The following is a 288,358-nucleotide window of genomic DNA, read 5'->3' on the forward strand; positions in this document are numbered from 1 at the left end:
GTTTCTTTTTTTCTTTAAGGGCCTACACGGACTCGTGTGGAGCAGGGGGGGCTTGCTGCTTCCAGGGAGTGGCGTAGTTCACGGTGTGCTGTGTAGTGACACATGTTCCGGGGGTGTGCAGGGAAATTGCTGTGGTGTGAATTGGGGTGCATCTAGACAACCTCCATGGTTGCAGTGGGCCTGCCCTGTTCCCACTGATCCTGGCCCTAGAGTTTCATTAATTGTTGGGGGTTTGTGCGAAAGCATGACAACATTTTACATATTTTATAATAAAATATAATTTTGTACTGATACGCACGTCTCCATTTTCCTTTGCCTTCAATTGGTAGACTTTACCTGTGTGCCTGGGTTGGTTTTTCCCTGGTATTTTATCCAGGGTGGCGTAGTCAGATTATTCTAGACATATTTCCTTACTTGGTATCGCCACATTTTGGCGTAGTCGGCAGGGCCTACCTGGTAAAGGCAAGGTTTTTGTGGGACGTGCGTGAAATTGTTTTGAAAAGTGCTTTTGTTTTTTTGTTTTTTTCTTTCTGTTACAGAGCAAAACAGCAGCGTGTGTTGGCCTTTGGACAAGCTGCACTCCTTGGTCGGTGTCCCCTTATTGTTTTGTTAGGGTGAGTAATTATGACCAACATAGAGGAAGAGATGCAGGAGTTGCGAGAATTAGTGGCACAGTTGCGTGCTGATAATGACCGGTTACGTTCTGAGCGAGAGCCCGGTGAGTCACCTGGGCCTAGTGTTGCTCCGTCTGTTGTTTCCGCAGTCATGTCTGATCCTCCCCAGCCAGTGGCAAGTGACAGTGTGGTGCCGGACCGGTTTGTGATGGTGCCCAGAGATAGGCGGTGCCCAAAATTTTGTGGCAAATCCGGTACCGGTGTCGATGAGTGGGTGGAGGAGGCTGAGGCATGTATGCGGGCTCGTTATATGTCCAAGGTTGATAAAGCGTTTTTCCTTTTTGACCATCTGGAGGGCGAAGCACGTGAGGAGATTAGACATCGTTCTAGTGGGGAACGAGGTGACCCAGAACAAATTATATCGATTCTACGCGAGCTGTATGGCTGCTCTCAATCGTATGTAGCACTCCAAGAAGCGTTTTTCTCCAGGAGACAGCAAGATGGGGAATCCCTTTTAGAGTTTTCCCTTGCCTTGATGACCCTCCTGGGGAAGGTTAAACAACAATCACCTAATGCTATTCCTAATTCCGAAATTGTGTTGCGCGACCAGTTCGTCGAGTATGTGACTGATAGCGCTCTTCGCCGGGAACTGAAGCAGCTTGTGCGCCGCCAGCCCGCCTCTACTCTTTTGGAGGTACGTGGGGAAGCGATTAGGTGGGAGCGGGAGGGAATGCCAGGGGGTGCGAGAGGTAGGAGTCAGTCCGTCCCAATGACATATGGTATCCAGTACGGGGTGCAAGGGCAGTCTCAGTCAGAGTTAAAGGAGCTGCGTGAGATGTTAAAGTTACAGCAGCAACAATTAGATCAGCTCACTCAGAGTATTGCTGGCCTCCGGCCGTTTCAGCCGGTTCGTCGGCCTTCCCGTACTGAGGGCTTAATTTGTCGTCGCTGCCAAAGGCCTGGCCATTTTGCCCGTGAATGTGATGGCGAACGAGTTATCCCTTCTCGGGTTCGGCATGAGTCTCCATCTATGAGGGGGGCCTTTTCTCAGCCACCGGAAAACTAGATCCCGCCGAACTGCAGGGTCACAGTTCGGTGGGTATAGAGCATGACTCAGTGACGTTAAGTTCCGCACCGCATTTAATTGCATCATGTCCCCACCTGGTGGTTAATATGGGAGGGGTACGGGTGCCTTGTTTGGTTGATACTGGCTCCATGGTGTCTACGATTACAGAGAGTTGTTTCTCTGAGCAGTTTGCACCATGGGGCCAGGATCGACTGCAGGCATGTCAATGGTTACAGCTTCGTGCAGCCAATGGTTCATTGATTCCGTACATCGGTTATATTGAATTGGATGTGGAGCTTTGTGGCCAGAAAATTCTTGGTTGCGGCGTGTTGGTTGTTAGAGATCCTCCTGGTGACACCGATACCCAAGTCCCTGGTATTTTAGGCATGAACGTGCTGAGCCGGTGTTACCAGGAACTTTTTGGGCAACATGGTACTGCCCTTTTTGATGTACCTGCAGTGTTAGGGGCCTCTAAGCCAGTATTTCAAGCATTACAACACTGCTGCCAGGTGCGTGATACCCCTGTAGATGGCCGGGTGGGCAGGGTGCGTCGACGGGGTCGTAAGGTGTGTCGAATTCCGGGTGGTACAATGAAGGTAGTGGCCGCTACTTGCTCCGAGCATTTTGCCGGGGAAACTGTGCTGTTTGAGCCAGCGGAGACTGGACTGCCTGCAGGTCTTTTGGCATCACCCGCATTAATGCGAGTGACCCGAGGCACAGTTTATGTACCCGTTGTTAATGTGGGTAAGACCGACGTGATACTTTTTAGGAACGTGAGTTTGGGCACCTTGCATGACGTGTTTATTACAAGCTTACCTCAGGGTGTTTCAGAGGTTAAATCTGTCTCGGCGTCAGTAAATCTTCAGGTTTCTGTCATGCCTCCTTCAGTGCAGGATCAAATCGAGAGTCTTGATTTGTCCGTGCTGACAGAATTTGAACAAGAACAGGTAAGGTCTCTGTTGTTACAATTCCATACGGTTTTCTCTGCATATGAAGGTGATTTGGGATGTACCCGACTTATCTCTCACGACATTCCACTGACTGATACCACCCCGGTTCGACAACGATACCGGCGGATACCTCCATCCGAGTATGATGTGGTAAAAACACACATTAATCAGTTGTTAGAGACCCACATTATCAGAGAGAGTTGTAGTCCATATGCTTCCCCCATTGTGCTGGCCAAAAAGAAGGATGGCACATTGCGCATGTGTGTAGATTATCGCCAACTGAATGTAAAAACTCGGAGAGACGCTTTTCCCTTGCCACGTATTGAGGAGACCCTGGACTCACTGACGGGGGCCCGGTGGTTTTCCACCATGGACCTCGCCAGTGGGTACAATCAGGTTCCTGTCACCGAGGGGGATAAACATAAGACCGCGTTCTGTACACCTTTTGGTTTGTTTGAATGGAACCGGATGCCCTTTGGTCTTTCTAATGCCCCAAGCACCTTCCAGAGGTTAATGGAGAGGTTGTTTGGGGACCAACAGTGTCAGTCCCTTTTATTGTATTTGGACGACATAGTGGTATTTTCCTCCTCGGTGGCGCAACATCTAGAGCGGTTAGGAGTGGTGTTAAGTCGGTTGAAGCGAGAGGGGTTGAAGGCAAAACTAACCAAGTGTAGGTTTTTTCAACAAGAGGTAAGCTATCTTGGGCATGTAGTTTCTGCCAATGGGGTATCGACAGATCCCAGCAAGATAGAGGCAGTGAGGCAGTGGCAGCGCCCAACAGGAGTGACGGAGCTCCGTTCATTCCTTGGGTTTGCTAGTTACTACCGGCGATTTGTAGAGGGGTTTGCCAAGCTGGCGGCCCCCCTGCACCGGTTGGTGGCAGAGTTTACAGGTCGCAAACCCCGGGTTCGAGCTGAGTCGAGCTTTGGGGCCGCGTGGACCAAGCAGTGTCAGGGGAACTTTGAGGAGTTGAAGAGTCGGCTCACCTCTGCCCCCGTACTAGCCTATGCTGACTTCTCGCTCCCCTTTATCCTGGAGGTAGATGCCAGCCATAGTGGACTGGGAGCAGTTCTATCCCAGGAACAGGGAGGGAGAGTGAGGCCTATAGCTTATGCTAGCCGTAGTCTTAGGCCCACTGAGCGCAACATGTCCAATTACAGCTCTATGAAGCTGGAGTTCCTTGCGCTTAAGTGGGCCATGACGGAAAAGTTTAGGGAATATCTGTTGGGGCAGAGGTGTGTTGTATTCACTGATAATAACCCCCTGAGTCACCTGAACACTGCTAAGCTTGGTGCCACGGAACAACGGTGGGCGGCACAATTGGCGGCCTTCGATTTTGAACTGAAGTATCGCTCTGGCCGGAGCAACCGGAATGCGGACGCCCTTTCCCGGCAGGGTCCTGCTAGTCAGGAGGAGCTGAACCCATTACTGCCAGGTACCATCCTTTTAGGCTTGGGTAATCAAGCTAGTGTAACCGAGGTGGGGTCTCAAGCAGCAGTTTCAGTTCTGCCGGGTTTGGCGGTGGATATGTTGTCCTTACAGCAGGAGGATCCTGTGATAGGTACAATGTTGAAGTTTTGGAAGCGTGGTTCACCACCTAGTGCTGAGGAGCGGCGGGATTTGCCCCGTACTGTGCTGATTCTACTACGGCAATGGAATCGTTTGAGTGAACGAGAGGGGGTGTTGCATCGGAAAGTATTCCGTCCTGATGGGGGCGAAGAGGTGTTTCAGGTAGTGTTACCATCAGTATTGCAGTCCGAAGTACTGACCATGTTGCACCATGAACATGGGCACCAAGGAGTGGAACGCACCACTGAGTTGGTGCAACAACGCTGTTATTGGCCTGGCCTGACAGCGGATGTGGCACAGTGGTGCAGAGAGTGTGAACGGTGCCAGGCCGCTAAAGATACTCAATCTCGGCCTAGTAGTTTCATGGGCCATCTTTTGGCTTTTCGGCCAAACGAGATCTTGGCCCTAGATTTTACGGTGTTAGAACCAACTCGTTCGAGGCTGGAGAACGTGTTGGTTATGACAGATGTTTTCACAAAGTATACTATGGCAGTGCCGACCCGAGATCAACGGGCAGAAACGGTGGCTCAAGTGCTGGTAGTAGAATGGTTCTACAAGTTCGGGGTCCCCAGCCGGATTCATTCGGATCAGGGACGGAATTTTGAGTCCTCCCTAGTGCAACAACTTTGCGCTTTGTATAAAGTGGGAAAGTCTCGCACGTCCCCGTATCACCCGGCGGGGAACGGGCAGTGTGAGCGCTTTAATAGGACATTGCACAACCTTTTGCGCACCCTGCCGGTGTCTAGGAAAATGGACTGGGCCTCATGCCTCCCACAAGTGTTGTTTTGCTATAACACCACCCCCAATCAGGCAACCGGTGAGTCCCCATACTTTTTAATGTTTGGGCAGGAGCCAAGGCTCCCGGTGGACTTCCTTTTGGGTAGATTTCAGGAAACGGGGTGGGTACCGTGCATGAGTGGGTGAGTGAACATCAGGCCAGGCTGCAGGTGGCCTTCGAGGGGGCACGGGAACGCCTTGAAGCAGCGGCGGGTCGCCGTAAGATTGCCCATGATGCTCGGGTTCGTGAGGCACCATTGGGAGAGGGCCAGTTAGTTTATTTATTCGATCATGGCTTGAGGGGTCGCCATAAAATTCAGGACCTGTGGAGCCCAGTGGTGTACCAGGTCGTGAGGGCGCCTAGAGAGGGCGGGGCAGTGTATACCATTGCACCAGTGGATGATTTGGGAAAAACTAAATGTGTTCACCGTTCTGCTTTGAAGGCCCGAATCACAAAAGATTGCCCAATTATGGCCCCGACACAGGCTCCGGTCCCAGAGGAAGATTTGCCTTTAGCAGAGGTTTCCTCTGAAGATGTTGACCTGTTAATGTTGGTGCCCGTGATTCCCCCCGTAAACCAGGGGGTGGTTCCCCTAGAGGTTCCTACCTTGCCAAGTGGACCAATGGGATCTGATACCCCTGTTGTCAGGGGCCATGAGGTACCTGCCGCGGTGCCTGGTACAACATCAGAACCGATGAGGTTGCCAGAGGACCAACCAGGTGGGGTTGGTATGCCAGTGAGGAGAACTGTGCGGGCTACTGCGGGCCATCATTCAAACTTGCATCGTCTGCCACGGGCCGCAGAGGCGGCCGTGAGGGTTGCTCCTCTACAGGACCCTAGGTCGAATAGGATTTCAACTTTGTTTAGGCCGTGGGATGTGGGTCATTAGGTCATGGGTATGTGTCAATTGGTTATCGTCGGGACGCCGAAAAAAAAAACAGGGGGTAGAATGTAGTATGAGGCTTGTATTTAATTGGTTGATGTAATGCTGGGTATATGATTGGAGTAGTTTTTGTGTTCTTTCTATTGGTTGGGTCGAGTGTAGTCGGCAGAACCAATGGGGTGGCGGCGTGTATACTATTTAAGGACTTTTATTGTGACAGTTAGAGAGTTCGCTGGTGTGGGATGCTTCTCGTTCTCCCTGGCATTTCCGGATCCTGGTGCTGTTTCTCTCCCGGTATGTTTGGCTTTTGCCGGAGGAGTGATGACTCGTATGCTGTGAGACTAATGTGTGTACTATTTATAGGCTAATTTAGAGTGCGGCTGGTGGCGTTGTTGTGAACGATCGTGGCGGAGTTCGCTGGCAGGTACGTTAGTTTCTTTTTCTGATTACATGAGCAGTGAGATTCATGGTGTGTTATTTTTAGTTATCGCTGCAAAGATCGCCGGAAAAATGCAGATTGACAAATTCTGTTAAATTGAGCTGCTGCTGCGATCTGTGAGTAGTCAATACAGCTGTGCGTCTAGCGTTTAAAACAAATCGTAAGTATTTCTCTTATCCCTTGCACTGGGGTGGTTTTGAAGTTTTTAAATGATAAACTAATGTTTGTTTCTTTGATCAGGGGTAAATGGAGAACATGATTGAATCCCTTATTCCCAATGAACGCTTTTATGACATCGTTGCTGTTTTGCTCTTGTGCATGAATGCTCTGAGTGGGCGTATGTTACGGGTCTCCGCAGCATTTGCCGTTCGACCACCCCCGAGGGTGGTGTCAAATTACTTCAGCTGGACTTTCTTAGTGGCGTGGCCCTCTTTTTGTGTAATGTTGTGTATTTCATTTATATTAGTTTGTCTGTGATTTGTATATTTGGTGTGTGGTATGGTTTGATTTACTTTCTAATTTTCTTTACCATGATTTGTGTATTGTGAGTTGTCCCGTGTTGTTTCAGTGTTTTATAGGCATTGACCCACCGATTGTTGTCTGGGGTTAAAGTGCAAATTGTTGTCCCCACATTTGTATGTGTGATTGGATTATTTATAGTGTGTAAAATTGATATTTTGTTTCTTTTTTTCTTTAAGGGCCTACACGGACTCGTGTGGAGCAGGGGGGGCTTGCTGCTTCCAGGGAGTGGCGTAGTTCACGGTGTGCTGTGTAGTGACACATGTTCCGGGGGTGTGCAGGGAAATTGCTGTGGTGTGAATTGGGGTGCATCTAGACAACCTCCATGGTTGCAGTGGGCCTGCCCTGTTCCCACTGATCCTGGCCCTAGAGTTTCATTAATTGTTGGGGGTTTGTGCGAAAGCATGACAACATTTTACATATTTTATAATAAAATATAATTTTGTACTGATACGCACGTCTCCATTTTCCTTTGCCTTCAATTGGTAGACTTTACCTGTGTGCCTGGGTTGGTTTTTCCCTGGTATTTTATCCAGGGTGGCGTAGTCAGATTATTCTAGACATATTTCCTTACTTGGTATCGCCACACAAGCATAACTGTTTTAAAAGGGGGATGGTAGCTGAGACTCTCATTGGTTTATTGCACGTTACATCCATAACACACCCATTACTCATTACAAAAATAGGAACAATCTTTTAGACTGTGTGGCAGGCATACAGACCATTTTTCCCCTATTGCTAAGTGCGCTTTAGACCATGCGCTTGTTAAAATAAGGCCAAAAGACTTAACGTTTTTCAGAGACAGGTGTTTACAACTCAGAGGAATTGCTTTGAAACCACTGGTAAATGTAGCAAAATGTGTTAATTTTCTTTCCAATGCATACAAAATAGTATCCTAAAGAGGTTCTTGTTTATAACATAACTGTTTTCTATTAAACAATTAACAAGTATTGATCTTTCACAAAAAATACCAGTTTTATTCATACGAGAAGTGAACACAATATTCTCATGTGGATAAAATAACAACTTCCACTGAGACGCAGCTGAAACCACCAAAAGGTGGATGGTAGCTGAGACTCTCATTGGTTTATTGCACGTTACATCCAAAACACACCCATTACTCATTACAAAAATAGGAACAATCTTTTAGACTGTGTGACAGGCATACAGACCATTTTTTCCCTATCGCTAAGTCCGCTTTAGACCGTGCGCTTGTTAAAATAAGGCCAAAAGACTTAACGTTTTTCAGAGACGGGGGTTTACAACTCAGAGGAATCGTTTTGAAACCACTGGTAAATGTAGAAAAATGTGTTAATTTTCCTTCCAATGCATACAAAATAGAATCCTAAAGAGGTTCTTGTTTATAACATAACTGTTTTCTATTAAACAATTAACAAGTATTGATCTTTCACAAAAAATACCAGTTTTATTCATACAAGAAGTGAACACAATATTCTCATGTGGATAAAATAACAACTTCCACTGAGACGCAGCTGAAACCATTCTGCAAGAATAAAAATGACTTGACATGAGACGCCATCTCCCTGTGCAATTAAACAAAAAAAACTAATCAAATTGAAACTACCAAACCATGCAAAAAATAGAAAACAATCTCAAAATAAGAAAACTAGCTCAGCTCAGGTCTTACCCACTATCACCTTCAAACTACTGTACTCTGAGAGAGAGAGAGAGAGAGAGAGAGAGAGAGAGAGAGAGAGAGAGAGAGAGAGAGAGAGAGAGAGAGAGAGAGAGAGAGAGAGAGAGAGAGAGAGAGAGAGAGAGAGAGAATAAAGAATATATGTAAAGGCCTGAGGCTGAAAGAGCAGAGATCACCATCCCCAGTTCTCTATCGCCCACACATACTGTACAGACAAAAACCCACACTCACTGTATTGGTAAAACATCTCGCTTTAACATATACATTGCTGGAAATCATAAACAATAAGTAAAATCATCATATCCCATAGCAGACATGTCACACTTCATTGCGAGTACATCCTGCATGATAATACTAGATCTTTGTTTTTATGAACAAAACATATGAGTGGGATTTGCTGTCACAGCCATCCTGGGGTACTAGTGGGTGGTTGCAAGGATGTTGCTATGTGGTTGTTAAGGTGCTCTGAATGTATGTTAGCAAGTCTTTTCCCTTGATATGGCTCAGGTACCTCCTGTAATCTAAGTGGATGAGTTTTTCCTATTAGATAGACATGACATTGACCTGTGTTGAATGAAAATAAAAAATTTAAAGGTGAACGATTAGCATCACTGATGCAGGAAGGCATCAAAGTTTAATTCTTGAGGTTGGGGGTTAAATCAGCTAGTTTCTATTTGCAAAATGCTAAAAAAATAAAGGGGTACCTTAAAATGTGTGTTTGATCGAAAGGTGATCATTTGTAAACCACCGGCATAGCATAATTATATGGTGTCACTGTACAGAATGAAACCTGCAGACCTCTCTCCGGTGGAATACAGATGATATGGTTTTCTATTTTATGAGACAGATCAATATAAATCAATCCCAAACCATTTAAGTCTATTAAATAAGGCGTAAAATGGGCTGGCTCAGTTTTGACCCAGTGTCAAACTGGCACCTTAAATGTATTTCGATTCACCCGAAGGGAAAAAGAAACAAGTGCTAAAATATTATTCATCTCAGATTGCATGCCAGGAATGAGAGGAAGGTTTGTGAGAAAGTCTGTTCAACCCAAATCCATGGCCTGCTGTTGCATCACAGACTTTGGGGAAGTTTTTAACACACTCAGCGTCTCCGACGGCCCATGATGAGATTACTGCAGCATAATATCGGCAGATTTATTTTTTATGAAAACCTTCCAGTGTCAGAAATTAGTTCCTCCATTTTTATTTCTCCTTTGAGACAATATGATAAAATGCCTTGTTTGTGTTTGGTCATAAATATGTAAAGCATGTCATGTCAATTGATGCATGTTTTGCCTATTGATCTAATTACATGTGTGTAAGTTAATACGATCTTGAGAAGACATCATAATTCACAGTCAGAAAAATTGTCAAATAATGGCTCCAAGCTGTCACTGGGACAGCACCCTTTTAAAAGGTCCTAGAAATGGTACATATATGTATACATCTGCTACCAATATGTACCTCTGAGGTACTAAAATGAAGACTTTTGGCCGGTTTGGGTTTAGATTTATCCAGGACTAGGTCCTAGATATATAAGGACAAACTTACCTTACAAAAAAAAACATTAAAGGTGTGCATCTTGGGACAGAACAATGGCACTGATATATTTTTAAGGGGGCATAGCATGAACATTTAACTTTTTCCATGTTTAAGTGCGATAATTGGGTGCTAAAATTGTGAATAAGATCAACCCAGTAACTCAGTTTTGGTAAACCTTTCTCCACAAGCATGTGAAAAAATAGGTCATTGAAATTTGGCTCCCCTTGTGATGTCAGAAGGGGATAATACAACCCCTTACTCTGCACTATCCAACCACGCCTCTGCCATTTAGTACAGAGATCAGCTCATTTGCATGTTAAATGACACACCCAAAAAGGCACATTTTTGCGCAAACCTACAAAGTGACAATTTTAACATGATATAGCTAAAATCTCACATATGCACTCTGGGAACACCAAAGATTTATTTGACATCTTAAAAAAGTCTTGTGAAATGTCTCCTTTAATGTCAAATTTAATGTCAGTGCAAGCTGTTTTCACTTAGGAGAGCTCAAACATGGATTTTAGTCTTAGACCCTGTCCAGGAAACTATCCCTTTGAAATGAAAATGGTGAAAATGTGTCCTTTTTAAGGGGCACCGCCCCAGTGACAGCTAGGGAACATTTTTTTCTGCCAGTGTACACTTATTTTGTTTGTTTGTTTTCTGCTAAATTTATTTGTTTATCACAAATTTTTATAGAGGAGTAAAAAACTATAGTAATAAAAAGTAATATCAGAAGGACAGAAATATCTGGAAAAGTACCAGTAAGTTGCAGTGGTAAAATTAGAAAGAATTGGGTAATCTTCAGCAACAACAATAAAGAAAATGTTTTAGGCTTAAACCCAAATTTTGTTCTAATTAAACAAAAAAAGTGACTTTCCATTCCCCTTGAAACTTATAAATGTGTAATAAAAGTGTTCCTGTTACTCAGTGGTAGAGCATTGCATTACTAGTGCAAAAGGTTGTTGGTTCCATCCCACATAATGATAAAATGTATACCTTTTAATGCACCGCAAGTCGCTTTGGATAAAGTGTCTGCCAAATGCGTTAATGTAACAACAAAATGTGTGACAACAAAAAGTTACTTTCTGGAAGTGTTTTCTTTTTTGTTCTTGCTCAATGAAAGTACAAACAGTAGTGTTGAGGAAGCATACATCCCTCTGGCTTATGCACTTTAATTGCATAACAGAATATTCCCTCAGTGAATCCATTTATCATATTGAGCCATTGTGTAAAGATCGCAGCGTTCCCCTGCATTGCCAGATCTTGATTAGTATCTAACCCCACCGGCACGTGTCAACTCACTGTCAAGCATTTGGCATTAGCCTGAGCTGTCGATCAATGCGAAGCCAGCTTAAGCCAAAATGACAATTTTGAAGAAGTTCAGTGAGTTTTAGCGATCCAAGTATTGATGCCTGTGCTTTTGTATTTGCCAAGTAATAAAGTCCCAATACCACCCGGAGACAATGAGCTCTACGGCACTAGGAAACTTCATTAAACACTAAGAGTTGTGCATCACTGCGTGCATCCCAGTGCACATCCTCTTTGTTTTCATGTTGGCCATAAAGCAAACAATGATTCAACTTGTCCTTCTCCAGTGGCTTGTAGTGATTATTGGAGACAATGTTGTCTTGCTGCTGTGGAGAGCTGTGTTCAGTGAGCACAGATTTACACCTGCGTCGGTCGGCAAAGGCCGAGAATCAAAACCAGGAAACAGATTGTCTCTTGGTTGACTCCCAGCCAGTGTGCACATAAAAAATTGGGGTTTGAGAAACTGCGGCTCCCACTCACTGTCATGACCTGCAAGTCAGTTCTTTTGTTACCACTACTTAATATAGAAAATCCAGTAGTGGATGTGTACAGCAGGGTGTTTTTAATTTTCTGCTATCATCTGTTGTTTAATAAATGTATACTGCATTATTATTGTGTTGTACCATGTAACACTTATGCTCTTTTTTTATGTTTGAACAAAGATATTGGATATAACAAGATTGAAGGACAATGCAACTTTCAATAAGGCCGCTCTGGCAACAGAAGTCCCACCTCCAAAAGAACCAATCATTAATCAATAAAGAATGGCCATTCTCAGGGGAAGTGGCTCTGTTTTGTGAGGTGTTTGCTCAGTCCTTTAAACAACTTCGAAAAAGGTGTTTTAATGCAATCTGAGCTTAAGAAGCAAAAGTTATGGTGCAGTAAATGCAGGCCAGGATAGCATAATTAGGGGCATTTTAATTTCTTGGGGGACCCACACAATACCCTATTGTGACTAATTCCCTGGTCCTTTAAATATTTACATATATTTTTGCCTGTATTGGGGGTATACACATTCAACTCCCACTATAAATTGCCTAACAATCTTAATTAGCCTGATAATAATGAACTCTGTTACCTCTCGTACCTAATCTCAGGCAAATTATTTCAGTGCGCAAATGAAAAAAGGCACAGTGGAATTCAGCAACATAGGTGCAGTTTCCTCGATTGATTTTTCAGCCTGTTAGGTTTTAAACATCCAATCTTTAAATTCAAATCACACGAGCTAGGAATGCCACTGTGTCACGGTGAAGCAGGCAAGAAAAGGCAACAGATCCAAATGCAGTAAAGTTTATTAATAAAATCCAAAAGGTGTACAAGGCAAAACAGGGACAAAGACCGGAACACAGGACACAATAACACATGACAGCAAAAAATACTCGAGAAGGGACAACTGAAACACAAGGGCAATATATGTGGGTAAACGAGATAACAAGACACACCTTGGAAACAATCAAGAACAAGGACCAATAAGATACAGAACTACAAACATGACAAAACTTCAAAATAAAGGGGGTCGCAAGACCGGAAGTGCACATTAAATAGCGCAAGCTTAGTCAGATAGTGTCTATTTATTTTATGTTAAACTACAACCCCAAATCAGACAAAGTTGAGACAGTATGGAAAACACAAATAAGAAGAAAGTAGTGATTTCTACATTTATTTTGACTTGTATTTCATTGCAGACAATGGGGACAAAAAACATTTAATGTTTTGTCTGGTCAACTTAATTTAATTTGTAAATATACACCCTCTCCTGTCATTCGGACCTGCAACACATTCCAAAAAGGTTGGGACAGGAGCAATTTAGGGCAGGTAAATTGGTTAAATAATGATGTGATTTGGTACAAAAGCAGCATCCAAGAAAGCTCTAGTCCTTTAGGCCGAGGATTGCCAGTTTGTCAACAAAATCATGATGAAATGATTGAAATGTTAGGAGATAGGAAGACATTTGCTTATTTCACCTTCAACAGTGCATACCATAATTTAAAGATTTAAGGAATTTTAGTGCGTAAAGGACAAGGGAGCAAGCCTAAGATGAACAACCGTAATCTGCGATCCCTCGGGCGGCACTGCATCAAGAATCGTCATTCATACTGTACGTATATAAGCGATATCACCACATGGGCTTTGGACTACTTTGGCAAACCTTTGTCAAGTACCACAATACATCCACAAATGGCAGTTAAAACTGTACTGTGCCAAAAGGAAGCCTGTTAGGTTTATTCAATTTACCTTAACAACAATTAAGACACATCAGACCAAGAATAAAGGTTTAAAACTCGCGAGGGAAAGAACCAGAAAGATTTCTCTTCAAGAAATGCTCAAGCTGTCTCTCTCCGTTTCTTTGTCTGCAAGCTCATTTTATTAGATGGGTTGACACCCAAAAAAAGATAAGTGCAAGACATCATACGTCATGAATGTAACACACACATACACACACACACACATCTAAAAGCATCTTTAAACTAGACTATAGAAAAAACTGTGTTCTAAATAGATAAGCAAAACTTTCCACCACCCCAAGGTTGGGGGGGGGGTGTTAAAACTTAGCACACACTCTTTTTATGTTGCTATAAGGAAGAAGCAAAGTATTGCTTATAAAGAAACATCTCCATAAATGGTAATAAAATCCCTATGTTAAAAGTATTCAAAAGTGCTGTCGACTTCTCTGGGCTCAGAGGCATCTAGGATGGACCATCACTCAGTGGAAACATGTACTGTGGTCAGATGAATCAGTATTTCAGGTATTTTCGGGGATAAATGGACGCCGTGTGCACTGGACCAAAGAAGAAAAGGAACATCCAGACTGTTACCAGCAACAAGTCCAAAAGCCAGGGTCTGTCATGGTATGGGGTTTGTGTCAGTGCCCTTGGCAAAGGTAACTTGGACTTCTGTGATGGCACCATTAATGCTGAAAAGTACATAGAGATTTTGAAGCACAATATGCTGCCTTCAAGAATACATCTTTTCTAGGGATGTCCATGCATATTTCAACAAGATAATGCAAGTCCTGGCTGCGGAGGAAGAGGAGACGGGTACTTGACTGGCTTACCTGCAGTCCCGACCTGTCTCCAATAAAGAATGTGTGGCATATTTTGAAGCGCTAAATGCGACGACAAAAACCCTGTGCTGTTACCCACCTTAAGACTTGCAGCAAGAATGGGAAATTATACCTGAAACACTTTATCACTTTGTGTCTTTAGTCCCTAAACATCTTTTAAGTGTTTAGAAAAGGAATGGCAACATTACAAAGTGGTAAATGCTTTACTGTTCCAACTTTTTTTAAATGTTGCAAGAACCAAAATAGGATTTTTTTGAATAAATAAATAAACAATAAAAATCATGAGGAACACATTAAATAATGTTCTGTTGTATTGTCTGAAATGAAATACAAGGCAAAGTTAATTTAGAAATCAGTACTTTCTTTTTTATTTGTGTTTCCCAACTTTTTCTCATTTGGGGTTGTATTTGAGTGGCGCTCTGTGGCGCAACATGTATTTGAGCAGTGTCCAGAGTCACAGCGTACACCCGCTGCCAAGCGCCACCGCTGTGCGTACATTCATAGAAAAGAATGTGTTCTGTTTTTAGATTCATTGCATGCTGTGTTGTACGCGTCTCGTCTGGTGTATGACCCCCCCTTAAGAGTACTGGGGAAACAGAAGACATGACTGTGACAGCCCCCCCCCCAAGGAGTGGCTTCCAGACACTCCAAAACAAAAACTAAAACAACATCTTGGGAAGTGGCTCAGGCATGGCGGCGGCCATCTTGGGAAGTGGCTCAGGCATGAGCGTGGTCATCTTGGGAAGTGGCTCAGGCATGGGTCTTGGACTAGCCACCATGTAGTGCACACAGGCGTCTGTGACCGTCTGTGACTTAGTTCTCACTTGCAGTTCGCTTTGAAGATGATAGTGACAGCGACATTACTAGCTCGTGTGAGTTGCATTTAAGAAGCAGCCATATCACCCTGTAGCCCAAGACAGCTTGCCCACTGAAGCTAAGTAGGGTTGAGCCTGGTCAGTACTTGGATGGGAGACCCCCTGGGAAACTACTAATACTACCTACTAATACTAATACTACCTACTAATCATCCCCATATATACTAATTGGCTATATCACTTCACATTCCTCTCCACTAATAAGCTGGTGTGTGGTGGGCATTCTGGCGCAATATGGCTGCCGTTGCATCATCCAGGTGGATTCTGCACATTGGTGGTGGTTGAGGCGATTCCCCCATTCATATGTAAAGCACTTTGAGGTCTGCAGAAAAGCGCTATATAAATGTAACGAATAATAATAATAAGAAATAAATGTTTAAAACCTCCCAGGCTGAAACATCAAGGAAACGCCACCTAGATAGTTAAATTGCACTGCGCCTTTATGTAGGCTACAGTGGCTCGTTTTTTATTTGCGCATTGAAGCCATTCCCCTGATGTTAGGTAGTTGCAGTCATTGGATAAATTCAGTTATACGTGTTATTAACGAAATCATTTTATTAAAGTTTATGACTGAATTTAGCTCTCCATTTTAATTTATATATGTTAAGAAAACCGGTGGGGCACAAATTCTTTATGGGGGGGCACTCCCCTTTGCCCCTCTGTGGCGCCGGGCCGGAGTTGATGTCAGGTTTAATTGTTGGTCAGAAATATGTTGTTTAATTGTGATTCATTATTCAAGTAGATATGCTTTTGGTCTTGCAAAACCAAAAACACTGCCCGAAGGCATTTCAAACATGGCTGTCTAGTGGTGCACTTTAAAGGTACTTATGTTTGGGCCACTGTGAATTAAAGTACAAAGCATTTTTTTATTTTCCGTATGTTGGCTAGTTTATATCCTATGATTTAGTTGTATCATATACAATCATTAAAATACCATGTTGTAAATATTTGCATTGTACCACCACATTTACTGCATTTATAATTCAAATATTTTAAACAATAGCATGGCAGTAAGCCGTTGTTTTATTTTAGCTCTGGAGTGCTAAAGGGTGTTTCATTTAAAGATCTAGAAAAGACTGATGACCATTACATTTCATAGACTCTTCCTTACACTGTATAAATTCATTGGCAACTCAAGCAGTCTTAACAGTTGTCAGGGCAGCAATAATAATCCACAGGCTGAGCAGTCAGCCACAGTTTCATACTGGAAATCCTGTTCTGTCTTCACACGAGGAGTGATGATTAATAGGCAGACAATGGGAGCCAAGGAGATGTGGAACATTTCCAACTGTAGGAAACTTACTAAGAGCTTGATAGTGTTTCTATGCAAATACACAACGAAATAACATATGACTGAATGGAACTGAATGTGAGGTAAATCAGGCCATAGATTAGTTGTTTTCACATTTCAAGTGCAAAGATTAACCAGTATTTTTCAGAACAATAACAATAGTAAATTATTACTTTAATAGCACACAAACGCAGGATTGTTGTAACACGTACCGTTTACATTGTTGCACAGGGTTGCACAGAGACACCGTGAGCAGATACTGAGACCCATTGTTGTGCCATTCATCCATGACCATCACCTTATGTTGCAGCATGATAATGCACGGACCCATGATGCAAGGATCTGTACACAATTCCTGAAAGCTGAAAACATCCCAGTTCTTGCATGGCCAGCATATTCACTGGACATGTCACCCATTGAGCATGTTTGGGATGCTCTGGATCGATGTATACAACAGTATGTTCCAGTTCCTGCAAAAATCCAGCAATTTCACACAACCGTTGAAGACTGGACCAATATCCACAGGCAACAACCTCAAAATAAATCAGACATGAGGCAAATAGTGGGCACCGCCCAGCTAACAGAAAAAAGTTCTAAGAACGTTCTCTGAAAGTTCCCAAGGTTCCCAAAAACGTTCTGCCAACGGAAAAAGTGTCCAGTTTTCTTGACGTTCTAAGAACATTTTTGTGTTGTCTCAACGTTAGGGCAATGTTACATTTTATCATTTTTAAACGTTATGACAATGTCATGTTTTAATGTTCACACAATGTTTAAAACAACAACTGTTTATTATGTTGACTTGTTTGACTGTTATGGTAATGATAGAGAAACATTGCATTTTATTATTTTATATAACATCATTTCTGAATGTTCAGTAAATATATTGGTGTAGAAAACTTAATTCACTTATTAGGTTTAGATGTTGATGTTTTGTTTAATTTTAAGTCACCATTATTGTGATTAGTGTTTGTTTTAGTTGGACTCTTGACTCTTGACGTTTTGCTTGCTAGTTTTTTCCCTGGTTGTGTTAACTTTGTGTTGATACACCACATTTGTTTTGAACATGTAAAGTTAATAGTTTAATTCTGTGGTGGTAGATACATAATGGTATAGATAATCACCTAATTAATTTACTAATCAAAAGTTTATTTTCTGTCAATGATGTAAATGAGATCTAACACTTTCACAGCAGTTTGTCATTAAGGAGTTTTAGAAACTTTGGACAAAAAATATCCGCTGTATAATTGGGACGCACAAACATCAAGAACCAGAGTATGAATCTCAACCATGGTGACAAATAAATGAAAAACATGCTGCAATGCATGCTGGGTATCAACAAATTACAAATCTCATTCAGGACTCCCAGCATGCACTGCAGCATGGATAAATAATGTTTTTTTACAATTTTATTTGTCAAGAGTCTAACTAAAACAAACACTAATCACAATAATGACTTAAAATTAAACAAAACATCAACATCTAAGCCTAATAAGTGAATTGTGTTTTCTACAGCAATATATTTACTGAACATTCAGAAATAATGTTTTATAAAATAATAAAATGCAATGTTTCTCCATAATTTACATAATAGTCAAATAAGTCAAGATAATAAACAGTTGCTGTTTTAAACATTGTGTTAACATTAAAACATGACATTGTCATAACGTTTAAAAATGGTAAAATGTAACATTCCTCTAACGTTGAGACAACACAAAAACGTTCTTAGAACGTCAAGAAAACTGGACACTTTTTCCGTTGGCAGAACGTTTTTGGGAACCTTGGGACTTTCAGGGAACGTTCTTAGAACTTTTTTCTGTTAGCTGGGCGGACCCCCCAATACAGTTAACTGCAAATTTAGAGTAGCCTTTTATTGTGGCCAACCTAAGGCACACCTGTGCAATAATCGTGCTGTCTTATCAGCATCTTGATATGCCACACCTTTGAGGTGGATGGATTATCTTGGGAAAAAAGAAGTGCTCACTTACACAGATTTGTGAACAATATTTGAGAAAAATAGGCCTTTTATATACATAGAAAAAGTCTTACATTTGTGAGTTCATCTTATTAAAAATGGTGGCAAAAACAAATGCGTTTATGATGAGTTACCAGGCCAAGAATAACGCAATGTAGTGCCCTAGGATCACCACATTTGAAGTGCTACCCGAATCATATGATGATTTTTTATATGATGTGCAGCACTTTGGTCCATTGTAATGGTGTTGAAAGTGCTATACAAATACATTTTGATTCATTCATTGATGATACCTTTATTCTCATCTATAATGTTTTTGGTATTAATTAAGTTCTCACACTCATCTCTATCTCTCATATCTGCAATGTTTAATGTCTAATGTGTTTGAATACATGTAGGGCTGCGTAGACCCATCTGTGGATTCACTGAGCACATGGTGACATAACACAAATGACGCCTCGTGCCCTGTGTTGCCTCCCTCACAAAAGGCCGCCCTAGGCAGCAGCCCATGTCGCCCATGCCTAAATCCACAACTGCACACTTGTTGGCTCGCAATCTACTCGTCATGCATGAATAATTGTAAAAATGCTTGTCGCAGTCTGGAGCTCTTGGGGCCCCCATATTGGCTGGTGCCCAGGGCACTCGCCCAATTCCATATTTGGATAATCCAGCTTTCGAAATGTTTTCATAAAAAAATTATATATTGTAATACTTTTAATGAACCCATGGATGCCCTGACAACCTGTGACCTTAATCATTTTCAACCAGCCCCTTTCAATGTGTATTCAATCTTACCATACAATAGTTATTTTCTACTGTGATTACACATAGGTAATGATAAACAAATCTTGGTCTATTCTCTGTAACTTTGTAGTGAGGTTAAGATTAAGTAGCCAACCTCAGACAACTCTTATCTTTTTCTACTGTTTTTCTACTGTGGTAAGTATGACCGCCAATGCAATTGCAATGAAAGAAGGAATTATTTCCTCAGGGTTGCTTATGGACCTTTCCTTATCAGCTACTGTGCCATATAACAGCATGCAGACAACAGTCCTGATTAGTTACCTCATTCAGTGTGCAGGTCTGGAAATCGAATGATATTGTTAATGTAGGGAGAGTTGATATCTACGCAAATAGTGTTAATTCTGCTCATCTGAATAAACTCACTCACTGATGGTAGCCAAGGACAGGTTTTTTTCTTTCTTTAGAGCCATTCGGACTTATTCAGTAAAAACGGCTGAAAGCAGCTTGTGTAGGAATACATGACTGGACCAAGGGCACTTTGTGAGGATGCATGTCAAAGAAAAGATTACACTATATTAGAAACAACGATGTAATATAATTTTGAGTAAACATGCAGGAGATGGCCAAATTCCAAATCGCATTTTTGTATCCTTGAACTGCACTGTAGGAAGGGAAAACTTGTATAACATTCCTAATTTTCTTTTGAAACAACCTTACAAGTCATTCAGGCACTGTGTCAAAATAGCAATTTTTTGCTACATATGGTCATATGATCCTGGGTGGTTTGTCCTCACTCAATTCATTTTGTGCTAATTTACAGAAGCAGTGGGTAATTTCGGAGTCCCTAGTGGAACTAAACGTAATTACAAAAATAATGACACATTGCCTAAACGCATTCTCCCCATTGGTTAGGCTAATGTTACGGTGTTGGGCTGGTCAGGAGGATACTTAAAAGGCACCTATTATAAAAAAAATTCACGTTTACAAGGTGTTTGGACATAAATGTGTGGTGGGAGTGTGGGGACACAACAACCCCTACACTGAAATACATATACTACTTCACCATTAAACCAAAGGAGTCTTATTAGATATGCTGTTTTGATGTTAATGTGATGTCACACTGAAAAAGCCCTGCCACTGATTGACAGTTCGGAATTACCATAGTTTCCACCCTCAGTGAGTTGTATGCTGTCCACATCTTAATAGTGAGAAACTATTGTCTCAGACTGTATTCACAGGAATCAGGGCTGCGTTTCCCAAAAGCATCGTAAGGCTAAGTAGATCGGTTAAAAACAATCATACAAATCATTTTAGACTTACGGTCCATTTTCCAAAAGTATCGTAACCTAAGTTGCACTTGAAAATTGATGTGGATATACAAGTGCTCCGCCTAATCGAAAATCCCTAAGTGCGTAGTAAAATGGAGTAACAAGATCACCTGCAGGACAATCGTCAAATAGCACCTAAAATTTACTTCTGTGACCAAGATGTATTTTTTTAAAATGTATATTCATTCATTTGGTTCTTCTTTGTTTATTGGTTTAATATAAAAAATAAAGAAATAAAAAAAATATATTCAATCAACCACGTGCAAGGTTTTTAATCCGTGATAATGTTCACATGTGTCTTACTGTCTTTCATCTATTCTAGTAAATTTAGAAGGCAATACTTCAAGAGACTAAGCTCTTACATTAATTCATTCTCTGATTGTGAGGTTAATTATGACCAAAGGTTGTGCTTAATATAATTTGTACAGTATGCACAGAACAGTGTATTAATCAATAATCAGTGCTGGTAAAGTAAGTATACAGTAAACATTTTGTACATAGAAAGGCATAAGACATTAATATAAACTCATAATAATAATAATATAAACTGCACAATGGGATGAGTTCAACTAAATATGGAAAAGAATATTTCACATGGCACAAAATCTTAAAACATTAAATTAGTCATTGAACAATATTAAACATTATTGGGCGGTTTCCCGGACAGGGATTAGACTTATCCTAGACTAAAATAAGGCATGCTATAATAAATGATACTGTATGTGGGATATTTTGAGCTGAAACTTCACAGATACATTCTAGGCACACCTGACACTTAAAAACAAATGGTGCTAAATAGCACTAAAAGTGGTTTTTGTAATCATAGAGGAACAATTTTAAGTCCCATATAGCAAAGATGAAGTACCTGTGTAGCACCGGTGTAAAACCATATTGTGCTATGTAGATCCATACGTGGTGCTATAGTGGTGCTATATGACCCCTGTATGGTTCTTCATAGGTGCTTCATAGGTGCTATATAGCACTAAAAATAATTTCTCTATGATTACGAGCCAAGAACCACTTTGTTTTTAGAGTGTTACATCTTGACATAAAATGTGCCTTTTAAGGACAGTGTGATGTTTTTAATAACATCAACATCCAATCGTTTTTTTTCTTAGAGCTAACTTTTATTTGTGTGTGTTTTTGTGACACGTTTCTTTAAGATGAAACCTTGCTGCGGGTGACACAATGACAAGCACTGTTGGTTACAATAAACATGGAAAAACAGCTATTCTATTCAATTGTCATAGAAATACAAAATGCTTTAATAATTGCAAGACCATCCTTTAACCTTATTGTTTTTCATGAGACACACACCAGCAGCTCAGCTTTGGTTATATATACTGTACTGGCTGGATTGGTAACCTATATGCATATAAGAGCAGAAAGTAATAATAGTAAAATCCAGAAAAGCCACAAACATAACTTGTGCAGATATACATCTTTAATGTCTTTCTTTTCTGAGAAAATGGGACAAGGATATTGATCTTGCACTCAGCTGTATAAAAATCAGTGTGCGAATTACAAAGTACATTGACTTTCAGGTTTTGCTTTCTTTAGTTTGTTCTAGATTGCCTAGATCATGTAATGCAGATGCATGCTTTAGTTAGCTAAGTTCATCAAACTTAATTCAGTTACATCTTAACAAAAAAACAAAATCCACCATCTTGCAGTATGCCCTGTATATAAAAGCTTCCAAAATGATCAATCAGATCTTCTCAGTACTTCTTCAGATCCCTGTACTGTACATAATTAGACATTATGCATTTCATTTAAGTTATTCCAACATGATCTCATGAGAATATGTGTGTATTTTTACGTTTCAATGTGGTTTACCATGCATACATTTACTTGCGTTTAAAACACACTGAAACGTATCATATCGACGTTTTAACAGGACTAATATGTAAATTATTTACGCATTTACAGTTTTACAAACATACAAATTTGTACGTAAGTTATTTCTATTCATAAATTTTAAAATCGCAGGCATTGGTGTTTTATCTGTTTTATGGTGTATTTTATCTCCAACTCCCTGATAACTAGTATCATTCAGCAAATGTTTAGCTTTGTATGACAAATAGTGCCATGGGCACATAAAAATGCCTGCCCAATGTTTTTTTGTAATTTTCTTGCACATGGCATCGGCAGTGTTACAGTAAATTAAATCTAAGGGCAGAATAAACCTTGTGGTGATTTTAAGTAAAAAAGGTCACTTTATTTACTTTCACTTTTCTTTAACATAAACTATGCATGGGTGAAGCAGATCATGGTACGAACATTCAAGAGAAACAAATGATTTTGTCGTATACAAGGCTATGGTATGAACAATTTAGAAAAGGAAAATGTTTCAAACAAAACTCCACTGTTTAGTATGATACACCATACTGGTATATAAAATTGATAGTGAAGTAATTCTTAACGGTTTCATTTAATGGATTCTCATCAGAGAGCATGCACAGATCGCTAACTTTTATAGCAAAGGACGTAACTTCCACCTTCAGGTGAAATACATGCTATTAATAATGCATAGTCTCATCTTACATTTTTGTGGTCGTAAATGATTTGTTAACATTCTGATTTGGGTGCTGTTTTAATTTTCATAATTTTATTATGTTTTAACAGCTTCATTCATTTAGATGTTAAGTCACAACATGTAAACATCTTAATCATTTCACCTTAAACATTTTATTATAATGAACTATGCATAAAATGTATATTTAGAAAAAAATTAAAACACTCTTAAACACTTACAGTATCTTCCATTATATCTAAATTGCATTTAAGCCTCCTGGGCGCTATCATGAATTCACAATGGGGGAACCCATTTTAGGGGTGATCAAATTTATATTTACATAGTCTTTATATAGTGCAATGCAAACTTTTTACTATTACATTTTTCAGGGTGGATCAAGCCCCTGCCTTTATGCAGCTCTTTACAGTATAATGCTGTTTATATTGATGTCTCATGACTTGTGTGTTAAGTCTACTAAAGCCATACAGTATAGCTTGTAAATTTGTAAAGAAGAAACCCAAACGTTAGTATTATTTTAATTGTGGCGTCATGTTAGGAGGTTTTCCATTCAATAAAGTACATGAGACTACAGTTTATAATAAATTAAGGGAAGTGAAATCTTGAATAAATCTTGCTGGAATATTATCTAAATCTGTAGCTTTACTACATGGTTTAGATAATATTCCAGCAAGATTTATTCAAGATTCAGCTACTTTTATAACCCCTGTGGTTAATAACATTTTAAATCTTTCTATTAGCCAAGCTAAAGTACCTGATGAATTTAAACAAACGAGAGTTCTTCTCCTTTTTAAGAAAGGGAGTACACTGTAAAAAAAAATCCGTAAAAATTGCAGCTGAGTTGCCGGTAATTTACCGTAGATTTAAATTTATGTTATTTACTGGCAACATTTTGTTCAAAGTTAAATGAACATTTAACATTTACAAGTCTTTGTCTTTACAGAGTAAAACTAAAAAACAGCATCAAGCAAAACATTATGGGAAACAAAATCTGAAGCAAAAAACAGAAAAAGGTTGATGATGATTTCTGATTCCCAGAATGCTTTGCATGAGGCTGTTTTTGTATAGTTTTATTCTGTAAAGATAAAGACTTGTTAATATTTAAAATTTATTTAACTTTGAACAAACTCTTGCCAGTAAATAACATAAATGTAAATCTACGGTAAATTACCGGCAACCCAGCTGCAATAACATTGAAATTTTTACGGACTTTTTTTACAGTGTATGTTTGAGTGTAATACTGTGTCAATTCTATCTTTCTTATCCAAAATTAATTTGACCAAATTGAAGGATATATTTATATGAATTTGAGCCGGCTTTAGAAAGACACATTCCATGAGACAAAAATGTTGTATTTGACAGATTATATAAAGAATAAAGGAACAAAGAATTGGATAAAGGTAAATTAAGTGGGATGGTATTGCTAGATTTACATAAGGCTTTAGACACAGTTGACCTTAACATTTTGCTTTTAAAAGTAAATGCTATGGGTTTTGATATCAAAACATGTAAATGGATCAAATCATATCTTTCCAATAGGAGTCAAATGGTAAATTTAAATGGTGTGTTTTCAGATAATTTGTCTATCTCATACATGTGGAGTACCTTAAGGGAGCGTATTGGGACCCTTACTTTTTTAATGTACATAAATGATCTAAAAATCGCCTCCTCTAGCCATCTTTCATTATAAATAATAATAATGCTGATTATGTAAACAATAATTGTTACTGAAGAAATAATAGAAAACGAATTAATTAAAGAGATTGCGGAAGTACTGTTTTTTTCTTCAAAATAAGTAGTTTTTACATTTAAGGAAAACTGAAGTTATTTTATTTGGTTGCAAATGTTCCAAATTAGAAGTAAGAGTTGGAGAGGTGACTATTACTTCTAAGCAAGAAGTAAAATATTTAGTATGTACATTTGATAGTACCTTGACAGGGGATAGCATGGCTGTTAGCTGGGGCATTAGTACAAGCACATTGATTATTTGCAACTTATTGGTATAGTGGTTCTACGACACGAGTGCTTAGAAAACGTTCATCCACAAATGCAATTGAATAATAATAATAATAATTTAGGGAAACAGGGTATTTAAAAGTGGACAAAAGGGTCATTTTTCTTAAGTTAAGGATGATGCACAAATACAGAGAAATCTTCCAAAATACTTGTATGACTACTATATGTTCGTAAGAGATGTTCATTGTTTTTCAACAAGGGCAAGGATAAATAATACTTGTGACGGTTCAAGAGTTTTATTGGGAAGAATTATTTTTATGTATTCTACCACTGTTGCATGGAATGAATTGCCTGATTGTTTAAAACCAATTCAAGAAGAAGGTCCTTTTAGAAGAGAAGTTAAGAAATGGCTTTTTTACCTAGTTTTCTAGAAGTTATTATGTGATTTGTTGATGTGTGTGTTAAGATTTCATTCCCATTATGAACTGCTCATCCATTTTTGAATACAGAGGGCCATTGAAATAAGTCTGAGGCTTTTTTGTGTATTTTATCCTCGACCATTTATTTAAAATGTGTATGAATTGGTCTTTTGGGCTTGATTGTACTTGTTTTCATTTTTATTGTCGAATAAAACAAACAAGTCAATGTGTACTGCCAATCTTTGCTTCTGCCTATAAACTTTTAAACTGATTTTAGATTTTAGATAAAAAATCCCACATCATGCCACATGACAGGGGTTGTCATGTATGCCATGTCACTGTAAAAAATTGCTGTAGTTATGCCAGTAACTTAAAGTAACAGAAATTTAAATCTACAGTATTTACTGGTAACAGTTTGTTCAAAGTTAAATAAACATTAAACATGAAAAACTCTTTGTCTTTACAACATAAAACTATAAAATAACAGCTTCAATATGCAAAGCATTCTGGCAACCAGAAATACTCATCAACCTTTTCTGTTTTTTCCTTCAGATTTTGGTTCCCAAAATGCATTGTATAATGCTGTTTCGTTTTATTCTGTAAAAATAAAGACTTGTTAATGTTTAATGTTCATTTAACTTTGAAAAAACTGTTCCCAGTAAATAACATTTAAATCTACAGTACTGGCAAACAGCTGCATATAATACTGTAATTTCTACAAAGTTTTTTTTTACAGTGAATGCACCAAAAATGTGCAAGTGCAAGAGTCAACCACATGAGAAATATTTATACTTTAGTATTTACAGTAAACTTTGGTACGCTGTAGAATAGTAATTACTGCACTTTGTTAACGTAGACTACTGTAGAATTAACTAAAATGAATTGATAAAACTCTTAAAGTAAAGTAACTAGTAAATACTGTGGTATAATTTTCACACATTATGTTGTCTTTCCTTATATTTTCACTAAGTATTTTTCATGTGGAATATGGATCTTATGTTGATTTTGAGTTTGACAGGTGAGCAATTACAGTGTGGATGTGACATTTGCAGTCAAACTTGAAATATAAAATCGCATGAATTAATTTATTACCAACATATTGAACCATCTGTTTATATTTTTTAAACCACTGATGATAGAGTACTCACATCAGAAAAATATTAGTCTATTTACAAGTTTTCTATTTTAGATGAGGGAAACATGCAAAAAAAGTTGTTGAGAGATAGACTAGTAATTCTGTGAATCAAAAGGCATAATATTATATATATATATATTTATTTTAATTTATTTATTTATTTATTGCATGCGCATGGACGTGACATCCGTTATGGACGTGAAAATGAAATTTGCAGGTGCAGTAGCCAACTTAACTATGGAAAAAAATGCTTCACAAACTTAAACTGAGACTTTGCATATTTAAACCACCACATATTAACATCTAAGATATCAGAATGGTTAAAAACTTTGAGTAAAAACTATACTTTTTACGATAATGTTGACATTTGCAAGGATTGCCCAGGTGCGTTCATTGTCATATCATCATATTCATACAGTCTACAGAAGGCTACACTGGATTTTGCCTGGATAAGAGCTGAATGATTTTTCAAAAGTAGTCTATTTTTGATAACGAATGACAGAAGTAATCTTTATATTAACTATTTATTAAACGTAGGTCATCATAACCTCTACTCTGTTGCTTCGCCGTCGCGATCCGCCTGCTAACGTTTTAAACCCTCCTCTTCCAAGCGGGAAATTTGTCGCCATCCAGCACCAATGTGCGCGTAAGAAAAGGAGGGGGCGGGAAGGTTAGTTTGAAGAGGGCAGGCTCTTCAGCGTTTACCAGCGCACTCCCACTTCCCTTCATTTCAGCGTCTGAGGCAAATACTTCAAAATTCACTCACTGGACGTAAAATATTATACTGGAGAACAAGTGTACACACAGAGTGGAAGAGCAACAGCCAGAGCTCTGAAAGTGTCTGAAGTCCATCGGATAAAAGAAAAGGATTCTCTCCGGTGAGGTACATTTGATATAGAAATGATTGAATGGTGCGTAAAATGCTTGTCGTGGATGTGGAGAGAGGGAAACGTATTTGTAAAAACCCGCAGTGTTTGATTTTATACTCAATGTGTTTTTGTGAGGAACACGTAATTTGTTTGAAGGTTTAACAGGTCTCCTTTCACCACAGCGGGCTTTAGATGCGCTGAGGTAACGTTAAACCTGACCAGGCAGCGAAGCTTATCACAGGCAAACCTGACGACTGTTACTCACTGGGGATATCACTCAGATCGTTTTATTTAAAAAAATATATAGTTTTTTTCTTAACACAAGCTGAATTTTGTTTACTTTATCGATTGGGGTTTTCATTCACTGTTGCCATATTAATTATGCGACATAAATGTTTTACTGAGGTAGAAGTGAGCGTATTTTTACTTTCCAAATTGTGCCTTTAAAATCGTTTATTTTACTGAGTAGAAGCATGGAAGAAAATGAACTGATGCTCTTACGAATAACCTTGACGTGAATCAAAACTTGCTGCATTTTAAAAGCTTATTTTTATACGAAATGTTTGATGAAGTAATTTTCGTTTTATTCGAAACTTATAGTCCAATGCTCACGGGAACTAGGCTATAGATTTGTGTCGGAATTATGATGTGTTATATATTGATAACACTTGAATTCGGTCGTTTATACGTTAATGTTACGTTAGTTTCTGCCAGCTGAATTTCCTCGTGACTTAGGTAAACATATTTATCTTTATTTGTTTTCATGATCTGCACGGAGTTATAAATACAGTAGACAAGGAAGCGTGCTTTTCCATTTCAAGAAGTAATGGGTGGGAGACGTATGCCTGTTTATTAAGGGAGAGAGGGAGAGAAAACGAGGGACGTCAGTGCGCAAACATGAAGCATGTTGGATGCATGACTGTAAGCATCATATAGGTCTTACTGTTACACCCCTTGAAGCAGCTCAACAGCTTATCAAACCACTTGCAGCTTACATTTGAATGCTGAAATAAATCACCCTAAAATAAAATGATGACTGAAATGAAATCATTTACTTGCCTTCGTGCAGCTTAGTTATGCAGCTCTTTTGCATTTATTTACATTTACATATTTCAAATCCTCACCATATACAACAGTTCTTAACTCTCATTTGCATCTGTGTTATTAATCAATACTGAAACACAAGAAGCATGAGAAGCAATGGCATGAATGACATCGAACCTGGCAGAGTGTGTCTCTAATATACACAAATTAGATTTTTCCGTTCTTTTGCATTCAGTTTGATAAAGCAAAGAGCTGACAGCAATATAAATATCTGAACGATGGAATACTGTAGAAGTGATAGGGAGGTGACAAGAATCAGGAAATGGATTTGAGTTTCAAACTCACCCCCAGGCACCACAACGTTTCATATCGCATGCTCTACCCAACAGGCCACATCTTTGACGTGTTAATGGGATTTGAGAGCTATGGTGAAGTAAAGACTACAGCGAATTACATTTTTTTCTCGGTCTGTTACTCGCACACAGCTATTGTGTGGGCTTGGTGCTACATGTGCATGTAGACATCTTTATTTGTGTGTGTTTAATGGAATAAAGTCATTGCTGGCTGAATCGATTCTCACAGAATTTACTTTTTAACAGATCGTGTATATTTAAAGATAATGCAATCAATTTAAATAATAATGTACATTTTTCATTCTTTCTAGTAAAAGAAAAAGCTTTACTCTCTGTCGCTACAGTCTCTCTGCTATCTGCATCGACCTAACTATTGACTATACATATATTTTTTTAAGTATTGAAATCATTCAAATATGGCAAACTATTGCGATATGCATACTTCTAAACTATTATTTCAATATATCTTGCAGTCGTAGTTAATTTGGCCTTTACAATGTTTAATAAAATTATAATGACATTTATGATGAAATGACATTAGCCTTGTGAGACAAGGGGTGTAAAAAAACTGGAACAGGGCTGGAACAGATTGAAAAGCACATTAAAGATTTGAAGACAGTACCATAGATCTCTTGGCAAGGTCATGGTAATGAGGGCAGTGGCAGATAAGAGACATGGCAGGTTAAGTGCTGGAAGCTATGAGTCCATGAGCTTAAGGAGACTCGTTCCTCAAGGGAGATGTTTTAGCAAGCCTGTGAGCTTCACCAGGCCAAATATACAATTATAGCTTCAATGCATTGCTCAGAGCAAGAAAATAAGCCTGCTTTCAGCACTTCTGCAAAACCAAGAGGAGTTTGGTTTCTCTGGCAACAGTTTTGAGTGAGGTGAAGAGGTGTGCAGTCTCAATCACGTCAGTTTTTTTTGCTTTGGGTCTGCTCACTTCAAGGAAAGATTAATGTCCCGCATTACTGTTTCACTTGAACGGAATGGTGCCAAAGTGATTAAAGTTTCTGGGAGGAATTATTAGTTTGTGCTGTTTTTTCTCACAGACATCTATTATGCCTGACTTTTAAAGCAAGTGTATGTTCGCAGGATATCAAAACAGCTTGTCCTTTTATTCAGGCAACTAAAATGTGCATAACAATATTAAGTTAAGCTGATGTGTTTTTATTCTATTCATTAAGGAGGAGGAGGGCAAGATTATTCCTAAATCCGGACTCCAAATGACATCTGACCACCTGTTTATGAGCCATATACTTTAGGTTGCTGCTTCTAACCTGGCCTCTCACACCTTGTTTTCAAAACCACATCTGCAGAGCGAGGCATATAACAAGATGAATACTTAACTGTGACTGTCTCTAAACAGACTTTTCCCAGTTACTTCAGCCTCTCAAGTGTTTGGAGCTCAGAGCTTCTTTACAGTTTATGGCTGGGCTGGGGAGAAGTGAAAAATCCAGATTTACACGTCAGGCTGGGATGACTGTAGAAAAGCAGAGCCTTTTTTCTAGCGAGGCAAAAGGTGTCTGAGATCACAGAAGCCTTAGCATTTAGTATTCTTCGATGATTCAGCAGTTTTGGCGCCTCTGAACTGAAGTAGGATTATTTGACAATCCCAGCTGAAATTTGCATGTGGTCAGCATGCAAGAGGAAGAAATGCATAAAGGAGTTTGTGCCAGCTAGACAGTCGAATTTATGTATTCGGTCATGCCTGGCACCGAAATGCAAGCATTGTCCTTAGAGTGCCAGTCAGATCCAATTTCTAAGCTTCCTAATGTCCCCAACAACAGGTTTAAATGCATGCAAGGTCAAAAAACAGTGTCATTTTCTCAAAATATAAATGTAATATTACCTCATTTCTCAGGGTTCCCAAACGATTCACGCAAAGCAGTTTAAAAATGTATGTCTGCCTAAACCCCACCTTTCGGTAGACTACTCTGCTCTGATTGGTCAACTGATTGTTTTTTCAGCACAGTAAACAATAGTGCAACATGCATTGACCTAGCGCTAGCGCGACATGCTAATAAGACATAGAGTTTATAACCGACATCATAACACATCATTTGTCATTAATCAAAGTAATAAGAACGACAAACAGACGCTATTATTTTTACACTCATGTAAGCACGTATGTAAGCTAACCTGGTCCACAGCTAAACATTAAACTAAGGGTGCACCAATATATCGGCCGATGATGCTTGCTGTTTTCAATGAATTACGGTGAAATGCCTCTACATCCAAAATCCAGAGGGCGCTCTTAAAACTCAATATGCGCTGCAGACAAAGAACCATACACATACAGCTATGACACGCAGCTCCATGAAATGGCTTAAGGATATATTTATATTGCTGTTCTTCAAACCTTTTCAGTTATTTTCATGATTATAAAGAATATGTATAATGATTATGTTTGACGAGTGTTGCTTTTTCAAATGCATGTTTTAAACCAGTGGTTCTTAACGTTGTTCCTGGAGGCTCACTGCCCTGCACATTTTGTATGTCTCTTTTATCTGACAGACTCAGTTCAGTTCATGGAGATCCCTTCTAATGAGCTAATGATTTGAATCAGGTGTATTAAATAAAGGAGACATACAAAGTGTGCAGGGCAGTGGGCCTCCAGGAATAATGTTAAGAACCCTTGTTTTAAACGACTCAAACTAACTGAGATTTCAGATCGATAAGGACTTACTGATCAAAAGCCGTTGGACATGAAATAGCTGTGAATAATATCGGCTGTGTGTCACCTATATTAGTGTATATCGGCATTTATCGGTGCACCCCTACTTAAACAGTAGTGTAACTGCAACATGCGTTAGCAGAGTTCTAGCGCAATACTGATAAGACAATATAGTAAACTAGACATTCAGATAACTCTGGAAAAAATAAACACAAGCGTAATAATCATACTTACAGGTTATGGTTGGGAGACGTATGTTGGTCCAAATAAAGTGGGTACTGGACCATCTTTCACGGCCGAACGTTTAGGAAAATAACACCATGTACTTGCCGAGATTGGAGAAGCAATCGTCAGTAAAATGACTGGAACACAACAAAAGGGTTTTATTGTAACATAACTGCTGTGGCATCATGGAAAAAATACATTTTAACCACTGATTCTTCATATCTTCATCCTTTGGTAGTGAAAACAACATAAACCTACCTTTACAAGCTGTTAAGCACAGTGTTTTCTCGACATGATGTTAACACACCAACTAGTGGAAGTGTCTGTGGGCAGGTCAAGGTTTTTCTTTCTCATGGGCAAGACTGTAGGTGAAGAAGTATTGCCTTCATACGTAGATACACAACAGGCAGGAGATTCGAAAATAATATGACTTAACGCGGTACAATGTCGACTCCCTATTTTAGAAGCCAATATCTTTATTTATTGTGCATTTTTTGGGTTAACAACACTGCACACCGTTTACATTGATGGGCAGCTACATGACACACTGCATTAAAAGTTATTTTCAGTACTGGATCTGACTAGCACTGTTAAAGGGATAGTTTGGCCAGAAATTATATTAAACCCATGATTTACTCAACCCCAAGCCAGTTGAGATGCATATGTCCATCATTTTTCAGACAAAAACATTTTCAGTTATTTTAGAAAATGTCTTAGATGTTTCAGTTAATCAAATGTAAAGTTACGGTCCATGTCCTTCAAGTCCAAAAAAATGTGCATTCATCCTTAACAAAAGAAATCCAAACGGTTCCAGGATGATAAACAAAGGCCTTCTTAGGGTAATCTGCGCCTTTTTGTTGTAGAAATATCCATATTTAAACTTTATAAACGAAAATAACTAGCTTCCGGTAGCGCCGCCATCTTAGACTCCTCTGTATTCAGGAGAGAGTATCAGCGTAGTGTACGCACTTTTCTTAGTGACGTATGACAAATTTGAAGGGCGGGGGCACAGAGCAGCAACACAGAACCCTCTGTAAACTGCATACCCTCTCATCTTGAATGCAGACGTGAATAAGATAGTGGAGTTACCAGAAGCTAGTTATTTTTGTTTATAAAGTTTTAAATATGATATTTCTACAACAACACAGTGCGGATTACCCTCAGAAGGCCTTTGTTTATCATCGTGGAGCCGTTTGGATTTCTTTTGTGAAGGATGGATGCACATTTTCTGGACTTGAAGGAGTGGACCCCGTAACTTTACATTTGATTAACTGAAAGATCAAGGACATTTTCTAAAAAAAAATGAAAATGTGTTCGAGATGTGGATCTCGAACGGCTTGGGGGTGAGTAAATCATGGGTTTAATATTATTTTTGGCCAAACTATGCCTTTAAGGGGATCAAGATTAAATTTAACAGTACATTTTATTGACATGTTGAGTAAATTAGCACAGCTAGGAGGTGCGCAAGGTTGACTCCTACTGTTCTTTTATTGTTTAGGAATAATAGCTTCTATAATACTTCCTGCTTAATACTAGCAGGGTTTATCTGCATACTGTAGATAATTTGGAGGCGGCTGCTTCGCCGAATTTCGGGCCGCCTATGGCTCTCAACAGGTGCCTTTTCATGTGTCTTCAAAAAACACTCTATGCACTATGTAAATTGTCATTTGTATCTGTAGTTGTGCCATTATGCCACTAATATGCAGCTGTTTTGTCATCAAGGCTCTGACTAAACTTTACAAGAAGAGGTGCAATGAATTTCAGCCTAAGAGCTACAGTATATTAGGAACTAAATTAGCTATATTTCATGGATGTTGGGCAGGTGAATCACCGCAGACACCAGATGATCATTCCTGTGTGAAATTGGTCAGTGGTTCAACATTGTTATCGCATTCGCTTTCTCACACAACGTGACCAGTAAAAACTCGAAAATTAATGATTTCTTTAAAACGATTCATTTTCATGAATGTTTGAAACAATGCATTTCCCAAGTGAACCAATTAGAGCTTAGTGAGTGAAATGCATAACGGAGGATGTGAAAGAGCTTAGTTACTGTTTAGTTCATTATCTACAAAATCATTTAAATTCATTCATATAAAAGCAATAATAGAAGTCATAGCTACTAGTTTAACTCGAACTGGTTATACTAGACCAAAATAGTTTAAATGAGAGAGGAAATATTATTTCATAAAAGGGCGTTATATGATTATTAAATATTGTTATATAAAATGAACATATTGTATAAAACATTTGGTAATTAAGCACCATTTCGATTCAGTGATGAGAGAACTCGACGTAAATGTAACGTAAATGTCTTTTCAGTAGTTTGTGCGCATATAAGAACATTTATCTGACTCAATTAAGAGCATTTGTTTTTCATGCACATTTTTTTAACTTTTGCGCAGCTTTTTGTTTCCATCCAGTGGCTTTATCCCAATATAAGCATAACAATAGTTGGTTGGAAACATGGGCTTTGTCCAAATAGCCCGCATATAACCAACATTAGTATAGTCCACAGGAGTTAATGAAAACAAGTGTGTGAATTCAGACAATTGAGCTTACCAGAAGTGCCGCAGGGCAGGTGCCATCTTCCACAGAGACGCGAGAATTCATATGATGCAAGCCTCGGTGGACGAGTAGCAGGTAGCTGGTTGTACACTCATTATTGTGGTGCATTGTGGGTTTGAATAAAGACACTCAATAATGTCCACTATTATTTTAGACACCACTAATGAATGTTCCCTCCAACAGTGAACTATATGGGGGTATTTTGGACTTCGATAGAATGTAGGCTTGGTCACATTGAGATAGGTGTTCATCCGTTCAAATCACTGCCTCTTCAGCCGTATGACCAGAAAAGACAATGGAGGTGGGGGTTAATAGATTCTGACAGGAGGTAAACTAGGTAAGCCTTTTTAATGGCATGAAACCTCTTCAGGGTGATTCGAGAGCTTGTCACTCACTACTACAAGTCGTGAGTGGACAGCGATATGTGAAGGGAGGAAGAAGAGCTGAAGGTTAGCCTACAGCTCTCTAAACCAGACTGGCTCACAATGATTAATCTCTTGCAACTGTTGTGCAAGAGCATTTATTTTGTTTTGAAACATTTTTGATAGAGATTAGGTATGATAATTTGTTATCTGGCAATATATCGAATTCATCTTCTAAATGCAGTTGTCAGACACGCAAATATGTTATTTGTTTGAGTAGCATTGTTTTCATTTGATTGGCGGCCAAAACTATTTCAAATAAATGTTGATAAGCTTTAGTTTGAAAAGGACATGCCCTCATCAAGCAAGCCCTTTTCTGTCTTGTTCAAGGTTTTATTGGCGGCAAAACTCTTGAAGTTGAAGAGACAAAACAGTGGACGTGCAAAGTCAAAGATAAGGACGGAATTAATTTTAGGTCAAGCAAATCGAGGTCAAAGCTTCGCATTTTCCCTATAGCTTAACTTATCTTCTTTACAGACTTTTTGGTGGCTGCTTGCTCACAGGCATTTAATGACCTGGACTCGTCCATAAAAATCCTGCCCACTACATATAGTGAGCTTGGGGCAGAGGGTGGGACGATTACTCAGACCTCTGCCATTTCTCTGCCTTTCAACTGCAGTAACCTCTTTAACTGTGCACAAATTTTCACCTCCTCACCAGAGTAAACTTTTACTTCCCATTTCATCCCTATTAATCTTTCCCCACTCATCATTTCAATTAGAGTCAGCTGGGATTGGAGGCGAGCCAGATTGCGAAGGATAATGGCATTATGATTACAACTGGCATTAATCAGAATGAGGCAGATTGCATTAGCTATTGATCAAACCTGAGAGTTTATACTCGGACGGTCAATGGAAGGGCGGCGGGTTATCAAGTTAGGCTGTCTAGAATTGACATGATATCACAAGACTGTTGGCTAACAGATAAGGTGTTTATACAGTAGAAGCACATCAGTGTGGAGAGATGAGGGCGGTGAGCTTGAAACCTGTCACCTGTCTGACAGGCCAGTGTTCCTTGTCAGAAACTATAATGCATAGTGACACACAAGGCACTTGACTGATGGTATTGATAAGTCATAAGTCCCAGAAGATTGCAAGCAGCTTTCGTTTTGTTTATCCGTCATCTGTGAAGCCAAATGTTAAAACTGAGGGGACTCCCTCTTTTCCTCAGTGATGGTTACAACCGACAAAATGTTTCATCTCCAGGAGGGCTTTGGAGAAGGTCTGTGAGAGATTAATTTTAAATGACATTTTTTTTTAATTTGGTGGGTTGTCTCATCATTGGTTAGTTGAGTAGTTGGTCATAAAGGAGCCCTTGTGTTTATTAGGATATTTTAGGGCAGTGTCCAGAAGATAGTTGAAACACAACAACAGTACCAAAGTAACTATTTTGACATTCTTCCTCTTCAAAATACAATGTGGTGCAAAGACACAGAGAAAACAGATGTGACACAACTGCCTAAGCATCTGTAAATCGTGCAGATGCCTTCACACGTTTCAGAGAGTTTTAATGTGCTGACAGTCTAACGGTTCCTTATAAGATGGTTAACATGCTAAAGCAGAGCACACTGAAACCGGTTACTTTTAATTTTGATAGACTTTAGACATCCATTTTCTACACTCTACTACATGTCAACCAACTCTAACTAAGGGCTTTTGAAACAGATAACCCAGGATACCATTTACACAGGTTTAGATTAACCCGGGTAGCGGGGTCAACTATTTCAAGTGCAAAAAGTATCAAAGTATCAGTATTTGCATGTTTGCAGACAGAGCTTACGGTTTTTGTGGGCGGAGCCCAACTGGTGGCAGAAAGTGACAGCTTTGCAGTAGCGGTGTGAAGTGTTTTAGCGTTAAACTGTGATTGTGTTCTGTTGTCCTTTAGTGTAATGTTTCTTATAGCATTTTCATCACGTTACATTTATTTTTTAGATAAATTAAAAGTTTAAATGGCTTGGCTACTGTGTGTGCATGCATGTAATATATGTATTGTTCTTTATTGGTTAATCAATTATTTGTACAGTATGAATCACTAAAGTACATATAAAAGCAATCATATTATGTATTCTATATACTACCATTTATTAAATATTTCATAATTGTTCTGTTTTCTATTATTTCTTCCTTATATTTATAGCCTACGTGTCTGTTCTAAAACTATTTAAAAAACTATTATGTTTACATACCAATGAATATGCATGGGCCTGTTTATATATAAATAACACTTTACATCATGTGTGCGTGTGTGTGTCTGTGTGTGTGTGTGTGTGTGTGTGTGTGTGTGTGTGTGTGTGTGTGTGTGTGTGTGTGTGTGTGTGTGTGTGTGTGTGTGTGTGTGTGTGTGCCATATTTATATATTTATTATGCAAACATAATTATTTTAGAACAAACAAAAAGAAGAGATATAAGGTTAAAAGAAATAACATAAAAATTACGAAATATTTAATAAATTGTGATATTATTGCTTTTTCAGTATAACCCATTCAAATCTTTCTAAATAAATTATAAACGTAACGTGATGAAAACGCTATAAGAAACACATAGAGGGAACAGACTTCAACAGAACACCGGACATCTTCTCTAATTATTTTCTATTCTAAATATAAATAGATTTCCAGATGATTTCATCACTCCAGTCTTTCCCTTTAATGGGTTATTGCAACCACAAACACCTACGTTTATCTTCAAATGGTGTCTACAACGACGTATTCTATAAAAATGAAGGCCATCTTTTTTTGCCATTTCTATTCTGACACTCAACAGCACTACAAGACATTTTATAGTGAGTTATCTTGCTCGTTTCACTGGTTCACTTCTACTGCTTTTCTGCCACCTCATTGCACTCGCTGCTCGCAGTGACGTAACTGTGACGTCTACTCGCAAAAGATTTATAGTTTCTTTGACTTGTTTTTGTAAAGAGACGTTTGTGCGCATTGCGAATAAAAAAACAATACATTACATATCCTAAGCTAAATAAGATCCTCTTATATGCATATATATAGGCCTACATGTAAAAAGTAAGCGCGGTTACAAAAATAAGTAAATCTACTTATACTGTACTTAGTTGAATGGCTTTTGAGGGATCATCATAATAAAGGGTCAGCAGATTTTAAGGAAAGATTTATCGGCCGATGTCGATAATAAAATATCTTGATATATCACCTCTGTAATAAATCGGTCGACCACTACACCTTACACCACCATCCCAACTCAAACATTCTTCTTTAAAAGCTAATTAACAGTAAAATTGCATTGTGAAATCTGTAAATAAGGCTAAGACAAAGGCATTTGTGACAAGACAAGCATATTTACTAAAAGCCTCCGGACATAAGCGAATGAGTATTCACATGAGTGCCAAAAAAGGATGGTCAACAGTTTGCACAAGAGACATGAAGCTTATTTTTCTGCAAGGTATTGGGCGCTTCTTAGGTGTAGCTCGTACTATTTTCTGAGAGATTTACAGTGATTTAAGATGTGTCCACCACACATGTATTAAGTACATCTTTATTCATCATAAACTCACACAGTAGGTAAACCACTGGTTATACCTCCCTTCAATTCTGTGGACAGCTCATGTCACTTCTTTACCTTATTACCTCATTGAACGTTTTAGCTACATTACCACCAAGTCATCATTCCTAGTTGTCACATGGATGGAGGGGCTTTGCATTAACCAGATTATTTAAGGCTCTTTGGTGTGCCGCTAGCTTTGCCTAACAACTGATATTGCTTGCTTGCATTTCTTGGAAAGACCCTCACTGGAGCGAGCGTATCATAAATGTGCTTTTTGACATTTGAGGCGCGAAGCCTTAAAACCTCATTCGCCCTCAATCCGTCCGCCTGTCATCTCTCGCATGTGACGCGCATGAAGCAGTGCTGATGCTGCAGGGTCGATAGGTCGTTTAATGGAGACTTGTTCATGCGGGTGGAAATTCATCTTGACACTGTACAAATTTGGTTCTGTTTCAAAATTAACATGCTGTCCTCTGGAAAACCTTGGCAGTGCTGTTTTTTCCTGTTTATAATCTAATTGCTTGTTCCCTTTTTGCCTTTGTTGTTTATTAGACTGTCTGTGCACTCTAGAAGATTGTTTTGCGTGTGAATGGATTCGTATGAGTACAGGATGTTGATGTTTTGTCAGTGACACTCCACAGCCCGTGCACTTGATGTCATGGCACAGAATTTTGGTATTCTGTTACTTGTGTTATTATTTTAAATAGTTTTTTCCCCAAGAAAGGTTTAAACTAAGATAAGGAACTAAACTAAGATACCGCCTTAACTAGATCGTCCAAAAAAAATAATTCGCTGCAAAAAAGGTTGTGAGGTGCATCTCGGAGAATTGCGTGTATGCACTCACCGCGAGGGGGGACGTGCGCCATACGGCCGAAATGAAATTAAAGAGTAGTCCATTATGTCCGGAGGATAGCCAGTTGTTAAAACGCTTATCCGTGAGAACTGTATGTTTTCGGGTTATTTAAGCCTGTTATTGTATTAGTCTATAGTTCTTGCAAATTTAAAGTTAGCTGGTGATTTTGTTGTTTGAGCAACCTGCTAGCCTGGTTTCACGTGCCTGTTGATTAAATATAATTGTTGAGCGCTCTTGCTCACTTTATTTATGTGCATTATTTACATGCTACAGTAGTTACACTCCTTTAAGACAATGTAATTAATAGTGGGAAATAATCAGTTTTTACCATTTTTGCCCCCTCTATCATCATACAACATCTGCTTTAGTTTGTGTTTATTAACTCTTTATTTTCACTTCATCACGCAGCTATTTGCATTAGAGGTAAAACATTTAATTCATTAATAATCTAGTATGTGTTCATTTTCTGTCATAGTTTCTTCAAAATTAAGTTTTATTTGAGTGTTTTAAATAAAAATATTTTAATTTTCATCATGATGCATACGCCCCGCCCCTTTGATTGCCACGCCCCTGTCCCGCCCACTCGCCCAACCCTACCACCTTAACTAACAAATTTTCTGCTGGAAACCTGGATGTTGTATTAGGAGAGAAAGATGATGTTATCTTTTATTTAAAAAATCTAGGTTAATTTAGCTTAACTAGAACAACCTGACTATTAATTAGAATTAGTTTTTTGGCCATGGACAGGTAATTATCATGAACCATTGTATTAAAGAACAGTAATGTATAGTAAAGTCCCCATGAACAGGAAGTCATGATCGATTTCCGTATTTTGACATATGCCCGAGTGAAATGCAATATCACACAAGGAGGAGGCAGTTGGAGGTGGGGTTAACAGATGCTCTGCCCATACCATCAAGCAGACGTCATCAAAGAATGATCAGTATTTATTTTTTAGATATTAATTACATTTTATGAGGGCACATTAATTTTTCATAAAATGACCAGCTCGTATAAATTTTTAATGAATTTTCTATATTCTCCTGTCATCTTATTAACCAACCATCATTATAACATTGGTTCCCAAACTGGGGTGCAGGCCTCCCTTGGGGGGTGCGAGATGGTGCAGGGGGGTGGGCAGTTTTATGACATTTAATAAATTACATTAATGTATTATTTTAAATTACGTTATAATTTATTATTTTATTTCTTGAATTTTCTTTGGGGATGGGGTTACACAAAGGGGGTGGGCATGCCGAAAAAAAAACACTGCCTTATAACACTCCTTACTGAGGTACATTACTCAAACTGTAGTCATATCAGTTTCCCTGATCATGTAAATGCTGCAATACCTTAATGGTGTGTCATAATTAATCAGATTTTTATGAGTTAATATGCGTGTCAAGTTTGAAACCAGGCCTATGTAATGACTTTGCCAAGGCATGCTATCAAAAAGCACTGTTCATGACATGATGTATGAAGCGAAGGTTTTATTAAGTTTGAGGGTGTAACTAATGATACACCAGAAAAGATGATTATCAGTTTAGAGAAACATTAATGTTGATCATTCGTTTAGTCATAGTTTCGGGTAAGGCACAAATAGTCACAGCTTTATTTATCAAAGTCTACAAGATGCAGAGATTGCTTGAAGGATGTCTGTGTTAATGGCTTTTTGTTTGCTGCACAAGTAGACCTGATAGTCAGTGAGGCATCAGAGCACAGGCAGACAATCAAGAAGAAATCCTGCTTTATGTTCCTTCAGACTTCCATTAATGGACTTCTTGAATGACAATCGTTATTCCTAACAGAAAGAAAAATGCACAAATTTCCAAGCATTATTTCTCCTGACCCTGACAAAAAAAGAGTGCTCAGAGTAAACAGCATTAGCATCAGCCGGAAGCACTACTTGCGTAGAGAAATGCAGTGATGATGTGCGATCCATTCTGAAATAACGCACGGAAGACACAGCTCATAATGAGATTTTTTTTTCTTTGCTTTCTCATCGGCAGTGAGGGTAGAGGAGATGCCTTGTTTCTGTTTAGCCCCAGTAGTCACATGTTTTCCAGTCTGGGGATTTAAGTTACTTTCTGCACAAAATACAATGAAGTTTTGTTCCATTCAAAGCACAGAAGATTGCAATGTGAACTTGAGCTGTCTTGGTTTCGGCGCAGGTTCATTGTTCCCTTTTATTGCCTTTCAACCTGCAATCCGAGAGACCCTTTTCAGTATTGAATACAACATGCGGAAAACATGTTGAATTCTATTTTTAAAAGGAGGTGACATTTAAATAGCTCACCAAATGAATTATTCTGTCATCATTTACTTACTCCCATGTCATTCAAAGCCTGTGTAGTTTGATTCTGTGAATAAAACAAAAGCATTTATTAGGGGTCAAGCCCAGAATGGGCGAAGACCCCTATTGTATCCGTTAGTTTTCTTTTTAGGGGTCAAGCCCAGAATGGGCGAAGACCCCTATTGTATCCGTTAGTTTTCTTTTTATTATTATAATAATTATTATTATTCCTCCGCCATTGCGGTCTATGGCAGCCCATAGAACCGTACGTAGGAAAGTTATGAAATTTGGCACACTGACAGAGGACAGTCCAAATAATATCCACAGCAAATTTGGAGTTTCTATCTCAAGCCCGCTAGCGCCACCAACAGTCCAAAGTTGGACTTATGTTTTTGCTTATAACTTCTGATCCGTAAGTCCTAGAAACCAAATTCTTGTCTCCTCTGAATTCTTGGCTCAAGACGATTCGATTAGACCCTATGACGTTATTTTCCGTCATGAAAATTTTTCCGCCATTTTGAATTATTCGTAAAACCTACTTTTGCGAACTAGTCCTAGAGTTTTTACCCGATTGCCACGAAAATCGGTATGCAGCATCTAGAGACACTCAAGGCAAAAAGTTATTAAAAGAATTTCGATAAACCAATCCGTTCTCGTATAGCGCGTCAACGAATTTTACATAGAGCGCAAAAAAACAGATTTTAGGCTGTATCTTCGTCAAACTTAGGCCTATTGACACGACACTTGGTACTTGTGATGCCAGTCAGGAACTGAGTGTGCATGCACAGTTTCGTCGCAGCGCCACCTAGTGGCCAGACAGATGTTTTTTACACCTATAACTTTGGCTGTGATCAACGTATTTTGACGGGACTTGATTTTTAGGAGTCCTGAATAGTCGCCGAGTCCAACGATACCAAACATGCCAGATTTCGCCTTACGGTTAGCCCTGCGCAGCAAAACAGCACTTAAAAAACATGCGCGAATATCTCCGCGAGCGTTATTCCGATCGACTCGAAAACACCATAGGAAGAACATTGCATTACCTTCTGAACAAAAAGTTCTATTGGCGTTATATTAAAATTTTCATCAGAAATGGCCGAAAATGGCAAAAAACGAAAAATTACCTTCTACAATTTGTGTTTTTATACATAAATGGTTATAACTTCGCAACGAAAAGACATTTTTTCACCAGATTTGATACGCTGATGTATGAGCAGAGTCTGAGGCCACACAAAAAAATTGGTATGCCTGAACCACTAGGTGGCCCTATAATTGAACAAAATCTTTCATATCAAGCAAGCCCTATGGTCATACAACTATTTCTTCACTAAACTAAAGTGTATAGTCATAAAACTAGCTAGATGTAAAACAGTTATGAACTGAGGTTGCATGCACAACTATGTCATTGCGCCACCTAGTGGTTTTGAGATAGAAATATGGTATTTTTGCCTAAAACTACTCCAACAGTACATCTAAAATCTTAGGTCATCATGTATTATTCCTTTCATGGCTTGGAGATCATTGGTGCATGCCAATTAACTCCTTAGCAACCAATTAGGATACCTTATCAATCCTTTTTACAAGAGCTATATCTCTGCATCAGAACATCGTAGAGACATGGGGGTGGTCTCTTTTGACTCATTAACACCACTGTAACATTTTGTGAGCTGAGAATTGCCACTGCAAGCACCACTTACATTTTCTTCAGTGTTCTAGTTGTCAATGCTCCTCGAGAAGAGAGGGAGAGATGACACTGAATGAAAACACAGCTTTTTTGCTGATAACTGTTATATTATTTAGTCTGAAATCAAGAGATTTTCCCAGGTTCTTTAAACTGCTCATCCGAATTCAACTTTACTTTCTTATGTGCCCTTTTTGGCTTGACCCCGGCATTGCTGCTTGCAGCTATATTGGCAATTGTTTCTGTTAGTAAATTTTTCTTCTTCCGCCATTGCGGTCTATGGCAGCCTATAGAACCATACGTAGGAAAGTTATGAAATTTAGCACACTGATAGAGGACAGTCCAATGTGTCCCCACAGCAAATTTGGAGTCTCTATCTCAAACCCTCTAGCGCCACCAACAGTCTAAAGTTGCACTTACGTTTTTGCTTATAACTTCTGATGCGTATGTCCTACAAACAAAATTCTTGTTTCCTCTGATTCCTTGGCTCAAGACTATTCGAATGGACCCTATGGCGTCATTTTCCGTCATAAAATTTTTTCCGCCATTCTGAATAATTCTTAAAACCTACTTTTGCGAACTCTTCCTAGAGTTTTTACCCGATTGCCGCGACAATTGGTATGTAGCATCTAGAGACCCTCACGGCAAAAAGTTATCAAAAGAACTTCGATAAACCAATCCGTTGTCGTATAGCCCGTCAACAAATTTTACGTAGAGCGCAAAAAACAGATTTTAGGCTGTATCTTCGTCAAACTTAGGCCTATTGACAAGACACTTGGTACTTGTGATGCCAGTCAGGAACTGAGTGTGCATGCCCAGTTTCGTCGCAGCGCCACCTAGTGGCCAGACAGATGTTTTTTTCACCTATAACTTTGGCTGTGATCAACGTATTTTGACGGGACTTGATTTTTAGGAGTCCTGAATAGTCGCCAAGTCCAACGATACAAAACATGCCAGATTTCGCCTTACGGTTAGCCCTGCGCAGCAAAACAGCACTTAAAAAACATGCGCGAATATCTCCGCGAGCGTTATTCCGATCGACTCGAAAACACCATAGGAAGAACATTGCATTACCTTCTGAACAAAAAGTTCTGTTAGCGTTATATTAAAATTTTCATCAGAAATGGCCGAAAATTGCAAAAAACGAAAATGTACCTTTTACAATTTTTGTTTTTATACATAAATGGTTATAACTTCGCAACGAAAAGAGATTTTTTCACCAGATTTGATACGCTGATGTATGAGCAGAGTTTGAGGCCACACAATAAAATTGGTATGCCTGAACCACTAGGTGGCCCTATAATTGAACAAAATCTTTCATATCAAGCAAGCCATATGGTCATACAACTATTTCTTCACTAAACTAAAGTGTATAGCCATAAAACTAGCTAGATGTAACACAGTTATGAACTGATGTTGCATGCACAACTTTGTCATTGCGCCACCTAGTGGTTTTGAGATAGAAATATGGTATTTTTGCCTAAAACTACTCCAACAGTACATCTAAAATCTTGGGTCATCATGTATTATTCCTCTCATGGCTTGGAGATCATTGGTGCATGCCAATTAATTCCTTAGCAACCAATTAGGATACCTTATCAACCGTTTTTGCAAGAGCTATATCTCTGCGTCAGAACATTGTAGAGACATGGGGGTGGTCTCTTTTGACTCATTAACACCACTGTAACATTTTGTGAGCTGAGTATTGCCACTGCAAGCACCACTCACATTTTCTTCAGTGTTCTAGTTGTCAATGCTACTCGAGAAGGAGGGAGAGATTACACTGAATGAAAACACAGCTTTTTGCTGATAACTGTTATATTACTTAGTCTGAAATCAAGAGATTTTCTTAGGTTCTTTAAACTGCTCATACGAATTCAACTTTACTTTCTTCTGTGCCCTTTTTGGCTTGACCCCGGCATTGCTGCTTGCAGCTATATTTAGGGGTCAAGCCCCGAAGGGGCGAAGACCCCTATTGTATTTGTTAGTGTTCTTATTATTAGGGGTCAAGCCCAGAATGGGCGAAGACCCCTATTGTATCCGTTAGTTTTCTTTTTATTATTATTATTATAATAATTATTATTATTCCTCCGCCATTGCGGTCTATGGCAGCCCCTAGAACCGTACATAGGAAAGTTATGAAATTTGGCACACTGACAGAGGACAGTCCAAATAATATCCACAGCAAATTTGGAGTTTCTATCTCAAGCCCGCTAGCGCCACCAACAGTCCAAAGTTGCACTTACGTATTTGCTTATAACTTCTGATCCGTAAGTCCTAGAAATGAAATTCTTGTCTCCTCTGATTCCTTGGCTCAAGCCGATTCGATTAGACCCTATGACGTCATTTTCCGTCATGAAAATTTTTCCGCCATTTTGAATTATTCGTAAAACCTACTTTTGCGAACTCGTCCTAGAGTTTTTGCCCGATTGCCACGAAAATCGGTATGCAGCATCTAGAGACACTCAAGGCAAAAAGTTATTAAAAGAATTTAGATAAACCAATCCGTTGTCGTATAGCGCGTCAACGAATTTTACGTAGAGCGCAAAATAACAGATTTTAGGCTGTATCTTCGTCAAACTTAGGCCTATTGACACGACACTTGGTACTTGAGATGACAGTGAGGAACTGAGTGTGCATGCACAATTTCGTGGCAGCGCCACCTAGTGGCCAGACTTATGTTTTAAACGCCTATAACTTTGGCTCAGATTGACGTATTTTCACGGGACTTGTTTCTTTGGAGTTCTGAATAGTTGCCGAGTCCAACGATACCAAACATGCCAGATTTCACCTTACGGTTAACCCTGCGCAGCGAAATAGCGCTTAAAAAACACGCGTGAATATCTCCGCGAGCGTTTTTCCGATCGACTTGAAAACACCATAGGAAGAACATTGCGTTACCTTCTGAACAAAAAGTTCTATTGGCGTTGCATTAAAATTTTTATCAGAAATTGCCGAAAAATGCAAAAAACGAAAAATTACCTTAAATTTTGCATTTTTTACACATAAATGGCTATAACTTCGCAACGAAAAGAGATTTTTTCACCAGATTTGATACGCTGATGTACGACCACAGTCTGAGGCTACACAAAAATAATTTTATGCTTGCACCACTAGTTGGCCTTATAATTGAACAAAACCTTTGAAATCAAGCCACCCTATGGTCATACAACTGTTTCTTCACTAAACTAAAGTGTATATTCATAAAACTAGCTAGATGTAACACAGTTATGACCTGAGGTTGCATGCACAATTTTGTCATTGCGCCACCTACTGGTTTTGAGATAGAAATATGGCATTTTTTGCCTAAAACTACTGCAACAACACATCTAAAACAATGAGTCATCATGGATTATTCCTTTCATGGCTTTGACTATAATCACTGGTGGTTGCCAATTCACTCCCTAGCAACCAATGAGAATACCTTATCAACCGTTTTTGCAAGAGCTATATCTCTGCGTCAGAACATCGTAGAGACACGGGGGTGGGCTCTTTTGACTCATTAACACCACTGTAACATTTTGTGAGCTGAGTATTGCCACTGCAAGCACCACTCATTTTTACGTCAGTGTTCTAGTTATCAATGCTCGTCGAAAGAGAGGGAGAGATTTCACTAAATGAGAACAGCTTTTTTGCTGATAACTGTTATATTGTTTTGTCTGAAATCAAGAGATTTTCCTAGGTACTTTAAACTGCTCATCCGAAGTCAACTTTACTTTCTGCTGTGCCCTTTTTGGCTTGACCCCGGTGATTGCTGCTTGCAGCTATATTTATTATTATTATTATAATAATTATTATTATTCCTCCGCCATTGCGGTCTATGGCAGCCCCTAGAACCGTACATAGGAAAGTTATGAAATTTGGCACACTGACAGAGGACAGTCCAAATAATATCCACAGCAAATTTGGAGTTTCTATCTCAAGCCCGCTAGCGCCACCAACAGTCCAAAGTTGCACTTATGTTTTTGCTTATAACTTCTGATCCGTAAGTCCCACAAACAAAATTCTTGCTTCCTCTGATTCCTTGGCTCAAGCCGATTCGATTGGACCCTATGACGTCATTTTCCGTCATGAAATTTTTTCTGCCATTTTGAATTATTCGTAAAACCTACTTTTGCGAACTCGTCCTAGAGTTTTTACCCGATTGCCGCGAAAATTGGTATGTAGCATCTAGAGACCCTCACGGCAAAAAGTTATCAAAAGAATTTCGATAAACCAATCCGTTGTCGTATAGCGCGTCAACAAAATTTTCGTAGAGTGCAAAAAAACAGATTTTAGGCTGTATCTTCGTCAAACTTAGGCCTATTGACACGACACTTGGTACTTGTGATGCCAGTCAGGAAGTGAGTGTGCATGCACAGTTTCGTCGCAGCGCCACCTAGTGGCCAGACAGATGTTTTTTACACCTATAACTTTGGCTGTGATCAACGTATTTTGACGGGACTTGATTTTTAGGAGTCCTGAATAGTCGCCGAGTCCAACGATACCAAACATGACAGATTTCGCCTTACGGTTAGCCCTGCGCAGCAAAACAGCACTTAAAAAACACGCGCGAATATCTCCGCGAGCGTAATTCTGATCGACTCGAAAACATCATAGGAAGAATATTGCATTACCTTCTGAACAAAAAGTTCTATTGGCACTACATTAAAATTTTCATCAGAAATGGCCGAAAATGGCAAAAAACGAAAAATTACCTTTAAATTTTGTGTTTTTACACATAAATGGTTATAACTTCGTAACGCAAAGAGATTTTTTCACCATATTTGATACGCTGATGTACGACTACAGTCTGAGGCTACACAAAAAAAAATGTATGGTTGTACCACTAGTTGGCCTTATAATTGAACAAAACCTTTGAAATCAAGCCACCCTATGGTCATACAACTGTTTCTTCACTAAACTAAAGTGTATAGTCATAAAACTAGCTAGATGTAACACATTTATGACCTGAGGTTGCATGCACGAATTTTGTCAATGCGCCACCTACTGGTTTTGAGATAGAATATGGCATTTTTTTGGCCTAAAACTACTGCAACAACACATCTAAAACCATGAGTCATCATGGATTATTCCTTTCATGGCTTTGACTATAATCACTAGTGGATGTCCATTTACTCTCTAGCAACCAATGAGAATACCTTATCAACTGTTTTTGCAAGAGCTTTTTCTCTGCATCAGAACATCGCAGAGACATGGGGATGGTCTCTTTTGACTCTTTTAACTTGTTGTAACATGTTGTGACCCATGTTTGCCCACTGTAAGCATCACATACATGTCCTTCAGTGCTCTAATGTCCCATGATTGTCAATAACCGAAGGACAGTTGCAGTAGACAAGAACATAGATTATTTTTGTTGATTACTTTGCATTTTTTCATCTGAAATCATTAGGTTTACCTAAGTTCTTCAGTCTGCTTATCCAAACGCAACTTTACATCCTTCTGTGCCCTTTTCGGCTTGACCCCGGTGATTGCTGCTTGCAGCTATATTTTTATTCATGATTTTATATGACAGGCAACCGAAGCATATAGAAACCAATGCCTGTCGTGCTACAAAAATGACCAAAAAGCACTCATGCATGAATAACACTGCCAGCAATTTGATCATTGAAAGTTGTTTGTTTGCTGCTGTATAACGCTATTGGTGGGTTGTGCATGCATCATTTTCTTCTTCTTCTTCTTCTTCCTTTATTTCTTTACGCCATTCCAGCATCTACAGCTGTATTCATGGTGAGAACCAGTTAATCCATACACAAGTTTTATTCAGACAAGTTAATCCATACACAGGTTGGGACAATTTGGCATCTCCAATTTGCCTAACTTGCATATTTTTGGTCCGTGGGAGGCAGGGACGTGCACAGACATTTTGAGGGGCAGGGGCTCAAGTGAAATAAAGGGCACTTCTCATACTTATGTATATATTTTTCTTTTTTTTAAACAAAAAGTATATATATTAACGCAATTCTGACTTCCTTTTTAAAAAAAATATTAAAAAAGTTAATTAATTTTATCTTCCTCAAACTCGCGCAATTGTTTAATTTTCAAAATATGTCTACAAAATAATCAGTTCTCACAGACACCATGGTCTCCTTAGTAGTCTAGGTTTATAGAGCAGCAAAGGAAGCCATTACACAATGTGCATGTTTTGAAAACATTAAATTACACATTAATTACAAATTTGTTAAAATGCTAAAAACAAAGTTGTGACTGCTGAGTTAGCGCTACATGCCAATAAATGCTATATCATATGCTAGCGTTTAGCTGATTAGTTGTTACTCAAAATGTATTTTTGTCTGACAGGGCTCAAAATATAAGGTCTGTTTACTAATGTGAGCTTCTGGCATGAGCCTCAGAGCAGAGCTCAACATTATTATTCATGACCCTTTCAAATAGGGCAAAAATAGACCATTTAATTAAAATGACAAATTCTAGGGTTGTAAATAGACATTTAACTATTTAAGAACTTAAAAACGTTTCTGGATAATTTTTGCACTTAATAAAGCAACATACCTTCTATATAATTGTCAAAGAACAATTTAACATATTATGACAACACATCCTATGGCACCTTTAATCTTAGGTTTCATATTTATTAGGGTTACACATGTCAGAAACAACAAATATAGATTAGGCCTATTTTATTTGTATTTTATATTTTACTTTTTTGTGATGTCAGTGAAAATTCAGACTGGGCAAGTAAAATACTCAACCATCAGATTTCTTCCCAATCTACTCCAGCACTCCAGTATAACACATTATACTTATTTAACAGCCATTACAAAAAACGCAAACAAAAAGCTTACTACTGCAGTTAGCAATTATTTTATTGTTTGTGCTTTATTATTTTATGAGCAGTCTATTTAAACTACATACACTATACAGATACAAGTTTGCAACTCTTCAGGTTAATATGGGATTTCCATGGAAAACAATGTCCCTGAATCGTTATGTGTAACAACGTGTCCCATATTTTGTGCATAAAACTGTTAATATAAGAATGCTTTCTTCCTCACACACTTACCGGTAGCCTGCCTGCATAATCATGCACATGATCGCGTCTCCTTCTTCGGGCTGAGCTTTGGCGCTTGAAGCGCGAATGATGCAGCATGAGTGTAGACAAACCAATCATAAAGCGAAGTAAGTTAGAGAGGCGGGACTAAGGAAAGGTAAAGCCAATCATATTAGCGATTTGAATTTTGGAGGCGGGACTCATCTGTTAACCGTTTGTGTGCCACAAATAGCGCTAATTTTCTTTATATAAGAGTTTAAATCTCATAAATGATTCCTGAATGAATTCATGTTAAATTAAATAAGCAACAAGTAAAAAACACAAGAAACAGACAGACATCAGTTGTTATATAAATAAAGATCATATTATTTTTTTTTTTTAAAGCACCCCAGAAAAAAGGGCACTTTCTCTCCAGGAATAAAAAGGGCAGGTGCTCAAGCCCCCTTTGATGTCTATGTGTGCACGTGCCTGGTGGGAGGAAACCGGAGTTGCATCATGGTAGATGTGACATTGCCTCAATGCACATGTACAGAAAGTTAAGCTTTTTCAACTTTGAGTTATTTGACAGGCCAGTTTAAACAGATACTTTTATGAAGAAACAGAAAATAGATATTTTGCAGATGTTTTTCATGCAACGAAAGTGGATGGTGGACACTTTTAAGCTTTGTCTAAAACAACTATTATACAATCCTTCCACACTTGTTATGCAGTGGTGTACATAACTGGTACACAGGTGCACATGTGCGATTAAAATAAAAAAATGTGCACTGCTCTAAAAGGGGCTTTTGTGTACCAACATTGCTGGAATTTTGTTGCATAGTTACCTAATTTACTGCAACATAAGGGATTTCTTTGTGCATCATTGGTAAGATAATTAATACAAACTTTTATATATTTTATGTGTGTTGGACTTTTTCCATGTTTAACTGCTATAATTGGGTCCCCAGTGCTTCTATCAAATTAGAAAATGTTCAACCCAGTAACTTAGTTTTGGTAAACCATTCTCTGCAAGCATGTGAAAAAATACAGTAGGTCATTGAAATTTGGCTCCCCTTGTGATTTCAGAAGGAGATAATACCGCCCCTTAATTTGCACTATACAACCACGGCACTGCCATTTAGTGCAGAGATTGAATCATTTGCATTTAAAATTAGGGATGCACCGAATATTCGGCCACCGAAAATTTTCGGCCGAAAATAGCCCAAAAGAGCATTTTCGGCTTTCGGCCGAAAGACTTTTATCACCGAAACAATACGGCCGAAATGTTGTGATGACGCAAACAGAAACCGCGACCTGCACGTGCTTGTCTGAAGCAACATGTATGCGGCGTGGATGTATTTAACAGCAAAAAGGCGCTAAAGTACGCACAGAGGCACATGCAGTTGTGTCCGGTCCAGACGTGATCATCACAGTGAGTACTCTCTTCAAAGATCAGAACTCTTGATGTGTAAACTTTAGAGAGAGTCGCGCAAATGTGTCTCATACTGTATAGTCCATTAACATACATGTGCCGAATAAAGTAATGAAAAACAACGTAACGTTTTTATGCTGCGCTGTTTGGGATTCGCCTTCGTTCTCTGTGTGCGCGCGCGCGTTTAAGAGCCCTCAATAGTGTACACACGAGTGAGACGCAAACAAGCGAACGTAAAATCTTTCTGTTATTGACAGGGCACATATAAACAAAATTATCTCCAAAGTATTCTTTTTCTAATAAAAACATTTGTTTATGTCTTAAGTGTATGTATAGATTACAGTCATAAACCAGTCTCTGCTTACAGTATCCTCAAATAACCTGCTGAAGTCTAACAAAGAGACAAATAGCTCTAAAAATAATAATATATTTAATTTATACAATAAAGAAAGTGTTATGACTCATTTAATTTGATTTCTGTACCAAATGCTAATGTTAGCCCTTATTAATGTGCAGCTTTGTTCTTTTTTATAAATGTTTGTAATTTCTTTATTTGTTATTAGATTTTCCCCACCCCCTTTTTGCCGATCTGAAAAATAATCCGATCCATGCCTCAAAAACTGTAATGTGATCTGAACCGTGAGTTTTGTGATCTGTAACAAACCCCTAGTAAAGTTAGTACACAGTGATAGCCATAAATGCATTTGTACTAATAATTGGCATAATAATTTATTTCTGTGTTTCGGTTTCGGTTTTTCGGCCTTGGTTTCCTCATTTTCGGTTTCGGCCAAGAATTTTCATTTCGGTGCATCCCTATTTAAAATGGCACATTTTTGCTCACACCTACAAAGGAGCAATTTTAACATGCTATAATAAATTATCTATATGATATTTTGAGCTAGAACTTCACATACGTACTTTGGGGACACCAAAGATTTATTTTACATCTTAAAAAAGTCTTGTGAAATGTCCTCTTTAAATATTCAAGCACAAAAATACTTGAAAAGGGCGCAAAACAGATTTAAATACTTATGCGTTGTTTGATAAGTTTTGTTCGGCGCACTTCTGAAGCGCGAGCCCGATCCGCATCTCAAGGCTTTAGACAGCATGCCAGTCTAAAGAGAGTAGTCAGTAGATTAGTGATGATGACAACATGTAGGACGTCAGTGCCATGAATAGTGTAAGTACCAAGCAATATCTTCAGGTGCTCCTTTGAGAACCAGGAAAAAAACGTTACGCGCACCCCTGAGCATGTAGGATGTCTGTGCCATAAATAGTGTGAGTACCAAGCAACATCTCCAGGTGCTCCTTTGAGAACCAGAACAAAAAGGTTATGTTCACCCATGGTTATATGGCCTTAAACTGATGACAAATTATGGCATTAGATCTAGTCTATTCCACATCAATATCCATTCAGTGGCTTCATAATGCTTTAGTACTCATCGTATGGTTTAGTTTTGTTGCCTTGTCTTACTGAGAACTTAAAAGTATAAATCACCAAGCATATCGTGTAATCTCAAAGATGTGATGGTGAGCAAATTAATTTTTATTTTTAAGCTGACTATTCCTTTAATTGTTCTGCTGAGACCGCCATAATTGGTTATCTGTATCCAGTTATCTCTATTCGAACCAGCATCCCTTATTGATAGAGAGTAATTATCCACCTCCCAATGAGCTTTGCTACCTAGACAACCACTACTAGATATGCAAGCAGTCATGACAGCCTATTGATAAATCTTGTAATTGCTACCTTCGGAGAGCTTTCAAGTGCAGCTAGAAATTAGATGTACGCTTTCACAGCCTATACAATAACACACAGTTATGGGAGTTGTGTGCATGGGGATGACAAATGCGATAGGGCATATCACCAGATAAGAGTGCTTAGCGACGAGCACAGGTGGCAGTGGTGTGGTGTAGCGTTCTATCTTCAGAGCTGAGCAGTAATGCATTAGGACAGCTTTCACCCACCAGGCATGCTGCCATTGCACTTGCAGCTGGTCCCCATTGTAATGATGAATGTTTGCATTTCATTTAGTGCAGTTATCATCTATGTGTGACCGGTCATAGCAGCTTTCTGCTGGTCTCTCGTGATCCTAATTGGCACGCGGTTTTGCATAATTAGTGGTCTTTGCTAAAGCAAGCATTTGTATTAAAATTACTTACACTTTAATTTATACAAATCCATAACTCTAAGGATTAAACTGTGATGCTAGTTGGAATCAAGGTTGCCATAAATAATGCAGCTTGTTAAGGAGAAATGGGTTGTTACATTTGTTGGTGAATCTGGAAGATGACAAAATAGGTGCCAAAATCCTCTTACATTAAAGCGATAGTTTCACCCAAAAACGAAAACTTTGTCATTGTGGTGATGCAACTGGCCATGGTAAAAATCACAGAGAATTTGTTTTGTTGCATATTATGCAATTGAGGTTACTGTTTCTTTAACATGAGCACAGACCTGGTTTCTGCCTAATCTACACTCACCTAAAGAATCATTAGGAACACCTGTTCAATTTCTCATGAAGGCAATTATCTAATCAACCAATCACATGGGAGTTGCTTCAATGCATTTAGGGGTGTGGTCCTGGTCAAGACAATCTCCTGAACTCAAAACTGAATGTCAGAATGGGAAAGAAAGGTGATTGAAGCAATTTTGAGTGAGGCATGGTTGTTGGTGCCAGACGGGCCGGTCTGAGTATTTCACAATCTGTTTAGTTACTGGGATTTTCACGCACAACCATTTCTAGAATTTACAAAGAATGCTGTAAAAAGGGAAAAACATCCAGTATGCGGCAGTCCTGTGGGCGAAAATTCTTGTTGATGCTAGAGGTCAGAGGAGACGGTTCCGACTGATTTAAGCTGATAGAAAAGCAACTTTGAATTAAATAACCACTCGTTACAACCGAGGTATGCAGCAAAGCATTTGTGAAGCCACAACACGCACAACCTTGAGGTGAATGGGCTACAACAGCAGAAGACCCCACCAGGTACCACTCATCTCCATAGGAAAAAGAGGCTACAATTTGCACAAGCTCACCAAAATTGGACAGTTGAAGACTGGAAAAATGTTGTCTGGTCTGATGAGTCTCGATTTCTGTTGAGACATTCAGATGGTAGAGTCCGAATTTGGCAAAAACAGAATGAGAACATGGATCCATCATGCCTTGTTACCACTGTGCAGGCTGGTGGTGGTAGTGTTATGGTGTGGGGGATGTTTTCTTGGCAGACTTAAGGCCCCTTAGTGCCAATTGGGCCTCGTTTAAATGCCACGGCCTACCTGAGCATTGTTTCTGACCATGTCCATCCCTTTATGACCACCATGTACCCATCCTCTGATGGCTACTTCCAGCAGGATAATGCACCATGTCACAAAGCTCGAATCATTTCAAATTGGTTTTTATTGAACATGACAATGAGTTCACTGTGCTAAAATAGCCCCCACAGTCACCAGATCTCAACCCAATAGAGCATCTTTGGGATGTGGTGGAACGGGAGCTTCATGCCCTGGATGTGCATCCCACAAATCTCCATCAACTGCAAGATGCTATTCTATCAATATGGGCCAGCATTTCTAAAGAATGCTTTCAGCACCTTGTTGAATTAATGCCACGTAGAATTAAGGCAGTTCTGAAGGCGAAAGGGGGTCAAACACAGTATTATTATGGTGTTCCTAATAATCCTTTAGGTGAGTGTATACATACACTTAAAACATAAACAAATGTTTTTTTAGAAAAAGAATACTGTGATATTTCAAGATCATTTTGTTGGTATGTGCCCTGTCAAGAACAGAAAGTTTCTATGTTCGCTTGCTTTTTGAAACGCGTCTCTCTGTGTATGCACTTTTGATTTTGTACAAAGCTCATCAATCTGAAAAGCTCCGTGTCCCTGATTGGCCAGCTAATCTGTACATTGTGATTGGTCTGAATACCTCTGATGTCAGCCAGAAATGTGACGCTCCTTACCATGTTTGAAAGATTCGCTCACAATGCAATGCTAACAGAAATTTACTTACAGGCTGTGAAACCGTAGTGGGAGGAATTATGATAATGTCGGTCTTGTCTACATCACCAATCCCAGGAAGTAAACTGTTGCCTGCAATCCGTGTGTTTGTTGTAGTCCAAGAAAAGAGATTTACGTTGGAAATGATAACTCGCGTCATCATTTACTTTAGGGTTTGTACCTTTTGCATATTGGTAATACGTACTAATACACACTTGCACACAAAAGGAAATGTAAATGTGAATCAGACCGTAGTTGCTTCTTAAAATAAACAGCACGAGTTGAGTGGACACTTTTGGGTCATTTAAAGCTTGAAGAGGCGGTCACCATCCACTCCCATAATAACCAGAAACCTAAAACTAGAATAGACTTTAATTACCTCTTCTGGCCAGTGTGTTAGCAGAACAACATAGAAACCATCTAACCTCTTTATAGCAATCATCCAGAACAACCTAGAGATTTCCTGGCAACCTCCTAAAACACTGTCCACCGCATATCAACACATTCGCAACAATGACCAAATACTACTTGAGACACCTTAGTATCGTGGTGGTGAATTTTGGAAAGGTAAACAATAACCACATTGTGTTTAGTAAAAGCTATTATTGCTTCTCATCTCTAACCTGACTACGTCAGACTTTGTACTTCGAACTTGAAGTAGTAGAGGTTGGTATTACCAGGCTATCTCAGGTGAATCAGTATAATCCAACCACAAAAGTTTGATGTGTGAAACTATTTCTGCAATGCGTTTTTTGGTTGGTGTAGTATCCAAATGTAAAATGTAATGATGCACACCAGTGCACATCTCAGGAGGGTGGCTGTTGTTGTCAGATTCTGATTGTTGTAGTAGATATGTTCTTCTGGTTTTCTTGCTTAAAAAATGCTTTATCGGTTTGCAGGTTTAGAGCCTCTTTGTGCTATAACAAACGTTTGGACGAAATATTCACACATTGTTCCTTTCCCTGTAAACATCGGTCACATGTTCAGGAAATCATACAAAGAATGAAGTATCTTGGCTAGACTGTAACTGAATTGTACATTTTCAGCACTCAATGTTATCTGCAGCGCCATGTCAGACTTTTCAAAAATACTGATTAATGGATTCCATATTTCAGTGAAATGGAAAAAGAGCCTATAATACAGTACACATTGTTTACTACTACATATAGACATATTTCTTCTGCACAATATCCCTTCTTGTGCATATAACAAAAAATAAAACAACCAAAAGCATAGTATATACCTTCAGACTCTTAAACACCATTGCATCTAAGCCAATCGCATGATGTGTTGATATTAAATTCACACCTGCTCTGAATCAATTGATGGACAGCAGCAGAGGTGATTGATGTTCATCCACCAGTCATTATGCCAACAAATCTCAGTCCTGATTGATGAGAGACTACATTATCCAGCCTCTATACTCCTTATGTTGATGTCTAACAACTATGAAGTGCTTCGCATAATCTAAAGAACAGAACCAGTCCACCCTTTTCAGGTCCCTGCATGCAAATCAGTTATTAAGGCAAGCAGGCTCATTATTTGTTGTCAGCTCCTCGCACCTGCTTGGCCTGAGTGTGTGTGTGGCACTCCTGTCTCGATGCTGTCCGGTTATCTGTACTTTCCTGTGTGGGTCGCCTTTGGTAGAAATGCCAGAGATGAAAGCACTGCGTATGCTTTTTGATCCCGGAACCTGTCGGTGTGCATGGGAGCAGGGGGCATTGGAGAGGACAGTGCCACCGTGCTGCCACTCTTTACAGAGGTGCCTGGGCTAAAATTGTGACTTGGCACCAATGCCAGCTCCAATTAAGGTAACCTTTCGGTGAAAGGTTGTGATTCAAATTGTGATTCGTCTAGATCTGATGAGTTTTCTGAAATGGGGGTCTGCGACAGGGTTATAGTGAATGAAATTATGAAAATCATGTCCAGCTATTGTGGTAACAGTGTCAAATCACTAACCAATTTGGCAGGTTATGTTTTACAATTTATAGTCACCTTATTTTCTGCTGAATTTTAAGCAGGCTGTGCAGATGGGGTCACACGCCGTACATTCTGCAGTGTTAATGTCTTTCATAAGATTAAATAAAGCAATAAAAAATTGTCGTGCCAATGTGTTTTCTTTGCCTATATCTGAAAACTTATTAAGAACAACTTTTTACAACTCAACTTTGACTTTGTACATTTATCCAGAGATAAAGCGTGAGTTCAGATTTTGGCTAGCAAATTGATTATTAGTTATTGGCATTTGGGCTGTATATAGTCATTGGAATGCTTTTTGGCTAGTTTTATATGTCCATTGGGCAGGTTTTGATACGTGGCAACCTTGTGTTTGTTTCAGATTATATAGAATGTACATGTAAACGAAAATTTTAATCAGATTGCAATATTTAGGGTACATGCAAACTGCTTCATATCTCCTTCATATCTTTACATTGTATATAGTTGCGCTACATTTTATGTCATATTCTACATACAAGTGTTTATAGATGTCAACATGCATCGGCGAATGTTCTTGTGTAAAATACTCATCTTAGTGTTACGTTTGTTTTAAGTGCAACATGGAGGTTTCTGGTTCGAGCCCTGGCTAGGGCAGGTGGCCTTTCTGTGTGGAGTTTCTGCATGTTCTCCCTGTGTCAGCGTGGGTTTACTCCGGGTACTCCGGTTTCCTCCCACAGGCCAAAAACACGCAAGTTAGGCAAATTGGAGATACCAAATTGTCCCTCCCACAACTTGTGTATAAATCAACTTGTCTGAATAAACTTGTGTATGGATTACCTGGTTCTCGCCATGAATATAGCCGTAGATGCTGAAATGGCGTTAAGAAATAAAGGAAGAAGAAGAAGAAGTGCAACATGGCGAATAAAATAACTCCTCAGCACTGCCTTCATTGTAAAATAATACTTTGTTGATAAAGGTGAACATCTGTCACTATGGTTACAGGCATCTTGTGCGAATAGTACATGAGTTTGACTCGAGTTGCTCGTTCAGGGTTTATATTCATATAAACCGTATTAGAGCTGTGACTGTAAGCTGCTTTGTGAGCAAAACAGACCCTGGATTATTTTTGTTTATGTGTACTGAATAATATGCAACACTTTACAATAAAATTGTATTTGTTCACATTAGTAAATACATCATAAGACATGAACAAACAATGAACAATATAGTTTTTCAGCATTTATTAATTCTTGTTTATGTCGGCAATTATTTATGTTAGTTTAACATTAACTAATGTTAACATTTTTAATTTTGATTTAAAAAAAGATTAGTAAATTAAATAAAATTAATTTACAATTAATAATTAATTAATTAAAAGATTCACACACACATAGCTTGTGTCTTTAGCCCTTTTCACACAGACATTCCGGAAAATACATGGAAAATGCACCCTGGATTTTTCCGGGATTGTTTGATTTTTTTGTTCATTCACACTGCCAATGATTTGCTGGAATCTTCAAGGCCCCGGAAAGACACGTGACCTGTTTAAAGACCTGCACTTTCTTCTACACAGTGTCTGAAGTTTGCATATTATATATTATTTCTCTCTCCAGAAACCACTCGCGTGCATTTTTGTTTATGATAAGACTATAAAGGAGAGTGTGACGCGCCGTTCTAATGCTGGTGAATGATCTCAGCTTCTGAGTGGATATTTGATGAGCTCCCTGATCTCTGCTTTAATCCAGTTTTCAGACATTTCTCATCTTGATTGTTAATATGCATTTAAAACCCCCGTTTTGAGGAGCTGAACGATATATCTTGTTGGGATAACGCGCGGGTATTTTTGTCTATTATAAGCTCAAATGAGCATGTGACGCGATATTCTTTTATGCTGCTGAATGATCTCCATTCAACGCAGTAAGTTACCTGATATCTGCTTCAGTCCAGTTTCCATTTCAGTACATTTCTCGTCGTGAATGTTGTAAATCCCTCATTTTAAAGAGTTGAACCAACTTCATATTGCCATGACACGCACGTCCTCACTACGGCATGCCCAGCATTGTTTACCCATCTCATTTATCATTTCCTGATAACTGCTTCAATCTAGTTTGCGACATTTCTCGTCGTGAATGTTGATCTGCATGTAAATCTCTCGTTTTAAAGAGCTGAACCATAACTTTTGTTGTGATGACCTGCGCGTCCCACTACGGCACGCCCATTACGGCATTGTTTCAGCTTCTTGTTCACACAGAGGGTTTTCCGGGTATCTTACTAGGTCCTCTTTCCGTCAACGATCCCAGAAGATTTACGGGACATGTTTGCGTTCACACGGAAGCTTGTCTGGCAATTTTAAGGGTGAATGGGGTTTTTGTCACCTTTTTAGCCCTGATGAGTACTTTGCGCCCCTGTGTAGCAAATTTTGCAAAACACATGTGCTGGGGAAAACGACCAGTGATGTTTGTGTTGAAATGGTATGTTGGTAGGGGTCTTTTGTCTAGTGCATGTATGCAGTGTATAAAATGTTGTCAGATGCATGCAGCAGCACTATAGTGACCTTTGTCAGTGGAATGCCATTGGCTCCCTGATTGCATTTTTAATGCTTCAGATGTTATCATCTCCATGGTAACCACATCATCCAACAGAATATGTATTCCCTTGAAAGCAATTTTATAAGCCATACAGTTTCCTTATGCTTGCATTGATGTGCATATAAGATTCTTAGTTCCAAAATGAAATGCCACCAAATGTTGTCTATCGATAGCCATCGGTCCAACTAGTCACTACTGCAACCCACAGTCATAAGGCGGTCAATTTCCATTGTGTGTTTAGTAGACCCCTTTGTAATTGTTGCAGATTTGTTAGATCTGTGAGGATTCCATTCCGTTGACTCTTCATCTCACGTCTCTGACATTTAGGGCTGTTAACAGTGAAAGATGTTGATGTGATGACTGCCATACGAGCTGGACTTCATTAAGTATAAATGTGGAGGAAGACATGACATTAACAATAGTGATCTAGTCGATAGAAATGTTATTTCTGGCTCTTGAAAATGGCAGGTGTCTTACAGCTTTTATTACACTCGTAATCTCTCTACTAATACTACATACGTAAATGAAAAAAGGGCCAATATTATGCCCATTTTTACAAGATGTAATATAAATTTTAGTTCTAATGAGACTGCTTTGGTTTAATGGCAATTAAAAAGAAGGAGTGGCGTTATGCTTGTGGCGTAATCAATGTGACATCACATTGATAGGGGATCTTCAACAGGCTGTTTTGTGTGACTGTTGCTGTTTAAAGGAGATTACACAAAGAAGAATAGATGGATTTGTATAATAACAGGATGTTTCTGCACACACACTGGAAACTAATTTTCTGATAGAAACTCATTTAAAAGTGCATTTTCTAGGTTGGGGGGGGCTTTAAGTCACTGTTTTCTAAAACAGACTGCGTACTAATATTAAAAAAAAAACACTTTCAGATTCTACCCCACCCCTCCTTAACATCCATTTATTAAATGGGTTTGAGGCTTTAAATGACACTGTCATTGACACGGTCTTAAATCTTTGATACAAGTTAACAAGGGTGGTAACACAAACATGGCATTCTTAATTATATATTATAGAAGCAGCTACCTTCAAAATTTGCCATTTAGATGAACTTCCTTTATATTATTTAAGATCTAGCATGCTGGTAATGCTCCTGAGGCCATGTAGATTTAATGGGTCTCAATTAGCCATGCACACACTCATCAAACTACCTCCAGTGGGTGCATGTGTTCACACTCCCGAGCATTGAGAGGACAGTGATAGACAGGCAAGCAAACAGCACAGAATTACATACACAGCTTGCCGTGTATTTAAAGTTGGTCCGTGTCTTTGACCTTTTGCTGATGCTTGGACAGTTCTCAGCAGTTACACATAACTCTTTTCAATCCACATGTGAATGCATCAGTCAGTGTTGGACACGTTCACTGTCTTGCTTGTTCTTATTGTTGCATATTTGACAGAGCTGTCATAAAGCACCGCAGGCTCAGCTATGAATCTTTTTGAGAAGCTTTATAAAGCAGATTAGTTGTAGGAACTACTTTTATGATACTTTTTGGTCATTGGCAGAAATGTAAACACACTGTGCTGGGGAGGAGGTCTTGTTATGTGTTATGTATATTCTGTTATGCATCGGCATAATTTACAATGCAGTTTAATTTAGTTAATGTAGTCCAAGCGCAGAGGTTGCGTACAAAGTAATCTGTTTATGCCCAGATCATACATTTTTGTTTAAAGTAATTAAATTAATAGAACTCAGTGAGTGCATTTACATGCACAGTCTTACTCCAATTATGCTTAAAAAGCTGATAACTTGTAAGGTCGTGTAAAATGCATAAAACTGTTTTCATTATTTGGAAAAAGTTCATAAATGACTTAAGTAAAATCCGATTGGCACAGGTACATTTCTGCCCATTACCCCGATTTTGCGTTGGTTGCAAACGCCTTAACCATCTTTCTTATAGTGTTGTTAGTGTGAGCATGTCTTGTGTGTAAAAGATAAGCAAGAATAAAGTAATGTATAAACGTCTGCTCTCGAAACATGCAGTAAATGGAGAAACTGCAAAATTATAAACTCTTATAGGTTATAGGTTGTGCAGACATGACAAGAGATGCAACATGCTAGCTTAAAACAGATTTCCCAAAATCTTTTTGAATGACTATGCAAACTATAAACAATATTTGAAGAGTTTGGTTCCAAAACGCAAGAAATCCATTTGAAAAACCGCTATTTTCTGTTACAAACTTTCACATAGCATCTTTAGGTTATAAAAACATAAAAAATTCAAATCCATAACTTGATTTTTAAAGATTTATTATAAAAATTAATATTTTTTCCACAAAATGCAATAAATCCATTTAATCAATGTATTAATGTGCATTCATATTTTTCATTATATATTTATTTAGTTAAACAGTTGTACACACTCATTAAAAAACATTAATGGCATTAATCAAAACACTTACTTTGTCATATTAGGAACACTGTCATTGCTGCGCGGTTCTACTTGACGTCGTCGCTTAACATTTTTCACAGCGATCAGTTGTGATTCTCGTTGACTTTGAGTAAAATGATTTTAAGTTTTTCATAAGATTCCCTGGGGTCAATGTGTTAGCACGAGAGAAGCTAGATGCGAGAGTGCCTTTCGCATAAATTATTAGATGGCTATCCCGTCGCAGAAAAACACAGGTTTATCAATGCTATTAATGTATTATTTCGTTTTTGTTTGTTTGTTGATCACGAAGGAAAAAGAAGATGAGGAAAACTAGGACTCTGTGTACTCAACGCGCCGCCATTGCTTGTTTACAATGCGTGGAATGGTGCGCTGTAATTTGTGGAGCGGATTTATTGCATTCTGTAAAAAAAGGAGGAGTGGCGTTTATCGCGTTTTGGGAAAAAAGGGAGAAAAGATGACAGAATAACACGGCGGATATTGGATTTTGCGTAAAATTAAGAATTTACTTTTAAATACTGACCTGATATAATACTGATTCTGGCAGTAACTCATTTTTTTTTTTCAAAAATGGGGTTTATTGCGTTTTGGAACCAAACTCTTCATTTGTTGCTTCAACTTAAAAAAGTAAGTTACCTGCTAACTCAAAAAGTTGTGTCAACTTAATTTTTAAGTTGAATTATTTTAAGGCTATTTTAAAGCAACCAGGTAACTTAAGTTGAACGAACTTTTTTTTACAGTGTAGACCAGTGTTACTCATTGTGTGGCTAGCATGGCAGTAAATAATACAGTGAAATGATCATGCAGGCATGCACTTTTTCTGTCTTTTCTGCTCCAGACGCTAATTTTGTTAGAAAACCATACCCATTATATCAAGACACACGTCGATAAGCGTGTTCAATTGTATGCAGCTCATGTACAGAGAGTAATTTTTATATGACATAAAAGTATCGAGAGATCACACTACTTGTTATGCTTTTGAATTGCTCTTGCGGCACAGAAATGTCACTCGCCAATTGTTCTGTGCATCGCTGCATTAAATTAAGAGAAAGGTGTCCCCCTAGTTGTTCGGGGGGCACTGCATACACGTATTATAAGAATCCCTAGCATTAAAATTATTGTCATTAATCAAAATAAATCTTGTCTCAGTTACAAATTTGAATGGTAAATGAGGAAGAATGATTCGCCCTGGTATTTATTGCATTGCAACAGATTGGCAGCAGATGCTATTTATGACTGGATGTAACTTTTGATAGTTTGCAGTAAAAGCAGCTCTTCTATTGAAATTGTTAAAACCACTGGTGTAGACGCTGACGCCGCTGCCTGTCTGCGAGTAACCTGACAAATCTCAAAAATCCATTTAAAAAACTTTTTTTTTTCTGCTTAGCATATTTGTTGATTTGCATGTAAATGCATAAAAACAGGTTTGTATAATACCCTGATGTTTAAAAGATATCCGTGTTAACACGCTTAGTGAAACACATCCTTTCTGGTTAATGATTTTTTCTTCTTCCTTTTAGATACGTAACCCTCTGCGTCTGATTCAGTGGTATGCTTTTGAAGTTTTACCATGCACGTGGCGAGTTTACAGAGGATGCTTGTGAAACTTTACTAGATCGCTAGATAATTCAAAAATGTTTGCTTTTTGACTCACTGCTGCTGTATAACGTAACATTGAATCGAATTCTGGTAAAGAAAGCTATTGTTATTTCCAAGCATCTGCAAACTATAAACTTCATGTAAGAAAGACACCTCTGGCCTTCACTATGCTAGTTTATTGTCAACAGAAGAAAATGAACATAAACTTAATAAAACCCAAAATGCATGCAGGGTCTTGTAGATGAAGCACGAAGCGTAAAGTTGCTGCAGCCTAAAGAAAAGAGTTGGATCAATACGGTAGATGAAGGACTTATTTACTACTCTTATGCTCTTAACTGCTCAGCTGTGTACAATTGGCAGAATTAAATCAAGAATTTTATATACTGTACTACGGCAACCCCACAAGCAGGTTTTTAGCTATATGTGGTGTCCAAAGTCATTATTTCTGCTTTTTCAAATAGTTAAAATGTGTAATAATTTCAATTATTTGGTACTCATTGTCATGCATCACAAGATGTTACAGGCCATAACAATATACTATTTTCTGTAAAAAAAAGTTTATTAGAGATTGTTTACACCTGGTATTAAGATGAGTTTTGGTCGATCGGACCCAAAGTGGATGACACTAAATACAGGCTGTGAAACGTTTTGAGCTTGTCTACTTTCGACCACATTCAGTAGTGGTCGAAAATGCATTTGTGTTCAAGCAGCCACAAAAGACTTGCATACTCTCGGCCTGTTGATCTAATGTGTAATGTACCGAGCACAATGATTTTACATCGGACATGACTTCTAGCACAATCCCACAGTGTTCAGTGGGATCTTTAGGCTTTCATTGATAAAACTAAACCGGCTGCTGTCCCTCACTTAAATTTTTTTGTAAGTTGCGCAATCTTATTTCATTGAGTGCTCTGAAATATCAGAGCAAGTTCTTACATACATGTTGTGCATGTTGTGCAACATGTTTACTAACAACACAAGCAGCGGACTCTGACCTAATATTAGTGCGCTTTAATTTGAACCTGCTCGTGCCTAAGCAAAGGCAGAGGGACTTGCCCACAGACCACCACTTCAAAGTAATCCAGACAGAAATGATTGACAAAAAAAGTGGACAAAAGAACTTTCCACTTGTGATCCGATCAACCAACAACGCATCTTAATATTAGATATAAACAGCCCCTTATATAGCTGAAAATCACCATTTCCTGTTATCCGTATTAGTCCGTGTCAATTCTGTTACCGTCATACTCTGTTTCCAAAGTAGAGTAATAGTGTTGACAGTATGTAACAGAACTGGCAGTCATCACAGGATTGACATGTAAATTTTAATATTATTACCGGAAAAACAGCAATATTACTGTAAAAAACTGAGGTAAATGCGCCAAACACGCTGTTAACCGCACTAACAAAGTCTAAAAAGGCTCAATAACAGTGGTCAAAACTTTATATGACAAAAATTACATTTAAAGGAACTGTATTCTTACAATTATTCAAAGATGCACATATTATTCCATATATTACTCCTGTTTACTGAACACGTTTGTCGCTGGCCTCGCTATGTAACGTAATAGAGCTGATTGACAGGTGCGCTTCCCTGTCCGTCAAACAGGTTGACTTTACTGCTAAATCCCAGAATTAAAGTAAAGATACTGCTAAAAATTCATAGCATACTTTATGTATATGCATTTATGGTGAAACTGCTGCATTTTTGTGTAAATGTATTTTTGAAGACTACGCATGCGCTATCACTTCAATTCACTGCTTGCAGTTTGCCTGCAGTACCGGAAAAACTGACTCAGTGCGGAAACGATCGCAGCACTGCTGTACCGCACCGCATCTGCAACGGACAGTACGGACCGCATACGTATGCTGTGTGAAAGCTCTAACCCGTTAACATGGGTACACACACAAACTGTAAAAAAAGATGGAAGACGCCCGTTCGCTCTCTTCCATTGGTGAAAAGAAAAGCCGCCATTGTCCCGATACGCCGTTGACATATTGGGTCTTGAGTCTGTGCAGTAGCGATTTCGGGACCAGTCCTGCACAGTATTGAGCAGGAAGTAAAGCCGCGAAATCAATGCCCCGCCCTCGCTCTCGCAGAATGCGCATATCACAGCTGTCAATCATGACGTGACACCACCATTTTATAGCATTAAATAAATAAATAAAAACAAACTTATTTTAAAAACAAACACTGGAATTTACATAAGCGTGATAAAAACTACAGTAAATGACAGAAACCTGCTTTGGAAAAAAGATAATTGAAGTGTATTTAAATTGTTTAGTTGGTCTCAAGTGCCATTGAATAAAATGAGGGAGGCGGGGTTTATGACCTATACTGGGACCTGCACTGGGAGGTGATCGAGACATTTTGGCTTCACTTTTCAGGGCTTGGGCGGCACGTTTGGGTACGCATCACATACACAATGCACACGGACTATGTGTGAAACAGGCGTAACAGAGTTGATACTGACTAATTCAGCAAGAAATTATATACTTTTTACAGAAAATATTATATTCATTTGGCCTGTAACATATTGTGTATTGTGATCCAAGATAAGTACCAAATTATTAAAATAATAAAAATATAACCATTTGAAAAAGGCAGAAAAAACTGTACCTGCAATTATATATTAACCAGCATGTCTTGTTTATGCACTAGGAACAGAGCCAAAAAATAATGTCAAAAAATACAACGCAATTGCTTCTTTGTTAAAAAGAAATGTCTTCGCAAAGGAATTGTTTTGCTGTTTTGGGCTCTTTACAATTAGATTGAAGTCCACTTATAAGCCTTAGCGAAATTCTAATGCAGCTTGCATATAAATGTTCATATTAGTCTTTCTCCCAGTGTATAACAAGAGAAACTCGTTTAAGCCTCCAATCAGGGACATGTTTGCCCCCAGCAGCCATAGATCCAGATAAAAAGTTCTTGAAAAAGTTAACAGAATAAAATTTGACTGCAGGCTGCCATTTGGCAGGCTATCAGAGAAAAAAATCTCTCTAGACAGTTTCTTCAAATTCTCTGCAGTGCTGCTCTGCACAGTAGGTTCCAGCAAACACTTGTCACAAACAGGTTGCATTCTCAAACACTGGCACGTCTGGGGATGCATCCGGTACTCCGCTGGTGTACTTGCGCTCGTAAAGACACTTTTGTTGTATAAACATTGCCGCATAAAGAACAAACGGCAGCAGAACAGACTGTCAGTGGATTGGAGATATTTTGAGGATCTCCATATCGGTATTTTGTGACATCTGTGACAAATTTATTACTAATATTCTCATTTTTGATACTTTCATGCAAGCAGGCGAATAGACACAGACAAGCGAATGTACTGGGTTAAAAAATTACTCTCTCAAGTAGCACTGAGAAGTTTAATTATGGTGAAGTGGTTTGTCAGCTGTTTTATAAAAAATGCAACAAACGATTCACAGACTTCCAAACACTACCGTAGAGAAACGAGGCTTACAGAAGAGTCTCTCCGCCGTGTGTGTTTCTTTTTTCCAAATCGAAATATGATATCTTCATAGTCAGTACAATGTCTTGTATTTAGTGGAGTGTTTCTTTTAATAACTCATTCCCTGGCAGACATTTTTTGAAAAGTTGCCCGCCAGAATTTTTTTGTGATTTTCACAAAAGTTTCACAAAATGCCTTCCAGGAAAATTTTCTTCAAAAAATATATAAACATACAAATATATCAAATGAAAAACAGGCCCTCTGCTTTTAAACAAAAAACAAAACGTGAAAAAAATTTCATCCTTAAATATGGGTCTTTTTCTTAAAAAATACACATTTTTTTTAGCAAAAAGCCTAAATAATTGCATTTTTGTGAAGGAATTTTGTTAGAGATCAGGTTCGGAAAATTATTAAAAAGAATTTAAAAATAGTAAATAATTGTTTTGCTTCATTTTTTTTATAATTTGGGTATGTGTGCCATCAAGTGGGTATTACAGATTAACATAAAACCTCATAAGGAACACATTTTTTATGCAAATGTTTTTTCTTAAAGGGACACAAGTCAGCATTTTTATGTCAATAAATCATCTTCGTAAGTCGGTAAATGGTTAATTGACACATTACAAGATGAATGAAGACTCTCTTGCCCAGCCCTACCGCCTATAGGAAGAATACCCCACTTGCAAGTTCGCTGTATCCGACCCGCCATCCTTCAGTCTCGCAAAGTCTCAGATATCGCGAGAAGTAGGATCACTTTACGGCAAACAATAAAGAGGCAGGCGAACGAAACATGGCTAGCGGTTGTTGCAAATGGCAGAGCCAGGAACGAAGCAGCGAAAACCCTTGACGGAAGATTCCAAGAAAAGAAAGAGCTTCAGACCGAGCGAGGGCTCGTACACGTGTATATATATTTTATTATTTTGTATATATATATATGTTTTTATATGACTTATGTGAAAAAGAGTAAATGCGAATAGTGGGAGATGGAAACGCATTTGCCAAATACATTTTGACATAGCAAAAATTAAACCTACGAGACTGACCGTCCAGCTGTATCAGCTGACATTAGGTGTGTTCGACTTCATGCAGCACCGGAAAAAACGACAGGCGGGTGACGTCAAGATACCGTGAGTGATCTTATTTTCAAAGTCTTATTTCCAAACTGCTCTTGTGATAGTTTGATGTCAACCGCCTGTCAGTTCTTGCGGCACCGCATGAAGTTAAACACACCTACTGTCTTTCCCATGTACAGTATAGGGCTCAACGTTGTCACAATGCCTTTTCTGCTAGTGCCTGCAACAAAAATTCAGCATTTCTACTTCTCTGCACCGCATTTAGTTTGGCAATTACAAGCTGCACTGTTAGTAAGTTTATAACTCGCCAAATCGTAACTAAATGCAGCTCTGTCTCCATTTTCTAAGCATGCCTTGTTTTATTTACTGTTGGTTACTAGGCTACCAATACCACCATCATTTGATTGAACAACTTTTAGTAAATACACAAGTAACACATTTTTTACTAAGTTAAATACACAAAGTAACAGGACATCTTTCAAAATTGACCCTCCAAAGTTGTATTTCTGAGTGTGCGTGCCCATCAAGTAGGAGAGCGAGCTCCTTGTAAGCGTGTTGAAGAAATGCTAATGTGTCACTGGCCGCATGCAGAGGGTGTTGTCAACAAAGCAGTCGCCAATTAATCACGAGATGGTGTCTAACACTTTGCTAATTCGCTTGCTGTCTTCCTCTTCTCTCTCTGCAGGCTTTCCGGGCTCAGAGCGATATGGCTGGCGCTCTCTGCAAGCTCGCAGCGCGCGTCCCCTCCGTGTGGATCTTTCTTATGCTTTTCGACCCCAGCTCGCAAACCGGGTAGGATGACTCATCAACCCTTCTCCCATCTCGCTGTGCTCTCTGCCTTCACCGCCCCCCCCCCCCCCCCACATGTTGTGAGCTCCAGGGATGCATTGCAGCTAATACGTTCATTAATAAGGTTCTATTACTGTAGCAGGGGCTTTACGGTCTGCAAAATGCCATTGGAACCAACTGTAGTTGGGTGTAAATCACTCACACAAACGGTCGTCAATTGGATTTTGGTAGCGGAGCAGGCCTGGTTACAAGTGAGACTCAATAAACCCGGAAAGAAACCGATGCCGGAGGGACGTGGAGTCGGGTTTAGTCTAAATTGTGTGGCTGCAGTGCTAGACGTTTTTTACTGTTCATTAGCTCACTTCAACATTTCAGAATTGTGAAGGTACATTCAGGTTTTTGAGCAGAAAGGATTTTGAGCTTGCGATCAATGTCAGACGTCTGGACTACTGGTCTCCTTAAGGTCATGGCACGGTATTGATTCAATCCAGTCCACTATTAAATCTAACACTCCTATCATGATATAATATACTGTAACATAACAGCTCAACTGGTACCGTAGAACATTGTGTTGGCAACACAAAGGTCATTGGTTTGTATGCACTGTAAGTTGGTTTGGATAAAATGCATACAGGTAAATGTAAAACATAATGTATCAAAGTATGTTGTCGGTGTAACAATAGCCTTAATCCAGAGCTTCAATCATAACAGATCGTCTCCTGGTAGGTGTTTAAAAGGAAATCATTATACTGCAGATTTTCAGCTATTTATCTCAGCTTATGAAGATGTATCTTTGTGCTGTTAGAGCGAGTGTGTGCGTGGTGCCAGGCGCGCTTAGCAGTCGTCTATTCATCTGGATCCTCACCAGCTTTGTCAGAGCAATTAGTCAAAGAAGAACATTGATTGGAATCTACCAATTCCATCTGCCGGCAACGTAAGCAAACGAGAAACATGTGCATGAAAGAGAGAGGAAAAAAGAAGCATTCAAGGAAAAAACAGAAGGGTGCCAAGCGTTCATTTAATGTCCCACACACATAATATTCAGCAGGGGTCATTGAAAGTGTGCCCTTTGCTTTAACAGAAGCAATTCATTTTCCACTGTGTCAGCAGAGACTGAATTTGATTCAATCTGACACCGGTCTCCCATAGCATTTTTCCCCTCCTCACCACTCACAACCCATCAAAAATAACACCATATTATATCACATATTATCAGATGTTAAAAATCTTGTTATTAAATTAATTTTTTGCATGAGTAGATTACATAAAAATCAATGCAAAATGTAAATAAATATGCATTGGTGCGGGGCGATGCCAATGACACAAATTGAGTGACGCATTTTTTGCGCAAGTTGAAAATATTTTATTTGCATGATGCAAAGTTAAATCCTGTGAGTAATCTAGAGCAGAGCTCCCAGTACCGGGACCCAGTAAGTTGCCACTGGGTCACAAGAACGTTCAAAAATGTGTATAATAGCTACGTAATACTGTAGCTTTATCGGGTGTTTTGTGCTAAGAGCAGACTTCAGATGACCTCAATCTTTTGCACTTTTGAATAGGACTGCGCTCTTTCTCTTCACCTCACATAAAAGTGCTGCAGGCTTCTGGAAAACAAATACAGGATTATACAGCGATAGCAGCAGCACCATGATGAAAATGAACTCTTTTACTGCAGTAAACATAGGTTAGGGAGGAACCTAAACATTCAGGCTGTCTCCATGCCTCTGCACAGCTGCAATTCTTCTGGCATCCCTCCTCTTCCCAATCTCCTCCTTCACTGCTCATTTTTTCCCTCTGCGCAGGTCTGTTACTTGAACTTGGGAGTCAAGCCCGGCCTCAGGTTCGAGCAGCCTTCGAGGATAGCTAGCCAAGTTCGTTTTCCGTTAATTAAGACTGAATAGGCAGGCGAACTTGTGAAACAATGAAAGTAAAAACAACATACATGTGGTTCTACACTTCTACTAACAGAACTAACAGCCACAAAAATAAGTGATGCGGCAGATATGTGCAACATGTGAGGCTACGTTTACACAGAAGCAATCTGAAAACAAAACGCAAAAGTGGCGTTGCGTTACCACTTTTAATTCCACGTTTATATGAGCGTTTTGAGGGGGAAATCTGTGTGCATATGGTGACGCAAAAGTGTGTGATATTCGATGTAGTATGCACTCCAGGCGGCTAGGTGGCAATGTGAAGCACTGACACACAACAGCAAGTCCACTGCGTACAACCTTCTTCCTTGTTTCCCAGGTCTCGTCCAAAGCCATCTGGTTTGCCTCCGACAAATTGGCGCATCAACAATTTGATAGAGGTAATTAATGCACCTTCTCTGATTAGTAATACTAGCTGTGAATATTTCGTACAACTGCTGGAAAGACTTGTATATTTATCAGAGCTGCTATGGCAACTTGAATGTCTGACATATGGAAATAATCTGACATGTTTGTTGTAATTTTCCTGAACTGGCGCATGCCTGTGATGTAAACGCATACGCGACGAGAGCCAACGTGAGCAGACTTTGGTGTTTTTACCCTTAAGACGGAAACGCGACGGTTAGATTTTCATTCTGGAGGGTGTTTTGACTTTTTTGTTCACTTCATCCAATAAAATATTTTTACGTTTTCACCCTCAAGCGTTCTTGTGTAAACAGGTCCTTAGTCTCACTCGCACAGTGCCCCCACCCCACAAAAGAAAGTCATATGGACACATTATTAGGGTTGTGTATCGTAAGAAATTTTCAGATTCTGGTTCCAGAATGATTCCCAGTTCTGATCCATTATAATAAAAGAAATATGATGCAAAATAAATAAACAATTCACGTTTATTAATCACTGTCAAAAAAATTTAAACAGAGCATTTAAAGTCATATCAACTTAAATTCAACAACAATTTTAACATTTAGTATTACAACCTAGCAAAACAATTATCATTTTGTTCACACGTGTTACACTTTGCTTCATTGTTATACCTTTGGAAATTAATCCACACTTTTGACTTTCTTTAGACTTGTTTAACACTAAGTATACAAAGCTTACCACAGCATCGCGAGCGGTTTTTTTGTGGTAAGCTGCGTTAAATTGGTTGCTTGACTGTAAACAGTGGCTCAACATAATTAATATTCATGAGGGAAGAGATGGCTATTTAAAGTGACCACTCCCATCACTTTACCCGTGCATCGCATCAGAACCGCTCTTAGAACCCGAAACTTACGAATTTTAAAACCTTTAGTCAGACATTATGTTGAATATTCAAGGTTTTTGTTTTAAACTTAAAGTTATCAAGGCTTTCAGTCTGCTTGTAGTTCTGTCCCAGAAGCATGGGCTCATTATTTTGTTGTAAATAATTAATATAGATAAAAATGCCAAGCAGAACAAATACGATAAGGCTGTGAAGTGGACAAACCAGGGCTTTATTTCAGCTTGCTTGATGGTGCTATTTACATTCTGCTGTTGAATACATTTACGACCAAACCGAGAGACTTTAACAGTGCCGTTTATTCAGCTGACCCATTTCCCTTACAGTCAGAGAGGGTTCTTTGGGTTTTATAAGCTTATATTATGATCCGTAGGCTCTTTTTTTGTTTACCCTCATCCCAAGTAAATTTATTTTCAGCATTCTCACGAATGTACACATTTTATTTCACCCCAGTGCAGAGTTGCATTTAAAAAATGTGGTAGTGAATAAATGGAGTTATAAGCATTAAAGTTATTCTTTTACTTAAAAGAGAAAACACAGTAAACCTCTCCTTAATGCAGATTAGATGTTCATTAGTGTAATGTAGCTGAATTTCTAAAAATCGGATTGTGCGATATCAAATATTAATAAGTATTGAATGGTAAGCGCTAGCTCTCTTCAAGTCAGACACTCGGCGTCCACCATCTCCATCCATCTCACAGCGTCATATCAGAGACACTGCTAGAAGACAACACAATAACAAAAGGGCTCTTGATCTTGTGTGCTGTGTCCTTGCTGTCCCCGGCTTCAAAGACACTCGGTTGTGAGGCTTCAGGAGCTAAGGCGAGCCGCAAATATGTTGTTAAACAAGACTAAATGACTACTGACAATTCTACATTGACTCTCAGGTTTTGCTATTAATCTATTCTGGACGCAAGATCAAACCATTGCAAACCCCCTGCGCATACTAACTAGACGACCTCAATCACAAGAAAGGCGAGTGCGAGGTTCTTTTGACATTGACCTTGTCGCTCTCCTCTAGCATCAACTAGCTGCACTTTTTCCCCTCACGCTAGAATTTAAAAAGGAATTGAGGCAGTCGACTTGTATCCAAAGATATTGCTTGCCTTCTCGAAAATCGAAGGAGCCATGACCAAGTTAAGGAATAATCCCTTTAGACTTCAGAGCAGTTGAGTTCTTATACCGCATGAGAATCTCTTCAAATCAGCATTGCTGTCGCTCCACGAGTTCTTTGGGCTCGCTGATGCACAACTATATCATCACGCGAGGGCCAGAGACTTTGTTAATGGATAAAGTTGTCATGTACATTTTACTTGAAGGGGTGTTCATAAGTCTGACATAACACCTGCATAATCATGACATGACACGTCATGAACATGAATACAATTTTATTTACGTTTATGACAAGTGTCCTTAAAAATGACATAATTGAGCAAATGACACTTAATGCAAAGATGACATTGTGTAAGATGTCTTTGTTATGACAACTTGGCATTACCGAGACAACAAAACTTGACATAGAAGATTAATTATCAAACTTAAGAAACTACCTAGCTTTATGGGTTAACATTACATTAAACTGTCATGTGGTTGGTGTCATGAATATTTTTCTGACCACTTTTTACCAGTGATACAAATTGATTTTGTAATTAAAATTTAATTAATTTGTAGTTCTCTGTCAAATAGTTTTATAACAGCATCATGAATATTTTTCTTGACCTCAACTACAGTGGTACAAATGTAACTTGTCATTAAAATGTCACTAAGTGTTAATACTCTGTCAAATAATTTTAACCCTGGAGATCCCAAGAACCCTTCTCTTAGCATCAATTCACATTGGCCAAATTTGACCCGTGGGTTCTCCAGTGTTAAATACATTAACAAAATGCAACATCAAAGAGAGAGTTAAAAAGACTTTCTCATTGAAGAAAAAAAAGACAAAAAATGAAATTTAATTAATTACTTTAATGTAATTAATTGTTTTTGCAGCAATATGGACCACATGCTGAATGGCTTAACCCAATTCTGTACTGGTTTCATTCAATTTTAGGTGAATTGGTCTCCAAATGCAATAAAATATAATTTTATCAATTTCTATAAGTATTATTATTATTATTATTATTATTATTAGATTATGACTGATTTTATTTCTCTAACACCTAGAGGAAATTTTAAAAAACATTATGAAATGAAGAATATTTATGACAATAGTATTTGACAGAGTATTAACACATAATGAAATTTAAATGACACATGCAATTTGTATCACTTGTAAAAAGTGGTCAGAAAAATATTCATGACACAGTTATAATAGCCTCATGACAGCCCATATCAAAACCAACCCCATAATTTAATGTTAACCCATAAAGCTAGGTAGTTTCTTAAGTTTTATATTTAATCTTCCATGTCAAGTTGTGTTGGTAATGTCAAGTTGTCATAACAAGTTATGATGTATTGATTAATGTCAAGTTGTCATAACAAAGACATCTCACACAATGTCATTTTTGTATTAAAAAGACATAATTTAGCGAATGACACTTAAGAACATTTGTCATGAACGTGCATAAAATCTCCTTCTTGTTCATGACGTGTCATGTCATGATTATGAACGTGTCATGTCTAGGGCTGAGCTCGATTAATAGTTTTTTTTCCCGTGGTTGATTCAAAAGCGATTCTCACTGGCCACGAATCGATTTTTTTCCAATTTTATTTCCGCAAGCATTGACCGTAAGATTAACGTTAATCTAATTACTAGTCTTCTCCACTAGATGTCACCCTTTTTTTGCCTTGTGCAATGTTACTAAGGGCGCACTCACATTATCCAAACCAAACCAAACCATGCCCCAGCGCGATTGTCACCCCTCCCTACTCCCCCAGGTGCACGCACTCACACTGTACTTCTTATCGATCCGAGTCCGGGCGCGATTTCGTCATTTAAGATGCGATTGTTTTGAAAAAGCAGAAAGTAAAGCGCTCTCTTAACACTGGAACCCACTGTAATGATAAGTCTGTGTTTTTTATTCGGAGTAGTTTGGGCGCGATTACAGACAGCCCTCTCACATGTCATCATATTGCTTAGTTGATCTGTCACGTGTGCAGCTCGGACATTCACGTAACCCTGCTGCATCCATCAAAAGGTTTTTACGGAGGCAGATGAAGGTGAGTGGTCGCGCAACTGACGTCTTCACCTTTTGAATCGCGCTCAGGCGCGATTGCGCTCACACCACAGCCTTCCGTGCCTGAGCCCAAGTGAACCTCGCTCAAACCGGCCGCGGCGCGATTAACCAATCCGCGCCCGGGCACGGAACAGAGCGATCACACTAGTCAAACAAACCAGGCTTTGGGGGTCAAACGCGCCCGAGCGCGGTTTGGTTTGGATAGTGTGAGTGTGCCCTAAATAGCTAGAGGCGAGCCTGTCATTCATTCATTCATTCAGCCTATATTCTAATATATTTTAACATAATATAATATTCTATGTAATCTATATTCATTGAGTTGAATCAAGAATCGGAATCGAAAATCGGATAGAGAATTGAAATCGAATCATTTTGATAGCTTGTGAATCGAAGTCGAATCGATCAGGAACATCTGAATCGATACCCAGCTCTAGTCATGTCAATCTTATGCAATCCCCTTCAAGTAAAGGGTTACCAAGTTGTCCCAAACAAATCTCTCATTTTAGCTAATGTCACAAACATGCGCCGATAGACAGGGCTTGATTAAACTATTATTTTCAACAATCTTTGCTTTACATATAAATGAGCCGTCTGTGTTTTGCCTCTCAACGAAGTGTCGCATAGACCCTTATTCCTTACACACACACTCGCCAACTTTGTGGCACAATCTGGGGGCTAACGATTGCGCATAGCTTAAGTCTCTTTTGTTGTCTGTTTTGTTTGGAATCAGTTTCAACGCAACCGTCCAGAGTGACACAAAATCAATGAGAGAGAGAGAGAGAGAGAGAGAGAGAGAGAGAGAGAGAGAGAGAGAGAGAGAGAGAGAGAGAGAGAGGCACTACTGCACATCTACTGATTGTGTATGGGGTCCAAACTTCTCTCCTTTTCTCCAGCTTTTCACACATGCATTATTTACAGGCTTCAGAAGGATTGTGTGGCACTCTGAGATGTGACTGGCCAACACATAACAAACTGTCAATGGCTAAAGTGATGTTGTCAAGGTTAACTTGTAACAGGATTGTGGGGAAAGGGTTGTTAAGGGGCAGCTGGCCACTTAGCAATCAGATTCTGTACAGATCCTCTACGTCCATCCATTGCCAGCCTGTTTATTTATCAAAATACAATTAAATCACCACAGTGTGCATTACATTTAATGATGCAGTTTTTGTTATCGGATGGAAGAGTACTGTGCGTATGTGTAACAATCTGTATTCAATCTGTTATCAGAGCTAAGCGTTATAATGATGTTATTTTATATTGACAAAGTTTAACAAGTGTTGCAGTGTCGACTGGAACAGTCTGTTATCAGGGAAGAATCGACAATATCCAGATAAATGATAAAGCTACCCACGCGTTTCTGACGGTTGAACCGCTAATACTTTATGTAAGGGGTGTACAGTATGCCTCTAATACTGCAACATGCATGTTAATTAGCTAGCATATTCTTCTATTGTAGTATTACTACACTGGTTGATATGCTGAGTAATTGCGTTGTCAACATAAGAAACATTAAGTGGCTGATGGTCTCAGCTAGCGTTGCCAGAATCTGATTACATTCCCGGTTGGCCCAGCAGAGGGTTTTCATAAAGGACTGCAGGCCAATAGGAAGAAATCAATGTCACCGTCCCGCTGCATGGGGCAAACAGCATCTCATTTGAGTCACAGTATGAATTTTCATGTTGGAAAGATGACGTAGATCATGCAGGAGGAGAAGAGGGATGCATGTTCCAGTCTGTCGATAGCTCAAAATATATTTACGATGCAAATGACCCATTCAAGTGTCAAGCTTTGTTTTTTAAGTGCGTTATTAAAATATGCTCAACTCACAGTGCATTTTCTCCAGGGTGCTCTGCGGGACTTTGTAAATGTGCAGTGAAGCTCAGGAATGCCTGTCAAGATACGAACGTCAGATGTGGATGTTTTAATCCTCCCCGCTGATTTGCTTCTTAATTGCGCTGAGGGAAAATCACAGGTTTAGTACAGCTGCGCCGTTTCCGGCACTTTTGTGCTTTTGAAGCATCTGTCTTCTTTGTCATCTGTGACAGAAACGTTTTCTGTATTTTTAGGGAATTGGAGCGCTGAAAATAATAGTTCAACCGAACATGTAAATTCTCTTATAAATTACTAATCATGCCATCCACAGTGACTCCTTTATTAAGTTAAATACCAACAAATGTTTTATATTAAAATGGCATATTTTTCTTCTCATACTTGTTTCAAAATTTTGAAGCTCATACATCCAGCTCAGCATACTAATCCACTTAAGTGGGTTGACACACAGTACTGTGCAAAAGGCCACCATTAGATGGTTTGTTTTTGCAATTATAATTATAATGATTATATAAAGTATTATCACTTTATTAGAATAAAACCAGAAAATACAGGAAATTTGTATGCAGAAGTTATACAAAGAAGAATACAATGATAAGCTAAAGTATTTACTGTGAGCCCCTCTTACACTTGCAGGATCTCTTAAACCTAAAGTCTTTTCAAATGAGTTCAAAATGTGTTTAGGGCCAAGAGAGGTTAACACTACTGTAAATACTGACTTGTGTTTGAATAAGTTTCACATTTGAATAACATTTTTTTGTACATATGTCTTTTATTTACTGTTTGTATCTTAATAAAGAGAGCGATAAATAATTATGGATGGCCATTAAAACTTTGGCCACAACCAGCTTTGTTGTTTAAGCAAAGACTTCTGGACAGTCTTTCGTTTTTATTAAAGGAGAAGTGAATTAACCCTCTGGGATCCGAACATTTTGGGACACTGAGGTTCTGACATGCTCTTACATTTGGTCTTTTTTCAGTTGCTTTAAACATATTAATGGCAAGTGTCTCATAACACTGCATTCAGCACAAACTGGGCTACAATATTATATGAGCTACATGTATGCCCTGTAAAAAGTAATACCTAAATCTCACTTATAAAAATTGAGGCAAGTGTCTGCATTGGATGTTTTAAGTTGAGTCAACTTACAGTCTTTTTTAAGTATAATAAACACTGTAATATTACTTAATACAAACGCAACAAAATTAAGTTGAGTTAACTAACAGTTCTAGTATTACTCTATTTAGTTTAATTTAGTTTTCTTGGTACAGGCAACTTTTTTATGGTTTGTTGATGTTTTCATAAACATTGATTTAGACTTCATCTTTCTGTGAGATGAGGGCCTGAATTGTTTATTCAATCAACGCGCCTACTCAGTTAGGTTTTGGGCAGCTGTAAAGCGCGACGTACTTCAGTATGCAGTCTATGCACAAGCACCAGTCTTCTGAACAATGCTAACTACAAAACTCAAAGATGAAACAGAAACTCTTCTAAATCTAGAAGATAAATGAACATTAAACACTAACAAGTCTTTCTTTTTAGTTAAAAACACATAAAATAGCGTTTACATTTTAATTTCACTGTCCAAATGAAGTCCCATGCAAAGCATGCTGGGAACGACGAGTCTTCTGCCTAGATGTTTACTAAAATCATTCATGTAGTTTCAACACAAAATTATTAAGTTAATTTCCTTCTTACAAATTTAAGTGGTTTTAAGTGGATAAAATGAAGCTGATTTTACTCAATAAAGTGTTCATTTAGAATTACTCAAATTATTCAACTTTTTGTGTTATTTTAACTCAAATTTTGATAAAAAAAAACAAGAATTAAAGTTTTTTAATACAGTTTACTCATTTTATCTTTGTTAAATCTACTAAGGCACAGAAACACTTTTTACAGTGGTTTGCATTTTAGAGAGAATAATGTTTATGCATGGTTTTTAAAACACATTTTTAAGTCACTGATATAAGTCCAAAAACCCATACTAAGCATGTTTTTACAAGACTTTTCTATCAATTTTAACTTGAGCTGAAGTTATATATGAGGTCTTCGTACTTGAATGAACATCCTTTAAGTATCAGAACTGAAAACGTCCTTGTTACTGAAATATCAACTGTTATTGACACAAAGCCCAACGCCAGGTTCTGGAATATACCTAGCCGTATTTCAACATAGCGTGAATTTACAACAAACAGTATATTTTTACAGCATTTATTAATCTTTGGTAATGTTGCAAAGTGTTACCTAAATATGTTATATTAAATATAAAAAAATATATTTATGACTGGTACATTTTCTTAAGTCACGGGCCATTGACAGATTGGCCAAAAAAATTAGTTTTAGGCCCTGGTACAGAATTTCTACCTGGCACAACCTTTATTTGAAAATGGCAAGAGAAATTCAGTTTCTGTGAGCCATTTATGTCAATATAGTGTGACATATAAAATATTTGAAGTAAATAAAACAGACAATATTAAAAAAGGCAAGAATATGGAATTTATAAATCTAATATTTTACCGTCCAGCACTCAGATTACAGTAGACATTATATTTAGCTGTTCCATGACATTTTTGCATAGACGCACTACCTTAATAAAATCTTATTCATTAGCTTCTGTTACTTATTCTTGCCCATCTACTGTTACTTCAAATTCTAACTTTATTCTGCTCTGCGCCTTTTCTAAAAATGCTCTGACACCAATCTGGCTAAGGTTCAGTCTCAAGAAAGCTCATTGTTTCTGTTCGCTGGGTCTACACAGGGATTTTCCTCTGTTGGAAAGGTCTGACTCGGGCCGCCCTGACGGACGGACAACATGTAGAATGAGGGCCACCACTGCTCATTTTCAGGAGAGTTAAACAAGCATATGTGAGCAGGTGAGAGCAGCGAAATGTGCGGCTCAGCTCTCTGCCCCTAATCACAGTAATTGCTTGTTTCTGTACAATGCAGTTGACCCACAGTGATGTGGAACGGATGCAAGCTTAGGAAAGCTATCACCACAGGTGAAACTGGAACACCTTGTGTGTCTGATGTGGCTGGAGTTAACTGAGTTTTTTTAGGTCAACATTACAATGGCATATGCAACTCATTTCCCATCTGTACTGTATTGTGAGTGGTTGAATTTATTTGTTTGGCAGTTGATCTTGAAAAATGCCATGTCATACTACTGTAGAATGGAGCCAGACCTAAACAACCTCAGTAGTTTATGTAGGTTACTTTAATGTACTGTACCAAAAACTAAGAATAGAATAGAATAGAATAGAATAGAATAGAATAGAATAGAATAGAATAGAATAGAATAGAATAGAATAGAATTAGATATAGATATAGATATATGTACGAATAGAATAGGAATATAATAGAATTGATCCATGATCACCATCTACCCTCGTCTTTAGGAAACCAAAACATTTGTTATTTAAGACAAGGTATGTGTTCCAGAGTTCAGTTTAGCCACTAGCGTTGCGCCCCGCCTGCTCCGCTTAAGGTGCCGTTTACATGTCGTGCTTAAAAATACGTGGAAAACGCTAGGCGCGTAGGTTCTTATTACATGACCTGCGGTGCGCTTGTGGCATTGTGAAAAGTTGAAATTTTTTAACTCGATGCGGTGCAGACCCCCTAGTGGTGAATCATCGGATTTTCAAAACGTTTCAAAACAGTTATGACATAATGAAGCCTAGTTTGCTAAAATCATGTGACTTGGCCAGTTTAAAACACGCTCGGAACCAATGATTCGAAACAAAAGATTCGTAAAAGATTCAAAGTCTCATGAAGCAGTGCTTCGAAAGCGACCATAACTGCCTACATTTGAAATAACGTACTTGAAAAGACGCGTTTTGTGAATCGTTTTTTTTCTTCTGTGCGCCGCAACTTCTCAGCGAGCACACAGTGATAATAGATAATAGAGCCACTTCTAAGGATTTTTTTTACTGCTCGTCGTGCCGCGCCCCAAGTTTCATGAAAAAATGCCACCCTGGGCAGTTGCCCGGTTCACCCGTGCAAAACGGTCACTATTTTAAGGTAGACAATGAGCGATATTTGAAGATTGCTGGTCAAATTCATATTGGAGAGCATCTTGACTTCCCACTGCTTCTTTTATAATCTAATGGTTATGGCAATAATAGCAATAATGTTAAAATTAAACTGCATGGTTACCCATCTTAAACAGCATTAACTATTGGTATTATATTCAAAAGGCTGCATTGCCTCTAGTAGCCCTAAACAATGCATTAACATTAACCCAAAATTGAGTTTATGATCTGTACAGCAAATATAGAGCTTTCATGTAATGCAATAGTTTCGATTCATATAATTTAAAATGTAAGCATGTCTTGGTCACCTATATCTCAATGTCTTAGATACATGAGCTCTAACTTATGCATTGAGAAAACACAATTATAAGATAAACCTCAACACCAAGATAATAGGAAATTGAGTAGAATTTGAGGTACTAATAAAACATTACAGCACAGTCATGACCTGTCTGATGCTGGGTGGAAAATCAATGTTCCCCCTGAGAACCTTGGGCTAGTTAATGAAAGCTACAAACCATCTGTGAAACAAAGAATAAAAAACAACATGAAGATGAAAATACATTCAAATAGACCAAAACACACAAAATAATGATTTAGATCGGTGGTTCCTTCGTAATTTAGCATCAAACACATATTTTACAATTCTCAACTCAATACTCAGAACTGAAAAATTAAACCATTTTCAATTCTATCTGTAATAAATGCCACTAACTCCACAAAACAAGTTGAATATAAAATAGGGACACATTTCCAACAGCATATCTGTAAAATCCTGGGCCAAATGTTTTATTAGTATTAGCCATATTAAAGCAATCTCACAAGCTGAGTTTCCATCACCCTAATTTTATGCGCATTTTAAAGTATTGCATAAGAATGTGATGTTGTTCAACACCTACAAGACCGTTGTTCATCTAAGGCAGGGTTCCCCAAATCTTCCCCTGGAGGGCCGGAGCACTGCAGAGTTTAGCTCCAACCCTTATCAAACATACCTGAGCAAGCTAATCAAGGTCTTCATGATCACTAGAAAATCACAGGTGGGTAAGTTTGATTAGGGTTGGACCTAAACTCTGTAGTGCGCCGGCCCTCCAGGGGAAGATTTGTGGAACCCTGATCTAAGCAATACAAATTAAAATATTATTTAAGAAATCAGAGAGCTTCACGAAAGCAGCACATACAGTACAGTACCAGGGTTTCCCACAGAAAATGTTTTAAGCGGGCATGGCTGGATGGTGTAGGAATCAAAGGGGCGGGGCATACGCGTCATGATGAAAATGAAAATATTTTTATTTAAAACACTCAAATAAAACTTAATTTTGAAGAAACTATGACAGAAAATGAACACATACTAGATTATTAATGAATTAAATGTTTTTACCTCTAACGGGAATAGCTGCGTGATGAAGTGACGCTAAAGGGTTAATAAACACAAACTAAAGCAAATGTTGTAGAACATCTGTTGAATGATGATAGATAGCGCAAAGATTGTAAAAACTGATTATTTCCCACTATTAATGACATAATCTTAATTATAAATTATTTAAAGGAGTGTAACTACTGTAGCATGTAAATAATGCACATAAATAAAGTTTTTTTTTTTTGGATGACCTAGTTAAGGCGGTAAGGTTTCCCAGCTTAGGTGGGCCGCCCAAACTGCAGAGTGCTACGGGAAACCCTGCATACGTGTTTTAAAAAGCCCCATTAATGGCTGTTTGGTGGACGCATCTACAGTATGAAGCGATTGAATGAGGCATCTATGTATATACATATATCTATGGCTGATGCACGATGCACGTAAAAAGTATTGTCGTCACTTCATAAATGAAGATTACACTACTGCAGGCACTTGGACTATTTTATCAATGTTTTGTTTGGGCCTTGAATGTAATAGTTGCTTTGTCAGAAAGCTCTGAAAGCTTTTGGATTTCATTAAAAATATATTTATTTGTGTTCTGAAGATGAATGAAGGTCTTACGCGTGTGTAATAACATGAGGGTAATTAACGACAACATTTTCATTCTGGAGTGAATTAATGCTTTAAAGTTTAGGAAAGTAACTTTACTTTTCTCAGTGTTTTACACTTCATGGTTGTCTTGATTAACTTCATGTTAATTATTAATTATATGCGTGCCTTGTATGAAACGGATGCATGTCCACTGTCCAAAATGACGGTGATGCAGGAGCATGTAATGTCACAGAACAACTAAATGATAATGAAATTCATTGACAACAATTTCATAATCATTTATATTGATTTATCGATTAGTTGTTGCTCTCTAAAAATAGCTGGGTTATTTTTAACCAATAATGGGTACATTTTGGACAGAACACACGCTGGGTTAAAATGACCCCATGCTTGGTTAAAAATGACCCAATGTTGGGTTGTTTTTATGCAACCATGGGGAATAATAACCCAGAATTTGGGTTAAAACAACTCAGCATTTGGTCAATTTTAAACCAGTGGTCTGTACAATATTTATCCATTATGGGTAAAAAATAACCAAGCCATTTTAAGAGTGCAGTTATAATTAATTATATCCTTATGCAGATCATCCCAATTTAGCCGACAGCTCAGACACAAGAACAGTTTTTAATAAAAACGATGAAAAAAATAACCTTAAGGAAAAGTTACACAATGTTAAGTGTCAGTTCAGCTTCATTTTAAACTACTTCAGAGATTTGCAATCCCAGACTTGTCTAAATATAGAGGAGACTGAATAGGGTCTTGACTACATTAGGCTGCCAAAGATGCTTGTGATTGTTTCATTAAGCCTTTTGTGCTGACAAAATGAAGAAAAGTTCATGGAAACTTGCAAGTGAGAAATATAACATCAGCACAGTTCAACATGAACCATTTAATACACTTTAATGAAACAGAGGGGCCTGTGACATTGTACAACGTCAAGGGGCGTTCACGCTGACAGACGTTTCCATTAAGTGTTGCTGATTGGAGACAGTGTGAATAAACAATAGCTATGTTATTTGGGCGTGTCCTGCAACCCGACATTATGCAAATGAGCAGCGGCACCGTGCAGCAGCTTTCAAAGACAGCACAGACCGTGAAGACAATTTATATAGAAACACCCTCCTGTCCAGAATGTTAATTTTTAGCCGCAGGAATTTTGATTTGTTGTTGAAATGGACTTCTATATTATTTTTATTGCCCATGCATTTCAATAGCTATACCTAGTAAAACTTTCACCCAGAGGAAATTTTTATTGCTCAAAAGGTGCTGCAAAAGGTGGGAGAGGTGCTGAAAGTGTGGCCTTTTATTTTTTTGGTCTGGCTTTTTACCAAAAGCATATCATGGATATAAGGATGTGGGAAGAACAATGAAGGTCACTGAGTCAGTGAATACCCATTAAAACATTGCCTGTTTCCAGCCACACTGTGTTCGAAACTCATATGACTTATATTCTGAATATTCCCATTAAAACAAAGCATAAAAATGTCTTATAAATGCCTTCTGAAGTCAGCAACACCAACAACCACTGGTTCTCAAACAAGACCATCATACAGGTTTATAATGACATAAAGGGAAGTTCATTAAGTTAATAATGCTTCAGATGGCTGTTGTAATGAAATATTGTAATGAAACAATTCCCATAATATCCGTCTTGCTTTCGAAAGCGAGAGTAATTTCATGTATTATAAAGCACCCATCGCAACCTTCTTAAGCCTATAATCTAAAGCGTAATACAAACATGTTGCACAATATTCAGGAGTTCATTTCAACACAACTCCGTTGAAATATAACATCCATGTATATACACACACAATGGGGCGTCTCAGAGAAATGAATCACATTTGTTACTATCCAGCCCTTCTGAATATTTTTCTGTGCCATGAAAATGAAGAAAGAGGGATGGGAGAGAAGATTAAAAAGAAGAGGAGAGTTATAGAGGGATGGGGGAGAAAAAGAGAAGCTTCAAGGATAACTATAGAGAACATGATAGCAGAGGTTTGGGTTAAGGGGTGAAGGAGGGATGTTACGGGAAAAAGTCATTTTTTTTATTTACAGGGATGATGTTGTTGTTAATGAAGAGGGATGAAACAGCTGCCGCCAGGGCCTGTGATCCTCCATCGCCACATTGGAGAGGGAGAGTGTGTGCGTGTCCAAACCGCTCACACACCTCACAAGACCAGATGGGGACACATATGCCTTACGTCTGGCTGCACACAGCCTTTACATGTTTCCTGTCATATTTGCTATCCGATGTAAAATCATGAAGCATTTGCTTTATTAACAACATTCCCTAAAGCAAGCACTGTTGTTACTTTTGGTTCACTGAACAAACCCCCTACCCTACTAACCTGGATTGCTATGGAAATTAATGATACCTCATATCATCTGTGTGCTGTGGCTGTTCTTAGCAATCAGACAATTTTAGTCTTGGGGAAGAATTGAAACCACCGTCTAAGCAGCCATCCGGAACACACGATCAAACACCCATTAAGCCTTTGGTACATGCTATCAATCATGTAGCAAGCACATGGCAACGTGTTTAATATCTGAACACCTTAGGCAACTGTATCAAGATTTTTATCATTCTCGGATGTTTCCGAAACATTTGGAGTAAAGAGAGCACTGGAAATAATGGGACTGGAAGAGTTCCTACAGATTTGATCTTGCATCATCTGTCTGAGCATCTTGAATAACAACTAGGCCACGGCTCTGTGTAGTTGACAATAAGAATGGAATCTGCCTATTGTCAGACACAGTTCGACAGTAATGGATTTGAATAAACCTTTGATAAACCTTGTAACAGTTTACCTTGAGAACTGTACTGAGGAGTTGCATGGGTAGAAACAAAATCTGGTAGCTCACATCGTCTTTCTTCACTTGTCTCTTTAACCCTGACAATCACTGCATACTTCACTTATACACTTCCTTTTCAAACTCTTTAATGGACAGCAAATTACCGTTAAAGATTCAGCTTCACATAGTTACATAAACCCACCAAAAACCTTGGCAACCAATACGATGGAAGACTTGGAGCGTAGCTTCGTGAATCCTGCTAATAAACCACTGGTTTGGGATCACTGAACAGCCTTCCTCACAAAATGAGGTTCTGTGGCAAGTCCCGGACATTCATTAGCTTCTAGTCAATACTGAAAATACAATGTGGAGAAACAGTGCACAGTGGAATGACATGCAACCCATTGCCCCAGTCAATCAATTTAATGTTAGCAGCCATTGTTTAACCTGTTTGGTTTGCTTCTCTCGGCTGCCCGTATACGTTATCTTCTCGACACACAGGCAATGTCAAGATCGGTCATAGAGGAGGAAACAATGGAAGCTGTCTATATTTTGAGCTGTAAAATACAGCAGCCATGTTCCTGTCAAAAGGAATGGGCCGCATCTTCCAACGCCTATTAATACCAAGGTGCTGATATGCAAAGATGTGGCAGTGAGTGACATTCAGTTATGCATAAGGCAGACGACGCAAACATGGTTTTCATATGCAAGTAGCGCTCTCGAGTGTCATAAAAATGCGAAGTGTGGCATCAATCACAATGGTTTCCTGGTACGAATTCATTATCGAGACCCCTTAAATGACGACACACTGGGAAGACCGTCAGGCTTAAAATGTCAGATAACTGACGTCCAGGTTGATCCCCCAACTGGCCAGCTGACACGCTTAGATCACCACTTGAGCAGTGAGATACAAAACACCCTTAAGCAGTTAATCAGTGTGCCACTTTGTGCTAATCCCTCACCACACTCGGGTGAGATGGGATGCAGGGCGAGTATTTGTGTGAACCCATAGACAAAAAATGATTATTGTCAGATGGAGTCCACCATGTTATACGCACGTACAAGTAGTGGTGCTCAAAAGGTTCCTCACAGTGATGCAATAGAAGAACCATTTTTGGTTCCTCAAAGAACCATTTGGCCAAAAGTGGTTCTTCTATGGCAGACTTGAGGGACTCAGGCCCTTGAGATCCACTTTCCTGCAGAGTTTAGCTCTAACCCTAATCAAACTTACCTTCCTGCAATTTTGATTAGCTTGCTCAGGTGTGTTTGATCAGGGCTGGAGCTAAACTCTGCAGGAAAGTGGATCTCGAGGGCCAGAGTTGAGACCATGGCTGCGTCCGAAACCGCATACTGTACAGTACGTTCTGAATGAGATGAAGTACCTACTTACTGACCGTTAAAAAAGTAGGTACTGTATAGTATGAATCCTGGTAGTATGAATGAGATTCGGACGTACTACATTCGTGATGTTGATACATCACATGACATACGTCGTCATCACGTCATGTCATACCAGCGCAAATACAGTCGCATCGCCGATTGCCACCATTTCTTAATATGACGACGCCTTTTCTTTTTCGTTGGATAACTCCTCTCCCGCCTGGGGCATCGTTGAATAGTGAAGTGTCCGTCGTATGCACACTTCAAAATCTATCCAGAAGAAGTAGGTCATCGGGGTACTTTTCGGCTGCTGTTTTTGGAAGCAGTGTTGTTTTTGGCAGCCCTTTTAGTTTTAGTTTTAGTCTTTTGGATGAAAATGCTTTTTAGTTTTAGTCACATTTTAGTCACTTATAAACGTAATAGTTTTAGTCAAGTTTTAGTCGACGAAAACACAAAAAGGTTTTAGCAAATTTTAGTAAAAAAAGTATTCCTTAACAAATTAATTTAGGTTAAAAAGTGTGGTGTATTTAATACTATTAAAATGTGCATTAAGGTTGTCCCTGAGGGCTTGCCGTTGTTTTAGTCAGTGTGCCTTCTGCGCATGTCATAACAAAAAAGCTGAGCCTGATATACCCCTGTGTGTTACTAGTAGCTAAAAACAGACAGATTTCACGCAAAATTGGCAGAAATGACATGCATTATAAAAATTTTCGTCTCATCTCGTCTCGTCAACGAAAACTGAAAAGCATCTCGTCATGTTTTCGTCACCTTAAAGACATTTTTATCTAGTCACCGTCGCGTTAGTGTGATAAAAAATAGGTGCGTCAATGAAATCATTTCGTCATTGTCGACGAAAACAACACTGTTTGGAATACTATGAATTCGGACATACTACTCGCCTCGCCTACTGCTTTATATTGTATGGAAGTAGGCGATTTTGGATGCAGAACATCGTAAAGCGCCATTGTTTTTTTAAGAGTGTAGCTTTGATGCTGTCAAGTTTGCCCTATGCACTTCGCAATTTTTAAGCTGCACAATACAGTTGACACCCTTGAGATGAAAATATGCTAAAGTACTTTAATGGCAAAATATGGTGCACAAACACTCTTTAAACACACTCTAGCCTTGTTTTTGTAGCTTTTTGTTATTTTCAGAAAAACACTAAAAGACATTTTGGTCATGTTTCATTGTGATGATATCTTTAATGGCCTCTTGTGAATGCATTTCAAAAGCGCAAAGAGACAAATTATCCATCTCAGACTCTTTAAAGATTCATTTGTGGATCTCGTAATGTTTTATTCCTGCCTAGAGAGCATCAGAAAGCATATGGAATACAGTCACATGGAACGTGCATGTTTGCATGAGCGTTTTTAATAGACATTCTTGTTTTGAGGGCTATTTTCGGGCTTCAAAGGTCAGCATGTAATTGGTACAAGGTCGCTTCCAACGCATCTTGATTTGATTGAGTACGGCACTCATTATCTTGTCAGCTTTCTGTCTGTCATGCCCTCCATCGTGGCACTGTATTGTTCATCAGGGAATCACAGGCTCAGCAAGACATCATTATTCTGAATATTTCAGGTAATTAAAGAAACAGGGGTTGTCTGCGTATGCAAGACCCCATTTGCAACCCGTGGGATATTATGCACCGAATCCCGGAGCAGGGATTGTTGCAAAGCCATATTCAACTGTGACAGGATTCATTAATCCACTTGGACTTCCGTTAGTTCTGTCACTCCTCCACTCTCTCTTTCTGTCTTTTTGTTTTACTGCCTTTCTTTTTCTCACTTTCACTCATTCTCCCACTGACTTTGTTGTTTGCTTGGTGTGCAGACAAGTTCATAAACCACCCACAGTTCATCACTGACCTTTTTAGCATGTCCAGAACTGGCAAACAAGCAGAAAATCAGTGGTGTATCTGATTGGCTGGTTTTATTCAACTTCAAGTACACAGCCTAGGCTTGTTATGATTCTATGGTACTGGGTTCATGCACTATCACAAGCTTTTTTCAAAATATTTATTAGTAAACAATGCCCGACTCTGAACAATGTTTGTACTTCCGCAACAAATGTAAGACTTTTCTTGAACAGAAATTGTGTTCACAAGGTCTACTAATTTTCACTAATTAATTTGGTGTATTATATTTCACACTGCTGTGCAGTTATTTCAAAGTGTTTTCATTATTTTTGTCTTATTAAATATTTCAAATAAACCTGCACATGCAACTGAACAAACTGTGGCCTCTGTACATGTCAGTTAGAGCAACCCCATTTCCCCATCTAGGTAACTATAGACATAATATAGTCTGGCTATGAGTAACCCATTTCTAGCCAAAGTGAACTTGAAATTGGTTACATGTCATTTTTGGTCAAAGAACTTGCGTAATGTACACTCTATAAATGCTGAGTTGATTTAACCCAAAATGCTTGTTTTTTAACCCATTGTTTGGTCAAATATAAACATTTTCTTCCATTTTTTGAAAATAACCCAGCATTTTTAGAGTGTATTCCATCAAGCAAAGTCAACAGTGATTACAAGGTGTTTGGTTTTTATTTATTTGTTTTATTCATTTTTGGGCTATGGTTACATGACTCTTACATTTTCACTAACAGCTTAAATTTTGCCTTGTTTTAGTCTAGACCTCTGGGCTGTGTTTGGTCGGTTATTAGACGTCTTTTAAATGCAAAATTGCTTACTTAAACTAAACCTTAAAGCAAATTTTTTTAGTTAATGATCTGTAAGAATGATGCTTTATTAGTGCTGTTTATTAATTTGGGTAACTTTTTTGACATTTGGGTATAAAGTGTTTCAATGCTACAATATATGGTGTAAAAACATTTGAGTGCTGCCCTCTTCAGGTTGAACGGTGGCTACTGTAGTTGAATTTTCCTGTTGGATGTTGCGGTACTGCGTGATGTAAGCGGTGCGATCCTACGTAAGCAGGTTCAAGCGCACCACGCCCTTGTTACGATCACACCACACCCTTGATACGAACTCAGTTCGTCCCCTCTATCTCCGTTAGGGTCTGCCCACTTTTCTTGCATTTTTCAAATATTGCCAGTGGGTGGAGTCAAGCTCTGACCAGGGGATTAGTTACTGTTTAAAGGCAGGGTGCATGATCTCTGAAAGCCAATGTTGATATTTGAAATCACCTAAACAAACACACCCCTACCCCTATAGAATCTGGACTTTCTTTTGATAGACCCGCCCCACACATACGCAACCCAGGCAACAATGTTGTTTAGTAGACACGCCCTTTACTGCTGATTGGCTACAAGTGTGTCGGCCCGACTCCCATTTCCAAAGCGTTTTCCAGAAATCGTGCACTTCGCCTTTAATTGGACCTTTCTTATTAAAGTGGGATGTACTTGTCCTGAGACTTATAAACTTTATTGCCTGGACCCATTGGGTCCCTAGAAGTTTGTGTCAGATTTTTGGGGAAATTGGTATACGATCTGTGATACAATCTGAGTTATGGTCACGCCATGGTTGTACGACTACTAAAAGTTTGAATTATCATGATATGGCACTTTTTACCCGAGGGGTTGCAAGAGTAAATGTTCAAATTATGAAAGATCAAAGATGGTGACCAAGACCTCTCTCAGTCCATCCCTAACCCCCAATCTCATCTTTTGCTTAACCTTCTTATTCTGCTTTAGTTTTCAAGCATGTTTTCCCTATCCTTCTTGGTGACACCTTAATCTCTCTGAGCCTGACGTTTTGTTTCCCCACAGGGCTGTTACTGGGCATAGAGAGCCCATTCCGGATGACAGCAAGGACAACATCACCATCTTTACTCGGATCTTGGATCGCTTACTGGATGGTTACGACAACAGATTGCGTCCCGGACTTGGAGGTAGGCTAAACGATTGTAAACATTTTCTTCCACATGGTCCCCAGTGTCCATATCCTTGCCAGTGATTAATTGGCCGATTGCCTCGCGGGACGAGTGCGACCTTCCTCAGTCGTTCTCAGCCTCGCTCTCAATATTGACATGTTTTTTTTCAGGCGGCGCTCTCAAAGTCTCGCACCTCTCAGATCCATAACAGATTGTGTTTTGAAACAGTGAAATTGCTCATCTTCTCTCTGCACTGTAATGTTTATCAATAGGAAGCCCGGTCACAGAACAGTGCTCTCCTGAGATCACTTAGAAATCTTAAGCTTAAGGAGCCACAGGAGAATCATGTTTTACACAACTCTGATGAAAATAAAGAGGTCTCGCTCTCTACTGTGATGTTACGCACACTGAATGCACAATTCATCATCATGAAGAAGCTCATCGGCTCCCCTGATCATTTTGGATTAGTGCATCTTTTTGACTCCCATGCTATCTAAGGATCAGAGATACGGTGCCTATTCCTGCAACACTTTTAAGTTGATGTCCTCTTTTGGTGAAAAAAAAGGTATCAGCGTCTGGTAAAATTCATCATGAAAATAAAGTCACATTCAGTCCGAGCATCAGAGTTGAAATACTGATTTCCAGACACAAATGTGTCACGTTCTGTCTCCTTATGACATTTTCAGAAACGGCCAACAGAAATCCATTAGAGCATCTCCCCCTGTGTATGTTTATTTTTCACCGCAGATGTCTGACAGAGCGAATCTCTAGTGACCTCTAAAAGTACAGAGCCTCAACTGTGAGCCCTGCAGTGGGCAGTCAAAAACCAACATGTACATTTTTGATGAATGGGAGAAGTCACATTGGCGCACTGAGTGCCGTGGACCATTGCCACAGTAAACTGGATGGCTTCCATTGACTGCTCAGACGGGCTTCTCTCTTCCTGTTGTCTCCGCTATTCTGGACGCCATCCACAACAGGCTTCATCAAGTCTTTCCGTTTTAGTCTTTCCAGTACACAACTTTACATTAGGAATGACATGAAGACTTAGTAGACTATGAGCCAGATTTAGTAAGAGCTTGTGCCACCGCAAATGGTATAAAAAACAACAGTCAGGATTTATATTTGATATTTGCATCATTATTTAATAACTAAAAATCATATCTTAAATTGAGTTGGTCACTAGGGAAATTAGATTTTTGTGCCTGTGTAAGAATGATTACGCCTTGTCACTTAATCACCTGTACAAACCTGGGGTAGTTTTTGAATTTGTTAAATGTATGTTACTTAACAACAACTTTACAATAATATCAAATATATAAAAAAACAGGTTTCCTATTTCTGAAACTGCTACCGTTTAAGAGGAATCTACTTGCTGAGTGTCTTTGCTAAGTCCCAACACTATTTTTGATTAAAAAGTGAATTGGTAAAGTAACTTGCAAACTTACAGAATTGTACGACATACCATAGTGATATCAACTTTCAGTTTAATTTAGGAAGCAAAAACTCTTAATTCTGATTAAATAGGGCCTGTTGTTTTGCCCTACTGGAAACATTAGCTTAGCAGTGAGTGACTGATGTGGTAAAGAAATGACAGATATTACACTGCAGTGGTGGCTTATGATTGCTCATCCCAGGGGCGCAAATTCAAAATATGTGTTTGGAGTGTCATGTGTTGCTTGTGTTTTCAAAATATGCGTTTGTTGCATCATGTGAACCATGTGCATCACGTGTTTTGTCAAAATAAGTGCCTGCTGCAAACATGTCAAAACCGTTTATGATAAAAGAGACGCTCATGTTCACAAAATACACGCAAGACACTTCCTTAACAGTAAACTCTGATTATGCATAAGATTATGAAAGTATCTGGCAAACGCAAGCGTCTCTTTTATCATAAACCCTTAGATGCCTCTGCAGCAGGCACTTATTTTGACCAGACACATGATGCATACAGGATCACTTGACGCGCAGAACACACACTTTGAAATTACGAACCACAAACATGACGGGCTACATACATGTTGTGACGAACTTCGCATCGTGCGCCCCCGAAAAAAGAAGTCACCGGCCGCCGGTGTTACACTGTCAAAACAAAAAAGGTCGAAAAATGGTCCTGAGCTGTCAATGGTGTGGAACCCTTTCAAAAAGGACACATTTGCACCTTAAGAGTTCACATGAATACCTCAAATCTATACATTTCTGTAGCTACATGGTACATATTAGGACCTTTTTAAAGGTAATGGTCAAGTGACAGCGTGGGACAATTTTTTGACAATTTTTTTAACAGTATAAAAAATACTGATGTGTTAGTACAGTATTTACCACAGTTTACCTTATAAATTACAAAAAATTCAGAAAAACAACTAAAATTTTATTGTTACTTTTTTATTTGGCCTCTTTTAAAACTACCACACTCTAATATTCGCCCATGCTGAATAAATATGGGAAAGACCATAAAAATGACCAAGTGCTAGGTTGTTTCAACCCAACTGCTAGGTTATTATAACCCATGTTTGGTGTTCTGTCCAACATTTGCCCAGCATTTTTTAGAGTTCACATCTTAGTGGTAAAGATTTTAAGACAATGGGTCTCATTCACTAATAATTGCGTATGTTTTTTGTATTTATACACACATTTAAACTTCTTACGTACTAGACATGGGCCGGTTAACGGTTTCAAGGTATAGCGAGGTTTTAAAGAGTCAATGTTTCAAAACCACAAAAATTTTCTGTGATACCATTTTTAAGGTATGAACTGTGTTCACACAAAGTGAATTAAATCATGTTATTGAATTCATGTTTACATTTTAATTACATATTTTGAAAGAATATTATCATTCAAAGGCTTTATTTTTACCTGGTTTAAACGCTGTTGCTGTAAAATTAAATCTATTGTGTCCAGTTAAAAAGTTGATGTTTTTATATGCAGACATTTGAAAATAACACATTTTAGTGTTACAATGGCAATACCGCAACTAGGGATGCTAAACAATTAATCGTGATTAATCGTTAGCAGAATAAAAGTTTTTGTTTACATCACATATGTGTGTAAACTGTGTATAATAAATATGTATATACAGTATATATAAATATGAACACATTCATGTATAATTTTAAGAATTTTTTTATATATATTAAGTATTTATATATAATATAAATTATACATAAATATACAAATGTATATACACATGTAAACATTTCTAAAACATATACATGCATGTATGTACATTTATTTATACAAAGTTATTATACACAGTTCACACACATATATGATGTAAACAAAAACTTTTATTCTGCTAACGATTAATCACGATTAATCGTTAAGCATCCCTAACCGCAACACCGTGGTATTTTTGCTTACGGTTATCATACCGCCAGATTCTCATACCAGCCCATGCCTAGTGCGTACGCACATACATTTTTTACTCATTCTTAAATTTGTAGTGAACAGTAGTGATCATATTAATAATATGTTTGTTTTGTTTTGTTTTGTTTTGCTTTGCATTTTCGATTTAAGAGGTTTTGCCGTCGGTAAAGGAAGCCATATATCAACATTATTATATACATTATAATTATAGCCTAGTATTTGAATATAGCATATGTGATTGTGTACATGTGGTATTAGTTTACATTTAGAAGAAATTTTGATTCAAAAGTTTTTGTTTTTGTTTGTGAAAACGTCCGTACAAACATCCCATACACAAATTTGTGCTTAGTGTATAAGTCCCAATGGACTTTCTGAAAGATTTATGTTGAATACAACAATCAATTGTAATTTGTAAATGTCTGTTTATGCTTATATCTTTGCTCTTTTTCTCATTTGTCCAATCAGAGAGCGTGACTGAAGTGAGAACAAACATATACGTGACCAGCTTCGGACCGGTATCTGACACCGATATGGTACGTGAGCTCTTATTGTCATTGCATTTTTTCAATATATTTGCCATATATACAGATGATAAATTTATATAAATAAATTTGAATTGAATTGGATGTCATTGCCTTCACATGAAGAATGTTTTATTGAACAATTTCTTAGTTCACTCTTTTTAAATCTTCATTTATGATGGTGTCAATATTTGTTTGCCAGTTGGATTTATTGCTTTTTAAAAATGCTGCATGGTGACATGGTTTATTGTAGTTGGTGGCAGATAACCGCATGCGAGAAAATGGGATGATTTTATTGCAGCCGAATTGAATTTAGAAAGATCTGTTTGTCATGGGTTATGACACAGTCTGTGGGTCTGTACCAGTGAATGTTTAAGCTCTGTTTTCTTTTATGGACCCATTTAAGAGGCAAGCTAATTGGCTGGGAGACTGCATGGAGTAATGCATGCATCTTAATCATACACACAATTGGCTCCGGTGTAGAAGATGAATCGCTACAGCCGCGCAGCGGTACTTTGTATTTTTTATGAAATGTCATTTCTAATAGTGAGACGAAAGCATCACGATCTGTCAAATTATACAGCGCATGAAATGATACTCAAATTACGCAGCATAATAATTATCAATGTTAACATTAACACAATCAACCTATAAAGGTAAAAATGAAAGAATGCAGCTCATGAATCATCGCCTCCACTTTAAAAGTAGAACGGTGAAAGTCTTAATAGTGAGAAATCCCAGATCTGTTGCACAGAGGACAGTGTCTTGGGAAATTAGTCACTTGAATTGAATAAACCACATAAACATTTTCTGTGATCTGCCTCAAAACATCTCACTATCAAGATGTTTGCGAATGCACAAGCGTAAAAGGATGTCTCATACTCCACTGTATTTGTTTACTGTAGCGTTCGAGACCCAGCAGTATAGCTAAGAAATACCCAGAAGACAGCCAGCTTCCTGTAATTGGCTACTATTCCGATAAAGAAAGAGTCATTTTATTTGAGCTGTGCCTTGCTGTGAGGAAATCACATTGTGAGGCAACCAGCTTCAGGTTGGGATGTGAATTTAATGGTTGACCACAGGTGGCCGAAAGACTGGGTCTTGAAGTTTAGCTTTTTGATTCGCTTGTAGCGTGATGTGACAAGAGATACTGCATGGTGTGTGCACTGGAACCATCTCACCTTTGCCTGGAGGATCAATAGCATAAGCACCCTTCTCTAGGATGAAAGTCTGGGCACCACAAATTACCACCAAACATCACATGGACCACATTTTAAACATTACTGATGTATACCCGACTGGTAGATGTTTTCCATCAATGGGCACTGGTTCCAGGTCATTGCTCTTACTGAAGGTTTGCCCTCTTAAATTGGTGTCAGTAGTGCAATCATTATCCACCTTGTACCGACCATATATCTCTGCAGTTCATTATATTGTACGTGTTGGACTCTCACAGTTTAATGTCAGTGTATCTGCCTCCAATACTTGTCCAGTTTCTAGTTTTAGCCCTGTAACCTTAAATCACAGGTCTCAGGGGGTAAGTTGTTGGGGACGAGCCCATACTTGTCTGCACCTGAGGTCAAAGCGCAGATGATTCATGTAGTCCACTATTCTGCTTGCCATCTAGCTGTCCTTAAAGGAATAGTCAATTTTCTTAAAAGAAAAATGCAGATAATTTACTCACCACCATGTCATCCAAAATGTTGAGGTCTTTCTTTGTTCAGTCGTGAAGAAATTATGTTTTTGAGGAAAACATTGCAGGATTTTTCTCATTTTAATGGACTTTAATAGAGCTTCAAAGTTTCAAAGGACTATAAACGATCCCAAACGAGGCATAGGGGTCTTGTCTAGCGAAACAATTGTCATTTTTGACAAAAAAAAATAAAAAATATGCACTTTTAAACCACAACTTCTCGTCTAGATCCGGTCGTGATGCGCCAGCGTGACCCCACGCAATAAGTCATGACGTCAAGAGGTCACAGAGGACGAACGCGAAACTCCACCCCAGTGTTTACAAGTGTGTTGAAAGAGGACCGTTCCTACGTTGTTGTATATCAACTGATACTAATTAACGTCTTTGTATCAGTTTATTGTTTACAATGGTCCGCAAATGTGCGTTTCATATATCTAACACGTGACCTCCCTACGTCACTACGCATTTACGTTAGGTCGCGCTGGACCGGATCTAGATGAAAAGTTGTGGTTTAAAAGTGCATATTTTTAATTTTTATTGTCAAAAATGAAAATCGTTTCGCTAGATAAGACCCTTATGCCTCGTTTGGGATCATTTATAGTCCTTTGAAACTCCGTTGAAAAAATCTGTTAAGTGTTGAGTTAATTATTAAATGTTGGGCTCTATTAAAGTCCATTAAAATTAGAAAAATCCTGCAATGTTTTCCTCAAAAAACATAATTTCTTCTGGACTGAACAAAGAAAGACATCAACATTTTGGATGACATGGTGGTGAGTAAATTATCTGGATTTTTCTTTTAAGAAAATGGAATATTCCTTTAAAGTGGATGGCGAAGTTTGCATTCATCCAGTACGTTTTGAACTTTTTCCCTGGAAACCTTTCTCTGTGATATTTCAAATATGCACAGCCTCAGTAACGTCAGCATCCCTTAATGCGTTTTTATGTAGTTCAGTGGATATTTGCTGTATTACCAAAATCACATTTTGACGTTTTTGTAAAGTGTGCATCCATTCTTGGACACTTCAGCACCTTTTGAAGTTTATCTACAATTTGCCACCGAGAAAAATCATAATAATACTTAATAGAGGGAATCCATATAACAGATGACCATAGATGTCAATCTGATTCACGACTGCGCTGTTTAACCTGCTCGATCACAGCCGACTCACTGTACAAGCCAAGTTGATTTTCTTCTTTCACCCAAATCAGATTATTATCGTGAATTTCCCTATTTTAGTTTCAAATCATCCATGTCCTTGGTTTGCATGCAGAGAGCTGTTTGAACAGTTCTTACAAATGTCAGGTTTGCCTCTGATAACATTATCTGTTGTCAGGCTTTGTAGCGAATCTCTCCCGCGATACCGCTTGCGCTTATCCAGATTTGTCACAGGCTCATTGTTCGCATAACTTTGTGTGGATTAGCACCAAAGTAAATTACTGAGACAAAATCCCTGTTTTGATATCTTTGGCTTGACAGTGATTTTTCTATTACTTCTTTCCTGTACCGTTACACTCAGTGTGATATTTATCTGTTTTTCTTAAATGTGTACATATAGCAGGACCCATTCCAGGAATTGCATCAAAGTTTTCTTACCTAAATGTGCAGAAGAAAATTTCATTCAAATATTCTTCACTCTTAAGAATAATGCTTACTAAAAATTTGAGATACACAAATATATATGCAAATAATCAGTATTGGTCAGTAAAATAAATTTTTCACACTTTCAGCTTTTCAGCCCATAGTTTAAAAACAGCTGATAGTCACGTTCGATATCCTTTTAATCAAAAGAGAACATGAAAATGCAATGAATTTGAGCTCTGTGTATAGAAAATCACTGATATTAATGGTCATTATATGAATAAATAACATTCAGAATTGTTTTTATTTAAGGTAATATAACCACCAAACTATCAGCATTGGTATCAGCAGATATCAGTCTGAATAATCGGCTGTCCGATCGGTGGAAAATCTTATATCGGTGCATCTCTACTAAAATCTTTATTTTGAGGTGTAAGATTTCATAAAATATCCACATAACCTTTCTGTTTGCACAAAAAGTTCATAACAGTGAAAATAATAAAAAAAATACTTTTATTGAAAGTTTTTTTTTGGAGAACCAAAAATGGTTCTTCAAATGGCATCGCTGTAAAGAACCATTTTACAGTACAAACTTTATTTTGATATGTAAATAATTCTGATGTACTGTAGATAGTTTAGGATTTATTCTATAGCAGTAAATTACTCAATTTAATTCAATGTTATTGTGTAGTTATAAAGTTATACAATTATTTGTATGCCAAAATAATTCAGATATTAAGACATTAATTTCCTACTGTAAATATATATTTTTAAAATGTATGTATCATTCGTAATATATGTTGCTAAGGACTTTATTTGGTCAACTTTAAAGGTTATTTTTCTCAGTATTTAGATTTTTTTGCACCTACAGATTCCAGATTTTCAAATAGTTGTATCTTGGACAAATATTGCCCTATCCTAACCACCATAAATCAATCTAAAGCTTTTTTATTAAGCTTTCAGATGATGTTTGAAACTCTTATGACTGGTTTTGTGGTTCAGGGTCACATATACATTATGTATATACGTTAGCTGCGCCGACAGCAAAAACGATTGGACAGTTAGATATTTAGTGCTGTTAAACATATGAATCAAATTCTGTCATCAAATTTAAATATTAGCGATACTTATTCGTGATTTAACTGTAAACATAATTTTCTGTAGGATTGTAATCTAAATGTTGTATTAGTAGTGATATTAAGAAAAGAAACATTTTCAATTTTTTTTTTTACAAAGTTGTGTACTAGTGATGCTAACTATAATTGTCTGTAGGATTATAATCAGAACATTATATTAGTAGTGAATATAAGCATATTAAATTTCCTACTAAAATATAAATTAGCAATGCTAATTATAAAGAGAATTGGCTGAAAGATTGTAAGCTTTATGAACTCCAGAAGGACTTTCAGACAAAAACCTGATACACGTAATGCGCTCTCAAGATGCATGCAGCAAGATCTTCGAGGGTGCTAATCTCAAAGCCACTTGACCACTGCTTTGATCTGATGATAAACAGCTTTCACATAGGTTTAGACACATGCATATTCATATCATCACTCTACACTAACCTACTGGCTTGGGCTCTGTTGGCTTGTTTTTTAAATCTGCATATTTCCTGCTGAAAAGACCAGGGACTGAAATAAAACGATTTATACCAGATCTTCTGAACCTCATCATTTTTGTGTTTGTTGTGGTTGTTAAAATTAATAATGCTGATCTGTCTGATGAAGAGCCTGCGTGCTCGAAACGTAACCTTGATGCCATACACTAGTTTTAAATAATAAATATTTTTGATACTTTTGGAGCTTTGGTATTGCCAACTTTGCATTGCAACACTGATAATGTAAAATAAACATTTTCAAGGCCACTAGAATGTCTGAAATCCTTTTTATCATATTTGTCTGATGTTCATTTCTACAGTTGTAATAAGCTGTAAGGAGTATAAAGTCTCTGCGTCATCATTTGATGCACTCATTACAATCTGCCTACAGCTCAGTGTCAGTGGTCAGTTTATTGTATTGCCTGCCATAAGCATTTCCTTGTTCCACCAGTTTGTTTGTGTGACGTCTGTAAGCTACTAAACAATATTCTCATAGTCTTTTTTATTTTAATCATCCACATTATAACGGAAAAAAGAAACCCAATGTTAACATCTTTATAAATATACAATTTAGTGAACAGCTGTGTGTCTTCTAAAAAAAAATTCCCGGGGCAAAAACATCATCTCGGCTTCCCCTGGGTCTAACATTAGTCCCATTATATCACCAAGAATGAGACCATAGCCTTGACTAGGTGCCTGGGCTGTCAGTCATAATTTTATACTCTTATAGAAGAAATGAGGGCATGTAAAAATAAATAGGCGATTACGAATGTGACATTTACATTCAAAACAAGAGAATAGACATTATAAAAATGAAGTTGGGCCAGGCTTTGTCCAGTTAAGATCCGGAAATGTTATAAACATGACAAAAATAGAAATGAGTTTGTAGGAAAGATTTTGCTACTCTGCGGGAGCAATTCACAGTACATCCCTCATGGTAAATGGCTGTATAGATCCACCCGGTGATATCCATATGATTTGATTTGAAATTGGATTTTTTCATGATATAGTTGACATTTCCGTGAAACTGCATGAATCCCGGATAGCAGATGAAATGGAAAAATGTATATTATAAACGCACACTTCACTGATCACTGAAAAATTCATCGCTAAAAAGTTCAGCATAATTTAAAGCTATTAAATGAAACAAGGTCAAGAAATACAGTAGCTTTATCAGATGGGTAAAGAGCAGAGCACTTATGCGGCGACTTCATCTGCAGATTACGACATGCATTTCTATCACTCAGTTACTGAAGCATTTCTTTTTGTACAAGGCCATCGGTATAGCCATTAACTGTGGGTTATTTTTTCAGTATTACATATCAAAGATGAGTTTTTGCTATGTTCTCATTTTAACCAGTTTCCTTTCCTCCATCTCCCTCGTTGTCCTTTTCAATCTATCTTATATTCTTTCAGTGTCATTTAGCTTCATATCCCCTCATCTCTATTTTTGTTTCTGCCTAATGTCTCTTTTTCCACCTGTCTTGTGAAAGATTGCACTGCTCTGTCCCATTTGTTCGCTCGTCCGCACTGTCATTGCCCATTCCTCCCTTTCTCTATCTTGGGCTTCATCTGACAAGTCATCTGCTTTGAAATTTAGGCCAGGCTAATCTGCCCCAGGTGATGTGTCGAGCCTCGCGCAAACCGAGGATGACATTGTTAGTCGGGGGCTCGTCCTGTAGCGCAAAAAGTCCATGTGCCAATTCAGAAACTCTTTGTTCAGTGGAGCTCATCAGCCCGTTAGCTCAGAGCTTGACATTTCCCCTTCGCATGTTCAGTCTTGTGTCACCCGTATGAGCATCACCCAACCTGTTGGGGCTTCAGTCTTTGTTTGATTCTAGCTTTATTTTTTTCAATTTAGTGTCTTGTGACTTGTTTCAGTTTAGCATGCATCATCTGAACTAACTTTGTAAAATATTATCTCTCTATTATCACTATGGTAATCTTTAATACGTGACGCAAGGTTTTTTTGCTAGTTTCTGTTGCAGCTATCACTTTCACATTCTGCGCTACATTAGTCAAATAGCAAATGCATTTGCGCCTGCCTTTGGACATGCTGGTTTGAAAATGTGGTGTTTTCAGGCGCATTGCTATTTTCAGGCAACTAAGGGGCTGTCCACACGGAGACGCGTATCACTGTATACGTATAAATTTGTTATCGTATTGGCGTTTCATCCACACGGATCCGGCATTTTGGGAGACTGAATCCGCTATTTTTTGAAACCTGGTCCTAAAGTGGATAAATCTGAAACCGACACCCTTGCGGTTTCGTCTGTACAGCCAATCCGTATATTTTGTGAAGCGAAAACGTCATCACATCACGTGTCGGCAGCATCACACGTAACAGCAACAACAATAACGGCGGACTACGTGATTGTGTTCGTGCTACAGAAGCTACTAAAGCCTACTAGCTTTATTACAGCAAAATCTATTGCTTCTATGCAATTGTGGTGACCAACAAGCGATAATGGACCACACCATACGTTGGTTATGCGCATAATCAAAGTCTTCTTCTTCGTGTATAGTGTATATCTGTGGCAGAATTACAGCGCCCCATACTGGTCCGGCATATACTACACCGCTTTCAGTCGGTTTCAGTGGTTTTGTGTTTACAGATTATTTTTTTAGAGAAAGGAAAAAAAATGATCGGATAGGGAATGCACCGGCTTCGTGTGGACATAGCCTAAAATAGACTATGCCAACTAAAAGCTGGTCTACAGTCAATGGCGCAATATTTTTTTGTTATTAAAAGAGCACGTTGGTGATATGGTCCTCTATAACGGGACGACAATGCGTGTTTGCTTATTATACACTGTCAGAAAAAAAAGAACAAAACTGTACCTTTTTTGTCGCTGGGGTGGTACCCCAAGGTACCGTTTTGTACCTTTACAGGTATATAAACATAATACAATGTTGTACCTTTTGAGGTACATTACTGTTTCTTAAGGATCTATTGTGTACCTTTAAAGGTACAGTTAACTGTTTTGTACCCTTAAAATTTAACTGGTACAAAATTGTTACTTAAGATACACAATTGGTCCTTAGGGTATAATATAGTACCCCATAAGGTACAACATTTCATAAATGTACAAAAAGGGACCTTTTAGGGTACCACCCCAGCGACAGAAAAATGAACAACTTTGTACCTTTTTTTCTGACAGCACACATGGATGCGCAGCAATACACAAACATTTTTAGATATAAAAAATAAAGAATTAAAATGTAAAAAAATATTATTGAGTCTCTTGGACATAAATAAGGACAGTTTACAGGACTTTAGAGGGCGTAAGCTAAGATCAGCTTTACCTGTAGCCTGGTAAGTAAGCTGATTGTTTTGTTTGTTTGTTTTTCTTTTAAAAATTGCTAATATTGCATTTATTTAGATTTTGTATATAATGACTTTGTACCTCTGGATATGGTCAGATGAGAAACATTTTTAAGTTTTATTTAAACACTCACGCTGTCCCAGCATTTCAGCTCTTGACAAAATTTTTTTTACTGGTTTGTTACAAATAAAGTATTTTAGACTGCAAACCTTTTATGCATATTTGTAAATGGATATTATAAAAATACTACAAGATCATGTATCCATACTTTTTCATCAATTAAATCCCTGCTTATTTTGCTTAATTCATGATTGAATTTTTTTTTAAAGAGAACAAAAGCTTCTATTACAAAACATAACCATTTCGATAAATAAACACTACGCAATTTTTTAATCTTAAAGGAAAACACCACCTTTTTTCAATATTTTACTATGTTCTTACCTCAAATTAATACATTAATACTTATCTTTTTTAAATGCGTGCACTAAATCTTTGTACAGCACCTCGTGAATGTGTTAGCATTTAGCCTAGCCCCATTCATTTCTTAGGATCCAAACAGGGATAAATTTAGAAGTCACCAAACACTTATACCTTTTCCCTATTTAAAGACTGTTACATGAATAGTTACATGAGTAAGTATGGTTGTGGCACAAAATAAAACTTTTGTTTGGAGCCATATGAATGAATGGGGCTAGGCTAAATGCTAACACATACAAGAAGCGCTTTACAAAGAAAAAAAGTGCACGCATTGAAAAAAGATAGGTATGTATTAATTCATCTAAGTTGAGGTAAAACATAGTAAAATATTGAAAAACTGTGGTGTTTTCCTTTAAATTTGTGGTCTTCTTTCTCCCCTTACAGTTTTTCCGCTTACAAATTCTGTCATGTTAACTGGCTTGCGAGAGGATGAGGAGATGAGAGACTGTCATTGCTTTATTGCACATTACATCCAAAACACACCCATTACTCATTACCAGAATAGGAAAAACCTTTTTAGACCATACACCAAATGCACACACCATTTTTCCCATTATTAAAGTAGCAAAAGTGGTTACAGACACACCCTAAGTGCACTTTAGACCATCCCTTTAAAACGTTAAAATAGAACCCAAAAAGCAGCTGTGACACAAAATTGAATACCACAATAAAAACGGGCAATTTTGACCAAAGATGACCAAGATTGAAGTCATTTTTGGAAGATTTCAACAAATACTTATGTCTGATGTCAATTTTATTATTTATTTATTTTCTACTTTGAGAATAAATTATTTTCTGTGGTGATCTGCATAAGACTCTGTTGATAGACCTTATTCTCTGTTCTTTTTAATCCAAAATGGTCTTTCAAACACGATCACAAGGCTCATGTGTGTGATTTGTGTTGCTGAGTTTGCTACAGTATGTGTGGGCTGTCCGTATCAGTGACTGTGTGTCTGTGCTTAAGGGGATGCAATAACCAAATTAGGGTCCTAAAAAGGATGAGATGGAAGTTAAGTGAGAATTACAGCCATTCTTGGCAAGATTTCTTTTCAAAAGCACGCTTTTCATAGAAAAATGCCCCAATCAAACTTTAACTCTGTAATTTCATTGCACAGCAATAACTCATCTTTCTACTTTGATGCTCTTTTTTTGGAGTTTTCTGCAGTGTTAAATGCTTTTTTGGGTAGAGTCTACATGAGGACAATTTGCACCCTAATGGGTAGCACCCATTAGGCCTGGTATTGTGTTTCCATAGCTACAAGTCATTACATCAGTTTGCGCAAATCCATGCTGTGTAATTTCAAGTCAGGGCGAGAACTCTTGTTTACTAAGTCTCAGTTGAAAGATACTTATTCGCTCTTAGATTTGTTTATTGCTATTACCCAATCTTGGATCTTTAATAAGCTTTCAATGGCTGTGAACATTATTATTTGATTGCAGTATATAATGAGCGCCTTAGGATTTAATTGGTCTGAGTTTTCAATGTACAATATATTTTAGACTGCACGCCAGAAAAAAATGTCAAAACATGTACCCTTACTGGGGTGGTATCCTTTCGAAAAGAACTGCTTTGCACCAAAAGAGGTTATATTAGTACCTCAAAGATGCATATTGACACCAAATTTGTACAAATCTGTACCTAATGGTACATATTAGGACTAGGGATGTTGGCAACCATAACATGGCTTGTATGATTTCCGCGATGTGGAAAATTAGATTGCAATGGCGACAGCGCCACTGACAAAAAACTCACTAAGGTTCATTTTGTTTCACTCAGATAAACGGATTTTTAAATAATTTATGGTACATTTTAAATATTTCACTTTAATGTGTTTCTTTAAAATGTTTTTTTAATCAAAATTAAAATGACAGTAATAGAATATTTGTATTTTTTTGTCGACTAGTGTTTTAGGTGTCGACTTGCAGCACCTTTAGTCAAGTATACTCGCACATCCTTAATTAGGACCTTTTTAAAGGGTACTGCCCCAGTGACAGCCGGGGTACATGTTTTGATCATTTTTTCTGACAGACGACAGCTTTGTCCATTACCCTTTGGGAAACTTTTCGACCTTCACATGAAATATTCTGCTTTGCTGTAGGGCCATTGCACTGGGCTCAAAGGATTTAATCTGACATGTCACATAATCAATAATAATTATAAGTGAGGAGAATTTGACAGTTTAATAAGAAAGCTTGTTAGGGACAGAGGTAAGCAGGACCTGTAAAAAACACAAATCACACCTCATCATTTGAGTATTAATTCATGCCTTCCAGATGTAATTTATATGTTTATTGTTCACTTAAACAAGTCGAGTTTCACAAATAATATATGAGGAGCACTGATGCAAAAGCCGCCATTTGCCACCTCCGTCAAAAAAATAATATAATGATATTAACTGAATACAATTAGTACTTACTCTGGCCTCAGTTCATTCATAAAGACTTGTTTATAAATGTCTGGTTGTATTTTGGTATTTTCATGACATTCATTAAACATCTTATTCCAGCGTTCTGATTATGTTATTTTAACCTCTAAATAAGAAAGTGTTTTACAATAGTTGCATTTTGGTCTGGTTTTGTTTTCGTAGTAAACAGACGTGATATTTTAGTTTTTCGACTAACTTAAGAAAACGTACCAAATAGGTATTTAACAACGTTTTAAAACATACTTTTTGGTCACATATTTTTTTTTTAGGGTGTGATTTTTAAAATGTGCTGCCAAAAAACGTTTTGTGTTTGCTGGGTTGTTGGCAGGATCCATCAAGAGTCTGATTAAAAAATGCTCATTTACACGATAACATGTCAGACACAACTATTCATATCCAGTAATAATTTTACATTTAAAGGTAAGCTATATGACTATATACACTCACCTAAAGGATTATTAGGAACACCATACTAATACTGTGTTTGACCCCCTTTCGCCTTCAGAACTGCCTTAATTCTATGTGGCATTGATTGAATAAGATGATGACAAAAGCATTCTTTACAAATGTTGGCCCATATTGATAGGATAGCATCTTGCAGTTGATGGAGATTTGTGGGATGCACATCCAGGGAACGAAGCTGCCGTTCCACCACATCCCAAAGATGCTCTATTGGGTTGTTATCTGGTGACTGTGGGGGCCGTTCTAGCACAGTGAACTCATTGTCATGTTCAAAAAACTAATTTGAAATTATTTGAGCTTTGTGACATGGTGCATTATCCTGCTGGAAGTAGCCATCAGAGGATGGGTACATGGTGGTCATAAAGGGATGGACATGGTCAGAAACAATGCTCAAGTAGGCTGTGGCATTTAAACGATGCTGAATTGCCACTAAGGGGCCTAAAGTGTGCCAAGAAAACATCCCCCACACCATTACACCACCACCACCAGCCTGCACAGTGGTAACAAGGCATGATGGATCCATGTTCTCATTCTGTTTACGCCAAATTCAGACCCTACCATCTGAATGTCTCAACAGAAATCGAGACTCATCAGACCAGAAAACATTTTTCCAGTCTTCAACTGTACAATTTTGGTGAGCAAATTATAGCCTCTTTTCCCTATTTGTAGTGGAGATGAGTGGTACCCGGTAGGGTCTTCTGCTGTTGTAGCCCATCCGCCTCAAGGTTGTGCGTGTTGTGGCTTCACAAATGCTTTGCTGCATACCTGGGTTGTACCGAGTGGTTATTTCAGTCAAAGTTGCTCTTCTATCAGCTTGAATCAGTCGGCCCATTCTCCTCTGACCTCTAGCATCAACAAGGCATTTTTGCCCACTGGACTGCCGCATACTGGATGTTTTTCCCTTTTCACACTATTCTTTGTAAACCCTTATGCTTGAAAATCCTAGTAACTGAGCAGATTGTGAAATACTCAGACCATGCCACGGTCAAAATTGCTTTAATCACCTTTCTTTCCCATTCTGACATTCAGTTTTGAGTTCAGGAAATTGTCTTGACCAGGACCACACCCCTTAATGCATTAAAGCAACGTCCATGTGTTTGGTTGATTAGATAATTGCATTAATGAGAAATTGAATAGCACACACACACACACACACACACACACGCCCAGTTCCATTACAAGGATCCTGCTGCTCTTTACCTGAATCTTTGTGCAAATGTTTTCTCAGGGTTTTGTCCTCTAACCAGTTTTTGCCAAACGTGTGTTGCCCTGCAGTCAAATGCAAAGACATTACAGTAGAAGTGGCAGTAATGGATGAGTGACATTCAATCATGTGCTGACAGGTCAGATCACCAGCAGAGAGGATGTAGCTTTCAAAAGATGCATTAGAGGTTTTGTGGGAAAAAACAGACTGAAAGGAAGAAGTGAAAAACAGAAACTCAGATTATCGAGAAAGAGAGTTGAGGCTATATAGGGATGAGACAAAGAAAAATAACAAACAGTCTCATTTGTTCCCATTACTCACGGGCCCATTTCTCTTTGTCCGCTCTGAATAGAGAGACTCCAGATCGCTTGTGTCTTTAGTTGTGATAATTCTCTTAAGTACGGCAGGTGATTGTAAGCAGCACACTTACTGTCTGCAAGTAATACTACTGTAGCAGATTATTCTGAAACAATCAGCAATCAGGCAGGCATGACGCCTGGTTTGAATCTTCCTGTTGAATGTATAATTTTATCATCTGTTTAATAATCGAGTGCTAAGCTTCAGTTTAAATAACACACAAGAACATACTGTAGGTTAACAAGGGGGTTGCATGGATCTATACAGGTCAGACTTTGACGAAGAACTGTGTCCAAATATATACGTTGTTGACGAATCAGGAACTGTCTCAACTTGCATGATACCTCATGGGGTGAAAAATGTAGAAAGTTTTCATGCTATGACATAAAGGAACAAGCACAGAATTATTTGGTGGATTTTAGGTTGCAGCATAACCTTTGTCATTGCATTGCAATGATGTAACATCATGCTCAAAAGGTCGGTAATGACGGATAATGCCACATGCAAATGCATTACATAACCCCAGTTTGCTGACAGCCAAAGCAGTTCAACTGTTCCTGTGCATAAATGATATGACGCAAGGCACAAATAAAACATTTGCTCAATTGGTAGTGCATTAGCAGCACAAACGTCATGAGTTTGATTCCCATGGAAACACAATGTATGGCTGGAATGCTCTTTGATAGAAATGCATAAATAAAATAGAGGTTTGTGAAGTCACGTGACAGGGACTTATAAACTTAATACCGTCCTTGATCATTCAGCTCGCCGCTTAAAATGTATGAATGTAAGAAAGACGTCACGGTCTCATTATTGTTCAGAAGTAGCTGGCAGTGGGTTATAATCTGATTGAAACTGGAGCATTATGTCTGCTCAGGAACCGCAGAAATATGGCCGTGTTGTATGGTCTTTGATGAAGTGCTTTCCACCGGAGCTGCTGAAGTACGAGTGGGTTCAATCTTATGTAGCAGCAGGGAATAAGAAGCCACAGATTGTGTTGCAGGCCACTTCTCTGTGACATGGTCATGAGTAATCGACACTCCAGAAGACCCAGTAAACTAAAGCAGCTTTTTGAATACTAATGAAAGCATTGTGTTGTTTTCCATACATAGTAAATAGGCATTTCATTTAACCCCATTTGGTGCTTTAAATAAACAAAATGGTTTAAAAATGAGATACAATAATAAGGTGGCTTCACTAATGCAATGCATATAAATGCAAGCTTCTTGAAATGTAGAAATTAGGGACTGTAACAAGTCCAAGTAAGCACAAACAAATTCCTGATTTCACACCCATTGAGTTCTCCTCACTTTTCCTGCAAATGAAATCTCCCTTTGATTGCTTAAGTGGATTAAAGAGGCTCGCCGAATTCAAGTGAATTAAACAGATCATTAGATTGATCGCTCCGTTGGATACTGTTCCACTCAGAAAACAGTACAAAACTCTCAGCTGTCTGCCTGTTGTTTCTGGGCGGTCTCTGATCGACTGCGTGCATGTCTGTCGCCCGCCTTCCATGCATCCAAGCGAGTTTTAGGTGAGCGAATTCTTTGCGAGTAGCTTGCGTCCTGTTATTTGGCAGCACGGTTGCTTGTGTCAGACATTCTTGTAGAGCCTGCGCCCTGCAGATAAGCACCGTGACGTGGATGACTTAACAGCCCACAAAAACCGGCCTGGTTCATCCTCTTCAGCTGCACAGACAAAGATATTCAAACTAGCTTCAATTAGGAACTAAACTAAGGTGGTGTGGTCACAAGCCTGGCTCTCAGATGTATCTACAGCAAATACCACTGGATAAACCTTGAATGCATTTCTTCTACTCAGTGAACGATGAAAATAGCTTCCATAGAGAATCAAATGATTGTCCTGAAAAAAAATGGTTTAAATAATTCATTGTGTTCATTTGCAGTAGACTAGAATGTTGTAATGACTCATCATTGTAACATCATGGGAAATCGGTGATTCATTTTTTTTTTTTGCAGAAACATTCTGCTATGGTTTAATTCTCAGGAGACGAAGATGAACGCAATCTGTCTTAATTTAAGCTGCACAGCTAAAAAATGAGTCTGATCAATGTGAAATACTTTACAAGAAGCACATTAAAGCCAACGTCAAGTCAAAATTGACCCCATTTACTTTCTTAATACAATGTTCCCGGTGTTGTTATGCAGTGCGCAGTCTTTCAGAGAGTAATTTGTTTGTCTTCGTGATCTTTCATCAAAATGTAATAACTTTCTTCACCTCTGAAACGACTTTTCCCACCTATGCTGCACAGGGTATATAATAGTCGAGAATGTTTGTAGCCAAAATGATGTTTTGCCATTTGTATTAGCAAGCTTATATTCAGGTCTGGCTCCATTCTGGAATTGAACACCAACTTTTCACAAGTTCTCACATTTTTATTTCACGTAAATGCGATTGGGAACAAGTTTGGGCTTTAAAAGCAAACTGAAGCATGTGATATTTTTATATATACACTTAAAAAAAATAAGGCAAGTGGTTGCATTTATTTAAGCTACATTTAAAGAGCCACACAGATCCAAAATCGAAACTTACCTTTATTGCAGTGTGTCATGTAGCTGTCCATCAATGTAAACAACGTGTAAAGTAGTTGAACCAAAAAGTGCACGATTAATAAAGTTATTGGCTTCTAAAGTAGGGAGTCGACTCTGAATCGCTGAAACGAGTCGTTATAGGGAGTGAGTCTTCTTCCTGATACTATCCACGTCACACGAACTTATCCACGTCACATGAGATACTAATCTCCGCCTACAGCCTTGCCCGGGAGAAACGAAAACTATGACCCGCCCACAGCTAGTTAGTGTGTGAGTGTAAACATCAGCTCACGCTGTGTTTTCAGCTTGTGTTGTTTTCACTACCAAAGGAGACTTTTTCAAGGAGGAATATACTAAACGTGTCTGGCTGTGAAGAATCAGTGGTTAAAATTAATTTTTATCGGAGGGATTTAGACGTTTGGCAATGAAAGTGGTTCAGTACCCACTTTATTTGGAACAACATGCGTCTCCTAACCACGAACTGTAAGTATGATTATAGCTACATACTTGCTTAAAAGAGTGTAAAATGTCTATTCGTTTTTATTGCTTGGATTAATGATGAATGATATCGTTGTTTAAACTCTAACTTATATACTGTCAGAGTCACGATAGCAAGCGGTTTTGCTATGACCCGGTTAGTTTACATAAATGCTTAAATGAGTGTAAAATTGTTAGTTTCAATCGTCGTTTGTATTGTTTGGATTAATGATGAATGATGTTGTGTGTTTAAACTGTTAATTTACTGTCAGAGAGTCACGTTAGCAAACGGCTAACTCATGCTCATTTATGGTTTTGTTATGACCCGGTTAGTTTACATAAATGCTTAAATGAGTGTAAAATGTTAGTTTCAATCGTCGTTGTTATTGCTTGGATTAATGATGAATGATGTGTATTGATGTTGATAATGTCTTCTCAGTAAATCATGTTAGCACGAGGTCAATACATGTTGCACTGTTGTTGGTCTGTGCCACCGATCTGTGGTCTGTGAGACTGATCTGTGATCTGTGCAAAGACACCTTGTCAGTTGACCAATCAGAGCAGAGTAGGCTACTGAAAGGTGGGGTTTAGGCAGACTGAGTCGTTGAACAGCTTCACACGAATCGTTTGGGGATCTCTGAGAAATGGGTTAATTTTAAATTTCTATTTTGAGAAAATTACAGTGTTTTTTGACCTTGCATGCATTTAAACCTGTTGTCCGGGACTTATAAATAGTGATAGGATGCTTAAAATTGTCATCTTACTGGCTCTTTAACAAAAGTTTTTTATTAAATTTACTTTAATAATATTTTTTATTTAAATGTAGCTTAAATAAATTGATTGCAACCACTTACCTTAAAAATTGAGTTAATTGAATGAATAATTTTTTTTTCAGTGTTGTAGAAATCTTTTTGACTTTTTTGTGAGATATTGGAAATGGATGATGTCATACCATAATTAGCATATTTAGGTCAAGGTCAAATTTCTTTATATAGCACCTTAAAAACAACACCAAAGTAGGGCTGTCACGATTATGACATTTGGTTGCTGGTTTACCCGTTTCCTGCCATACATTTGTTTTGTATTGCCTGCCAGCATTTTTTGTAATTTTCACAAAAGTTTCACAAAATGCCTTCCAGGAAACTTTTCTTCTAAAAATATATAAACATACAAATATATCAAATGAAAGAACAGACCCCCTGCCTTCAACAAACAAACAAACAAAATGGGGAAATAAACGTTTCATCCTATTTATATTTTTTCTCTGCTTATATACTTAAATATTTTTCTTTTAGCAAAAAGCTGAAATAATTGAATTTTTTGTGAAGGAATTTTGTTAGAGATCAGATTCAGAACGATTATCAAAATATACATAGAGTTTAAAATTAGTACATAACATTTTGGCTTCAGTTATTTTTTCATTAATTGGGTAATGAAAAGTAGATAATCGCGGTATTGCAGATTAACATAAAAATTCTTCAGAAACACTTTTTTATGCAAATATTCTCTCTTAATTGACAAGATAACTCGTCAATGGCGGGGAAAGAGTTAACTGGCAAATACATTGTGACAATTATGACGATTAATTGTCTGTTTAGGTCTTTGACTATTATGAAGATTAATTGTCTGTTTAATTGCGGTGACATTTAATTCTCATAAGTGTTTTTGTTCATGAAATAATTTTCACACATTGTTGTGATTAAATGAAATCTTTTCCAATGTGGCAGTAAATATTACCTGGCAGTAAATATTAATACACATAACACATATTTAAAAGTAATTATTTAATGAATATATCTTTCAAAAACTGAAAATTCTTCATAAGAAATAAACCCAATAAAGTGTCTGAAACAAAAACTGACAATAAGAATGCAAATCAAATAAACTGACTGTTCCAGAACAGGCCTTAAATATTAGCCAATCTTACTAAGGTCCTGTTAGTACTGGTCTTTAGTGGCTGCAAAAAAAAAAAAAAAATTCCTTACAGATCCTTGAGAATAGCATCCTTCACTTCCCTAAATGAGGAATTGCTGTTTTGGACATGTTTGTTTTACCTGACAGTTCATACTGCTTATCAAAGTTTTGCAGAATTTCTTTAAATGTTGTTTTTCCACTGTATTGAATGGCTTTGCAATGTATTGCGTTACACTTTCAGTTAAGTAGCGCCATCTGATAGCATCTTGTTTATACAGGTGATGCAGTTTGTGTTTTTTAAAGAGATGTGCAATCATTGCGGTGATCTGATGTCATCGCGATGAGGTCAAACAATCGCAATGAGACTCTTATTTAATCATTGTGACAGCCCTACACCAAAGAGTTTACAAAAGTGCTGTACATTTAAAAAATAAAACACATAAACACATCATAAAAATATATACAGAAAACTCTAAAAAAAAAATCAAGAACTTCAAATAAGTAATATTTATATAATTTATAAGTGATTTATGATGTCATCACTCCGTATTTGCATTTACTACTTAGCACCTAACATGTTCATTTACAGTTACAAACAGTAAAGTTATTTAAAGTCTAATGAAATACAACTTAAATGTGACATAGAATGATTGAACGGGGTATTTATCCTTGTTCTGTGATGTGACATGTAGAGAAAACATTTTTTGTTTGGGTCTGTAATGCCTTAGAAGCTTCCTAAAAACCTCTCTCAGATAGCTCTATTAGGGTGGGGGATTTTAAACAAGTGGTTTTGCACCTATTTGGCTCCCCCTACTGGCCTAACTTGCAATCTCATTACTTATTGGCTGACTTTGCTGCAACTCAAAAAATGTAGCCAAATATTTCAAAGTGGAGGGGCAGTGATATGCCTGTGATGTCATAAGCATCAGTTTTTCAGATTGAGCGATTTTCTGGCTGACATTTCTAAAAGAGGAATTTCTATGAGACTGAGATGTTTAGCATGTTTAGCACTTTTTGTATGTTCGTGAATGCGGGTAGACTACCATTATTCAACAAAGACAAGGTAAAAATGGTTTTTCATTCTCTGTCCCCTTAAAAATATTTTCAGTAGAACAATAAAGAATACATTGTGCACAGCTCTATTTACTGTACTTTGTAACATATTACAAAAGTAATATGTTTTTCATGAAGACATGGTGTCACCAGGGAGTTCTGTATTTTAATAAAACTGAATGCCAAATAAAGGCATTCTCATTTACGCATTTTCCGTTTCTTTCAGGAAAGAAAATATTGCTTTAATGTAACCAACAACAACTTCTTTAACCTAAACCTAACCCTGTGACAGGCTGCTATAGTATTAGTAATGAATGAGAAACATTGTCCTTCATATAAGTGGTTATTTCATTTTGCTAGTATTTTGAGAGAGTGTGTATCTCCCATCATTGCTCTCAAGAGAAACTCAAGTGGTCCTCTTTGCCCAGAATGTTCCAGAGGGCTAAAAACTAAAACCCTCATTCACTTTTATGCTGTAGATTTTTTGCATTTAAAGTGGCTTCGCTTTATATTATTATCAGTATAACCTTATATTTTGGATTTGACAAATCCCTGTCCGTCTCACAGCTCATTACCACAACGTTATGCGCCATCAGAAGCTTACCGCTGTAGTGTCTTTCCTCTATCGCTCTCTCAGAAGTAGGTCAAAACCCAGTGCCCCAGCAGGGCAAGCGTGAGGAAAACCCCAAACACTCTCATTTTCCTTATTGGCCACACACGGATCAGCCAGAACGTGTAAAATTGTTTTGATCTTTAAATTAATCATGTTTTGGCAACACGCTTTGTGCTCGCTTTGAAGAATGCCTCGTGTGCTTGTATATTCGAAGGGAAGAGTTCGACCAGGTTTCTAGTTTGTGTTTTATGGAATTAGTCCTCTTAAGATACTGTGGGAAAAAGGCTGATCAGGGGATTATGAGCTTAATTCTGCAGAATGCCTAGTTTTCCTCCAGCTGTTATCTTTTGCACATGTTTGAACATTCTTGCCTTTCAAAGCATACCACATTAAGCATGAGGCCGTGTTCGAGGCACATGCACTACTTTTGCGTTAGTCGACTCGATCATATCAGTAAAGGCATACGACACACAACAGCTATAACAAAAAAAAAAAAATCAAAGCATACTTCATATTAAATACTATAGCTTTATAGAAAGTTTGCTATGCAGATAATAAATAACATGACATTTACGCTATCAAAACTTACTCAAGGAAGACTTCTTGAATAAGTGGCCAACATGTTCTCACTCATCTTTTGTTCACTGGCTTTTTCTGTATTGTCTCTGTCGGGCTTCTCCTGCAGTAATTAACACATTCTGTGTGCTATAATTAATAAAGATGACTCAAAAGGAAAAAAAGGAAGTTCTTAATAGTCTGGAAAGGGCTGTGGGAAAAGATGGAACAGAGCGAGGAGAACTGTAATTAAATCGCGGAAGAAAAAACTGGTTTAAAATTTCACAATAAGTGGAGTGACTGAAACATGTATCGCAAGTCATGTTTTTGTTTCCGCTTGTTTGTGTTTTTAATCTCTCTGGGGCAGTGAAAAACTTTTTTGTGACATACTCTGAATTAACACCTTAATTTGGCATGATTAAAGATGTTTTTACAATAATGTACTTACAATGAAAGTCTTGGGACAACACACTCCGGTTTAGACGCAGAACTGTCAACCTCAAAGTTTTTTGTTCAGTTACTTTTTGCTGAGTACACAAATGTTTATGATTTTAGTAATGTTGTCTTAATTATTTTAGAAGTGGTACTGTGTATTAAAGTATTAAAGGGTCGCTAACCTAGGTGTTTTCAGCAATATAAAAATAGTCAGTGGTATCCCCAGAATGTGTCTGTAAAGTTTTAGCTCAAAATACACCACAGATCTTTCATTATATGATGATCTGTGTTTCTTTAAAGAAGCATTGCATAAGTTCTGAAATTTCTAACAGTTACTGACACCAGTGGCCGTTATAGAAACTGCAGCCAGTCTCAAGCTCGTTCTCTGTACGAGCACGACCACAACAACCAGAGTTGCCGTAGCAACCACAGACAGCTCATTGAGATTCACCAGCATGTTTACAGATGTAAGAAAAGTTACAGTCCTGTAAGGTTGTTGTTTGACGGACCATATTTTAGTAAAATGTTGCAGTGCTACTTTATATTTTCAACTGAAGTCTACTTCTAAAAGTTTTGTATCACTACACTGTAAACACACTCCCGACAACCGTGGAGGAAAGTCAAGGTGTCATTCTTTCTATTACATTATGGTTGGCTCATAAATATACAAATATAAACTCTATCTTAAAGATTTTTTTAATTAATAAGCTACTAATGCCCCTTTAAAAGTATGCAAAGTAGAGCGCTTACACGTGTGCTATAGACTACATTAAAACGTGTCTCTGGCAAAAAGTTGAACTATGCGCTCATAAGGCGGAGTCTGTGAGCGGTTATGGTTGGGGCATAATTAATGTGACATCACATTGATAGGGGATCCCCAACAGTCTGTTTTGTGTGGCTGTTGTGGTTTAAAGGAGATTACAGAAGAATAGATGGATTTGTATAATAAAATGATGTTTCTGCACTCATTTTCTGCTAGAAACACATTAAAAGTGCATTTTTTAGGTTAGGGGGGCTTTAAGGGTTTATTATACTTCTTCATAGAACCTAGAGCGTGGCCTCGACACCTTACATTGTTACATTTCTGAAGAGATGCACGACAGGCCACGCAGAGCTGCGCACAGCCTATGTATAGCCTACAGCATAACCAGGGGCGCATTTTGATAAGCAAAGGCCCATGGGCTACAGCATTACAAAAGGCCCCGTTTCACCCATAATTTAAATTTGTGCTAATACAAACTAATACAGAACACAATTATATTGCCTACCTTTAAAAGGTTTTCTTCCTAGTTTTTCTTGCTGCGAAGTCTTTAATAATGTCAGTAAAATCCAATTTCTGAAGAACGTCGCTCTCCAGAGACATTAAAGTTAGCTGACAGAGACGATCCTGGCCCATTACAGAACGCAGCCTGTTTTTGACCAAGGCAAGCTTTGAAAATGACCGCTCACCGGTGGCATTCGTAACAGGTAGCGTGAGAAATAAGCGTAGAGCGATGTCTATGTTTGGAAATACAGACACTAACTTCCGTTGCTTAATCATCTTGATGAGCGCTCTCGCTGTGGTGTTGGTTTCCTTTTGGATAATTGCTTTAAATTGTAAAAGTTCATCCACTAAATCAGTTTCCAGATCTCTGCAGTATTTATTTTGCAATTTTGTTGCAAACAATCGGAGCTCATCTGGAGTCAGGGACAGAATGTTATTTAAAAATCCAAAATGCTGGTTTACAGTTTCATATGAACGAAAGCGCCGGTCCAGCTCCGCTATGAGTCTGTCAATCACCAGTATAAAAACACTTGAAGAAAACCGATCCCGGCCTGACAAGCAGTGGTCTGGCTCTGTGGATTCATCACAACGCTTTTTGCGTATTCTCTGGCGCTGAGAGTCCGCTTTATACACGTCAGACACGGTTGGAGACATTTGCTTTGCCGTTGCCTCAAAACTGTCAAATTGATTTCGGAGCTCTGCCACAAAGTCTCTTAACGATCTTAACAAATCTACAGCAACACATAAGTCAATATCAACACTCTGGAGGGATGTGCTTGTCTTATAAAATCGCTGCAGAATTGTGTTCCACATGTTACAGAGGAAAGCAATTTCCAGTTTATCCATTTTCTTGTTTAGACGACTGGCTTCATCACGAGTGGTCAACTGCTGGTTAGTGTCATTAGCTATCGTTCTCAGTGATTCCTGGATGTTTGCGTAATTTAAACAGAGCGCTTTAGTGGCTTGTGAGTGTGCAGACCACCTTGTATCTGAGAGTGTTTTCAGAGTCTCTATCCTGCTGTTGTCATTTGGTTGTAAACCGGCGGTGATAGTCTTCCATCGCGCTGGCGATCTTGAGCAAAAATTAAAAAGTGTCTGAACAAAAGAGAAAAAGTCTTCTGTTTCTAGGCAGCAGTTCACGCTGTTTACGCCAACCAAATTAAGCGTATGGGCAGCGCACGGGACCCATTCAACCAAAGGGTTTATCTCCTTCAAACGCGACTGCAAACCTTTATAACAGCCGGACATGTTGCTGGCGTTATCATAGCATTGACCTCTGCAATTATCAAAGTTTATTTCCATCTCCTTTAAAGCATTCAACACAGCTGTGCAAAGAGAATCCCCTGTATGACTTGTGATAGGCAAAAATTTTAGGAAACGTTCCTCAATGCTCCCCTCTTGTGAGACATATCGCAAAATTAATGTGAGTTGATCAGTGTGTGCCACATCGGGGGTAGAATCAACACTGATTGAAAAGTACTTTGCGACCTTTATTTGTGTCAGGATATCACAAAGAACCTTCTGCCCCATCAGCTGAATAAATTCTTCACAGGTCCCATGAGAGAGATAAGAAGGGTTTCCTTTTCCTGCATTCCCGTATTTCTCAATGTGTGATTTTAAGAAGGGATCAAACTGGCTAATTAATTCTAAAATTCCCAAAAAATTTCCGTTATTGGGATTACCAAAAACAGCACTATGACCCCTAAAAGGAAGTCCACGCTCTGCTAGAAATTTAACAACTGCTACCACCCTTCGTAACACTTCAGTCCAGTACTCGCGCTCAGTTTCAAATTGTTTCTTCAGCTCCGAGTCCACCTGTCCTTTCTCTGCACTTTCAAGCAAATAAGTTAGCATGGCTTTACGGTGTGTCTCGGAGCCTTCATGCTCCGTTATGCGCTCTCTGGCATGTTTCCAATCATTACAACCACTTGTGAATACGTTGGGTTTATCTCCAAAAATTTTACACGCAAAGCAAAACATTTTTCCTTTGGAAGGCGAATACAAAACCCATTCTCTGGGCACACTCTCTCCATTCCCAAGTTCACGTCTGAAATAGCTTTGTGAAAAGTGACGTTTCTGGTGCTTATACACGCGTTCTGAAGCCGACACGTCAACGTTTTTATTCTGACACAATTCTGGTCCTTTTTTGGTCCAGTATGCTCGTGCATTGCTGTCTATTTTATCCCAAACTCCAGGATCTGAACTGAAGGAATCGTTTACGGTGCTCTCAAAACAGGTGTCAGTAGGGCTCGCTCCGCTGATTTCTTCACTCTCCTCCAGCGCCACCCCCAGGTTAGTTGAGGTAGACTTTCTCAAGTCTTCCACGTGCACATTTGTAGCTGCATTACTGATATTATCTGAGCCCATAACGGGTGTAGATGTTCGCTCACCTTTAGGGGGTTGTTCTAAAAGTTCTGTTGTTTTATCACTGTCTTGATCGTCAACAGGACACGTTTTAGATCCAAGCAGGTCGTCACTCTGTCTAGCGTTCTCTAAAAGCTGATTAGCGGCACTATCTGCAGGCTTGAAATATCCGGTAAGTTTAGGGATTTTCTTTAAAAGCTGCTGGTTGCGCTGTTCCATTAGTTTGTGCATTTTTCTTTTTTGTGCCCCACTATCCTGCTTCTTGAATTCCGCCATCTTTCACACTATATAGAACTATAAGCAGTCAACGCAGACTAACAGTTGGACGCGCCCATTATCCAATCAACGTCAATTACGCAACACATGACCTAATAACCTAATAAAGGAAATTCTGATTTTATTTATATTTATTTATTACTACCTTTTGTATTACTACTATATACAAATCTGAAAGTTGTTTTCTAAAAAAAAAAAAAAAAAAAAATTGTTCATTTAGTATGCCCCTTCCCTGTGCCGGCCCCTGGGCTTCAGCCCATGTAAGCCCGTGCATTAATGCGCCCCTGAGCATAACTACGGTGGAACCATCAATTGCACTTTAGTTGTGCATTAATGTAATTCATTATGCATTTAATGTAGTATAATTAATAATGCATTAATGCAAATTTGGACAAATTGATGGATAAATACAGTGCGTCATACAGTAGATGCTGTTAACTCTTTTCCCGCCATTGACGAGTTATCTTGTCAATTATGGTTAGAGAAGACATTTGCATAAAAAAGTGTTTCTGAAGAATTTTTTATCTGCAATACCCTGATTATCCAATAGCCAATTTATAAAAAACAAAACTGAAGCCAAAACATTATGTACTAATTTTAAACTCTGTGTATGTTTTGATAATCATTCTAAATCTGATTTCTAACAAAATTCCTTCACAAAAATGCAATTATTTCAGCTTTTGCTAAACAATTTAAATACCCATATTTAAGAGTTTATAAGCAGAGAAAAAATATAGATAGGATGAAACGTTTCCCCCGTTTCGTTTGTTTGTTGTTTGTTTGAAAGCAATGAAAGAGGGTCTGTCCTTTATTTGATATATTTGTATGTTTAGATATTTTTAGAAGAAAATTTTCCTGGAAGGCATTTTGTGAAACTTTTGTGCAAATTATAAAAACTTTTCAAACTTAAAAAAAAAAAATGGCTGGAGGGGAATGAGTTAATAGAGCTTATTGTATTGAATCTAGAGCTTTCTGTGTTTAATAGTGATGTAATTTTGGTCTGATATTGGATGCCTTAACAACATTGTGCTGTTTTTTTCTACTACACAGCTAAGCTCTTTGTGCACTAAGCTTTTTTTTTACATAATCATGTTTGACTTGCATAGAAGCATGTGTATCTTTATATAAATTGCAAGCAATGTGGTTAGTTTAGGGCACATTTTTAAAGATGTACTAAATCTTTTTAGTCGACATTGCTGCAAAAGTGTATTAAAATTGTATAACCTTAAATGTTATGCCTCATTAACTGCAGACCACTAAGAATCTTGATGTTGAGCATTAAAATCTTTAAACTAACCAAGTCAAACTATAATGCGTTCACTGTCAAAAAATATACAATTGTACATTTTCCTTCACTTGGGTTTTGTACCTTAACAGATATGCCAAACATAGTACAACATTGTACCTTTTTGAGTACATTACTGTAAGGACCTATTGTGTACCTTTGAATGTACCGTTAAATGTTTTGTTACTAGTGAAGACATTGATTAGATTTTTCAGGTGTGTTTAAAGCTAAACTCTGCAGGACTACGACCCTCCAGAACCAGGAATAGGTTTCTCACCCAAAAAGAAACCTTTAAGGTTTCACTAGTGACAAAAATGTACAGTTTTGTACTTTACTTCTGACAGTGTAGCATTAAAACCCAATTTTAGGGACATCGGTGCATCTCTTTTTCTCCTATAAACACTGTGATGATGGTGATGTCATTTCTATCATGAGTTATTTTCGGGATACACATCCTCCTTCAAACGTAAGATTACATTAAGTAGCAGTGTCAACTTCAAGTACATCAAACATTAGGGTAAGGTAATAATTTATATTATATTACGTATCATCATTTTCTTATCACTGTTGGATCCTGGCATAGATGAAATACATTTGCTAGTATGGTTGACAGTACTGTTTGTGATGTGAACAATACTTGGGGCAAGATAAAATCCCAGCATCCCAGTTCATCTGTAATTTTAATTTATTTACATTTTTAATTTTGCGGCTTCACAGCTTTCATGGCCTCACGGGATAAAAACGTGTCCAACTGATGTTAACTGGAAAAACTTGGGGGAAACAATTGATACTTCTCACATACTTGTCGTATATTGAGGTTTCGCACATACCACTCATGAAGCATACTGATTGTTACCTACTATACAGTATGGAAGTAGGTCATTTCAGACGAAGGGATGGGATTGGTCCGTGAGGAACGTATAAAAAAAGGTTTGGAGCTCTACATTAAAATGAAACCTGTTCGCCCCTGGATAACTTACTGCTCTTTTCTGATGCACTGTTGAAACAGGAGTTCATATCGGACACCTGGTGAGTAACACTAAAGCTCTGCCACAGCAAGACATGAATTTTAACTTTACAGTTACTCTTTGCTAACAGTGTCTGGCATATGTGTGATTTCCAGGTATACTGTATGGAATAGCAGTGCATTAAAATCGTGTCATTAAAGCTGAGAGCTGTCATGTTCTCGCAGGCAATTCAGGTCCTATTAGAGCATTTTGCATGGCACCAGACAGTTGGTCTGACAGTTTGCATGCTTGTAAATTGATCAGTTTTTATTCCTAGACACTGTGTTGACATTCTAGAAGGATGTGCACATTGTACACAGACAAGTTTTCTGCTACTTGATTTCCAAAAATGACTATTCATTTTCAAGTAGAAGTGGCTGGTTAAAGTTATAATTCCAGGCACAGAATTTAAACAGTTTTAGATGCTTTCAGGGCCTTGCGTGTCTCATTGTCTTGGATGTATCATTTTTCATAAAACATATATAGAATTACTGTAATTGGGGCAAGAGCTGATGGTTTGTTATCATGACTGTAATTTTGAACCAGTTGTAAGGGTAAAGTTTTGATATATCTACAGTAGGAAATGTAAAAAATATCTTTATAAAACATGATCTTTACATAATGTACTAATGATTTTTGGCATAAAAGAAAAATCAATAATTTTGACCTATGCAATGTATTTGTAGCTTGTTCTAAAAATATACCTATGTGACTGACGGCAAATTCAAACGGGGCGTAAGCGTTGACGCTTCCCATTCACTTTTAATGGGTGACGTCAAGCGTTGGCGAACTGAATTGTGGATCCGTCGGCGCCGCGTCAGTGCCGTTGCTCACGGCAGAAGTTGAACATTTCTCAACTTTTCAAGCGCAACGCGTGCATCAGCCAGTCATATCGCCTTATGCAAATAACCTAGGCAGAGCCAGCCAATTACGTTTATGGAAGACCGGAGCTTGTGTTGCGGCCACAGTGATTGGCTGTTGGCCACGCTTCAGACAAGCCTTCCGTTAAGCGTTAACGCTGACGGACCGTGTGAATGCGGCGTTACTGCTGGTTTTGTGGTCCAGGGTCACAAATGTTCCAAGAATAACAATTATTCGTTGGGACTTTGACCAGCATTTGTATCAACAACAAGATGTTAGCACTGGCTAATTTTTTGGGTTGGAGCTGAATAGGCTTAACGTGGGTTCACACGTGGGTTCAAATTCGCGTCTAGTTTGCCGCTTGAACATTTTGAGTTTACTCGCTTTATTCCCGCGTGAAAGCCGTGCATGAATTTCTAGTCATTGAGACATTCATACGGAAATTTGCATCATTGGGAGGGGCTTCTGCGACTCCGCTCGCTTTCTTTGTTCATGTCACTACTAGAGCAAGCTCCTGATTTGTTAACGCGGCACGTTTTTCCGCCATAGTTCAAAATATTCAACCCGCGCGTTTCCCCCGGCAACGCTCAATTCGCGCCATGAGGCAGAATCATATCTACAGATGGGATCGTGGAGACCTCCAGATGCACTTCAACGCGTCTTCACATTGACTTAACATTGAAATCACTCGCGCTTGATGCCTCTACCCCGGCTGGTCTGAACGAGTCATGTTTATTTGACAGGAACATTTTCTAGGACATGAAAATGTTACAGTGACCACATAATCTATCTGTTAATCTATCCCTAATTCTATGTACACACCAAATTACAAATAAATTGTGTATGTAAAGGAGAAGAGCATTGTTTTAATTTCTGCAAGTGACGCGAGAAACGAGTAATCCCACGAGTAATCTTAAAGCAAGTAACACAATGTGCATATTTGTTCCGCTTTTGGTGTGAACTTACCAGTGGCGACCAGTGACTTCTTTTTTCGAGGATGCACGATGCGAAGTTCGTCACAACATGGATGTAGCCCATCAAAATATGTGTTCGACGTGTCATGTGAACCTATGTGCATCACGTGTCTTGTCAAAATAAGTGCCTGCTGCAGATGCGTCTAAAGGGTTTATGATAAAAGAGATTTGCCAGATACTCGCATAATCTCATGTGTAATCAGAGTTTACTGTTAAGGGAGTGTCTTGCGTGTATTTTGTGAACGTTAGCGTCTCTTTTATCATAAACGCTTTTGACGCTCTTGCAGCAGGCACTTATTTTGACAAAACACTTGATGCACATGGTTCGCATGACGCAACAAACACATATTTTGAAAACACAGCAACACACATGACACTCCGAACACTTATTTTGAATTTGCGCCCCTCGGAAGAGCAGTCACGAGCCACTGGAACACACAATAGGATTTGATGTTGATCCAGGAACAGCTACCTGGGTGAAATAAGTTTAGCTGCCAGTACTGTGAATGGGGGACCAGGGACCTTCTTTGCCAGTACTTTATTGGTCACCTTCTCAGCAGGGTGTTGACAGCATCTCTGCAGTGTGCCAACAGAACATCATCGGCGTGTCTTGGTGTGTTTTATGTTTGTATTTCAATCTGTAAGACATTTCATTTAACAGTAGAGTTTATGGCACCCCTGTTTTTGTCTGTGTATTTTGTGTAATTTCTTGCATATTCATCAGTTGCTATAAAGAGACCACATCTGTTACTCTTCGTTGATTGTTGTTTCTTTAAAATCTTGGGTTGGCAGATGATACCCCATGACATTCATTTATCTAACTAAAATAACAATAAGGCCATCTTATACAGTCTTATAAATCAAAGGCTTAAGTACACACCAAATTACATACAAAGTCAATGCAAAGACACGAATAGGCATAATTGAAAACTTTTAACTCGAACATGAAATACGCATGACGCGTTGTCTTGCAAGCCAATCAGTGAAGAGCTTATTGACAATTTCCTGTTTGACCAGTCCAATTTTATGTGAAAATGGAGAAGAGCATTGTTTTAATTTCTGCAAGTGAAGTGAGAAACGAGAAATCCCACAAGTAATCTAAAAGCAATAACACAATGTGCACATCTTTTTCGCTTTTAATGTGAACACACAATAGGATATGATGTTAATCCAGGAACATCTACCTGGGTGAAATAAAGTTTAGCTGTCAGTGTTGTGAATGGACCAATGACCTTCTTTGCCAGTACTTTATTTACCCACCCTGTCAGCAGGATGTTGACTGCATCTCTGCAGTGTGCCAACAGAACATCATCGGTGTGTTTTATGTTTGCATTTCAATCTGTAAGACATTTCATTTAACAGTAGAGTTTATGGCACCCTTGTTTTTGTATGTGTATTTTGTGTACTTTTTTGCATATTCATCAGTTGCTATAAAGAGACCACATCTGTTACTCTGTGTTGATTGTTGTTTCTTTAAAATTTTGGGTTGGCAGATGATACCCTATGACACCCATTTACAAAATCTGACTAAAATAACAGTATTAGGCCATCTCATACAGTCTAAATCAACCTTCTCTTTGAGTTTGATCACATTTGGAAGTCAATATTGCTCTTTGGCGTAATTTTCACCATGTTAAAATCCCTCTCAACGGACTGCTGTTTTTCATCCCATACTGATTTGCTCTGAAGCAGCAATGCGGTAAATACAAGAAATGTTTATGCTAATTTTACTGTAATCTTACATGATGTATACAGTACACGCAGTCTTACAGACACTTACTATAAAATGCTTTGGCAAGATATATGCAAAGAAAAACAGCATGGGAGAGGTCTGCTACACCATCAATTAAAACGGCTCGAGGCTTATTTCAGCGATCTGTTGTTTTCACTCAATTTCACCTCTTATTATAATACTTGCATTGCTTTAATTTGTTTGTACTTTGATGTGAAATACTATCTGGTATGCCTTATGCATAAGCCAGTGCCCTGTACTGTCCTTTCTTTTGTTTTTTAATATCTTGAATAACTCATTTTGGTAGTTTACTGTTCCCTGTAGATCATGTACGTTCTCCAGGGTAACGTGAACCGCTTTAGTTTCTATGCTACACATTCTAGCACACGCCAAACATGTAATCTGTGCATTTGTGAAACACTTGCTCGGAATGAAAAAATAACATTTAGGTCCCAGACGTGAAACTGCATCGCCATGGGGTTCTGCAGTTGTTTATGTGCTATTTTACTGTGCATGCCCTGAAGAGACTTAACAGATTGTTTGTTAAAAAAGCTGCTTCTTTATCAGATCTGCATATTTAAGAGTGCTCATATGCATTAGGCCTACAGTAGGCCTCTCATAATAGGTACTTTTATAAGTCGATTAATTGCCCCAGAAATAATGGCAATAAACATTTTTATTGTCATTTTAAGATGATTTTATGTAACTGATTATAATGACAATAAAATAGTGTAAAGTAAATAACTTTTTTTATATATGAAGACATTGAAATTGAAATGTAAGAATAAATATTCTAAATAATTAAAACATCAATAAATGTTTAGTACCAGTCATTGGCCGTGTTGCACTTGAATTTAAAACAGCTCATAGTCATTGTTCACTGTAAATTAAGGCTTCACATGGTTTTGTTGCTTTAATATAGACAAGTGTTAAGGGCGTTTTAGACGGTTTGTGTCAGTCGTGATTGCAGGTGTTTTCAAAGGTAGTACGTCGACGCTGCCCACTGTGCATAGCAGTGGTTCTGATGAGTGAATTCATAAGAAATGTAAAGGCAACTGTTCGGATGTAAGAGCACGGCCACAAAGGCTGATATTAGTCATGTAAGAATGACTATTGATACATCTTAAATCACTGCAAGTCATTTCAATTTACTGTTTTAAATTTTTAGTTAACAATTTTTGTGTAATATATCAAATATATAAAGAAGTAAGTTAAAATGACAAATGTCAAACTTTTGCTGAAAGCATTCTTTAGAAATGTTAGCCCATATTGATAGGATAGCATCTTGCAGTTGATGGAGATTTGTGGGATGCACAACCATGGCACAAAGCTCCCGTTCCACCACATCCCAAAGATGCTCTATTGGGTTGAGATCTGGTGAGTGGGATCCATTTTAGTACAGTAAAAAGTGGTAACAAGGCATGATGGATCTATGTTCTCATTCTGTTTACGCCAAATTCCAGCTCTACCATCTGAATGTCTCAACAGAAATCGAGACTCATCAGACCAGGCAACATTTTTCCAGGCCAATATTTGTGAGCTCAAAATTGTAGCCTCTTTTTCCTATTTGAAGTGAAGATGAGTTGTACCCGGTGGGGTCTTCTGCTGTTGTAGCCCATCCACCTCAAGGTTGTGCGTGTTGTGGCTTCACAAATGCTTTGCTGCATACCTCGGTTGTAACGAGTGGTTATTTCAGTCGAAGTTGCTCTTCTATCAGCTTGAATCAGTCGGCCCACTCTCCTCTGACCTCTAGCATCAACAAGGCATTTTCGCCCACAGGACTGCCGCATACTGGATTTTTTTCCCTTTTCACAACAGTCTTAGCAAACCCTAGAAATGGTTGTGCGTGAAAATCCCAGTAACTAAGCAGATTGTGAAATACTCAGACCGGCCCGTCTGGCACCAACGACCATGCCACACTCAACATTTTTGTTTTTGTATGGTTTCATAAAGAACCTTAGGCTACTTTAAGCGGAAATACTTTAACCTTTGATAAAATGGTTCTATGGTGAACCAAAAAAGTTGATCTATGGCATCGCAATTTTTTAAAGAGTATAGTTTCTTAATAAAACATTGACATGGATTTTTTTTACTGATAGGCTCCTTATTTCTATGCTTTCAGATGTAGACGTCACTAGGCATGGGCCGATTACCGGTTTCAAGGTATACCGAGGTTTAAAACAGTCAAGGTTTCAAAACCACTAAAATGTTCTGTGATACCGTCTCCAAGGTATGAGCTGTGTTTATACAAAATTCATTAAATCATGAAGTCATGTGATTGATTTGATGTTTACATTTAATATATATTACGAAAATATTATATATGTTTTGAAAGCATATTATAATTTAAAGGCTTTATTGTACCTGGCATTTGAAAATAACACATTTTAGTGTTGCAATGGCAATACCGCAACACCGTGAAACCGTGGTATTTTTGCTAAAGGTTATCATACCGCCAGAATCTTATACCGGCCCATGCCTAGACGTCACCTGATGTCAACTATCGCTCTGTTCTTCACTTCTCATGAAGTTCTAGCAACAGACGCACACACGCAGAATTTTAATCCGCAAGCAACTTTAGATAGACGTCTGAAGCTTACTAAATAAATGATGTACAGAGACACACATGAGCAGCATACACATATTAATGCTCCAAACTCAAACTGGGAACTGCCACTCATTACACGGGCAGGAATATTTTCCCTGTGATTTCCTGTCGTTGTGGCAAAACTGTACTAAAGGCCAGAAAGCATTTGTAATGAATGTTTTTTTATCGGACTTGTTTTTCGCCTTCGTCGAGAGCTTCTTGACATTTCTGATTGACTGTGCGACATAGATTTCTGTCTGGTGCTTCGCAAGTATCTTTCCAGCAAATTGAACCTTTCGGAGCGTGACAAAAACCTCATAGCACTCAGCTGGTAATTCACAAAATAAAACCAAAAAATGGCACATCCTGTAATTGTTTGCTGTCACATACTCGGTTACAAGCTACAGACCTTTCCCAGTGATTAATATGATGCTCAAAAATATTAATATAGATTTTGTTTATCTTGTGCAGAATTTAGTGTCTACCCTGTTTATTCATGACTTAAGCAGCCTATCTGATATTAAATGACTTGGAAATGAGTGCAAACTTAAACAGATAGGATTTTGTTTGATGTTTATTCCCATAGAAAACCTGTGGAGAATTGTGTCATCAGTGATGCCACAGTCATAAAGCTTAAATCATGGGCGATACTCAACACTGTGATTTTGAGCAGAGGTTTACTGAGGACAGTGTCCCTTGTTCCATTTTGGCAATATGGTCAGAGAGATAACTCTCGGAGAAGGCTTGTTTTATGCCTCCAGCGACAGCAGTTGAAACGCAATCATTCAAGTTTGAACTTTTGAAGGAGCCTTAAGGAACCCGCATCAACCGGGTCGCTTCTCTCCTTAAAGTGCAATGAATTATTGAAGTGTACAACTGAGAAAAGCATCTCGACCAATCGAGAACAGCCAAACAGGAAAATGTAACTACAAGGACTGAGCCAAAGTCTTTATTTCCACTCTCAAGTCATTTGCAGAGATTGGAGACCAGCTTCACAACCTCAGGCTTTCTCAGTAAGAGGGCATAAGTGGGGAAACCTGGGGGGGGTGAGGTGAAGTTTTAAAAGGGCTGTCAGGGAGTCTTGACTCAATCTGTTTCTCTCCTATAGGAGTACACGATTGATGTGTTCTTCAGGCAGAGCTGGCGGGATGAGAGGCTGAAGTTCGATGGGCCTATGCAGGTCCTTCCGCTTAACAACCTGCTCGCCAGCAAGATTTGGACTCCGGACACTTTTTTCCACAATGGAAAGAAGTCGGTCGCCCACAATATGACCACACCCAATAAACTTCTACGACTGGTGGACAATGGAACGTTGCTCTACACAATGAGGTATGACTTGCTCAAACCAGCAAGTTTGAAATAATGTTGAAATTGTTTTCACCTTAGTTTCTGGATTCTGGAAATGACAATATACAGTATTCTTACCATAATGGGAGTGATCCAGTTTTTCACTCATTTTTAGTGTGGTTAAGGTGTTACACATAATGAAATGCTGTAAATTAATTTTATCGACTGGTTACAAACCCAGTGCTTTTTTTGGGGTCATCAGTGCCTCCAGAAAAACGCGATTTTGTGTTTATCACATGGGTCAACGTATAATCATCCAATCAAAGTCCGCATATTTATGCGGGGCCATATTTTTCAAATACGCCGCACTTTCGCAGCATACATTGCAGATTTCCATGCACAAAATATGCGGGGCTTGCATGATTTCATAATCCACGCATTTTCGTAGCAAAAGTCACATATATTTTAGCAGAAAGTTGAAAAATGTTGTATTTACTTAACACAAGCGCAGCCATGTCCCCTTTTGCAATAGGAACGTAAGTGACGTAATCAGAGCCGGCCCAGCCACTAAACGACACTTGCAATTGCAAAGGGCCTCGTGGCCAGCAGAGGGCCCCCTAAAGTCACTTAGCTAGTGTTTGAAAAAAATCATTCATCAAAAGTAACATAAAATAAATATAAATATTCATTATTTATTATTATGGCAATTTTAAAAAGGCTGTTACTTGTAATTATAGTTATTATGAAAGTTCGCTAATAAGATCTCTTTCTTGCCGAGATTGATTGACACACAGCATCCAGCGCAGCAGCCAATCAGTGCCCGCGATCTATGTGCAGGCGAGCATCCCGCCCACAGAACGCAAAGTTGAGTTGAGCCGGATCACTGATAAAGACGCAAACTTTTGCTGTTGCTTTAAGGACAATTTCTTTAATGTTATGCGTGTTTGTGCGTAAATGCGAAGTAAGTGGATCTTATTTGACTTCGGTAATGACCAAACCTGTGTTCTGTTTGACTTCTCTTTCTTACATTTGCCATCATAACGTGAATTGGTTTATTAAGCTTAATAATTAATATTTAAACGGTTTAACGTGGTAAATTAATTCTGTTACGCTTATATTTCACGTATGCCATTGTCATTTCTACATATTTATGTCATTAGTGTAATTATATTGTTAAACGTCTGAATTTAAAGTGTTATATGTGTAAGAGTAAACAAACTCATGCGCATATGCGTGGTACATGTCCAGACAGCGCACCGTTGTTAAACCACCTACTAGCCTTTGCAAAAGTGTATAATGTCACTGTTCGGTGTTTAATATTTAAACTATAGCAGTGCATATGACATACAGTAGCCAGCTTTGTTAGATTAATGTTATGAATGCAATGTTAATTGTTAATCTTCAATTATTAATATTATTTGCAAGTGAATTGTTATTATCCACAAACCTATGTTTGTGTCAGATTTAGCTCATTTCAAACAAGAATGTTAGGTACTATTAACCTTGTTTGTTGGGTTTTAGATATTATTGTTAATTTTGTTTATTTGAAAAATTTAAACATTTAAGTATTATATTTATTATTTTATATAATATTTTAATTAAATGTTATTCTATTTACTCTATTTCATTTTAATTATATATAGGCTGTTGTTTGTGCGTCTTAATCTCTGGTGTCAATTAAAAATGTTTCTTTGATGGTCAGTGAAAATCACTTTATCAGTCTTTTTATTCAGCAAGTTCATCAGTGTGTGTTTGTTGCACTGCACTGCCATTCAGTTCAGTCAGTGGTATCATATTTTTCCTGTTAGACATCAAACATAGAACTCAAATCAAGAACTCAAGGGGGCAGTTTCCCTGAAAGGAATTAAACTAGTCCTAGACTAAAATAAAGGTAGGCTAAGAGCTGTCCAAACTGAAAAAAGCTTGCACTGACATATCTTAAAATACACCAGTGCCCTTTGTTTTGCCTCAAAATCCACACAAATAATGTTTTTAGTGCGGCATTTTTGTTAAAATTAGTTATGTTTTCTAATTAAACTAAGGCCGAGTCCTGTCTTAAGATATTCCCTGTCCGGGACCACCCCAAGGTCTTTTATTGTCATTCTGTAGGCTACATGTTGCCACATAAGAACGAAATACGTACTCAGGACCAGCAAAAAAGATCATTAACATACAGTATACATAGAATAATTAAAACATAATTTAATAGACACATTTAAAAAAATAGCATATTAGATATCATATGTGCAGTATAGTCATAAGGTAGTCATTGCTTTTCTTTAGGCCTTACTTAAAACGGTCAAAGGGCCCCCGACTAAATTTTGCTTAGGGCCCCCAAAGGTCTAGGGCCGGCTCTGGACGTAATTATGTGACGTGAACATCATTGAAAAGCTGCAAAACTGCAAACAGTTTTTGCAAGTTCACGCAGTTTCTGCAGTTCCCGCAATGTCATCGCATAAAATTGCATAAATATCCCGCATATTCCATTGCATTTTTTAACTCTTTCACCGCCATTGACGAGATATCTCGTCAATTAAGAGAAAATGCTTCCCCGCCAATGACGAGATTTTCCGTCTTTCTGCAATACCGCTATTATCCACCAGGTGGCACCCTTCCGCAACTTTTTTAACCCGGCTGCATGTCTGTGTCTGTTTTAAAGATCGCTCTGAATGGGATCTCTATGAAAAGTCCGTAACAAAAATTGAATTATCTCTGCTTTTTGCTCAAAATATGGTGTTTTTGCAGAAACCTACCCATATTCAAAAGCTGATTACAAAAGAACCACTGAAGGTAGGATGAAACGTTTTTTTTTTGTTTGAAAGCAGAGGGTCTGTTCTTTCATTTGATATATTGTATGTTTATATATTTAAAGAAAAACATTTTCTGGAAGGCATTAAACTTTGGTGAAAATCATGAAAAAGGCTGGCGCTGGCTGGCAACTTTTTAAAAAAACGCTGGGGGTGAAAGAGTTAAGAAACGTGCCGCAAGATCAATGATTTTTGCCCGCAACAATCACAAAAAACTCTGCGTTTTTCTGGAAGGACTGTGTCATATTCAAGTAAGCAGCAGATACTCATCTGCACAAAATTCTGGCTCACTTCCCCAGCCTTCTCAAAAATGCTTACGAAGTTACAGTACGTACTGTAGACCCAACCAACCCAACTGTTTGATGAATGTTGTGAGGAATTGATTGTGACCGGCTGTCCAGAACAATGTTCAATTGCTCAAAATTGAGGAGTTCAAATGCAAAACTCTCTAAGGTTGCATCCATAGACTGTAAAAAAAATATGGACCTGGTGTCGGTGAAGTCACCCATAGGTTTCTGAAGATCATTTTTGAAGCCAATGCTGTTGCCATCTTACCACGCATCACTCACAGATATCCAAAAATGGGTAAAGAGTGGGATTGTGGGTGAAGCTTAGATGGCTGGTTGCTAAAACCACGCCCGTCTTGTGACAGCAGTGGCTGTTCAACCGTAACTCAAGTGGCCAATTATATAAATTAAAACGGATGAGTTACAAAAGATTTCACCCCCTCACAGTTGTCATGAAGGGCAATATTAGCTATACAAAGCAAAAATAATTTTGTACCAGACTGTAAACATTATTTTCTGCTCTAAAGATGGACATTTTAACATGGGGGTCTATGGGAATTGACTACCTTTTGGAGCCAGACTCTAGCGGCCAGATGATGAATTGCAGTTTAAATCACTTCCGTATTGGCTTCATCAGAGAGATCGCAAGGTTGCCCATCGGTTGCATCTGACATGTTTTCTTGTAAATGAGCATTTATTTGATCAGGCTCTTATGTTTAGGTTCAGTAATTTCACTTTAATGGCAATGAAAAGATTATTAGTCTATAACCAAAATGCCATATATAGTCTTTAGCTGCAAAACCCTGTAAACGCATGCAAGCTTTATTATGCCACATTTGGGTTGTATTCAGGTCCAAGTACTCACAAGGGACACAAGTTTGAATATGATCCATGGTCATTCTGCACGCCATTGTTCATCAAATTCATCATTCATGCACAAAGCTTTCAGTCGATTTTGCCAACAAACTGTTATTTCTGAATAGGAGGCTGGGTTTAAGCATATTTGAGGTGTAGGTATTTGATGAACATATTACCGAGAGCATTCGGACAATATTCATCTCATTTTTGACAGAGGTGGCGTTTAGCAGCTTTTGCATCTGAGCTCCTTTTGACATAGCACCTAGCTGACCACGCATAGTCACTGTGATAGATGCCTCATCTATATCTCTGCCTGGATAGGATTTATCTCTCCAAAACTTTAACCTTATTCTGAATGTTATAAATGGCCATCACACTACAGGAAGAAGGTACTATATCATCGTATTACTGCTAATTTATCCGACTGCCATAACCTTGAAGTTTCCAAGAACCTAAAAATGCTTTCTCTGATGAATATATGGGGAATGGTGATTCTAAAATTGCTGCAAAAATGATTGTGAGAAGCCACAGTGTGCTTGATAATCTTCCAAGATCAATGCTTAATATTTATCTAAGCCCTAAGGAAATGAATGCCATTGATTAAAGTAGTAAAGTTATGTTCGTGCTGACTCCGCACTGTTCAGAGTTTAACGGTAACGTGCTGATGCATTAACCACACCTGATATTCACATATCGGCTACTTATATATAACTTAACAATATTCATGAGCAATATTCAACCTTTTATCCTAAAGGGACAGTCTTACAAAAAGAGCGCAGGAGCTTTTGCCAATTCTTCCTGTGCTGTAGTTCCAACGTAAAATCATTGATTTGCACGTTCTGCATAGGAGTTGCCTTACTCAGTTACGTATTTATCATATTTTCAGACTGTCATCACATTTGAAATACACAACAAATGAGCCGTAATCAGATCTGCAAATCTAAGGAAAAATTTCCAGAGCTTTTCCACTGAGATTTTGTTGATAATTAAGGTGGCGCATGCAGTAGACCCTTTGTGATGGCATTTTCGGGCACAGGGGTAAGCGGATCCGTTCTTTTACAGGCCAGGTCTCATATGAATTCATTTAATATGGCTTCAGCGCTCCCCGGGCTAAGAATAACATTTAAATTCAGATTCTTTAATGAAGGCTTGTCGCTCTCATTGCGTTTGCCCGCGGGGATGGCGTGTTGCAGGAAAGTTGTTAGCTAGAGCTTCCAGGGATGAGAAAGTTGATGTTTCAGGACGATTATGGCCAAGCACATAATTGCATCGTATAAGTGTGGGGTTTATTTGGCGATGTCCCTTACTGTATCTGAATTTAACAGAGGCTAATTCACAAATAATACCATAAAGTATCGGGTGCCTCAAGGCAGTGAGAACGTAATTGCCTCTGAATATCTTTTACTAATGAACATAGCAAGCAAACATCCAACGGTTTTGTAATTTTGGCGTCGACTCGTCACCAAATTCATTCGTGCTCCTCCCTGGAAATCAAGGACTTAATGTGATTTGCATAGGCCCGTATGGCGCCACAGGCCAAATGTAATCACATGGACGGGGCTTATAACCTTGCCGCTGCATCGCCCTGCTGTGAAGTAAAATGGTGCCTTGGCTGTCTTCTAAGTGCATTGTCACAACATCTCGGTGGATGCTTTATACGCTGCCATGGCATGCACTCACTTACTAATGTTACAGTACATTTTGGAAAATAGGAGCTCTCTCCCACAGCTTTTAAAACTGTGTGTGATATCTTATTATGTTCTGGTTAGCGTAGCACATCGTGAAGGTTCATTTGTGTCTTTTGTCTCAAGTTATATGAACGAAAACTCAATTATTAATCACGGTTTATTGCTTCCTTACAGCGGCGAGTCTGTTTTAGGCTATTTGCAGGCATAGCTGATGTCTTCACGAGTGCCAACACTGTTCTTTAACAGAGTCTGCAATGTATTTTCATGCATTAAAGAAGAGTTTGTCATGGTCAGGCTGTAGGAGAATGTGACTAATACCAATGTCTGTGCCTATGACAATCTCAGTGGCTCAACTTTTAGCAAATATTCTCATTGCAGGGGATTTGATGGTGTGTTGGCAACCTTATATTTTTTAAAGAGCACCTATTACATTGCTTAAAACAATGTGATTTTTGTATTTGGTATAATACAATGTGTTTGCTTGGTTTATGGTTCAAAATTTAATTTTGTACAAAGCTTGTCGTTCTGAAAATTGCTGTGTCCTCTGATTGGCCAGCTTACCGGTATCTTTGAGCTAATTTGTGTAAGACTTCCGGTGAGCCACTAAAGCTTATTGTGAGGGACACGAGTGTGCCGTTTTGACTGGCATTTTAATGTTTATTATGAAATCCAGGAAGGCCGGCATGATTTGTGAAGTTAGATGTTGCCATAATAGCTAATACAAACGCAGTAAATCTCTGCAAAACATTTGTTTTAACCATAATACATGCACAAGAGCTGAATGTGTATGTGACGCATGTGCATCTATTAACTGTATAGTAAATGGACTGCATTTACATAGCGCTTTCACAGACAAATGGCCGTCCAAAGTGCTTTACAAGTTTCGCCTCACATTCACCTATTCATACACCAATGGCTGTCTCAGCCATGCAAGGCGCCATCCAGCTCATTTTTAAGTGGCTAGGGTTAGGTGTCTTGCTCAAGGACACCTCAACACTTGGTCAGGTGGAGCCAGGGATTGAACCACCAACCTTCCGGTTTTGAACCACTGAGCCACTGCCGCCCCACACATGTATCCACAAAACCTTTCCAGTAAAAACCTTTCATAATAACAGTAATAACATTCACAGTGGTGGTGCGGCAGTTATAGATTGTGTGTGGGGTGGGGGGTGGGGGAGTACGTGTATGCGCACGTGCACATTGATGCATATAGGTCTTATACATAATGCATACATTTATTTTGAAATATAAAAATGTAAACAATGATCAGATATACAGTTCTTAACAAATGTGCTTGTTAGGGATTTCAACAATAATCGTTTCGGCGATGCATTGCAATGTGCGCAAGTGCCATAATCGATTATGTTACTGTTTATTTTCTGGCCTTGAGTGGACAATAAAGTTGTGAAGTTTCAATTACTTCCAGGGGCATAACGTCAACAATCAAGATGGCTGAGGCGTAGAGAGATGACCGTGATAGACGGGTAAATAAAAACGCACCCTTTTCCATGGAAAGCAGACATATGGGCACATTTCGGATCCTATGAAGTTAATGGGAAACTAGACTTACGCTGTGTGCAAAATTCTCATCTCATGCATATAATAGTCATTGTCTTAAAGTTAAGCTGCTAAGCTTCTGTTTTTGTTGAGAATAGTTGCACTTGACTGATGAAAAATTTGCCTTGTTGTGTACAGTAGAATTCTGATGCATCGCAATGCATCGTAGAATCAAATTGAATTGAATCGTTACCTGGTGAATCGTAATTGAATCGAATTGTGAATGCACACCCCTAGTGCTTGTTCATAGGCGCCAAATTCTTTCTCGGCCGGTGGGTTCTCATCACAGCGTCAAGCAATGCTTAGGTTACTTAGCAACAAAAGACGCTCTGAAGCGCCCACCCGCTTTGAAGAGGAGGAAAGCGGCACAGTCACGTTTTCGTAAAACAACACTTGAGAAACCTTTTTGGGGTTATAATGTTTCCAGCTGCGCTAAAAAACGCATTCTGATGGTGTACTGGTAGCCCAGATTGATACTTTTTCGCAACTTTGAGTGACACCCCTAATTGTAAAGTCGTGTCAACACTTTGAACCTCACACTTTATCCTTTGCAATTGGAAAGCACATATTGCTATGGTGACTGTTTCAGTGTCCTGGAGGGATAATGAAAAGTTGCATGTCTGTTTGCTTTAATGTTAAAAACATTGAACGCTAGCAGTGCTTTTTAATCTTTTAATTCCATAAATGGGTTGTTAATTGAAACATGGGGGTTTTGCAGTTGTTTTGGCCTAAAGCAGTCAGTTTCAGTGATCCTAAACTACTGCGGTGCATGGACATAATCAAACAGATTTTCATCTGTTAAATTCATAGGAAACTGAATAACCTGTTCTTCAACCCAGTGAGCTATGTGCCCGTGAATCATTTGAAATCACTTTAACTTCACAACCGGGTACCATTTTCAAGTGGCCATATTCTGCATTTTTATGGCATTTTATTTGTATTTCATTTCCGGAGATCAAAAAAAAGTTTGTGAACCTTTCAACTGGCTGGTTTTGTTATCATACCATTTTTGATGATTTCTTTATGTAAATGTCCTTCTGAATAAACAGTTTGCACAGTTTTCATAAACGCACTGAGAAGTACATCTTTATAGTAGATCAGACTCTTATCTTTTCAATTGTAATGCTGTTTTCCACCATGTCTCCTGTTTAAAATATAATTTGTAGTCTGAAACAGTTGTGGAAGTTTTTACATTTCGCTAAACTAATATCTCCAACAATTAAATTTATGCAAATTCCTTTCATTTCATATTGTAAAGTGGCTAAAACATAATAGTCTATCAAAGGCATTGTATGTTTTCATTTAATTGCCGGATGTGCAGCCGTTGGCTCTCTTCTTGGACAGCGAACAGGAAATATGTGGCAGGAAAATCAATATGCCAAGACACAAAAAAGAACAAGCAAGTGATCGTTGTTTTGTTTTCTGAGACAGACTGTGTGGCACAATCTCATTAAATCTCAGACCGGCATTACTCTTGCGATGACGTGCCGACCTCCAACATGCCATCGAATGGTGATTAGGTTATTTCACCTGCTATTTTTGGCTGTGCGAGGCTAAAGGCTGTGAGACAACTTGAGGTTGCGCATTCATTGACTATACTGTCTGTTTGGAGCCTGGGGTGGCATTATTGAATAACAACAGAAGGCAAATAAACCATCCTCCTCACCTCATTTGAAAAGCAATGCTTATCACAACATACAGAGGCAAAATAGTTGTGGGGAAAATGCATGAAGTGTGAAAAGACGCTTAAATTGTGTTTGTCGAAATGAATTTGTTCTTGAAATTGTCTTGCATCCCAAAACGTACTTTGCACATTTGTACAAAACAAATACAAATAGACAAATGCCAGTGCAAAACATTTTGGGGAAACCATAATGGGTAAGTATTGGACAGAACACACCACTGGGTTAAAATTGACCCAATGCTGGGTTGTTTAAACCCAAATGCTGGGTTATCATACCCCATGGTTGCATTAAAACAACCCATTGGGTCATTTTTAACCCAGCATGTGATCTGTCCAATATTTATTGGTCAAAAATAACCCAGAGTGAAGCAATTGGCTGGTATACATTCATCTGCCACACTCTTTCACCTTTTCGAGCCCTTGGGCCTACTTTGACCCCCAGTTCTGATATATTATAAATGTCCATCTTAATTTCACTTAATTGCAAACTTTTTGTGCCTTCACAATCTTTTATGTGACATTACATATGAAAGAATAATTACTTGGCTATACACTCTAAGAACGGATTTACACATCTTTGTGCGTTAAGATTTTATAACACATTATGAGTGATTTTGTGTTGATTTTGTGATAAAATATTACACAAGTTGTGTTTAAAGTAACACAAAATGAGTTGTTTTAATAATAACACAGAGATGGGTGGATTCCAGAATCAACATTACTGTGTTGTTTTTAACACATTCGTTCTAAGAGTGTAGACGGTTTTAGCAGTAACAACATAAACAAACGGCTTTTCGTGAAACAAACGTAACATAAACTTTGCAAAGAATCAATAACAACACAGTCATTTTAGAGTGGTTTATTTCTGATAACAAGCAAAATAAACAACTAGTAGATTATCTTAGTTCATATCTCATAGCTAAAGCATTTAAAAACGACCCTGAGCTAACATTACTGTGTAAGATGTGTACAATATAATGCGTACAATGTTAAATACAAACCGGCTGCCAAACCTTGCTTCACATAGCATTGATCTATGATCGCCATCTTCCCTAATCTTTAGGAAATCAAAACATTTGTTATTTTCAGCAAGGTATTTGTTCCAGAGTTCAGTGTAGCCACTAGTTAAACCATGAAACAAACAGAGACCGGAAGTTAAGTTCTGCCCTGATGAGTAACCGCGACGACGTGTGTGCGTCCGATGACTCCATTTATACCATTAACCTTAATTTTCTGGCTCCAAACTGTTATTGTATTTCAACAGTTGTTACATATTTTAATTTCTCCTAAGCAATTTTCGGAGAAACATCTGAAACAAGGTTATTACCTTAATGAAATTTGAGAGCTCCCTCAAATATTATAAGCATGAAAAAGCAGATTCTGAGCATTGAAAATATCCTACAGGATAATTTCCATTTAAGATTTTCATTACTATACTGCGTTTTACAGCAATGACATTTTTTTTTTGCATTGCATTGCAATAATGAGAATTTGAGGAGAAAATATGCATAATTAGTTCTCATGAAAATGCAGAATAAATGCTTCATTTAATTAAAGCCGAAAATGAGCATAAAGTGCTTAGTGTTGAAAAAGCCCATAGCAAACTTCAAATATGACACAGATTAGCTCTGATAATTTAGATTATGGGCTTCATGATCACATTAGCTGTATTAGGACCCAGTTACTCAATTTTTGTTGTTTGTAAATTTGCTGTAGATTTGAGATACTTGATAAATCTTGATGGCTGGATTTTTTTATGTACAGTACAACTACAAAATATAAGGCTAAATTCATTAAAAATGTATACTAATTAGTGGTGTTATGGAGTTTGGAATTTGTCCTCCGCCTGTGTGTGTGCACGTGTTTAAGTGCACTCAAAAGTGCATACACGGAGAGACGCGTTTCAAAAAGCAAGCAAACAATCTTTCTGTTCTTGACAGGACACATAATGTACAAACAAAATTATCTCGAAATACCACAGTATTCTTTTTCTAATAAAAACATTTGTTTAAGTTGTTTGCCAGTAAACGACATGGCAGAAATTGTCCTTGTCTTAATTCATGTATAATGCTGAAACAAATGTAGGCATGTCAGAATTACAGTTATGCCGCTTACATAATGTAGCCTTTTTTAATGTTTGATGATAATTTTGATGAAAATTATGTAGACTAATAATTTAAGTTTAATGTCCTAATGATCAGCCTACTTATTTGTATGTCCCACAGCTGACATGGAACGTTATTAACCGCTTCGGGAACTTTATTTTTTGTTCTAATTTGTTCAGGAGCACCTTTTTTAGGGTTGAACCGAAACCGGAAATGTTACTGTTTCTGTTCGGAACTAAACAAATCTGGATCAAAGCCATGGCATTAACATGCTAAATTTGATGACTTTTCATATTTAGATTTTACTTTTTTACGTCACGTTTTTCAAATTCTAGCAGCATTGCATTTTGAAGGGCTGAGAAGGCCGTACAAACGTATCAGTGTGGTCGGCGTTTAGTAGATCTGCATGAGAGATCACCATCTATTACAGGTGCAGGCTAAACTGACAAGGCGGGGAAACAGGTGGCATCGCTCAAGCTCCCTCTCTTCGGCTGGTGTCATGTATGTTATATAACGTGTAGAGCGATGCAGTTCCCTGGATGAGTGAGGATTAATTTAAACTCCCATTTGAACAGGAATGGCGAGAGAGTCAAGAACAAGGGTGTTTGATGAAGTGTGACGCCCACTGTTGTCCACAAGCCAATGCTGAAAATTAATGAGGGGAGGGAATTGGCATGAGCGGTGCAAGGCTGGTCCACCCATGTCAAACGGCAGTAACAAATAGCATTTCTAATGAACTTGTGGCTGGAAAATCTTTAAATGTATTGGACTGTAGACCCACAAAGCGTCCACATATTTTATACCTTTTTTAAAGCCTCTTAAAGGGACAGTTCACCCCCAAAAAATTATGCTGTCATCCTTTCCTTTTTGTTTTGTTATGTGACACAAAAGGAGATTGTGTGAGCTTTTTTCTCCATACAGTAAACTTTGATAGTGATGTATACTGCCAAAATGAGATTTAGGCGCCACAGTTTTTAAGACGTGCAATCGCTATGTGTGAGGAGCAATTGGGAATGAAATCATAAAATAACAAAAGCCACACTTGATTTTAATGTAACACCGCTGAAAATGTCCTTCTTGTGGCATCTAGAAGAATCCAACGTGAATGACAGCTGTGAACTTGGAGGGGCATTTATAAGCTCAATCTAACGTATCAATCCACCCCCCAAAAAATCTTTTCACCCTCTGACCTGACAATGACACAAGCATTTATTTGGTAATCCAGTCACGACGGATTGTTATTTTAGGATTAGCCAGCGGATGGGTTCACAGAAAGAAGACTGCCTTTCTTTTCCAGCTTTGGTCCCTGCGTTGGCTCCCTCCCAACACTCAATACCAAGCTGCTCAGGTTAGGATTTAATTGCGTGTTCAGAGCTATAACAGGTGCTTTCTTTGGACACAATTGGCAGACTGCCACCAGCGAGCCAATACTGATTTCTAACCCCTTGCACCAGGAGGAAAGTCACCGTGGCAGTGGCCAGAGAAGCGATACCATGAGTTTGTATTGGGAGAAAGAGGAGCAAGAATGGATGTTTCATCATGCTTAGGTGACTGACACAAAGGCTTAGAGATGGTTATTAATTGCAGCCTTGGGGTCACAAATTGGGGTCTTTTGTGCTTCCAGGGGCACAGGGCTGAAGAGAGAGCACATTGTTTGCTTCTTCTTGCGCTGTGTGGTCTTCAGTGTTGATAACAGAACCCCGTATTTAGTGCCGCCTGTGTCTGATGCTATGAAGGGTTGCATGGTGCCCATGGCATGTGAAACTACAGTATGGGCTTTAAAGAATCCGCCAAAACTCTAGTTTCTCTTTTCTAGTTTGAAAATGACATTTTGTATAAAATTTTGAACACTGTTCGACAGAGATCGCTCACTTGCCTAGCTTGGTCCTATGACCTATACTTCGTTTAAATAAAAAAATAAACATAGCACTATTATACAAATGAACTACATCTCCTCACAACCTTACCATGGAGACAGTAAGCGCTCTCGGTTCAAACTAGTTCTGATTCCTGTAAATATAGGCTGAGACAATCGTATCTTTAGTCGCATTAGCACTACAATGTGCTAAGAAACACATAGTCAGTGGCAGTGGGCGGGGCTTTGTTTTGTGATGTCACATTAACAAGAGAATCAAAAGTCAATTTTGCATAATTAAAGTGAACCTTTTATGCATTAGCTTACACAGTGCTTCCCAATACTGATCCTTGAGGACCCCCAACCAGAATGTTTTAGATGTCTCCTTATTTAAAACACCTTTTTCAACTCATCAGCCTCCTTCCAAAATTGTAAACATGTCTCCCTAACAAGCTGATGAGTTCAGGTGTGTTAAATAAGGAGACAGGGCTCGAAAGTGCGACCAATTCGGTCGCATATGCGACCTAATTTTTCAATGGTGTGTCTTAAAAAAATCTGAGGTTGCACCAGTGTGACCAGCCGTTCAAGTGAAAAAAGTCAAAAAAGAGACAAAATGCAAGAAAGAGTCAGAGTCTGTGTGTGCAAGAGAGAGAGAGAGAGAGAGAGAGAGAGAGAGAGAGAGACAAAATGCGCGAAAGAGAGTGAGCCAAAATGCACGAAAGAGTCCGAGTCTGTGCACACAAGAGAGAGAGCCAAAATGTGTGCGTGCAAAACAGAGCGAGTTTGCGCAAGAGAAGAAGCCTAAATACACGAAACACTGAAACACCTTTACCTATTACCAATATATTAACTAATATCTCATTAATACTGAATTCTCTATTGCCAAATCAGTTAAATAAATCCATTGTGTGCTCTTGTACTCTTTAACCAGAAATTAACCTAAGAAATAACAACATCTCATAATCATTGTATTTTCTTGTAGAAAATCATCAATAGCCAACAAACTTACCTGGCATTGAATATACAGATTTCATGTTTTCAGTCTCCATTTCCTTTACTATTAACTATGCGTCTCGTATGAGTCGTATGTTTTTACTTGCATGCTGTTATATATTAATGTATTACTTATTTTGTGTTTTCAGTAATGGCAAATCATGCACACAACATTAAAACTACAATGAAAGATGGGAACAAAGCAATGTAATAAAAGTATTTTTAGGAAATAGATTTTAGAACAAACAGAAAAGCAGTAGGCTACAAGGGAAAAATGAATCACAGCATGAAAATTATAAAATACATATAGTTTATATGCTGTACATTTAACCACCATGGGCACTTGTAAAACTGGGGTGTTAAATGCAATGCATTCAAAAATGTGGGTGCACCTAACTTTTGTGCTGGTGCACCTACGAAAAAAAGAGTTAGGTGCACCAGTGCAACCAGTGCAAGTTAGTTTAGAGCCCTGGATGGGGTCCTCGGAAACACTGAGCTAACACACAGATATACACTAAATGTGTTATGTTTATCTGAATTGTAAAGAAGGTTATCACTTATATTCAGATACCTATAGGTACACACACACATATATATATATATATATATATATATATATATATATATATATATATATATATATATATATATATATATATATATATATATATATATATATATATATATATATATATATATATATATATATATATATATATATATATATATAGTACCTGACTCTCCGTATTTGTTACTGCAAAGTCTTGTTTAAAAAAAATCCCCAGTGCAGATCCTGACAATTATAAAGACATTTTCTTATAGTTTTAAACAAGAGATTTACCAAACATCTGTACTGTCAATTTAACAAAATTGTGTTTTCTTTTAGCTTTGAAACAGTCACAAACCCTCCAGCCAGGGATGCTCAAGTCAGCACTTTTTGACAAATGCTTTCTCACTGCCTTCATCTCTAGAGGTGCAAACATATAATTGATCTGAACTGTGCTGTTTTATAGACTGAGACTTTATGGCAAGTCAGTTATACAGTGTACTGTGCAAGTCAGAACCACCAGCTAAATGCAGCCACCCGCCACACTTTATAACTTTTTTAAATGAGTCATTAACAAATATTATATGGCCAATTCCATGCAAATGTCAACCTTCTTATGAAAAGTTTTTACCAAAAGTTTTGAACCACACTGATATTTCAGATATTTTGGTAGTTTAAATGCCAATGCAAGGTCTCTGGAAAATAATAAAGAAATGCTTTAAAAACTTTAATATAGTTATGTAAGTGCAGATTTTGTCATGTCCATAACGAAGAAATGTCACGTACGTTCATAACCCTGTTTTTTCATAAATCTGTAGATTCAGAAATGACATGAAAAAGACATTCGTACTCAATGACACACAAAAAAGAGACAAAAAAATGGGCAAGACTATACGAGCATAACGAGAGGGGGGCACACTAAGGGGGATGCAGACATGAGTTACATTTTAACATTTCGTATTGTTTATATTATTAGCCCTTGGGGGCCCCCTCAAATGTGGGGGCCCAGGCAACTGCCTGCCGTATTGCTACACCTCTGGGTGTTATTGCCCTGCTCACAGGAGTTTCATGGTATAGATTTGTTTGCTAGTTTGCAAGTTTAGTGTTTTATTAAGAGCTTTTATTTAGTGATGTCTGCCCACAGATCTATTTTACCTTTATGTGTAGTTTTGAGGTGTAAGAGATGTTGTTTCTGCAATCTTTAATTATTAGCAAATAAATAAAAAACTTTGTCTAAAACCAGTACTTTGATGAGAACTTAATGTAAGTGATAAACTTCATTATTTGTGTTTGTTACAGACATGGTAACTTAAATGTAATTATGAAGTTTTGTGTTTGTGCTACACCAGTTTGAAAAACTTTAAACCTCTGTAGCACCATTTCTATGTGCAAATAAAGTTAATGTACAGCCCTGGCTGTAGAAGTTATTTAATCATTTGCTCCATAGATACAAATGGCGATAATAGGGCACAATGCATTGTATAATGGATGTTGAAAATAACACTTTGGAGACGCAGCGTCTCGTTCCCTATCTCAGGGAACATAGATTACAGACGTAACGAGAGATTCTCTTTTGAGGGAACTCAACGCTGCGTCATGAAATGGCACTATGGGAAACATAATCAGCATGCATGAGCCTGAATAATGTGTTGAACTATCTTGCCTTTTATAGCACATTACTGTGGAACTGGAAGGTATAAATAGGTCAAACTAAGCATAAAAGCTTCTGATAAAGCAAGCGCTACATACATGAGTACATGAGAGAGTTCAACACAATAATCAGGCCTGTGCATTCTGATTGTATTTCCCATAATGTTATTTAATAACGCAGCGTTGAGTTCCCTCGAAAATGAACGTCTTGGTTACATCTCTAACGTTTGTTCCTTGAGATAGGGAACGAGAAGCTGCTTCTTCATAAGCTTCTGTCTAAAATCAGCATTTCATTTTTCCAGAAATTACACTATTTCCCCAGGGAGTGCACACATTGACACTGGGAGCGCCATGGCTGGTACTTTAGCTTGTCGGACATATTAACAGTAACGAAGGGGGACGGGCCTTTATGAAGGGTCAGTTAAGAATGGCTTGGTGATGCCTCAAATCCTGACCAGTTCAACCCCAAAAATGGAGGCAGTAGTGAGCGTGCTTTCATACATACAGTACGTGTTTGTGTGTGTGTGCTGCCCACAGTGGTTGAAGCAACAAAGAGGGGGACACTTTTCGTCTAGCTATAAACGATGGCAAGATAATGAAACCATGGTGCTTAAATCGAAATTAGGAATATTTATGTTGTTCTAAGCAAAAATGGCAGAAAACAAAATAGACTGGCCGCCCCCATAGTCAATAAATGAGAAACACTGGTACCAATATCTTCCTCTGAGGTACTAATATGAACTCTAAAGGTGCAGATTTGTACTTTTTAAAAGGTTATCGCCCTAGTGACGGCTACTGTAGATACTATTTTTAAAATTTTCTCTGACAGTGTATAATGTTTGCTAATGATTCATTTAGAGAAGTTATAAGGTGTTGATACTTAACAGATCAGTACTGATGTGCTTTTTAACTAAAGATAACTTAATGCGTGTTAATGTTCTTAAAGAAACTGTTTTCCAGCCTTTTTAAATTCATGGTAACCACTTTAACAAAGAAGATATAAATATAATTTCAAATGAGCATTAAAGGTATTATTCATACAGAATCACTTTGCGTAGGCCACTGGTTAAAATGGAAAGCCATAATGTTGCTTTCAAAGGCCATCAGAGTGCTTTTGTATTCAAAAAGGACTCAGGGCTTAGTTTAATGATGTTTGTATGCTCTAACTCGAACAGCAGGGACACCTAAATCACATTCTGTGATTGCAATTAACATTGCCACAGCTGTTTAGATTGATGGTCTGAGCATACATTAAATCTCTGCAGTGGGCCTGATATCTCACTAAACTCCTGTGTAACCATTCAAATCTGTTTTGTTTCATCTTAATCTAGGCTGCAGTCTGAATAAAAACATGCATACTGTGCACAGTAAGCATACAGCATACTACAGAAAACAGTAGTCTTATTCTAAATTTTTCATTTATAAAGAATACCCAGATGGGAGGTTGGAAAAATTAACAGTATGCAACAGAGCAAACTGTAGGATACTTTATCAAACAATGCAATGTGTTTGACAGTCCATTTCCAGGAACAGGAAGCTTTATAACAGATTAATGTTACCATTGATCTTGTGCCAATGAATTACAGGTATGTGATTTGAGAGTATGACTTTACATTTCGGCATTTACCAGACGCTTTTGTCCAAAGCAACGTAAGTGAAAAAGAGACAGTTGATGCACCAAAATTATGATTGTGAACATTTACACACTTTAAAATTGAACTTGCATTTTAGTTTTTGTTCTCATTATTTCTTATGTAACTTTTATTATTTGATTTATATTAGTGGTTCTCAAACTGGGGGCCGCGAGAGCAGTTTTATGACATTTTATAAAATGCATTAATTTATTATGAATTCTGTGTAATTAAACGTTAAAACATAAGGCTACTAAGCAGCAGCACTACTTTGCATAATTTATTATGTTTTGTCTAATTAAAATGTTACGTTATAGAAAAAAATTGTCATACATTTTCTTTGGGGGGGGGGCTGCGAAGGAATGCACCGTACACAGGGGGCCACATGCTGAAAAAGTTTGAGAACCACTGATTTATATGATAAGCCCAGTGTAGCATCACTAAACTCCTCCCTCTCGTAATATCAGTTATTATAGTGTGAATAGATCAACACTTCAAATATATACTGGGAATAGTAGATCATATAGATACTTATTTAAAGGATGTTGTAAAATGTAAAGCTGTCTTTACCTAGGCATAGATGAATAATAAGAGTTCTGTACATGGTAATGAAATATCATGAGTCTCAAACAGGGACGGACTGGGGCTAAAAAACAGCCCTGGACTTTTTCCCAAATAGGCCCATCATCCGGCCATTCGCCCCTAGCCATGTGCAACAGACACAAGGATGTCCTGATACTATGCCACAATACTGTCAGACTATTAGACAAGGATATTTAATATTTTGTCCATGTCATATTAAACTTTGATGTATAATAAGGCTGTGAAATAATGAAAATAGCTAGGCCTATTAATTTTGTCTGTACAGCTTTCACAAACAACCACCAGGTCTTTGCCAATTCCACAATACTAAACACAAATATGAAAGACAAGGAAAAACTGCACTCTGATGGAAGACAGACAGAAAGTGCAAGCTAGGATTTTTTGGTTAAACTAATATTTGGTCAATTATTTAGCCCCCTTTCTTATTAGCACGTTTAGAGTGGTTGCAATGCATGCCCGTATTTACCCGTTTAATTCAATACCTTAGTCTTCATTGTACCAGAAAATGTGAGCTCACTACAACTTCTCATATACAATAAAGTCAATGAAAGAAATGAAAACCAATGCAATACGATGAATGTTTTTAAACGGGGTTGGATAAATATTTTTTGCTTTGATGTGTGTGATTTTGGTTAGATGACAGTTGGTTGTAGGTTACAGTTTGACAAGAGTTTACAGTTTGACAAAAGCAAAATGTTTTGTTTTATTGCGACTGTATACAAATTTAAGCAAACACTTTGCCGTTTGAATTATGTCCCATATGAACAAAATGACAGAGTATGTATTGTTTTTATGTTTCCACTGTTCAATCGCGCCCGCGCCTCTCTCTCACACACACACACACACACGCCCGCGTGCGCGCACACACTCACATCACGTCTTTCTCTAACACTAGTTGCGCATTACGTTAATTTTCACGCGAGTTTTATTTATTTTTATATCGTGTATATTATATTATAATGTCACGTGTCCTGCTACTACTGGCACTTAGCTCTTGCTGATGTGAAGTTAACTCGGTCTGTCCCTCATCATGACCAGGCTGTGGATGCTCAGGCTAGAGGTCTTCACAGGTCCACTTAGATCCGAAAACCCGAGGTCTGACCCGAGACTCGATCGGGTTCGGGTCTAAAAGTTTCACATGTGCTTCGGACACGAGTTGGGTACAATAATAGCGGCATCGGGTTTCGAGTTATTTAAAAATGAATGTGTTTTTTCTGAACGGACCCGAGAAGACCCGAACTCTCTCGCCTGTGTGCGTCAATGTCCTTTTCAAACCTCTCATCTGTTTGCCAAGAGCGCTTGCGACATTGTGTGGTTGTCGGAAGGTTCATTTTCGTTGAGACAAACATGTCAGTCAATTATAAATGTACATTTTAGCGGTTACGTTGGTGTCGTCGTCAGATAACAAAGTAAAACTAATGGAGCAGCTCGCCAAATTGGTTGCAAGGCCACCGGAGTTTCTTTCTGTCTGACTGCTGCGCGTGGGTCTGCAGAATGCACACACATCAGTGCCGTTTACATTTGGTTCCAGTCGGGTTTAAAAAAAATTTCACTAGTTGCGGGTCGGACTCGGGGGTCTAATTTTCTCGGGTTTGTCTCGGGTCGAGTCTTTCTTTAAAAAAATTGTATTTATGCACGTCGGGTTCGGGTATGAAGTGATTTGGGTCATTTCGGGTCGGGTACATTTCTTTGGACCCGAGAAGACCTCTAGCTCAGGTTCGCAAACATAGACGCTCGCGAATTCCGGGAATCTGTGGACCAATCACGGCTAGTAGGCCGACTCTTCTTCCTTGTTTTTTTACACGTAGCAGCATATAAGTGATCGTATTAGTGCCTCTGCTGTTCATATTGCGTTATTAGACTTTTTTGCCATCGGCCGGGCGACGGCCCTCCGTTGAACGGCCGTTCTGGACTTTTCCAGAACGCACAGATTGCCAATCCGTCCCTGGTCTCAAACATGATTGTTTCTTCCTTCTTATGTAAACCTTGTGCATGCAAAAGACCACTGGAAAAGAGGCCAATCTCAACATAACACCCACTGCGACGTTACAGTTGTGATGTACGCCCCCAACAATAAATTACACATTAAATGAAGTAAAATTGTGTTATTCTAAAAACAAAGTTGTGACTGCTGAGCGCTATATGCTAGTTAATGCTATATGCTAGCATTTAGGCTGAAGTTCTATTGACGTTACAGTTACAAACACAAACTTACCACTCAGAAACGTCCATTGACAATCTACAAATAATTGATTGTTCCTCAATTTCTTCGTCTGATACAGACTCAAATATAAGGTCTGTTTATACACACACATGAGCTGCTCTGAGAAACAGCCAATCAGAGCAGAGCTCAACATTCATGACTATTTTAAATAAGGTAATAATAGACCATTTCATTCTTGGGACAAATCCTAGGGTGGTAAATGGACATGTAAAACTGTTTCTGGATATTTTGCACTTATAAGCCACATAACTTCTATGTAGATATCAAAGAACAATATAACATTTTGTATCAATGCATCCTTTGGCACCTTTAAAGGTGCAGTGTGTACATTTTAGCTGCATCTAGTTGTGAGGTTGTGAATTACAACCAATGGCTCAGTCCACTGCTCATCCCCTTGCTTTTGAAACGCATAGAAAAGCTACAGTAGCTGCCATCGGACAAACATGTCATCTTCAGAGACAACTTAGTAAAAAAGTTTGTCCGTTAATGGCTTCTGTAGAAACATGGTGGCACAAAATGGCGACTTCCATGTTAGGGGACCCTCAATATGTAGATAAAATGTCTCTTTCTAAGGTAATAAAAACATAACAGTTCATTATGAAAGGTCTTTATACACCTATGATAATATAGTTTTTTTGTATATTATTTTGCATTTCTGTCAAGAGATCCTTCTAAAAATTACACACTGCACCTTTAAGGATACTCATATCAGCATGCACTCGGTGTGTATGCTGCGTGTTCGGTTCAGTATGCTAGTATTTAATTTTGAACACAGTACATTATAATTCCTGCAAAAGACCCCACAGATGAGGTCACCGTGCTCCTATCCTTGACTCCAACAAAAGGTATAACCAGTACAGAGTCTGTCCCATGCCGACCTGTTCTTTTATTGATGTTCCCGCTGGGGTTTTGCTAAAGGTTTTGTGAGAACATAAGTTATTATGATGTCGGAGATAAGAGACGGTGCGTAGGAATGTACTGTGTGTGTCGTAACTGACATGCATTTAAACAAAAGATACTTCCATGCCTGATCCACCCTCAGTGAAGGTCTCAGACTATTAGATTTTTAAAAGATTATGAAAGTAGGAGGCAGTGAGTAAAGAACATCATCTTTCTCTTTAGCACAAAAGAGAAGTAATCTAGCCGTCGGTTTCCTTATCATGTAATCGTGTTGCATGATCTAAAGAAACCGGCTTGAGTTTATTCATTTTGGTGGTTATAATGTAGGATGTAACCTGGAGCAGTAATTTGGTTCATTGTGGCCCAAGTCTGACACTTGTAGTTATTATCCTAACCTGTAGCTTCCCAATCAGAGGGGTTTGTAAGACATGATAGTTTATGAGACTGCTCTGGAACAGAAACTATTTCATTTTTAATTCATACTGAGAATAATGGTCCAAACCTGAGATCGGTTACTCCCCCTCCTCGCTGGTCCAAATCTTGTTGGGTTTGTGTCATCAAACTACTGCTGTGTACCCATGGTGTTAGGCAATGTCTATGAAGCAAACGGGAAAATGGACAGTGTTGTTATGTTATCCAAACAAACCAAACTCTATGACATTGTGTTTGTGTGAAAGCACTCTAATGGGCGTTTTACACGATACGCTGCAAAGTTTTTTATGTTCAGCGGCACCTGCCATGAGGAACCGTACCCGTGGTTGGGGCAGGATTGTGGTAAATAGGGGTGTGCAAGGTATATCATATGCGGTATATCAAAATCAGCCTTCAGTGCCCACAAATTTAATTAGCTTGCACTTTCAGAACATGATGTAGAATCACATTTGATTGCGTGTGCATGGCTTTTAAAAATCAACTTAATGTAAATTTTTAACACTTATAGTGCTCTTTGCAATTTCTGTGTCGCAAGCGGAGGACCTGCTTGAGCCACCTGCGCTTTTTCTCATGTCTGTCATGGGGGGGACGCATGTGAGGGAATACACACCACATACACGCACAGAGAACAGCGACAGGTAAAGCAAAGTAACTGGAATGGTCCATTTGCAAGTTTCCTAGAAAGGTTTGCCCATTGTCTAGGTCCTTTCCACAGACAGCTGTCGCAACAATCGTGAATTATCAGGATGTAGCACATCTCAAGTGAGAAAGAGCCACAGAATTATACCATAGCTGACCACAAGCTAAAGGCACCGCTGGGATTCGAACCCAGGATCTCCTGTTTACTAGACAGGCACTTTAACCAGCTAAGCGACGGCGCCACCCTCTCTTGGTGGCTAACGGAACGGAGAGTCAAAGTATGAGCAGATCCAACAATGTGAGAAGAAAACCGTTAAGAAGGGCCATCAGGGCTAAAAGGCTACGACTCTGGTGGGACTCAAACCTACAACCTTTGAATCACTTCGTTTTATAATCTAGAAGTCCAATGTGCTATCCATTACACCACAGAGCCTACAGCACAGCCCTTTGATGTTTTGCACACAATTCTGGAGGAAGACAGATTTCAGTTCTTATTAGTTTCTGTATATTTAAGCCCAAAGAATATTTTTAAATGGACTAATGTGTACTATGACCAATTAACTATTATAAACATGTGAAATTGCTAAAGAAGAACTTGCTACATAAAAGCGTAAGCCATTATGTTAAGCTGTGCATCACTTCTTATGCTGTGTTTGATGAAAGTTAGCATTTTCTGACTTACTGTATTACAATGTTATTTTTGCTTCATGTACGCTACTGTTTAGTGCTGTTTACTTGAATGCTTCCGTTTTAAATCATAAAGACCTTTTGGTTTGGTTCATAACACCAACATTAAACTTAATCATATTAATATGTTGTAGGAGGTAGATAGAACAATAAAAGACTTTCACAAACACATTTTCTGTTATTGCTATCGGCAAAATCTTAGGTATTGTCCCGATATGATTTTTTTGCCAATATCGCACACCCTGCTACCCAACTGCCTCCCATAAGTTGCAACCCTTTATATTGCCTTTATATTGAATATTGCTTTATTCTAAAATTGCTAAAGAAACACAAGTGCTTGCCTATTCCTTTACTGATTGATCACTTTTATTCAGCATATTTTCAAATCTTTTATTTCTTAATTTTTACAGTTATTTTAATTTCTTATGTAATATTTGTTTTTGTTATGATTGTTAATCTTTCCTTTGTAAAGCACTTTGACTTTAACTGTTATTTTTATTTCTTATGTTGATACTATTGATGTTTTTAATAAAACATTTAACTGTTTTTATGTAAAGCACTTTGAGTGTATGAAATGTGGTTTGCACTTTATTTTAAAGTAAGTGCAATAACATTGTATTAACCCAGCAAAATACTGGTAAATCTGTGTACTTATGTGTGTTAGATTTGGGATTAGAGTTAGGTTCAGAGTTGGTACCTATAGACACAGTTAGACACTAATGCCCCAATCAGACTACCAGTGAATAGCAACATGATCTTATTCATTTCAATTAAAGCTTGGCGACTTCGGCCACGCATGCAGTAGTGACCACTGGCGACCAGATGGGGCATGTTTAGCGATGCGAAAAAGTTAAGAAAAGTTCAAACTTGATGCAGATGATGAGAGCGAAGTAGTGAAGTTCACATCATCACTTTCAGCAGTGGACGGTACTCATTTGTTCCAGAATTATAAACGGCTCCTAAGGACCCCATACAAAGAGAAGAGCGGCACACAGCGAAAGTCACATAATCTGTACAGGGCATAAGTACATAGTATGTACACGTGGAAGTGGACTGGTAAATAAAATGCTACCGAATGTGGAGACTGGTCATGATAGCTAATAGCGCTACACATTCCAGGCTGACGTAATGATGATGGTCACCAGACACATGAGAGCCAATGATATTTCACAATCAAAGATAACATTTTGCTTCTTCTGCCAGCAGTTATTGAAATTGCATTTTGCATCTTTTCCTCATATAAATCAATTGTTTGACCTTGGTACACTTGGAATATTTTATATGCTGTGTTTTATATTCAAATACATAAACTCATACCCCAATATATTAGGCTTCACCTGCTGTCGGTAAAGGCGCTAAATTAGTAAATGCTTCTCTGGGTTGTTTTTGGGAGAAAGGAGAAACAACCTAAAAGGTTGTATGGATTGGAGGATAGGTTGAAAATGTGCTACTGTATATAAATAAACTTGCCTAGCCTTGCACAAATTACCACTACTGTGTTATAAGGGGTGTTGTTTGTTATGCTATTGGTATTGTGCTAATAGTGCAAAGGTCATAGTTTTGATATCCAGAAAAAAACAGCCAAATGTACAGATTGAATGCACTGTAAATGTGTATTAGTACATGTTAATGATATGCAAAAGGTACAAACCCCAAAGTAAACGATGACGTGAGTTATAGTCTCCAATGTAAATCTATTTTCTTGGACTACAACAAACACACGGATTGTAGGCAACAGTTTACTTCCTGGGATTGGTGATGTAGACAAGACCGACATTATCATAATTCCTCCTGCTTTGACTCACGACCAAAAAATTATCTCTAGTTAGCATTGCATTGTGAGGGAATCTTTCAAACATGGTAAGGAGCGGCACATTTCCGGCTGACATGTGAATGACTTTCAGGTCTTTCAGGTCATTCACAACGTACAGATAAGCTGGCTAATCATTGACACAGAGCTTTTAAAATCTGTGCGTTTAAGAGAGTGAAATTTGGAGCTACAAAAATGTACTGTATGTGAAAAATAATGTTTTTTTTTTTTTTTTACAAAAAACATGAACACATTGTATTATATGTTATTATAATGTTTTTAGAAATACAAAAAATAGGTGCTCTTTAAAATGTCTGCCAAATGTAAATATTCTAGATGCTTACTTATAAATTTCATCTCTTTGAAAAAATAGTACACCATTTTTTCTTCAAATAACCGTGAGCAGCACTAAAGCAGATGCGTCTCTTTTTATATTTGTATAATCACATCTTTCACTTTGTGTCCAATTTCAATTAATGGATTGAAAAACAACTAATAAATTGTACAGCCTTGACAGAGCTTTCATATTTTAAATACAAAATTCTTAAGCATTTGCTTTTTCCCCAATATGGGCACATGGTGAGTAGCATTTTTAGATTGCTTTTAAATAGCATCTCATTCAAACCTTTTCACTAGCCAAGACATTTCCATGAAAGCCTTTGCATCAGGAAATAGGCAGGCTTGTATTGAATTGCCTTTCCACCGTTACTCATGGGTTTGTTCATTGCACATTTCCTTTTGTATCAATCTATTTCCTTTTCAGGGCCCACCCTTCACACAATTCAACCTTTTGTGTGAGTGGGGGGGTGCTACAATCAAAATGCCCCCTGGCGAAGATATTTACTCAATTTATTTGATTTAGTTTTTTAGTATACCCCTATTTGTATAAACGTATTTGCATGGTTCGAAACTAAAAATAAACCTCCTGCCCAGGTTTCCAAGCAACAGGCTTCCGACAGATTAACAGAATGCTCCGAACAGCCCTAAACCTTGATGGCCCTGATATGTTCCCCCACACATCCTCTATTCGCCTTCCGGATCATGGATGAGCTAAGCGTCATGAGTGATTATCGCTGTTCTCACCAGTGCCACCTCTCCAGTTGAACGCTTGCACCGGATAATGACAATTTCCTGAACGGAGTGGGAAATTAATTGTTTGGTGTGCGGCTGCCTGATATTAAAGCATTCCCACCAGTCACTTCTAATAATGGTAATTACTAAGATCGCTTGGTGCTAATTACCATGCTGTATTGTTGCTACAGAGGGCTTGTTTGTGAAGCTCACCCTCAGCCCGTGAACTTTTGAATCGAATGTTCTTTCTAAAAAATAATAACCAATAATGTTGCAACAGAAATACTTTTTCTCAATGTCAGTTGGCCTGTTATGCTTTGTTAAGGATATTCTCCGCTTCCCGATTTAGTATGAATGCTACTGTAGCCCTGTCAGTGCATGTAAACAACATATTGGACCATGCTTCACTTGCAATGCTAATTAGATGCATGCTTCACTTTTTAGCATGCTTCACTTGCAATGCTAAAAAAGAAAAATATTTTGAAAAATGTTCATAATTAAACCATTTGTGAGCCCCATTCACTTCCATAGTATTTTTTCCTACTGTGGAAGTACTTGGGGCTCACAAATGTTTTGGTTACAAACATTTCTCAAAATATTTTCATTTGCGTTCATCAGAACAAAGAAATGGGTAAATGATGACAGAATTATCATTTTTGGGTGAACTATCCCTTTAAAGTCAAGGGCCAAGAGCCCAACTAAAACAAACACGGATCACCATAATAGTAATTTAAATGAAACAACATCTAAACCTAATAAGTGAATAGTGTTTTCTACAGCAACATTTTTACAGAACCTTCAGAAATAATGTTTTACAACAGTTTTAAAATAATATAAGTAATCATTCTCTATAATTTTCTTAAAAAAAAGTTCTTAAAATATACATTTGTGGTGTTTTTAAACATTGCAAGAACATTAAAAACATGACATTGTCATAAAGTTTGAAAATGATACAATGTAACAATCCTCTAACATTCACAAAAACAACTTTTTAAAATATTTCAAAAACTGGACACTTTTAATGTTGGCTTAACATTTTGGGAACCTTGCTGGGAACTTTCAAGTATTTTTTTCTGTTAGCTGGGAACGCAATGATCTGACAACCAAGCTTTACGTTGTAGTGTAAATTCCAAAGGTGACTTGTTAAAAATTACCTTATTACATTAGATTCATTACTTTTAATGTGTGTGCTGTCTTGGGGGATTTTAGGAGGACTTTCTGTTTTGTTGTTGTGAGAGAAATTACATCAAAATCCAGCCAAATCCAAGCTAAACACCTGATTAGCATAATGTAGCACCCAGATGTCAGGTTCTCAAAAGTCACTGTGACTTAAAAGTGACATTTAAAGTAGCAGTCAGCAGGCTTATAAACTTACATCATGCTCCATTAGCAGGTGCTGTCAGTTCGACCTATTGAGGTGTGGAAACGGTTGAACGCTCTGTGTTTGGACTAGCAAGATCAACGGTGGAAAAAAGGCAAACGACACAATTGAGTTGAAATCTTGATAAGGTTTTTTTTATTTATTTTGTCACCTTAGGCAGTATGACATTGTCTACTACAGCTTTGTCGTTTCATATTTGATATACACTGTTTAAAAAATGTTGCACATACATTTTTAAGTCTGATTAACTTTGATTAGAAGTAATTTACAACTTTTTCAGCTTTTTTATCTTGACTAGTGATAAGTTGCTGTAACTTATAAAATAAAGTAATTTATGCAAATTCTATTTTATTTTATAAGTTACAGCAACGTATCAGTCAAGATAAAAAATCTAAGTTGAAATGACTTGTAAATCCAAGTTAATTATAATTAAAAATGTACTGTAAGTACAAAATATTTTTTTACAGTGTATTGAAGATGTGAGGGTTTGTTTTCATCTAAATGCTCTTAAATCAGTCAAAAGAGAATTGCACTTGATTGTTCAATGCTTCAATGACATGGTCGGTCACTGGTTAATTCTAAGGCATACATGTTTACATGAAGGTGCACAAAGTAATAATGTTACCTCTTAAGAAATTACATTTAATTGCACATTCAGCAAACATTTATAAGAAAAAACTAATTTATTTTACATAATGGAATCCTTGTGATTGCAAGTTAATGATCATATGGCCAGACAAATGCTCCCAGAAATTCTCCTCCAGTATATATAAGGACACTTTTATGTATGTGTAGATATAACTGTACAAAAGGTAATCCTGAGTGACAAATACATTCTCCAAAAACACATATCAACCTATAAAAACATACAACACATACTCATGCTTAAAAAAAACCTATTTCATTTCTTGGTTTATGTTTCAAAAAACACATTATTTTCTACATAACGTAAATTTTTGTAGCTCCAGATTTCCGCCTGTTCCTAAACCTTTTGTACAAAACTCAGCGATTTAAAAAGTGCTGTGTTCCTGATTGGCTAGCTAATCTATACGTTGTGATTGACCTGAATACCTCTGACGTCAGCCGGAAATGTGACGCTCCTTGTTTGAAAGATTTGCTCACAATGCATTGCTAACCGGAGTCCGAAGCGGGAGGAATTATGATAATGTCGATCTTCTCTACATCACCAATTCAAAGGAATAAACTGTTTCCTACAATCTGTGTGTTTGTTGTAGTCCAAGAAAAGAGATTTATGTTGGAGACGATAACTCGCGTCATCGTTTACTCTGGGATTTGTACCTTTTGCATATCGTTAACATGTACTAATACACACTTACACACCAAAGGAAATGTAAAATGTGAATCGGACAATAGGTGCCCTTTAAAAGGACAGTTCACCCCCCCCAAAAAAGGAAATTCTGTCATGATTAACACACAAACCTGTATACATTTCTTTTTTCTGATGAACACAAAGGAAGATATTTTGAGGATTGTTTGTAATCAAACCGATTAGAAGACCCATTGACTTCCATAGTAGGAATAAAGAATACTATGGAAGTCAATGGGGCTTCTGATCGGTTAGGTTACAAACATTCCTCAAGATATCTTACCAGAGCCGGCGCCAGACCATAACTAACAGGGGGGCACTCGGCTTCCAACGGGGGGCACGCAATAGCAACAATAACTTGCAAAAACAAGACATTAAAACAACAAATACAGCAAGCACACACTCATACAACTGGTACAGACTGTCAGCTCATTTCCCGTATAAAGTGCAAAAGACCACAAACTATGCGCAAAACTATTGAACTTCGACCGTGGCGTTAGCGCAAGCTGAGCTCGACGCAACAACAAACCGCCCTCGCGCGGCGCAAGCCATTGAAATGAATGGGTTTCATAGCGCAGCGCATACCGCGTCCTAGCTTTAAAAAAGCCGCTTTACCATAATCACGTCGTAATGCTGTTAACGGTCTATAGCCACACTTCACATTTAAGCTTACGTAATTTAAAACAACGCTAACTTACCTTTGAAATAGCTAAAGACGGCGTGTAAGAACATTAAACTTCCTTAAAACAGTGTCCTGTAGATTTGTAAATTCCACCTCGACCTCTAATCTCTGAGTTTGAGCCAGTCTGTGTTTGCATGAAGATGAAGCAGGCGGTGCTGGTTCGTTCTAAATGTTCTAATATCCATATTTTACACGATCCATAAAATGCCGCGAAAAAACACGTTGGTAGTATCAAGTCACAAATATGGTAAAAACGTAAAACGGGTGAGACGCGGCAATATATCCAATCAGAGAAACTGGTCTATTTTAGACTATTAAAATATATCAACTATATTTTCCTCATTTGATTATATTATAAGTCATGAAACATTCAATGTTTAATTTATTTTAATTATTCTTGATATATATTAAAGTAATAAAAAAACTTTGTAAGGGGGGCACAACAACCTGTTCGGGGGGCACTGCCCCCGAATGCCCCCCCTTGACGCCGGCCCTGTATCTTACAGATATTGACAGACTTTTTATTTTTGGGTGCACTATCCCTTTAAGCTTGCTTTATTCAGATGTTAAATCATTTATTTGATTTTCTTTTGTCTGACCTTTAACAGTACTTTTGACTTATGATGAACTACCCTATGGCAATTTACTAGTATCACCACTGTGGTTTAGAGAAATGATTTATAACATTTACACAAAGGAGGTAAACAAGTCTAAAAGCAAATCACATCCCAGAATCTATATCTTTCTGTTGACCCATAGTTTTTCTTTTTTCATATCACAGTTTTCCTCTCCTAGAACAAGTTTAATGGTCCTTCTCTCTGTCTGACTTTTGTTCATCCCGTATGTCTCTCCTGTGACCGCAGACTAGTCTGCAAGTCGGAGAATGAAAGTCCTACATCCAGAAGCTGTCATCATTAAGTACAGCAGAAACAGTGCAGTGGGAATCTTGCTTCAGCTTTGGCAAACCTTCATTGATCAACCTCAGTGTCCAGGGATGTGATGATAAGTGTAACAGACAGAACTGCCCTATCCTGACAGTATATTTCTCTCACGTCAAAAACACTTTCCACTTCTCATCAACGGTGCAAAACTCCCAGGGGCTGGGCCGGAGGACAGCGTTAACGTTTTTTCTATGAAGAGCATATGCGGACAGGGCAGAACCTATAGCGGTCATGATGGTGCTGATAGATTGAGTGACACCTGGGAGGTCTCAGAGGAAGACAGTGAGGAATGGGACCTTCAGATCAACACGGGCGATAAAGGGGGTGAGATTACATTGAGGATGGGGAGGCCCATGGAGTGATTTATTCTGTTGGTGTGAAGATGTGACATTAAAGGTGCAGTCCCACTAGTGGAACTAAACGGAATTGCAGACATAATCACTTTTTCCAAAAGGGTTTCCTGACCAGACATCCCTTTTTCCCATGATGGACGAACAAGTAGGATTGCCTCAAACATAGGAAATCAACCTATAAAATGTCCCACTTTGTTGTTGCTGTCTGATTGCTGTCTTTCAGCAGCATTCCAACTCTTAAGACTCCGCCCACCTAAGCTGCGAGCACCAGCTCATTTTGATTTAAAGAGCACCAATTATGCTAATAAATTAGCACGTTAGCACGTTATTGTAATATCCCATAGTACATACATGTTATTAAAACTTGAACTAATGCACTGTGAGTCTTATAAATTGCTTACATACCTCACCGATTTCTGCATGTCTGGAAAACGCTCGGATTTAGTTCCTGTCTCCGCCTCCCAAAATGTCTAGTGTATTCGGATTGGTCAGATGACTACTCAACTGTTATTGGTCAACTGGGTTCGGCGTGTGTTTGAAAGGTTACGCCCCTGACTACGCGTGGGTTTTCCGGTTCTGACTGAGAGTCACAGGCAACGTAAACAAGCGCTATATTTCTCTATAAACGATGGTGTCTGTACTGTCTTACCACTTCAAGCTCGATCCAGAGAGTTCAGACGGCCGTTACGATATAAACGATCTCCGTCAATGAACGCGATTGGATTTCACTTTTTTAGGTGTCCTTAGCTCTGCCAGAATGCTAAACGAAGACGAAAATGTGTTGCAAAGACATCCAAAAGGTAATTATAACGTACTACATTACTTTGCAAACTATATGGAAACACCAAATGTAGTACATAGAAAGTATTTTTTGAAATGATTATAAAACTATTTCACTTATTAACATTATTTTACTATAGTAAACTTTATTATAAAAGACCGCTTACATACTATATTACTGTGCAAACTATATGGAAACACCAAATGTAGCACATAGAAAGTATTTGTTGAAATGATTATAAAACTATTTCACTTATTAACATTATTTTACTATTGTAAACTTTATTATAAAAGACTGTTACATACTATATTACTGTGCAAACTATATGGAAACACCAAATGTAGCACAAAGAAAGTATTAATTGAAATGAATGTTCTACATTATTTCACTATGGTAAAGTTTATTATGAAAGAATGCTTACTTATAAGTGCTATGTTTTTACTTATTAGGTTTTAAGGAGAATGCAACAGGTTCCAGGGCCTCTTACCTGCGTGATTCATCATCCAGGTTTTGCACAAATTGTCTAAATCCCTACACACAGAACATTTATTGTACCGACTATAAGCCTTTGAGGCGCAGGACAAGATTAAGTTTTATTACATTTTTAAACCAATAACACTAAAGTATCATTATAGTAACAAAGTACCCAAAAGAACAAAAGATGTAACTTTAAAGAAAATATAATAGTCAGTCAAAAGTTTTTTTTATTTATTACAAATATATATTTAAATGTTAAACAATATACAAATAAACATACTTTAGTAACCATATTGTGCTCTTGTTTCAAAAATTGTTCAATTCATTTCTTACAGCTATCTATTCAGATAAATGGCATATCAAAGCTTTGTCAGCTGGTGCTATTTAAGACGACACTATAAGGTTATCATCCTGCCGTGTGTTGTTCTCCAGATACGCTTGGAGCTTCCTGATCAGATCGGTCACAATTTTGGCTTTCGACGACCCCTGCACTGAAGATGGCATGCAATCACGTCCTCCTTTGAAGGTCTCTCAAACTGTGATGCCAGGTCCATTGGAATCAGGGCTTCCTTCAGCTTATCTTCAAATACCTCATCAAATACAAGCCTGATCACATCCTCCACATAACTGTAGAAATATTGCAGTCAATAAATCTTTTGTTTTGATCATTTATTTCCCTGCTTCATACATTAAGTTTTTAATTATGAATGTATTTGAAATAAAACATTACTGCTTACGGTATGTCACTTGTGTGTTTTGGGAACATAGCCTTGTACTTTCCCTCTCCTGCTTTTGTTACGGCTTGGTGACATTGTAATGGATGGCTGCAAGGTACAAATACCTGTAAAATATAAACAAGCAATTAATTTATTGTAAAAGTAAATACTACTTTATTTAACAAAGTTACTAAAATACTTAAATACCTGCACAGCATTCCAATAAATGAGAAAATCAAAAATTTTTTGCTGCAAATCTGAAATCTCAGGCTACGGACAGCAAAGGCATCCACTGATGATGGTGATGGAAACATTGCGAAACGATGATGCTGCCTGGGTTCCTATTATTATGCAGAGAAAAAAAACTTTGTCATCATCAGTTATACATTTAAGACTGGTAGTGGTTTCACTAGCTAAATACATCATATGTGTTACACACCTTTGCTCCTCATATGCCAGTCTGACTCCTTGTACTATGTGTAATGATGTTGCATGTTTGCATACAGTGTAGAAGGATGTGTCCAGCTGCGAATCTAGGATATAGACAAATAAAACAAACATGTATTCAGTCAAAAAGACATATTATAACAATAGAGTACAACGACTATAAATCGTTAGACTATTCATTAAAACGTAAATGTATTACATATTACATGGCCCAACATTAGCAACACACATTATGTGTTTACTTCGTTTCAAAATCTAAGAAAGCTTCAAGTAAATACAACAGTAAAATACATATAACTTTAAAAAAATCATCTGTACTTAGAGTTTCTTGAGTTTGATCATGAGAACAAATTTTACTGGTAACAGTTTAGCTGGCATTTGTATTTGTATTTAGCTTAGCAACTTAGCAAGTTTGTAAACATGTCTAAACCAACATCGATAAAAAAAAACGATAGTCTGCATAATTCAACATACACGTGTGTAAATATGGTACGTTGTTTATGAAATACAGTATTACAAAAAAAAGACAATTAGCTTGCAAGCTTAGCTCTACACGCACATTATGTTAATCTCCGGTTACCGGTTACGTAACGTACAGTAAAAGGCAAATAATAAACGTGAATACTTACAGCCTGTGATCCAGAAGTGCACAGTAATCCAACTTTCAAGAGGAGACATCGCGCAAATCCAGCTTCGGTTCATGAGAAGCAGTTATTGTGAAAACTCCGTGAACAACTTCTGACTGGATTTTTCCGGAACCGTATTAAACATGATGTCCTCTGTGTAAGTCCATAAAGTGCTATTTTGCCCTCGCATCTAAAGAGACAGCGTCTACTCAAGAGATTTAATCGCTTAAACAATGAAACAAGAGTTTGCAAACAGAGTAAAAGCAGGGACTCACAACCTCCGCCATTTTAGCTCTCTTCTGACTCAGCGCTCTCCACCCCCGTCTTTGAGGGCGTACCCAAGCAAAGCAGAGAGGGCTGAACTATGATAATGTTGGTCTTATCTACGTCACTAATCCCAGGAAGTAAACTGTTGCCTACAATCCGAGTGTTTTTTGTAGTCCTCGAACGTTAGAGACGATAACTCGCGTCATCGTTTTCTTTGAGGTATGTACTTTTTGAATATCGTTAGCATGTACTAATGCACACTTACACACAAAAGGATGTTTAAAAACGTGTATCCCATAATAGGTGCTCTTTAAAGGGATACACACAAAAACTGTCTATTTTTGCTTACACCCATAAAGTGCCTATTTTGACATGCTACAATACATTTTCTATATGGTATTTCGAACTAGAACTTCACATATGTACTCTGGGGTAGGGATGTGCCCGAAGCCGAATACGTTATTCAAAAGGGCACGGATAATAGCTTTAAAACGAATAACGAATTCATCCGAATAACAGAAAAAATATTCGGCCAGACATAATCACGTGTTTACTAAAACAGCGCTAAATTATAAACCCCTTAAAGCACGAATAATGTGTGCGTGAAGTGAAGGAGTGCAATCTATAAAATGACACATTAGCGCATTATTTAAAATTTTAAACGAATATCTGATTATTTATTTATTTATTTAGATAAAGATTAATGAGAAAGTTTTTTTTTAAACAATTTGTTATGTTCGCGCAAATGCTGTATGGACATAGATAATAATGAGCTCAGCAAGTTTGTTGTAATGCTTATTATGCTTTTGTAAATTCTTGTCAAAACCAATGTTTTTGAAGTATTCTATACCTATATCAGTGCGCACTTGCATGTCTCCGCTTTGCGTTTCGGATCTGTCAGTTAGCGCAAGTCTTGTCGATCTTAATAACTTTTTAACATAAATCAGTTCCTGAGTTTTATCTCCCTTAATAACTCTTTAAACATCAAGCAACTCTTGCATGTTATTTTCAAATTCCTGCATGTTTTTAAACCGAAACCAAGACGTCAGACATGTGGATGTATGTGTCGTATTAGGTTTATCATTTCACTCTCAGAAAACGTACAAATAATGATCATTTCAGATGTTTAATTACTATATTTGAATCGCTAGACGAGGGATTAATGTAGGCTACTTATTTTTTCTGAAAACCTCCCAATCATTTAGACAGAATGGACCACATGGAATTGTGCTGACAGACACAATAAACGTTTAAAGGTGATCTAGCTTACAGTTTTGTCAAGGTGCTTTCAAGTTTGTTATTTTAAAGCTACAATACAATGATGCATAGCACATAGGCACAAGCTGTATGATGCTTTAAAAATGAGAAGTTAGCTTTAAATGCATTAGTAACGAGAATCAAGTTATTTGTCTTTTTAATTACATTTTTTAAATAAATAGTTACAGTAATTTAAGTTATAATTATAGTAAAAAGCAAAAATGCATTTAAAATGCTATTTTTATGTTATATGACAAACTTCAGGTTTAAGACCCACCCACTTCCGGTTCCATCCGAATGCAAATACAGATATAAATAATTTTAAGATTGTTACAGATACTAATACAGATACAAATACTGCCTCCCCTGCACACCTCTACTCTGGGGACACCAAAGATTTATTTGACATCTTAAAGCTCACGTAACACACGCTGTTTCTGCATTTCTGATATTAATCTGGAGTACCTATAGAGTAGTATGACATCCTTTATATCTCTGAAGAGTCTTTAGTTTAATCAGATTTATAAAAGAAAGATTAGCTTTACCGAATCTTTCCGATAACGTACGAAAAAATGCAGAAGGAGGAGTTATAACACGGGAGGAGCGAGTACGAGTCATACAACACTATACAACACTGTTTTAACTTATGATTCACTACATGTTCGTGTCATTTATATAATATACACGCGCCTATTTCCAACATAAGACAGAAGTCTTACTTACCACGTGTAACTCATCATGACCCGGTTCTGAAAATCCACCGCATCAAACACACACGCAAAACTCCGCTGCTAATCCGGATAATAAACTATATCCATTGTTTCCATAAGGCTGGATGTCTTCTCCTTACATCCAAAAACACACTTCTTGTTGTGCCATTGTTGAGTTTTGAAATTAAACAAGGCTGAGTGGCGTGATAAGCTGTTAGCAAGCTCTAGCGTCTCCCGCTGACTGACGGCTGGGCGGGGTTTTCAGGGGGAAGTTTTCCGGCGGAAGCCCATATAAAGAAGTGATACGTATCGAAAACCCGTGAAACGTCAGTTAGAACCGTAATCGAAAAAAATTAGCCGAAACTTGTACGAACCCTGGCGAAGTGCATTCGGCACAGAAATACTCTGAAACACGCCCAACTGCTGTTTTGACACTTTGCCTACGTTTAGCATGAGGAAACAACTCTACTGTATAACTGTGTTAATAAGTCAGAATGCTTGAAATACCATTAAACCCCCCCTTTAAGAAAGTCTTGTGGAATGCCCCCTTTAAGATTCTGAAGACTAAAGGACAAAAACATTTAAGGACCTTACTGGGTGCTTATTGAATAATGTTGGTCCCACAGTGTTCCTCTCCTTGCAAGTGAAATTGAATTTGCAGTGCTCTGAAAATCATAACCATTATGTAGGGGCAGATTACCCAGTAGGTGCTGTCTTTATCTCATTAATCTGTTAAAGGTCCTACGGTCTTGCAGAAGTAGAGTTCGGGAAAAATAAAGACAGAGAGGAAAAGGTGCAGACGCCATGACTAAGCAATCTGTACGTCTGCACGGTCTGCTGCGTCTGCCGAGAGCTGCGCTGAAATATCACCGTCAGCTTCTCATTTATTTTCTTCTGCTGCACAGATCTCCGTGTCAAACTGCATTATGTCGGTCGATAGCAGATATAATAGATCCTGCAAATGTCCTAAAATAGTCCTGTTCACACAGTAATGGAGAACCCTATAGATGCATAAAAATCAGCAAACTCTCTTGAGACGAAGAAAATGCTCCCTTGCTTTCCATTTTGTTTCAACTATTGTTTTGTAAAGCAGACTAAGCTACTGAACAGGTTGTACCTCCATAAAACCTTGCTTTAATTTGTGTTAAAAGGACTTATGAAGTCCATTGGAAAGTCAGTAATACAACAACTTAAATGGACACTTGACTTCAAGTTGTTACAAATCTGTATAAATTTCTTTATTTTGATGAACACAACGGAAGTCTCAAAGATGGTTTGCTTAAAAGCATTGCTCAAAATATCTTCAGCAGAACAAAGACAACTTTCCCTTTTATACATCCAATGCATTATACAATAACTGTTTTACTGCTAGAACTACATTAGTACAGCTTTGCTGCAGAATACTACTACAAAAATAAAATATCTCATGAATTCTGACAGAACCATCCTACACTTTACACAGTTCACCAGTTTTTGCCTGGCGCTTTTCAGACAGCTCACTTCTCCTGCCCTGGGGCACAGTTAGCCGGAGGTGTAGGATGGACAGATGGTTTCACTCGTCCTCGCAGGCTGTAGGGGTTTCTCACCTTGCCCAAATCAGCACAGAGGATCGTAGCTGGAGGAGAGACAGCTGTGTTCTAGCCGCAGTGCAGCCTTCACAACCTGCCTCCTCTTTGAATCATGGACAAACAGAATAGAGCATTAAATGCTTTTGGTTTTAGTGTACTCGAACTGAAAAGCAAAGCCTCGATGGGGAATAAAAGCAGCTTTGATGGTCTTGCGAGGAAATCTTGGAAAGTGGCAAGCGCCAAATAGGAGTCAAGGTTTTCGCAATGGTCTGTAACCACTTTTTACTGGCTTTTATCATGTGACAACAATAATAGAGGTGGCCTACGAAAGTAAAGATAAGTGACTGATGGACTTTATTTTACTGCAGTGGGAAAAAAATGTAAGCATATAAGGAACAGCTGGAGGAGGACCAATGTTTAGGAATAGGAATGTTGTCCCATCTTGTCTAAAACAGGCTTCTAGTTGCTTAACTGTCTTAGGTCTTCTTTGTCGCATCTTGCTCTTTATGATGCGCCGAATGTTTTCTGTGGGTGAAAGATCTGGACTGCAGGCTGGCCATTTCAGTATTCAGATCCTTCTTCTACGCAGTCTTGACGTTGTAATTGATGCAGTATGTGGTCTGGCATTGTCATGTTGGAAAATGCAAGGTCTTCCCTGAAAGAGACGACGTCGGAATGGGAGCATATGTTGCTCTAAAACTTGGATAAACCTTCAGCATTGATGGTGCCTTTCCAGATGTTTAAGCTGACCATGCCACATGCACTCATGCAACCCCAAACCATCAGAGATGCAGGTTTCTGAAATGAGCGCTAATAACAACTTGGGTTGTTATTGCCCTCTTATGTCTGGATGAAATTATGTCCCAGTTTTCCTAAAATACCTTTAAATTTTGATTCGTCTGACCACAGAACAGTTTTCCACTTTGCCAAAGTCCATTTTAAATGAGCCTTGGCCCAGAGAAAACGCCTGCGCTTCTGGGTCACGTTTAGATATGGCTTCTTGTTTGACCTATAGAGTTTTAGCTGGCAACAGCGAATGGCACGGTGGATTGTGTTCACCGACAATGTTTTCTGGAAGTATTCCAGAGCCCATGTTGTGATTTCCATTACAGTAGCATTCCTGTATGTGATGCAGTGCCGTCTAAGAGCCCGAAGATCACGGGCATCAAGTATGGTTTTCCAGCCTTGACCCTTACGCACAGAGATTGTTGATGATATTATCCACCGTAGATGATGATAACTTCAAACTCTTTGCAATTTTTCTCTGAGAAACTCAGAAAGCTATTTTTCGCTGCAGCATTGGGGGAATTGGTGATTCTTTGCCCATCTTGACGTCTGACAGACACTGCCACTCTGACAGGCTTTTTTATACCCAATCATGTTGCCAATTGACCTAATAAGTTGCAAATTAATCCTTAAGCTGTACCTTATATGTACATTTACATTTTCCGGCCTTTTATTGCTACCTGTCCCAACTTTTTTTGGAATGTGTAGCTCTCATGAAATCCAAAATGAGCCAATATTTGGCATGACATTTCAAAATGTCTAATTTTCAACATTTGATATGTTATTTATATTCTATTGTAAATAAAATATACGTTTATGAGATTAGTAAATTATTCCATTCCTTTTTTACTCACAATTTCTGCAGTGTCCCAACTTTTTTCTGATTTGGAGTTGTACTTAAAATACATTTTCTTACTAATATAGCAAACTTTATTTGCTTCATAAAAGCCGAATATGAAATTAAAGAGCAAGTGCTTTTAATTTGAAAAACTAACATACGTAAACCAATGGATTGCACCAATTGAAGTCTCAAGTTTTAAAAAATTCACTAAAGCTGGCTTCTTATGCCCGAATAGTATGTGCTGTTTTTGTAATGGAAAGTAGATAACATGCAATCGCAGGGACATACTAATGTGAAACAGAAGTGACGACTGTTGCCTTGACAATACTGTGATCCTAAAAAAACTCAAACATCAAGATACTGTACAAAGCATCTTTGCCCTCTTGCAGTGAGTTTTAGGTAATACCATTCGATTGAGTGTGCATGGACCAATTTTCACTGGAAACACTAAACCAACCAAGAACTTGGATACTCATTTCAACATACTACTATATGGGACATACTAATTCTAATTTCGAATACTATTTAGGATGGGTAGTATGCAATTGGGACTTGAGAGTTTTGCTTGATGCAATCAGTGGAATCTAAGAGAGATATTTCAAAGGGGACATATCATGAAAATCAGAATTTTTCCATGTTTAAGTGCTATGGTTGGGTCCCCAGTGCTTCTATCAACCTAAAAACTGTGAAAAAGATCAACCCAGTAATTTAGTTTTGGTAAACCGTTCTCTGCAAGCATGTGAAAAAATAGGTCATTGAAATTTGGCTCCCCTTCTGATGTCAGAAGGGGATAATACTGCCCCTTAATCTGCTCATTTGCATTTAAAAAGACACACCCAAAATAGCATGTTTTTGCTCACACCTACAAAGTGGCAATTTTAACAAGCTATAATAAATTATCTATATGGTAAAACTTCTCATACATACTCTGGGGACACCAAAGATTTATTTGACGTCTAAAAAAAATCTCCTTTAATGTGTTTGCCTTTGTTGTTATGAACTTCAGAGACATTTGTGAATTATTAATTTACTGCTTGCAAACAGTTCTGTTATTGTGGACATTTCCTTTGACTGGTTGCTTTACGTGTTATTCATATGGACTCTTTGCAGTCCTTGGTCATTCAAAGCGGCCATGGTTTTTGCTTTGTGCTGCGTCGAGACTAAACATACACAGTCAAGAGAAGATAAAAAGCTAAACAGCTCTTCAGCATAACAGTGTGGGTGCTTCTCAGTCCTGTAATTGATGCCTCCTCACTTTTCCACAAATCCACAAATAAATAATGAAAATCTCTCAAGCCAGGAAACTGAGGACCAATGTCAGCAATACAAACACAAACCTGTTCTGAGAAAATATAAATTTTGTGAGGAAACCCCACATAAAACATGTAAGGCGCCAGCGCAAGTTCACATTTAATAGTGAATAATGAACTGCTTCTTAATGTATAATTTATTCATAAGACATTTAACAGAAACAAAAACATTCACAATTGAAATTCCGCAGCTGACATTAAAAACATAATTTCACATAAAGATTAGCTCCATAAATTTAGCTTGGTGAGGCCAGGATATTTACCCAAGATGTAAATAAGAAATGTAGCCGGATTGTTTATTTCAGAAATGTTGGAGAGTCCATAACTCAGAGCTCCGCTGGGTTGGAGGGCTCGTGTGAATCTTAAAACCTGTAGTAAATAACAGCTTTAGTGATTACGAATAGGAGTGATCTAGTATTATTACTTCCCTTGCCTAAGTCATTAAAGAGGTGAATGTTATGTGTGGGATTTTTTTGTTTTTGTTTTATGAGGAGCTGAAATTGGATCAAAATAAGCTGAAATTAACATCTTTAATCAGAATTAAGTGGGGTGTTTAATGATGATAACAAATAAATCAGACAGGGCTCCAGCAATTTAGTGATATCCCTACATTTGTGGTCTTGACCAGTCTTAAATTAAAATCTGAATCATCTAAGTCTAAGACCAAAACAAGTCAGAGACCAAATTGAGACATGCAAATAATGGCCTTGAGACGAATGTGCTATACCACACTAGAAACAAAACATTATTTGAATCAAATAATGCCACTTAAAGGCAAATCATGCCTCAGTCTATAACAAAGAAGTTAATTTTGCCCCCCGCCTGTATGTCGCTACGCCCAGGTAGATACTACTGAAAGCAAATCCCTGATGCTGGCTTTGGCAGAGCTGCTTGGGGAGCAGGTAATGCGTTCGAGACCATTGGGTCAATCCGTTATTGAGGAGATGAGAAAGAGGCGCAGAAGCTCAGAGAACCTGAGACAGAGGAAAAGCCCAGGGGAACCCAACTGCCCGGGAGAACTGCGACGCTCGCTGACCGTGAAACTGACAAATGGGCAGTAAAACAGCCGCAGCGTCGTGCATGCGTCCAGCTGAGCTACGTGCCTGCGTGCACACATGGGCTCACTGAATTAATGCTGTAATGCAAGCTGCCTGTCGCACTCTCTAGTGATTTGGAGTATGTAGCAAAATATGAATGAGCATTAAGGGGGCAAAAAACAAAACAGAAGCGTCCACAATCCTTTTTATCCAGGCATTAAACGCACTGAGCATGCAGTGTAAGTAGTTGTAGTTCTTTTAAAGGTCATGTAACGCACAGTGTTTCTGCTAATCTCATGTTAATCTTGAGTATCTGTAGGGTAGTATTACATCCTTTATATCTCTAAAGAGTAAATATCAGATTTATAAAAGACTGTTCAGCTACTTTCCTGGAAAAACCTGAGCCCCTTGAGGTGAACCACTGGCCCCCATGCACCTCATTTGTATATAAATTATAGGCTTACTTATTTATAAAACAACGTGCGAACACAATGACAGTATGTGCAAATGTTTTTCCTTATACCCTTGATACACCGACTTTGTAAAGTCACGTTTTTATGCCACGTTTCGTGAAGTCTAATGTAGTGACCTTTACTGTTCTCGCACACTCATTCACTCTGGCACTTAGTACTTGATGTACCCATAACACACAGACGCACATCCGCTGACCTCTTCTGAGAAAATGTATGTCACTTCCCGGGTTGCCAGATACGCAAAAACCCTCCCAGTGACCATTCACAATCCAAATACCAATAGCTTATGAACAAAATCCTTCCGTCTTTAACCCGTAGGCCAAAAACAATCGGCGGAAACATTTACAAGTGGCCCAAGTGCACTTGGCAACGCTGGTCACATCCCTCTTATAGCTTTAGAACATCATAGACACGATGGCACAGTTTCACCTCCAATTTCAATGCCACGGCCTTGCAGACAGTCAAGGAGGAACGTCTGCAAATTCAGACGAGACCGTTCGTCATGGAAGTGAACGATATTGCCACCTGTGGTTCTGCGCAGACGTTAACTGAGTGAATGCGAAACAAGCTAACGGCATCTCACATCTATTAAACTGTCTGAGAGACAACTTTGATTCACCGCAATGGATCACGCCTTGATTCTAGCTAATTAAAAGCTTCAGGAATCTATTTATAGGTCAATTTACCCCACGCCATAGGAGCTGTCGGCTTGTGACTCATCTAATTTCCAGCGAGGGCTCGTATGTTGTACTCACACAGGACATTGTCTGCTAGATTCTTTGTCTGTTTGTTTTTTGTAACACTTTGGGTAAAATAATTGCTTTTAAGCAATTATACCTTATACATGACTATGTTTATTTAGCAAGGTGTAAGATTGAAATATGGATTGAGATGATCTTTTTTAGATGGTGTGAATTAATTCCCCACATTCGTCAAAGGGATTAAACCAAAATATGCATGTTTGACTCAGCAGTTCTTCATCTTTGTATTAAGCCAACATGAATTAAAAATTCGCTTCCAAAGACTAAAAATGTTATCTTTATAATCTTTCATTAAAATATAATTTTGAAATGAGTTACATTTTAGCTTACATTTATATTATTGTGCTGACACTTTTATTCAAAGCACTTTACAATGCATGCAATGTATACATTTTATCAGTATCTGTGCTACCTTGGGTTTGAACCCACAGCCATTGTGCTGCTAATGCAATGCTAATGCAATGCTATACCTATATTAAAGCAGCTTTTAGCTAATGTGTGGGCTAATGGGTAATGTTAGCCAATTGTAAACGCATATTTGTTTAGATATTCTGTTGTAGATAATGCAGCCTTTCTAAATGTCCCCAATATATTGCAAACTAACATTTACGTCTGGCCCCATTTGGGTATGTAATGTCTGTTTTACAGCATCCAGTCAATTCCTAAATTGAATAAAATCAGATTTTCCCAACAAAAAAAAATATCTTCTATTAGAGTTTTGTGTTGACTTTAAATCCCTTGTTGTTCTTTCCCTGTACAGATTAACCATCCATGCTGAGTGTCCCATGCATCTGGAGGATTTTCCTATGGATGCCCATGCTTGCCCACTTAAGTTTGGCAGCTGTAAGTGTTTTCCATCTTTTTCTTTTAGACCTTTCTAGTTTATTCGTTATTTTCTTAGTGGTAGCTGGTCAGATGGTTTGGAGTTTGTTAACTTGTATGTGGGGTTGTGTGGTAAGCTCAATGATGAGTTGAGGGCGGTATGTTTTGAGAATCTTGTTTGTTTCAAAGATAGTCAAGGTAATGTTGTAACGTATCTTCTGGACACAACCCAGCAGACTCAATGACACAGTGTCTTTTGAAAGCTTAGACTGATACAAAATGCCATGCTTGGTCCATTACCCATCTGCATTACCTTCTTACCATAAACAATGTCCATTTCTCACAGACAGCGTTGTGATTTAAATACGTCATTAAATCTTAAGGGCGGACTAACACAAGGGAACTTGTTTTTCATCATCAGCTACAAAAGAAGATGAACGTGAATGTGTTTTGTAACTCTCCTACAGTAATGGACTGGCCAATGACAGCAAAGGTCACCGTGACGCTGCGGTCACGTCTTTATAAATAAAACATCCCACTGGGCAATAGTCCTGCACTCATACATTTTCAGTAGTACCTTTTTATTCCACAATGCCACTTTCTGACAGTGACCCTGTGGATCCTCTATAAGTCTATATGCATATGACAGTAAGATGCCAAACAATCTTTTCTTTAAAGTCTACCATTTAAAAGTTTCCTCAATCAGCCGGTCATTTGCTTTTATGTGTTTTAATATTTTTTATGCTCTGCCTCTTATAGCAATTACAACATTGTCGTCTCTTTCTTAAAATATTTGTCATATTTCTCTGCCTTTTTCTCACTTCTGTTTAAAGATCTGAGAAACACTGAAAAGTGTAAATTTAAGGTTTTGATTTAGATTTAGTTTTGCGCCGCTGGAAACATTTTCATCAATATTGATAGCAGCTTGTTTATTCTTTATGAGTCAAGCAGAGTGAATATCCAGAAGTCATAGATGATATTTGATGAATAGCTGCAAGCTTGAACTTAATGATGTGAACATGTTTAGATTGATGTTGTATAAATGTTGCCTTAATGTTTAGTCTGTTTTCGGCAAGTAGGGTGTAATTTTATGACAGTAATTAATCTGTCAATTGTTAAAATATTGTTAACATCCACATTTCAAAATTGTAGTATATGGCTATAAGGAATGCTTGATGTTAATTGGTCAATCTGTGGTGTATTGGTCAACCTTTGTCCCAGGTAACCAGTGTTATAGATGGTTTCATCAGACACTTGTGCTTTGCCGCAGTTACACGCCTGGCCCGAAGTTATCTTCCGGTCCGTGCTTGTTTGTTGTTTTGGCTAGCGACTAAACTGACATCTGTAACAAATACCTTGTGGTAAATAAAGGAATGTTTTGGTTTCCTAAAGACAAGGGACATTTGGCAGACAGGAAAGAATTTAAAGGGGACAAAGAATGAAAATATGTTTTAACTAAAGTGCTAGACATTCTGAACATCTTCGTTTCATAGAAATAACTCCTTTAGAAATGTTCGCCAGAAAATGGCCCAATCTGCATGTTACGTAAAATGCATCTCACTGCCCCCCACTCTCATTTAATTCCCTCCCCTTTAAAATAATTAGCATACATCTGGCCTCTCGCCTCCAACGAGAAGTACATTTCAGCAGTGTTTGCGAAGTTCAAGGCGAAATGGTGAGCCGCGTTCTGAACTGTGCTTTTCTATCTTTAAAATTTTGGTCTGTCCATGTTCTGAAGACAGCGAAGTTTACATTCTTCTGCAGCAAAGGCAGCCAATCAGCATCAAGTGCTTGCATTTTATAATGAGGATGCCAGTTAAGCCCGAAGGGATGCCAAATAGGTGCAAAACCACACGTTTAAAATCCCCAACCTAATTTAGCTTTCTGAGAGAGGTTTTTAGAAAGCTTTTAAGGCACTATAGACCCAACCAAAATTTTGTTGTCTACATTTCACATTACAGAACATGGATAAATACCCCGTTCAATCATTCTATGTCACCTTTAAGGATCCATAGCCCGAGGATTAAGGATTTTACACATTAACGTTAGCTCAGGGCAATGGTCGAAACGCTTTAGCAAAGATTTTGAACTAAGTTACTTTACTGGCTATATATTTTTTGCTTGTTATTAAAAATAATCTACTCTAGAAGGACCCTGTTGTCTCTGATTATTTGTGGAAATCTACCAGAAGTTAGGTTTGGGCCACAAAAGCAGTTTGTTTATGTTGTTACTGATAAAACTTCTAAAGTCGAGTCCAGATCAAGACCAAAACTGTCGAGTCTGAATCAAGACCTAGTCTTGGACTAAGTATTGATTTGGACTTGACTTGGACTTGACAGTGTTTGTTCTTGGTCTGGACTTGGACTCGAATTAGCTTGACTCGACTACAACATTGCAGTTAACTTATTTTCTGTATAGTTGTGCTAACTTCTTGTTTTCTTATATTGTATAATGAAAAATATAAAAATGTATAGTAAAATAAAATGTCAAATCATGTAACCAAGTGGAAGACCTCATTTTTGCAGTGTTAATAAATGCTGTACTTAAAGGTGCATTGTGTAACTTTTAGAAGGATCTCTAGACAGAAATGCATATAATACATATATATAATAATAACTATATTTTCAGTGGTGTATAAAGACCTTAGATAATGAACTGTATTGTTTTTATGGTAACGCCTTAGAGTACAGCCCGGAAAGTACTACGTAAGTACAGCGAATTTACAGCGTATGTTTCTGTAATTATAGTTTACTTATGAAGTACGTACGTGTTATTATAAGGGAACAATTTATAATATTTGGGGAACAAAGGGGTAACAACCAGGAAAAATACAAATAATATATGCAGTAAAGTACTGCGTAAGTACAGCGAATTTACAGCGTATGTTTCTGTAATTATAGTATACTTATGAAGTACGTACGTGTAATTATAAGGGAACAATTTATAATATTTGGGGAACAAAGGGGTAACAACCAGGAAAAATACAAATAATATATGTAGTAAGTATTTTAGATTACTAAACAACAAAACTTGAAATTCAGTTAATGTGTTTATGCTATTTATTAGTACGATGCAATTTATTTAGAATTTTCAATAAAGGTTACTTACCTTAAGAAAGAAAAAGGGTACAGGAATTTGTTGGGTCATCAAGCAAAATTAAAAATAGGCAAGGCAACTATGGTGAAAACAAAATAAGCAAAACTAGAACTACACTCTTAGAATGAATGTGCTAAAAACAACACATTAGTGTTGATTCTGGGACGACACACTAAATGCGTTGTCCCAAAATCCACCCATCTCTGTGTTATTATGGAAACAAAACATTTTGTGTTACTTTTAACACAACTTGTGTTATACTTTAACACGAAATGATACATAATGTGTTAAAAACTTAATACACAAAGATGTGTAAAAAATTAACACATCCTTTCTAAGAGTGTATTTTCTGTAGTTACTGTTTTGTGTTGTTACAGTCTAAGTAAATTTTTTTTACCCCCTTGTTTCACGTAGTTACAGAATAAGTACAGAATCTGCGGGCTGTAAATTAAAGTGGCACTTGTTACCCCCTTGTTTCACTTAGTTACAGAGTAAGTACAGAATCTGCGGGCTGTAAATTAAAGTGGCACTTGTTACCCCCTTGTTTCACGTAGTTACAGAGTAAGTACAGAATCTGCGGGCTGTAAATTAAAGTGGCACTTGTTACCCCCTTGTTTCACGTAGTTACAGAGTAAGTTCAGAATCTGCGGGCTGTAGATTAAAGTGGCATTTGTTACCCTTTTGTTTCACGTAGTTACAGAGTAAATACAACATCTGCGGGCTGTAAATTAAAGTGGCACTTGTTACCCCCTTGTTTCACGTAGTTAAAGAGTAAATACAACATCTGCGGGCTGTAAATTAAAGTGGCACTTGTTACCCCCTTGTTTCACGTAGTTAAAGAGTAAATACAACATCTGCGAGCTGTAAATTAAAGTGGCACTTGTTACCCCTTTGTTCCGAAAATATTATAAATTGTTCCCTTAAAATTACATGTATGTACTTTATAAGTACACTATAATTACAGAAATGTATGCTGTAAATTTGCTGTACTTACGCAGTACTTTACTGCATATATTATTTGTATTTTTCCTGGTTGTTACCCCTTTTTTCCCCAAATATTATAAATTGTTCCCTTATAATTACACGTACGTACTTCATAAGTAAACTATAATTACAGAAACATACGCTGTACTTACCCAGTACTTTCCGGGCTGTAATCTAAAGCGTTACCGTTTTTATTACCATAAGTGAGCCATTTTATCTACATACAGATGTGGCCTTTAAAAACGCGCGTTTTCTCCCGCGGCATTCGCCAAATCGTCTCGCGGAGTCACGCAGAATTCTGCAAGTGTTTTCGGGGGGGCTACTTTCCCTTTTCCCTTAATGTGTTTCGCTTCACAGAAAATCCACCAGGTGGCGCATAAAAAACTACATTTTTATATGCGTTGTCATTGCGGTTGTTTCCAGAAGTTAATAAGGGCATTGCTGAATATTTAACATTTCTATTAAAACAGCAAAGTGACGTCAACCACTTCTTGCCAGCATAACAGCGCATACATATATTAAGATGACTGTACGTGCAATGGGCATTTATACTAAGTGCAACAAAGAATTTAGTGTGAGCCTAATACACTTAACTCTATTTACAATGAATATCTTAATTATTTGTGTTGTCGAATTTTGACACCGTTTCATTGTTTGTTCATAATATTAATAATTATGTCAGTTTTTCTAAAAGTATTAATATTTTAAAGAGATTCATGTGGTATAAAAATACATGTTTTAAAGTTAAAAATGTTGTAAAAATATATTAGTATTATTGTTCTTAATATATTAAGAACAATAATATGACACATGTATATTGCGCTAAATTGCTTTACATATGGAAAGAGGAATTCTTCTCAACCACCACCAATAAAGTTTAAAAAATATTCTTTAAAAACGGCGTTTAAACCCACGCAGAGCGAACAAGAAAACATGGGCCTATGCTTACATACTGTACAGTGGGCATATGATATCTTTATTTAGTTTGACATATTTAAAACTTTAATAATACCTTTCTTGCGCATATAGGCAGTCAGTGTTATGATTTTTTTTAATCCTTTTAGCCGTTATTCATAACAGTAAAAATATTCAGTGGCTTTGTAAATATATTACTAAAATAATGGATTAAAGTAACTTTATAAAATCTCTTAATGTCACTTATGTATTTTTTAGTTGGTCAAAACAAAATAAATGGCTAGAAATAGAACAGACATTTTAATTTAAAACGTACATATATTATAGGCGTATATTATAGGTCCTTCCAGATATCTTATCTCAGACGTTCGCAGTCAACACTTTTAAAACGTATTTATATAAAATCTAATATATATATTAAAAAACAAAGTTTTAAGTTAAGACAATAATAAATATGTTTATTTTTATTGAAAGAAAAACGTAGAAAATGTTATTATGGGTATAGTTGATGCAAATAAAGTGTGCAGTATACAATAAATGCAAACAAATTATTTCTAAAAGTGGCAAGATTTTAAAAAGATAAAGTTGGTATAAAGAAAGACATGAGAAAAGTAGAGGTATGCAAAAGAGCACAGTTTAGTTATTGTTAATTAAAGCGGTTTTATACACCTTTGTTTGAATTGACAAGCATTTTATTAGCCACTTTCAACACATTTTGTGGTTGATTTACTGATTTATTACAGAAAATTGTTGTCAGAAGCAAAGCTATTGTACAAAGCATCTTTATATGTATGTTTTAAAGTTAAAAATGTTGTAAAAAATATATTAGTATTCTTTTATATTAAGAATAACAATATGATACATTTATATTGCGCTAAAATGCAATATACATTATTCTGCAATATAAATTATTCTCAACCACCACCAATAAAGTTAAAACATTATTCTTTAGAAAAAAAACGGCGTTTAAACCCGTGTTGCGTGGAGCGAACAAGAAAACATATGCTTACATGCTCAATCGGCATATGATATCTTTTTTATTTAGTTTTACAGTTTTAAAAGTGGCAAAAAAGTTCTTAAAATCTAATGAATACTGGTTTTGTAAAATGTATATAACTGCAGATGCGTGCGTGGGATCCGGGCAGGTATCCTTTCCTTCAGACCTTGAAGCATGGTCGCGGGAAAGCGAGAAATATATTTTTTTAAGTACAAATATTTTGCACAATTGATATATTACTTATGAATATTTTAGGAAATTATTTTTGACACACGTAGGTTATTACGTGTATTTTGGATTTTAATTTCATTACTGTCTGTGCCTATCCGTGGCCTCATCCGAGCGCACTTTCTTTGCCTTGCGTCTTTTGAAGACATTGGTAAGCAGCACCATGACCCAGAAAAGACTCACACACCTTCCCCTGATGCATGCCCACACAGAAATACTGAACTTCCTGGACATTCGTCCCCTAGCTCATGAAAACGCGAGTTTTTCTGCGCGAGTAAAGAGCGCATTGATAATATGCGTATTAACGGAATGACAACGCGGGTTTGTTTATTACATACATGGATGCGCAGCAGCACAAAAACGCTTTTTAATATGAAAAATTAAAGGATTAAAATGTAACAGATTATTATTGAGTCTCTTGGACATAAATGATGACCAATTATGAGAGGTTAGAAGGCTTAAATAGCTGCTTCATCTGTAAGTTCATCTGTAAGCTAAGTAAATAAATGCTTTGCTTTAAACAAATGCATCTACTTTTAAATGTTTTTTTTTTAAATGCTACCCAACGGATTTATTGTATATAATGACTCTGCACCTGTAGATATGGTAAGATGAGAAAGTAAGTAATTCTTTAAAAAAAAACATTTCGCTGTCCAAGTGCTGAAATGGCTCTCCACACGTTTGTAAATTCTTTATCTTTTGTTTGTAACAAATAGAGTATTTTTACAGTACAAACCTTATATAAAGCCTATTCTAAAAATGTAATTATACACCATGTATTTCTTTATAAAAGTATACAATATCAGAACTAAACCCATCATTATTTTTGTTCAAATTATGAATTATTTATAAGTTTAAAAAAGACAGTAATAGTACTATTTAGTAAAAAAAAAGATCTATATAAAAATATACTAGGTATGTTAATGTGAGAATGTTTTACATCTGTCGTGTGATTCTAACTTAAAAACGAAAGTAAAATATGTTCGTCCGCATGGACATTGAAAATTGTGAAGTTTAATTAATATTATATGTTGTTATAATATTATATGTTGTATGTAAATTGTAACGAAAGTAATTCCCCCTGGGATAAGTATTTTTGCTTCTGATTAATAGCGCATATTCATCTGAGAACTGATGATGTCTGTGTGTTTCAGACCCTGGCTGTGTGCCCTGAAGTGTATATGACAATAAAGTAGTAAATCTCAATATATTTATTTTTAAAATGTATTTTAAATAGGCCTATAGGCTCATAGGTTTTTTGGTAAAAAAATTCACAGCACCCCCTGTTCAAAATGACTTCCAGCGGCCCTGCCTTGACGCTTTGTGTGTTCGACTTTAAATGGTGCGGCGCTGACTTGTCGGCGTATGACATCAGAGTACCGCGAGAGCAAAGGTAAAGTCGGACCATTTGTAACATTTCGACTTGCTCTCGCGGTACTTTGATGTCTTCGTTGCCGAACAGTCTGCGCAGCGCCACATAGAAACGCCCTTTGACTCTTTAAGGCAAAGTACCAGCAACATGAGCAACAAGGGTTAAAACATAACCCTTTCATTGTTAAGTATGAGAAATTAAAATGAATTAAATCACGTTTAAACGCCACAGAGATATCAGAGCCAGCAGTCGATTTCTGATGCGCTTGCCGAGGCGAGGCTGCGCTGGGCGGGGTGTGAGCGCTTAAGCGCTGGTGATTTTCTGGAGCTCATATGGAGCTCATCTCCGTATCTTTATTAACCGACCGCATATTTAAACTTTAAGCACATACATTCACGCCTGAACAACTCTTACAATTACATTTTGTGACCAAATAACAGTAATATTAGGAGCATTTTGCTGTCAGAAAACATAGCTGTCATAACTCCACATATTTACCTGATTTGTCTTAATTAGTTCAGTCAACATTAGCCATTCTGAATGTTGACTGGATTTGAAAATAACCATTCATTTAATGTTTTAAACACAGATTTATCTAGACTTAAAATAATATGTCTTCTCAACTAGCTCAAACAAAAAAATTGGTTTAACTTATATATTTTTGCCCGTCCAACATTTCATTAATTTGATTTTTTACAGTGTAGGTTATATCAACATATGTCAAATTAAGTTACCTGATATCCACTTAATTTTATAAGTTATAAACATTCATTTAAAATAACATACAGCGTATGTATTAGGCCTATTTGCTTAAATTACATTTTAACAAAGAAACTGCAAGGGTTGATATTAAAACCCAACACGCTGGTGAAAACTGGATAAACCGGTTTTCTTTGATGAGGTGATCGATTAGCATTGGGGGTTGGCAAAGAATTGGCAGACCTAGGGGTGGGTGGTTTTTAATTTCTTGACTCTGTGTCACTGGTAGCTGCTAAAACAAGCAGCTAAACCATGTACAATTGATTACATTTTGGAATTATCTTCCTTCATGTCTTTTTATTTATACACTGTAAAAAATATTTTCTGAATTTTTAAGTAAAGTTAGCATTAAATATGTTTTACAAACAATTGGTTTACAAACTCTGGGATGTTTGTGATTATCATCATTCAGAAAAGTGGTGCTTGTGTTTAGACTTGTGTTTTACGTGATTAAATCAGGAAGATTACATTAGTTTCTTTTCAGTGTTGAACAGTTTGTCATCAAAATGCAAAAATATAGTACATTTATAAACATCGCTGAAACAAAGAGTGAATTAAAATTAAAAAAGTAATAAAGTTAAAGCTGCTGATAATTTTTTTATATTTACTAGCAATTTCTGAGTGAAAAATGTTTAGATTTTGTTAAGTAGCCTAAATCCTACTCCAATTTATTTCAGTGTAGGTTTCTCATTTTTATCAGCTTTCTTTTGCTTTTTAAAGGGCCGTCTACCTTTGCTACCACCAGTGCTTTAATGTGGGCCGGTAGGCGCCAGTACTCAGTACCGCCACTTCCAAATATAGCTCTTGAGCGTACCACTCTCCCTGCGTCCAGAACGTACTTCTAGCGTACCAGAACGCTCATTTGCACATCTGTTTAAATCAGAGGCTTAATTTAATTATTTGGCTGCGCTGCCGCTTTTCAAAGCGCCCTTCACAATAGCTACCTAATTCGTCCCACCGAGAGCAGAGACTACATTACCCATACACCATTGAGTTTTACAAGTTAAAAGCGCATGCGTAGCTTTTGCTGCTGTCAATAGGCTTGTTCGACTTCATGCGGCGCCCCGAGAATCGACAGCCGGAAGACGTCACAGTATCGCGAGAGCGAGGCGAAATATGATTTCTTGAATCATTCTCGCGGTACTCTGACGTCATCCCGCTGTCGGTTCTTGCGGCGCCGCATGAAGTCGAACAAGCATGGTGTTAACAACGTGGTTTGGAGAGGTGTGTGAAACGCGCAACCATAGCTGCTCTAATACTTAATATGGCCTCCTGGTTTTAGACTCTGAGGAGTAAAAGAACAAGGTCAGAATCAGAGGACTCTCGCTGGCTGACATCCCATCAAGCCAGAATGATATCGCTGCAGGTCAGATGCAAACTTTTTCCAGTACCCTTTTGTAGGTACGTGACAATCTCTGCTGTCGCGGCTGTCAGCTTGGTTCCCCTCGACGCAACTTCGGATTTCCTCAGACGATGTGCAGTGTAAAAACATTATTGAAATTGTATTACACATACTTGCTAAACTACAAGTGAACGAAATTTCAATGAATTTGAACGACGGGCACAGGAGTTTTACCACACGCAAAATGGAAAACAATGGGACAAAATAAAGTGATGACTTTCGAGTTTCAAATGGCCAATATTTTGTTATTCTTGAACCCATAGACATGGTCTTGGTGTCCAGAGAGTATCTTTGCCCGACAGCGACAATATGTTATTAAAAAATAAATAACATCATTATGGATAAATGAGTGCTTGCAGAATATATATGTTTGAGAATGCTTATCAGTACTTTTTTGTTTCTTAAACTTTAAAGATGAATATTCTCCTTTAGAGATGGGCAATTTTCAGCAATAGCACATTATATTCAAAATTTTGAGCTCATAAAAAAGATTTTTCGCTTATTTAAATGACTTTATGTTTTTATGCACGTTTAGTTTTGGTGCAATTTCATCAAAAGCTTGTAATTAGGAAATACACACAACATGCTTAACGTATATTTTATATATGTTAAAAATGTTGTAAAAATTGCGTATTCTTATATAATAAGAATAACAATATGATATATTTATATTGCGCTCAAAATGATTTAGAAATGGAAAAAGGAATTCTTCTCAACTACCACCAATAAAGTTTTAAAATTCTTCTTTAGAAAAACGGCATTTAAACCCACGTGCACCGAACAAGAAAACGTATGCTTACATACAGTCCGTGTATGATATCTTTTTTATTTAGTTTTACATATTTTTATTTATATGCATTTAATAATAGTCTACCGTAAGGTCATAATGTAGCTACACACTGTTAAAATTGATTCAGTGGCTTTGTAAATATCTCTAAAATAAATGATTCAAGTAACTTAATAAAATCTCTTAATGCAGTAATGCGATTTTTTTAGTTGGAAAATAAATTACTAAAAATAGAACAGATATTTTGTGTAAAATGTACATAAATTATTTGATGTATACGCCTTAATAATATAAGTATTACATTTACAGATTATTTTAGTCAATATATTTAAAAAGGTCAGAGTAATATATTTAAGTTTTTAAAACTGTAATAATTGCATATTTCAAATTATTATTATTTCTATTTGACATAAAAAATGTGTTAGTTTTACGCCTAACTTGAAGTATGATTTACTTATATTTTCACATTGATATTATTTGAGTAAATGTAGGCAAAAAATTAATTAATAATAAGTAGAAAAAAATGTCAATTTTAAACAATCACATAGCCAACGGTTTTTAATCGGCAACAAAGAAACTGCGCATTTTGCCGATGACAAACACCTCAGAAACTCCTCGAATTTATGAATATTTACACTCACAATATGATTTTATTTCCTTAGTACAAGTATAACATATTATACAAATTCTCAGTGAAATGTATTAAACACCAATGCATACTTTTTATCGTGTTTCATACCATGTAAAGGGAAACATGATAATATAAAAAGTAGCCTACTGTTCAGTAATGCAGAAAAGCGCTTTTAAAAGCTATTAAAACGTTCAGATGCAAAAATGAACTAAATGTAAAATTAGATAAACTAGTTAATGATATTGCGTAAATGCGCTCGGTCTCTTCAAAGGTCTTCGCGAATTATTTTGTTATAAGACTCGATTATCATACATCAGGTCTCTTCTACTGTAAGTACACGGAAAAAAATAAGACAAATGATGCGCGTTTGAGTCGGATTTTTATGAAGAATATGTGACTGTTTATGTAACTGGCAAAAGAAAACTTCGCCAACAAAATGTTTGCCAAAAAGCATGCATTTGTATGACATCAAAGTCTATCGATAATCCGTGTCATGTTACTTCAATATCATACAGTATACGCTCAGCATGAAGTCGAGCACACACATTGTCGTCAGTATGGCCTACAAGAAACACGCCTGCCCTCTACAGGTTTTTATATTTCCTGCGTCCCCCACCGAACCCCCCTTTTGCGGGATCTCGCAGAATTTCGGAAGTCTCCGCGGCATTCTGGTCTCAGAGACGCGCATTTTTAAAGGCCACATCTGTACACAGTTGGGTCCCCTTACATGAGAGTTGCCATTTCGCGCCGCCATGTTTCTACACTCTCAAAAATAAAGGTTCAAAACTGTGACTGTACCCTTTCAAAAAGTACAGCTTTGCACCTAAGGATTTCATTTTAGTACCTCAGAAGTACATTCTGGGACCAAAGAGGGCTTATTAGTACCTCAGAAATACATATGAGTACCTCAAAGGTACATATTGCTACTAAATATTTACATATCTGTACCTAATGGTCCATACGATTACCTTTTTAAAGGGTGCTGCCCCACTGACAGCTAAGGTTCATATTTTGACTTTTTTCTAACAATGTAGGTCCTTAAGGTACGGTAATCTACCCAAAATTGTATTCTGTTTTGTATTCCTGTAAAGGTACCAAACGGAAACTTAGGGTACAGCCCCAGTGACAGAAAAGGTACAGTTTTGTACCTTTATTTCTGACAGTGTAAATAAACTCCTCTATGGAGCATGTTTAGTTAGCACATTGTCTCAGGCAATGACATGTCTGAGCAACTAAGGGAAAACCATTGGTTGGATTTGATATACACATTCACACAGCACTTTTGATATATTCTATAAATTATTTGGAATGTCAATCATATCTTGTTTGTTTGTTATTGTAAGATTCCCATTACGTAAGCATTCCCACAGTTTGGGAATTTTACAATTCGTGGTTTCCTATGCTGTTGTGTTTCTCTTTTTCTACTAATTATTATTTCTTTTCCATTAGTTGCTCTAGTAAACAGATAAAAAGCTCATTTCACACTTGCACAAAGAGTGCAGAGCTTTTGTATGGCTGTCAGACGGGATGATTTATAATCGAGGCTGACGCATAACAGCCAAACGAGTGCGAAATCTGAAAGAAAACAAGCTCCTTATTTCTTCATTTTAGGCCCAAGAAACATCAACGTTTAACAAGATGTTGATGTATATTTCAGTCCATGATATCTAATGCAGAAAACATGGGACAGCTCTGCTGATTGCTAGAAACATGCTGCAACTATTAATTAACTTACAATGACAAGGTCGTTCACAAGATTACCAAATTATGTTGAATAGGAAAAGCGATGTACAATGAAACATTTCCCCTTCCAGTTTAATTTGAGTCGTTCAGATTATTTCCAAAATGTCTTTTGCTCCCTCCGTATTAATTGAATTTAGTCTAGAGGATAAATTAGAGTCTTCGCTTTTAACATGTTGAAAGTCTGTCACACATTTGACCTTTTTACAGCCTGTGCAATTCCAAAAAGCCAGTCCAGCCGCAAATAAGAGCCAATGTCTACCACAATACACAAATACATATTTGAACACAGAATAATGTGCTTCACTATCAATTACTATTCATAATGGATGAAGTGGCATTAAAGTTGACGTGTTTAGCTTTTGATTAATGGCCTTCCAACAGAATTAAACAATAAGTTTTCTCTCTGGCCATCAAAATTTAATTAGCAAACCCCTGCCTGCCGTGTGAATTATATTTCTAGCGCTAAGTCTGCCAGCTCTTCCCCCGCTAGCACCGAAGATCATGTGGGCGCACATGCATCTGTCTGCATATGTGTTGTTTGTTCTGCATACGGTACTTAGGATAATTGTTTTGTAGTAACACCTCTTTAAAGTTCGCTATTGTGTATTCATACACGATCAGTCTTAAGTTAAGTTTGCACGTAAATATACGTTAGAGTCAATGAACCAGGAACAGAGGCTAATGGAAGAGAGCAGCTGACCCATGGGCAGTCGGCTTTTATTAAAGTTGCATTCAAATTGTTCTCATTGAGATGCATTTATTCACACTAATACCCTCTGTTTCTTCTTCGTGAGCTTTGTTTTGTGTAAGCGTGTGAATTTACAATTGTGTTTTCCAACCCAAAGACTGAATCTTTAATGGAAATAGATGCTTGATCTCGCAGGCAACCAGATCGAACGAATCTGTGTAATCATTCATGTTTATAGCGTTAAACAACTGTGCTGCTAGCTTTATGATTTGACTCGATCACTAGGCATCAACAATTTACGGCCATGAACATTTGGCATACATGGGATCATAAGCAAATAGTCTGCACACAATATTGATTTAATAAACCAATATAAACTTTGTTGTTATGGCAAATCTTTTGATATGTTTGGGCAATATTAGATGTTTTTAACATGTTTAATTAAAAAGCTTCAATCAATATGTGGCTGTCATTCAGCACTGTGGAAGTTTTTTAGTGCCAGAATAAAAGCAAATGGAAAAGTCAATGTTGAAAAGTTTATTTATCATGCATTCCACAACTTAAAGTGAATCATAAACTGAAATACAATGGTGCATATATATATATATATATATATATATATATATATATATATATATTTGTTTATTATATTTTGGCCTATTTCTGCAGTTTAACTGTCTAAATGAACTAATATTACCTATTGCATTTTTCTGCCTTTGGGGCACTAAAGATGACACAAGAGAATGCAATGCAAAACATTTCTCTCTTTATGTCCCGTGTCTTTTCTTTTTTGAAAGTCTGTGAATTTTGTTGAAATCACCCATTTAATGATGTTGTATGTATTTGGCAATAACTAGCCAAGGTTTTTACAAATATGTGACCTTGTCTGTAAATCCAGGTTAAAGGAAAACACCACCGTTTTTCAATATTTTACTATGTTCTTATCTCAACTTAGACAAATAAATACATACTTATCTTTTTTCAATGCGTGCACTTAATCTTTGTACAGCGCCTCGTGAATGTTTAAGCATTTAGCCTAGCCCCATTCATTCCTTAGGATCCAAACAAGGATGAATTTAGAAGCCACCAAACACTTTCATGTTTTCCCTATTTAAAGACTGTTACATGAGTAGTGACACGAGTAAGTATGGTGGCACAAAATTAAACTTTTGTTTGGAGCCATAGGATTGAATGGGGCTAGGCTTAATGCTAACACATTCAAGAAGCGCTTGAAAAAAGATCTATTAATTCATCTAAGTTGAGGTAAGAACATAGTACAATATTGAAAAACGTTGGTGTTTTCCTTTAAAGGAGCATTTCACCCATAGAAACATTAATCTTTATTAAAAGTGTTTCATATTTGTAGTCGAAATGTAACATACATTCAGAATTTGGTGCCTATTTGACCTAGAAAAGGGGTGTTTGTTGTCTCACCCCCTCAACAAAGATATTGCACTTCCTTCTTTCAATGATGCAAAATGATGATTTTTACATCATTGAAAGAAGGAAGTGCAACACTGAAATCTGTATTTCTCCTGTCTCAGCGGCAACTGAGGAAATGATGCACAACCATTCCAAAACATGACTGGGGTTCTAACTATACAAAGCTTAATGCAAATGGGTGAAGTGTCCCTTTAAAGTCATTGTAATCTAATGATGAGATTTGAAGCATTAAAGTTTGATTTCAATCATTGCTTTTAATCGTTGACATGATCTTATGATCTTACTCTGTCAAGATATCAAGGTTATATCATCACAGAATGATCTTTACATTATGTAGGATGATTTTGTGTAGAACACTTCTATGTTAATCAATGGGTTTTCAGAGGCAGGCTCATGTAAAATATTGCATTGAATGTTTTAAAAGATTAAAACTCGCATCCTATTTACAAGTCTGATAGGGGGAAACACTGCAACATGTTATTAAATGTAAGTTTAGCCCAGCCGAACAAATACTTCATCAGCTATGATATGTCTTTATTAGATGCCTACACCAACAATGAGGTTGTCTACATTTGGACAGCAGATGATGAGAAATCTGTTTCTGTGGCTCCTGATGGTTCTAGACTCAACCAGTATGACCTGTTGGGCCATGTCATTGGCAAAGAGACCATCAGCTCCAGTACAGGTAATTATTTTCCATTGACATTGAGAGCACAACATGTTCATCTGACTCACAAAAAATGTTCTTCATGTATTATCCTTAACTGGGATACATGTAGTGACATGATTAAGATTTTGAACATTCGTATCTTAGATGGCTTTTTTACCTTCCTTACATTCCATGATAGTGGCGGAGACAGAGGGGTGTCCGGGGACCCCCTGACATCTGACTGGCCACAACGGGTGCCACCCCAAATTTAATGTGCTACTTTGACTTCCTTAGTAATTCACTTCCCATTAATTGACTTGTTTATTTTGACATGCTGCAGAGCAGCACATTGTTCAAAACAAATATTATGAGAATATTAGCATACATTGCTAATACTACATGATTTCAGCATAGGCTAAGATTGTCTTAGTCTAAGATTGACCTTTCTTTTTGCACTGTTTAAAACAAAACCCAACGCCGTGTTTTTATTCTTGAAGTGATCTTTATAGGCTACTGTATGATTATTAGTTGGACTTCAAGGCTACCTTGAACTTGATAAAGCTACGTGCATCATACTTATTGATAGCGTGCGTGCACAGCTACAGCTTAAACAAGTTCATGTATTTTTGGCTTAAACGGACAAATGCTCATAAATGTCAAAATAGCTGTCTTAGAGAGTAGTAAACAATTGGTTACTGTATATCAAATAAACATTTTATTGCATTCGGTCTTATAATAAGCCTAACCTGTTAAAGTCTCTGTCATTAAAGTTAATTAAATAACAAAAGAAGAGAAAATCACTCACTGCACTCACATTTTCTTTTAAATAAATTACTTTTTGCCAAAAATCCTTTGTGCTCTGCTATTTGAAGAAAGTTTCAGATTAGTTAGTTTAGATTGAACAACTTTTACAAAAGTTACTGCAGGTAACATGAGATAGTAACAGTACATTGGATGTGAGAAATAGAAAAGTTTAAAATTCACTGTTACATGTTGTGTTTACATCTAGTTATGCATGCAGTTGGGAATATTTATCTAATGTGGGTTAATGTGAAGTAGGCCTAATCAGCGAAAATAAAATTCATTCATGCATTTTTGATACATGGTTACACATCGGTTTCATGCACTATGGATCCCTAAAGTAGCCTTGGCCAACCCCTGGACGCCCCATTTCAAGTTGTTGTTCCGCCACTGGCCAGCATAAATACATTTGGGAGACATTTGATTAAGAGAAAGTGTATTTAGAGCTACACTGTCAAAAAAAAGTACATGAAGGTACAAAAGTTGTCACTGGGGCGGTATCTTTTCTAAAAGTACACGTTACCTTAGAGGTACATACAGTACTGGTAAATGGTATATATTAGGACCTTTTTAAAGCAACACTATGTAGTTTTTTTACCTTTAAATAATGTCTCTAAAATTATTTCAGTGATAGAACAACTTTTAACTGGACAAAATGTACTGTTGCTGCAACCTGAGCAGCCTCCTAGCTGCTACAAGCACACTCTGAAAGTGGCGGTGGAGGGTAGGAAACACAGCCCCCCCCCCTGCCTGCAGAAGAGTGTCTGATACCAGGCACTGTTGCGCTTTGCAACCACATGGGGGAGCTGTAAGTCATTTTTAAATGGAAACTACATAGTGTTGCTTTAAGTGTACCATCCCAGTGACAACTTTTGTACTTTTTTTGAGAGTGTAAAATCTAGACATTAACGATTAATAAGCACATAATAATTACACTCATTTTATCTAATGATTTTAAATGTGAAAAATGTATGTGTCCAAACTTTTAACTGACAGCATGTGTAGCATTTCCTGCAATTCAATTAGTGATGAATCGGATTGTCAAAATAAGCACAAGCTATTTGGCACAGTTTCGAAACCAAACCAAAACCAAATAGCTGCATTGATAGTGAATTATGCAGTCACCCTTTTAAAAGGTTTAAAGAGTAGAAAAAAACATCTGCCTCTTTCTGTCAGAATTTCCAGTGCACAGTTTTGATCTTTAACACTGTTTGTTTATATGCATGAATCTGTAATTCTACCCTGTACATGTTCACCAGCGTTTCCTTTATGAAATCTCTCTTTCTGCACCTGACAACCTGAATTAATTAATTTCGCTTGCTTCCCACTCAGAATTTTTTCTTCCAGCCTCAGCATATGCTTACAAATTCAATTTTTGCCTGTTTGTAAAGTAATTTATCTAGGCTGCTTTGCAAGCTGCAACTTTATCGATTGCTTTCTGTCACAGTTATTGGGGTCACGTGACCTCCGTGAAACCGGAAACACCTTCTTGTGTGAATGCATGAGAAAAATGTGTGTGCAGTGTGGGCAAGTGAAAATTAAAGAGATATGAAATCGACCCCAGAGAGAGGAAAATCAGTGTTGGACATTATTTGTTTTATGCTTTAAAGGGGACATATCATGAAAATCTGACTTTTTCCATGTTTAAGTGCTATAATTGGATCCCCAGTGCTTCTATCAACCTAGAAAAAGTGAAAAGATCAACTTTGTTTTGGTAAACCATTCTCTGCAAGCATGTGAAAAATAGGTCATTGTGATGTCCCGTTGTGATGTCAGAAGGGGATAATACTGCCCCTTAATCTGCACTATCCAACCACAGCACTGCCATTTAGTGCATAGTTATTTGCATTTAAAAAGAAAACAAACATAAAAGCAAACATAAAGCATTATCACAACGCATATTGTGTATAGCATGATTTAGAAAGTTATTGCATATCACATTATTCTTCAATATCGTCATGCAGCCCTACACTGGTGCGTTGTAAAGGTTGCCACCAAAATGTGAGTAACCATAAAATTCAATATTTGTTCTTGATTTAAGTGACTTGTATGTTTGTATATTTAAACACATTCAACATTTTAATGTTTAATGGTTTAAATATTAACCAAAATATTGGTAACACCTTACAGTTAGCTTGCATTTGTTACAATAAGTTAATGCATTAATACAAAAATACTTCTACAGTATTTATTCATTTTAGTTCATTTTAGCTGTTACTAATGTTCACAAAACAACCCTATTGTAAAGTATACCCAAACCATTACGTTTCTGAATGGAAACTTTCAAATCATGGAAATAATATCAGGAACAAAGTGAATTTGAAGCACATGATGAAAATTGTTTCTCTCCGCCCCTCTGCCACTGTGATCGGGTTTTTTGTTGTTTTTGAATCAACAATTTTAAGCTGTGATTGAGCTCTGAACACTCGATCTGAGGGTCTGATTGCAGTGGTGACCTTTAACCCCTGACTACCACAACAGAGTTTCTTCTCGCACACAGTTTTCTGCTCTATTCATATTTTAGCACTGTAAGATTGACAGTCAGATTGACAGAGTGACATGTTGGAGAATAGTTTTGTGCAAATCTGCTTACTCTATGTTGCCAGATTGCCAGATGCAATGCTGCATTAATAAAAGCCATGTGTCAAGACAGTGATTATTTGGAGATAATATTAAGATGCGTTCAGATAGTCCCTGGTTTACGTTAATTTTGTGTTCGTGCCTGTAGATGAGACACAATTCACCATCTCCCTCAGCTGAAATGGAAAAGACAAATGTTCTCCTGTTTGTAGAGCACAAGAAGCATCTGTTTGTTCCTCATTTTGTCATTTTAATTGTCCTCTGCTCCGCGTCCCAGTGCAGGGAGAGAATATTGACTCAATTAAAAGGCTGTTGTTCAGCCTCTAGTATTTTTTTAAAGGGATAGCTGACCCAAAAACGAACAATTGTGTAATTATTTCCTCGTGCACTCGTATCTTTTCAAACCCATGTGACTTATTTTTCATGTGGCACACGGATAGAGAGATGTTTAGGAAGAATGATGTCAGATGTAAATTAATTTTTTAATATTTTATTCGTTTTATTGTCTACAATACAATTTTCTCTTTTTTCAGTAGGGAAGTTCTTGAAAATGATCAAAATTTTAAAAAGCAAATTATAAGTCGACAGCACTGCAAGTTGGCTTTTCAGCCTCTCTGGTGTTAATGACATAATTACAGCCCCTCATAGCCCATCAGAGGTTCATGAAGAGGTGAATGTTGGGATTGAGCAATTGTCTGTCACTTCCTTCCCGCTGCTAATGCAAGACATCCAATCTACCCCAACCAAACTGGAAAACACTCGAGGCTTTATACATGGATGCTGTTATATACAAGATGCAATCTGTTAAACTCCCTCACCGAGACAATGTTTTCTTCTGCGCACATGATCGTTCGTAAATAAAATTCTGAATGTCTCAGTCGGTGTGTTGTGCGAATGAGACGTCAATTATTCATTCTGTCTCTTATGGTCTTTTTCATCATTTCTTACAGGAGAATATGTGGTGATGACAACGTATTTCCATTTGAAAAGGAAAATTGGCTATTTTGTGATCCAGACGTATCTCCCCTGCATAATGACCGTCATCCTCTCTCAGGTGTCCTTCTGGCTGAACCGCGAGTCCGTGCCGGCACGCACCGTCTTCGGTGAGGGTTTTTCCTTTTTGTTTATTAATGTGCACATGCAGTCTGCAAATAATCCAGCAAACAATGCTGTTTAAATGATGAGGCTACATTAAACCATGCCGCTGTGCCTTGTACATTTGTAGAAATTTGTTTTTTTTTATATTGTTTTCATCTATTATTACAAAACAACGGGAAGCATTCAGTAAATGAGAGCACCAGGGATTTGTGTTTTGCACAAAAGTTTACAGGGTTCATATAAACTTTGGGAAATGCTTGATTTTATCTGCTATGCTTTCAAGGTTAAAAAATGTGCTTACATTTTGAATATATCCCTTGAAGATGATGAATAATGAAGTTTTTATGTCTTTGGTTTCCTACACATTGTAGGCACCATTTCTGGTCTTGCTTAAATTTGAACTTTTAACATTTACAAAGTGACTGGGGTAAAAAGTGAATAAGTTAAAGGTTATTCACCTGTTAGCCTTTCTGTAACATTCTGTTGGAGTTTAACAACCTTATACATGCTTTAAATGGAAATGATTCGTTTTGAAGGGAACCAAAAAAGAGACGCTTTCCAACAAAGAAAAGAACATTGAAATGACTACATTTACTATCTAAAATGTTTGAATAATAGAGATAAATGCATGGGATATTAAAGTAGCTTTGGCAACTGGTTTGCATGTTTAAAGGGGTTTTGTATCAAAGGTGCAATGTGGGACTTTTAGTGGCATCTAGCGGTAAGACTGTGAATTGCAACCAATGGCTCAGCTCACAGATCACCCCTCCCTACTGTAGCTTATCTATGCATTTTGATAGGGAGAGGTGAGCTGTGGACTGAAGTCCAATTTATAGTCATGCGTAAGGTCTACGCTGTAGGTTATCCATAGCCTCTGCATAGCTTAGCCTGAAGTGCACCTTGCCAAATTTTTAACAGTGCATCAGTTCTACGCGGACCAGAGTCCTGCAACGGGTAACTACATAGAAGTGTCTCAAACGGGTGGATTGTGACATTCCAAAAATTCACGGGGGGGGGGGGCTGCTGGCGGATAATTAACTCTGTGCGGGCGGGTAGTAGCACAAATGAAAATATGTGCAACATTTGTATGTCTAAGGGATGTGCACACCAAAACTTTTAAACGCGGATGTTTTTTCAGCCGAGCGCTTTTTAGCTGTGATACTTTAGCTGTGAGCCAGTTGGTTGTTGTGATACTTGTCCCGCCCCTTCTCCACTGTGATTGGACGGTCGTGTGAGAACTGACATTGACGATGAAGCATTTCACCCAAACTTGAATCTCTTTTAACTCTCGACACTGGAAAAACCGCCGACTGCCGGCTTATTTGAAAAACGCAGAGTTTCCATTGGAATCAATTGAAAACATGCGCTGGCAACATATGACATTTGACCCATCATGTCACCACCATTACGACAGTGCGTGACATTTGTTGATTCTTCTCGTAGCCTAGTTGGAGCGAGCGTTGCAGGAGTTGCATAAAGATTTGCTGTTGATAGCCAGAAGCTGAATGTATCCAAGGTCTATTTGTGTATAGTTATCAGGTCCCATTTGTGCCGATGGTAGGCTGCTTAAATGGCACAAAACAAAGCGCACTTTAGCCTGTTTCATTAGCCTATCCATGATGCTGTTGTGATGTTGAGATAAAAAATAAAGCACTGATATTAGCGTGTGTGATTTATGTGTGTGCGGGTCGGGTAACAGGCCAAATATTAACGGGTCCGGGCGGGTGCGGATTTAATTTTGATATTATCACGGGTGACGGTCGGATCTGGTGCTGAGTACGGGCGGGGCGGGCCTCCAAAAATGGACCCTTGCAGGACTCTGATGCAGTGTTGTTTTTGTCAACGATGACGATAACAAAATTATTTCGTTGATGCACCTTTTTTTATGACGATAACGCGACGATGACTAGCTAAAAATAGCTCTAAGATGACGAAAACATGACGAGACGCTTTCGAGTTTTCGTTGACGAGACGGAACGAAAATGAAAAGTCTTACGTTCACAATGCATGTTATTTCTGCCTATTTTGCGTGAAATCTGTCTGTTTTTAGCTAAAAAGTATCAGCAATGCTGCGGCTACACCCACCACTCGGCTGCCACCATGCCGCGCAAGCGCACCAGATTTCACACAACAACCCACCTGCGGCTGTGGCGAGTTCGAAGGACCGTGGCGGTGACGCCAATAAACGGAAACGACGAAATGATTTATGGACATACTTTCAGTATAATCCATCAGAAAGAAAAATGGAATGCATATTGGGAGAGGACGGTAAATGTGGCCACAAACTAGGTGGAAAGAATACCACCAACCTCAAGCGGCACCTCAAGGTAGAGGTCTTCTCGGGTCCAAAGAAATGTACCCGACCCGAAATGACCCGAATCACTTCATACCCGAACCCGACGTGCATAAATAAAAAAAATTTAAAGAAAGACCCGACCCGAGACAAACCCGAGAAAATTAGACCCCAGTCCAACCCGAGCTAGTGAAATTTTTTTTTAACCCGACTGGAACCGAATGTAAACGGCACTGACGTGTGTGCATTCTGCAGACCCACGCGCAGCAGTCAGACAGAAAGAAACTCCGGTGGCCTTGCAACCAAGTTGGCGAGCTGCTCCATTCGTTTTACTTTGTTATCTGATGACAACACCAACGTAACCGCTAAAATGTACATTTATAATTGACTGACATGTTTGTCTCAACGAAAATGAACCTTCCGACAACCACACAATGTCGCAAGCGCTCTTGGCAAACAGATGAGAGGTTTGAAAAGGACATTGACTCACACAGGCGAGAGAGTTCGGGTCTTCTCGGGTCCGTTCAGAAAAAACACATTCATTTTTAAATTACCCGAGACCCGATGCTGCTATTATTGTACCCGACCCGTGTCCGAGGCACATGTGAAACTTTTAGACCCGAACCCGATCGGGTCTCGGGTCGGACCTCGGGTTTTCGGATCTAAGTGGACCCGTGAAGACCTCTACCTCAAGGCTCATCACGCTAATATTTTTTTAAAGGTAACTAACAAGTCACGCTGTTAACATATCATATACATTCAGTTTTACTCGACAATCGGCTTGTGACACATTGCATGGTAAGCTTAGGGTTTTACATGTATCTACTTGTCAAACCTAAGCTAATTTCCAATACTTTTTGTGGTGTATTTAAATAACAAGGCAAGGCACGCGTTTCTCAACTTTATAAGCGAGGTCTCAGCGTAACACACAAACTCAACATGATGGTATATCAGGCTCAACTTTTTTGTTATGACATGCGCAGAAGGCACAACGACTAAAACATCGGCAAGCCCTCAGGGACAAGCTTAATGCACATTTTAATAGTATTAAATACACCACACTTTTTTACCTAAATTAATTTGTTAAAGACTGCCTTTTTTACTCAGTCTAATTGCATTTTCATCGACTAAAACTTGACTAAAACTATCAAGTTTATAAGTGACTAAAATGTGACTAAAACTAAAAAGCATTTTCGTCCAAAAGATTAAGACTAAGATTAAAACGTTTGCCAAAAACAACACTGCTCTGACGCGGACCGCAAGCGTTTCAATTCACATATATGCCGCTATATGCCACTAAACATCTTGTGGACCTCTAACTGTCCAAAAATCAAGGAGAATCTGAATTCTCAGTTCACAAACCCTTTAAATCTACTATAATGGGCGGTGTAGCATTGGGAGAAGGGGCATGAACCGGCTCTCGTGTAGGTACTGTATAAGCGCTTAATTTCACACATTTTACCACCCTCTCTAACCCGTGGGTGAGCACGGTCACTGAGCAGCCCTACAGCTGGACAGTGATGGATTTTGTTTTGAAACTGTGTAAGTATCACAGGATTGACTTGTAATTACCTCAGCCACCACGCAAGTACCTAATTAATTACAGATTAGTTGGACCCAAACTTGGAATGAGATAAAGTCGGAGAAAGTAATTCCGACGGGCCTCTCGCGGGACACGAAAAAGAAAGATAAACCCAAGTGTATCGGACCTGAACCCCCCCCCCCCCCCAAACACACACACATGCCTGGCTTTTCACATCAAATTTGAAATAAGGAGATTATTAGCTTATTGAGCTTCTTGTGTTATGTCTGGCTTCGTCTGCTGGGCCTGAGCATCAGGTGCAAAGCAGGGCTCATCCTGCCAGCATTACTCTTGAAGATGTTACTGTTGATGATGGGAAGATTTCAGCTGTCTGCTTGGGAATGAAATGAAAGTCTGACCTTATTGACAACATCGGCTGATAGAGTGCGGCAAGGTTTCCCGCTCGCTTCTCACTGCTGCCGAGTCTTCAGCAGAATGGGAAAAGAAATCATATTTTACCTAGTGGTGAATGAAATGAATTTGAAAGGATGGAAACACTCTACAGAATCATGTAGGAAATACCTGCAGTGCAGGTTTCAGGTCAATCAAGCTGAAAACGTAAAAGTTGTTGTTTTGGTTTTAATTGCGTTTTCTTATTCTGCTCGCTTTGCTGATCTGAGTTAGCTTATATGTTAATTGTCACTTTGCTCATTATCTGTTTTATGCACTATGAATTTTTCCTTTTAATGAGAAGCTTCACGTTGAACGCGGTTTCTTCATTTGGGAACAACCATGACATTTGTTAGAATGTCACGTTATATAAATATTTGAGTAGTCCTTCACTTTAAGTTTTAATGTCAGAGCCACCAACCTAGCTAGTTATCTCTGTATCTAAACAGCCTTAAAGGGACATTTCCAATGGAGTATCATTACGCCTTCTTGTGAGACAGGTTTTACTTTTTTAAGACAACACATGTATCTTTTTAAGAGAAGACATGCATCCCAGAAGACATTGCAGCAGGTTCATGAAACAATTTAGGAATACGTTTTGCATCATTAGCTTATTGGAGTCAGTATCGAGTCCTGAGACATTTCGTGTGACGATTGCTTTTGGCTACCAATTCGGTTAGGACACTTTAGACAGCGAAGTATTACTGTAGCTCACTAGATATTAAACAACATGATCTCACAAAGTTCCGTGGGATAGTCACGGAATTTTTTGCTAATTTTTCCGTGGCATTCTCACGGATCTCCGCATATTTCCGTGGCCCTGCCACGGACTTTATTTTCCGTGGCATTCTCACGGATTGGTTACTCAACTGCTTTTTCCTATTTTCAAACCATTGTCGCTTCGGTTTAGGGTTAGATTTGATGTTTGCGTTAGTATGTCACTTTAACTATTGGTTTATACTATTTTTTCTGATTTATTCTTTTATATTTTCTAAACTTTAATCAATTGTCGCCTGGTGTTGGGGTTAGAGTTGGGTTTGGGTAAGGATGTCATTTTATGTAAATCTAACCCTAAACCGAAGCGACAATGGTAAGAAAATAGGACAAAACAGTTGAGTAACCAATCCGTGAGAATGCCACGGAAAAGAAAGTCCGTGGCAGGGCCACGGAAATATGAGGAGATTTGTGAGAATGCCACGGAAATTCGTGAGATCAGGTTGATATTAAAACAGAGCAACTGTCTTCTGCAGACTCTTCATCCTCCAGATTTTCCCATCAGTCACCTTCCAAGTCCTTACTGTTTCTACAGCTTGTATTTACCGTCGGTAAATATTGAATTATACCTTTCTCTTCTTCTTCTTCTGCCTTTGGCATCATCGTACGCCTCCAGTCTTCTCTTTCATCCCTTGTTCTTCATAATTCTACGCTTAGCTTTCTTTATTGTTTTTCAACTGGAGCTAATTCTATATTTTTTAAAGCGAATGTCAAAGCATGCAGCGCAGCTCGCTCAGGTGTGCGGTGATATTTCATCATCAACCCCTTATTTTTTGCTGACCGCCCTCTCCATTATCCCTTGCACTCCCACAGCCTTCAATGCACACTCGGTAGAATTAGTGTTCAGCCTACGCAGTCTTAGATATTTACTTATAATTCAATACTTAGCTGTGTTTGCTAAAGCAAGCATCACTATTGCTGTTGTTAATACTATAGGGTTTAAACAAAACCCAAAACACTGAGTATTAAGTTTTGACATGTAACTGTTTGTACCGCAAATGGTTTGTGATTAAATAGTGCAGCATATTAAGTAGAGGTGTACTGATGATTTATTCGTTTTCATTTATTTATTTATTCATGACTAATTTATGCATTGTGTTTGATTAATTATATTTTTACACAAGAAACACACACATCTCTGCTACAAATAAACATTTGAAGTTTGTTTCTATTGCTTACCATTCTTGGACAATTACACCAAACGTGACAGAAGTGCAAACGTTACAACTTACCCCATAGGTGTAACAGGCAGGGAGTTGTAACACTTGATAAAAATTAAGTTTAGTTACTATTTTGTCTATATACTTGAAGTGGATATTGTTTATATATCTATCTATAATAGACAGGTATCCACACTGTATTCATTCATCCAGCCCTTTTCTAACAATAGTTCAATTATAAATGGATACAAATGTCTAAATATGTGAGAAAAAACAGCACAATTATGACAAAACATTTTTTATACGTGACCCAGTCTGTAATAACCATACTACAGTTTCAACATCAAATTCTGAGATAATGAGCATCAAAGTCTGATTTTAGACATTCATTTCATTATGGTCTTTGACGTGACCTTATTCAATCAATATTAAAGATATGAACAAAAATAAATTTGACACACGATTTTTGATAAGACAGGCACATTTATTTTGTTTTTCAGGCAGCAATCATTCGTGTGTAGCCTATTTAAAACAACGGCAAGAATTGCGCTAAAGTTAGCAGTTTTCATATCATAAGTGCTGAGGGGTTAGTTGTAACACAGGGTTATAATTAACCCCGCTGGGTCAAAATATTTTCAAGCCCACCAAAAAAGTTGCTAAGAGCTGCAGACATATTTCAAAACGATGCTATGTTTTAGTCAACAAGACACCGATTAATATGACAAAGCATTGGATTTGGTATCTTACACACCCAACTTAGAAACCAAAAAAACATATGATGAAAAAATTGACTCGTTCATCAATAACTCTCTGGAAAAACATTATACATTTCCAATAATTTGCGGGAGATCGTCTTTTGGCAGCTTAAAAAAATACAGGAAAAACAAAACAGTCAACCTTGTGCAACAATGTAAACAGTCCATATTACAAATAACCCCGTGTTAGTTTTTGCCCCACACACCCCTATGTATTTTGATTCTCCATCTAAAACTTTATATTTTATATTAGATTATATTTTCTGATGTATTTTAGGAATAATTAAGGATGGGCCATTGAATTATTCAAAATTAATGCACATTCCAGATGATAATGCGACCACAATGCAAAGGAGAATAATTCAACAGACCGTAGTCAATTATTCCACTTATATGGGCTTACCATACCATCAGACATTGTTCAGGTGTTTTATTTTAAGACATGCTATTGCGAGTAGGACAAATTTCTTACACATCTCATCTAAAATCTCCGTTGCTAGTTCCACAACTGCATTTTATAACTGAGAGAGAAACCACTTCATAGGTGTGCGTTTACTGAAAAATAATGCATAGATGTTTCAGTCAACCAATTAGAATAAAACATTCAACAGCCCTGTGATATAACAGAATATAATGCATTAGTTTGTGTCAGGATCCGTCAAAATCATGTGTTTAATTATATCTAGTCTTTGTGTTCGGGGTCCTTGGCAGTACCATGTTCTATGTGGGAAATGCGTGGTTTTAGTATTGAATTATTCTGACCACGCCTTTTCCGGGTCTCGTCACTTTTTACCCGCTCCCTTACTTGTCATTGATTTCAGCTGTGTCCCTCATTAGTTCTCCCTATTTATTGTCCTTATGTTTGCTGTTCTGTGCTTGTGCGTCTTGTTGCATTCCTTGTTGTGGTCCTGTGTTTATCATCTGTGAGTATTTAAGAATATCAAGTCTAGTCTGTTATATGTAGTTTAGAGTTTATTGTTGGTTTATGTTTAATTTAGTGTTAGTTTAGTGTTCCACTCATCCTGTCTTGTTTTGCTCCCTCGTGGGTTTTGTTTTCCCCTGTTTTGTGCAATAAACCATTCATTTTGTGTCACGTCCGCACTTGGGTTCATCTCTTTGTTATATCCTCACAGTTTGAAGTTAAATAAGTAAAATCAATAACTAGGCAAAAGAGATTTGTATATTAAGTGTATTCAAGAAATTGGCTGTCAAATGTGTAATGTTTCTCTCCTCTGCATAAAGCTATATTTTGACAGCACCACAGAGCCACAGTGTTTACACTTTTCTAGGAAATTATCCTACAAATAGTTTTTTTTTATAGTTGCCTATACTGTATCTATTAAACTGTGATTGGAGTTAAACTGGGGAGTATTTAAGCTGTGTTTTAAAATAAACACTTCTGAAGGACACAGCAAAGAGGCACATAACCCAAAACACGGAGACGTAATTTTCTTCCTTGTGTCGATTGAAAGCTGTGAGTGCGTTGAATGGTGCTGTAATTAGTATCATATCATAAGTCATTTCATAAAGACAAGAGGGAGGTTGTATCCAACTGATTTCACATTACCCAAGTTGAGTCTCCAGTCTATAAACGTGACTAATCAGCATTCACTCTCTGGGTAAGAATCGCATCATTAACCGGTCGCCGCTCTCATGCGAAGAAGTCCCACCAGGCGTCCTCTTAGAAACACCACTCCATCTCATGTGACTGTTTCTCCCAGTCGTCATCTTTTCATATCCTTCCCTCCTGCTTACCTTGGCCAGAGAAGAGGAGTTGAAGAGTGTGTCATGGCAACCCCGAGTGTCCCCCGCCGGGCGAGCGTGCACACAGGCTAATCAGCGATCCGATGCCTGCCGTTGTTTGGAGTGCAAACACATGCCCAGGAGGAGCAGGTCTAGCTGATATGAAATATGACAGGAAGATGTCATCTGAGCTGGGAAGCCCACACAACTAATGGAAAAAAAAAATGCCTTGGAGAAGCTTCTTGAATTTTATGCTTCAGTCTTCCAGGTTGCAATGACAATGAACTGTAGAAAAAATATTTTAATGTTATATTGATTATATGTATAATCCTGATAAATATTATAGAGATTTCCTCCATAAAATATATGGAAATTCAAACCTTTTACTTTTAAAAATCTTATATTTTACTTTATTTAACCGTATAATTAAATGTAATGTTTTTTTTAAACCTATTACAGTTTTTTTTAAAGGTAACCAATTAACATGTTTTTACCATAACATTTTTACATACCTGTAAAAATTTAAACAAGGATCAGATGTAAGTTTCTTAACAAACGTGCGCGTTCATAGGTGCCGGATTCTTTTCCACCGGTGGGTGCTCGTCACAACGTCAAACAATGCTTAGGTTACTTGGAAACAGCAGACGCTCTGGAGCTCCCAAACGCTTTGAAAAGAAGGAGGAAAGCGGCAAAAAAATTAATGTTTTTCCGCATGGTTTTAGACGCAAAATGGGAAGCAATTAAGGAAATCTGCTTGGCCATTTCAGTGGCTGCTCTAGTCGAGCCCCGGAGCAGCCACGGGATCAACGCCTGTGTGCGTGTTTATTGAAGCACTATTCAAACATGAAACAGAAAAGTGAGGAACTTTTCTGAGGTTATAATGTTTCCAGCCATTCTAAAAACCATTCTGATGGTGTACTGGTAGCACAGATTCCAATTTTTTCGCAACCTTGAGTGACCAAGATGTATAAAGAAAATATCTTGGCTTATTGTTCTGGCCCTAACCCAGCTGCGTTCACCTGAAGTTAAAGACATCTTGCTGTATAAGACTGTACTTTATGTTTTATATAGTTTGTGACGTGCACGTGGTTATGGCATCCGTCACAGCCCTAGTGCTGACATCCGACTACTACGGTTGATCTAATCTGACAACAGAGAATAAAATAAAATGTTCATTAAAGTTTGTTAAAATAAGGACAGAAGCATTGCTACTATAGAATAATCTTAATTTCATTATGCAAAATGTAACTTTACATTTCTATTTTTCATTCTCATTTTACAAGGTTGTATTTGTTAAATTAGCAAATGCATTAGCTGACATGAAGTTACAATGAATGAGCAATATAGTTTCTCAAAATTTTATAATCTTAGCAAATTTTAATGCCAATGCAATTGGTCATGTTAGATCATTGTGCATTAGCTAATGTTAACATTTGAACTTTTGATTTTAATAATTGTATTAATAAATGCTGAAATTAACATTAACTCTTTCCCTGCCATTGACGAGTTATCTCGTCAATCCGCAATACCAGGTAGCGAACTTACGGAATTTATAAAACCCGGAAGTATTGCCCTAGGGCAAACAGTTGTATTTCCGTCTAAGTTTTGAGGATCACTCTGCATCTGATCTCTATCAAAAGTCCTTTACAAAAATTGAATTATCTCAGCTTTTTGCTAAAAATTTAGTGTTTTTGAAGAATTTGAAAGGTGACAAAAAGAGAACTAATGAAGGTAGGATAAAAGGTTTTTTTTGGAAAGCAGAGGGTCTGTCCTTTTATTTAACTCTTTCCCCGCCATTGACGAGATATCTCGTCAATTAAGAGAAAACGCTTCCCCGCCAATGACGAGATTTTCCGTCTTTCCGCAATACCGCTATTATCCACCAGGTGGCGCCCTTCCGCAACTTTTTAAAACCGGAAGTATTGCCCTATGGCAAGCTGCTGCATGTCCGTGTCTGTTTTAAAGATCGCTCTGAATGGGATCTCTATGAAAAATCCGTCATAAAAATGGAATTATCTCTGCTTTTTGCTCAAAATATGGTGTTTTTGCAAAAACCTACCCATATTCAAAAGCTGATTGCAAAAGAACCACTAAAGGTAGGATGAAACGGTTTTTTTTGTTTGAAAGCAGAGGGTCTGTTCTTTCATTTGGTATATTGTATGTTTATATATTTAGAGAAGAACATTTTCTGGAAGGCATTAAACTTTGGTGAAAATCATGAAAAACGCTGGCGCTGGCTGGCAACTTTTTTTAAAAATGCTGGCGGTGAAAGAGTTAACCTCTTCAACCCTGAGGACCCTGTCCCGGGTCCAGAATTTTGTATTTTGACTTAATATAAAAGATTCTTTTAATCTTTGATGCTCCGTCATGGACCCCAGTAACACATATGAGATACTGTTTGAAAGCTTAGAGTCTCTACTTTCTGCAGATATGCATCACTTTGACACATCTTTTACTGTAAGAAAGTTATTTACACTTAATTTACACTATCACCCCCCCAATATTTTATTATATCATTTAATATTTACATATTTCATATTTTTCAAAAATGACAAACATGGGCAAGTCTTATATCAAATGAAAGCTCTCACTCTCAGGAATAAGGCTACAGCGTTATTTTTGTTCTAATATCAACACATATCCAAAAATCGCTGAATGAATAATAAGGTAAAAAATGGTCTTTTGTAAACATATGGGAAACTTGAGTGTGGACTGCCTCAGATAGCACAGATAGCCACAAATGATACACCATCTTTTATTTTAGGTCCTACTCTAAACAATGAGTCCATTCACAGCATTTTCTTTGGTTGTGTGCATATATAATCCCTTGCTATTTATTATATGTGCAAAACAAAAAATTAATATTTATATGAAAAATGTATTTTCACACCCTTTAGTAAAATGAGAATAACTTTTGAATGCGACATGCTAAAGAGTTCATTCTTTTTTTGGGTGTTTACTGTCTGCTGCTGGTAACAACCAGAACTGTCTGCAGTCTGCTAGAGCACCCAGAACCAGAGTTATACACTACCAGAGACAGTATTTACAACATAAAAAAGAAAATTTGGTGTTTCATCATATGAAAAACAACATAAATAACAATATTTGTCACAAACAGCAGCTTTTTATGTAACTTCAAAGGGTTTTCTGCAAAATGATATAAAGAAATTGCATTTATTCCACTGTATGTGGTTATGGGAGCACTTCAAATGTTTTTAGGCAGAAATTGTATACAAAAAGGGTATTATTCCTCCCTTCAGTTGGAGTAAAATAACTTTTGCATAGATTATGATAGAGAAAAAATTCCTTTTTCCTCTGTAAGCTGACAATTGCTGGAATCAAACAAAACTGTCTGCAGGGACCTGAGATACCCAGGACCAGAGTTATATACTTTCAAATAAAAACTTTAGAAAAAAACATCAAAAAGCGCCTATTTATTTTTGTGTTTATTAGAGGCCTGACATCACATACAACCATGTTTAGCACTTTCAACAGTATTTTATGTAATTTCAAAGGGTTACCTGTAAAATGATACCAAACTTTTGTATGTAAACCTCTGCATGTGGGTATGGGATGCTTTTGAAATTGGGTAGGCCAAATCCAGGCAAAAATCCCCAAAATAGCTTCAGGGTGTAAGAAGTTAATATATTGTATGTTTATGTATTTAAAGAAGACCATTTTTGGGGGACATTAAACCTTTGTGAAAATCATGAAAAATGCTGTCAGGGAAAGAGTTAAAGGGGATATATCATGAAAATCTGACTTTTTCCATGTTTAAGTGCTATAATTGAGTCCCCAATACTTATATCAACCTAGAAAATGTGAAAAAGATCAACACAATAACTTAGTTTTGGTAAACCATTCTCTGCAAGCATGTGAAAAAATAGTTCATTGAAAATTGGCTCCCCTTGTGATGTCAGAAGGGGATAATACCACCCCTTAATCTGCACTATCCAACCACAGCACTACCATTTAGTACAGCGATCAGCTCATTTGCATTTTAAATGACACACCCAAAACAGCACATTCTACTCACACCTACAAACTGAACATTTTAACATGTTATAATAAATAATATATATTTATATGTATATATATATATGCTATTTTGAGCTAAAACTTCACATATGTACTCTGGGGACACCAAAGATTTAGTTGTCATCTTAAAAAAGTCTTGTGAAATGTCCCCTTTAACATTAAGATTAATAAATGGGGTAGTATTGTGCATTGTTAGTTCATGTTAGCTAATCCATTAACTAATGTTAATAAACGAAACCTTATTGTAAAAATCTTGCTGATTTAAATTATGAATAAATTATAACCATATATTCATGCGATTTTTCCAATCAACAGAAAAAAACATGAACTAAAACACGTTTTTTTTTCTGATTAAGGACAGCATATTTGTATGCATATTAGTTGTCCATAAATGAGCAATTGATTTGTAAAAATTGTCAGAAATATGTAACAAGGCAAGTCTTATCACTTAATATTTGCAAAGAAAATCCATTGTTTTTCAAGGATCTCAGTTGTCTCTCTGCTTGTCGACACTCAATATGGATATGTTGGTGGGCTCTAATCGAGAGCTACTAATGAGTTTCAGAGCGGACCCTTATTGGTATTCTACAGAGCTTGCACAACAGTGTCTGCAAATGTGATAAGCAGCACATGGCTTAGGCCGCAGGCTAAACGCTGTCGCGATGGAGCGGGCAGGTTGGTAGACAAGCCTCGCAAAACGCAGTGTTTTCCAAAGTGCCTGGAGGTTGTGTACGCCACATCAAAACCTGTCTCCACTAAACACTAAACCAGCAGTTTTAGCTCAGCGACTTTCCCTCGAACTACTGCCTGTAGAGCTGACAGACATTTTTTTCTGTCATTTTTCCTTTACATGAAATCTAACATCTAATAATGTTATGGGAAAATGTTTAGTTTCCCACGATGCCACATGAATTTTGATGCTTTCTATGTATCTACTGAAACTTGTGATCAAAATAGCCAGAATCCAACAGACTAATGTGAAAAATTCATGTCTTCAGAAACCGTAATGAAATACAAGACAAACCAACACAATCTCAGGGCAGTTTGTACGTATTTTATGAGGTGGCTAATTTATACGACCACATTTGTACGTTTTTGTATAATTTTCTTTTGCGCTTATGAGTTGGGGTAAGGGTGGGGTTTCATTCTTGTTTTTTATACTAATTGTATGTATTTGTAAGATTAACTTCGTAAAAATATAAAATACGTACATATTCCCGTGAGATCAGAGAGGACTAACTCAGGAAATATCATGCAGAAAAACATACATCTTTATAATAACCTTTGAAGAACCTTAAACACTTTCACTTCTGTTTGACCTGGCCACTAAAATCATTAAAATGACTTCCAAAGAAAACTGTATTTCAAGACTGATAGATCTTCTGACAAACAGCACTTTGAGACTGATATTTAATCCATATGTTCTGGATGGCTGCCAGTTTCTCGGATCTCTCATGATGGGCCCGACCTGACATTTGACACAGATAATCCTATTTTGCCATTTTCATCATAACTCCACACAGCGTAATGCTCAGTTTAAGATTTCGTCGACAGCGAGCATTATAGTCATCTGTCTCTGCAGAGACAATAGCAAGACATGTAACGTTCTTTCTAATGTCCCTCAAGCTTTTCACTCCATTTCCAGATGGAGATAAAGCCTAATGAAAAGTTTAATGAGAATCTTCTTTGCCATTTGACTTTTTGGCACTCTATCAGCTATAGATTTCAATTTAATTGTTCTCCACTGACGTTTATGGAACCAAGCGGCGCTCGCTATTCATTTGCAACAGCAGCGATTCTTAACAGCACATTGTATATTATATAACTGTGTTTTATGTGCACTCTTATTTTGATCACTACAAATGTAGTCTGTCTGCCTGCGCTAGAGTCGGCACGGCCCCCTGGTAGCATAATATCAGTTTCTTATATTGCGTTGTCTTCATCAGCCAGTGGGCACATACAGAAACAGATGAAGTGAAATGACTGAAGATATTGTGCTTCGATTGACATACATTGAGGAAAATTCTCATTATTTTGAGGTTTGGTACTTCAGGCCCTGTGAAACATTATGATTTTCAATAGATTTATTTTGTCAGGTGCTTCTGTTGAATTATAGATGTGCATTGTCACTGGAGCCCTAGCCAGAAATGCTGATCTGCAATGAATATAATTCTTGCCAAGAGTCACCCCTTCGTATAGGCAATGTGTCAAATGGAAAACTTTAAGCAGAGCTAGCTTTGAAAAATTACTTTAATCACAAAGAATGCACAGAATGAGGAAAATATCAGTACAACTAAATGCCATCTGAGCAGATTTAGAACTATTTATACAGGGGAGTAGCAATGATTATAACATAAAGAAAGTTTAGATATTGCACTTTTCTCCATCTTAGATTTTGGCAAAGTTTTTTGTTTAGTATTGTCAGACATCTTTACCATCTAAAAAAAACATTTCTGTTGTACAAAAGATTCTTCTTCATGATAAATGGCTCTACAGAATATAAACATGAAAGAAATGTTTTTTTAAGAACCTTTGTAAGAAATGATGTTTGGCGAACCAAATATGTGACCCTGGACCTTAAGCTTTCTATTGATGTATGGTTTGTTAGGATAGTACAATATTTGGCCAAGATACAATAAATCTAAAATCTGAGGGTGCAAAAATATTAAGAAAATAGCCTTTAAATCATTCCCCACAAGCCCTCTTTAAAAAAGTTGCCAGGCAGCATTTTTTGTGATTTTCACAAAAGTTTCACAAGATGCCTTCCAGGAAAATTTTCTTCTTTAAATATATAAACAGACAATTATATCAAATGAAAGAACAGACACTCTGCTTTCAAACAAACAAACAAACAAACAAAATGGTAAAAAAAGTTCATCTTATCTTCATTTGTTGTCTTTTTAAATATGAGTAGGTTTTTCAAAAATACCAAATTTTGATCAAAAAGATTAAATAATTGCATTTTTGTAAAGGAATTTTGTTAAAGATCAGATTTAGAACGAGTATCAAAACATACACAGAGTTTAAAATTAATCAAATTTTTTTGCTTCAGTTTTTGGGTGAGAGCCACCTAGTGGATAATAGCGGAATTACAGATTACTGTAAAAACTTGTCAAGAAAGCCTAATTGGCAGGGAAATGTTTTTGCTTAACTCTTTCCCCGCCAGCATTTTTTTTTAAAGTTGCCAGCCAGCGCCAGCTTTTTTATGATTTTCACAAAAGTTTAATGCCTTCCAGAAAATGTTCTTCTTTAAATATATAAACAAACAATATATCAGATGAAAGTACAGACCCTCTGCTTTCAAACAAAAACTGTTTCATCCTACCTTCATTAGTTCTCTTGTAATCACCTCTCAAACATGGGTAGGTTTCTTCAAAAACACCCAATTTTGAGCAAAAAGCTGAGATAATTCCATTTTTGCGAAGGACTTTTGATAGAGATCAGATGCAGAGCGATCTTTAAAACATACACGGAGTTCTTTCTCTTTCACGTGAGGCGCTACTTCCGGGTTGTATAAGTTGCTGGAATAATAGCGGTATTGCGGAAAGACGGAAAATCTCATCATTGGCGGGGAAGCGTTTTCTCTTAATTGACGAGATATTACACATATTATTGATGATAAATACAGTTTTGATATTTACGGAAGGAAACGTACAAAATATCTTTGTGAAACATGATCTTTGCTTAAAGGCTCTCTAAGCGAATATGTTCGACGTCACTGGTTGTGAATTCGCTTAGAGAACCTTTAATATCCTAATGATTTTTGGCATAAACAAATTGATAATTTTGACCCATACAATGTATTTTTGGCTATTGCTACAAATATACCGGTGTGACTTAAAGTAGCGTGCACACCAAAGCTTTTACGCCAGCGGCCGGCTATGTTTTCAGTTGTATCCAATGGAATTGCGGCACTTTTCCGTGCTGAAAGCCGGCGCTTGTGCCCAGAGTTGAAAAAAAATTCAGCTCGTCAATGTCAGTTCTCACATGGCACTGTTCCACAACTGATAAACAAAGCAGAAGTATAACAGCAACCAAAGCGCTCAGTTGCTTTGGCATCCTCCTAGCGTTTTCAGCCACGTTTAAAAGCTTTGATGTGCACATCCCCTAAACCATGATGAGCTTTTTACAGCACCTTTGTTGTTAGTATAGTTAGTAAACGTATATGTAGTATAGTTTATGTGGATACTCTGGTGGACTGATACAAAATATTAAAGCATCCCAGTGCTGTTCTGGATCTTTATGAGCACAATTAAAGTGCCTATCATCCAATCGGATTTAAAGACCGGAGACCAGATTTACTAACAACTTTCGTCAGTGCAAACGCCTCTTTTGCCGTTGAAAAACTACTGTCAGGATTTACTAAAGACACGCAGTGACAAATTAGCGCTGAAATAGCATGGACTATTTTATGATATTTTTAGATGGACTTTAGAAGTTTAGTCTATTAAAGGTCACGTTCTTTCTGATCCCATTTTTTTAAACCGTAGTTAGTGTGTAATGTTGCTGTTAGAGCATAAATAATACCTGTAAAATGATAAAGCTCAAAGTTCACTGCCAGGCGATATATTTTTTTTAACAGAATTTTCCTTTCAAAGCCTACAGCGAACGGCCGGCTTGGACTACAGGCCTCTACTTCCTGCTTTAATAACGTCAGTAAAACAGTTTTTGACTAAAGTCCACCCACAGGAATACGTCATTCACCAACTAAGCTAATGGCAAGCCAAGCTGCTATCAAATCACAACACACTAAACAAACTACACAATCTGTAAACACAATCAAAGCTTTAAAAACACAGAAAGAACAGGACCTTTAAGGCATGTTGGTTTTGACAGGCTGTTAAGGTTAGGAATTTGTTCATCATTTATGGTCATTTATTGAATATCTATTTGTTGTTTCTGTTTAAGATTAAAAATGTATAAGAGAAGAGTATTTAAATGAATTTACCAAGGTTTGGGGTTGTCAATTTACTGGTATTTGCACCATTACTTAACGGCAAAAATTTTGATAGATTGTGTTGGTCATTATAGAAATGAAATTTTTGTGCCTTGATAGTAAATCACCTGCAAAAAAATTTCAACTTCCATCAGCAGTTTATTAAAAATAAAACTGACATATGCATAAGGCCTAAAATTAAAAAGAGACTGCAGTTCGACAGCAACACAAAATCCCACTCGATAACCTTTCCATTCTCGCCTGATTTCTTAAAAAGGAGAGTATAGTAGTCATGGTACTTTTAGCACGAAAGTTGAAAAGTTTAATTAAGTGCTGAACTTAATCCTCGGGAGTCCACTTGTAGCGTGCACTTGACTGCGAGATTAACACACATTTCCACTGATTTGTAATGAGAATCATTTATAAATCCATGTGTACAAAAATGTGCCTTTTACTATGTACTACTGTATACTGTACAGTAGTAGCAGTTATTTATTTTTTTGCATTTATAATTATTTTTATTGCAGATTATGGCAGGATAGGGAAAAGTGAATGCATGTGAAGTAGAAATAATGTTATTCAGAAAGTTTCAGAGAGGTATGTATGTGTGTGCGTGCGTGCGTGCGTGCTTGTGTGTGTGTGTGTGCACATGCATGGCTTGCAGCTAAAAAAATGACATCAGATGACGGGGAAAGAGACAGCAAGCAGTGAGCAAACTATGAGTCAAAGCAGTCAAGAGGAAGTGCCTCCGCAAGTAGATGTGAATGATAGGAAATGGCATCTCAACAACTGAAGCTAGTTTATTTACACATGCATGCAAATGCCTTTTAAATATAAATGTCTTTTTTTCAATAAAATAATTTTTATATGACTGCATTGTTTTCTTCACAACCAATTTAAATGTTGAGACAATTGAGAATACCCATTTCAAACCCCATGTCCTCTCTTATCACATTCATGTTACTTAAAATAACTTTCCAAGGTTGGCAGGTCTGTATACTGTATATGAAATATATTAAACGTATACAACAGATAAAAAATATTGAGTTCTTACACAAGGACACACCAAGTTTAATGAGAACATGTTGCAATTTAAGGGCCGTGTAGCTGGCTTATGAATCTTCTTGTGGTTTCAGGGTAGGACGTCTCCTGGGGGAATGTTTACTCCACTTCCCTTTAAAAGCTCCCATCACTTACAAGCATGCGTCTTTTTAACCTCTGACACTTGAGCGCATTGGCATTCACCCCAGTTCTGAGTGCTTATTTAAAACTCCACCGCAATGCTTTACAAACTAAAGTGGTTTATATCATAAATGCATCTGTCCTTGAAAGTCTTGACAGCATTATGAAATGCAGTACAACACCTGTGTTCAGGGCTTTCTTTGTCATCGTGTTGCGACTGACGTGTCAACTGGCATATATCAAACAGTGATTATCTTCTCTCTCACACATGGAAGGAACCTAATGTGTAAAAAATGTAAATTTTGTAAGATAAATAGTGTGGTAACTTATGCTGGTATATTTTCCCTGAGGATGTCTAATGGCATCCATGTTTCATGGTGCATACTACATGAGCTATAACATCAAGCCACCAGACATTTGTAAAGATGTTTCTCTTTGGTGCAGAATTGCGCTGCCAGTACAAAGGTTGTGGATTTAATTCCCAAAGTACACATACTGATAAAATGTTTACATCGAATGAACTGCCAAACACTGTTTTTTCTGATGTATGTATCACTTATTTTCACTTACCTTTCCTTTTTTTGGTTGTAGGTGTCACAACTGTCCTGACTATGACAACACTGAGTATAAGCGCCCGAAACTCACTTCCCAAGGTGGCCTATGCCACAGCCATGGACTGGTTCATGGCCGTGTGCTATGCCTTTGTCTTCTCTGCCCTCATTGAGTTTGCCACAGTCAACTACTTTACCAAGCGCAGTTGGGCCTGGGATGGGCAGAAAGAGTTTCAGGAGCTGAAGGTAAGAAGATATAAAGGATACACTCCAAAAAATGATTTTCAAGAAAAAGATCTTGAAAAAAGTGTTAGTATTTTTGTCTTGTTTTCAGTAAAAATATAAAAAATCTTAAATTAAGATGCTTTTTCTTGATGAGCAAAATTACCTAAGAAAGTAAGTCTAGTTTTTAGACCAAAAATATCAAATTTAAGTGATTTTGTGCATAAAATAAGCAAAAAAATCTGCCAATGGGGTAAGCAAAAAAATCTTGAAAATGTTTCTTAAACACTAAATTTTTTTGCTTGTTTTATGCACAAAATCACTTAAATTTGATATTTTTGGTCTAAAAAGTAGACTTATTTTCTTAGGTAATTTTGCTCATCAAGAAAAAGCATCTTGATTTAATTTTTTTTTATATTTTTACTGAAAACAAGACAAAAATACTTAGGCCCAATCCCAATTCTATTTTATACCCCTCCCCCTTGCCCTAACCCCTACGCCTACCCCTTCCCCTTGAAACAGAGTGTCAAGGGGTAGGGCTGAAAATATTCCCTAAGAAATGGGACACCACTACTAGACTGTTACACATCATCATAAGTCATTGCTAGATCGTACGTCATAAGCTAAGTTTCCATCCACTTGTCAATCGAATTATCTGAAGTTCGGTAAAAAAACGTATGCGAATAAAGCGGGTGAAAGTGTGTTTCCATCCAACGGCTTTAAAGCGAATAAAAACCTGTACGTAATGACGTCACATGCTGTTTTGCGATCAAATTGGTATATCGAATTGATTTGAGACATTTGAAGGTGTTTCCATTCATTTTCGCACTGAATCGCACAATATTCAAGCAAACATTTGCAAACAAAGTTTTGCTAGACAAAATGGATTGCGCCATACCACAAGTTATAAGTGCTTATGTGCCAGCTGAGCTGATAGCGACATATCAAGCTAAGAAAATGATTGCTATGATAATGCAACGGTCTAATGTTCTTTGGCCGAGGATCCATCTCATCAAGGTCGAATTTGCTTTCATTTTCCCTCCGGCACCGTTGCGAGATAACTTTCTTTTTTGAAACACGTATGAGCGCCTTACATTTACTCCGAAGGACGTCCCACGTCTTGTCATAACCATTGTTGGACATTTCCTTCGCGAGTTCCTAATAAATTATGGCATTTCTTAGATTTTTGCTATCTAAAATAGAATCGGGCCTTGAAAGTTAGGCCTGAAATGACGGAGCCCGACAGAATGCAGCCCGAACCCGAAAGCACATTTATATTGACAGCTTTTTAAAAGCCTGAACCCGTTTACAGCCAGACATTATTTAAATGTGCGCACGCAAACAGCTTTTATCAAGAATGAGTAATTCACACAGGTTTTAACATTATTTATTAATGACTAACTGGGCTACACGTCACTTGGAAGTTGAAACAAAGAAAAAAAATAAGTTATCTGTATTCTGTAACATCTTAACATCTCGTTCTAAATAAGCATATGCAGTACATTATAAATAGGCCAACATGCCAAAAAAAACAATTATTTCTTAACAAATTAAATTAAGATATTACATTCTGAATAAGATGGTTATTTGGGAATAACGAAATTAAGATAAAGGTTCCGTGGGATATGCTTCGGCACTTTCTTTACATTAATGCCAACATTAGTCTATATCCTCTGTCTAAATTATGTATTTAGTTATACATTAAAAAAACTTTACTCACCAAGATTAGACTACATTTTTGTTGAGGAAATTATTAAATCCACTGTAAATGGTTTCAGCGTGGTCCTGCGCTTACTGATAGGGCATCCAGCAGCATTGAACTTGACCGCTCATTTACAGTGCAAAGGCGGAGCACGAGCCCGTGTAAAATGTTAGAAATGAAGCCCGAATCCAAAGATCTTCAGCTCTAAAATAGCCGTTATTTTCTCTGGTAAATTAAATTTAAAATGAATCTCGTCTCGTCATTTGTCCACTTACATCTGACTTTGTTGACACACGCCATGTGTGCCACCAGAGCGGACCTAAAACTTTTTCTTCTTTGTTTTGTGTGTGGGTTGCAACCATAAAATGACCTAAACCTTAATCGCAAATCATTATTTATTCGGCAAATAACGTTTCCATCAGCGTTTATCGCATAAGCCATATATCGATCAAGATAAAATCAGATGAGATCGAACGTATTTCTTTTGAGTCGATATTCATGAAATTCAATCGAATTTTACTGTTTCCATAAGGCATTTTTCATTCGATATCACTTAATTTGGATAAAAACATGTGGATGGAAACATGGCTATAGATGTGTCAATGTAATAATACAATAAAATGTAATAATACAATAAAATATGAAAAAATATGTTGTGGAACTATCACAAAGTCAATAACATTAGCAAACTTTTTTCATAGCGATTTTTACAAATCTTTTTTCGGAGAACACTACCATATACATGAAAACAGGAATAAAGGCAACATAAAACAAGTGATTATTTGTTATTAAAATACTTTTTAATGGAAAAAATTTAATGGAAATTTATCATACCCCCTCGTCTAGTGTGGTCCCGAAAAATCTTCGTTTGAAGGGCTACCTGGCCCTTCCCCCTACCCCTTTCCCTCCAGCCAAAAGATAATTGAGACACCCCTACCACTTCACATGAATGTGCAAAACAAAGGGGAAAGGGGAAGGGGTAGAATTGGGATTGGGCCTTATTTTCTTGGGACTTATTTTCTTAGGTAATTTTGCTCATCAAGAAAAAGCATTTTAATGTAAGATGGTTTTATATTTTTACTGAAAACAAGACAAAAATACTAAGACATTTTATTATTATTATTATTTGCAGTGTATTAGAGATGCGCGGTTGGCAGTTACAGCCGCGGACTCCGCGTATAAACCGCGGATCGGGCGGATGACGTGACGAAAAATAATATTTTAATTAAATTCGGGCAGGTGGCGGATCGACTGCTTGTTAGCTGTGTCCTGAATGCAACCTTAAAAGTTGAGCACTCTGTCTTTCAGGGTGGCAGCCTCAGAAGTTCTCAAAGAGAACTAAAATGAGACGGTCTAGCCTTCTGAGGACCCATAATTTGCGTCGCCTGTTGCACGCGCCCACCGCGCCTGTCAGCAGAAAACAGAGGGGACATTTCTGACTTATTAAAATAAATATGTAATTAAAAATATTAATTTATTTTAGAAAATATGACACATTGATAGATTAAACTATTCAACAGTATATCAAATAATCAACCTTAGAAATATACGCAATATAAACAGAATAATATTAACACAAAACATAACTGCTGTACGGGTCCAGTAAACAACAAAGATGGAGAAACGCTTGTGGAAGTTTGGAAACAACACAACTGCTTATATACTACGTAGATGAAAATTCAACATTTTGACCATTCAACAACAAGAACTGAGGGAAAATTGAATCAGTTTAAAACACACCTAGCATACTAGCCTACTAGCTAGCAAATGTAAACAATAAAGGGACATTTCACTTTTTTTGAAAATATGCTCATTTTCCAGCTCCCCTAGAGTCAAACATTTGATTTTTACCGTTTTGGAGTCCATTCAGCTGATCTCCGGGTCTGGCGCTAGCACTTTTAGCATAGCTTAGCACAATCCATTGAATCTGATTAGACTATTAGCATCGCGCTCAACTGTGAATATATATTAGCCTTTGTTGTTGATATACTTTTCTATTCAATAAAAAAAAAAAATTAGTATCGCGCTCAAAAATAACCAAAGAGTTTCAATATTTTTCCTATTTAAAACTTGTCTCTTCTGTAGTTACATCGTGTACTAAGACCAACAGAAAATTAAAAGTTGTGATTTTTTTTTAGGCTAGGAACTATACTCTCATTCTGGCGTAATAATCAAGGACTTTGGTGATGTAACATGGCTGCAGCAGGTGTAGTGATATTACGCACTGCCCGAAAAATAGTCCCCTGCTATTGAAAGTAACCAAGGGGACTATTTTCGGTCAGTGTGTAATATCAGTAGGCCTGCTGCAGCCACGTTTCATCAGCAAAGTTACTGATTATTACGCCAGAATGAATAAGTTTTAAATAGGAATAATATCTAAACTCTTTGGTTATTTTTTAGCGCAATGCTAATGGTCTAATCAGATTCAATGGATTGTGCTTAGCTATGCTAAAAGTGCTTTCACTTATAATAATGGATTCGAAAATGGTAAAAATCAAATGTTTAACTCTATGGAAGCTGGAAAATGAGCATATTTTCAAAAAAGTGGAATGTCCCTTTAAAAACAAGAATAAATGTGTCACAATGTCCATTCGTTTACATTCACTACCCCATGGGATGATGTGAAGGGCTTCCTCTGACACAATAATCGTAATAATATATTGTTTAATAATAATATCTTGTTTGCCGCTTGTGAATTTGTCTGCAGTTTAAAGCTTACTTCTGTGATGGTCTTCACAATTTTATAACTAAAAAAAATTGTTTTTACAGTTCCGTCATCCATCAGAGTTTGTTTTTACAGCATGCACACGAACAGGCAATAAATATTCAGTAAATAAATCTCAACAAATGTGGGCTTTCTTGTTAGCAAGCTCATCACCATTGTAATTTTCATTGAGGTTGTTCTTGTTCAATAAGTTGGATGCTGCCAGCAATCTTTCTCTTCACAGCGCTATTGCTTACTCTTGATTATTGCCAGCCTCTGTCCTGGCCCTGATAACCTCTGAAAAATGAAGTGCTCAGAGCTAATGGATGGGAATTGCAGTAGGGAAAGCCGAGTGAGGCGTTCACAGGATGAGGAGATATTGTACCTGCGAACCAGTAATATAAATTCGTGTTTCGTCCTGCTGAAGTAACCCACGTGTAATCTGTCGAGAAGCACTTTACTTGTTCATTAACTGCTCAATAGAATGGAAATTTTGTGTGTCTGCAGAAAGTATGGAAAGTACAAGACAAGAAAGTACAATACAATACTGATAGCACTGCTAGACAATAGAAGTTTGAGCTGGCAGTGAAAATGTTGCATCTAAATGTGAAACTTTTAAAAAGATATTTCTCTTCTTTTTCCCATTATAAATCCACTTACAGTATGATGGTACCTTTTGCGGTACCCTTTATTTACTTCAATATGCAAATGTTTTCTACTTTGCATGTGAAATGAGCAACAATTATTATTTACAGACACGACCGTGATGTGAGGTCCACAGAAATTATTTGGCGTGACAGTAGTTGACATGCTTTTTTCTACGAATTAATTTGTAAAGAATTAATAACAGCATCAACTTTTCTTTGAAAAACTTCATTCTGTTTCCACATTATATGGTAGTCCTGTGTGGTCTCAGTGTTTGCAGCAACTGAGTTAAGCCAGTAATAATTGGTTACACGCGACAAGCTTCACTAGACTCTTCTAATGACAGGCCCCGGGCCCTTGCCAATGATCCGCCCAAAACAGAGCTATAGGAAGAGACAGCTTGAAATTGCGGGACCTTTGAGATAGAAGAAAATTGAATGGCTATTTATGGCCAAAAAGGAGAATGATAGAAAGCAGAAGAAAGCGCATAGATGAAAGATAAATTGAAAACAGGCTCACTGGGGTCTTTGGCTAAAAAGAAAGCCGAAAACTGATTTGCTCTAGTTAGAAAGAAGGGGAAGCAAAAGCAATGTAGAAACTGAATGAGACAAGCAGGAAGAAAGAGAATATGTTTCGAGAAAAGAGCAAAGGGTTGGATGAAAAGAAAAAAAGAAATGGGTTGGCCTTGAATGTTGTTCCCCATAATGAGAAACCAAACCGGCTCTCAGCTTCACGGCAAGGGTTGATGAGGTCGCGTGGTTGTCTCTGAGCAGGAGGTGTGATCAGAGCAAGGTGAATTGTTCCTTTTCTTGGAGTGTGAGAGTTGCGTAACTACAGACATTACCAAATATCACTCGCTCTAACTGAAGACCAGTTACTACACTTATATCGGACTGTAATTCCCCAGCACTTTGAGTTGGACACTGCCCCCTGTGCCCTATGAGGTTCACCTGTCTTTACAGCATTGAATGACATTACAGGTTGAGGTCAATCCGATTTACCTTAGCGGGAACTGGTTGTGCAGTTCTTTTACAGTCTAGATACTTTTGTTGATCAAGAAGTGATACAACGGATAGCATGAAATGACAAGTGTATTGAGCTGGGAAAATTTAACTGCAGTATACAGTAAACATAAAAAAGAAATCATGTTTCACTGAAATACAAGTGAGTAATGTGTATGGTATGTAAACTACGGACCTACTGATGCCTGATATTGCTTGTTGTTCACTATTCAAAATAAAAAACAACTCAATAAAGTTACATTGAAGGAGGGCTTCAAACTACATCTAGTCAATCAATCAATCAATCAGTCAATTTATTTATAAAGCACAATTAAACACAACTGCCATTGTGAGCAGAATATTATAAATAAAGTTTAAGAGGTAGGCTCAAAGAGGTGCAAAGCAACAAAATTATGTTAATCAGGGGTGCGTTTCCCAAAAGCATCGTTAGCCAACTACTTTCGTAAGTTTCGTCGTTACTGACAAAGTTCAACCATTTGGTGTTTCCCGAAACCATAGTTCAAATGAACATTCGCAAGCTGCATTGCAAACTTGTGTGGTTTGAACGAAAGCTCTTCACCTGTCGTTAGAAGCATTGTTTCTTTGTATTATCATATGTAGACTTACGTTGATCATGCTTTTGAACAAAATAAGCAAAAAACATGTAGTACAATGCAGAGCCGGCCCTAGACCTTCGGGGGCCCTAAGCACAATTTGGTCGGGGGCCCATTTGACCGTTTTAAGTAAGGCCTAAAGAAAAGAAATGACTACCTTATAACTATACTGTACATATTATATCTACTATGTTATTTTTTTATTTTGTCTTTTAAATTATGTTTTTTAATTATTCTATGTATACTGTATGTTAATGATCTTTTTTACGCTGCTGGTCCTGAGTACGTTCTTATGTGGCAACATGTAGCCTACAGAATGACAATAAAAGACCTTGGGGTGGTCCCGGACAGGGATTATCTTAAGACAGGACTCGGCCTTAGTTTAATTAGAAAACATAACCAATTTTTACAAACATGCCTTACTAAAAACATTATTTGTGTGCATTTTGAGGCAAAACAAAGGGCACAGGTGTATTTTAAGATATGTCAGTGCAAGCTTTTTTCAATTTGGACAGCTCTTAGCCTACTTTTATTTTAGTCCATGACTAGTTTAATTTCTGTCAGGGAAACTGCCCCCTTGAGTTCTTGATTTGAGTTCCATGTTTGATGTCTAACAGGAAAAATATGATACCACTAAACTGAATGACAGTGCAGTGCAATGAACACACCCTGATGAACTTGCTGAATAAAAAGACTGATAAAGTGATTTTCACTGACCATCAAAGAAACATCTTTAATTGACACCAGAGTTTAAGAGGCACAAACAACAGCCTATATATAATTTGAATGAAATAGAGTAAATAGAATAACATTTAAATAAAATATTATATAAAATAATAAATAGAACACTTAAATGTTTAAATTTTTCAAATAAACAACATTAACCATAATATCTAAAACACCACAAACAAGATTAAAAGTAGCTAACATTCGCTATAACAACCGCCTCACTATATATTATCCCTTACGTAAATAGCATAACAATAGTTAATGCTTGTTTGATATGAGCTAAATCTGCGCATAACCGGTGATCAGCGCGAGATGCGTTTTTCAACTTGTTCTTGACTTATGACATTCATATTTTTTATTAATTCCTTTAAACTTTTGTATTGCTGTTGGATTAGTTGTTCTGTGAGCTGTTTATATTTTACACAAAAACGAATTTAGACTTAGATTACATCCCAACATTTACTAAGTAGCCTTCCAGTAATGAACAGTTCACCTTTGTTGATTCTCCTTATAAACATCTTAATGTAAATGCATTTGTTGGTATTTCAGTTGCATCTATTTAATCCGCGATAAAATACGCGAACGCGATCTCTTCCATTGCTGATGTTTGCAGTCCACAACAAAGCGAGATTCATGCGGCTTGCCTGCAGTTTTTCACTCCTCCCCTTACTGCAGCCGTCTGTGCTCGTCTAAATTCCAGGCAAGGCAAGCTGCATCTCAAACAAGCGTAGTCTGACAGACAATGATCAGGTGATGAGTGACATCATAGGGTCAGTCAGGGTCAAGATTAGCGGGGAACTCGCCATAATAAAGAACTAAATAAAAACAACTGTGCTTATTATGATGCCCGATAAAGAGCGCTGTAGATCCATTTCTTTTTATTTATTTTATGTTACTTTTGATGTATAATTTTTTTTCAACCACTAGCTGGCAGTGACTCTATGGGGTCCTCTGCTGGCCACGGGGCCCTTTGCAATTGCAAGTGTCGTTTAGTGGCTGGGCCGGCTCTGGTACAATGTATATCCATCGTTCTAAAGATTATTTTACGTCTTTATGTTTGTAAACAGAATTAAAGCGCTGCATTTGAAAACTGCGCATGTGCAGAGTCATATGAGCTTTAAGACCCTGGGCAGTGTTGTTTTTGGCAGCCCTTTTAGTTTTCGTTTTAGTCTTAGTCTTTTGGACGAAAATGCTTTTAGTTTTAGTCACATTTTAGTCACTTATGAAATTGTTAGTTTTAGTCACGTTTTAGTCGACGAAAACACAAAAAGGTTTTAGTCAAGTTTTAGTCGACGAAAACGCAAAAAGGTTTTAGTCAAGTTTAAGTCAATTTTAGTAAAAAAAGTATTTTTTAACAAATTAATTTAGGTTAAAAAGTGTGGTGTATTTAATACTATTAAAATGTGCATTAAGGTTCTCCCTGAGGTCTTGCCATTGTTTTAGTTGATGTGCCTTCTGCGCATGTCATAACAAAAAAGTTGAGCCTGATATACCCTCATGTTGAGTTTGTGTGTTACGCTGAGACCTCACTTATAAATTTGAGAAACGCGTGCCTTGCCTTATTTAAATACACCACAAAAAGTATAGGAAATGGGCTTAGGTTTGACAAGTAGATACATGTAAAACCTTAAGCTTACCATGAAATGTGTCACAAGCCGAATGTCGAGTAAAATGTATATGATTGGTAACAGCGTGACTGGTTAGTTACCTTTACAAAAAAATATTAGCGTGATGAGCCTTCAGGTGCCGCTTGAGGTTGGTGGTATTCTTCCCATTCTTGCCCTATTTGTGGCCACATTTACCGTCGTCTCCCAATATGCATTCCGTTTTTCTGTCTGATGGATTATACTGAAAGTATGTCCATTAATCATCTCATCGTTTCCGTTTATTGGCGCCTCCGCAACGTCCTTCGAACTCGCCACAGCCGCAGGTGTGGTGTTGTTGTTTGAAATCTGGTGCGCGTGCGCGGCATGGCGGCAGCCGGGTGGTGGGCGTGACTGTGTTGACCCAAAACAAGGAGAGGAAACGGCAGCATTGCGGATACTTTTTAGCTAAAAACAGACAGATTTCACGCAAAATATGCAGAAATGACATGCATTGTAAACGTCAGACTTACATTCATTTTCGTTCCGTCTCGTCTCGTCAACGAAAACTCGAAAGCGTCTCGTCATGTTTTCGTCACCTTAGAGACATTTTTAGCTAGTCATCGTCGCGTTAGCGTCATAAAAAATAGGTGCGTCAACGAAATCATTTCGTTATCGTCATCGTTGACGAAAACAACACTGACCCTGGGGAATCCCTGGGAGGAGTGATGTAAGAGGGAACTTGCGCAGGAATTGAATATCTTGAAAAAAAACAACGGATAACTAAATCACGATAACAAAATCAGCCTTCCGATGCAATATATGTTATTTACAGCAGTAATCTGACATTAAATTGATTTGCACAGGTTAATTAGTACTTCACCTCCCACGTGACATCATCAACTATGTTGTTAAACCAACATGGTTCAAACAACGAATGTGTGACAAAGTTACTATGCTTTCGGGAAACAGTCGTGACAAGGAAGTTCGTTTCTCCAACTATGCATTGTACTATGTTGGTTCAGCAGCGAGTTGCGTCGTTGTTCGGGAAACGCACCCCAGAATGGAGCTGAAAGTGAAATGGAATTTTGGACCAATGGGATTCCGCCTTATGTGGGGCCAACCAGTGCAATATAAAACAAACAGCAAGCATTTAACCAGCAAAATTACTGCAATTACTGGATAGAACATGACCTCACATTAACAGGGATGAACCTTCTCACCTTTCGGCAAAATCCACCGTTTTGGATCCAAAGTAGGTCATTATTGTAATTTAGTTTTTAAAAAATAGGGGGTGATGGGGTTTGCGAGGTCAGTGTTTGGACAGGGTCACGGTGAAAGAAATTATGAAAATCATGTCCAGCTGTTGTGGTAAATATGTCAAATCATCAACCAATTTTGCAGGTTATGTTTACAATAAATAGGTCCCGTACACACTGCATATTAATTCGGTTGTCACTTCACTTTTTAATGCTTAATACTGTTCTGTACAAACACAGTTCATTCATTTACGGGACTGACAACCGCATTCTACAACCAAATTAACTCCCGCAAAATGCAGGTAGTGACAACCGCATTTACAGAATTCAACGATGTGTGTGCACAACCGAATTCAACTACTGGTAGTTAATCAAGTGTTTAAATGTGCATCATAAACATGACAGGTCTCTCTTTTGAAAAAATAAATTTGTAGAAGAAGAAAAGAAAATGACAGTGGCACAAGCTTTTGCTGACTAGTGTTGCCAGATCTTGCACAAAAAAACAGCGAACAAGAAAAATCCAATAATAAACCAAAATAAATCTAAATGATTTACCTCAAAGATCAAAATATTGGAACCGGCACCTTCACACTTTATTAACACCAAAAACTTGATCGCTTCATGAGCCAAAAGCCATAAACGGTTAAACGCCATAACGGTATTTACGTACAAAAAAGACAAGGACCTGGCAACACTGCAAGACTCACAAAGCGTACAATACACAATGGCAAGACGAAGGTTTATTTCAAAACACAATGCTGTTAAATTATTTTGGTAAAAGTTGTGAGACGCGAGATGGCAGAAAGTTGCTATGGTTATTTCTGTGTCAATCATCACATTTTCGGGAGTGAGTATTGTTCCGTACAGACATGAAACGAACATTTAGGAGATAAAGGCGCGCTAGTTTGTTTGTTTTGAAAGGAATAGGGCAGACCCATACTCGAGCTTGCATCTTTATCACTTTTTTTTACCCCGATGGGTTTGCATCCCTGACATTTGCTTGGATATGCAAGATGCAAGTTGTGAAAATGTATTTATGAAAACAAATTATGAACCACAGGCTTATATTGCTTATTCAGGGTATTAAGCTATTTCTTGTAACTGTTGAAATAAAATATGTATAGAAGTGTAACTAGTCCTACTTGCACCTGCCCTGGGGTGCGTTTCCCGAACAACGACGTAAATCGCTGCTGAACCATCATAGTACGATGCATAGTTGGAGAAACTATTTACCTTGTCAAGACATAATAACTTTTTCACACATTCGTCGTTTGAACCATGTTGGTTCAACAACATAGTTGATGATGTCATGTGGGAAGTGGAGTACTAAATAATCTGTTCAAATCGATGTAATGTCAGATTACTGCTGTAATTAACGTATTAAAGACATTTAATTCATACGCAAGTTCCCTTTTACGTCACTCCTCCCAGGGATTCCCCAGGGTCTTAAAGCTCGTTGGTTGCGCACATGCGCAGTTTTCAAATGCAGCGCTTTATTTTTGTTTACAAACTTAAATACCTAAAATAAAAATGTCATATATTTAGAATGATGGATATAGAATGCACTACATGTTTTTTGCTTATTTTGTTCAAAAGCATGATCAACGTAAGTCTGCATATTATAATAACAAGAAATTATGCTTCTAACCACAGGTGAAGAGCTGTCGTTCAAACTATACAAGTTTGTGATGCAGCTTGCGAATGTTCGTTTGAACTATGGTTCGGGAAACACCAAATCGTTGAACTTTGTCAGTAACAACGAAACTTACGACACTAGTAGGTTAGCTAATGATGCTTTTGGGAAACGCACCCCTGAGCGAGATTCAAAACACTACAGAAGAAAATGCAATGCATAGCGTACTCTCAATATAACATTAAATAGGCTATATATGCCTACTTAGAAAGCTGTTAGACTAAGAAAATAGTGTGCTTGATGACGGACTTCTGACCTTTTTTTTGCTTTCCTGTGTCATACTGTGAGTTCCCCTTCATTAACGACGGCAGTTTCTGATGTCTCATTCTCAATGGTAATATTTCTTGGATTGCTTTTGTGATGGTCCTGTAAAATATGATGATATGCTGCTTGGAATCCTTTTCATTTTTTTATATTTGGCTGTTTATGCGCTGAAATACACTATTGGTGTTTGCCAACATTTGAAGAGTCTGGGCATGGATTCAAAAAGGATTATGACATAACCTAGACCGTTTGATGACCATTAATCATAGGGGGATACATTTTGTCCCCACCCGGGATAAAAAATAATTTATCAAAGGCAGGGATAATATCACCCACCCTTCTCTTAGCAAATCACACCCGGGATATAAGATTTATTGCTTATTGCTCTTATTTAACTACTATTGGTTAGGAAAAAGTTAGACAACATGCATTCAAAAATCACTTTGTGAATGTAATACCGATAAAATATTGAATGAGTAAAAGTTTTGAGAGTGCCATTGCTTTAATTATTTGTTTAAACTTTGGTCGTTGGAGGGAGTGAGATGTGGAGATGCATTGTGACATGGGAAATGCAAATTTTCATTGTTGCATCTATGCTAATGCTTACCCAAATATACACTGAAAATAGGTTAAGCATGTGTGTGTGTGACAGCAGAGGGGGAGGACTAAGTGGAACAATTGTGCAGAAGAGATAGCGGTTACCCAGATGAAAGACTTAAAGCATGTTTAATTCAGTTTGCCTGACAGATAGAATGTAACACAGAGCCCCAACGATACATAGTCGCCCCAGTCACCCTCAGAAGCAAAATTCAGTTCATTCTACAAATGATAGCACACGGTTAAGCCTGTGCCTTGACACATACTCACACATACCACTGGATTTAATATGCAGCCAAGATGCATGACTGTGAAATGAATGGGTGCCACCCACAGAAAAGAGAAATCGCAAATGAGATCTTGCTTTTTGTCCTGGACAGCAATGCCATTAAATTAGGACCAAGATCTCCTGCTTCTCAGACGATACTCCTCTGTAAATAAACCCAGTAATCATTATTAGAGACTTCAACAGTCTCAAACTGTGCTCGGATAAATATATTCACAGAATTTCGATATGAGCACAGAGATGTCTCATCAGATAGCCAATCACATACCATTTTGCTTTAGTCTTCCAAAGAATTTAAGAAAAATGCACTCCTATGGGGACTTTCAAGCACTTTCTTAAGAGTTTTATTGTTCTAATTAGAAATAATTGATAAAAAATATAATTTTAAGATCTATAGATGAAGATCATAATTAAATAGACACGTTTGTGCTGTTATGCAGTTACTGTATACTGGCCTCGTACACACTGCAAATTTTCAGGAGTGACAAAAAAATGTGACCAAAAATGTGATAATTGACAAAGAGATAACAATAGCAACGTTCTGCCGTCTTGCATGCTCATCACTCACAGCTTTGATCAAAATAACTTAACAGCGTTATGTTTTGTAATAAACCTCTGTCTTGGCGTTGTGTATTGCATGCATTTGTAAGGCTGCTCCACAGGATGCTATCTTGCAGTGTTGCCAGGTCCTCATCTTTTTTGTACTTATATACCATTTTGGTGCTTAACCGTTATGACTTTTGGCTCATAAGGCGATCAAGTTTTTGGTGTTATTAAAGTGTGAAGGTGCCGGTCCCAATATTTTGATCTTTGAGATAAAGCATTTTAATCTATTTTGGTTTATTATTGGATTTGTCTGTTTTTTTCGTACGAGATCTGGCAACACTAGTCAGCGAACACTCGTGCCTCTGTCATTTCTGCACTGCGCATACAGAAGACTTTTTCCTCTTCTAGGCATTTATTTTTTCAGAAGAGAGACCTGTCATGTTTATGATGCACGATTAAACACTTTATTAACTATTCGTTGTTCAGTTCGCTTATGTACACACTATGCAGAGTTTCTGTAAATGCAATTGTCACTCTCTGCATTTTGCAGGAGTTAATTCGGTTGTACTGTAGAATGTGGTTGTCAGTCCCGTATGTAAGTTACTGAACTGTGTGTGTGTACAGAACAGGATTAAGCTTTAAAATGTGAAGTGACAATCGAATTAATATGCAGTGTGTACGGGACCACCGATCCATAACTATTTGAAATCATAACAGAGAGCTTTATCTCTCTCAGTGAATACTGCAATCTGTTTGCTGTGCTCTATCAAACCAAATCTCAAAACTTTCAGGACAAATGAAATGAAAGAAATCAAATAGCAGTTTATCAAAGAGCAATTAAATGTTGAACCTAACTCAGTGCCATAGTTTTATTCCCTACTAAGATGTTTTGGCAGGATACTGGCACGTTCTTCATTTAATAAATGACTAACATATTAAAGCAATGATATATATGTGATATTTGCCAAGTGACCGCTTACAGTATGGGCTCTGTTATTAAATCTTCAACCCTACAGATATCTTTAGCAATATATTCAGCTACTATACCTTATAAATGTGGTGTCCACATGAAGAATTTAGCAGATGCACACTGAAACAGAGAATAATACTTGGCACAGCTGGAATGCAGAATCTGTCTGTGTTAATTTCAGTATATCCTCAGGAAAACCCTGAGACACTGTCAGGACATGGAGAAACACATACTGCATTTAGATAGTCTATAAAGCGCATAGTTGTGATATATAAAAAGATAATTTAACACCCATCCGAATCCTTGCTGCATAAAACCAGCATCCATGGATTTCTACAATAGGACTGATGTTTCCATTTTATTAGGACAGGGTTTTTTGTTTTATAAGTTGCAGGTTCCCTTCGAATCATCATCATCTTGCCTTGAGCAGGTCAGAAGAATTGAACCAGTTATTGATGTTTTCATACCTTTGTATATCATACAAAGTTAAAAAAGTCCTGCAGGATTTCAAAACTTCCATGTTGCATTCGAAACCACATAAGTTGACCACTTACTAAACAAATAAAAAACAAAGTAAAATAACTTCACTCTGATTCACCACGGGAAAAATATGGCAATCGCTACTTCCGTTACATGGTGACTTTAATGATATTTGATATAGTTGCATTTTAAATGAAACCATTGTGTCGTAATAGTTATAAAAATATAAAATCATAGTTTTGATGCATTTAATATCACACATATATTAAAGGGATTATGATTGGTGGAGGTTGAGAGGATTCCCCCTTTCATATGTAAAGCGCTTTGAGTGCTGCAGAAAAGCACTAAATTAATGAAACAAATTATTATGAATTAATTATTATTTTCAATTATTATCATTATTATTCAAAATAGAGCACATGCAACTCCCCATAATGGTAAGAGGCGTGACGTTTACGGACAACGATAGGTGGTTAGCGAATCGCAACACAGCGTGCAAGCTAACCAATTTGTGTTTATTGTGTATTTCTAAGGGAGGGTCTTTATAAAAACATTGTTTATAACTTTGTAATCTGTTTAATTTAACCCTTCTGATGTTTCATCTACTTTTTTTCTTCTACACTGTATGATGGGTGTTTAGTGCATTACATTTGGATAATTTACACTTTCAATTTGTTTTTAATTAGAATTTTTACAATCCAAAGAGACATCTTCACACTTTAATTCATAATTCAAAACAAAATCATTTGTAGTGTTGAACACGTATTAAAAAATACATTCTCTGTGTACCCGGGGAGCTTATCTTGCCAATACACAATGCAAATGAGACCTAAGCCAAAAGAAACAGTTGTATCAGTGCGGCTCGTGTTGGGCTTGTACTTGGGATCCTTTACTAATGCTGACATAAGCCCAGGCTGTGATTTAGAGACTCAGGTGCTGGTGTAGCAGCAGGGATCGATGGCTTGTGATTGAGGAAGCAGCATGCTACAGTTCCCACTACGAGATCCCTCACACAGATATTGGCATTAGAAAGCACCGCCAATGGTCTGCCATCTCCCTGTGCAGAATGCTGAGCTGAGCATTTTCTGCTCCGTCTTCTGTTTGTGTTGGTGTCAACGGTTTCTTTGCTTGTATTGGAGGTCTACTGGGGCCATAGCACATTGTTCTTTACATTCATTGTGGGGTTTTTTTTGTTCTTCTTTTGTCGTTACCGCTTTGTCAATTCTGCCAGAACATGCTACGAAGATAAATATCTGGACTCTAGTTTGTCCAACACGAGTATATTCTTATTTGTTAGTGGTGTTTTCCAAGACAAGTAATTGTTACTTCAAGTCACATTGAAGGAGGGACCTGATCTTTATCTATAGAGATGAATATTATCCAGACTTGAGGGTGAATTTTGTTGACTGGACCAGTATGCAACCTCTTTGAAAATACCTTAGCAACCACCCGGAAAAACCTAGCAGCCGTATAACTATACCCAGGCAACCACACATAGCATCTTGCATGGATGATTACCAATCATAATCTAAGAAAATGTATGAACCTGTTTGTTCTTATAACGCTCAATCGGGCAGGTTTTGTAACTTACAATTGTCAAATCACTCGTGTCCTCTAAAGCTATTCTCTGCATATTAAATCGCTTTGTCACGGTGGATTTAGCTTCTGTTATCCACTGAGCTTTTCCAGTTTCATTTCTGAACTGATCAGAGGTTTAAATGGGCGTTTTAAGCTATGTGCAAAGTTATCCTGCCGTGGCCGATGATTATAGCATTTCGACTTCTCGCCCATCAAATTCTCCTACACATTTAACTGCAGCAAGTTCCTTTTCTGTGTTCACAGTGTGTAACTAAGTGACACATTTGGAGATCCTTATTGTGTCATACTCATAAGGACTATGAAAATCTGTGAAACCAGCCTTGGCCATTAGGCTATTTTATATGGGTTATTAAAGGGGACATATCATGGAAATCTGACTTTTTCCATGCTTTAGTGCTATAATTGGGTCCCTAGTGCTTCTATCAACCTAGAAAATGTGAAAAAGGGCAACCCAGTAACGTAGTTTTGGTAAACCATTCTCTGCAAGCATGTTATAAAAAAGGCATTGAAATCAGGCTCCCCTTGTGATGTCAGAAGGGGATAATACCGCCCCTTAATCTGTACTATCCAACCACAGCACTGCCATTTAATGCAGAGATCAGCTCATTTGCATTTTAAATAAAAGAGAGTTGACATGCAAAGCAAAATAATCAGACCTCGTCCTTGTTTTTTGTCAATACCTTGGGAAGGAAAATGAAAATTCATCACAAGATATAAAACCATCTTTATTTCTATCACACCATTTGTTGTAGTTCTTGAAAAGTGTTTTCTATTAAAGAAATCGCAGTGCGTAGACACCAGACACCAATGAAGCACGTAAATTAGTTAATAGTTAATCGTTTCATTCACGTCTGAAATCTGTCAAAGTTTAGATTTTTCAAAGTCTATGAATCATGCGTTATGCACGCCAAATGCCCGAAATGCTCAATTTGCGCCACCTCATTTGCGTTAAACGTGACATAGGATGTCTATCGCTTCTTTGCTTGACTTAAAGGATTAGTCCACTTTCTTAAAAAAATATCCAGATTATTTACTCCCCACCATGTCATCCAAAATGTTGATGTCTTTCTTTGTTCAGTCGAGAAGAAATATTTTTTTTTTTAGGAAAACATTCCAGTTTTTTTCTCATCATTAATAGACTTTATTGCACGGCTCTCTGGAATGCTTGATTCTGATTGGTCAGTTGAGAAATTTGCAGGTTCGTTCTTTTCAAATAATAACCGCTCCGAAGTAATAATGCATAGCCGGTACTACTTGTACGATTAAAATCGCTCCGCGCCAATAAAGATTACTGTTTGGCGCCATCTTGTGACAAACACTGGACAACCACAATTAAGAATGGATTTTGACATTAGTTTTAACATGTACGGAAAAAAACAAAACATTTAAACAGTGGATAGAAGAACGAACAACGACAAGACACAGAGAGCTTACTGAGACTGAACTTGACAAAATAGAGCATGACAGCTACGAAGCCAATACACAAAAAAATACAGAATGGGGATTAAAACTTCTCAAAGACTGGTTAAAAGAGAAAAAAATGGAGACAGACAAGTATGAAGCAGAGGATCTTAATAATGTATTACGATCATTTTATGCATCTGTGCAAAGTTTCGCGGAAGGATAAAAATGTTAATTTTAAACAAATATGCTAATAAAATGTTTCAAATTCATATTCATGTCCAGTTTTTTTTCTTATGTGGCAAGTAGCCGTGTAATAAGCGGGATAATGTAGAGGCAGCCGGTAGTTATTGGGAAATAAGCCCCTTCAGTGTGATACAAGATGATCACACTGTCGGGGCTTATTTCCCGATAACTACCGGAATGCTGTATTCTGATTGGCTGAGAAATGTTCCATGGGTATGCATTAATTTCTGATAAACGCACACCTAACTTGTCAAATGTCTTAAAAATAGGCACCAGAGCAATGCCGTGGTATAAGAGGAATAATTGACTCCGGTCTTTTGACTTATTTGAAAATAATGAACACCCGCATTGCACCTTGGGTGTGCATTATTTTCTTATAATTCAATGGCCCGTCGTCAATTATTCCTTACTTAACGGACCCCAACATTTAACAGTTTCAGTGCAGTTTAAAATTGCAGTTTCAAATGACTCTAAACAAAGACATAAGGGTCTTATCTAGCGAAATGATTGTCATTTTTGGAAAGGAAAAAAAAATGCACTTTTAAACCACAACTTCTCGCCTTCCCCTGGTCCTGTGACGCGCCAGCGCAACCTAACGTAATACGTCAAGAGGTCACGGATGGAAACAACACCCCAGTGTTTACAAGTGTGGAGAAAGAGGACCGTTCCGACGTTGTTGTATGGGAAATGATACTAATTAATGTCTTTGTGTCAGTTTATTGTTTAAAATAGTCAGCAAATGTACATACATGTAACACGTGACCTTTCGACGTCAATAAGCAATTACGTGAGGTCGCGCTTGCTCTTCACACAGCCGGAGGAAGAAGACAAGTTGTGGATTAAAAGTGGATATTTTTTATTTTTCTTGCCAAACATGACAATTGTTTCGCTAGATAAGACCCTTATGCCTCGTTTGAGATCGTTTAGAGTCCTTTGAAACTGCAATATTAAACTGCACTAAAACTGTTAAGTGTTGGGGTCCATAAAAGTCCATTCAAATTAGAAAAATCACGGAATGTTGTCTTCAAAAAACATAATTTCTTCTCGACTGAACAAAGAAAGACATCAACATTTTGGATGACATGGTGGTAAGTAAATTATCTGGATTTTTTAAGAAAATGGACTAATCCTTTAACATGTAAATTACTTAACGCTTCATTCGTGTCTGTTGAAAACGCACCATTAGGAGCACTTTAATGTCTGGAACAAACTCAGAAAATCCTTGTTCTTTTGTATTCTGTAAAAGAAAGAAAATCATAAAGGTATGAAACAATATTAAAATGATTAAATGATGACAGAATTTTAATTTTCAGGTTAATTATTCCATTAAGTAATTTTGGCAAAATGGAAGCGATGAAAATGGAAAGTGAGCAAATGCAGCAAGTGCACATGCTTTTACTGCCTTGCCATCCATACAAATGTCTTTTCTGATTGACAGAAGAATGAAGCCCGGTTAGATAATCTCATGCTTGCAGAGATGTGGGAGCTTTGACTATCCAGACAAGCAGAATGTCTGTGTATAAATGTATGATCAATTCCAGAGCTTATTTACTTATTTATGCAAAAACAGCTTCTGTGATTTACCATAGACATGCCATGCATTCATTTGGCTTACTCAAACTGTCAGTTCCGGGTCATCTCTTCATAGAGGATCTTTCTAGTTCATCTGCAAATATTATTGCATGCAAAATAACATCTGAATAGAAAACAAAAACTGTGACTGTACAGGTACCTGAATCAAATCTTAAAGATGCATAAAGTGTATTCGACTACACTGCCCATCTGGAGAAATGCCCGGCTATTATGCTGTTCTACTTTATTTTATCATCATTTAATGAATACCTGCTGCCATGATCAATAGAGAATGTGCACAAATGTCTCTTTTTAAACAAAATTACTTTCACCACCTTCCTTCTTTAGGTGGTAACACTGCCCTGTTAGTTGTGCCAGTTGAACAATGCTGACTTTTGCACAAAGGCCCCAATCAACAGTAAGCCTAATTTAGTGTATAGCTCAGTGGTAGAGCATTGCGTTTGCCCTGCAAAAGGTCATGGGTTCAGACCCAGGGAACACAAATTAATAAAAAATATATGGCTTGTAATGCACTTTAAGTCACTTTGGATTAAAGTGTCTGCCAAATGCGTAAGTAAGTATTAAAATAAACCACATAGCATGTAGATTGAAGGTGTATCAATGCACAGCTCACACAAATTCTGTGTAGGCTATGCCACACAAAGTTTTTTATACAAATATATATAAACAATGTTATAATTTACTATTTCGCATCGAGAAATGAAGGATCAGATGATAGATAGGAGTTCTAATGAAGGTACTCTTGTCATGCTATTGTCGCGCACCCTTCCCTGTTTTTGCTTTTCTTAATCTACAAAGTAAATAGTCTGGCCATCTAAACATACAAGGGGTGATCAAAAGGTCAGAGACTACCATGATAAACAACGTAAAACTTAACTAAAAGTAACATTAGTTAACATTAGTTCAGATAATGTAATATCATAATAATGTTAAAATGTTTGGAATTGTTGTGTCAAAGTGACCATTTGGTATCTTTAACAACATGTATTGACTAAAATAAGTCTTGTGTGACTTTAACTTGTAATACTTTATTGTTGTGCTTTTATTTTTTTACCTCTCTGTTTTTCTCAAAATTGTGTTCCTGAAAATCCTAGCAGACAGCCATACTTTTGTTTTAGACAAGCTATGAAAGAAACAAAAACAGATTTGTAAAGGGCTTGAACCCAGCTTTTATGCTGTCATAACCTAAAATTTGTAAAATTTTACGGGATCACATCACAAATGTGCCCAGTGTGAAAACCACGTAAAATACACAAACTGTTTTGGATAGGAAGGAATAGTTCACACAAAGATGGAAACTTATGAGCTTACTCAAACTATCCAAACTGAACTGTGAACTGAACTATGATCGACTCCATTGTTCTAAGTGGTGTGAAATACCACTTAGAACAATGTGGTTGAAATACGTGACAATGTCACGCAAAACTGAGCAAAATGATGCGGGACTATTTCACGGAAATTTGTGAGATCATGTTGGGAGAAATAGTCCAATACATCTGAGATGGCATGAGGATGAGCAAAATATAATAATTTAGATTTTTAGGTAAACTGCTCCTTTAAACTAGATAACAATCGTTCAGTGAAAAGGCAACGCTTTAGCCCTTAAATGCAGAAATGCAGTGTTTAGAGAATTAGAAAAGCTTGTCACGATGCAGATCAACTTTTGACCTGTATGCTTGTTAGAAGCCTCTATGCATTTGCTTTGATTTATGTATTTGCAGTTGAGGTAGATTGCTTTGTATTATTTTCCACTTACATTTACCTAGAAAAAATCTCTGGCCTTTTATCTTGAGTTTGAAGACGCCTACGGCAGGGGCGTTGCTAGACATAAAGCTCTACTGGGGCACAGGCCCCCAATGTTTTGCTGACTTTTTTTTGAAAGCCTGCTGTGTGCAAGAGGTGTGCAACAGTTCTATACAATGTAATTTGCTTAACCCACTATTCTAGTGCAACAGTTACTGCGAAAGATACATATATACAAGTGTAATCTTCATCATACCTAACATTATTAACATGTTTGGAGGCATAAATGGCATAACATGTTTGGAAATAATGACAGCAGAGAAATCTTTTCTACATTATACAATGATAGCACTGATTATTAACTTATTTTTACAAGAATATTTTAAGAAACCAGTCATTTTATGACGGCTATACTAAATAATCTCAGTCATAGTTACTGCTAACTGTTATGTAAGAGTTAAATATTAGTAAACTAAATATTAATTTCATATCTCAAAATACAGAACAGTATATTACATACATCTGTTGATTTTCTCAGCAACGATGCAATTCTATAGACTTGACAGAGGTTTTCCTGAGATTTTTCCTCTGTTTGAGACCTGACAGGGTGAGGATGTACTGTAGTTTGTCTTACCTCCTAAACTCATCATCTCTCCTTTCTTCTTCCCTTTCCCTGCTTTGCACAAAACATTTCTGATGTCCATCTACATAAGCCAATAATGATCGAGTCAAAATAAGATTAGCATTATTATTTAGAAACTTACTTTAGTTTCGTTATGCTTTCATAAGCACTCGCGTGGCGTCACCTTTTGAATGCGGTTGTGTATGAGGTGTGAGTTGTGCGCGGTGAACGCAAACGCGCGCGGCCATGGATACGTGCGTGCACGCGTCAATGCGACTACTTCGTCGCTTTTAGAAGCCTAAATTGGGTAACTACTTTGCATAAAGATCCGTTATTGCCGCGATTGTCTTTTTAAAGGAATACACTAGTTAACAGCTAAAATTTTAACTTGAGATTTACACCGGGGCACAAAAGATTTACACTGGGGCACGTGCCCCAGTAAAAGGGGTCTAGCGACGCCCCTGGCCTACGGTTTAAAAAATAAGAATGAATCCCACCATAGCCTTGGCCAATGAATCACAACAGTTGTCAGCAGAACACTCGAAGACGGCCTGCGTTATCGGCCTGCAGTCATTGCAATACTCGTATATTTGCCTGATGAGAGGAGAACTGGATGAGCAATATCTTGATTTAGCCTGAAGGTCTTTCCACGCAGTAGATAAATGCTCTGTAATGCAACAGCAAACATGCAAAGCCTCTGCTGCGGGACTGTGATAATACTATAATGCAAGCTAGTTAAAGTATTGCAACAACAAATCAGTCATATACATATTTATCTTAATGATGTTTTATTCCCAAAACATCATTAGTTGAAATATGTTCACCACGTTAAATAAAACATTGCATTTGCCTTTTAGATCAGACGCTATCATAAATAAAGTTTCCCCAGCTCCATTAAACGTTATTCCCTCTCCAATAAATAAATTGTACATACATTCCCCTAAATTGTTTTATTTGTTGTATTTTGTGCAATAAGGGGGAAAAGTTGATACTGTAGTTAGACAAATAACGTTGAACTTTCGCAAAAGAGAGCTTACAAGGCACTTTCCCCTTCTTTCATCATCATTGTCCTCATTTTTTCTATCGTCTTTGTTTTCTACAGAGACGAGAGTCGTCTTCCTTCTCAAAAAATACCAACAACACTTTCAACATCGTGGGGACCACCTACAACATGGGCGTAGCCAAAGATCCAGGACTGACCACCATCTCCAAGAGCGCCACAGCCACAGCGACGTCCACCCCGTCCCAGCCGGTCCGAGAGGTCCGGCTGCCCAAAATGGATGGTGAATATGTGCCGGAGGGAGGGAGAAAGTCGTACAATCGTGTCAGCAAAGTGGACAAGATATCTCGTATAATTTTTCCTGTCCTTTTCTTCATCTTCAACTTGGGCTACTGGGCCACGTACGTCAACAGAAAGCCGGCCATCAACCAGTCAAGCCCCCAGAAATAAACGCAGTCACCAAAACCACAAAAAAACTGCCAGTCCGGTCTTGACCGGAGATGTGAGGCTACTGCTTGCAGAACATGCGTTCGTTTTATCAACTTGTTTTTTTTTTTTTTTTTTTACGGTCTGTCGTTTTCGTGTGGGTGCCACACAGCTATGTAGGTCCAGTCTTGGTTAGTAGTTGTTTTTAATGTGCCATTTCTTGTGTAGCATGAGTTTAGATATGAATTCTCCTGGTTTTATTACCAGTCTTGTGTGGATGATCATTACTCACCCACTAAACCCTACTAGTGTGTATCATCAGGAGGACATATCTAATCCTCATTGGCTGTCGGTCGCCACGGCGAGTTCCTACAGCCTTTCAGCAGCCAGAAGCGATGTCTGTAAGCGTGTTATTATTAACCGTCCGGTGATTTCAAAATCACCTAGAAACGTCTCTTTCTGTGTATTTACCTGTCCAGTGACTCTTATTGTTTGACCAGCCTGAGAAGGCTGCGAGATAAAGAAACTGTGTGCCTTTTTTAATCTCTCGCCCGCAGAGATGAATAGTTTGGCACATGCTGACATTGTCTTCGAGCATACGCCTACCTAATGAAAAACGAGTCAGCGTTGAATGAACTCTCACAGGTCGGTATTAAACTCGGAGTTCTGCCGCATGCGAGTTGATTTAATGCTGATGGCTAACCGTGAGGCGCTGGGCCGGTCGCCGTTGTTTTGTTCAAGGCCGACGCGAGCAAATGGGATCTAAGAAAGTATTCGGCAATTTGTTCCACTGTAAGAAGTAATAAAGCATTTCGGTGAGGAATATCAAGGCTTGGGCCAGTGCCACACCAGCAGGTACATGCATCGAATTCCATTACCTCATGCTGAAGTGTTGCTGGTTTCGATCTTTTTACTGATTTCATAGTTTATGTATCGAACAATCCAGTATTCATTTTTGGGAATGCAAATGCAAATTTTTATTGTTGTTGTTATTGTTAAATATAATGTCATTACTTTTGCAATGATAAGCCACCATCTTTGTTTACCGCGTGAGGTATGTCGTACGATTCGTAGATGTGTTGCGAATTGTTGTTGTAAAGAATTGTTGTTTATTTACAGTAGGTAGAACAAGCGCTCGAAATGGATGTGGATGTGTACAAAATCCAGTGGTCTTTTATTTGTTTATTAATTAAAAATGCGTTGATTTATTTATTATATATGTATATATCGTACTTAATTTTATTTCTTTATTTCACATAGTACGATCGACTTTGTTAAGGACCTTAAAAATATCCTTTGCATTCACGTAGAAAGTGCCAGGTTTACATGTGAACTTAAAATCAAGACGTTTTTGTAGATAAACTAAAAAAAAGTTGCGTAAAGTATGTACTTATGTGACAGCAAGCTATATTAAGCAAAAAAGCATTAACCTTAACATTTCATTCATCTCACGAACCATTAACGTAGCTGTTGATCAGTAGCTTCAGACGCCGCATAGAATCTCACTCATCGATCAATTTTAATACTTTTATTAGTATTTATTCGCAGGAAAATAGTTAGGGCCAGTGTTTACTTTAATATCCATAAGACATGTGGAGCTTTTTCCATAACACAATACATGAGATGTATTAAGAATAAATTAATGCATGACAATCTCTTCATTAGCTACATTACTACCACACACGTATCTTTCTTCATTACAATAGTCTTCATGTTTTTGTATCTTGTAGTGGCCCTTGAAATAACTGTATTTATGGAGTGCATATCTGTAGACTTCTCTACATCTTTTATGAGCTACGGTAGGGCTAGATCAAATGGTGGTTTAGTATTGATTGTTGACACAATTAGTGCAAATCATAAATAAAACCACATCTAAGAAGTATATTTATATAGGAGTTTAATCATCTATTTATGCTAACTGCATATACGATAGCATACACAATCTATGTTTTTTACAGTATAAGATATAACCTTTATAGCATCAGTACAATTTACAAAAAACAACAACAATATTGGGTAGAGCTATGTAGTGGCATGATAGTTGACTTAAATATAAAAGTCACAGTTGTAATATTGTAGATATCGTTAGCCCACTTGAAATCGTGTCGAATACCATCATTGTTAATTCTGTAAACTGATTTCTTGCAGATCAGTGAAATATTAAATGTGTAAAATGTACAGTATATTTTAATGACTATAACGTTTATTAGAAATGTTTAGCTATCTACGTTTATTTGAGTGAAGCTTAATAGATAATACAAATGCTCATTGGTAATTTTATCACTGCCGGATGTTAATTGAAAAACTGCTGGAGAAATTACAAATGATGCTTTAAAGGATAATTCCGGTATTTAACACCTTAAGTCTCATTTCTGGTTTGTTTTGGATGAACTACAATTGAATTTTGACAATGGGTCGTGTCTTGACTTTTTTCTCGTTTAGAAGCGTCTCTTGACTGCTTCAGAATGGAAGTCAATGACCATGCACAAACATGTCATTAAAACAACACTTAACGTTCATTTTCAAAACTGTGCTACTCACCGAGTGGTTCGTGGTGTTCGTTGATGATTAAAAACAAATATATTGGTGCAGTGTATGATTTCAATCCGTGTTATTTGCTATAGTGGAACTATTTTTTCAGATACCTCACAACCGCTCTATATTTGAGTCTGAAGCGTTAGCACACTCCCGCCCACTTGATGGCGACAAACACTTTGCCATACAAGTACGCTCGGTGTCTAGCATATAGACAGTCACAATTGAGCTCAACTTCAAACCTTAAGCTGGTCACTGAGCCATCAAATATGGGAAAAATTTCTTCTGAGAGAAACCGAGCGAAAAAACTACAACCACATGTAAACAGACCCCTTTTCTGTTTCCCGGCGGCGGAGTGATATATCAGCGAGCAATGAGTCTTCCAAGAGAAGTCAATGGAATTTTACAAAATGCCAAATAAAACACGACAGAAACTGTATTTTGCTACACAACTTGTTTTTAATCATCAACGAACACCACGAACCACTCGGTGCGTAGCACAGTTTTGAAAATGAACGTTAAGTGTTGTTTTAATGACATGTTTGTGCATGGTCATTGACTTCCATTCTGAAGCAGTCAAGAGACGCTTCTAAACGAGTCAAAAAGTCAAGACACAACCCATTGTCAAGATTTCTGTGTCCATCACTGTAGTTCATCCAAAACAAACCAGAAATGAGACTCAAAGTGTTAAATAACGGAATTATCCTTTAAATATCGTTTTAAAGCACTCTTACGTGTTTAAAGTCGCCTCTTACTGCCCCCTTGGCCCGGACCTTTCTGGATCATTTTGAGAGATCAGCCTTGATTTCATTGGCGTATACTCAACTGTACTCTGTGCACTTTTTAAAAGTTTACTGTGAAGAGGCAGATGTTCAACCTGCCAGGCTTCCTGTACATACTGTATCAAAAAAGTCTAATGATTTTACTGCATGTCCCATAGCGTCAGAGATGTCTGACTCAACCTTGCGGTTTCGTGGACAAGTGATACCTGATAGATGTTTACTTTGGTTTCTTTTCACACTGTCTGACTGTATGCCGTATGCCGTTTATTCTTAGTGAGAAGCCGCGTACTTGACAAGCAGTAATAAATGACAGGAGAGAAACCCAGGGGATTTTGTATGTACACTTGTATGGGGCTTCTATTAATGTAAAAGACAGTTAAAGATGAACATGGTTGGTTTGTTTTGACAACATCGATCTTGTGCCTCTCGGTGGTTCGTCATGTCATGTGAGTTGTATTCTGGCGCATGCTAGATATTTCGTTTCTTCGTGTTACACTGTGATTTAATACCAAAAGGCTGATAGGACAAGTGACCTAGAACGTGTCTAGGAAAAGACTGAAATCATCATTTCTCGACTTGTCACTTTAGTCGTATTGAACAGTGGAAATTGTTCTGACGTACTAGATGATTCGGTGTCCTTGGTATAAATGCCGTTTTGAGATGAGACTCAAGATTTACGCAGAGAATGCGGTATGCTATGCCGTAACTGTCGGAGAAGAGCGAATGCGTCTCGAGACAAATGCCACGCTGAAGTGAAAGTGAATTGATGAAGCCGCCTGCCTCAAAACAAACTGGTGTGTTTACCGCTTACTGCCGGTGCCATACATCATGATTATTGCCAAATTATCAGCGGTGCCAAATGACCTTTAAAGATAAGTGAAGGGGGAGGGATTTGCCCATGGATATTGCATGACATTGTGTGGGTGCATATACTGTATAAATATATATATATACAGTACACACACACTTATGCGTGTCGTTTACTTTCAGATTGAGTTTCTTGCACTTAAATGTCAAGAGGGCATTCGTGATGGGATTTGAGAAACTCTAGTGACGGATTGCATTTGCATAGCAAGTGATTTGCCAGCACATTGCGGGCGGACCGTAATGATTGAGACTTTTTCCCAACAGTGTGAAACAACTGATACGTTTGACTGCATTACCGATTCAGCCCCTTTGTGGCGCATCTAACTCTAATCTCACATCGGCAGCCCAGCTCAATGCTACTGAGTCAAACACAGTTAAGTGAATCGATCCTTTTATTTAATTATTATTTTAGTTCTTTGCTCAGCAGGAAGCGGAGAAGTTTGCTAAATCTGTATTGTACGGTACATCTTTAATATGCATTTTTGAAACTGACCCGAGTGTAACTTTTTAGTTGATACTGCAGAAATTCGGTTGCGTTTTGCTAGATTGTGGTTTTGGTAATGACATCTACAGTATGTTCTGTTAATTATTAAGAGACTCAGAGCTGCACTGCTTGCTGTAGCTCCTGAAAGTTGTTTTGCAAGAATATTTCACATGTTGTTGTGTTTCAAAATGTACTAGAGCTTAATACATAATGCATAACGTGGTATAGGGTGCTATATCGGACAATTTCCAGGTTAGCTACTGTCATGGCTAAGCAACAAGGGTTATCTAAAGTTTGCCATAGAGGCTGTTCACATCTCGCTCCTAAATAATAGGCGTGTAGGTTCTTGTCACATGACCTGCGGTGCGCTTGTGGCATTCTGAAAAGTTGAGATGTTTTTAACTCGATGCGATGCGGACGCACCTGGAAAAAACGAGTCGACCACGTGACGTCACTTCCATAATGAGCGTGCATACAGCACACCTACATTTGAAATAAACTTGAGCGCGCAAAAGACGCGATATGTGAACGGCTCCATAGGCACCATTTACACTGCAAGTCTTGATGCACAATTCCAGTTTGTTGACTATAAACTTTTTTTTTTTTTTTGACTCGCTTACATCATCTTTTTAAAGTGACTTTTATCTGATATCTACAATTACACTAAACACTGGGAGAAATGATTCAAGGTAGACATAATGACTCGGAACAGCTTATGCTGCAGAAGAAATTTTAACACAAGGTTCATATTGTCGCTGCCCGATGAAACTCACGTATGTCCAAAACGGTTACTTTTCAGGAAGTGAAAAAAAAAACGTATTTCAAAAGCAGTTGAATGTAGCGTTGTCATACTTGGTACGGCATCTTTACATGTAACCATATTCTTCTTGCCAGTGTAATGATATAATCCACATTTGACCAAAATTGAGTTTAAATGGACATATGTGAATATTTTACAGTAACGGTGGTCGATACGCGTTCTTCCGATCATTAATTAGAAAGGCCAAGTCGCGTTTCATATTGACAGATGAATACGCTCAGTTTATTAAACAGCCTATGTCTTAGTTTATTAAATACACTTAGTTTATTTAATATTAATTATACATTTATTAAATGTCCTCTTGCAATCAATGAAGGGACAATGAATCAATATACATACATAGTAATGCTAGACAGATACTTAGTTTGCACAGTCCTACCGTAATTTTGTCACTCCTAGACGTATGTCTGGCATCAGGGGTGAACGTTTACCTCGTTGAAGGAAAGTCATTGTCTCACCAGGCTATGTTTATTCGGCTATCCAGTGCTGAGCTTCGATGAAACTTCACGAGACTGGCGAGATGCTTCCACAGTGCGGGAGATACGCAGCGTGATTGACAGCTTTGACACCAAATGGATATATGTGAAAATCAGATGACATGATTTCACAACTTTTCATTGGCCATTTAGATATGTGAAGCATACTGTATACGGAAATGAACCTGGACATTCAATCCGTTGAAAAATCTCAAAATCGGCAAAATTGACATACGTGGTTTTCATCGGACAGCGACGATATATACGATTATGCAGCTTTATTTTGTAACAAGACAAAAAACTTGAGCATAACTCCACTGTCGTTTTATTTTCATTTATGCGTCCACTTGACCTGACCCCATTTGCCAACTTCAATGACATACGACAGTGTTTCTCAACCTTTTTCACTTCAAGGCCCCCTATTTTTCCAAATAAAATTAAATAGAACTTGAAATGACTAGACAGATGTATATTTGCTACTAAAATGGCCAAAAAAAAGAAACATCTTGATTTTTGCTTGTTTTAGCTTATTTTAATGCTTGTTTTGTAAAAATTTTTTATCATTTTAAGTCATCTTGAGGCCCCTTGGAAATCTGTGGGCCCCGGCCCCCTGGTTGGAAAACATTGACATAGGACGCATCTTGACACAGGAATTTCCGATGTGTCTGCTTACATTGCAGACGCGAATTATTTAATTTATATTCAATTTATTTCCACATGAAAAACTGATCTCAGAATATCCATGTGTTTTTTTTTCTGCTCCGTTGATCAAATGAGAAAAAATTGGAATCGAGTCACTTGAACTATGCAGTGTAAATGCAGCCTTAGCTGTATAGTCTGTAACTTTTGCCTCTCTATCGCCATCTCTGTTTAAAACATAAAATGGCAAGTTACATGCATAGCTCTTTTCTTTATGTGGGTTGAAGTAAAATTAAGTAAAACCATGAAACAGTAGCTCAATCGCTGATTTTCATATCATCTAAGCAAAAGTTACTGTTTGCAGGTTTCAGCTGTCATGTTAACATAACAACACACCCAGTTTAACAGCACAAAGATTTGAAGGTAACTACTGTATCGTCCAGTTAAGGTTGGATATGACCACAGTAAGCCAGATGCACATCAGATACTGCACAACAGCAGTGCGCACTTGCAATGAATTTTCCAAAGATTTACGTTTGTGTTATGAGGTTTCTCTCGCTATGCTGAATATATTGCCTCATGCTTACCTGTGTTTTCGTTTTTTGATGGCCAAGGATTCTGGGTGGGTGTGTTCTTAGTATGTTTAGCACACCCACATTACCAATGGTTAAAAAGCTATTTACATGGATTGTATTGTGTACTTCTTTTGTAACCTGCATGTCGCAATGGATTTAAAGCGAAACGCATCTGAAACCCAACACTTACGTATGAACCGTGGAAATGATGTATTAGATTGTAAGGTTATGTAGGCATAAGTGTGCAGATTTCTCTCATTCAGTCATTTTGCAGCGTCTTAAACAAACAGTAGTGTAATGAAAGTATTGTACAGATGTATGGCCAGCAATTCTGAAATAATCCAAGCAAATTTTGCGAGTTTGCTTATTTGATTGCTGGTCCTATGCCACTGTGTAGCTCTACGACATACAGTACACAAGTCCAGAATAAGGACTTCACACTGTCGGAAATAATGTTGCTTTTGTTCAATCTTGACTTTGAGGTGTTTCTTTTTGCTGTGGAAGTTTGTTTGTTGGGCTAATAGCAGTATCCTAGTGTTGTTTTATATCTTCATGTGTCCTGGTTTGCTGTTCTTTACGTTGAATAAAGATTTGTTCCTTTCATTCCCTTCGTCTTGGTGTCTGGTTTGTTTTGTTGCTGCAGTGTGCGTGTGACCTTGGTCCTCTCCTTTACACTCTTTCCATCTGGACGCTCCACAAATATCACACATACATTAACATTTTCTTTGTGATGCTCCCTGGGCAATTCCTTGACAGACCATACACACTCTAAAAAAATCCTGGGTTATTTTCAACCCAGCTTTAGGTCAAAAAGAAACGAACCCAGCTGAACCCGGTAAAATAACCCAGAAAATGTTTAGATTTGACCCAACAATGGGTTAAAACAGCCCAGCATAGGTTAAATTACAACCCAACAGGTTGGGTTCATCCTTGTTTTGAAAATAACCCAGCATATTTAGAGTGCTTTAGGCTGCAGATATTTGCAGTAGTCTCGCACTAGTAGCTTTTCTTAATGCTGCCGACTAAAAGCCATACTTTTGCGAAATATGTTAATGTATACTTTTACAGACCTCAGCATCTGGACCGTAGATTTAAGCAAAGCACAACACATGCTGAAGTTGAACATAGACATTCATTGAAAATGCAGCATGATTTGATTTCCTCAGACGCTGCTGTCTCTATGTGTTTGCGGCACACTGAGCTTAAAGGGGGGGTTTAATGGTATTTCAAGCATTCTGACTTATTAACACAGTTATAGAGTTGTTTCCTCATGCTAAACGTAGGCAAAGTGTCAAAAATGCAGTTGGGCGTGTTTCAGAGTATTTCTGTGCCGAATGCACTTCGCCAGGGTTCGTACAAGTTTCGGCTAATTTTTTTCGATTACGGTTCTAACTGACGTTTCAGGGGTTTTCGATACGTATCACTTCTTTATATGGGCTTCCGCCGGAAAACTTCCCCTGGAAAACCCCGCCCAGCTGTCAGTCAGCGGGAGACGCTAGAGCTTGCTAACAGCTTATCACGCCACTCAGCTTTGTTTAATTTCAAAAGTCAACAATGGCACAGCAAGAAGTGTGTTTTTGGATGTAAGGAGAAGACATCCAGCCTTATGGAAACAATGGATATAGTTTATTATCCGGATTAGCAGCGGAGTTTTGCGTGTGTGTTTGATGCGGTGGATTTTCATGACGAGTTACACGCGGTAAGTAAGACTTCTGTCTTATGTTGGAAATAGGCGCGTGTATATTATATAAATGACACGAACATGTAGTGAATCATAAGTTAAAACAGTGTTGTATAGTGTTGCATGACTCGTACTCGCTCCTCCCGTGTTATAACTCCTCCTTCTTCATTTTTTCGTACGTTATCGGAAAGATTCGGTAAAGCTAATCTTTCTTTTATAAATCTGATTAAACTAAAGACTCTTCAGAGATATAAAGGATGTCATACTACTCCATAGGTACTCCAGATTAATATCAGAAATGCAGAAACAGCGTGTGTTACGTGAGCTTTAATAACAGATTTACTCACATGACCAATTCATAAGGCAATAACATTTATTTTCTATTACGAAACCAGAGGAAAAAAACAACTATTGCATTTAACTTGAAAGCAATAGCATAATTTTGACTTACTTTTCATTTATTTAATTCTAGGATTTATAAGTCATTTAAAATAACTTGATGTGATGAGTTATTGTAATTTAATAATCAAGCTGAATTTGCTTTAAGTTATGCAATACAAAAATGTATTTGCTGCCTTCAATTTTTTAGTTGAATCAATTCAAAGATTTACAAGTCAAGTCAACTTACTACTATTTATCTTGACATATTTTAACTATATTTTATAAGTTATAACAACTGAAAAATTATTTAATAAAGCAGCAAAGAAATTAAATATTGCAAGTGCAATGAACTTAAAATGATCAGTAAAAAAGGAATACCCATAAGCCTTTGCACCTAAGTTTTCTACGGTTTTTTTAAAGGGACATGGAAAGATTTTTACAATCTTTGTAGTATTTTTGATGTTTTGTTGTAAATTTTGTTTATGTGAAGTCACTGTTCAGGTGATCGGTGTTTGTTTTGGTATACATAGACCCTGCTCCACTCTTCTTCACTATAATGAAGATACATGTGAACAATGCAGTTTGTTGTGTACTTCTGTGGAGAATTAGATTAATTTATTCATTGATTGTGAGAGTCAGTTAAATGACAATTTAAAATGCCAATTCCAAGTGAACTTATTTAAGTGCACTGTACAAATTCTATATTTGGTGAACTTAAGTATCAAGTTTAGGCCTAGTCCACACGGACACAGGTATTTTTATAACCAAAGTTTTTCCTCCTGCGGTTTAAAAAAACACCCCTCGGTTTAAAAGAAATCTTCGCCTACATGAACACACAAAAACACGTGATCATGCGCTCTCAAGAGCATGCCACACCAGCAGGCGGTGATATAACTCAAATCGTAAAGCCACCTTGGCCAATCAGAAGCCTAACAAAAGTGACGTTGCAAGGCAAAAACCCTGGTTTTACTGTCTACACGACAACATCGAAACCGGCGTTTCTTAAAATACTCACCCTGGCAGGGTTTTTCCAAAATGTTCGGTTTTGGTGACGTCATACTGCTTTCCGTGTGGACGAACCGCGTAAAGTGTGTCACGGTTATAAAAATACCTGTGTCCATGTGAACAAAGCCTTAGGGCCCTATTTTAACGATCTAAGTGCATTGTCTAAAGCGCACAGCTAAACGTCTAATGGGCGTGTCCGAACCCACTTTTGCTAATTTAACGACGGGAAAAATGGTTTGTGCGCCGAGCGCATGATCGAAAAGGGTTGGTCCTTTTTTTTATGAGTAATGGGAGTATTTTGGGCGTAACGTGCAATACACCAATGAGAGTCTCAGCTCTCATCCCCTTTAAAAGCCAGTTGCGCTGTGTCTAATCCCTATTTAGATGACGGACTTGTATTGAAATTGGAATTTTTTTATAAAAAAAATCTTTAAAACCCGTTTTCCTTTAGTCATGGAAGTAAAAAAGCAGGCTTTTAATTGCTTTAAATGTGTGGTTATCCAATATCATAAAAAAATAATATACAAGTTTGTAAGAAAAGGTTTGTACTCTAAAAATACTTTATTTGTAATAAACAGGAGATAAAGAATTTACAAACGGCTCTCCGCACGTTTCAGCACTTGGACAGCGTCATTTTTTTAAGCATTACTTAAAAATGTTTCTCATCTTACCATATCCACAGTTACAGAGTCATCATATACAATAAATCTGTGAGGTAGCATTTAAAAAAAAAAAAAACATTTAAAAACAGATGCATTTGTTTAAAGTGCCCGTATTATGAAAAACTCACTTTTTCTGGGTTTTGGGGTGTTATTTTATGTCTCTGATGCTCCCACACGCATACAAACTTGGAAAAAAATCCATCCATGCTGTTTTGAGTGAGATACAGGTTTCTGAATGTCCTCTGCCTTGAGTCTCAGATTGCGGGAGTTCAAACTCAGCTCCGTTGTGACGTAACAAAAAGTTTCGTCACATTCAGTTAGAATTTACCCGCCCACCACCCCACTCGCAGGTCTCCACCCACCAGGTAGCTAGAGAGCATAGAGCAGTCACTTGAATGAGACCCTCTGTGCTGTTATCATGTCTCACGGAAATAACAGCGCTATTTGGATATTATGGATTATACTCCCACCTACTTTTAAAAACAAAGTTTTAACGCGTGGTTATTGGAACCCAGAGTAATCTTAAATAGAGTATGTTACGACGCAAACAGTCCTCAGATTGTAGGCGATAAGACCTTCATGCGAAATCTGATGTAAACAACAGACTATGTATCTATATTTCACGGATTATAAGCATTTGTGGACAAAAATGGTAATTGGATGTATTTTATTGGACTTTCATGGATCATTCACACATCTGAAACAGACTGGATTCGATTCGCGATCTTTGTATATCAACAAAAAAAGGTAAGAAGTCACGTTATATTTTGTATGTTGTCATCTTCTGTCACAAAATACTACATTTATGATGCTAGAGCTAAAAGCTTTTTGCCAAACTAACCGAGACCGTACGCCCTGGCTTTTCTGACGAGGTGAGCCTCTAATAACTTTACGGTCCGCATAGATATATACACGGTCCGGACCTCCCGCTAGCTTCTAGCAATTAGCATGCGGTCCACAAGCAGTATACATCCCCCGCCAGGTCTTAATTTCTGTAATTTGCGAAAATAATGCGTTTGAAAATGTTTATAACGGGAATATGTTAGTATTGTCCAGGGAAAATGAGTGTATTGTTGAGACTGCTACATCACAATTTACGCTGGAATCTTTGTGTGTCATGATGAGTTTGACACACCGAGACCGGGCCTTACAGCCCCGGCTTTTCTGACGATGCTAACCCCCGAGCCTCTTAAAACTTTACGGTCCGGACCTCCCGCTAGCTTCTAGCAATTAGCATGCGGTCCACAAGCAGTATACAGTCTTGTTCAAAATAATAGCAGTACAATGTGACTAACCAGAATAATCAAGGTTTTTGGTATATTTTTTATTGCTACGTGGCAAACAAGTTACCAGTAGGTTCAGTAAATTCTCAGAAAACAAACAAGACCCAGCATTCATGATATGCACGCTCTTAAGGCTGTGCAATTGGGCAATTAGTTGAAAGGGGTGTGTTCAAAAAAATAGCAGTGTCTACCTTTGACTGTACAAACTCAAAACTATTTTGTACAAAAAAAATTTTTCTGGGATTTAGCAATCCTGTGAATCACTAAACTAATATTTAGTTGTATGACCACAGTTTTTTAAAACTGCTTGACATCTGTGTGGCATGGGGTCAACCAACTTGTGGCACCTCTCAGCTGTTATTCCACTCCATGATTCTTTAACAATTCATTCACATTTCTTGGTTTTGCTTCAGAAACAGCATTTTTGATATCACCCCACAAGTTCTCAATTGGATTAAGGTCTGGAGATTGGGCTGGCCACTCCATAACATTAATTTTGTTGGTTTGGAACCAAGACTTTGCCCGTTTACTAGTGTGTTTTGGGTCATTGTCTTGTTGAAACAACCATTTCAAGGGCATGTCCTCTTCAGCATAGGGCAACATGACCTCTTCAAGTATTTTAACATATGCAAACTGATCCATGATCCCTGGTATGCGATAAATAGGCCCAACACCATAGTAGGAGAAACATGCCCATATCATGATGCTTGCACCTCCATGCTTCACTGTCTTCACTGTGTACTGTGGCTTGAATTCAGAGTTTGGGGGTCGTCTCACAAACTGCCTGTGGCCCTTGGACCCAAAAAGAACAATTTTACTCTCATCAGTCCACAAAATGTTCCTCCATTTCTCTTTAGGCCAGTTGATGTGTTCTTTGGCAAATTGTAACCTCTTCTGCACATGCCTTTTTTTTAACATAGGGACCTTGCGGGGGATTCTTGAAAATAGATTAGCTTCACACAGACGTCTTCTAACTGTCACAGTACTTACAGGTAACTCCAGACTGTCTTTGATCATCCTGGAGGTGATCATTGGCTGAGCCTTTGCCATTCTGGTTATTCTTCTATCCATTTTGATGGTTGTCTTCCGTTTTCTTCCACCTCTCTCTGGTTTTGCTCTCCATTTTAAGGCATTGGAGATCATTTTAGCTGAACAGCCTAACATTTTTTGCACATCTTTATAGGTTTTCCCCTCTCCCATCAACTTTTTAATCAAAGTACGCTGTTCTTCTGAACAATGTCTTGAACGACCCATTTTCCTCAGCTTTCAAATGCATGTTCAACAAGTGTTGGCTTCATCCTTAAATAGGGGCCACCTGATTCACACCTGTTTCTTCACAAAATTGATGACCTCAGTGATTGAATGCCACACTGCTATTTTTTTGAACACACCCCTTTCAACTAATTCAACTAATTGCCCAATTGCACAGCCTTAAGAGCGTGCATATCATGAATGCTGGGTCTCATTTGTTTTCTGAGAATCTACTGAACCTACTGGTAACTTGTTTGCCACGTAGCAATAAAAAATATACTAAAAACCTTGATTATTCTGGTTAGTCACATTGTACTGCTATTATTTTGAACAAGACTGTACATCCCCCGCCGGGTCTTAATTTATGTTATTTGCGAAAATAATGTGTTTGAAAATGTTTTATAATGGGAATATGTTAGCATTGTCCAGGGAAAACGAGTTTGTTGTTGTGACTGCTAACGTAACATCACAAATTACTCAGGAATCATTGTGTGTCATGAGTTTCTTCTCCTGGAATGTACTTATTAGTGATACTTTTCTGTATGATTTGTCTGTTGGCAACATAAACTGTTAATAATAATAATAATAATATATAAAATAATAACACAGTATGGTCTGTACTGCTCACGAGACCACTGAGCATGCACACGGGCACATGACGTTAGTAGTGGGGCGTGATCAAAGGAGCAGCAGCTCATAAATATGTAATGACTAGCTCAAAACGGCACAATCTGAAATGCCCTGAAACAGAGGCTACTAGAGATGGGTAAAAATCTTTTCCTACAAGCTATTTCGAGCAAACAACTTTTGAAACATGCTTTATGGAACTCATACACCTATATAACTTGTGGAAAAGCAGTCATAAGATGGGCACTTTAAAGAAATGCATTTATTTACTTACCAGGCTGCAGGTGAAGCAGCTCTTTGTGCCTTCTAACGTCTCATAATCGGTCCTCATTTATGTCCAAGAGACTCAATAATAATCTTTTACATTCGAATGCTTTACTTTTTCATGTTTAAAAGCATTTCTGTGCTGCTGCGCATTCATGTTTGTGATAAACCAACCCCAATTTGTCCTCCCGTGTATTGGCACATATTACTAATGCGCTCTTTAAATAAAAAAAAACATATCGCACCATTGACTTTAGACTTTAGACCAGGTTTTTGTTGGTCAATGGCGAAGTCTATTTTAGTTGCCTCAAAATAGCAACGCGCCAACAATGCGCCCGAACACACCTCGTTTTCAGACCAGAATGCCCATGGGCGCAAAAGGGGGCGCAAATGCATTTGCTATTTAAACAACGTGGCGCTAAACGTAAAAATGATCATTGCGCAGGGTGGAAAGTAACAAAAGACACTTGTGTCGCACATTGCGCTGCATTGCGCCAGGTGTAAGATAGAGCCCTTAGTCTACATGACCTCCAAGTGAAGTGAACTAAAATACTCACATTTTTTTATTAAATTGAAGGAACAAGTTTACTACAAATGAGTTCAGTCAACTTACTTTTTCTGGTAGGGTAGATACCAAAAATGTATTTTTTTTTTTTGTTATTGATAACCTTGTCCACCTGTAACGTTTGCAGGAAGGCAAGCCAAGGCAGTGGATCCAAATGCAAGGTTTCTATTTATAAAACAAAACAAAGTAGATAACACAGAACACATGAGAATCCTAGGAAACTGGGAATCAACACAAACATTGACAACAACTGACAAAAGCCAAGTCAGTTGTCTCTTTAGTCAGTCATTGTTAATGAATGTGTTGGGCAATATATATTGTGGGAAAACAAGCACACCTAATGAAATAATGAGTTATAACATAATGAAATAATGAGTTAAGGAACATCAAAGTTTGATTTCACATTACAATATATTCCCGGAGTGTAGGGTTAGGTTAGGGTCAGCAAAGAAATCATCTGTTTCATTGTTTGGAAAGAGCAAAAACATATTTGTATGCCAAAAAAGTACTGTCAGAAAAATTGCTGTACCCTTTATATACATTTGGTACCAATACATTTGGTATACTTAAGGTACAAGGTTTACTTTTTGAAAGGGTACCACTCCAGTGAGAGCTAGGGACCATTTTTGACCACTTTTTCCGACAGTACATGTAATAAAGGTGAGCATGATGAGAAAATGTTAAAATTTTAAATAAACTATTCCCAGAAGATCCCAGCCTTCTGGTTTCTCACCTGTCCATCTTCTTGTCCATCCTTTACCTTTTAAATCCTCCTCAAAGTATAAATATTCTGAACACTACCCCCCCCCCCAATATCCCCAAAGTTAAATATCCTCCTTTATCTGAATTTGGAGCTTCATCTTCTGAAAGCACCTGTCTAACAACATCCACACAATCCTCTTCCCTGCTGCTGCAGCTATGCTGCCTTGCTGTCGGCCTCGCCTTCATGAAATATGAATGATTGTGATGTACTATTCTTTTTGAGCACCACATGCTGGCATGGAGAGTGAAGGGGCAAAATTCACACAGAGACTGTATCCATCATTTACAGGACTTCACACTCGCCGGCTTTCTCCCTCGTGATACCGGCTTCAAAAACACGCCGCTAACATAAAAGCAACGGCCGTCGAGCTCCTCCGAGCGATCAGACCGCCATCCTTTATTTTGCTGGAAAATCAATATGACGCACAGACAAATCAAGAAGATGAACATCTTTCTCTGATTGAGCCGTTGATACATAGCGATGCAGGGTGATGTCAGGTGAGCTATTTTGATGTTGGGTTTTCTGATGTGATTGATGTTTTCTGTGAAAACATCTATATAAAATGAAGTAAAAACAGTGTTTGGCCACACACTCCAGCCACAGGTAATCACTGCAGTATATTTCACTTTAATACAAGACATAATGGGGTTTGTGTAGATGCAAACTGCTGATACGATACATTAGGATAACATCAGGATATTTTTAGAATAATCTTACAGTGTCCTTCAAAGATGGCAAAGGACTGAAATAGTGCAGCATCCCTTAGCATCTGTCAATTACCACAGAAAATCATTTTGGCTGGTTTACAGTAATCCACTTACAATGGAAGTCTTCGTAGGGTTATTTTTAAACCACTGTTGGGTCAAAAAGGACGAACCCAACCCAATGGGTTGTTGCGGGGTTGTTTTGGGGGTGGCTCAGTGGACAACACTGTTACCTCACAGCAAGAAGGTCCCTGGCTAAGTCAGGTGCCCGTCCTGGAGTTGTCCATGTTTTCCATGTGTCAGTGTGGGTTTTCTCCCACAGACCAAAAACTTTAAGGTGACAAAGAGATACCAAATAACCCCTTCCCCAACCTGTATATGGATTAACCAGTTCTTGCATGAAAATAGCCATAGATGTGGGAATGGCATGAAGAATTAAGAAAGAAAGAATATAACCTAATGGTTTGTAAGTTGTAACAGTTTGTAACAGAAAATGCATGTGTTTTTATCTTGTCACTTTTTTTGGTATAGAAAACACATATTTACCCAAATTAGTTCAAATGGATTTATTCCGTTTTGGAACCAAACTTTTCATATACAAATATGAATCGTCTTTAAGATGAAAATCATTAAAAAAAAGGAATAAAGTTGAAATTATTTTCTGTGACTTGTGATGAAGATCACCAAACGTATCATTCCTTTACATGAAATAAAATGTGTACTGTATATGAAGAGTTTGGTTCCAAATATACACTCTAAAAATGTCTGGGTTATTTTATTAACAGGTAAATATTGGACAGAACACATGCTGGGTTAAAATTGACACAATGTTGGGTTGTTGTAATGTAACCATGGGGTGTAATATAATAACCCAGCAGTTGGGTTAAAACAACCCAGCATTGGGTCAATTTTAATGCAGCATGTGTTCTGGCTAATATTTACCTATTATGGGTCAAAAATAACCCAGACATTTTTAGAGTGCATATAACTATTTTTTTTTTCAAAAATCAAATTTTTTGATTGTGTATTTCAATTCATATCAATCAAACTGCAGTTGCTTTCTTTTGATTATAGCCTTAACAAAAAAATACAGCTAAGTGACACATAACATAATAATAAACATGTTTTGAAAAACAAGTTAATCTGATTTTGTAACCAAACTCTTCATATTTAGCGCATTTACAGTTTTTAAAATTCATCACATTGTACTGTATGTGCGTTTCCTCTATGTTATGTGAATTGATGCATTAGCTAATGTCAGATGGCAGACAAACCAACTGCAGCATCTGTGCCCTGAAAACTTTTATTCCACTTCTCATTTTTTACAATTTGGTTTGAATTTATTGAAATGAACAGTAATGAAATAAAATGCATCTGCAACACATACACTAATAAAAGAAAACAAAATGGTTTTAACTTAAGTCCCTGGTGCGTGTTGCTCATTTGACTCGAGGCCGCAAGCGTTGCTCATTGGCAGCCTCAGTCGAACAGGATTGTCTGTTATATAAGCACTCAGTGTAGGTCACAGATCTGGGATTTCCTTTCATGTTGCATTCTTATCCTTTAGACAGGACACATTCATTGAATCCAAGGCAGGGAACATCAATTGTGACATTAGCTCAGATTTCCTTTAGACTCTAGGCTTAGCGAGAGGTCGCACATATACTGGATGGATGAGGGATGATAAGGTTTGAAGCACACAGCAGGTAAAGGTCAAGCTGGTGTGAAACACAGCATCCTGTTGTTCGGGATTGTACTGACATCAAGCCATGGATCAATTACAGCGCATCCGGAGATACAGACCAACTGCGCCCAGCACGATCATGGAAAATTGAAAATATTTATAGAAAATTACAATTGCAAAATGAAATAAGAGTTATATGTCTGACCTTTTATTTCAACCAAGATTTCCATTTTAAAGTCAACACAATATGACATTTTCTTCCACGAGGTGACAGATTTTTCGAGTGAAAATAAAATCCGCTTCAAATTGCATTCAGAAAATCCCAGAGGTTTAAAGTCAAAGATACACTGATAAGAATAATTCCAAAAAAATATATACTGTCAAAAAAAAACATACAGTACATACAAAGCATACAACAAAATAGTGAATACTCATACAAATAAAAAGCAAAAATAAATAGCAAATTGTTCTTCAGTGCTTGATACAGTAGATGATGATTTTAGATGCAAAAACCGCACAACACCACCTCTGTCAAAAATGAGATAATGATATTGACCGATTGCTGTCAACACATACAATACACTGTAAAACAAATTGTAGAAATTACAGTATTACTGTAGATTTTACATTAATGTCATTTATTGGCAACAGTTTGTTAAAAGTTAAATGAACATGAAACATTTTACAATCTTTATCTTCTACAGTAAGTTACTGGCAACCATAATTACAGCAAATTTTTATTTTCATTTAATATTTTCGCGTCAAACTGCTTTATCCTGCCTTTAGGCCATTCAGAAATAGTTTTTTAGGCAGAATCTATTAAGAGTCTGATCAAAAATTCTAATTAACAAGAAATCATGGCAGACACACTTTGCATCTGAACTCTTCATATGTAGTCAAGACAAATCTCACTTAAATCGTACCCTGTAAAAAACTATTTACTTAAAGTAAGTTACCTGGTTTCTCTAAAATTTAATTCAGTTAAAAGTTAATTCAGCTTACAAATATAAGTTATTTGAAAGTTGACAAAGACGGCAGCTGTCCTGCAAGTGGGCGTGGTTTCAGTGCACACAGCGGACACGCCCCACCATTTAAGAGCAGAGAATCCTGCTTCTTTTTCCAAGATTTGATCTTTTTATTTACTTGTTTTGTTTTTTTAAATTTGGCTGGCCAGTTAACAACACATTTTTCTGTGGCGTTACAAACTCAGACCATGTGTATAATTCTTTCCCCACTATTGATGAGTTATCTTGTCAATTAAGGGAAAACATTTGCATGAAAAAAAACTTGTTCCTGATGAGTTTTATTTTAATCTTTAATACCGTGATTACCTAATTAACCATGAAACGAACCCAATTTATGGACGGTTTCATCGGACACACTTGATCCACGTCTGGATCCGAACCTTACTTCCGGTTTCGTTTTTTTAATGGTCCGACTAATTGCTAAACTGATCTCTTGAACAAATGCCTCGTCAAAAATAACAAATGTTTTGGTTTCCTAGGTTATCTATGTGTTGTTTTTTTGCTTGTTATATAAATAAACTACGTTTAAAGAACTTTGTGGTTATTTATTCTTAGCGGAGTTTACCGGAAGTTACGTGCGGACCGCGACAGCCGCTTGTTTATGTTGTTACTGCTGAAACAGTCTATAAAAAAAGCAAAATTCTAAGCAAAAAATTTTACAATATTTACTAATTTAAAACTCTGTATATGTTTTGATAATCTTTTTTTAAATAACCATATGTAAGTGTTAATGCAGAAAAGAAATATAGATAGGATGAAACGTTTTTCCCCAAGTTTTGTTTGTTTGAAAGCAGATTGTCTGTTCTTTCATTTGATATATTTGTATGTTTATATATTTTTAAAAAGTTTTTTTTCCTGGAAGGCATTTTTTGAAACTTTTGTGAAAATCTGGCAGGCAACTTTTCAAAAAATGGCTGTCGAGAAAGAGTTAATTTCGCTTTTTTATATAATCAAAATCTGACTTTTTTCATGTTTAAGTGCTATAATTGGTTCCCCAGTACTTCTATCAACCTATAAAATATGAAAAAGATCAACCCAGTAACTTAAGTTTTGGTAAACCATTCTCTGCAAACATGTGAAAAATAGGTTATTGAAATTTGGCTGCCCTTGTGATGTCAGAAATAGCTGTTAATCTGCACTATCCAACCTTGGCACTGCCATTTAGTGCAGAGAGAGAGAAAACAATTGACAGAACAATTGCGTTTCAATTTTAACAAACCATTTTTTTTATCAGTGTTTGCGTTACTTCAGCTCATTACACCTACAAAGTGGCAATTTTAACATGCTATAACAAATGATCAACATGATATTTTGAGCAAAAACTTCACATATGTTCCCTGGGCACCAAATAATTATTTTACACCTTAAAAATGTTTTGTGAAATGTCCCCTTTGAGTGTAAAATCGCCACTACAATAAGCATTAATCCTTCTGTCAGTACAGTATGCCTTTTGAAAGAAGAAGAGATGAAAGGTCATGGCCGACCTCAAAATCATCTTTACAGATTAAAATAATGTTTCCTTTATAATAAAGTCATAAGTTAGATGTTTTTTTGACAGTGTATCTACTTGTTGTTGTTTATGTTCTCCATAAAATTAGAGATAGTCTCATTCCCGCAGTTTAAAAAAGGCTTGGTTTGCAACGTCACAAATATGACAAACAAAGTTGATCAGATAATCATGAATCAATATCGAGTCATAGATGTTCAACGTTAAAACACGCAGTTCACGTATGCATTGTGTGAAACCAACTGCACAGTCTCAAGGAGGTTCGTAATATAGTCACATCAATTTTTTTTCTTTTTTTTCATTATAATATCACGAATTTCTGCGGGGTTTTTTTCGTGATCGCGTTTTCGTGTGATTATCCCGTATTAGTTACTCAACTGCTTTTTTCTATTTTCAAACCATTTTCGCTTCATTTTAGGGTTAGATTTGGTGATTGCATTAGAAAGTCACTTTGTGTATTGGTTTATAATATTTTTTCTGATTTATTTTTTTATATGTCGCCTGGCGTGAGGGTTAGAGTTGGGTAAGGATGTCGTTTTATGTAAATCTAACCCTAAACCACAGCGACAATGGTAAGAAAATAGGACAAAACAGTTAAGTAACCAATACGTGATAATCACACGAAAAAAGAAAATTGTGAAAAAACGCAGAAATTCACAAAAAAATTATCAAAAATTTACGTGCCTATATAACGAATTTTCGTGAGACTGGGTTGGAAACCAAACTTAGCAGTTATGTTTCCAAAACTGCAGAACGTAGCATCTATTTACATATATAGCTATGGTGGTGCCAAAGAGTGGAGGCGGGGACCAATTCGCATATTCATATCAATGTAGGTAACATCATCTTAACCGTAACTTCAGAAGAATATCATCTTCTTTATATTCCATTTAAAATGATTTTTTAAACAATGTGCACTGATGCACAAGAAGTTCAAATTTGATTTCATATTGACTTTAAGTTAAATTATTATCCTTTCCCAATCTCTATGGATCTGCAAATAAAACACATAACATCTGGTCATTACGAATATGGTAGAGTGAAATATCTTCTCCCTCTGCTTCAGAACAGAAGTTCGATTATTCAAGGCTTTGCCTCGACACAGAGAACAAAAGCCAATCTCGCAGATAATTAAGAGCAGCTATAGGAAATCTAATACTTCATTCATTGCTGTAGCTCAGAGAGAGAGAGGTGGAAATCAAGCGACGGGTGTTAAGAAAGTGATGGATGTAGCCCCAAAGCTAATACCCGCACAAGTGCTCCAGAAAGATGATCAGTTACTGACGCTTTTAACCACACAATAGTTTAAATGGAAAAGCAATGATCATTCACATGTATAAACTCAAACATATACACACACAGACTCACACTTCTTTTACCCCGAAGGAGAGTGTCAGACAAATTGGATTAACAGATGAGAAGGAAAAGTTTATAGAGTTTGATCCACACTGATGTAATAAGAGGCAGCCTACTTCAAATTCGATGACTGCAGTCCGCATGGTCGGGCAATACGAGGTCAGGTAATACACACAAACCAGCTTTCAAATACAATAAAAATGTGTACCTCCAAACTGAATTCAACCCTGGGAAATAAATGTTTGATGATTTAGACTCACTTTTCTACTGCAGTGAAATAAACTGCTGCGCATACCGTGACAAACCGCAGCGCTTTCTGTATATTTCAGCCCAAGGTCACAGTATAGCGTTAAATATTTACTGAAAAATCTCATACACAGCCGTCATCATTTATTTTCCTGTGTTATTACCCTTTAAATCAGTATACTTGACTCTGGCATAGAAATAGAAGAATGACTGACTATTATATACTTTGGTAATATTTACCATTCTGTATGTACGTGATAATGTACAGTCAGCAGGTCACATAAACACAACAGGATGTTCAGAATATCCTAAATGACTAAAGTATAGAATTACAAAATGGGCCTTATTATGTCACGAAAAAATATTGGAAATGTATATATGCCTACACATATTATGAACTCTATCATACACCTGGCGCAATGCAGCGCAATGCACGACGCAAGTGTATTTTGCTAGTTTCACCCGGCCCAATTATCATTTTCACGTTTAGCGCCACATTGTTTAAATAGCAAATGCATTTGTGCCCAATTTTGCACCCATGGGCGTTCTGATCTAAAAAAGAAGTGTGTTCAGGCACATTGTTGGTGCATTGCAATTTTGAGGCAACTAAAATAGACTACACCATTGACCAACAAAAACCTGCTCTAAAGTCAATGGCGCAATATTGTTTTTGTTATTTAATGAGCGCCTATAAATGGGACGATAAATGCGGGTTTGCTTATCACATACATGAATGCGCAGCAGCACAAAAACGCTTTTAAATATGAAAGATTAAAGGATTGAATGTAAAAGATTATTATTGAGTCTCTTGGACATAAATGAGGATCGATTATGAGACGTTAGAAGGCACATAGAGATGCTTCACCTGCAGCCTGGTAAGTAATTAAATGCTTTGCTTTAAACAAATGCATCTACTTTTAAATGTTTTTAAATGCTACCCTACGGATATATTGTACATGATGACACTGTACCTGTGGATATGGTGAGATGAGAACCGTTTTCAAGTAATGCTTTATAAAAATCCCATGGCGCTATCCGAGTGCTGAAACGCTTCGGCTCTCCACACGTTTGTAAATCCTTTATCTCTTTTTGTATTTTTAGAGTACAAACCTTTTCTTGCATATTTGCAAATTATTTTGAGATTACAATGATTATGTAGAATATCAATATATTAAGCCTGCTATTTGTACTTCCATGACTGAAAGAAAAAGGCTTTTAAAGGTTTTAATCCAAAAATGAAAATTTCAATAAAAATGAAAACAACACTTTTTTATTATTCTTAAACTCGTGATCTTCTTCCTCTGTTTAGTTTTTCAGTTTACAAAGTCCGTCATCTAAATAGGGATTAGACATCGTGCCAGCGCAACTGGCTTTTAAAGGGGATGAGAGCTGAGACTCTTCTTGGTTTATTGCACGTTACGCCCAAAATACTCACATTACTCATTAGGGGAATATGACCAACCCTTTTCGACCATGCGCTCGGTGCACAAACCATTTTTTCCATCGTTAAATTAGCAAAAGTGGCATTGGACACGCCCATTTAGACCGTGCGCTATGTGCTTTAGACAATGCGCTTAGATCGTTAAAATAGGGCCCTATGTGCGAAAGCCACTTGTTTGTATGTTGTCTGCCATTATTTTAAAGTGGTTTTGAACTAAGGAATCAATTTTTTTATTATCTTTTAACATATAAGAGAGCTTAAATCTTGTAATCTTGTAAGCATCTTAAAACGTCCTCCTTATCAATAATGAAAATATTATGTAATCGTTCTCCAGAAAAAAATGAATGTAAAATGCCTGTATGTATGACATCACAATATGACCTGCCCTAGTGAAAGACACAGCACATTATCATATAGTTCATTGACTAAGCGACTCAAATGGATCTGAAGGAGTAGCTGTTTACAGTCATAATAACACTGTAACAACAATAAGATTGCGATGTCATACAAATATTGTGCCGTTACTGGCTGTGAAAAACTGGCTTCTCTTGACGTCAGAGAGAAATAGATTGTTTAGTTTTCATGGATGTACTGATATATCAGCACTCACCTATGTGCCTACTGTTTTGGACTAAACAAAAATGATCATTTTAATACTTTTATGCGTCCGGTAATGACTCAGTAATGAGTTTTGAAGGGGATCTGATAACAATATATAAACGAGAGCATGTGTGTTTGAAACACGCTTGTATTGTATTGATGATCTCCTTTCATAGTTGTTGTCAATAAGTGCATTATTTAGGGTACAATTCTTTGTTAAAGAGGAAAAACGCTGCTGTGTTTGCAACACACTAGCTGAGATTGTCTTTGTTTACCAATGATTCATGAACAAACACACCATGTGCTCAAAAAGACTGTTTGAGAGGTTGTATGTGAATGAAACTGTGGCTGTCAATCGTAGAAGTGGGCGGGACACTGAGCCGTGCCGAACGCTCTTAAAGAGGAAACAAACAAATCAGTTTTAATCTGAAAAGGTCAGACATTACTTAAATTTGTATGTTTTATCAGCAAAGAAACTTGAGTAATATTTTAAGTAAACATCATAGAATGTAATAAAACAATATCAAAAATACAGTTCATGACACCAATAATGCTGTGCAGTTTCCTGTCCTATCTTAAATTTCTTGTTCATAGCTCTAAGATGGGAAAAGCTTTATTTTGCTCTCTAACATAGCAGTGGCAAAATGTCAAACCTATAACAAGGAGAAGAATAATCATAATAATAATAATAAAATCAATAATGAAATGTGTTCCATTTCTGTGGCGCATTGATTCATTTTCTTATGTGTGTCCTGCATCATCTGAAATACTCCAGCACATTACTATTTTATGGCGAGACCATTTCAACAGATCCAACAGTCGTGCTTTTCCAACCTTTTAATAGATTGGAGGTGGTTATATGGTCTATCACCCTGTGGCGACCGATGCTTCTGAAGAACAGAGGATTTAATGACTTAGAGAAGTATGGAGGTTGAAACGCAAGCTTAGGGAAGAATACAAATGGTTTCATTTCGTGGTGTCGTCCAATTCTGCTGTTTGGGAAGATCTGTCAACAAACTGTGCCCTAGTAAAAAGATCAAATAAAAAGTAATATGAAAACAGAAGGTTTCGGCTCTTAGGGACCCGTTTCACAAACCAGCAGGAGAATTGTTTCCAAAAATCAAATGCTGTAGAATAAGCTCATTTCAATGTGACACGATGCTTTAACCTATTGCTATGAAGCTTTCACAGCATTTCTTGAACAGTATTTGCTTTTTAATATTTGCTGACTGTGACCCATGAGTTAAGCACCATGGACAGCGTAATGACTAGAAAAAGAGATAAAATAAGAGAATGGAGCAATTTAATGGGAATTAGTTTTACAATGCGAATACATCAAGATTAATAGGAAATATTTAACATTCATTGCCACTGTGGCTAAGCCATTTTCATGACAGAGCTCTACAAAAGCTCAAATAAGTTCAAAAGTTCAGTGGATAGCTATTGAGTCTCTCTTATGCTGGACCCAATGTGCTAGTGTTTATAATGCAGTAAAGCAACAGAAGACAGACAAACAAGAGCTTTGATAAACTCGCTATAGCTGTGCCCGAATTCACTCACTCGTTCACAAATAGTCCACAATTTCAGACACCGAGCATCAGATTCAAAGACAATTGTCGCATTTTTCAAGTTCATTGTATAAGTTGACGATAAAGAGAACACACACACATATGTATATACACAATAAATCCATTTTGACTAATTTGGGTTAAAATGTGTTTTCTATATCAAGACAGTGACAAGATGAGAACCATTATTTTAGTATGCCACTATTCTGTGTGCTCTCTAAAAACAAACAGTGCTAAATAGCACCAAAAGTGGTTCACTGGCTCGTAATCACAGGGCAGGAGTGGGGAACCCTGGGTCATGGAGGGCCACTGTCCTCCAGAGTTTAGTTCCAACACTAATCAAACACACCTGAATTTAATTTCCAAGTGCTCCTGAAGACTTAAATAGATTTTTCAGTCTGTTTAATTAGGGTTGGAACTAAACTCTGCAGGACAGTGGCCCTCCAGGACCAGGGTTCCCCACCCCTGTCATAGGGGAACCATTGGGGCACCTGTGTAGTACCTAGTGCTATATGGCGCTTTTCCATTGCATAGTACCACGCGGTTTGGTTTGATCATCTTACTTTCGGGAGCTTTTGCTTAAATGGAACTTAAATGAGGCTCAGCGGAGCGCGTTGAATTACGCCACGGGTGTTTGTACAGAAACTATCATGTGAGACTGAGGTAGTGATAAACGCGATGTGCAAACATCTATTTGTGGTGGGCAATTTTAATTTTGTGGCAAACTGAAAAAATAAATAAATGTATGGGAATGTACCACGACGCTCCCACTTGAATGATGTCACAGCAGTAGGCAGCGCAAATAAAACGACACGCCTATAATCCCTCCCACTCCGAAGTGTTACTAAACTTGATAGAAAAGCTAACCACGCCAAATTGAGGTGAGCTTACCTGACCTGACCCAAACCAAACCGTGGGATACTATGCAATGGAAAATCGCCAATAGTGGATGGTTCTTCATAGGTGCTATAAAGCACTAAAAATGGTTCCCCTATGATTATGAGCTTTTAGTGCTATTTAGCACGATTTCTTTAGAGTGTGGAGTTTGCAAGTTCTCCCTCTGTCAGCGTGGGTTTACTCCGCTTACCTCCAAAAACATGCAAGAGAAACGCAGAATTGTCCCTCCCCCAACCTGTGTCTGGATGAACTTGTCTGAATAAAAAAAACTTGTGTATGAATTAACCAGTTTTTTATATGAATATAGCCATAGATGCTGAAATGGTGCAAAGAATAAATAAATAAATTGCTCTTATGGTACTTTAATATCACATTATGCTCGGTCTTTGCAACGCCACTTGAAGTTGAACTCGCCTTACATCAGATGCGACTAGCCAATCACCAAAGCAGTAAACGCCATGTGACTAATTTCTCTGGAGAGGACTGGATAATGAAAAGACAAGAACACACACAGTCCTGTGCCCTCACAATGTACAAATATGGTCCTACGAATTAATCACATTATCAACCTCATAAAATATGTACGAATGGCCATGAGATAGCGTTAAAAGTGTCTAAAAATAGAACCGGTGGGTTACTACACAGACTCTCAGCTTACGCCCTTGACTCACAGAAGTTCAGATTGTTGTTTGGAAATTACAGCCCAAGTAAAAAGTGATGAAGTGTGTCACGCTCCCCTCACCGCGACTTTGCAGGAAACCTCTCCAAGCAACTCAAAAGATGCTAAATACTGCATGATGGCATGGTGTAATTCACTGTATAAACGTTCAAGAGAACCTCCCTCAAGTGTCTTGTGAAACACTTGTTTGCTCCTTTTCACCTCCTCTCATCTCTCTTCTCTCGCTTAAAAGCTGTGTTTGGAGGTCATGTAATATATTGCCATCATTTCCTTCCTGTCTGACAGTGCATCAGCTTTTCTACAGATGACCTTCTCCACGTCAGGAGAAACAGAGGAGAGGCTGCCACTGAGAGTCAACGTCGGCCAATTAAAATCTGACCCGTGTGACAACGTCTAATCGAGAGCGGCTTTGTCAGAAAAGGAGACCCTGATTAACGCACACGGCCTTTTAAAATCACTCCTCCCATTTGGTGAAGGTGCCGGTCCAGCTGTCGAGCATGTTCCCGTACAGATGCTCGATTTGTCACCTTGCCAGCGCCAGTCTGACAGCTGTCACTGGCCCACATGACAGGAAAAGGTGGTTGTGTCCTTTTGCACTCAGAAATAAATCCCCAAAAATCCAAGAGAGTATATGAAGAGCTCAGATTCAAAGCTGCTAAATGCCACCTTCAGGATGCCAATATTGTACAGGTAAGCATATTAAATTAACGGGTTTGGACAGATGAATGCATGAGTTGTTAGTGCCTGTGGTGACTTTTATAACCCAATATGATAGATATAGGAAAAGGTCAGTATGTAACCTGTCATGCAATGCACACACGTCCCATTTTATCAAGCACACGGGCACAAGCGTGACAACGAAGCACTTGAATTCTTTTGAAATGACTGTCATGGTCGCTTTGCCCCACCACGTGGTTTTGCATAATTATATGGACACTAATAATAAGGACATTGCTCATTCGGTACTTTTGGCAGAGCTATTACGCGTGGACGGTAGAAGTGATTCTGGGTAAATTAGTTCCGGCTGAACTCGTGAATTCAGGGCACAAATTACCTGCAGTTAACTTCGTACCACTATGAAAGATGAAGATTAGCTACTTAGCAATCTTAAGAAAAGGCACGCTCGCGGCGACCGGTCCTTTTAGCGCTGACAGCGGGTGAGTTAAGGTTGCGTTAAATTGGAGATGTGGTTACATCGGTAGGCGACCGAGCTAGAAAATGTCGTTAGTCTGAGCATGAACCCCTCGACACTGATATCATACAGCGTGTCCCCGGTGTCTGCTATCTACAACATTAGCTGTACTCATAAAATGAATATGAAGTGTCAGTTTCAGTTTAGAGATAGCAAAGTGAGCTGTTAGCAAACATGCGGATGGGATGTTGTTGTTCAGCAGGGACGCACGCATGAGGCGGCGTGGCATAATGGGGTGTTTCCTAGCACATCAAATTTCACCCATGAGCAGTGAGGAGCACATTCCCCGTCTTTACGCAGATGCGGGGCCGTTGTGAATAATATCCGGACGCTCTCGGAAAAAATAAATTTCATCTCATGCGGAAAATTAAACAAAGGCTGTTTGCTTTGGCACCGTTGGCAGATTAGCTAAGAGGAACAACAAAAATAAGATTTCTGAGGGCTTGACATTCAAAAGAAAAATAAACAAGTCTCAATTCCTTATGAACACGGCCTGTGAATCTCAGTGGTACCAGCTGCCCGCTGTGCTGACAGCTAAGCGTATGAAAGAGCGCATCGGGTGTGTCGGAGCCAGAAGCCAGAATAGAGTAGAAGTTTATGGAGTGCAGATGTCAACGATTTAACACCATCGCTGGAGCCATTACATGCCACGTGTAGTATGCAAACAGGCCAGCATTGCTATGCAGTTTCTTAGCAACAACCACACGGAGGGCTCACCACGTGTATGAGCGATGATAGACTAAGACTGTGGCAAACAATAAAGGATCCGTTTATCCAGTTTATCCTGAAAATTCTGTCATCATTTAGCCTACTCACCCAAATTGTTCCAAACTTGTATACATTGAAAACAAAAGGAAGATATAAGCAATGTTTGTAACCGAGTTTTGGAGCATCATTGACTTCAATAAAATTTGTTCTACTATGGAAGTCAATGGTGCTCCTGCTTCCTGTTTGATAATCTTCCTTGTGTTCAGCTTAAAGGAAAACAATATTTTACTGTTCTTACCTCAACTTAGACAAATTAATACATACCTATCTTTATTCAATGCAATTTGGCCACGCCCCACTACTAACGTCATGTGCGCGTGCTCAGTGATATCGTGAGCAGTACAGACCATACGGTGTTATTATTTTTATATATTATTATTAACGGTTTATGTTGCCAACAGACAAATCAAGCAGAAAAGTATCACTAATAAATACATTCCAGGAGAAGAAACTCATGACACACAATGATTCCAGAGTAAATTGTGATGTTACGTTAGCAGTCACAACAATAAACTCGTTTTCCCTGGACAATGCTAACATATTACCATTATAAAACATTTTCAAACGCATTATTTTCGCAAATTACAGAAATTAAGACCCGGCGGGGGATGTATACTGCTTGTGGACCGCGTGCTAATTGCTAGAAGCTAGCAGGAGGTCAGGACCATATCTTGGGAAAGTTATAAGAGACTCGGGGGTACGTTAGCCTCGTCAGAAAAGCCGGGTCAGTAAGGCCCGGTCTCGGTTAGTTTGGCAAAGCACTATTACTTAGTTCATGTAGAATTGTAAAATAAAGCCGTTAAATTTTTTTTAACTTTCGAAACCACGCTGCAAACTATCTAGCCTGCAAAAAAAATCTATATAGCCTTCTGTCTACAAACAATAATATTAACATTACTATACATTTAAAAGGTATAATTACAGGATTAGCATCAATGTATGATCTCTGTTTTGAGAAACAGATGCTCTAGCATCATAAATGTAGTATTTTGTGACAGAAGATGACAACATGCAAAATATAATGTGACTTCTTACCTTTATGTTGATATAACGATCGCGAATCAAATCCAGTCTGTTTCAGATGTGTAAATGATCCATAAAAGTCCAATAAAATACATCCAATGACCATTTTTGTCCACAAATGCGTATAATCCGTAAAATATAGATATATAGTCTGTTATTTACATCAGATTTTGCGTGAACGTCTTCGCCTACAATCTAAGGACGTCGTAACAAACTGTATATGAGATTACACTTTAGGTTCCAATAAACACGCGTTAAAACTTTGTTTTTAAAAGTATGCGGGAGTATAATCCATAATATCCAAATATCGCTGTTATTTCCGTGAGCCATGATAACAGCATAGAGGGTATCAGCGAAGTGACTGCTCTGTACTCTCTAGCTACCTGGTGGGTGGAGACCTTCGAGTGGTGATGGGTGGGAAAATTCAAACGGAATGTGACGAAACGGCTAGTTACGTCACAATGGAGCTGAGTTTGAACTCGTGCAATCTGAGACTCAAGGCAGAGGACATTCAGAAACCTGTATCTCACTCAAAACAGCATGGATGGATTTTTTTCCAAGTTTGTATGCGTGTGGAAGCATCAGAGAGACAAAATAAAACTCCAAAACCCAGAAAAGGTGAGTTTTTTATAATGTGGCCACTTTAAAAAGGGAAAACATGGAAGTGTTTGGTGGCATCTAAATTCATCCCTGTTTGGATCCTAAGGAATGAATGGGGCTAGGCTAAATGCTTACACATTCACAAAGTATTGTACAAAGATTAAGTGCACGCATTGAGAAAAGAGAAGTATGTATTCGTTGAGGTAAGAACATAGTAAAGTATTGAAAAACTGTGGTGTTTTTTTAACAAAGAAATGTATACAGGTTTGGGGGGATTTTAGGTGAATGGTGACAGAATTTTAATTTTTGTGTGAACTATCCCTATTTATTTTTCTTACCCTACTGGCAATAAACTTGTTTTTTTTCTTGTTTTAGGCATAAACTTACTTGATTTTAATAATGTTTTCAGAAAATAAGACTTAATATCAATTTGTTTTTCAAGTAAATGTATCTCTAAGATTTTTCTTTAAGATTTTTTTTTTTTTTTGCAGTGTTCATTATTTAGCTTCATCTTTCTCTCAAACGTGTCCAACACTTTCTACCCACCATTGGCTTTGGGACGTAATAAATTCAGTGGCAAAAAAAGCTCAGCAAAAACTTTAGGGTTGCACTTAGCGTTGATTGACAAACGGCAGTTGAATGTGGCAGCTCAGCTTTTTACACGAAGACATCTGCAAACGACAGTAAAAACACGGTCAGGTTTAAAGTTTGCTGCAAGCTATGAAGTATCGCTTGTATAGAACAGCACATTTGGGGGTTGCGTATTAACACTCGTTGTGCAAGCGATATCAATTCTCCACTTGCCCATTTTCATTTCGAGAAGAAGCCTGTTCTGTCTACTCTGGAAGATATGCATTGCGGCGCAAATAAAATCCATTACCGAATGCCACTCTGGTCAGGGTGTCCAATCGGGAGGGTAATGATATAACAGCAAACTGCACCACGCTTCCCCCGGTGAGGCAAAACCTTCTGCTGAAATAATATCACCATCAACAGAGAGCCATTATTCAACCTGTAAATATTTCTGCTGTGTGACGGGAAACAACGGCACAGCCACAGGATATTTACAATTAATAGGCACATACTGTATTATGCTCGTCTTTACAAGATGTAATATAAGTGTGCCTACAGTGTGTCTGTGAAGTTTCAGCTCAAAATACCCCACAGTTTATTTTTTATAGCATTTCCTAAATGCCCCTATTTGGCATGGAGCAAAAACATCCTGTTTTTATGTGTGTACCTTTAAATGCAAATGAGCTACATCTCCCCCCCCATTTAATTTCCTGTGAATACAGTCTGAGACAATAGTATATTTAGCCGCGTTAGTGCTACACTGTGCTAACAAACACATTGAGAAAATTTGGGGGTACATTTTAACCAGCCAGTCAGTGGCCGTGGCTAAGGATTTGTTTGTGTGACATCACATTAACAAGAAAATCAATACAGCATGTCTAATGAGACAGCTCTGGTTTAATGGGGATTAAAAATGTGTAGTAGGTGGACTGTTTTCATTGCATAGACACAGTAATTATCAGTTATATCATGTTGTCCTTTTTATGTGTTTATTGCACATTACACCCAAAATACTCACATTAGTCATTAAAAAAAGGACCAACCATTTTCGACCAACCACAAACCATTTTTCCAGTCCCTAAATTAGCAAAAGTGGATTCGGACACGCCCATTTAGACCTTGCGCTGTGCGCTTTAGACAATGCGCTTAGATCGTTAAAATAGGGCCCTTAATGTCCTCTATAGAAAACATTAGGTGGTAGCTTTTCGACTTACATTAATAATTGAAAATCTCAATAGCTTGAGTCATTTATACTACTGATCACCAGCGTGCTAATGCTTTAAATTGCACTCTTTATTAAGATTTAACTTCTCTTACTTAAGAATGGAGAACATTAGTTTGAAATTGACTCTTGAGGGCAATGAATAATGGCTGGGATCAAACTGCCCTAATGAGATGCAAGTTTCATTTAAAAGACGCGTGATTTATTACTCAAAAATACATTGACATCTGCTGTTTCTCATTAGTAGTTTAACCTCTGCCAGGCGTCTTGGGTTTCAGGTATGTAACAAAGAAAGTTACTTTATCAGTTTGCCAGATGTTTTATATGCATGTAAATGAGTAAAACAGCTGCTAAGTATTCTGGGCTCTGGCTGATGGTTAGAGGAGGGTAAACAGTAATAAAATGTGTTTATTTCACAATAAAATAGGGAGTTTAGTGTTAAACTTCCTGTGTTTAGACTAAAGACTAAATCTGTAGATAATTTGGTAGAGCTCTGCGAAGGTCATGCACTGAAAAAAAATGCAGTCATTGAAATTAAGTCAATTCAACCTACTATTTTAAGTTTTGACTTGTGATAAGCATAAAATATATGTTGATTTGATACCATTTTTTTTTTACAATGTGAGTTTGTTTACCAGGAAATGTAATGCAGCCTTCAGAGGAACTAGCCTTGAAAGTGGTAATGTTTCACAGGCATGTCTATGTCTCATCTGCAGTTTGTTTATCAGTTTTTGTCCCACAAACACATACGCAAAGCCACTGGGAATCTCAAATAAAAATAAAACTGAATAATAAGCAGCAAAAACTTACAGCAAATAAGAATAAATGTAACTATAGCGCTTTCAGTCGGATCTTCTGTGTTTTGTAATATAATAATTGCTTGCTGCACTTTGCACAGGAAAGTTGTTAGTCATCTGATGTGCGTGTCACTCTGCTGACGTCAAACTGAAGCCTGGAGATGCAGCCAATGTCCTTATCAAGTACATCCTTCACAGGTTAAGAAAAGAGCAAGACAATAACAAAATAAAAAAACTCCTTTTGCATATAGATTCATATAGTATTTACAGAATACATTTAGACTTTCACTTTATATAGTGAAAAAAAACATTTTTTTAACAGTGACACAGGCTAAATAAAGTCTGCTATGTCATTGATTAAAAAGCAATATATCAAGTGATCTAAAATTTTCACTGTAATGGAAAGTATTCAGATCGATTGGTACTAGCAGTGGAATTTGCCTTCGTCTGTAGTTTACAATTGAAGATTTTAAATCAGATGTTTGAAATATAAAGAAACCCCAACATCAGCTCTTGTAGCTATTCTTTAAGGCACATTATAATGTGACAAGCTGCGGCGTTCCCATTATAGACAACAAAACTGTGAATCTGTGGAAAAGCTTTTTACAGAATCGACAGACAGATGTTCTGAATTGAGTCTGACTGCCAGATTCTTTTTCATGTGCTGTTTTTGCATATGCGAAGCATCATTTTAAAGGTGCCATAGAATGTAAAACTGTATTTATCAAGGCATAGATGAATAATAAGAGATCTGTACATAGTAATGAACTATCATGTCAAACATGATTGTTTCCTTCTTATGTAAACCTTGTGCATGTAAAAGACTCCTGGAAAAGAGGCCAATCCCAACATAACACCAACTGTGACGATACCGTTGAGATGTTCGCCCCAATATTAAATTACACATAATATTAAGTACTATGTTGTTCTAATGGTAAAAGCAAAGTTGTGACTGTTGAGTTAGCGCTATATGCTAGTTAATGCTATATGCTAGCTTGTAGGCTGAAGTTCTACTATTGACGTTACGGTTACATTTTGCAGGTCCATATATAAAAAAAAACACTTACCACTCAGAAACATCCATTAAACAAGGGATTATTTCTCAAATTTTGTATCTTCATAAGGTCTGTTACACACACACACAGAGCTACTGACCCCCTTTCGCCTTCAGAACCAACCTGATCTCACGAATTTCCGTGGCATAGTCACGGAACTTTTTGCTCATTTTTCCGTGGCATTCTCACGGATCTCCTCATATTTCCGTGGCCCTGCCACGGACTTTCTTTTCCGTGGCATTCTCACGGATTGGTTACTCAACTGTTTTGTCCTATTTTCTTACCATTGTCGCTTCGGTTTAGGGTTAGATTTACATTAAATGACATCCCTACCCAAACCCAACTCTAACCCCAACGCCAGGCGACAATTGATTAAAGTTTAGAAAATATAAAAAAATAGTATAAACCAATACTTAAAGTGAAATACTAACGCAAACACCAAATCTAACCCTAAACCGAAGCGACAATGGTTTGAAAATAGGAAAAAACAGTTGAGTAACCAATCCGTGAGAATGCCACGGAAAAGAAAGTCCGTGTCAGGGCCACGGAAATATGAGGAGATCCGTGAGAATGCCACGGAATAATGAACAAAAAATTCCGTGACTATCCCACGGAACTTCGTGAGATCATGTTGTCAGAACTGCCTTAATTCTATGTGGCATTAATTCAACAAGATGCTGAAAGCATTCTTTACAAATGTTGGCCCATATTGATAGGATAGCATCTTGCAGTTGATGTAGATTTGTGGGATGCACATCCAGGGCACGAAGCTCCCGTTCCACCACATCCCAAAGATGCTCTATTGGGTTGAGATCTGGTGAACGTGGGTGCCATTTTAGCACAGTGAACTCATTGTCATGATCGATTTGAAATGATTGGAGCTTTGTGACATCTTTGTGATTATCCTGCTGGAAGTAGCCATCGGAGGATGGGTACATGGTGGTCATAAAGGGATGGACATGTTCAGAAACAATGCTCAGGTAGGCTGTGGCATTAAAACGATGCCCAATTGGCACTAAGGGGCCTAAAGTGTGCCAAAGAAAACATCCCCCACACCATTACACTACCACCAGCAGCCTGCACAGTGGTAACAAGGCATGATGGATCCATGTTCTCATTCTGTTTACACCAAATTCTGACTCTACCATCTGAATGTCTCAACAGAAATCGAGACTCATCAGAACAGGCAACCTTTTTCCATTCTTCAACTGTACAATTTTAGTGTGCTTGTGCAAATTGTAGCCTCTTTTTCATATTTGTAGTGGAGATGAGTGGTCCCCGGTTGGGTCTTCTGCTGTTGTAGCCCATCCGCCTCAAGGTTGTGTGTGTTGTGGCTTCACAAATGCTTTGCTGCATACCTCGGTTGTAACGAGTGGTTATTTCAGTCAAAGTTGCTCTTCTATCAGCTTGAATCAGTCGGCCCATTCTCCTCTGACCTCTAGCATCAACAAGACATTTTCGCCCACAGGACTGCCACATACTGGATGTTTTCCCTTTTAACACCATTCTTTGTAAACCCTAGAAATGGTTGTGCGTGAAAATCCCAGTAACTGAGCAGATTGTGAAATACTCAGATCGGCCCGTCAGGCACCAACAACCATTCCACGCTCAAAATTGCTTAAATCACCTTTCTTTCCCATTCTGAAATTCAGTTTGGAGTTCAGGAGATTGTCTTGACCAGGACCACACCCCTAAATGCATTGAAGCAACTGCCATGTGATTGGTTGATTAGATAATTGCATTAATGAGAAATTGAACAGTTGTTCCTAATAATCCTTTAGGTGAGTGTATATCAGTGCCATTGTTTTGTCTCAAGATGCACACCAGTATTGTTTTTTGTATATGTCCTAATATAACTAAGGCCTAGTCCTGGATAAATCTAAACTCTTTCCGGGAAACCAGCCCATAAAGTATAAATACATATAATAGAAGTTAGCCCTTAATCTTCCGCCTGTGCTTTGGCTACAATGATAAATTGGATGTTTTGTAAACAAATTGAAAATGCTTAACAAATAGGCGCAAATTGTTTAATAGTTTTATCCAGAGAGTTTGCACACAGCAGGACATTGTTCTTGTTCAATGCATTGTGTCTCTAGCTTGCGGTGTAGACACAGTGTCAGCGTTCGCACTGCCAATTCATTTCACTTAAGACCGTTGGCATATTGTTCATCATATTTGAGGTGGCGAAGTAAAGGAGATCTCTTGTTGGTAGAGGTGAAATTGCACACCGCTCTGCTCTCAGGAAACAAACGTCATGGTGTGTCACCAGCTGTCACCTAATAGTTTCTGTCATTAGTGATTGATTTCACTGCGCCAGCAGAGATGACAGTTTCATTTTTATTGAACCGTGTCTTAAAAAGGATCCGCGGAGGGAAGGAAATATAACGTTTTGACCACTTACCTCATCCGGCCTTCCCATTTCAATAAATGATTCAAACTTCATTTCCAATCGTATGTACGATTTAATATCTTCTCGCAGCACTTAGAGGATGCAACAGATGTCTGAGTTCAGAATGGATGGTGTCAGGATATTTCATGAACGAATCCAAATGCAGACTTTGATGAACACAAAAGGGTTTTATTTTTAAAACAGAAATCAAAAACTCACGAGGAGCCAAAATAATATAGAACAGGATAACGGAAACATTAAACAGACTTGACTAACCAAACAATTAACTTGACAAACACTGCACTTTCAAATAACGATACTAACTGTAACTTGACTAGACACGGGGAATATTACAAAAAAAATCAGTACAAGACAGCGAACACAAGGGCATTAAATACACTGTTAGACATATCAGTAATTTTTACAGTTATTTACTGTATATCACCCAGTATAATACTGTAAACTATTTATACAGTACATAACTGTAATTGGCGTTGCATTTTGGGAATTTTCTGTGACATCATACATCATATACAGTAATTTACTGTATTTTTGAAAATTGCTGTATGCTACTGTATATTTTCTAACAGTCTTTTGGCGGTATTTTCCTTATTCACACAAATCCTTATTTTATTTTTCTCAAAATCATCATTTTTGACAATTGTATACACACAGGCGTTGACTTATTTTAGCTAAGGAACAATGTAGCAGCACAGGTGTTCAGAGGACCGATTTCAGGTGTGCACATAAACTGAACAGTTTTCAAACAAGACTTTCCCTGGGACAGCGGCGCTTTTCAGTTGAAGATACACGAGAGGAGAGAATGAAAAAAGACCAGCAAGGTAAAATAATCTATATAAGTTATTTATTATCAGACCCGCGGTTGTTGTTTACCCGAACGGGACATTTTAAAACCGTTAACAGGACGCGTTGCTTAACGTATAACGGTAATAGTAGTTTACCAAAGTCAGTATAAACCTAATTAATAAATCATACTATGTGTATGCAAGCCCTACCTACGAGCACGCGCGGTGCGTTAAATTACACGCTACGTTTTCCTTTTATAAAACTATTATGAAGAAATGCTTAACATAGCCTAATGTATACGTCAATGATATGAAAAGATCAGATTTAGTATATAACGTTACCACAGAGAATAATTTATTAATATAAAAGCATATTTTAAAAAGTGTAAGTTATCACGTTGTGTTTATATTCTCATCCGCTTGGCTTTACCTGTTACATAAATTATGCGTTATTAATAAGGTGTATAACTAAATTTTATCTTTCAAATTCGTTAAACTACGTTAAGCATTTTAGAAAGTCCCATGTAAACATAATAAGAGTTTCCTTAACATTTAGTTTTACAAACGACTTCAACGTATGAGTGTATGTTATGTGTGTGTTGTGGCCAATCGGAAAAACATTATATTTTCAATGTGAATATGTTTAAACAAAGGCTGAAACCTAATTTGCACAAAATAGAGTTTTAAAATGTGTTTTTTGTTTTGTATTAAATTGCTTTTGAGGCCAAGGTAGCTGTACAGTAAATATTCAGCCTCGATCAGAAAACCAGGTCCCACTGTCATAACACACAGACCTGTGGCCATGGTGCAGTGATTCGAGTAGAGTACATCTACTCTGGTTATCATTTCAAAACAGTATTTACTGAAAAATATGAGTGTTCAGCATCATGTATTAAATGTGTTAAATATGTCCTTTTTTCCCTGCATTTATTCTGCTGTCTAAAATTCTTTGGGAGGATAAATGAAGGAGGATGTAACAAAATACACTGCAAGAACTGGAGTGAGGATGAAGAGGACAACAGAATATCCATCCTTTCTTCACCACCTCACAGAGTTTGAGTGAAACAACTTGTATTAGGTGAGACACTTCTCAATAAGATACAGTATGTGCTGCATATATGGGTTAGTTAGGTCTCCCTATTTAACTAACAGCTGTAACAAACAGTACTGTAAAAAAACTGTGGTTCAAAATAATTATGACCATCTTTCTTTTGCTTACAGGACTCACAGGATTATTTTATAACAAGACTGATTATTTTATACCAGAAGTATGGTATTTTTTTGAAGCTACTGTATTATTTCTTATGACAATTCATTTTGATGTGCATTCAGAACTGTAAGTTGGTAAGTACATCTACTGTATTTACTGTAAGGCTAAAGAGTATATCTCCTCTAGTTCTAATTTCTAGTTCTAAGTTCTAACAACGTTCACAATAATGTTAAGCCAACATAAAAGTGTCCAGTTTTTAAATAGTTTAGGAATGTTTCTTGATTGTGCGAATGTTAGAGGAATGTTACATTTTATTTTCATACAATGTCATGTTTAAATGTACTCCCAATGTTTAAAACACATGTTTAGTATATTTTATGAATGTTTATATGCAATATTTTAACAGAACATTAAGAAATAATGTTTTTCAACAGTTTGTAAATAATAGAATGTAATGTTTTTTATCATTACAAGCAAAAACATTCATAACGTTATTGGGAACTTTGGGAACTTTGGGAACTTTCAAGGAACATTCTTAGAACCTTTCTCTGTGGTTGAGCATTGTGTTAGCATCATTAAACGCCATGGGTTCGAACAAGGGAATGCACATGCTGATAAAAAAATGTATACTTTGCATTGCACTGTATGTTATTTGCCTTTTTCTGTAAATGTGAAGATAAATGTAAAGACAGACAGTCATTGTTTCATTTTAAACCAGTTCTATTTTAAGAGAACTTAACTAGACTAAATACATTTTTTTTAATTTTGCTATTATGATGCTGATTTTGTGGTGTTATGGGTTTTCTGGTTACAGTGGTAGTGGATCAAGATCACCTCTCTAGCTTCAAAAGTAGGATGCAAAATGTATAACACCAAATCATTATAGCATAACTCCATGTAACTTGACATAATTTAAAGTCGTCTAAAGGCAGACATGATTCCGTGTGAAGTCCTATGCCAAAGACTCTCCAAATACTGCATCTACACATTCTTCCTGATCTGTATATTTTGTTGGTATATCCTGGTTGTTGCAGACCTGACAGTAAACTTGACTGTGAGCATCCATCAGGTATAGCTGTTTACTTGCATTACTCATTTAGAGAAATGACGGGTCAAAATTTATTATATGGTTTATATTTTCATCACCCCTTTTTGTATGTCTTTGGGACACTTGAAATATATAGCACGTATAATGTGGAGCCATTTTATAATGCGGTCACAGACTACTTCCATTGTAACTGGAAAACCAAAGAAAATCATTGTTTAAATTATAAAATTACAATTTTTGGATTAACTAAACCTGTAATCAGTGTTACATGTATGTATATTTATAATTTGTGTTATTTTAAATGTATTACTGCAAATGATTTGAAATGTGTATGTTTTAAATGTAATTTCTTAACTTCTTAAAGTATTTGTATTGTTTTAAATAAAGGCTTCAATATTTGAAATTGTCTCTTTGAATTAAATGTTAGCAGTACCTGTAGGCTAAAATGTAAAAATTAGTTTTATTTAAAAATTATAGCTAAATTAAATATAATAAAAATGAATGTATAAAAAAATTAAAAGAATAGTAGTATAGTATACAGTAAACCTGGGTTTTTAACGGTAGCACACTGTATTACATATTTACAGTAGCATTTAAATACTGTAAACTGGAAATACAGTTTAGAACTGTAAATCTTATTTACAGTAACCTACTGGCAACAGTGTTGCCAGTAGGTTACTGTAAAAATCCTTGAAAATGTCTAACAGTGTAGGGGAGCAAATCAAGAGGGCAACAGGTGACATGAATTAAACAATAATAGGGTGATTAATGAGGAGACAAAGGGGCGGGGTCAGAAGACAAGACAGAAAGCACATGGCCTAGCCAGTGCTTTCACACAAAACATGGGCCTGTCATGATCCTGCCTCAAGACTATTAATAAAACAAGGACAAGAGGGCAGGAATCATGACAGGAGGGCATCTGCCAGAAAAGAAACACAGCATACAGGTGAAGACACAGTGTGTGATGAAAAAATATTGTCATTGCATTAGACGTACAGTAAAGGATCACGGTTGGTCCCCCGAGACCCCAAATGCTTTATTCTTTTCAACATTGTATAAAGATGGTTTCAGCAGTAACAACATAAACAAACGGCTTTTGTGGAACAAACGCAACTTCCGCTAAACTCCGCAAAGAATCAATAACAACAAAGTCCTTTTAGAGTAGTTTATTTCTGATAACAAGCTAAATAACCAAGAAGTAGATTATCATAGCATATCAAAAACTACACTAAACTAATCTTACTGTTTAAAATGTCTATTATATAATGTTAACTACAGATCAGCTGCCAAACATCCCTTCACATAGCATTGATCCATGATCGCCGTCTCCCCTCTTCTTTAGTAATCCAGAACATTTGTTATTTTCGACGAGGTATTTGTTCCAGAGTTGAGTTTAGCAACTAGTCAGACCATTTAACAAACAGAAACCCGAAGCTAAGTTCCATCCACACGCGCATGTGAGTCCGATGAAAACATTATATATTATTTCATAAATTCAGACCTGATGTGATCTTTATTTGCTCATCTGATTTTTTCAACATGATCTCATGGAAATCCGTGTTATAGTCACGGAAAATTTGATCACTTTATCCGTGTCCATGTCACGGAATTCAGCTTTTTTCCATGACGGGAGCACGGATGTCTTTTCCGTGTCACTCCCACAGATTTGGCGTGTCATTTTATGTATTGTTTTCTCGTTGGTTTTTCCTATTTTCATATCATTGTCGCTTGGGGTTGGGGTTAGATTTGGGGTTGGGTTAGGATGTACTTTTATGTTAGGATGTACTTTTATGTATTTGCTTCTACATGTTTTTCTTCCACTTTTAAAACTATTGGGGTTGGGTTACGCCCCATTCAGACAGCATCAACAACGACAAGCAGTAGCAGAGCGACGCAATCTCATTAATTTCAATGGAAACCTGGCGACTTCCTGCGACACAAGCGAAAGTGACCGTTGGCGACCGTATGGGCGTGTCCAGCGACGCGAGAAAGTTAAGAAAAGTTTAACTTTAAGCAAATGTCGAGCGACTTTCGTGAGCGACTACCAATGAGAACAAAGCAGTGTAGTTCACGTCATCCTTCTCTCGTCAGTTACTGGCGTGGATGGTACTCATTTGTTTATGACAAGCAGATTTAGAAACGCCTCATTGAAAGAGACGGGCGACACACAGCGATAACGTCGCTGGCTGTCTGAATGAGGGGTTAGAGTTGGGGTTTGGTTAAGAATGTCTAAAAATGTAACAGAAAGTGATTCTAACCCCAACTCCAAGCGAAAATGGTAAGGAAATAGGAAAAAACCAACGAGAAAACAATACATAAAATGACATGAGAAATCTGTGGGAGTGACACAGAAAAGACATCTGTGCTCCCGTCACAGAAAAATGCTGAATTCCGTGACAGGGACACGGATAAAGTGATCAAATTTTCCATGACTATGTCACAGATATTTAATTTTGCTGGAGTATCGCTTTAACTTTATTTGTTAAGTTAAAGTAACAAAAGTAACAACATCTTCTATAATGTCCATTTACATGAACCTTAGACATGGTTGTGCTAAAATCCCAGTAGTCATTTTCTGAATATTAAATAAATAATTTTATTTAAAAAGGTTATTTTCCACCTCAGGACAAATGCATATATACACAGCAATAACAGTGCTCATCTAAATAATATTAGAGGAGACGCCACCCCTAAGGTGATCCACCGATGTCAAGGCCATAGCACTCTCAGCCTGAGGTGGAAAATTTGATTACTTTGAAAGTTCAGCAATAACAATTTTAAATGAAACCATAAAAAAGCCAATTTAATATTTTTTTTAGTTTAGATCTGAAGATAAGCATAATATTCCTGCCGCACGCTGAGTTAATCCTTGAAAGGAGTGTTTATATCTTCAAAAATAACTCAACGGGGGAAAATACATCAGCAGAAGCTTTCACATATTAATCATAAGTGAGCTTGTTAACAGCGATGAATTAACATATGACTCGAACCTGGAGCTCGAGGGCCACAGAGAATAGGAAACCAATAATAAAACTATAAGTTTTACATTAATGACATTATGACAGCACTTTAATGATTATAGCAAACATATTATAATCCATTGTATATTTATTAAGTAATCTACATAAAATGTGAGACAACAGAAAACTCTAGCAAGTGTTCTCTGTCAGATGTACTGGAGCAATGAAAATAAAGTTTTTACCAAAGGTTTTCACCACTGATACACTGTAAAAAATTATTTGCTGCCTTAAAATTTTATGTTGAATCAACTCAAATTTAAAAAAAAAAATTAAGACAGCAAAGAATTTTTTACAATGTAGCAAACATTGAATTATGTTGTCGAAATCTAAATGATCGGCTGCTGTGATCAGTCCAAGACTGTGAATGCAGTACATTGGTTGGCACTGTGTACAGCAAATCTTCTCAATTGTGCAGCAGTTGTGGTTTAAACAGACACAGGGGTTCAACGCTTTAGGATCAGTCCCAGCAAAGCTATCACAACTCAATCATAACCACAACATTAAGGGGGCGTGCACACCAAGGTGTTTACGCCAGTGACCAGCTTATGTTTCCAATGGAAACGGCACACTTTCTTAAAAAAATTCCAGCAGCTGCTTTTTTTTGAAAAGTAAAAAAATGTTTCACTTTGTGTTAAATGCTGAGCTCATCAATGTCACTTTTTACACGGCCATCCAATCACAGTGGAGGAGGGGGCGGGACAAATATAACAACAACCAACCGGCATATTGTTTAACAACTAATAAACAAAGCAAAAGTATCATAGCAACCAAAGCTGAAATAAAGCTGGCATGCGCCTATACTCGGTGTCTACCTGGTATTTTCAGCCACGTTTAAACACTTTGGTATACACACCCTGTAAGGGGCCGATCACACCAAAAGCATATATGGCAGTTGCAGGCACCTTTTTTAAAATGATTTTTTATGGGCAGTGAGTGTTATGCACGCTGTTTATGCACTCCGAACGCCTTGCGTTTTTTTGCCACCTGCCGCAGCACACGTTTTTAAGAGAGCGCAGAAAGCAGAAAAGCTCCCAACATCATTTGCGTTTTTTCATTGTCCAATTGAATGAGTGGAGAGGCGGTCCTTACGTTGTGGTGACAGAAGTTTACAACGGGACTGCAATCACTCACTTTCTCCTTTATGTTTTTGCACCTCTGACCCTAGATCAAGGTCAGACCAAGCAATCCTTTTTTTAAAAGTTTCTGCTATGACAGTTAACAGCAAAAGAGCACTCACGCTTCAATATTTGACTGACAGGACAGCTGCGTCCAGGGGCGTCAGTTTGTGTTGAAAAGTGATGGGGACAAATGATCAGATGAAAAAACATAACAGCAGGACAGGAAAAATATTGAATAACAGCGCATCAAAAATGGGCATAGTGTAGGCCAGTCAACCACAAAAAAATACTCAGCATGTTGTCCCTGCAACACCAGCTCAACCGAACAGTACCAAAGCACCATATTGTAGAAAACAGCAACGCGTTAAGTCAATGATTACAATGAAATTCATTACATATGTAAAAGAAAACACACCATAAGCACACAACTGTGACCCTGGACCACAAAACCAGTCGTTAGTCGCACAGGTATCGCTTGATTTTTCAGAACATTTAAACCAAATGCTTTCAAAAAGTGGTGGGGACAAGTCTATATTGCCAAGCAATATAAAAAGCCGCCCGCACTGTTCTTTTTTTAAAGTGACAAAAAGTCAGTGTGGCGCGCCTTGTGTTTCCAAGCGTTTAAAACGTGTTTGGTGTGATTGGCCCCTAATGCTGCTTTTTATAAAATGGTAAGTTCCAGTCTTTAATTCTGATTGGTCAATAGCTGTGCATTATTTACAACACAGCTTTGGCCACTGCACCCAACGATTCTGTGTGTCACTGCACAGCACCCTTAGTACACTCACAAAAAAAAAATGGTACAAAAATTTTGACTGGGACGGTACCTTTTAAAAAGGTGCTAATGGGTACCATTTAGGTACAGATATGTACAGATAGGTACTAGAGATGTGCGGTTAGTGGTTACAGCCGCGGTGGCAGCCTCAGAAGTTCACGAAGAGAACTGAGATCAGATGGTCTAGCCTTCTGAGTACCCATAATTTGCTTCACCTGTTGCACGCTCCCCCAGTAGCACCCACCGCGCCTGTCAGGAGAAAACAGCGGAGACATTTCTGACTTATTAAAATAAATATGTAATCAGAAAAATATTTATTTATTTTAGAAAATATGACACATTGATGTAGATTAAACTATTCAACAGTATATTCAACCTTAGAAATATACGCAACATAAACAGAATAATATTAACACAAAACATAACTTATAAAACTAAAACAGTGACAAGAAAAAGTTTTCTAATAAATACACAGGTTTTAATTGTTTGGGATAGCCTTGGCTAAGGATCCATTCGTTCTATCATTAACAGCGCGGAAAAATGCGGACGCATTTTGACACAGCTCTTATCAATGCCGGCGAAGGAGGTACTTGGCAACCTCAAAAAATGAGAATTAAAACCAAGGAAATAGAATGTCAGAAAAGGTTTGCCTGGAATAAGTTTTACAAAGTGGTAAATCAGGATGACACCAGAGCAGGCTATGTAATTTGTGCATTTAATTTAGGCTATTTATTTATTTATTTTTATCCCTGTGCGCCGATCGGAGACGGAGTTCACTGCTGATATTCTGAGAGCTTTCTAGTCTCGCGGCTGTCATCAGCAGCGCCTTGCATCGCCCAGTCAGCGGATGGCGGGCGGGTGCGGTTTTGAAAACTGGTCAGAAACGTTGGTGCGGATGGATGGCAGACGGATGATGAGTTTTGTGATGCGGTTGCGGATGAAATAATAGCCCATCCGCGCATCTCTAATACAGTAGGTACCAATATGCACCTTTTATGTCCAAAAGTGTACTTTTTAAAAAGGTAACGCCCCAGTGACAACTTTTGTACCTATTTTCTGAGAGTGCAACATAAATATATGTGAAACATTTAGTTGCTGTTTACAGTCTGTCAGGGAACATTTTTCCAGCGGAAGGAAGGCTTTTTAGTGATTTTATTTCAAAGTTGTGCTGATGCATATTTTTTGGCTTTAATATTTCTATTGTGTGATAACCGTTGTATAAAAGGTACTTGAGTCTAGGGCTGTATCGTGAAAAAGTCAAAGCTAAAGGGGTTGCACTGACGTCCCTAATCAGCCGTGACATTTTCACGACATTGCTTAGGGCATTTGTTTCCCAAAAATACTTTCATTCACAATTAGGTATTTTAGATCTAAGGATATGTTTTTGATGTAGATATTAGATGTAGCTGCTCATATTCTGAGAATTTACCATAAGCGCCGGGAAACATCTTAATAATTCATTTTTTGAAAACGTGCTATGATCGCATATAACGTCCTTTGAAGCAGACTCAACAGTTCAAACGTATCTGCTCGCAGCATAAATATTGTAAAAGCTCATGGTTTAAAGCTGGATCTTTTGTGTGAATTGCTGAGTCGGTTAAGATAAAGCGACATCACTACACACAGTGCAGTTTAGTTGCTTAACTTTGAAAATCTTTTGGAAATGTTGATCTATACACTTTTTTTATTGCCTGGAAGTCCGGTCCTCACTGCTGTTTATTCTGATTCTTATCATTTGGTCTTTTTGTTTTGACAGCCCTGCCCAAAGCTATATTCAAAGGTACACCATCTGTTAAGAAAGCGTTTATTTATTCCCCCAGTGAATATATACAGCATGCTCAGCAGCAAATGACAAAAACATTGAGCTTATAATAACTAATTGATTCTTTTTCTTTTGTTGTATGAAGTATTTGTCACCATAAGTGCTGTTGTCGCAAATACGCCAGTGGGTTTGCTTGTCAAGAAACAGGCAGCATTTTAAAGTTCTTTTCTGCCGAAATGACCCAATTCTCCAAATTCGTACTCAGTGGGACGTGTGTCGCCCACCAATTCATCAATACCTTGCCCTAACACGTCACGCAGGCTGTCAATGAGACAATGCTTTGTGTCAAACTGTTTCCTGCAGTGCGTGGAGGAGCAGAATTACCCCATCGTGTTTCGAAACGATTTCATGTGTCCCGCCGAACTCTTGTGTGTTTTGATTGAATACAATCTCTTCATTGAGACGCTTCAGAGTCGCTCAGCGAGAGCATTCCTCATCATCGCTCGGGGGAGACGGCCCAAGTTCCTCAAGGTGAACGTCACAGATACTGTAGAGAAACAAAAGTAGCCGTGGAGCCATGAGCAGAAATCAATACCGTAGCTAACATTTCCAAACAGACCCATGTCCTGCTTCTGTTGATGACGTGATGGGATATAGCACATCAACAACAGCAAAGCCTCCCTTGGCACTTTTCCGTGTGCCGGAGAAGACAGATCATCAGCCTGATGGACTTTGATTCGGCTTTGCTGTCACAATCACAGACGATGAGAAATCCTAGCAAAACGCTGGTCTGTCTAAACTGCCAGTTTAAGACCAGTTTAAATCCAATTTCCCATTAGCATAGCCAGCTTGGCTGCTCCTTGCCATTTATTTCTCCCAGCAGGATTTCCAAGGGTTATAATAAGCCTTTGAGACTGATTCAAATTCACTGCCCTATTGAGAAAAATCAGTCCTGGATGTCCATTACATACAAATGGGGTTTCCCAGTACTTGTTCATGCCATGGTGCAGTAAATGCATCTACTGATTTGTTGCGTCCCGCAGCTCTTTGAATAAGTACTAAAAACAGACATTCAAAGCTGGTTATGCTGTGTCTGCATGTTTTCAAGAACACAGAGGTAAATACAACCCATTCATGATGAATTTGAAGCTGGATATGAGTGGGAGTTATTGATGTGGATATACACTTGTATTTCTGCATTTGGCAGAAGCTTTTATCCAAAGTGACTTAGGAGCCTATATGAAAAGCTCACAAGCAAAACCCTTCAAGTGCGTCCCCTTTAGTCACTAACAGTAGGAGCCAGTGACTTCTTTGTCTATGGCACACAATGTGAAGCTCGCCACAACATATGTTTAGCCCGTCATGTGTGTGGCTCGTCATGTCAAAATATGTGTTTGGTTCATCATGTGAACCTATATGCATCATGCATCTTGTCAAAATAAATGCCTGCTGCACACGCGTCTAAAGGGTTTATAATAAAAGAGACGCTCGTGTTTGCCAGATACTCACTTAATCCACTGCAAAAAATGATATTTTTGTCTTGTTTTTAGTACAAATATCAAAAAAAAAATTTAAATTAAGATTTATTCCCTTGATAAGCAAAATGTACAATTTAAGTGATTTTTTTCTTAAAACATGCAAAAAAATCTGCCAATGGGGTGAGAAAAAAATCTTAAAATAAGTTTACTTTTTTTCTTAAACACTTAAATCAAGAAAAATTTTCTCACCCCACTGGCAGATATTTTAGCTTGTTTTAAGCACAATTTCACTTAAATTTATGTTTTTGGTCTAAAAACTAGAATTATTTTCTTAGGTAATTTTTCTCATAAAGAAAATACATCTTGATTTAAGAATTTTTAGATATTTCTACTAAAAACAAGACAAAAATGCCAAGTAAAAAATCTTTTTTTGCAGTGTGAGTGTCTTGCGAGTATTTTGTGAATGTGGGCGTCTTTTTATCATAAACTCTTTTGACGTGTGTGAAGCAGGCATGTATTTTGACACATGATGCACATGGCTAATGACGTAACAAACACATATTTTGAAATGACGAGCAACACAAATGACACTCTGAACACATATTTTGAATTCACGCCCCTCGGAAATTTGACCGTCTTTAGCTGCCAATGTCTCTAGTCATTCTTTACCGTTCATTCTGAAAAAAAGGTAAAATGCTCAAAAACTCGGTCAATATCCTAATATATTCTGTAAACCTCCTTTAATGGGTATTAACTCTTTAATCTGATGTATGCACGCCGTGGTTCATTTCATCTTCTTTGCACTTCGAAGACTGAAAAATCGTTGGTCGTTTCACAGATTTTACCAACAAAGCAGTATTTCTGAATGATCTGATGCTGGGATTAAGCAGATTTGAAGTGAAAGTTTTTCACATAATACATGCCGAGAGCTTTTCACATTTTATCAGTATGTGTGTTACCTGGAAGTTGAACACAAGATCTTTTGCGCAGCTAACACAATGTTCTGAGCTTCAGGAACATACAGTACAAGAAAAGTGTGTAGTCTTAACAAGTACCCCAACTTTGAAGGCTGAAAATGATGACATGTAATGGTTGTAAAATATTACTACAGTTTACTATAGTAAATAAATACTATGGTATCTTCTATAGCAGAGGTCCCCAACCACTGGGTCACAGCCCAGTACCGGGTCGTGGATAAGTTGCCACTGGGTCGTAAGAAAAATGTGTTTAATAGCTACATAATCTGGTGGTTTCCCCTTTAAGAGCTGACTTCAGATAACATTGAACATTTCCACTTTTGCACCGGTCCGCACTTGTTCTTTATCTCTACCGGCGCATTGTCGCTCACATACAGTAGGATTACTGTCAATAGAGTTTGAGCATACTCAAAACTGATCAAAGAATTGCAGAGGTATGACATTATGAGGTACAGACCAAATACTGCCACCTGTGTGCTTTTACCTCTCATCTTCTGTTTCACATCATTTTATAATCTACTGATTGAAGACTTGTTTATCATGTTTACCTTGCTGTAGTGTTAATAGAGCGTTAATAGAGTGTTAATTTATTACAACCATTTGATGTGATGAAAAACAAAATGGCAAAGATTTTTTCAATTTTATTATAACTATGACATTTGTACTGTTTTTATTTTCACATCCATATTGCCAATCCCAGTGTTAAGCTATTAAACCATACATGTGTTTATAACCGGGGAACCTTTTAAGTAGTTGTTTTTAATTAAAAGTACAAATATTCAAAAAAGCTCTTAAATAATATAATATATTAAAACTGCTGAACTTTGCTATTATCAAGAGAATTAGCAAAACACTGTGCAAAGTAGTTTAGCAGGTACTGTAGATTGTAAGCATTTCATACCGCAAGACTTCCCTGGAGAATATCATGTCAAATATCCAATTAAACAGTATGTGTTGTGTTTTTCTCTGTAACTGCATTAAATATATTTTTAACATTAACTTCTTAGCTCAACAATTGTGATTCTGTCTCTATCTGCAATCCCTGGAGCTTTTAAAGTCAGCAATTCATGTCCAGCAATTACTGCAGCATGCCGTGTTGTGCTTTTGATAAATAAACTTAGACTTGACTTTGATAATCCAGTTTTATTTGAAATATATTAATGAACAGATTAAGGGCCCTATTTTAACGATCTAAGCGTAAAGAGCACTGCGCACGGTCTAAAGGGCGTGTCCGAATCCACTTTTGCTAATTTAACGACGGGAAAAATGCTATGTCTAAACCCTATTTAGATGATGAACTTTGTAAACTAAAAAACTAAGCGGAATTTTAATCCTTTAATTTTTTATATTATTAAAAGGGTTTTGTTCTGCTGCGCATCCATGTATGTGATAAGCAAACGCCCATTGTTGTCCCATATTACGAAAACAATATTGCGCCATTGACTTTAGACTTTAGAGCATGTTTTTGTAGGTCAATGGCGTAGTCTATTTCAGTTATCAATAATTTGTTACTAAACAATTTTTTTAACACACTGAAATACATAAATTCCAGTCAGGGTGTCACATGTGGGGTAATCAAAACAATTTTTTAATACACCAAAAGCTCAGATTGGATTGAAAATTATGCACTCGCAGATGGTTGGCACCCCACATTGCCCCTATCGACACTCCTTCCGGATTATCGGCTGTCATTTGTCACACTGATTTTAAATCGGACAACGATGGCCGGATAAAGATGTTAGAGGGCCGCATTTGTCCCATGGGCCGCCAGTTGACTAGCCCTGGTGTAGACCCTGCTAAATAGTATTATTTTTTCCTGTGGAAGTGAATGGTGCCCCAAATCTGCTTGGTTACAAACATTCTTCAAAGTATCTTCCTTTGTATTAAGCAGAACAAAGATATTTAAACAAGTTTGAAACAACTTAAAGTTGGGTAAATTATGACAGAATTTCATTTTGGGGCAAACTAAAAAAAGCAACTCATCACTAGTCAGAATTCAATCTTGTTGAAGTTAAAATGATCTGCACGGCCAATGATTAAACTTAAAATCTAAAGCAACTAAAAACAAATTCACAGTGCAGCTTAAACTTTCCAAGAGGGTTCATTGTGGTTTATGGTGCTCTATACTGGTCTAGATCCCAGCAAGCAAAAAGACGTTGAAATGACGGCTAACTATAGACCCGATATAGACCGGCTATGAGTAATCCACTTCTACCC

General features: G+C 37.7%; 1 protein-coding gene, 2 long non-coding RNA genes and 1 other non-coding gene across 5 annotated transcripts; 1 reads left to right on the forward strand and 3 right to left on the reverse strand.

Moving 5' to 3' along the window:
* Positions 1-27,367: 27,367 nt before the first annotated feature.
* Positions 27,368-239,313, forward strand: gabra3 (gamma-aminobutyric acid type A receptor subunit alpha3). The gene is made up of 10 exons (XM_065287272.1): positions 27,368-27,525; positions 69,310-69,416; positions 91,518-91,639; positions 95,453-95,520; positions 129,690-129,910; positions 173,398-173,480; positions 189,046-189,189; positions 193,485-193,637; positions 213,077-213,282; positions 236,638-239,313. Exons 2-10 carry the CDS (start codon positions 69,331-69,333, stop codon positions 236,983-236,985), a joined length of 1,431 nt encoding a protein of 476 aa, XP_065143344.1. The 5' UTR covers positions 27,368-27,525; positions 69,310-69,330; the 3' UTR covers positions 236,986-239,313.
* trnat-agu (transfer RNA threonine (anticodon AGU)) lies at positions 152,497-152,570 on the reverse strand. The gene has a single exon. It is a non-coding gene; the product is annotated as a tRNA-Thr (tRNA).
* LOC135776906 (uncharacterized) lies at positions 162,084-162,862 on the reverse strand. Of its 2 annotated transcripts, none has more exons than XR_012335400.1 (3): positions 162,762-162,862; positions 162,576-162,679; positions 162,084-162,428 (listed from the first exon to the last, which is right to left on the reverse strand). It is a non-coding gene; the product is annotated as an uncharacterized lncRNA (long non-coding RNA). The 2 variants fall into 2 exon arrangements; XR_010544224.2 differs by having other exon boundaries at positions 162,084-162,465.
* On the reverse strand, positions 162,866-164,186 carry LOC141281026 (uncharacterized). The gene is made up of 3 exons (XR_012335401.1): positions 163,631-164,186; positions 162,994-163,087; positions 162,866-162,895 (listed from the first exon to the last, which is right to left on the reverse strand). It is a non-coding gene; the product is annotated as an uncharacterized lncRNA (long non-coding RNA).
* Positions 239,314-288,358: the final 49,045 nt, after the last annotated feature.

The sequence above is a fragment of the Paramisgurnus dabryanus genome, chromosome 18 (genome assembly GCF_030506205.2).
Source record: "Paramisgurnus dabryanus chromosome 18, PD_genome_1.1, whole genome shotgun sequence".
NCBI classification, from domain to species: Eukaryota; Metazoa; Chordata; class Actinopteri; order Cypriniformes; family Cobitidae; genus Paramisgurnus; species Paramisgurnus dabryanus.

Bases quoted from the DNA above. Each gene is read 5' to 3' on its own strand.
- gabra3 (XM_065287272.1), top strand. From the start codon at position 69,331: ATGGCTGGCGCTCTCTGCAAGCTCGCAGCGCGCGTCCCCTCCGTGTGG. The intron at 193,638-213,076 runs GTGAGGGTTTTT...TTTTGGTTGTAG, and splicing joins GCCGGCACGCACCGTCTTCG to GTGTCACAACTGTCCTGACT. The intron at 213,283-236,637 runs GTAAGAAGATAT...TGTTTTCTACAG, and splicing joins AAGAGTTTCAGGAGCTGAAG to AGACGAGAGTCGTCTTCCTT.